Source organism: Mustelus asterias, chromosome 2 (genome assembly GCF_964213995.1).
Source record: "Mustelus asterias chromosome 2, sMusAst1.hap1.1, whole genome shotgun sequence".
Lineage (NCBI taxonomy): Eukaryota > Metazoa > Chordata > Chondrichthyes > Carcharhiniformes > Triakidae > Mustelus > Mustelus asterias.
The window spans coordinates 85,939,991-86,206,721 of NC_135802.1; the positions used below are offsets into that span (position 1 = coordinate 85,939,991).

A 266,731-nucleotide genomic window follows, 5' to 3' on the forward strand; every position below is an offset into this window, starting at 1 on the left:
ATAAGGGTTTAACAGTGCAACTATACAGGTCTACTCCTGATAACGCCCTGACTCCAACTGAAGCCTTCCAGCCCCAGGAATGCACGTGCTCATTCTTCATTTGGCCTGGCCTAGTCACATGGCCGACAAAAGATCGCCCATTACATGGCCACGCTACCACATGTACCAACAGTTTGTGCTGGGAGAAGACTCAAGGAAACTTGTCACCATTAATACATGATGTGGAGATGCCGGCGTTGAACTGGGGTAAGCACAGTAAGAAGTCTCACAACACCAGGTTAAAGTCCAACAGGTTTATTTGGCGGCACTAGCTTTCGGAGCCCCAAGCCCCTTCTTCAGGTGAGTGAGGACTCGTGAGAACACCATCTACCAGGTCCACGGTACATACTCTTGCAACTCAACCAACGTTGTCTACCTGATACGTTGCAGGAAAGGATGTCCCGAGGCATGGTACATTGTTGAGACCATGCAGACGCTACGACAACGAATGAATGAACACCGCTCGACAATCACCAGGCAGGCGTGTTCCCTCCCAATCGGGGAACACTTCAGCAGTCACGGGCATTTAGCCTCTGATCTTCGGGTAAGTGTTCTCCAAGGCGGCTTTCACAACACACGACAGCGCAGAATTGCTGAGCAGAGACTGATAGCCAAGTTCCACACACATGAAGACATAGAACATAGAACATAAAAAGCCACAGCACAAACAGGCCCTTCGGCCCACAAGTTGCGCCGATCACATCCCCACCTCTAGGCCTATCTATAGCCCTCAATCCCATTAAATCCCATGTACTCATCCAGAAGTCTCTTAAAAGACCCCAACGAGTTTGCCTCCACCACCACCGACGTCAGCCGATTCCACTCACCCACCACCCTCTGAGTGAAAAACTTACCCCTGACATCTCCTCTGTACCTACCCCCCAGCACCTTAAACCTGTGTCCTCTCGTAGCAACCATTTCAGCCCTTGGAAATAGCCTCTGAGAGTCTACCCTATCCAGACCTCTCAACATCCTGTAAACCTCTATCAGGTCACCTCTCATCCTTCGTCTCTCCAGGGAGAAGAGACCAAGCTCCCTCAACCTATCCTCATAAGGCATGCCCCCCAATCCAGGCAACATCCTTGTAAATCTCCTCTGCACCCTTTCAATGGCTTCAACATCTTTCCTGTAATGAGGTGACCAGAACTGCGCGCAGTACTCCAAGTGGGGTCTAACCAGGGTCCTATAAAGCTGCAGCATTATCTCCCGACTCCTAAACTCAATCCCTCGATTAATGAAGGCCAGTACGCCGTACGCCTTCTTGACCGCATCCTCCACCTGCGAGGCCGATTTAAGAGTCCTATGGACCCGGACCCCAAGGTCCTTCTGATCCTCTACACTGCTAAGAATGGTACCCTTCATATTATACTGCTGCTTCATCCCATTGGATCTGCCAAAATGGATCACTACACTCTTATCCGGGTTGAAGTCCATCTGCCACTTCTCCGCCCAGTCTTGCATTCTATCTATGTCTCGCTGCAACTTCTGACATCCCTCCAAACTATCCACAACACCACCTACCTTGGTGTCGTCAGCAAACTTACCAACCCATCCCTCCACTTCCTCATCCAGGTCATTTATGAAAATGACAAACAGCAAGGGTCCCAGAACAGATCCCTGGGGCACTCCACTGGTCACTGACCTCCATGCAGAGAAAGACCCCTCCACAGCCACTCTCTGCCTTCTGCAGGCAAGCCAGTTCTGGATCCACAAGGCAACAGCCCCTTGGATCCCATGCCCTCTCACTTTCTCAAGAAGTCTTGCATGGGGGACCTTATCGAACGCCTTGCTGAAGTCCATATAGACCACATCCACCGCTCTTCCTTCGTCAATGTGTTTGGTCACATTTTCAAAGAACTCAACCAGGCTCGTAAGGCACGACCTGCCCTTGACAAAGCCGTGCTGACTACTTTTGATCATACTAAACTTCTCTAGATGATCATAAATCCTGTCTCTCAGGATCCTCTCCATCAACTTACCAACCACTGAGGTTAGACTCACCGGTCGGTAATTTCCCGGGCTGTCCCTGTTCCCTTTCTTGAATATAGGGACCACATCTGCAATCCTCCAATCCTCCGGAACCTCTCCCGTCTCCATCGACGATGCAAAGATCATCGCCAAAGGCTCCGCAATCTCCTCCCTCGCCTCCCACAGTAACCTGGGGTACATCCCATCCGGTCCCGGCGACTTACCAACCTTGATGCCATTCAATAGTTCCAACACATCCTCTTTCTTTATGTCCACATGCTCGATCCTTTCTGTCCACCGCAAACCAGCAGTACAACCACCCAGATCCCTTTCCACCGTGAATACCGAGGTAAAGTATTCATTAAGCAGCTCCGCCATTTCTAACGGTTCCGCACAAACTTTTCTCCCTTCACCTTTTAAGGGTCCTATGCCTTCACATCTCATCCTTTTACTCTTGACATATTTGTAGAAAGCCTTGGGATTCTCCTTAATCTTACCCGCCAAGGCCTTCTCATGACCCCTTCTCGCTCTCCTAATTTCCTTCTTAAGCTCCTTCCTACATCCTGTATATTCCTCTAAATCCTTAACACCTCCTAGCTCTCTGAACTTTCTGTACGCCTCTCTTTTCTTATTCACCAGGTTCATCACAACCTTCGTGCACCACGGTTCCCGTACCCTACCAACACTTCCCTGTCTCATCGGAACGTTGTCATGCAGAGCTCCAGACAAACATTCCTTGAAAATCCTCCACTTTCCTTCGGTACTTTTCCCCAAGAATGCCTCCTTCCAATTTACCCGTCTAATTTCCTCCCTGATGACACTGTATTTCCCTTTACTCCAGAGAAACACTTTCCTAGCCTGCCTGATCCTATCTCTTTCCAATGCTATCGTGAAGGAGATAGAATTATGATCGCTATCCCCAAGATGCTCACCCACCGAGAGATCCTCCACCTGTCCAGGTTCATTAGCCAGCACCAGATCAAGTACAGCCTCTCCTCTAGTAGGCTTATCCACATACTGTGTCAGGAAACTCTCCTGGACACACCTAACAAACTCCTCTCCATCCAAACCCCTAGCCCTAGGGATATTCCAATCTATGTTTGGGAAATTAAAATCTCCCATCACGACAACTCTGTTATTCCTACATCTCTCCAGGATCTGTTTCCCCATCTGCTCCTCAACATCTCTGTTACTATTGGGCGGCCTATAGAAAACACCCAGCAACGTTACCGACCCCTTCCTGTTCCTAACCTCCACCCACAGAGACTCCGTAGTCCATCCCTCCACGGCGTCCACCTTCTCTACAGCCGTGACACTATCCCTGATCAACAGTGCCACTCCTCCCCCTCTCTTGCCTCCCTCCCTGTCCTTCCTGAAACATCTAAAACCCGGCACCTGAAGCACCCAGTCCTGTCCCTGAGACATCCAAGTCTCCGTAATGGCCACCACATCACAATTCGAAGCAGCAATCCACGCTCTAAGCTCATCCACTTTATTCACTACACTCCTGGCATTAAAATAGACACATCTCAGACCTTCAGCCTGAGCACTTCCCTTCTCCATCACTCGTCTAACCTCCCTCTTACCCTGTTTACATTCCTTATCTATTTGCGAGCTAACCTCCTCGCTCTCAGTCACCTCATTTCGATTCCCTCCCCCCAACCTTTCTAGTTTAAAGTCTCTCCAGTAGCCTTAGCCAACCTTCCCGCCAGGATATTGGTCCCCCTGGGATTCAAGTGCCACCCGTCTTTTTTAAACAGGTCACACCTGCCCCTAAAGAGGTCCCAATGATCCAAGTACCCAAATCCTTGTCCCTTGCTCCAGTCCCTCAGCCACGCATTCATTCTCCACCGATTCCTGTTCTCACTCTCCCGCGGCACAGGCAGCAATCCCGAGATTACTACCTTTGCATTCCTCTTTCTCAGCTGTCTACCTAACTCCCTATATTCTCTTTTCATGACCCCTTCCCTCTTCCTACCTATGTCAGCAGTACCTATATGCATCACGACCTTCGGCTCCTCTCCCTCCCCCTTCAGGATTTCTGGGACTCGACCAGAGACATCCCGGACCCCTGCACCAGGGAGGCAAACCACCATCCGAGAGTCCCGTCTGTGTCCGCAAAAACGCCTATCTGACCCCCTCACCGTAGAGTCCCCAATTAGCACTACCCTCCTTTCCTTACCCTTTTGCACTACTGGGCCAGGCTCAGCTCCAGAGACACTGCCACCGCTGCTTCCCCCAGGTGGGCTGTCCACCCCAGTAGTACTCAGACAGGAGTACTTATTATTAAGGGGCACATCCACCGGGGTGCTCACCATCAACCGAGCTTTCTCCTTCCTCACTGTTACCCAGTTACCCTCCTCCCGTGGTCCCGGTGTGACCACCTGCCGATAGCTCCTGTCAATGACCTCCTCACTATCCCTAACCCGGCGAAGGTCCTCGAGCTGCAATTCCAGTTCCCTAACATGGTCCCTTAGGAACCGCAGCTCAACACACCCAGCACAGATATGGTCGTCCGGGAGGCTAGGAGCCTCCAGGACCTCCCACATCCTACATTGGGAACAACATACTGGCCTCACACTCATAATTGCCCCTTTAAACACACAGGGAAAAAAAAAGTGAATGAAAATTTTAAACTTACCTTTCCTCCTCCTGTTTTCTCCAAAGCCCTGCTCTCACTGGGTCTTTTTTTTTAGGTTAGAGGAGGAGGGAGGGTGGGGTACTCTACAAGTGTAGAGTATTGGGATTCCTCTCTGTTCCAATTTATTGGGGGGAAAAAAAATCTCTCTCTCCCAGACCTCCCTGCGCGACCACTTCCGGGTTTAGATATTTTTAAAGAAAAAACCCGCGAAAAAGTAAGTTAAAAAATAACAGCGCTTACCCGCAGCACTCCTCTCGCGAATCTCTCCCTCTCTGCTGCACTTCCAAGACGGCCTCAACCGGGATCTTGGGCTCATGTCACACTATCTGTAACCCCCATGACTTGCCTGGGCTTGCAAAATCTCCCTAACTGTCCTGTCTGGAGACAATACACATCTCTTTAACCTGTGCTTAACCCTCTCTCCACTCACATTGTCTGTACCTTTAAGACTTGATTGCCTGTAAAGACTCGCATTCCACCCATTATCTTGTAAATTGAGTTTGTGTCGTTATACGCCCTGTTTGTGAACAGAATTCCCACTCACCTGAAGAAGGAGCTTAAGGCTCCGAAAGCTTGTGGCTTTTGCTACCAAACAAACCTGTTGGACTTTAACCTGGTGTTGTTAAACTTCTTACTGATGTCTTAATAACAGGGATGTCACCCGAAGAGCATAGGGCCAATTTGGAGGAAGTTCTCAAAGGATTCAAAGAAGCTGCTGTAAGCTTGAAAAGAGAACCCATCAAGCTGATGAGTTCATGTGTTTAGGATTGAGAGTCGATGCAAAAGGATTGCACCCACTAGAAGAAAAGGTAAAGGCAATAAGAGAGGTGCCTGTCCTGAAGAACTTAACAGAGTTGATATCCTTCTTAGGGACGGTCAACTAATATGGCTGTTTTTTTACCACCTTGTCTACCACTTTGGCACCCTTACACTGACTTCAGTGTAAACACATTGGTAAATCCTTCAAAAAATAATCTGCCAAATAAAAGCACTGAAAATAACAATGAGCTTGAATCTAAAAATCAACTAAACTTTCAAAAATTCTTCTTCAGAAATACTGAGTTTCCCAGCAAGTATTGATCTCCTGTCAGGCCAAAACATGGCTGCTCCAAGGTGACATTAAACTGGTAAATATAAATCGCAGCTTGAATCACAGGAAATGTCATACATCCTAACTTAGATGTTATTACAAAATATTATAATATTAAAATGTTTCTGCTAAGAGCTTCTATAGGCCCACTTTGTGGGCTGACTAAAAGTTCACGAGCAGCACAGAATTATTGGAGTCCCAATAAAGTGGATAGCTGCATGATATTTCATCACCAATGCCCCCCCCCCCTTCCATCTCCACCAGTAATGGTGACTAGTTTCCTAATACATGCAGAATAACTGCAACCAAAGTCATTGAAAAATGGCAATGGAGTCCACATGGTGGCACTTGTGAGCTATTTGCTAAATCTTAAATCCAATTGTGTGGAATGAATTTATTTGATGCAACAATTTAATTGCTAACTCATGGGGGCAATTTTCCGACCTCATCTCGTGTGGCATAGATTACGCTGATCCTGGAAAATAGTGTGCAGGCCTAAAAATCACTTCCGTGCCCTGCTCCGAACGGTTTGCAATCGTCCTCTCCCTTTCTACTGGCACAAACCAGATCTTGCCCAAAACGGGCATGAGGCCGATTAGCATGAGAGTGACTGGATTTCAATCTCATTAGTGACTCTGCCACACAATCATTCCCTCACAAAATGCTCCCACCTCTCTGGCAAAATGTCACATGGGTACAAATCAGTACTGGTCCCTTGAAGTGTGGTTGAGGTGCAGCAGTTGCGAGGGCGAGCGAGGAGGTGAGCGCCACTTAGCACCAACCTCCAGAATGCAAGAGGGCAGGCCAGCTGCTGCCATGGTGCGGGGTGGGGACTGTGGCCATGTGGGGGGCTCGGGCTTGGCTGGGAGTCGCTGATGGGTTGGGGCTCGTGTGGAGAGCATTCCCCCTGCTCCCTGAAAGACGTCCGAGAGATTTCATATAAGATCGAGATCAAATCCCCCTCATGTCACACTGGTTACTCTGCCATCTGTCTGCTGGAAAGGCTGTGTGAATTATTGCTGACAATCTATCGCAGTCTCCATTAACAGTTACAAACACCAGATCTGGTAGCTGTTGCCTCAATCAAGGGAGCTCTGCAAGTGTTAACACAGCTTTTCACACTGCATGGGCTCTGCAGTGCTGCCTTCAATGGACACTTATTGCTTGAAAGCCAGGAGGATGCTTTTCTACCATCTGTCTTGAACTGCACACTATTTCTGGTAGCGTGTTTGCACCATATGTCCAGGTGGGTGCACACAGGTTTATCCTGCAAGGGTTCCTCAATGAGGATCTTCTCACAGCCACCCTTATGCTCTACGTGAGTGCCAGAGCGCTGAGCCCAGTCTGCCTCATATTGCCGCCAATGTCCTATGGTATCGGGGTCCATATCAGTGCATGGCACTAGGGATGTTTAGGGTTGTCAGCTTCCAGGATCATGAGCACCTGGGGTACTGGGTTAGATTAAAGGGCCCGGGATGGATAACCTTACGGACTGTCCCTCCCTCCCTCCATTTCCCCCTCCCAGAAGAACCATGAACATTGGGATTGAGCCAGCAGAGCTGGCAGGAATCCTTATTGCTGCCGTGGTGGTTGACATTTTCCGCTGCCTGCGGCAAGGCCAGTCCAGGTTGGAGGCCGCACCAGAACAACAGGTGGCACTGGTCAGGGTCAGGACACAGCTGCCCATTGGAGGAGGGGTCCAGAAGGCGGCAGAGATGGAGACCCCAGCTGTAAAGGAATTAATGTCCTACAATGAGTTGCCGGACACCGTGTGCTGCCGGAGACTCTGCCTGAGAGTGGAGTCAGTGCGGCACCTGTGCCATGTCCTCGCAACCTGTGGGAGAGATGGATACCCACTCCCAGTGGCTGTGAAGGTCACAACAGCCCTGAATTTCTTTGCCACTGGATCATTCCAGGGCTCGAGCTGCGACCAGTGTGGCATCTCCCAGACATCAGACCACAAGTGCATCTGGGGGTCACGGATGCCCTGTATGCCTGAGAACCCCTTACATCCATTTTGACCTGGGTCAGGCCCAACAAGATGCCTAGGCTGCAGGCTCTGCTGCCATCACTGGTATGCGTCAGGTGCAGGGGGCTTTGGACAGCACGCATGTCGCTCTGCAAGCCCCGTGTAATCAAGGATTGCCCTTCATCAACCGCAAGGGATTCCACTTCCTGTATGTCCAAATTATGTGCGACTACCTGCTCAACATCGTGCACTTTTGTGTGCACTCTATCTGAGGTGTGTGCATGACAGCTCCATCCTTGGGCACGTGGAGATTCCCAAGCTGCCAAGATGGCTCATGGACGACAAGGGCTACCCGTTGAGGTCATGGCTGATGACACCAATGCGGAGGCCTGAGACCGAGGCGGAGACCCGCTACAATGAGGCCCACACTGCCACCTGCTCTGTCGACGAGCGGTACATTGGCCTGCTCAAGATGTGGTTTCGTTGCCTGGATCACTCCAGCAGTGCTCTCAGTATAGCCATCAGAGAGTCCCCCACGTTGTACTCTACTACCTGGCACAGCAGAGGAGGAGGAGGACCAAGCAGATTCCCCTTTGGAGAAGGTGGACCAGGAGGGTATGGACGATGGGGGACCAGTGGTGGCAAGAGTCTGAGGGTATGCCAAGAGAACCAGGAATGCCCCCATTGTTGTAAGACTCTCCAATTAGGAGCGGTGGTGTCTGGCAGCTCTAACTACCAACTCCCCCCCAACCTCTCAGAAAACCTTCAAATACCCTCCTCCCCCAGACCGCTGTCCACATTCCCCAACATAGCACCCCCGCCAGGGGTCTCATTGATGTCACACCAGCGTGATGAGCCTGGGTTGCTTGTGCCAGCGAGTGACTTGTCCAGGCAGGAGGGTGATGACAACACGCTGTGAGGCAGGCTGTGATGCTTCCTGGTGCTGCTGAAGTCTGACTCCTGTCAGTCTTCTGACTGCACACAAGAGCTCGGCCCATGTCTGCATGAGGGTCGGGGACACTATGGTTTGGCCCAATGCCAGGGCTTGGGGGAGGTGAGCAGGTGATCGGCCTCAGGTTAAGTGGGTGATGAGGCTGCCATTTTAGGCTGACAGTCCATGTGGGTCTTCATGGCTCTCACTGTTGGGGTTGCTCGGGGAGCTGGTAGGAGATGAACTCGGGAATTATAGACTGGTGAGTCTCACATCAGTGAATGGGAAATTATTCAAGATGATTCTGAAGGAGAGCATTAATCTCCGCTTAGAAAGACATGGATTGCTTAGGGATATTCAGCATAGCTTTGTCAGAGAAAGTCATGCCTAACAAATTCAATAGCATTTTTTGAAAAGTTGATCGAGTGTGTGGATAAGGGAAGTGAAATTTATGTAGTTCATCTGGATTTCAGCAAAGACTTTGAAAGGGTCCCACATGGGAGACCGTTTGAGAAAGTTGAAGTACATGGAATTCAGGGAAACTTGGTGAGATGAATCAGAAACTGGCTTAGTAATAGGATACAAAGAGTGGTGATAGAAGGCTGGTTGGATGACTGGAGGCCGGTGTCCAGTGGCACACCATAAGGTTCCCTTATTGTTTGTTGTATACGTACATGATATGGATGATAATGTGGGTGGAATGATAAGTAAGTTTGCAGGTGACACTACGATTGGTAGGGTGGTTAATAGTGAAAAAGAAGGTCGTAGATTACAGGAAGATATAGATAGTTTGGTCAGATGGGCAGATCAGTGGTAGATGGTATTTAACCCTGATAAGTGCAAGATGTTGTACTTTGGAGGAAGTAACAAGACAAGGGAATATTTAATGAATGGCAGGACACCAGGAAGCTCAGAGGAACAGATGCATCTTGGGGTACTTATTCACAGATCCATGAAGGTGGCAGAACAGGTGAATAGGGTAGTTATGAAGGCATATGGGACACTTGTTTTCATCAGTCGTGGCTTGGTGTATCAGAGCAAGGAGGTAATGTTGGAACTGTACAGAACGTTGGTTAGGCCACAGCTGAAATGTGCAGTTCTGGTGACCTCGCTATAGGAAAGATTTGAGAAACAAACTTGCCACTCAGCGGGTGGTGAGAATCTAGAATGCACTGCATGGGAAAGTAGTGGATGCCAGGAACCTTACAACCTTTAAAAAGTATTTGGATGAGCACTTGAAATACCATGACATTCAATGATATAGAACAGGTGCTGGAAAATGGGATTAGCACAACTTTATTGGTAGTTATTGTCGGTGCAAACTCATTGGGCCGAAGGGCCTCTTCTGCACCGTACGATGCTCTATGCCTCTATGGGTACAGTTGGGGTACGAAACTCCCTGTGGGAGACGAGTCAAGGATAGAGGCACTGTGGCTTTGAGGTGGAATATTCTTCAATCGTGATTATTTACAGTGCCAATTACTCTATCCTTAACTACAGTGTCTGACTTCACCTGTGCCCTCTTGGTGCCCTACAACTTCTTAATCTTCGGTGGCCTGGCGTTACGTCTAGGTGACCCCCCAAGATGCATATCAGAGGTGGAGACGGTCTGCTGTGTTCCTTGCCCAATGGGCTTTGAAACACTTGGCGGACATGCTCTGGAGGGCTGGGACCTGGAGGGCCCCATTCGACTGTCAGGTGTCACAGATGCAGCCGTGCCACTCTGTTCGACCTGCTGCCCATGAGATGTACCAATGTCAGGAAGGGGGAGAGGATTCAGAAGGGCTGGAGATTACTGGAATCTCCTGGGTGGGAGGCCCTTCCTCTGTGGCACATGTCGGCACCATGCCTCGCCAGGCAGGGTTTGTGACGAGGAGTGCCAGAGGGATTTGAGGAAGATGCTGGAGGGGATTGTGTGTTGGAAGGCCGCGGGGTGTCAAGAAGTAGATTGGTGTGGACATTCCAGGTGTGACAGACGTGACTGTTGCCAGATTCACTCTTGCAGCTTGAATGAGGTCAATCATTTTCATGCGGCATTGGACAGCAGTCCACAGTATCAGGCCGCTGGCACTGACTGTCACAACCTCTGCATCCCAGTCTGCATTCAGCTCCCTGCTCTTGGGTGTCTACCCTCCCGGGGGTACAGGAAGGCCCACCTCTCCTCCATGGTGTCCAGAAGTCATCCTAGATCTCCCTCCATGAAACGTGGAGCTGCTCTCTGCGCTGCCGTCCTCCTGGCTTGACTGGCTATAAGTACAGAGGGAGCATTTAAATGCACCTCTCCCTTGTTAACAGTGCACAGTTGTGAGCAAGCTCGGGCAAGTCACAGGCCTGAGGATTCCATACCGATGTGTTTCATGCAGGGTTTGTTCAGTGCACTAAGTGTGGGATGATTGCTGTTCGGATTGCACTGGACAGACCAGTGGGGATCACTCCAGTTTCCTCGTCGTTTTGACACTTTAGGTTTTATTTGGGAAGATTCTGCTGTAAGAGCATGAACCTGCCAGCACCTACATTGAGCTTGAGGACCAGCGAATGTTCAGCCTGAGATTTAGCAGGAACCCTTTAAAACATGGTGCCTTAATCATTGCATAAATTCAATAACTTCACCGGAATTAGTCAACTGATGATTGAAAGAATGAATGAGCAAACAAGTAAATCAGAGAGAATGCGTAACTGAGTGAATAAATGAACAAATGAGTGAGCAAGTAACTGAGTGAGTGCAAACATGTGAATGAGTGAGCGAATGAATGAGTGTGAATGAATGAACGATATATGAATACATGAATGCACAAACAAGTGAGCAAGTGAGTGAACGACCGAGTGAATGAATGAATGGATATGTGAAAAATATAACAGGGTTACACTGATGCCAGCCTTCGATTTAGGGAAGGCTTTAGGATGTCATCTTGCCTATACCTTCCATCCTATCCCTTCTTATAATTTTGATTTGATTTGATTTATTATTGTCACATGTATTAGTATACAGTGCAAAGTATTGTTTCTTGCCTCTATACAGACAAAGCATACCGTTCATAGAGAAGGAAAGGAGAGAGTGCAGAATGTAGTGTTATAGTTATAGCTAGGGCATAGAGAAAGATCAACTTTGCGTGAGGTAGGTCCATTCAAAAGTCTGATGGCAGCAGAGAAGAAGCTGTTCTTGAGTCGGTTGGTACTTGACCTCAGACTTTTGTATCTTTTTTCCGACAGAAGAAGGTAGAAGAGGGAATGTCCGGGGTTCATGGGGTCATTAATTATGCTGGCTGCTTTTCTGAGGCAGTGAGAAGTGTAGATAGAGCTGGTTTGTGTGATGGATTGGGCTATATTTATGACCTTTTGTAGTTTCTTGCAGTCTTCGTCAGAGCAGGAGCCATATCAAGCTGTGATACAACCAGAAAGAATGCTTTCTATGGTGCATCTGTAAAAGTTAGTGAGAGTCGCAGCTGACATGTCAAATTTCCTTAGTCTTCTGAGAAAGCAGAGGCATTGGTGGGCTTTCTTAACTATAGTGTCGGCATGGGGGGACCAGGACAAGTTGTTGGTGATCTGGACACCTGAAACTTTAAAGCTCTCGACCATTTCTACTTCTACATTTGTAATGTGAGTTCCTCATATTAAGCTACTGGCCTCAAATGTCTGTGTGTCTTCTTCCCTTCAGTTGCACACACTCTCACCAGAAAAGAAATGTTGAAATGGTCAAAGTTCCAAGAGCAAAAGTTCAATTATACTGAAGGGTCACTCTAAATCCCAACATGGGTGTGTAGAGGAGGAGGAATTACTCTAGCAGCCATTTTGTCATTCTTTTGTGAGATGTCAGTAACACAGCAGTTCACATTGCAAGCTGCATGCCATATGATCTTATAGACATGCATGGCAAGCAGTGGTGAGAATGTGGAACCCACTACCCAGGAACTAGTGGAGGCAAACAACAAAGACATATATAACGTGAATAAAAGGGCCTATCCTCACCTATTCTGCCTCATATTCTCCAGCCCCCTCTCCAACTATATAATCCATCACATTTCTACCCATCTTTAGCTCTGAAGAAGAGTCACAAGGACTCGATACGTTAACTCTGTTTCTCTCGCCACAGACCTGCTCAGTTTTTCCAGCATTTTTCTGCTTTTATATTTAAGGGGAAGCTAGATAAGCTATTATGAGGGAGAAAGGAATATGACAATATGTTGATAAGGTGAATAAAAGCAAGGTCGGAGAGGGCTAAGATAGAGAATAGACACCAGGATACATTGGATGGGCTGTATGCACTGTAAAATTTTATGTAATCTGATCTAATCGCAGAAATACAGGTTTGGCATGGTGCTTTGTGTGGGACTGCAAACGACATGCATCAGGTTGCATACACTTGTCATTTGTGTTGTCACGAAATGTGGATAATATTACTTCAACAGTTCTTCCACTTAATTCAGTAAACTTCCTTGTTTCTTCTGCATGGTTAGTTAACATTTACACTTGCTCCCAGCTCCAATAGGCCTGCTGCATTTATCTCGTGAGGGAATCATAACCTGGAGATATAACCAAAGCAATCCTTTTTTTACCTTTACTGTGCAAGCAAAATATCCTTCAGCTGCACCATTCCAGCAGTTAGCAGGATATTCCATTTTTTTTGCATGAACAAATATTTTCAGCGACACGGTGGAAACGTCACCTGAAGCTAATGTCCTCTAAGTGATTGGATTGGCATTCTAAATAGGTGCGATAGCATGGGAAATCCCAAATTCTATTGTAGGGACTCCCTAGAAATTCTATTGGATTGATCAGTACAGAATCGTTTAGAAAACGGTGTGCTCTTTACATTTCCCACCTTTGGAGCATAGATATCATAGAATCTTAGAATCCCTATAATGCAGAAGAGGCCATTCAGCCCCAGCTGGCCTGCACCGACTTTCTGACAGAGTATTTTAGCTAAGCTCTCTTCCCTTCCCTATCCCTGTAACACCACACCTTTCATGTGACCAATCCATCGACCCTAAGGGGCAATTTAGCATAGTCAATCTACCTAACCTGCCCATTTTTGGACTATGGGTGGAAACCAGAGCACCAGGAGGAAACCCACGCAGACATGGAGAGAACGTGCAAACTCCACACAGACAGTGACCCAAGGCCAGAATTGAACCCAGGTCCCTGGCGCAGTGAGACAGCAGTGCTAACCACTGTGCCAACATGCCTCCCACAGGCATTGTACTGAATCAACCAAATCGATCAACGCCCAACATTTTTTTCTATAGCACGCTTCACATGAAAAGAATGTCAGAGAGCACATTGCGAGGTAGGAGTTGGACATCAAGCCGATGAATATTCATAATTATAGCCAGATACATTAGAAATGAAGAGTGCTGATTGTTCTATTCTATGGTGTGTTTATAGAAGGCTTTATCTAAATTGCTTTGGATTCAAGCTTCACTAAAGGTTCTATCATAACCTGTACTCAAACCTGAAAACAAGATTCATTTTTATTTGCAGAGGATTACAGAACAATTGATGCGTAAAAGTGAAACCAGAGACTGACAGACAAATTTTATTTTGGTAACAAGTCAACATTGTCCCACATGGCAGGTTGGTTAAGAAGGTTAAGGCTCATGGGATACAAGGAGAAGTGGCTAGATGGGTGGAGAACTGGCTTGGCCATAGGAGACAGAGGGTAGTGGTCGAAGGGTCTTTTTCCGGCTGGAGGTCTGTGACCAGTGGTGTTCCGCAGGGCTCTGTACTGGGACCTCTGCTATTTGTGATATATATAAATGATTTGGAAGAAGGTGTAACTGGTGTAATCAGCAAGTTTGCGGATGACACGAAGATGGCTGGAATTGCGGATAGCGAAGAGCATTGTCGGGCAATACAGCAGGATATAGATAGGCTGGAAAATTGGGCGGAGAGGTGGCAGATGGAGTTTAATCCGGATAAATGCGAAGTGATGCATTTTGGAAGAAATAATGTAGGGAGGAGTTATACAATAAATGGCAGAGTCATCAGGAGTATAGAAACACAGAGGGACCTAGGTGTGCAAGTCCACAAATCCTTGAAGGTGGCAACACAGGTGGAGAAGGTGGTGAAGAAGGCATATGGTATGCTTGCCTTTATAGGACGGGGTATAGAGTATAAAAGCTGGAGTCTGATGATGCAGCTGTATAGAACGCTGGTTAGGCCACATTTGGAGTACTGCGTCCAGTTCTGGTCGCCGCACTACCAGAAGGACGTGGAGGCATTGGAGAGAGTGCAGAGAAGGTTTACCAGGATGTTGCCTGGTATGGAGGGTCTTAGCTATGAGGAGAGATTGGGTAGACTGGGGTTGTTCTCCTTGGAAAGACGGAGAATGAGGGGAGATCTAATAGAAGTATACAAGATTATGAAGGGTATAGATAGGGTGAACAGTGGGAAGCTTTTTCCCAGGTCGAAGGTGACGATCACGAGGGGTCACGGGCTCAAGCTGAGAGGGGCAAAGTATAACTCAGACATCAGAGGGACGTTTTTTTTACACAGAGGGTGGTGGGGGCCTGGAATGTGCTGCCAAGTAGGGTGGTGGAGGCAGGCACGCTGACATCGTTTAAGACTTACCTGGATAGTCACATGAGCAGCCTGGGAATGGAGGGATACAAACGATTGGTCTAGTTGGACCAAGGAGCGGCACAGGCTTGGAGGGCCGAAGGGCCTGTTTCCTGTGCTGTACTGTTCTTTGTTCTTTGTTCTTTATTAGGAGCTGGACTGTCCCTCATTTCAGCCAGCCTGTTAGATCAGGATCTGCCCCCAGTTCCATCTCCTTTGTTTCACATTGCTTGGTGCCCTTACTCACAAAAATCTATCTATCTGGGCCTTGTGGGGGAAATGGGTCAAAATTTTGTGCTATTCATTTTGTGAAAAAGTACATCCTGGTTGTGATCTTGGCTCTAATTTTAAGATTATATCATCTTGTGCATGATTCCAGCACAAGTGAACATTGCTTCTCTGTAACCATGCAGAAAAAAATAAGAGAGTTTACCGACACAAGATAAGGAACTGTCAACATAATATAATCCATGGGTGAAACCTTCCCCAGAAAGTTACAAAGGGTGTGTGATCTTACCACCCATTCAAGCCGCAGCAAGGTCGGAGAATTTGTCGGCCAGTTGAATCTCTGTGCACTGTGGCGGGATGGGAGAATCCCGCCAATGTGAACAGTGGTAAGATTCCGGCTAAAGTGTCATTTCCAGTGTGAAAATCGGTTTTAATCCCACCAGCCCCGGTGGTACAATCCTGATCACAACCATTAAGGGCATAATGAAATGAAAAACACCATGCTTGGGACTCAAAGTGCTTGATTTGCCCCCTGCCCACTCCTTCCCCCGCACCTTCGGGAGTCATCTGAGTACTTAAATCATTTAAATGACTCCACAGCACTTGATCTCATTCAAGCCAGCAGATGGCAGCCAAAAGACCAGCTCCCGGATTCTCGGAGGGGCTCTCACTCGATTGGTGGATGCAGTGGAGGAGAGACAGATTTCACCCGTGGGTTGGCAGGAGGCCTTCCAGCAGGGTTACCAATCCCACCTTGGTCGGTGCTGGCAGCCTGAGCAAGAGGGCAGGTCATCAATGTAGGAAGAAAATGAACTGCAGGTACCCCCATTTCTCCTTGGAACTCCAACCTTCCAATTCATCTGGAATGTCACCTTGAACCTACATGCTTCTACTTCAGAGGTTTCCAGCACCCAACCTCCTAACTTCAGCCTTCAGCCACCACCCCCTGCCCACTGGCAGTCCTCATCAGAACCCCTCCCTGCTTAATTGCAGTGCCCACACATGCCAGTTGCCCTCGCTCTCTGACCCACCAGGCATCCAAATCACACGATCCCCTTTTGTGTCCCTGCAGGAGGAGATTGCCCATAATCGTAGAGAAAGAGAGGAGATGGATGGTGGATTGCCCGAACTAAGGATCTTGCCTTTCAAAGAGAGGGCCATGGAGATCGCAGGGGAGGACAGGGATGGGCCTATACAGAGAGCCAGGTAGGCCTGCAATGGAAAAGTGTGGAGCCACTGCACCTTCATCCAGGTGTCCAGTCTCAAGTGAGTTATTTGTTGTCCAAACCCTTCACCAGGCCATGTATTAAAACCATGTCCCTTGCCTGGCAGGAACATCAACCAGTGAGCCTCGACTGTCAACCAGTAGCGTTCCCATCCCCTCACCCCACCCCCAGCTTTTGCCTCCCTTGACAGCACCTCAGAGGAGATGTCCAATGAGGACACAGATGACACGTTACAACTATCACCCGTACCATCCACCATTATAGAGACAAGGACCTCGGTGGGTGAACTTAGCAGACAGGCTTCTGGGTCACTACCTGGTGAGCAATGCACTACATCTGATGCACATCAGGTGGAGACAGGAATGTGGGCAATGGAAGTTCTGCTGGATCCCAGGACTCATCCTTGCTCAAGCCAGGTGCCATGGCTCTGGACATGTTTGTCCGCCAGCTTCTCGAGATGCAAAGGCTGAGTTGGGATGACCAGGAGGGGATGTCAGCGACAATCCTGCAACTGCAAGGCCAAATGAAGGAGTCTCAAAGCCTTCAGTCACAGGAAATGTTGTTGGCATTGCATGGCACCCTCACTAACACTGTAAGGTGGTGTCTTCAGTGGGAACCAAAAGAGAAAATGCTGGAAAATCTCAGCAGGTCTGGCAGCATCTGTAAGGAGAGAAAAGAGCTGACATTTTGTGTCCAGGCGACCCTTTGTCAAAGGACTCAGGTTTGTCCTTACATCCCCACCTCAATGAATTCTGGGCTCGACATGATGTTGAACTCTTCTTCCGACGCCTTTGTCTCCGTGCCCACTTCTTTGGGCAAGAGTCCTCCCCCTGTTCCACAGATCCTTTCACGTGCCTCCAACATTCTGCCTCCAATTGGACACACCCACTAGGACAATTGCCTGCCCTCGATCTTTTCATTGGGAACTGCCAACGGGACATTTGCCATCTCAATTTTTCTGCCCCCCTCACTGATGCACCATCAATCGAGCAAAGACTAGTTTGTTTGCAAGAACAAATAGGCTTTTATTAGCAAAAGACTTGGAGCACACCCATGCCGATGAACTGGTCCAGACTGAGGCAGGGGGGTGGGGAGCAGTCGCCTTTATACCTGGACCGGGGGGGGGAGGAGTCTCGGGTAGGGCTGGCAGGGATGTGTCCAGGCATGTCACATATACAGGTAATAAGCTAACAGTGGTTTACCACATTCACTCCCTGTTTAAAAAAGAGTCCGGCGGGGGTGAGGTGGGTGGAACGACATTTACAGAATTACAAATTTAGTCTCTCTGGGGGCTTGATCTGCCGCTGCGACCACTGTAGTGCCGGTTGTGGTGTCGGTTCAGGTGGCCGCGGTGTTGGTTCAGGCGCTAGGTCGTAGTCGCTCGAGTTGTCTGTCGTCCCTTCAGATTGTCGGGTGCGTGGTGATGGCTCCTGGGGCTCAGGCGTGCTGTATACGGGGGCTAGGGGAGCGTGCTGTGGCCCTGATGCTGTATGGACAACATTGGGGATGGGGGGGTGGGGTTGTGGGTCGTAGTGGTCCCTGGGGCACCTGCGGGTGCCAGGTCTCAAATAGAGACCGTGTCCTCCCGCCCGTCGGGATATGCCACATAGGCGTATTGGGGGTTGGCATGGAGGAGTTGGATCCTTTCGACCAGGGGGTCCAACTTATGGGTCCTCACGTGCTTCCGGAGCAGGACAGGGCCTGGGGACGTCAGCCACGATGGTAGTGAGGTCCCTGAGTTGGACTTTCTGGGGAAAACAAACATTCTTTCATGAGGGGTAGCATTGGTAGCTGTGCAAAGGAGTGATCTAATCGAGTGTAATGCATCAGGGAGGACCTCTTGCCAATGGGTGACTGGAAGACCTTTAGATCTCAGAGCTAGTAAAATAGCCTTCCAGACTGTCGTGTTCTCCCTCTCTACCTGTCCGTTCCCCCTGGGGTTGTAGCTGGTGGTCCTACTCGAGGCTATGCCTTTGGAGAGCAGGTACTGTCGCAGCTCATCACTCATAAAGGAGGATCCACGGTCGCTATGGATATAGCTAGGGAAATCGAACAGGGTGAAGAGGCTGTGCAGGGCCCTGACGACCGTGGCCGAGGTCATATCCGGGCAGGGAATAGCGAAGGGGAAACATGAATATTCGTCAATGACGTTGAGGAAATATATGTTGTGGTCAGAAGAGGGGAGGGGGCCTTTGGAGTCGACGCTTAGGCGTTCGAAAAGGCGGGTGGCTTTTATGAGGTGTGCTCTGTCTGGCCGATAGAAGCACGGCTTACACTCTGCGCAGACCTGGCAGTGTCTGGTTATAGACCTGACTTCCTCAATGGAGTAGGGCAGGTTACAGGCTTTAATGAAGTGAAAAAACCTGGTGACCCCCGGGTGGCAGAGGTCGTTGTGGAGAGTCTGCAATTGGTCTATTTGTGCGCTTGCACATATTCCCCGGGACAGGGCATCTGGGGGCTCATTGAGCTTCCCGGGCCGGTATAAGATGTCGTAATTGTAGGTGGAGAGCTCGATTCTCCACCTCAATATTTTTTCACTTTTGATCTTGCCCCGCCGCGTGTTATTAAACATGAATGCAACTGACCATTGGTCGGTGAGTAGGGTGAATCGTTTACCAGCTAAGTAGTGGTGCCAGTGCCGTACAGCTTCCACTATGGCTTGGGCCTCCTTTTCGACAGAGGAGTATCGAATTTCAGGGCCTTGGCGGGTTCGTGAGAAGAAGGCCATGGGTCTGCCCGCCTGGTTAAGGGTGGCGGCTACGGTGAAGTCAGACACATCGCTCTCCACCTGGAACGGGATGGATTTGTCTACAGCGTGCATCGTGGCCTTCGCGATGTCTGCTTTGATGCGGTCGAAGGCCAGGCGGGCCTCTGCCGTCAGGGGAAAAGAGGTGGATTTGATGAGCGGACGGGCTTTATCCGCATAATTGGGGACCCACTGGGCGTAATATGAGAAGACGCCCAGGCATCTCCTCAGTGCTTCGAGGCTGGTGGGGAGGGGGAGTTCCAGGAGGGGACGCATGCGGTCGGGATCGGGACCGATGACCCCATTTTCCACAACACAACCAAGGATGGCGAGGCAGTGTGTGCGGAATACGCATTTCTCCTTATTATAGGTCAGATTTATGAGTGTGGCGGTGTGGAGGAATTTGTGGAGGTTGGCGTCGTGGTCCTGCTGATCATGGCCGCAGATGGTGACATTATCCAGGTACGGGAAGGTGGCCCGCAGTCCGTTCTGGTCTACCATTCGGTCCATCTCACGCTGGAAAACTGAGACCCCATTGGTGACGCCAAAGGGGACCCTAAGGAAGTGATAGAGGTGGCCATCCGCCTCGAAGGCAGTATACTGGCGGTCCTCCGAGCAGATAGGGAGCTGGTGGTATGCAGATTTTAAGTTGATGTTGGAGAACACCCGATATTGCGCAATCTGATTAACCATGTCAGATATGCGGGGAAGGGGGTACGCGTCCAGCTGCGTGTAGCGGTTAATGGTCTGACTGTAGTCAATGACCATGCGATGTTTCTCCCCAGTTTTAACAAACTACTACTTGGGCTCTCCAGGGGCTGGTACTGGCCTCAATGATCCCCTCCCCTAGGAGCCATTGCACTTCGGACCTGATAAAAGCTCTGTCTCCAGCACTGTACCGTCTGCTCTTGGTGGTGATGGGCTTGCAATCGGGGGTGAGGTTTTCAAACAGTGAGGGAGGGGCGACTTTAAGGGTCGAGAGGCTGCGGGTGGTGCACGGTGGGCGATCTAAGAACTGGTGATTGCAAACAGAGAGCAGGGGAAAAGGCCCATTATACTCCATGGTGACATTCTTAAGGTGACTCAGGAAATCTAGCCCCAGGAGTACGGCAGTGCAGAGTTGCGGCAGCAGGAGGAGCCTGAAACTTTTGTACACTATGCCCCGTACAGTCAGGGTCGTCACGCAGTACACGTGCACATCCACCGAGTGGGACTTTGAAGCCATGGAGATCGTTTGCTTCACCGGCAGTACTGAAAGGGCGCAGCGACTCACTGTGTTAGGGTGAATGAAGCTCTCCGTACTCCCACAGTCAAACAAACAGTTTGTAATGCGACCGTTTACCTCGATGTCCATCATGGACCTGGCGAGTTGGTGAGGCCTGGATTGGTCCAGCGTAATCGAAGCCACCGTTGGATTTTGCGAGTAGTCGCACGCGGCTGACGGCATCCAGGATGGCGGCCCGCATGGCCCACACGCGGCTGATGGCGTCCAAGATGGCGGCCCGCATGGCCCACACGCAGCTGATGGCGTCCAAGATGGCGGCCTGCACAGCTCACACGCGGCTACCAGCGCCCAAGATGGCGGCCCCCGTGGGTCGCACGCGGCGCTACTGGGCTTGGAGGTCGATTTCGCTCTGCATACCTTCACGTAATGGCCCTTCTTTCCACACCCAGAGCAGATCGCATCCTTCGCCGGGCAGCATTGTTGGGAGTGCTTCCCCAGGCCGCAGAAGTAGCACTTCGGGCCTCCGGAGACTGCCGCAGCGGTCGGGTCATTGGTGGGACATGGCATGGCGTAGGCCTGCGGCCCTCCCGAGTACAGAGGTGGCGGCGGCCGCGGTGTCCACGATGCGCCCCCGTGGTTGGGGGTGTAGGCCTCGAGATTACAGAAGGCCACCTCTAACGGGTCGGCAAGCGCCACAGTCTTTTGTAGGTCCAGCCCACCCTGTTCCAGCAGTCGTTGTCGGATATAGTTTGACCTGATACCCGTGACATAGGCATCTCTGATTAAGTCCTCAGTGTTTTGGGCGGCTGTTAGGGAATGTGTGAGAATAGGGGCTGGATAGGAAGCAGAAAGCTGAAAGATCGGGAGGGTATATCTGACATCTCGAACACCAACAAAATGGTGGCGGTTTTGCAATTTGCCAGCAGCGGAAAAGATCTAAGGCAGTGTTGCCACTACAAGGCAATGAGTCAGTGGGAAGGTGATTAAGATGAATTTACATGGAACTGAATGTAATTACACAGAGTTTGGTTAATTTTAATGAATTTTAACGAACAACGCATCAGGATTTCAGGCCTTCAGATTCCTTATGGTTAAAGCTGGCAGCCACAAGGTGAGGCTTCAGTGCTGCCTCTGGAAGTCAGTCATTGTGAGTTTGTTTGTTGTCCTGAAGGGCTGTACAAATACTGAACCTTATCTTTTTTATGGAGGCATTGGGATGGATCTTGACGTTGTGCAGTCATGGAAATAAATTTTTGACTGCTGATTCACTCTGACCTGTTTTACCCGATAACATACAATCAGAATTTACCCCATTGACTTTTACGAAAACATTTTTGGCCAATCCTGTTTAGCTTAGAGATGGAGAAAATCTGGGATGCCTGCACACTATTTGTATCATGTCAACATCACTCTTAAGCGAAGCAACTGTGCCTTTTGGCATATTTAGCCATCACCTTGTGTATTTGTTGACAAACTGATGAAGGTTTCCTAAACATTTTGTGTCATGGAGGTTGATAAGCTGAAACTGACAGCTAACCAGTACTATGAACCAAACTATTGGATTGAAAAATAATTACTGATAAGGAAGGCCATTCAGCCCATTTTAATTTGTGCACCCAGTCAGAACCCCCATTGTAACAGTCCATTATTTCTGAAAAGATTCCAGAGCTTCTATTATCGTTATCTTTGTCTTAAAGATATTCCCGTGTTGATCACTCATCACGAACAAAACCCTCCTGATCAGGCCTAAGTTACGTTCTGTTCTTGTGACTTCTTGGCTGGAATCTTATCCCTGTTCCCACCGGTGGGATTTTCCCATCCCATCACAGTGAATGGAGATTTGGCTGGCCGCCAAATTCTCTGACCTCGACCTCACCGCAGCGGGAGTGTGGCGTGAAGATCGCGCTCCTAGTTCTAATTCAGTAATTTAATTTAAAGTAAAATTCCAGGTTAGCTTGATTTATTCTCTGAAATTGTAACTAAGATGTATATACCTGTAATTGAATCAACTCTCTAGTGTCTGCTGTCTTGGTTGAAAGCCCATCTCGCCTGTATATCCTTGCAACTCAGACCCCAGCACAGTACAAAGAACAAAGAAAATTACAGCAGAGGAACAGGCCCTTCGGCTCTCCAAACCTGTACCGACCATGCTGCCCGACTGAACTAAGACCCCCTACCTTCCAGGGACCATATCCCTCTATTCCCATCCTATTCATGTGTTTGTCAAGACGCCCCTTAAAAGTCATTATCGTATCTAGTCAAGCATCGTAGCTCTTCTCTGCTCAGTCTCCAGCACACAAGTGTCTTCCTTCTCTCTCGATAACCAGAACTAAAAGCAATATACAAGGAACAGTCTGATCTGGAGCTCGTGGGTGGGGAGTCACTTGCCCAGGCTTTCCTGATATCTGTTGATGGCAGGTGAGGTTTTTCATCACAAATGCATTTTCAGAAAATTTCAGGTTGGAAAACCTGACACAGAAAGAGCACCTTTCACTAGAAATAGTGTCTGGAATTCTTCGACTTCGCCCACGGCTGGAATTCTCCAGTCCCGTCGCAGTGAATGGAGATTTGGCTGAGTGCCAAATTCTCCATTCTCGCTGGCAGTGGTGTCGGGATGTACGACATCAGAGAATTCCAAACAATATCCTTAACGATGAGCATGAAATTCACACACATTGATCAGAAATAAGTTTCTTTTGATTTTAATGTTTATTCAAGCGCATTGCTAACTGATGGGAGATAAGATCATATCCTGTTGTGGAACACATAACAGGATCACAGACAATACTTACAACTAGATTTGCATAGAATTGAATGGAATTAGAAAAACCAGTTCTCAGCTTGGGACCGCAAAAGATATCAAAATACATCTGCCAAGAATTCCTCGGAGCTTCACCCATTCCACCACTGTTTACCGGAAATGTGCCGTAAAGCTGGTTTGCCCCCATTCAGTAAACACATAGCAGCAGAGTGGGAGCATAGGAAACAAATATTTCCCTGATTCCACTGTGGTGGAAAGCACATTAGTGTAGGTTTGTGCAGCATTATAATGCCAAGGCAAAGGCGTCCATTATCCTGTTTGAAGCAGCTGACGTGGGTTCCTCCAGGGTTTGCATGGCCATAGTCATGGCAAGCATGGACTCATTTTAATTGGAGTAGTCGATGCTTAGGCTGGCCACTCTATCATAGAATCATAGAATCCCTCCAGTGCAGAGGAGGCCATTTGGCCCATCGAGTCTGCAGCGACCACAATCCCACCCAGGCCCGATCCTTATAACCCCCAGTGAAAGGACACAATGGTTAGGGTTTTCCACCCTCACTCCCCCCACATCCTGTGGTGTGGTTCCCAGTGGTGGAGGCGGCTCGCCATTGACGCCAATGTCTATACCATTTTGCATGGCTCACCCGTCCTGCTGCCGGGGAATCTGCCATGGAGGGGTGGGGAGAATCGCCATCAACGAGACCAGAAGACCCTGCTGATGGGAAGGGCTGGGAAATCCTGCCCAATGTCACGATATCCAGCCACATCAACCCAGACAGGCTTGAGGCTTGAGGTGGTTTGCTCCATTCCCCTGACAATCAGGGTCAGTGTGCTTGGAAGCTCTGTCAGTGTCGCACATTGTTTTTTGCTGTCCAAAGATTGATCCATTCAGGACAGCCCCCACTCCCACGCCGCCCTCCCCCACCCCCTCACCTCCCTGAGGTACGGCATCTTTTTCAGCTGAATTGAGCTTGTAGGAGGTTGTGCCCTCCCTCACAGACTCTCCACTGCTTCCACCTCAAGCTTGTCGAGCTCACTTGTGAAGTTCTGAGTCACCAGGTAATAACCCAACTATCTGTTCCTGCGGTCCCGCCCAAGTGCAAGTATCTGAGCTTGTTCACAGTCTGCATGTGTCCTGCGATAGCGCACTCTCCGAAGGTATCAGGTCCTTTGAGCAGTCAACATTTGTGAGATCCAGCAGTTCCTGCTTCATACATGCAGGCCTTGTTGGTGATAAAATACCTGAACTGGAACTGCTAAAATAAGCACATTGCACCTTATCATTATGAAGATGATTATATTTCACTTGCTGTTGAGGTCAAGTCAGGCTATCTGAACATTGCAAAAAGAAAATACTGCAGTTGGATGAAATCTGACATAAAAAAGCAGAAATTGCTGGGACTACCCAACAGAACTGGCAACATCTGCGGAGAATGAATTAGACTAAACGAGCGGAATTTTCCTGTCCCCCCACCATGGAAATCGTAGCGTGTGGGACACGGACCATGCAAAGCGGCCAAAAAAACCTGCCCAACGTTTCAGATCTGTGGCCTTGTGGAACTGAAAAAAAATAGAAATGCAGCAGGTTTTGAGCAAATTAAAGGGGAGTGTGGATGAAGAATAAAATGAAAGATCTGCATTTGGTTGGATTGCAAAAGAGATTGAAATGACAAAAGGTTTCATGGTGCAGAGCCAAAGGGAGTAACAATAGGATAAGTAAAGAAAGAAAAGATGTGTCTGATGCGCGATTAAATCACTCGGGAGGCTGGATCGTACCTGGGAAATAAAGGCTTTTATTAGTAACAAGAATGGAGCATACTGCATAACAATACAATCCCAGACTAAAGGGTCACCCGGCAGTGCAGTGACCTTTATACTCCTACAGGTAGGCGGAGCCAACCGGAGTGTACCACAGAACAATATCAACAGGTAGAACACCCCAACCCTAACCCCAACAGTGACAACCATAACATATGTACAAGTACCCATAGTGCTAACCATCTATGGTTCAGTACCTGTAGTGGTAACCATCTATGATTCACCACAGTGTCTCAATGAGTTGTGAATGGTAGGATCCTGAGATAGCTGTGGTACAAAAGAAAGAACAGGAAATAAGAGCAAAACAAGAGAGATTAAAAATAACAACAAAGAAAAATAAAACAAAATGGAGACAGATGTTCTGAATTGGGGAGGAGTGGGAATCAGGATATTGAATTTGATGATCAGCCATGATTATAATGAATGGCGGAGCGGGTTGGAGGGGCCAAATGGCCCACTCCTGCTTCTAGTTTCTATGTTTCTATGAATTCAAATGGTTGGACTCAAGTGTTGAGCCCAGAATGCTATAAAATGCCCAGTCAAAAGGTAAAGTGCTGCTCCTCCATCTTACACTGAGCTTTATTAGAACACTGCAGCAGGTCCACAGACTAGGCCAGCATGGGAGGGAGATGGAGAATTAAAATCATAGGTGACTGGAAACTCAGGGTCATGCTTGCAAACTAATGTTCCACAAAGGGGTTACTCAGTCTGTGTTTTGCCTTCCCAGTGTAGGGTAGATCACATCATGATCAGTGAGTTGCTATACTAATTTGAAAAAAAGGTACAAGAAAATCTTTGTTTTACATGGAAGGCATTGAATGGTGAGAAGGATGAAGATAAAAAGAACAGGTGTTGCATCTTCTATACCAGCATGGATGGATGCCAAGGGAGAAGGGGGTTTGTTTGGGATGATTGAGAGCAGACTAGGTGGTGCAGAGACAAAGCTCCCTCCAGAATGCTGGGAAGGAAGGGCAGGAAGATTTTGTTTGGCGGTGGAATCGAACTCTGGCGATGGCACATGCCAATATGAATTCAAATTCCACCATGACAGCTGGAGGAATTTAAATTCAACTAAGTAGGTAAATTTGGTGGTGGGGGCAGTGGAGGAAGCTGGCCTCAGTAATTGTGATAATGATTGTCATAGAATTGTCATAAAACCCCATCTAGATTGTCATAAAACCCCATCTGGTTCACCAATATCCTTTAGGAAGGAAATCTCCTGTCGATCCTAATATGTAGCATATATTGCAGCATCAAATTTCATACAGGGGTATACATCTTTTCCCCATTTGCTCCAACTAAACTTTGGTTTAAGGACTCATTTTTTGGTGATCAGAATTTACTCGTGACTCCAGACCCACTGCAATGTGGTTGACTTATAACTGCCCTCTGAAATGTGGCCTAACAGTTCAAGAAGGCAGCTCATCACTGCCTTCTTAAGGACAATAAATGTTGAGCATGCAGGTGACACCCACATACCAGGAACGAATTATAAAAAAAGGTACATTCAGGGACAATGCCAGTAAAATCATCCAATCAATTTGTCCCTAATTTGCATCTCAAATTAAAATTCAGAACAAGTCTGTTTCTGTTCTCCCTCTTTCCACGGACCGTGATGTGATTATCTCTTCCTGTTTCATAAATGTAAGCTGATAGATAAGCTGTTGAGATCCACTTTCAGGTGTTCTATGTTTCTTCCCCTTGTTTCTTCCCCTTTGTAAAAGCCTTTTGAATTGAGAATGCTTCCAATTTAATTTTTTGGTGCAATTCCACAACTGGTTTGTGGTTTATATAAATGATCTGGAAGAAGGAGTAACTGGGGTGATCAGAAAGTTTGCGGACGACACAAAACTGGCAGGACTTGCAGATAGTGAGGAACATTGTCAGAGGCTACAGAAGGATATAGATAGGCTGGAAATTTGGGCAAAGAAATGGCAGATGGAGTTCAATCCTGATAAATGCGAAGTGATGCATTTTGGTGGGAATAATGTAGGGAGGAGCTACACGATAAATGGAAGAACCATAAAGGGTGTAGAGACGCAGAGGGACCTGGGTGTGCAAGTCCACAGATCTTTGAAGGTGACGTCACAGGTGGAGAAGGTGGTGAAGAAGGCATATGGCATGCTTGCCTTTATAGGACGGGGCATAGAGTATAAAAGATGGGGTCTGATGTTGCAGATGTATAGAACGTTGGTTCGGCCGCATTTGGAATACTGCGTCCAGTTCTGGTCGCCACACTACCAGAAGGACGTGGAGGCTTTGGAGAGAGTACAGAGGAGGTTTACCAGGATGTTGCCTGGTATGGAGGGGCTTAGTTATGAGGAGAGATTGGGGAAACTGGGGTTGTTCTCCTTGGAAAGACGGAGGATGAGGGGAGACTTAATAGAGGTGTATAAAATTATGAAAGGCATGGATAGGGTGAACGGTGGGAAGCTTTTCCCCGGGTCGGTGGTGACGTTCATGAGGGGTCATAGGTTCAAGGTGAAGGGGGGGAGGTTTAACACAGATATCAGAAGGACATATTTTACACAGAGGGTCATGGGGGCCTGGAATGTGTTGCCCGGCAAGGTGGTGGAGGCGGACACACTGGGAACGTTTAAGACTTATCTAGACAGCTATATGAACGGAGTGGGAATGGAAGGATACAAAAGAGTGGTCTAGTTTGGACCAGGGAGCGGCGCGGGCTAATTGTTCTTTGTTTCTCGTTTCAAGGCTTCATTCTATGATCATCTTGCTGGTGCCAGTACAGAGCGAGACTGCGGATAGTTGGGAACCTGTCTCGGGGGCAGGGAATTCAGATGGTGTTCGTAAAGCAGAAGTGGAAATGAATAGGGTTGGGAAGCATTTTCTGATCAGGGCCAGTGTGATCTCCTGGACTCGTTTCGATCGCCTCAGGGGGTCGGAGAGGAATTTCCCAGATTTTTTTTTCCTCATATTGGCCCTGGGGTTTTCACTCTGGGTTTTCGCCTCTCCCTGGAGATCACATGGTCTGGAATGGGGGGCTGGGGGTGAGTTAATAGGTTGTGATGTACAAAGCATCGTAGCTGTGAGGGACAGCTCGGTGGATAGGATATTAGGATGTAGATAGGCTGGAAAATTGGGCGGGGATCCTGGATTCAGGATTCAATCCTGGACCGGGGAGCGGCGCGGGCTTGGAGGGCCGAAGGGCCTGTTCCTGTGCTGTATTGTTCTTTGTTCTTTGGTACATTTTTTTCAAACAGGCATCTCTCACAAGCACGACATCCATTTAGTGCTTGTTTTCACCTTATAGTCAAAATTTAGGATTGCTTTTTGATGACTTATTTTTGTTATATTAAATGAATTTTATACAATGTGAAAGGCATCCAGAATCTCAGGATTGTTACAGCACAGAAAATGTGGTCATTTCACCTATCGGCCGCGATTCTCCCATCCGTGCCCGCCACTTTCCTGGCAGGTCCGGCCGGGAGACGCACGTCTGCAGCCTTGAACGGGGATTTGTGTGTGCGCCGGGAACACATGCGCATCTCCCGGAGCCGGCGAGCAGTCGCCGGCCAGACCACACTGGAAACCGGCGGGAAGGCAGGTAGGTAATTTAAATATTTACTTAATCTATTTTAAATATGTAGATTTGCTAATTATCAGGACCTTTCAGATCCCAATTGAATCTCCCATCCTGCTTGGGGTACTTCATTCCGGAGGAGTTCAGATTAGCACCCCACAATCGGGGAGCTACTGGGAGACCCTGCCAGAATGAAGGGGGGCAATCAGGGCCCCCCGGGAGTCGGGCGGTGGGGGGCTGGTGCCCCCTGGGCATGGGCACCCTGGTAGTGTCAGCTTGTGCCCCCTGGCACTGCCCAAGCGGCAAAGTGCCCATGCCCAGGGGGCACCTTGGCACTGCCCATCAGGCATCGGGCAGTGCCAAGGGGATGGGGCCTATTGTGGGCAGGGCCTAGGGGTGGTCAGTGGGGGTGGGGGTCCCACTGTCACTCTGCAGACAGGATCGGTCTGGGATGGAGGGAGGGCAGCGACTGGGGCGGTCTGAGGGGTGTGGTCTGCCGGGGGGGCTGCCTCTGGGGGGGTGGTCTGACCCCGGGGGGGGGGGGGGGGGGGGGGGGGGGGGGGGGTCAGCGGGAGGGGGGGTGGCAGGGGTCTGCCGGGGCGGGGGGATCACCACTGCTGTGGGGCAGGGGCCTGGGCATCGGGGTGTTCCGGGACGGGGTGCAGGGGAGGTTAGGGCTGGCCTGGGAATTGCTGTGGGGACCACGATCAGGCCGTGGGGGGGGGGGCTGGAGGGGCAGCACTGTGGGGGTCCCGGGCTGGCCAGCAAATGGGTATTTGACAGTTTGGGGCCACTGCGCATGCGCAGAGCTCCAGAACTATCAAACTGCGGCGCGAATAGGCCCTGCCCCATGGGTTTTTAATGAGATTCATGACTGGGACCTCTTCAGTGCACAGAGTGCGGAGATTCAGGTGAGGAGCTGACCTGTCAGAACTGTCACGATCTAGAAGAGTTTTGCCACCAATTCAGTACTTTTGGGAGAATTGCCCCCATCATGTCTGTGCAAGTTCTCCGAGTGAGACTTGTACCTCATGCCATTTTCCCATCTTCATCCTCTAACCTGTACATTCTTACTTCTCAGATAATCATCCAATTCCCTCTTGATTGCCTTGAATGATCCTGCCTCCACCACACTCTCAAAGAACAAAGAAGAAAGAAAATTACAGCACAGGAACAGGCCCTTCGGCCCTCCAAGCCTGCACCGACCATGCTGCCCGTCTTAACTAAAAACCCCTTACCCTTTTGGTATCCCTGTATTCCCATCCTATTCATGTATTTGTCAAGACGCCCCTTAAAAGTCGCGACCGTATCCGCTTCTAATACCTCCCCCGGCAGTGTGTTCTAGGCACCCACCACCCTCTGTGTAAAAGCTTGCCTCGTACATCTCCTTTAAACCTTGCCCCTCGCACTTTAAACCTGTGCCCCCTAGTAATTGATTCTTCCACCCTGGGAAAAAGCTTCTGACTATCCACTCTGTCCATGCCTCTCATAATCTTCTAGACTTCTATCAGGTCGCCCCTCAACCTCCGTCGTTCCAGTAACAATAAACCAAGTTTCTCCAACCTCTCCTCATAGCTAATGCCCTCCATACGAGGCAACATCCTGGTAAATCTTTTCTGTATCCTCTCCAAAGCCTCCACATCCTTCTGGTAGTCTGGTGACCAGAATTGAACACTATATTCCAAGTGTGGCCCAACTAAGGTTCTATAAAGCTGCAACATGACTTGCCAATTTTTAAACTCAATGCTCCGGCTGATGAAGGCAAGCATGTCGTATGCCTTCTTGACTACCTTCTCCACCTGCATTGCCACTTTCAGTGACCTGTGTACCTGTACACCCAGATCCCTTTGCCTATCACTATTTTTAAGGGTTCTGCCATTTACTGTATATTTCCTATCTGTATTAGACCTTCCAAAATGCATTACATCACATTTGTCCAGATTAAACTCCATCTGCCATCTCTCTCTGCCCAAGTCTCCAACTGATCTATATCTTGCTGTATCCTCTGATGGTCCTCGTTGCTATCCGCAAATCCACCAATCTTTGTGTCGTCCGCAAACTTGCTAATCAAACTAGTTACATTTTCCTTCAAATCATTTATATATATTACAAACAGCAAAGGTCCCAGCACTGATCCCTGAGGAACACCACTTGTCACAGCCCTCCATTCAGAAATGCACCCTTCCACTGCTACCCTCTGTCTTCTTTGACCGAGCCAGTTTTGTATCCACCTTGCCAGCTCACCTCTGATCCCATGCGCCTTCACCTTCTGCACCAGTCTGCCATGAGGGACCTTGTCAAAGGCTTTACTGAAGTCCATGTGAACAACATCCACTGCCCTATCCTCATCAATCATCTTCGTCACTTCCTCAAAGAACTCGATCAATTTAGTGAGAAACGACCTCCCCTTCACAAAACCATGTTGCCTCTCACTATTTACGTCCACTTACTTCCAAGTGGGAATAAATCCTGTCTCAAAGAATCCTCTCCAATAATTTCACTACCACTGATGTAAGGCTCACTGGCCTGTAATTACCTGGATTATTCTTGCTACCCTTCTTAAACAAAGGAACAACACTGGCTATTCTCCAATCCTCTGGCACCTCCCCTGTATGTTTGCAGTGTGATTGTGTCTTTATGTGCCCTGTTTGTGAACAGATCTCCCACTCACCTGACGAAGGAGCAGCGCTCCGAAAGCTAGTGGCGTTTGCGACCAAATAAACCTGTTGGACTTTAACCTGGTGTTGTGAGACTTCTTACTGTGTTGACCTCCCCTGTAGCCAGTGAGGATACAAAGATTTCTCTCAAGGCCCCAGCAATTTCCTCCTTTGCCTCTCTCAGTATTCTGGGGTATATCCCATCAGGCCCTGGGGACTTGTCTACCTTAATGTTTCTCAAGAACCCCAATACCTCCTCCTTTTTGATCTCAACATGACTCAAACTATCTACACACCCTTTCCCAGACTCATCATCCACCAAGTCCTTCTCTTTGGTGAATGCTGATGCAAAGTACTCATTTAATACCTCATCCATTTCCTCTGGCTCCACACATAGATTCCCTCCCTTGTCCTTGAGTGGGCCAACCCTCTCCCTGGCTACCCTCTTGCTCTTTATATATGTATAAAAAGCCTTGGGATTTTCCTTAATCCTGCTGGCCAATGATTTTTCGTGACCCCTTTAAGCCCTCCTTACTCCTTGCTTAAGTTTCTTTCTACTTTCCTTGTATTCTACACTTGCTTCATGTGTTCCCAGCCTCCTAGCTTTGACAAATGCTTCCTTTTCCTCTCTGACTAGGCTCACAATATCTCTCGTTATCCAAGGTTCCCAAAACTTGCCATACTTAACCTTCATCCTTCCAGGAATGTGCCGGTCCTGAATCCCTATCAACTTATACTTGAAAGTCTCCCAAATGCCAGATGTTGATTTGCCCTCAAACATCTACTCTAATCTACATTCTTCAGTTCCTGCCTAATATTGTTGTAATTAGCCTTGCCCTAATTCAGCACCTTAACTTGAGGACTACACTTATCGTTATCCATCAGTACCTGAAAGCTTACTGAATTGTGATCACTGTTCCCGAACTGCTCCCCTACTGAAACATCAACCACCTGGCTGGGTTCATTCCCCAATACCAGGTCCAGTATGGCCCCTTCCCTAGTTGGACTATCTACATACTGTTTCAAGAAGCCCTCCTGGATGCTCCTTACAAACTCTGCCCCATCCACACCCCTAGCATTAAGTGACTCCCAGTCAATATAGGGGAAGTTAAAATCTTCCACCACAACAACCCTGTTACTTTTACACCTTGCCAAAATCTGCCTACATATCTGTTCCTCTATCGCCTGCCCTAAAGTAAACCCCCGCCATTGTGACTACACCCTTCCTATTCCTGAGCTCTACACATATTGCCTCACTGTATGAGCCCTCTAAGGTGTCCTCCCGCAGTACAGCTGTGATATTCTCCTTAACCAGTAGTGCAACTCCCCCACCCATAGAACCATAGAACCATAGAAAATTACAGCTCAGAAACAGGCCTTTTGGCCCTTCTTGTCTGTGCCGAACCATTTTATGCCTAGTCCCACTGACCTGCACTTGGACCATATCCCTCCACACCCCTCTCATCCATGAACCCGTCCAAGTTTTTCTTAAATGTTAAAAGTATTTACCACTTTATCCGGCAGCTCATTCCACACTCCCACCACTCTCTGCGTGAAGAAGCCCCCCCTAATATTCCCTTTAAACTTTTCTCCTTTCACCCTTAACCCATGCCCTCTGGATTTTTTCTCCCCTAGCCTCAGCGGAAAAAGCCTGCTTGCATTCACTCTATCTATACCCATCAAAATCTTATACACCTCTATCAAATCTCCCATAGAACCCCTTTTACATCCCCCTCTATCCCACCTGAAACAACTGTATCCTGGAATGTTAAGCTGCCAATCCTATCCTTCCCTGAACCAAGTCTCTATAATAGCAACAACATCATAGTTCCTGGTACTAATCCAAGCTCTAAGCTCATCTGCCTTACCTGTTACACTTCTCACATTGAAACAAATGCTCTTCAGTCCACCAGAGCCTCTTTGATTAGCAACCTGATGCGCATCAATTGGACACGAGGCTCGAAGCTTCGGTAAAAGAAGGCTTTAATTAACTAACAATGGAACTATCAGAACTTTAACACACTATCCCAGACTGAAGGGGTCCCGTCCGAGCAGGGAGTCTTATACCTCTCCCAGGAGGCGGAGCCCGACTGGGATGTGCCACAACAGTAACAAACACAGGTGTATCAATCCCACCCTAACCCAACAGCAACATTAGTACAATCCCACAGTAACCTATATACATTCCTGTAGTGCTGGCCAGCCCTGGCTCAGTACTATCCAGTGGGAACCAACGATGGTTCACCACATTCACCCCTCCTTTGAGAACAAAGGCCGGCGGGGTACGCAAACAGACTAAAATGTCAGCAGATTATAAGTTCAGACGGTCTGGAGGACCGCACCGTCATTGTGACCTCCTCAATACCGGCGGTGACACCGGAGTAGGCACTTGCGGTGGCGTTCTCCCCAAAACGGCGTCCAGCTGTTCTCCCACGGACTCACAGGCCGGTTGACCCTGATGAGACGGTAGTGCAGGGGATCCTGACACATTCTGTGGTGGCGACCATCTTCGGGGCTCAGGCAAGCTGTGCATTGGGGTAAAACTGTTAAGCACTGGTCCCGATGCTGCCCGTGCTACGTCCGGGGGAGAAATAAGGGATAACGGATTCATCACTGGGGGTATGGGAGCGACAGGAGTTGCTACGTCCCCTGCGGGCGCCAGGTCTCGGATCGAGACTGTGTCCTCTCACCCGTCAGGATATGCCACATAGGCATACTGAGGGTTGGCGTGGAGGAGGTGGACCTGTTTGACCAAGGGGTCGGACTTGCGGGCCCTTACATGTTGTCGCAGGAGGACGGGTCCTGGGTACGTCAACCAGGCTGGTAAAGATATCCCCGAGGAAGACTTCCGAGGGAATGAGAACATCCTCTCGTGGGGAGTAGCATTGGTTGCCGTACACAGGAGGGAGCGAATAGAGTGAAGCGCATCAGGGAGGACCTCCTGCCAACGGGAGACTGGAAGACCTTTGGATTTCAACGCCAATAGGATAGCCTTCCAGACTGTAGCATTCTCTCGTTCCACCTGTCCATTACCCCTAGGGTTGTAACTCGTGGTCCTACTAGAGGCAATCCCGTATGAGAGCAGGAATTGCCTCAAGTCATTGCTCATGAACGACGAGCCCCTGTCGCTATGGATATAGCTGGGGTACCCGAACAGGGTAAAAAGATCACGGAATGCCTTGATCACCGTGGCAGCCGATGTGTCCGAGCAGGGGACAACAAACGGGAACCGGGAGTACTCGTCTATTGTGTTCAGAAAGTACACGTTCCAATCCGTTGAGGGAAGGGGGCCCTTAAATTCAACACTCAGCCTCTCGAAGGGGCGAGTGGCCTTGACCAAATGTGCCCGGTCAGGTCGGTAAAAGTGCGGTTTGCATTCCGCGCAAATCCGACAGCTCCTTGTCACCGACCTGACGTCCTCCACCGAGTAAGGCAGGTTGCGGGCTTTGACAAAGTGGTAGAGCCGAGTGACCCCAGGATGGCACAGGTCATTATGGAGGGCGTTCAAGCGATCCTCCTGAGTACTAGCGCATGTTCCGTGCGAGAGGGCATCCGAGGGCTCATTGAGCTTCCCTGGACGATACATGATATCGTAGTTATAGGTGGAGAGTTCAATTCTCCACCGCAAGATCTTGTCATTCTTGATCTTGCCCCTCTGCGAGTTGTTGAACACGAACGCCACGGACCGCTGGTCCGTGATCAGGGTGAACCGCTTTCCCGCCAGGTAATGGCGCCAATGTCTGACGGCCTCCACAATGGCCTGGGCCTCCTTTTCCACCGCTGAATGCCGAATTTCGGGGCCTTGGAGGGTGCGGGAAAAAAACGCGACGGGCCTGCCCGCCTGGTTAAGTGTGGCGGCCAGGGCGAAATCAGATGCATCGCTTTCCACCTGAAAAGGGATGGATTCGTCTACCGCGTGCATCGTGGCTTTCGCGATGTCGTGTTTCAATTCCTTGAAGGCCAATTGGGCCTCTGGCGTGAGTGGAAAAGTCGTGGACTTAATAAGCGGACGGGCTTTGTCCGCGTAGTTGGGGACCCACTGCGCATAATAGGAGAAGAAGCCTAGGCATCTTCTCAGTGCTTTTGCACTAGCGGGCAAGGGAAGTTCAGCAAGGGGGCGCATACGGTCTGGATCAGGGCCGATGACCCCGTTTTCCACCACGTATCCCAGGATGGCTAACCGGCGCGTACGGAATACACACTTCTCCCTGTTGTAGGTCAAATTCAGGCGAGATGCAGTGCATAAGAAGTTCTGGAGATTTCTGTCATGGTCCTGCTGATCATGGCCGCAGATGGTGACATTATCCAGGTACGGGAAGGTAGCCCGCAGCCTGTTCTGGTCCACCATTCAGTCCATAGCACGCTGGAAGACCGAGACCCCATTGGTGACACCAAATGGAACCCTAAGAAAATGATACAAACGACCATCCGCCTCAAAGGCCGTGTATTGTCGGTCCTCTGGGCGAATGGGGAGTTGGTGGTAGGCGGACTTGAGGTCTATGGTGGAGAACATCTGGTACTGCGCAATCTGATTGACCATATCAGATATGCACGGGAGAGGATACGCATCCAGCTGCGTATATCAGTTAATGGTCTGACTGTAATCAATGACCATCCGGGGTTTGTTCCCGCTCTTGACCACCACAACCTGTGCTCTCCACGGACTAACACTGGGCTGTATGATCCCTTCTTTGAGGAGTCGCTGAACCTCAGATCTGATGAAGATCCGATCCTCAGTGCTGTAACGCCTACTTTTAGTGGCGATGGGCTTGCAGCCTGGTACCAGATTCTGAAATAAAGAGGGTGTGGTGATCTTTAATGTAGAAAGATTGCAGGCGGGGCGCTTTGGGCATTTTGGAGACTGCAGCTGTTCTCCCACTGCCAGCGAAGGGAGTGGCCCACCGTACTGTAGGATCACGCTCTTCATGTGGACCATGAAGTTTAGTCCGAGGAGAATTGGTGCGCAAAGATACGGCAACACAAGGAGCCTGAAACGCTCGTAAATTGTGCCTTGTACTTTCAAGGTTACCACACAACGTCCTAGCACAGCGACAGACCGGGACCTTGATGCCATAGAGATTGTCTGTTTGGCAGGTTGAATCTGGAGTCCACACCTCTTCACAGTGTCAGAGTGGATAAAGCTCTCAGTGCTCCCGCTGTCAAACAGACAATAAAGCACATGATTGTTTGCCTGGATATCCATCATCGAACAATCAAGCCTGTGAGACTTAGCCTGGTCTAGGGTGATCGACGCCACCGTTGGTCCGTGAACGTCACTGCAGGCAGCTGAGGTCGACGCTGAGGACCCCTGCTGGTCGCTCGTGGTCATCGTCGACCAAAATGGCCACCCCCATGAATCGCACATGGGTGAGGGCGCCAAATTTAGCGACCCCTGGTGGTCATCCTCCTCCGACTCCGTCGACCGCAATGACGTCGTCCTGGACTCGCACGTGGACGAACCCCGCGAGGACTTCGACGACGATGGTGATGATCCCAGTTCTGAAGGGTCACAGGCCGCACTGCCGTTCCTGGGCTTCGATCTGCACACCTTCGCATAATGCCCCTTTTTACCACATGCGGTACAGATTACCGCTTTAGCGGGACACTTTTGTCGGGTATGTTTGGCTCCTCCGCAGAAATAGCACCACGGGCCGCATGGGGCTGCAGCCGTCGTCTGGCCCACATGGGAGCACGCCATAACACTGCACTTCAAGCCCGAGGGGCGAGGAGGGATTTGTGACTGCTCCTGCCACGTTGTCTCCACGTGGTCCTCCGGATACAGGACTAAGCTCTTCGAAGCCGACTCGAGCATTTCAGCTAATTCCATGGCCTGGGTAAGGTTGAGATTACCCTTTTCTAGCAGCTTGAGACAGATGTATGAAGACCCGACCCCGGCCACAAACGCATCTCGGGCGAGGTCGTACATGCTCTGCTCAGCCGACACAGCTTTGCAGTCACAGCCCCTGGCTAGCTGCAAGAGCTCATTGGCGTAGTCCTCCATGGTTTCGCCCGACTGCCGACGTCGTGTAGCGAGGAGGTAACGAGCGTGGATCTCATTAGGGGGTTTCGTATAGCGCTTCTTTAGAAGCTCGAGGGCCCTCGGGTAAGTGGTGGCCGCACGGATCGCGAGGTAGACAGTGTCGCTTACCCTCGCATGGAGGAGACCCGGAGTCTGTCATCATCTGTGGTGACCGCTGCGGAGGCTGCTAGGTAATCTTCAAAACACTTCAGCCAGTGGTCGAAGGTGTTAGAAGCGCCCACCGCACGTGGATCTAGCGTCAGACGTTCTGGCTTGAGGATTTGCTCCATACTCTCCTTTCTTTTTTTTTCTTCCGTCGAGAGTTTAATTTTAGTTAATAAAATTGATGCGCATCAATTGGACACGAGGCTCGAAGCTTCGGTAAAAGAAGGCTTTTATTAACTAACAATGGAACTATCAGAACTTTAACGCACTATCCCAGACTGAAGGGGTCCCGTCCGAGCAGGGAGTCTTATACCTCTCCCAGGAGGCGGAGCCCGACTGGGATGTGCCACAACAGTAACAAACACAGGTGTATCAATCCCACCCTAACCCAACAGCAACATTAGTACAATCCCACAGTAACCTGTATACATTCCTGTAGTGCTGGCCAGCCCTGGCTCAGTACTATCCAGTGGGAACCAACGATGGTTCACCACACAACCTCACCCTGCCTGCTCTTTCTCTGAGTCTTACTGGCCCTACTCTCTGGTTCCCCTTCAACTAATTCACCTTTGCTTTGGTTCCCACCCCCCTGTCAAACTAGTTGAAATCCTCCTGTGACACTAGCAAACCTCCTGGCCAGACTATTTATGCCCTTCCAATTTAGATGCAACCTGTCCTTCTTGTACAGGTCCCACCTGCCCCGGAAGAGACCCCAATGGTCCAGATATCTGAAACCCTCCCTCGTACACCAGCTGTTTAGCCACATGTTGAACTACACTATTTTCATATTCCTAGCCTCACTAGCACATGGCACAGGGAGTAATCCTGAGATTACAACCCTAGAGGTCCTGCTTTTTTAAGTTTCTACCTAACTCCCTAAACTGCTGCTGCTGCATCACTCTTCCTACCTATATCATTAGAACCAATATGTACTACGACCTCTGGCTGCTCACCCTCTCCCTTCAGAATGCTTTCTGCCCGTTCAGAGACATCCTGGACCCTGGCACCTGGGAGGCAACATACCATCCTGGAGTTTTTTCATGTCCACAGAAGCACCTATCTGCACCCCTAACTATAGAGTCCCCTATAACTATTGCTCTCAGGCAGTGCATTCCAATCTAAATCACTTGCTCATTGAAAAGGTTTATCCTGATGTCTCCATTGCTTCCTTTGCCGGTTACCTTAAACTTGTGCCCTTGGTTCTTGCTCTTTCCAACAGTGGGAACAGTTTTCCCATATCTACTCTGTTCAGACATCTCATGATTTTGAATACTTCTATAAAATCTCCTCTCAACCTTCTCTTCTCCACGGGAAACAGTCCCAACATCTCTAATCTATCCATATGACTAAAGTTCATTCAACCCCAGAACCATTTTCATTGTGACCAGACGGGCCACCTAAGATGGTGATTTACAAAAGCATGCTGGGATAATTGGCCAAGTACAGAAACCAACAGGCTGCAGCTTAAAGGAAGGAGATAAAACAGGCTGCAGCTCAGACAACTGAATACACAGGAAATAGGCCATCTCAAAGGCAATGGACACTCTCTGGTCAAACATACTTGTTTACCAGACTAAGGGGATCCTTAACCCCTTATATGGGAGGGAGGTAATGTGGTCTATGTGCCTCCAGCACCTGCAGGCATGACTGCTGGGTACATACCCAGAGATCGGTGTGGCAGTACCTGATTGCACTTTATCAATCAGGGTGATCAAGCTCTGATTGATTGATTGGCAATAACTGAAGAGGACATGAAACCAACAAGGTATGAAAGGTGCTACACAATAGACGAATCTCTCTCTCTCCCCAATTGACGAACCACAACAATGGTGACCATTACCAGCAGCGACCAGCATGAGGAGAGCCATCACACCAAAGAAGGAAGGAAGACCAGAGCCAGAGTATCAAGGACCAGACTACGCAGAGGACTATGGAGACCAACACGCGGATAAAGGCCAATATCTGTCTGGGTACTTGCCAGTCATGCAAAAGTTAAGTCAAGGTCTAGTCTTGGACTTGAGCTTTAGTATTCTGTAAGATAACTTAGTAATGATTGGGTGGGTGATTAATAATTGTGTGTGAATAAATATTATTGTACAAACAAGAATTCTACTCGCAATTCTTTGTCCATCGTATAAGGGTTAAAACAGACGTAAGGCAGGCACAACAAGAATCTTTTATGCATTCTCCCTAATGTCTTCCAATATAATCCCTTATATTTGAGTAGCTTTATTCTTGTTTGTTTCAGCATCAAGGTATGCGAGTTGCAACTTAACCTGAACAGAGATCCTGGATCCTCCTGGATGTCTAAGAGTTAATTTGAGAAAAGAGAGATGTTCCTTCAGTGAATATAAATAATCAAATGAATATAAGTGAAATGAAGATAGTGAACAAGGAAAAGATAGAAATGCAAATATACTGCAGGAATCAAACATGAATAGAAACATATTGAGTGATAAATTGATTTGTTAATCAGGAGCCAATATTTAAACCTTTAATTGTTTCTCTAATACATTTTCTCTGTATTCCCTCTCCATCATTCTTTCTCCATCACACACCTTCTCAAGGGCAACTGGGGATAGGCAATAAATGCTGGCCAGCCAGCGACGCCCACGTCTCACGAATGAAAGAAAGATGCCCTTGTGGTCCCCTTCGTTCCAAGGTGTGCCATACCCACTGTGGTGTTAGTGTCTGTGCTGATGCTAAATGCAGAGTAAGCATGCAATGCTGCGCCCTCTGAGGCTTCCTCTTCCTCCTCAGTGGTTAGTGTGAGATCCTCAGGGCTTGAGCAATCAATGGCGCACCAGTTCAGGAGACTAAAACAGAGAAAGTTAAGGCCATCTTTTACCTTTGAGACGAATGTGCAGAGACAAACTTTTACATTGGCATCACTGCAGACCTTGTGAGATGTTGCCCTTTGTTTGCATCGCACAACATCCAAAATGCAGTCATTCTTTCCTCCCTGGTGCATGAGAGCCTTCCAAATCACAATCCATCAATGCCTCATTTGTATCTGCAGACTAGACATCATGTACCCTCACCATCAGCTTCTTTCTCCCTCTGTCTGTAAAGCTTTCATACACATTTCACATTGTGGTGTCTGTATATTAGTTCATGTTCTTTTTCCCCATCACTGAACTATGATAGTGATTGTCTAGCTTACGGACCAAAGCTGTGGGAATGGAACAGTCGACAAGGCTAAGAACATGAGAGAAGATAGCATTTTTGAGATTTTGGAAAATTTTAATGATTTTCTTTGCTGGATTTGAGGACTGGGAGGTCCCAGCCATGCCCTTTCTGATGCCAAGAACATTGGTCAGTGTAGGTCAGATGTTTCATTGCAAACAAATCCCATGGAAATTGGTTCTTCATCTGGTCATCTTCTGTCATTTGTATAGACACTCTCAAAGGTCTAGGAATAATATGGAGATGCCGGTGTTGGACTGGGGTGGGCACAGTAAGAAGTCTTACAACACCAGGTTAAAGTCCAACAGGTTTATTTGGTATCACGAACTTTCGGAGCACTGCTCCTTCATCAGGTGAGTGGAGAGTTGGGTTCATTTTATATATTTGTATTTTAACTTGGTGTTGTGAAGGAAGTTGGCACTCACCAAGAAAAATAATCTAAAAGATCTTAAAGAAATCTAAAGTAAAGTGCAGAAAAGGCTTTAAATAGTGCAATATTTCAATGAAGGTGTTGACCCATTTATATTAATTGGCTCATCCAGCATTATTACCAGCAGGATTTCACCAGCCCCTTTGACAATTGTGCGAAATCGGGATTATTGGATCAACGACCTTGCCCTATCTTCCTTCCCATTACCTTCAGTGATATCCCTTCTCGCTGTCATCAAAAGTTAAAATTGCCCCCGAAATGCTTTGAGGTTTTAAAATAGAAAACACTTGAATATCTGAAAAGGAAATGTCGTTAATGTCTAAATGTGAGTCTACAATAGCAATCAGATTGAAGGTTTTGGTGACTTCTTGGGCTGAATAATATGGTTGAATGCCAATGGCGGATTCCGCACAGGCAGGTTACAGACCATCAACAAACCCACCGAGTGCTTGAGGTTGTGATGTCCGGTCTCTGAGGCTGCAAGCCCTGACCAGGAATAAGAGCTGAGATTTTCTGAATCAGCCTTGGCTGGACCGGAAGTCCATTAATTTTTGGTGGGACTGGTAGATCCTGGCAGTGGGTGGGGCTAAAAAATCCCAGCCAAGGTAACATTCAGCACTTTAAAGGGCCCGCTGGCACAGGAAAGTGTCAGGTGATCCATCAGATGGTCAGTCGAGTGCATCTACTATACATAGTGAAGATCTGTGCATTTTAAAGTCAGGCCAGATAAGTTAATTTAAACTTTAGCTACTTCCTGCCAACCATATCAATCTTCATAGGGTAGAGCAATTTTTAAAAATCAGCAAGTCTCCCACCTTTTGGTACTGTGGAGTTGTATATTTATTACATATTTGCTTGTAAGGGTACCTACACTATCAGAGTGAGAGGAAAGATGTTCTACAAGGGGCAAAGCCAGCCCCAGATTCAGTCATTGGTGTCCTTCTGCCTGCAGCATATGATCGATGTGACCAGCCCTTGTTGTGTTCTGGGAAAAGGAGGGCCAAGATTTCACCAAGACCCTTCGGTCGCAGTGGCCAGAGATGCGATAAAAACCTTAAGGCACGCCTTGTATCCCAGCCGTCCACCCAATCACAGCAGAGCCATCAGCAGGAGCATCACCCTGGGCCCTCAATTCATCATCATCCTCGTCCTCAGGCGATTGGTCCCCATCTAAATTCCTCCACTCAGTAATTTTTAAATTCGCCACTGCTCCATACTGTAGGTTCCTCTCCTGTTATAAAAAGTGAAATGATGGTATAATTGCAGCTTAAGTTGTGACAGGCCCCCATTGCATTTTCAGCCAAATTCCTTTGGGCAAAAACATTACATGGGTGGAAAATCAGGGATGGAAAGTTGCAAAGCTGAATAGCCACCTTTTGGCTGTGTAATCCTCCTTGCTTAATTGCTCTATATCTGCTCCACTTCTGTTTGTCTTATGCCAACCTTCTCATGAAAGAAGCTCTCTCTTCACACATCATTCGGCCTATATTCAAATTGGTTTCGAGTTATTTGTTTTATTTTTTCTGGCAATATCAGCTTCTGCTAGTTTTCTAAGTTGGCATGTGTGTCTCTAGGGACCTGATGGAATGAACTTCCTCTAAACATTCTCACTGAGAAAGCTGTTTATTGGTTAAAAAAAGAAGTGCTTTCTGACTGACAGACCTTCCTGAGTAATCAAAGTAAAGCAAAAATAAGACATTGAGTTCTACTGAGATCAGACAGATCCGAGGAGACAAAGGTCACCTTTCATATTCTATAACGAATTAAGATTGGTTGTTCCCTTAGGCCAGAGAAGTTGAACATCTCATAAGTCCAGGCAAAATACTGCGGATGCTGGAATTTGAAACATAAACAGAAAATGCTGAAAAATCTCAGCAGGTTTGGCAGCATCTGTGGAGAGAGAATAGAGCCAACAAGGGTCACCCAACTCAAATCGTTGGCTCTATTCTCTCTCCACAAATGCTGTCAGACCTGCTGAGATTTTGCAGCATTTTCTGTCTTTATCTCATAAATTCATACCGGCTACTGTAACATCAAGTTCCATTGCTTCATTCCTGATGTAGAGGGAAGCTAGGACATAAGCTTGGCTCCTGAATTCTCCATCTCTTACACCCCCTTCCACAAATAATAGCAGTAAAACATCTTCTAGAGTCATATCAGTGGAAACCAGGAGATTTAAACATATCTGAGACTGATAAGAATTATAATTGTGGCACAGTGGTAGTGGTTTATGTAAAGGGGATGCAATCAAATCTAATTTCTACCCCCATCCTTCCAGTTCCTGAATCCAAGTCATTTAAGTGTGGTACATAGTAAAGTAAAGTCTAAGGGAAAGACCATTTTGCATTTCTTCCTTGGTTCTAACCCTTCATTTTCTGTTCTTCAACCCTCTTTCAATCCATTCTGGCATCTGGCCCTTCCCTCCATGAACCGTGACATTTGTCGTATATGGCATGTTTTCAAGGGCATTTATTGCTTTCTGTCTACTCTATTTGTTACTTTTTTAAACAAATGCATTGGGTTGCATTTTGCTGTAAAAACCTCACCAACATATAGAACATAGAACATAGAAAGCCACAGCACAAACAGGCCCTTCGGCCCACAAGTTGCGCCGATCACATCCCCACCTCTAGGCCTATCTATAGCCCTCAATCCCATTAAATCCCATGTACTCATCCAGAAGTCTCTTAAAAGACCCCAACGAGTTTGCCTCCACCACCACCGACGTCAGCCGATTCCACTCACCCACCACCCTCTGAGTGAAAAACTTACCCCTGACAGCTCCTCTGTACCTACCCCCCAGCACCTTAAACCTGTGTCCTCTCGTAGCAACCATTTCAGCCCTTGGAAATAGCCTCTGAGAGTCTACCCTATCCAGACCTCTCAACATCTTGTAAACCTCTATCAGGTCACCTCTCATCCTTCGTCTCTCCAGGGATTGTGAGGCAAATCTGAAAGCAACTTCTGGCAATGGCACACATGCATTTATATGCAGAAATCCATAAGATGCTGTCGGGTATGTCCTGCTTCCTCGAGGGTTGCAGATCTTGAAGATAGGCTCAGCAGTATGATTGCAAAACTGTAAACCTGCTGTACTTATCCGCTAGTTCCACATGAAGATGGAAAAAATTGATAGGGAGTGAGTTTTTTACTGTGTAACTGATAATTGCTGTTGAAAAACCTCTGTGCTCTAAGATTTGGCACTGCAGTGTTGGTAGTTGAGTGTTACAGATGCATTTTAGTACCAAAATGCCACTGTAACACATCTGCTCACTTACAATGTAGCCCAGCCATCCTAGTGAGAGCAGAAGTATGGGCATTATTAGTGTGTGTGGGACATGCATGTAGAGCAGGCACACCATGGTGCCAGTTTCAATCTCACCCCTCTAGTCAACACCTCTCTTAAGTACTGTAGGGATTCTCTGATTCTAGTATGCACAGCTAAACAGGCATACAACAGCAATAAAGACTGCCCCCCACACCAACCCCCACCAGCACTAGTTAAAAGGATCTTCGACAACCTGCAGGTTAGCTGCTGTTTACTTTCTAATGGTTCTGTTTAGTTTGTAAAGATGTTTGTTGTTTTGAGGAGTTGCTTACAGCTGAAGAAGTCTGCAGGGACTGCATGTGGAGAAGGCATAATTGTGACTGTTAGGTCTCTGGACACACCACTTGCTCCCAGTCATGGGTGCTATAATCTTAGTCCCCCTTGGGATGCAACATGAGGCAAAGATGGTACAGAGGCAGAAAATAAGAAATGGGGGGAGGATGGGAGTGGGGAGGGGAGAAGTCTCAGCTCCAACTAGGTTCTCCAGAACCATTATTCTCAACATCACTTAAACTGAAGCAGCATGTTTGGCATCTGTGGTTAATGAAGGAGGTGGTCAGAGGCCCTGGAGCCACATGAAAACAAGAGAAACAGGAGGGGTAGGCTATTTGGCTCCTTGAGCCAGTTCCACCATTCGATAAGATCACGGCTGATCATATCGCTGCCTCAACTCCACTTTCTCACCTGTTCCCCCCATAACCTTTTAATTCCTTGTAGATCAAAACTGCCTCACTCATCCATGAATATATTCCCTGATATAAAAGCAAAACATTACAGATGCTGTAATCTTTATTCCCTGACTCAGCCTCCTTTCCTCTTTGAGATTGAGAAGTCAAAAAATTAATAACCCTCTGAGAGAAAAAATTCTTACACATCTCCGTCTTAAATGGGAAACCCCTTATTCTGAAATTATGCCTCCTTGTTCCCACATGAGGGGAAACATCCTACCAGCACTTACTCTGTCAAGCCTCTCAGAAGCTTACATGTTTCAATAAGATCACCTCTCATTCTTCTAAACTCCAATGAGTAAAGGCCCAATCTGCTCAACATTTCCTCATATTATAACTTCTTCATCATAAGAATTAAACCAATTGAATCTTCTCTGAATTTCCTCCAATGTGTGTGCCTCTTCATAAATAAGGAGATCAAACTCTACACGGTACACTAGGTGTGGTCACCAATGCCCTGTACAGCTTTGGCTAAACTGGCCTCCTTAAATATTCCATCCACCCTCCAAATTTCCTAATGACTTGCTGGACATGCATGCTAATGTTTTGTGGTTCATATACAAGGAAACCCAGGTTGCTGTGGCCCACAGCATTCCATCATCTCTCTCCATTTAAATAAAATTCTGCTTTTATGGTCTTCCCACCAAAGTGCACAACATCACATTTTCCCACATCTTCATCTGCCAATTTTTTTTGCCCTCTCATTTGACCTATCCATATACTTTGGCAGACTCTTTGGCAAGAATGTTATCACCGTTTACACCGGTGGGATTTTCCCATCCTGCTGCAGTGAACAAAGATTTGGCTGGGCGCCAAATTCTCCGACCTTGCTGCAGCAGGAGCATGGCATGAACAGCAGGTAAGTTTGTGCCCTTTGTGTCTCCCTCACAATTTCAAACCTATTTTTGTGCCATCAGTAATTTTTGCTACAATACAGTCTGTCCCTTCATTGATGTCATTAACATAGATCGTAACTAGTTGAGATGCCAATACTGATCCCTGTGGCACCCACTAGTTATGGTTTGTCAATCCAAAAGTGATCCATCTATCCAGACTCTGTTCCCTATTGGTTCACCAGTTCTCTATCCATGCTAACATATTGCTTCCAACACCATGAGATCTTGGCCCAAATATTTCAGCCTCCGATCGTTGGTGATGGGACATAGGTTGAAAGATGTGTGTCAAGACCCAGTGGAAGTCCTGATGCTAGTCATATGTGGGAATTGCCCAGGAAGTCTAAATTTCCAATGGGCTGATTCCCTGCTGTCGGGACCTCATGCAAATGTCTCCTGGAGTCTTGAGCCACAACACGGGACTTAACTGTATACTTACCCAGGAAATGTAAAACAGTTTAGTACCTTCTAACAGCTGTGAGACTCAACTGAGCATCACAACCGACCCCCCCAACAATCATCCTTCCACCACTACCTGATCACCACCGCCTGACTATCCCCTTGATCAGATCTACCTACACTCCCACCTAAGGGACTTGATAAGACTGAAGTTTGAGTACATATCATAAAGTTATTAATTCGAATACCCTCATTTGTAGAGAGAAGATTTTTGTGACTAGCTTGAAGACCAGTGACAACAAGGGATCTCTGTAACTTAATGAAGTCCCCAATCTAATGAGGCTGTAATCATGACCCTGGTTCCACTGATCTAACATAAAGACTGATTCCGCTAACAATAGAGAGGAATGTTGGAGCCTGTGGATCTTTCGTGGAAAGTTGCATATGACATTGGAAAAAAAATCAGCTAATTTGATGAAATCTGCAAAAGATTGATCTAAACATCAAATTGAAACATATCACAACACCAGGTTAAAGTCCAACTGGTTTATTTGGAATCATGAGCTTTCGGAGTACTGCTCCTTCATCAGGTGAGTGGAAAGTTGGGTTCACAAACACGGCATATATAGACAAAGACTCAATTGAACGATAATGGTTGAAATGCGAGCCTTTACAGGTAATCAAGCCTTTACAGGTGCAGGCAGTGCAAGTGGAGAAAGGGATAACCACAGGTTAAAGAGGTATGAGTTATCTCAAGCCAGGACAGTTAGTAGGATTTTGCAAGCCCAGGCCCTGCCCCATTAGGCCCTGACCCCATTAGACTCCACCCCCATTAGGCCACCACTTTGGCACTGCCCCCGAGGATGGCACATTGCTCCTTGGGCAGTGCCGGGGCCCAGGCTGGCACTGCCAAGGGGACAGTGCCCAGGGGCATCCCCTCAGTGCCCGAGTCTCTGAGGAGCCACAATGGCCCCATTCACACCAGCGGAGTCGGGCCGCCAGCTCCCTGCAAGTGGGGAGCTATAGCAACCACTATAGTGAACCACGCCTGGCAGGGCGGAGACTGAAATCTCCGGGCCCGCTACTGATATTTAAATAATATTAAAATTAGTATTTGCATGATTTATACAGCTCCGCACTGATTTTGGAGATTTGCGGAAGGCGTGGCACCCAGTGGGAAGCCCGTGAAATGGCCTCCGCTTGAATCTCCCAGTCCGCTGCACTACAAAAGCAGTGCAGCGGGATGGGAGTATCACCCCAACATCTTTTTTGAGAAGTAAGTGTTGAAGCTGCAGTGGAACTTGTAATGTTATGGTTCGTAGGAAGGCTAAAAACAAATGTTCTGTAAGTTGAGTTTGAGTGTAAGCACCATATTTACTAACAGTCCAGAGCATAGTAACTAAGAAACAAGCTGGAGATGGAAGTAATAAAGATGGAAGTAAAGGAACAAGTACCAACATTTTTTCATCATGCTAGAGCAAGTCCTATCATTGAGAGACTTTGGTGCTTTGATTTTTTTCATCGGAGTGTCTCCATTTCCTTTTGTTGTGGTGTGATGGCAGCCAGTTGCGTCGAATGTGTTTTCCTGTGAAACCAACCTCTGAGGCTTTGCAAAACCCTGCTCAGAGGGGGAACAGTTGGTGATGCAGTAGGTTGCTGCTCAAGCTACATTGTTTCCAATGTTGTCTTGCTGGTCTAGGAAAATAGTGTATGGCTGCATATTGCACTACTCCTCCATTCCTGTGTCTGCCAGGAGATCTTTTGAGGTTGTCCAAAGAGGTTGTTCGCTATCTTATTGATCAGTGAATATTTTCACAGCTCTTTCATTAATAACAGAATGTATTTGAATAAGCTTTTTCTCCCTGGGTCTCAAACCAGGTTTTTGCTCAAACTTTCTTTTCTGAACACACTTCCCTGCCAATGGTTGCCATGTTTGTTGATTGGTTGCATTTGTCGATTTATCTCTTTTATCCTCTGATCATTTTTATGAATTGCATCTGTTTTTTTCTTGTTTCAAATCTAAGGTCAAGAATCAGAAAACATAGAGACAATAAAAGAACCATGGCAAGTCGTGTAAGCATATCTACACTACACATCAAATAATATGATATACAATGGAACACTGTCCTTGATGCAGGTATGGGCACATTATTGAGTGATAGCTGCACCTCTGGAATGATGGCGGTTTACTTATTTCCACTGTATCTCAATAGTTTTGGTTTTCATGTTTCACCAGTTCTGCTGACTGTGGATAATATGGTGCACTGTGCTCCAGCCCAATCTTCCTTCATTCACAATACTCTTTGAAGATATTGGAAGATATTGGCGGCACAGTAGCAAAGTGGTTAGCACTGCTGCCTCACAGTTCCAAGGACCCAAGTTCGATTCCCTTCTTGGATGACTGTCTGTGTGGAGTCTGCACGTTCTCCCCATGTATCTGTGGGTTTCCTCCGGGTGCTCCGGTTTCCTCCCTCAGTCTAAAAGACATACGGGTTAGGTGCATTGGCCATGCTAAATTCTCCCTCAGTGTACCCGAACAGGCGTCAGAGTGTTGCGACTAGGAGATTTTCACAGTAACTTCATTGCAGTGTTAATATAAGCCTACTTGTAACATTAATAAATTTAAAAAAAACAAAGACTCAACCTTGATCAGATTGCAGGATCTTGGGTGCACCAACTACAGTAATAATTTCAGTAATAGCATCAACAAGTGCATTTTCTGAAATAGATTTTGTGGGGACCAGCCAGCAGGAGAGAGTGCAGCCATAAACACAAACAAGAACATATTTATATCCCAGTGATGGGGGATGTGGTCCAATGCATTGATTGAGTTGGCTTCACAGGAGCCAAAGGGATTAAGTGATGATTTGTTTATTAAATTGCATGGCTTATAATTCGCCATGTATGTTTTACAGGCTTTGAGCATGCTTGGCCACCAATATAAAGGAATTAATTTGCAGTATGTAATACAGGCATCAAAATGAACCTGACCTATTCCCTTGTGAGCTTCTTTTATAAGTTGTTCTCATTCATGACTTGGGCATATCTCTTGGCCAACTTAACCAGTATAATACTAGTAGAGGTCTCCGAGTAAAAGTACTTTGACGGATATCCTTTTGGGTTTTCTTTGTTGGATTTAATAGCTGAGTCAGTTCCTCAACCTAATTAGCTCCCTTTCTGCCCCAGTGCTGACACTAACAGTGACAAATTCCCAAGAAGGTGACATGCAGACCCCGTGTTCTGCTTGTCTCCAAGGTTATTTGCCCTTCGAGTGTACTGAACCAATGGTATGTATAAGTATATGAATTATCAACAATTATGCTTTTCTGTTTATAAGGAGAGAAATTTCTCCCATAGTGATTTGTGTTTTATGGGCTTATCCTTATGAGTTGTAAAGCCTGTCCTCCCAGAACACAAAGTCCTGGTTGAATCCCCGTTTACAATAGTTACTATCTGTATAGATTAACATGAGCTGAACAGTGTTTGCCTGTTCTGAAACATGCCGTAATGCTGTTGTTTCAGGACACTATGTGATCCACTGACTAATGGGTATGGATAATAATTCATCTGGGTAAAAAGAATAGAAGTCTCACAAGGTCCCTACACTATCGCCATCCCAGCTGAGGAGTGTTTGGATGTCCTGTTTTTTAGTTATCATCGATGACACATCACAGTAAATAACCTGATGATATTCTGTGAGTGGTCTCATTTGTTTAATTCCTTCCTCAGTATCATCATACTCTATAATACACAAGTGTTCTAAGTGCATGACCGAGGATAGAAATTTCAAACTGAGCATAGGATCACTCAGAAATGAAGTCCATTTATCGTATCAGATTTGGATATCTTTTTACTCATCAGAGGCCTTCCGCAAAACTGTCCGCAAGTCTGGTAATTTCAGTACAGATAGTAATGGAGTGTTTCCCTTGAAGGGGGTCACATTTTAATGAGGCACTGGATAATCATAGTCATCACTTTTTCTTTTTAATTGTACTATCCTTCAACACTGGAAAAAAAAGAATGGAACTGAACAGGAAATATGTGAGACAAAAAACTGCAACTAGGTTGATGTCAGGTGATGTCCAGACATGGGCATTAGGTGGAACCTGCAAGTCTCTTTGTTTCAGGTTGATGGCCCTCTGTACATGACAGAACAGTTGCTGCAATTTCAAGTAATTATCTGAAGAATTACAAATGGGCCTTTTGCTGTCCTATCCATTCTAGTATTGCAATGTGCTAAGAACTCGGCAAAATTCATCGTAAAAGACCCCGAACAAAGTTCAGGAGTCTTAAACTCACCTGTAGATTGTTATACTTGAGAGACGGGCAGTACAGTCTGCTGCTGAGCTCCAAAGCTTTATTTAAGATTAAATCAACACTAACCTCCATCTGAGGTCAGGACAACATACAAAGTTGAATTAGTTCTAGAAGGCATTCTGATTAGAACAAAGAACAATACAACACAGGAACAGGCCCTTCGGCCCTCCAAGCCCGCGCCGCTCCCTGGTCCAAACTAGACCATTCTTTTGTATCCCTCCATTCCCACTCCGTTCATGTGGCTATCTAGATAAGTCTTAAACGTTCCCAGTGTGTCCGCCTCCACCACCTTGCCCGGCAGCGTATTCCAGCCCCCCACCACCCTCTGTGTAAAATACGTCCTTCTAATATCGGTGTTAAACCTCCCCTCCCTCACCTTGAACCTATGACCCCTCGTGAACGTCACCACCGACCTAGGAAAAAGCTTCCCACCGTTCACTCCATCTATACCTTTCATAATTTTATACACCTCTATTAAGTCTCCCCTCATCCTCCGTTTTTCCAGTGAGAATAACCCCAGTTTACCCAATCTTTCCTCAAACTAAGCCCTTCCATACCAGGCAACATCCTGGTAAACCTCCTCTGCACTCTCTCTAAAGCCTCCACGTCCTTCCGGTAGTGTGGCGACCAGAACTGGACGCAGTATTCCAAATGCGGCCGAACCAACGTTCTATACAACTGCAACATCAGACCCCAACTTTTATACTCTATGCCCCATCCTATAAAGGCAAGCATGCCATATGCCTTATTCACTACCTTCTCCACCTGTGATGTCACCTTCAAGGATCTGTGGACTTGCACACCCAGGTCCCTCTGCGTATCTACACCCTTTATGGTTCTGCCATTTATCGTATAGTTCCCCCCTACGTTAATTCTACCAAAATGCATCACTTCGCATTTATCTGGATTGAACTCCATCTGCCATTTCTTTGCCCAAATTTCCAGCCTATCTATATCCTTCTGTAGCCTCTGACAATGTTCCTCACTATCTGCAAGTCCAGCCATTTTCGTGTCATCCGCAAACTTACTGATCACCCCAGTTACACCTTCTTCCAGATCATTTATATAAATCACAAACAGCAGAGGTCCCAATACAGAGCCCTGAGGAACACCACTAGTCACAGGCATCCAGCCGGAAAAAGACCCTTCCACTACCACCCTCTGTCTTCTGTAACCAAGCCAGTTCTCCACCCATCTAGCCATCTCCCCCTTTATCCCATGAGACGCAACCTTTTGCACCAACCTACCATGAGGGACTTAGTCAAACGCTTTACTAAAGTCCACATAGACGACATCCACGGCCCTTCCCTCGCCAACCATTCTAGTCACTTCTTCAAAAAACTCCACCAGGTTAGTGAGGCATGACCTCCCTCTCACAAAACCATGCTGACTATCGTTAATTTGTTTATTCCTTTCTAAATGCGCATACATCCTATCTCTAAGAATCCTCTCCAACAACTTCCCTACCACGGACGTCAAGCTCACCGGCCTATAATTTCCCGGGTTATCCTTCCTACCCTTCTTAAATAACGGGACCACATTAGCTATCCTCCAATCCTCTGGGACCTCACCTGTGTCCAGTGACGAGACAAAGATTTGCCTCAGAGGCCCAGCGATTTCATCTCTCGTCTCCCTGAGCAGCCTTGGATAGATTCCATCAGGCCCTGGGGATTTGTCAGTCTTTATATTCCCTAAAAAACCTAACACTTCCTCACTTGTAATGGAGATTTTCTCTAACGGGTCAACACTCCCCTCCAAGACACTCCCAGTCAACACATCCCTCTCCTTTGTGAATACCGATGCAAAGTATTCATTTAGGATCTCCCCTACTTCTTTGGGCTCTAAGCATAGTTCCCCACTTTTGTCCCTGAGAGGTCAGATTTTTTCCCTGTCAACTCTTTTGTTCCTAACGTATGAATAAAATGCCTTGGGATTCTCCTTAATCCTGTCTGCCAAGGACATTTCGTGACCCCCTTTTTGCCCTTCTAATTCCTCGTTTGAGTTCTTTCCTACTTTCTTTGTATTCCTCCAGAGCTCCCTCCGTTTTTAGCTGCCTGGACCTAACGTACGCCTCTCTTTTCTTTTTGATCAATCCCTCAATTTCCTTCGTTATCCACGGTTCTCGAATCCTACCCTTCCTATCCTTCTTTTTTACAGGCACATGCCTATCCTGCAGCCCTAACAACTGTTCCTTAAAAGACTCCCACACGCCAGATGTGGATTTACCCTCAAACAGCCTCTCCCAATCAACAGCTGCCAATTTCTGCCTAATCCCACTAGAGTTAGCCTTCCCCCAATCCAACACCTTACCCTTGGGACACCACTCATCCTTTTCCATCACTATCCTAAAGCTAACAAAATTGTGGTCACTATTTGCTCCATGTTCCCCTCCCGAAACTTTGAAGACCTGACCGGGCTCATTCCCCAGTACTAGGTCCAGTATAGCCCCCTCTCTAGTCGGGCTATCTACATATTGTTCCAAAGAACCTTCCTGTACGCATTTTACAAATTCCTCCCCATTCAGACTCCCTGCCCTACGCAATTTCCAGTCTGTACCAACAACCCTATTTTTCCTGCACCTATCCATTATCTCCTGACACATCCATTCTTCCACTTCCCTTGGGCTGTTGGGGGCCTGTAGTATACCCCCAACATAGTGACTGCGCCTTCCTGTTTCTGAGCTCCACCCACAGTGACTCGTTACACGACCCCTCTGAATTGTCCTCCCTCTGCACCGCTGTAATATGCTCTCTAACTAATACTGCTACTCCCCTACCTCTTTTGGCCCCTCCTCTGTCTCGCCTAAAACACTTCTACCCCAGAATATTCAGTTGCCAGTCCTGTCCCTCTTTCAACCAAGTCTCTGTCACTGCAACCACATCCAAATTCCTTGTAAGCATTAAGGCCCTAAGTTCGTCTGTCTTACCTGCTACGCTCCTTGCATTGAAGTAGATGCACTCCAGACCTCCAGGCCCAGTGAGGTCATCCTCCCCTAGAGTGCTCTTCTGCTTTGCCAGCCTTGTCCTGGCCCCAAGCTCGTCCCCAGCCTCTACACTTAGGACACCTTGTTCCTCTAAATCTCTCATAGGATCGAGAAGATCCAATTTCCCTTTGTGAGCTTGAATAAGACACTGTTTCTGGGCTTTTGCCAACCTACATCAAGAGAGTTGTGTTCTATATCTATCTTGGCACATTGATTTGGATTCTGCTGTAGATAAGGATAGTATTTATTAAGGAGCCGCTCTAGAAGCCCTTTATTTCCCTGCTCTAGGCATGTGCAATCAATATGCAGGTCATCTTGGTCCGTGGAGGCCTCCACAAGCCTGAATGAGATTTTAAGAAAATGCTTTCTATCAGTGTGTCCCATAAGAGAGAAAAGTGTTGAAATCCTCAGTTTCCAGTGGTGAAGTTCCTATCTTTATATTGTTTCCAATTTGAACAGATCAGCTTTTACAAATGTGGATGTTACCTCTTTGTGCTGGTTCATCCCCTTTTCATTATCCTCGTAAAGCTATATTAATCACTATTTACTTGCTGAAAATGATCTTATTATGAATTTGTGAGCTTTTACTTGGTCAAACATGTTTGTCATGTCTTACAGTAACATTTCCTGTAACTTTTGTTTCCTTATTTCTTAAAATTAGAATTAAAAGTTTTTAAACTTTACACAGAATGTTCAGCTCAGATCTTTTATTACAATAGATTCGTCAAGGCTACATCCCCACAGCATCTGTTCTTCTAAGGGTGATATATAATGTTCCATTTCTGTCAAAGTTGATCGATAAGGATCCACAAGACATTGGTGATACCGAGCACGAGTTTTTTAAGAATTCCTTTTTTAAACTTACAGCATCAATGATGCCAGGTTACAGACAAAACTGATATTGATGAATATAAATCCTCTATTAGACCATAAGACATAGGAGCAGAACTAGGCCACTCGGCCCATCGAGTCTGTTCCACCATTCAATCATGGCTGATATTTTTCTCATCCCCATTCTCCTGTCTTTTCCCATAACCCCTAATCCCCTTATTAATCAAGAACCTATCTCTGTCTTAAAGACACTCAATGACCTGACCTCCATAGTCTTCTGCTGCAAAGATTTCCACAGATTCACCACACTCTGGCTGAAGAAATTTCTCCTCATCTCTGTTTTAAAGGATCGTCCCTTTAGCCTGAGGTTGTGCCCTGTGGTTCTAGTTTTTCCTACTAGTGGGAACACCCGCTCCACGTCCACTCTATCCAGGCCTCGCAGTATCCTGTAAGTTTCAATAAGATCCCCTCTCATCCTTCTCAACTCCAACGAGTACAGACCCAGAGTCCTCAACTGTTCCTCATACAACAAGCTCTTCATTCCAGGGATCATTCTTGTGAACCTCCTCTGACCCCCCAAGGCCAGCACATCCTTCCTTAGATATGGGGCTCAAAACTGCTCACAATACTCCAAATGGGGTCTGACCAGAGCTTTATACAGCCTTGGAAGCACATCCCTGCTCTTGTATTCTAGCCCTCTTGACATGAATGCTAACATTGCATTTGCCTTCCTAACTGCCAACTGAGCCTGCACGTTAACCTTAAGAGAATCTTGAACAAGGACTCCCAAGTCCCTTTGTGTTTCTGATTTCCTAAGAATTTCCCCATTTAGAAAATAGTCTATGCCTCCATTCCTCCTTCCAAAGTGCATAACCTCACACTTTTCCACATTGTATTCCATCTGCCACTTCTTTGCCCATTCCCCTAACCTGTCCAAGTCATTCTGCAGCCCCGCTGCTTCCTCAATACTTCCTATCCTTCTACATATCTTTGTATCATCTGAAAACTTAGCAACAGTGCCTTCAGTTCCTTCTTCCAAATCGTTAATGTATATTGTGAAAAGTTGTGGTCTCAGCACCGACCCCTGAGGCACACCACTAGCCACCGACTGCCATCCTGAGAAAGACCCCTTTATCTCCACTCTCTGCTTTCTGCCAGTCAGCCAATCCTCTATCCATGCCATGATCTTACCCTTAACACCATGGCTCTTAACTTATTTAACAGCCTCCAATGCGACACCTTGTCAAAGGCCTTTTGGAAATCTAAATAAATCACATCTACTGGTTCAGCTTTATCTAACTTCCTTGTTACCTTCTCAAAACTCTAACAGATTTGTCAGACATGACTTCCCCATGACAAAGCCATGCTGACTCAGTCCTATTTTATCATGCACTTCCAAGTACTCTGCGATCTCATCTTTAATAATGGACTCTAAAATCTTGCCAATGACCGAAGTCAGGCTAACCGGCCTATAATTTCCCATCTGCTGCCTCCCTCCCTTCTTAAACAGCAGTGTTACATTAGCTACTTTCCAATCCTCTGGGACCCCCCTGCCTCCAATGATTCCTGAAAGATCACCACCAATGCCTCCACAATTTCCTCAGCTATCTCTTTTAGAACCCTTGGGTGTAGTCCAGTTGGTCCAGGTCATTTGTCCACCTTCAGACCTTTTAGTTTCCCCAGAACCTTCTCCTTAGGGATGGCCGCTACACTCACCTGTGCCCCCTGATTCTCCTGGAGCTCTGGCATCCCACTGGTGTCTTCCACCGTGAAGACTGATGCAAAGTAACATTCAGTTCCTCTGCCATTTCTTTGTTTCCTATTATTGCTTCTCCAGTCTCATTTTCCAGTGGTCCAATGTCTATTTTGCCTTCCTCTTACCTTTTATATATTGAAAAAATCTCTTCCTATCTTCTTTATATTACTAGCTAGCTCACACTCATATTTCATCTTCTCCCCCTTTTTGCTTTTTTAGTTGTCCTCTGCTCGCTTTTAAAGGCTTCCCAATCTTCTGGCTTCCCACTAAACTTCGCCACTTTGTATGCTTTTTCTTTTTCTTTTATGCTGTCCTTGACTTCCCTCATCAGCCATAGATGCCTCGTCCTCCCCTTAGTATGTTTCCCCCTCCTTGGGATGAATTTCTGTTGTATCTCCCGAATAACCCCAAAAACTCCTGCCATTGCTGATCCACTGTCTTCCCTGCTAGACTCTCTTTCCAATCAACTCTGGCCACTTCCTCCCTCATGTCTTTGTAGTTACTTTTATTTAATTGTAATACCATTACATCTGATTCCAGCTTCTCCCTCTCAGACTGCAGGATAAATTCTATCATATTGTGGTCACTGCTCCCTAAGAGTTCCTTCATCTTAAGTTCCCTGATCAAGTCTGCCTCATTACACATCACCAAATCCAGAATTGCCTGTTTCCTAGTAGGCTCTGTCACAAGCTGCTCCAAAAAACCATCTCTTAGACATTTCACAAATTCCTTTTCTTGGGATCCACTACCCACCTGATTTTCCCAGTCCACCTGCACATTGAAGTCCCCCATGATTATTGTAATATTGCCTTTTTTATATGCCTTTTCTATCCCCTCATTTATTTTCTGCCCCACATCCTGACTACTGCTAGGGGGCCTGTACATAACTCCCATTAGGGTCTTTTTACCTTTGCGATTCCTCAACTCTACCCACAAGGATTCTATGCCTTCTGATCCTATATCGCTTCTTGCTATCGATTTAAACTTCATTCCTTACTAACAATGCAACCCCGCCCCCTTTGCCCATCTGCCTGTCCTTTCGATAGGACACATATCCTTGGATATTTAGATTCCAGCCCTGATCCCCTTGCAGCCATGTCTCTGTGATGCCCACAACATCATACCGGCCAATTTCAATCTGTGCAACAAGCTTATTTACCTTGTTCCGTATACTGCGTGCATTCAGGTACAACACCCTCAGTCCTGCATTGACCACCTCCCTTCTCATACTTCTCATAACTGGAAACTTTATATACAGGATGGATAACTCAATTCCTGGTTTCTATTCCAGATGTCTACAAAGTCTATTAACATACAAATATATGAATTATGAGCAGGAGTAGGCCATTCAGCCCTTCGAGCCTGCTGCACTATTTAACAAGATCACGATTGATCTGATTCTAACCTGAACTCCACATTCCTGCCTACCCCAATAACCTTTCACCCTCTTGCTTATCAAGAATCTATTTAGCATGCCTTAAAAGTATTCAAATACCCTGCTTTTACAGCCGTTTGAGGAAATTAGTTCCAAAGTCTCATAACCCTCTGAGAGAAAACAAAAGCTCATATCTGCCTTAAAGGGGTGATATCTCTAAAGGCATTTTACTACAAAGGGAATTGTACATAGTCTAAAAAGGCAAACCTTTTCTCCTCTTTCACTTTCTCTTCCACTTAGTTTATATCAAGATACCAAGATTGAAATACCCCACGATTATGATGTCAGTATCTTTTAGGCATCTCATTGATTTGACCGCATTTTTTACCTTTTAGTTCCTTTTCACTACTCAGTAGTCTGTAGTATATCCCTTGTTGTGACTGATCCCTTTTTATCCCTGTGGTTTTATCCCTATTCCTTTTCTCTTTATTATGTCCTTTCTGTTTATTATCATTGTTATTTCATCATGTTAGCCCATCATTGCTTCCTCCTTTACCATCTGTCTAAATAATATCTAACTGTTAATCCCATTTTGTTTGCAGCTCTTATCCCCATTACATCCATTTTCCATCATTTAATTGTTGTCACCTGATCACTTATTCCATTGCTGATACTCTGTACAATTTAATATGCTCTTATTTTCTAAGTGTTCTACTTTATTATTCATGGTTATTATATTATTGCTTTTTATAATGCTTCTTGTAAATGACCATTAGGATTTAACTATGACTATTTAGTAATGCATTCTCTTTGATGCAATGGTGCATCATTTTGTTTATAAAATACATTATATCATGCTTTGACATCATGCCATAGTTGATTGAATGACATTAGTACATCATCACTGTGGTCATTAATGATGGTATTTTATCACTCTGAGCAATAATTTATCTTTGTAAACTAAAACACTTTGGTAACTGGAAACCTAATATACAGGATGGATAACTCCATTACTGGTTTCTGTGTGACAATCTAATCCAAATGTCTACAAAGGCTAGATGCGATCGTTGACTAATTGAAAATGCTTCTTTATGTTTAATTGTGAATCATTTCTGTTGCACAATGCAATAAATCTGTTGATAGCCATTACCTGCTGTGCATACATATAATTTGGAATTTTGTTTTATATTTATTCCTATTTTAGAAAAGTACCTTTGGTAGTGATAATCGCATAATGCTTAATCATGCAATATTACACCGTACCATTGAGTTATGTAAAATGGTTCTCTTTCCAAAATTTTCAAATATAGATTTAATCAGGTTGGTCATGACAGGACACGTACCCTGTCAGTATGAATAATTTAGCAGAGATTTCATGCATTTAAATTAAATTGGTTAACAACCATTTCAAAATGTGCTCCTAATGGATCTGCTCACCAACTGGGAAGGCAGCAAATCTAGTCAGATAGTGCAACTTAAAGGCAGCCTGCAAATACTTAAAGGCAAGATTTTTGTTTGGTAGTATGTAGTGGACTGTGGTATGGTACAGCAGTAGACAAGATGATTTTGACCAATTTCCCCAGACTCTGGGATGCAGCATTGAAGGTTCTGATATTATTGAATTACAGATTGACCAATGTTATAATATCCCTCACAATAACCTGAGGAAGTCAGAGAAGTTCAGGACTCCAGTGACCTTCGCTGTAACAGATAATGCTCTGTTAGCTGCAGCAGTTGGTTTCAGGGCTTGGTGCAGGAGTAGAAATGACTCTGTTATAAGCTCCCTGGAGATGCAAAGTCATCTTATGCATTATTCCTCAGAGAACTGCAGGTATGTTTTCCTGTGTGTATGAACTCTTTTGGGAAGGGAAGGTTTCCTGAGAATACATTTCCCCTTATTTGATGTCCCAGCATCTGCTGCTTGACTTGTTCCCTTATCATGCAGACAAGCAAAATGTCCTCAAAACTTCCTGGCATTTTATATGTGAGCATATAAGCGTTCCTTTAAGTGTGGGTGGAAATGACCCCCAATCGATTATTACCATGCACAAACAAAGCTGAATCCATTAAAGGGGTTTTGTGTATAAAAGCAGGTGCTGAGGTGTGTTGACTGGGAACTAGCAGTAGCAATGTTGCAAAAACAAAAATAGTGTTGGCAGTCATAATGAAATATATTAATGAGACTCCTACCTGCTTCTTGTAGGAGTTATGGCTGTCTTTGTCTAAGTCCACCTAAAATTCGGAGAAAGTGGCCAACAAACAGTAAGTTAGTCCTTCAACTCCACTCATAATTTGTATTTGCAAATGAACAGTAGGACTGCAAAGCACTCAATGGGTTCACAATCCTACCCAAGCAGTCAGATATGTTGCAAAGACAGGAATGCAGCTCTTCTCCATCGGAAGAGGATAGACTAAAATGTGGTTGACTGCCTGTCACAATCTAACATTTAGTTGTGAAGTGCTACATGCCAGATTTCTATTGATTCCACAGCAAGTGACCCAGTTCAAATCAAAACAAAAAATACAAATTGATGTATTTTTGGAACAGGAGTGTTTGGTTGTAACTCTTGATTTTAAAATTGTCATCTTGTTTCAAATCCCTTCATGACCTTGTTCTTCCCTAGTTCTAATCTACTTCAGCCCACGACCTGCCAAATATCGGCACTTCTCTAATTTGGCCTCTTAAGCAACTCCAAATTTAATTGCTCCATCGCATTCAGTCTTCTAAACCCTAAGCTCTAGAATTCCCTCCTGACAGATCTCGGATCTCGGCTCTCTACCTTGCTATCCTCCCTCAAGACAATCCTTAAAGCCTACCTCTTTGACCAAGCTTTCAGCCTTCAGACCTAATGGGTGGGATTTTCCAGCCGCAGACGCTCCAAGCCGCAGAAACTACCACCCAAGGTCAACAGACCTGTAAATGGTCTGCCAAATTTTCTGTCCTGCCTGCTACGATTCCCGCTGTGGGCGGGATGGGAAAATTCTGTCCAGTATCTCCTTATGTGGTTCTGTGTCATATTTTGTTTTGTAATACTCCTCTGAAATGCCTGGGGACATTTTATTATGTTAAAGGCACCACATAAATATAAGTTCTTGTTTTGATAATTGCTCACAGCTGATTGCTGAGAGCCAGAATGAAAAAGCATAGAAAATAGGCAGAATAAGAACAGAGGAAAGGTCAGCTGTTGTTGTTTGAAGACAGCTTGCATTCGCTGTATCTCCAAAATACAAGTTGGCAAGTAGATATAGTAGTTCTAGTCCTGGTCTTACTACTCATTTTGAGACATGGGATACACTCAGTTTTCTGTACATTGGCATATTTTGCATTGTTCATTTTATATCATTTTAAGATGTGCACCACTTTGTATGTATTTACATGCATGCACTTAAACATTTTCATCCCAAACCCTGCTTTCATACACACAAACCCCTTTAATATAGTTGGATTCAGCTTTGTTTATTTTGCAAAGGAACTATTATTAAGGCATAGATCCAAATGAGACTGCTGCCAAAGTGAAAATGAATCACAGATGTTGCTACTCTGACATTTGCTTGTGCTCTGGAAATAATTTATGGCGATTGTGTTAGTTTTATTTATTGATCAAATAGACCTTGCTTGTAGAGACTTAAATTAATTAAGACAAATGTTGCATGTGGGCTGTTTCTATCTACAGGTCTAAATTAATGCATTAAATGATTAAGGACAAATTCCATCCAATGATGGGATGTTTTCACCCTTTTCATCCTGAGCAGTAAATTGGTGGAATGGATTGTCTTGCTGAAATAGAAAATAGAAACTGCCCCCCAATGTTCATTTCCATAGAAGTGTGCTTGATTTTGTGTGGTTGCCATAAAAGGTGAGTGATCTGTTCCAAGAGTTCAGTGTCCAATATACTTGATAGGTGAGGGATAATTTTAACTTTCAATGCCAGACAGAAAACTGTGACATCAGATCGACCATAGCTTTTACACCTTTCCCAAATTTCCTTTCCATGCCAATCCACTTCCATCAGGTGGTATACATAAAATTTACCTCAGTGTAAAAGTTGAATCTATTTGCTTAAGGAACAAGAAAGCGATTGTTACTCTTTAATCCAGACTCCCTCCTAATATCTCCAATCTGTTTTCTCTTCACTATCTGGTCTTTTGTCACCAAATGAACACTACATTACCAGATCTATGTAATTGAGTTTTTCCTCTCTATACAATGCATATTTTGACAGCTGATCTGGACCTGAGCCCATCATTTCTATTTTAAATTTTCCTTTTTTTTAATCCTTTGTTTCTATTTCTTTAGATACTAATGTCCTTGAGGGAAGGAAATCTGCCATTTTCACCTGGTGTGGCCTACATGATGGGCAGCACGGTGGCACAGTGGTTAGCACTGCTGCCTCACAACGCCAGGGACCCGGGTTCAATTCCAGCCTCGGGTCACTGTCTGTGTGGAGTTTGCACTTTCTCCCCATGTCTGTGTGGGTTTCCTCCGGGTGCTCTAGTTTCCTCCCACAATCCAAAGATGTGTGAGTTAGGTTGATTGGCCATGCTAAATTGATCCTAGTGTCAGGGGGATTAGCAGGGTAAATATGTGAGGTTATGGGAATAGTGTCTGGATGGGATTGTGGTTGGTGCAGACTCGATGGGCCAAATGGCCTCCTTCTGCACTGTAGGGATTCTATGTGATGCCAGATCCTTAATTGTCCTCTGAAATGAACTATCAAACCATTCAATTCAAGGCAAACTATAGATGGGCAAAAAATGCTGGTCTATCAGGGATGCCCTCATGAAAGAATTTTCAAAAAATCCTTCACGTTTATTGATATGCCACCTCTAACTTTTTCTCACTCTGCTACTCTGTCCTCCCAATTCCCTATCCCAACTCTTCAGTAATTCTCAACTTTCCAGCTCTCTTGCCACCATCCTAGGCTTGACTTCTTAAATGAGAATACAATTTCTCTGTACCTCTCTTTGGCATCCTCCAAAGGATTCATTGGGGCCCTTGCCTTTGGCTCATTAAGATCAACAACCTCAATTGTCCCATCCTACTGGTTGCAGCGTTTCCTGCCCAGCACACCTGCTGAGTGCCAATTTTACCAATTCCCTCTCTGTCCAACTCACCATTCCCATTGCTGATCCTGTAATCTCTGCCTGTGGGTGGACTCTCACCATCCCTCTATGCTTTTTCATTTGGAAAGCCCAGTCATTTATGAACAAGGCCCTTGCCATCGATGAACTTATTGTGAATGATCACATCGACATCATGGCCTTGATAAAGTTAAAGTTCATTCATTAAATAGGCTTACATTCACACTGCAATGTAATTACCGTGAAAATTCCCTAATCGCCACACTCCGGCACCTGTTAGGGTACACTGAGGGAGAATTTACCATGGCCAATTTACCTAACCTGCGCATTTTTGGACTGTGGGAGGAAACCGGAGTACCCGGAGGAAACCCACGCAGACACGGGGAGAACGTGCAAACTTCACATCGACAGTGACCCAAGCTGGGAATCGAACCCGAGTCCCTGGTGCTGTGAGGCAGCAGTGCTAATCACTGTGTCACCGTGTCACCGATGGAAACCTGGCTGAAGAGTGATGATATTTTCCCTTAAATGAAGTCTCCCCATCAGGCTTTATCTTCCAACACTTGCCTTATCTAGACTTTTATGGTACCAGTTTGGCTCTTATTACCAAATCACCTGGCCTGTCCCCCACTCATCTAGTACATACTCCTCTGAGCATCTCACCTGCTTTATCCTTCATACGTCTCATTTAAAGCCTGTTCCCTATCACTCATCTAGGTTTGGTAAAACTTTTCTTATTGAGATATCGCCCCTGCTTTTCTCCCTCAATCTCTGTAGTAAGCAACTTCTATCCTTGTTGACGTGCAACCTCCATTCAACTCATCCTTACTCCTTTGAGCTTACTGTCTTCTTAGGCTCTCCTGACCTTTCCCTCCATGTAAATTCCCCATCTGTTGACTGTACCATCTGATGTGGCCTTGCTACTCCCATCATGTCAATCATAGATCAGCCCTGATCATTCCCTTATATCATATTCCCCCCCACCGCCTCTTCACCACCACATCCTTTACATTATACTGTGTCCATCCACCCCATTCAGGGTGTTGATTATTATGGATTGAGGATTAGTTAATTGAGGATAGGAAATAGAGAATAGGAATTAACAGGACATTTTCCAATTGAAGGTTGTCAGTTGTGGGGTATTGCAAGGATCAGGACTTGGGTTCAGATATTTAAAATTTATATCAATGACTTAGACAAGAGGGCTGAGTGTCATACATCCAAGTTTGCTGATGATACAAAATTAAATGGGAACGTAAGTGGTGAGGAGGATGCAAAGAGGCTGCAGAGGAATATAGAAAGGGAGCAAGTGGGAAAGAAAATGGCAGATGGAATATAATGTGGCAATGTGGAAGATATTCACTTTGGTAGGGAAAAATTCAGAATATTTTTAATGATGAAAGAATTAGAGACTACAAAACATTAAGACAGGTTAAAGAGATGTGTATTGTCTCCAGGCTGTCCTGTCTGGAGACAATACACATCTCTTAAACCTGTCTTAATGCTCTCGCCACTCACATTGTTTGTATCTTAAAGACTTGATTGGTTGTAAGTAATCGCATTCCAACCATTATTCTGTAAATTGAGTTTGTGTCTTTATATGCCCTGTTTGTGAACAGAATTCCCACTCACCTGAAGAAGGGGCTTAAGGCTCCGAAAGCTTGTGGTTTTTGCTACCAAATAAACCTGTTGGACTTTAACCTGGTGTTGTTAAACTTCTTACTGTACAATACTCCAACAGGGCATGCGAGTTTGAAGATTTATGAGTTGTGGGGTGTCACCTTTCTAGAGGAAAATAGAGAATTCTAATCTACACCATTTGATGGAAGAGATTATCTTGTGCAAAACAATAAAGAATAAGTAATCTGAACTGAGTACTGTCATGAGAATACTTTGTTTGGCTAGTAAAGGGTTTATGATTATGGAGTACAATAAGATGCATGTGTATTAATGTGTTGCTAAAGTATTAGGGCTACCTTTGAATTTAAATCTGCTTGTGTTGCAGTGCTTTCATCTATGCCTTGCTTTCAAGACACCCAAAGACATTGCTATTGGAAATAGAGGAAGGTAAATGTTTGATTCATTTGGATAAATATTTTCTATACAATATGCTAGTGACTGTAACACTACATTCTGCACTCTCTTGTTTCCTTCTCTATGAACGGTATGATTTGTTTGTATAGTGCGCAAGAAACAATACTTTTCACTGTATGTTAATACATGTGACAATAATGAATCAAATCAAATCAAATTTAACATGTTAGTTTGATTAAAATACTGCATAGAGAACTTTTATGAGTGCACTGAGAAGTCAATGGGTGATGTTATCAATAATGATTACTGACTTTTATATTGCAAAATAGAAGTCAACTGTGTGGAGTTTGCACTTTCGCCCCGTGTCTGCGTGGGTTTCCTCCGGGTGCTCCAGTTTCCAAAGATGTGCGGGTTAGGTTGATTGGTCATGTTAAATTGACCCTAATGTTAGGGAGATTAGCAGGGTAAATTATGGTTACGGGAATAGGGCCTGAGTGGGATTGTGGTTGGTACAGACTCGATGGGCCAAATGGCCTCGCTCTGTACTGTCAGGATTCTTTGATTTTAACTTCAGACATAAAAGTCCATATATGGATTATTACTTCTGTGGTAAAGAGATTTTTATAAATTTACTGACCAAACAAGAAAATTGGAAACGAGCTTGTTTCTCCCTTCTCCCAATTGTGAATACCACTATCACTGCATCGCCTCACTCTGATGATAATTAGTATAATTATTATAATGATAATTATTACCATTATGATAGTCACAATTAATGTATAGTGAGTTGTCTTTGAAGAAAGTAAGTCCTTCAAGAAATAGTGGTGTCTTCACTGCATAGTCATTAAATTAGAATCTGGATGGAATACAGACTGGAAGATGAGGTGAAGTGGATGGCAAGCCCTTTACAGAACTTGTCACATTTTTCTTCCATTAATTTTGATAGACCACAATCTAGTAGGCCTGTTATCTGAATGTAATCCTCTTTATAAGATTTCTTTCTATCTGTCCTCAACCCAGATGATTCCAGATTGAATCAGAGCAACCACTCTGAAGAAAACTTCTTCAGTAGCAGCTGATGAGCTTGGCTGTCATTCTTGTTGGATATTTTACCAACTGAAGAAGTGGAGGCCAGCCATGCAGTCAATGTTTGTCTTTATTGTGGAGACAACGGGCGGGATTTTACGACCTCGCTCATCCCAAAAATGTAAAATCCTGCCAGAGGTCAACGTACATTTCCATTGTCTGCCCCTCACCCGCTCTGATTCTGTGGTGGACGCGACGGTAAAATTCCAGCCAACACCTTGACATAATTTGTTCCAGTTACTGTGAGGACTCAAGTGCTGGTAAGCTTTACAGCACTAATATCCAGGATTATCCCTTATCCCTTGATATCACCAAATATTTGTAGAGTTGTATTGCACATTCCTACTACCTTCAGTAGTGATCCTTAAACTGTTGTATTATATCTCACAGAAGAATGCAAGGCTTAACAATGTCAATATAACAGAAATAGAGCTGTGATGAAAATAGTTGGCAAGATGTTAGCACATCAATAATTGATTAGATACTTTGTTTCATCTTGTAAAAAACAGTCATTGACACTAAACTCATAGGGCCTATAATTCCCCAGTGTCGCATTTGGGAGGGGGTACCTCAATAACAATGGGGAAATTTCTCTAGGAAGTTCCCATGTAAGGGTTTACCCAGCAACTTTGGAAAGAGGAATGGAGACATCGACTATTTTCTAAATGGGAAAATGCTTAGGAAATCAGAAACACAAAGGGACTTGGGAGTTATTGTTCAAGATTTTCTTCAGGTTAACGTGCAGGTTCAGTTGGCAGTTAGGAAGGCAAATGCAATGTTAGCATCCATGTCGAGAGGGCTAGAATACAACAGCAGCGATGTACTTCAGAGGCTGCATAAGGTTCTGGTCAGACACCGTTTGGAGTATTGTGAGCAGTTTTGGGCCCCATATCTAAGGATGTGCTGGCCTTAGAAAGGGTCCAGAGGAGGTTCACAAGAATGATCCCTGGAATGAAGAGCTTGTCGTGTGAGGAATGGTTGAGGACTCTGGGTCTATACTTGTTGGAGTTTAGAAGGATGAGGGGAGATCTTATTGAAGCTCACAGGATACTGCGAGACCTGGATAGAGTGGACGTGGAGAGGATGTTTCCACTAGTGGGAAAAGCTAGAACCAGAGGGCACAACCTCAGGCTAAAGGGACAATCCTTTAGAATAGAGATGAGGAGAAATTTCCTCAGCCAGAGAGTGGTAAATCTGTGGAACTCTTTGCCACAGAAAGCTGTGGACGCCAAGTCATTGAGTGTCTTTAAGACAGAGATAGATAGGTTCTTGATTAATAAGGGAATCAGGGGTTATGGGGAAAAGGCAGGAGAATGGGGATGAGAAAAATATCAGCCATGATTGAATGGCGGAGCAGACTCGATGGGCCGAGTGGCCTAATTCTACTCCTATGTCTTATGGTCTTATGGTCTAACTGCCCAGAAGTGCTAACTTCCCCTGGACAACTGTGCTGGGCTGGGAACCATCCGACAGAAGTTACTTAAATCGTTAACTTTGGATGGTTCTGCCAGTTTTCCTCTGATAGTTACTCTGAAAGAGTTAGATAGAAAAAATAACTTCTAACTCCAAAGTAGCTGTCCAAACACTCAGACTCAGCCTTGCACGGGACACCCCACACACACAGAACCTCCTAGGGCACCCACCACAACACCACCAGTGCCCAGATTCACAGATTTTTGAAGATGGCAGGGAAAGTTAATTCATGTTTAAGAAAATGTGTGGGTGATGCATTTTGGAAGGTCTAATGCAGGAGAGAAGTATACAGTAAATGGCAAAACCCTTACAAGCATTAATATACAGAGGGATCTAGGCATACAAGTCCACAGTTCCCTGAAAGTGGCAACACAAGTGGATAAGGTGGTCAAGAAGGCATATGACATGCTCGCCTCCATCAGTTGGGGCATAGAGTATAAAAACTGGCAGTCATATTGCAGCTGTATAGAACTTTAGTTCGGCTACATTTGGAATACTGTATACAGTTCCGGTTGCCACACTACCCGATGGATGCAGAGACTTTGGAGAGAGTATAGAAAATGTTTCCCAGCATAAAGTAAAGTTAAATTTTATTTATTAGTCACAAGTAAGGCTTACATTTAACACTGCAATGAAGTTACTATGAAATTCCCCGAGTCGCCATACTCCAGCACCTGTTCAGGTCAATGCACCTAACCAGCATGTCTTTCAGGCTGTGGGAGGAAATCCGCGCAGACACGAGGAGAACATGCAGACTCCACACAGACAATGACCCAAGCCGGGAATCGAACCCAGGTCCCTGGCGCTGTGAGGCAGCGGTGCTAACTACTGTACAACCGTGCCATCCCCGTTGCCTGGTTTGGAGGATATTAGCTATGAGAAGAGATTGGACAAACTTGGTTTGCTTTCATTTGAACGTTGGAGGCTGAGGGATGCCCTGAAAGAAGTTTACAAAATTATGAGAGGCATGGATAGAATGGATAGTCAGTCTTTTTCCCAGGGTAGAAATGTCAATTACTAGGGGCCATAGGTTTAAGGTAAAAGGAGGAAGGTTTAAAGGAGATGTGAGAAGCAATTTTTTTAAATAGAGGGTGGTAAGAGCATGGAATGTGCTGCCAGAGGAGGTGGTAGAAGCAGATGAAGTAGCAATGATAAGAGCCATCTTGACAGATACATGAATAGGCAGGGAATAGAGGGATACGGACAGTGAAGAGACAACAGGTCTTTAATTTAGAAAGGTGCCATGTGTTGATGTAGGCTTGGAGGGCCGAATGGCCTGTTCCTGTGCTGTACTTTTCTTTATTCTTTGTTTGTAGGTTTGTAAATAAAAGCAACAAATACACAATAGCTTTAAAAATCATTGTTAGGCACAGAAACATAGGCCGCGATCCTCCCATTGCGACCCGCAACTTTTCTGTCGGGTTGCAATGGGAGACGCGTGTCTGTGGCCTTGAACAGGGATTTGCGCATGCGCCGGGAATGCATGTGCATCTCCCAGAGCCAGCGAACAGTCGCCAGTCAGACCACGCTGGAAACCGGTGGGAAGGCAGGTAAGTCATGTAAATCTGTTTTTAATCTGTTATAAATATGCATATTAGGTAATTATTGGGACCTTTCAGGTCCCAATCAAATCTCCCACTCAGCCAGGAGTACTTCATTCCGGCGGGGCTTAAAATAGCTCCCTACATTCGGGGAACTAGCAGGAGACCCTGCCAGGATGAAGGGGGGACAATCGGGGCCCCCCAGGGGGTCGGGTGGTGGGGGGTGGTGTCCCCTGAGCATGGACACCCTGGCAGTGCCAGCCTGTGCCCCCTGGCACTGCCCAAGGGGCAAAGTGCCCATGCCTGGGGGCACTTTGGCACTGCCCACTGGGCATCGGGCAGTGCCAAGGGAGGGGAGCCTATTGTGGGCAGGGCCTAGGGGCAATTGGTGGGGGTGGGGGGTCCCGCTGCCACTCTGCAGACAGGATCAGTCTGGGATGGAGGGAGGCAGCGATTGGGGCGGGCTGGAGGGGGGAGTGGTCTGCTGGGGGTGGGGGGGGGCCTGCCTCCCGGTGGGGGAATGACCCTGGGGGTTCAGCGGGGAGGGGGCCTGCCGGGGTGAGGGGGGGCGGTGAGGGGATCACCACTGCTGGGGGGTGAGGTCTGGACATCGGGGCGCTCCAGGACAAGGTGGGGGGGTCAGGGCTGGCCCGGAAATTGCTGTTGGGAGCCACAATCGGGCCGCGGAGGGTGCTGGAGAGGCAGCACTGCGGTGGTCCCAGGCTGGCCTGGCCAGCAAACGGGAGTTGACAGTCTGGGTCACTGCGCCTGTGCAGAGCTCCAGAACTGACAAAAAACTCCAGTGCAAATAGGCCCCGCCCCCCTGGGTTTTTAATGATATTCACGACTGGGACCTCTTTAGTGCACAGAGTGCGGAGATTCAGGTGAGTAGCTGAACTGACAGAACAGTTTTCCCATCAATTCAGCACTTTTGGGAGAATCGCCCCCATAGAAACTGGAAGCAGGAGTCGGGCATTCGGCCCTTTGAACCTGCTCCACCATTCATTTTGATCATGGCTGATCATTAAATTCAATATCCTGATTCCTCCTTTTCCCCATATCCCTTGATCCAAGTGCTATATCTTGAAATCAGACTACGTTTTGGCCTCAACCAGGTTCTGTGGTAGTGAATTCCACAGATTCACAACCCTCTGGGTGAAGAAATTTCTCTTCACCTCAGTTCTAAAAGGTTTACCCCTTATCCTCAACTCTGACCCCTCGTTCTGGACTCCCACAACATTGGGAACATTCTTTCTGAATCTACCCTGTCTCACCCTGTTAGATTTTTTAAAGTTTCTATGAGATTCCCTCTCACTCTTCTGAACTCCAGTGAAAATAATCCTGACTGACTTAGTCTCTCCTTATATGACAGACCGACCATCCCAGGAATCAGCCTGATAAACCTTCGCTGTACTCCCTCTATAGCAAGGACATCCTTTGTCAGATAAGGACACCAAAACTGCACACAATGCTCCAGGTGTAGTCTCACCAATGCCCTATACAATTGCAGCGAAACATCCCTATCCCTATACTCAAATCCTCTTGCTATGAAGGCCAACATACCATTTGCCTTCTTTACTGCCTGCTGTACCTGTGTGCTTACTATCAGCAACTGATACACAAGGACTCCAATATATCATTGAGTATCCACCTCTCTCAATTTACACCCATTCAGGTAATAATGTCTTCCTATTATTGTTACCAAATTGGATAACCTCACATTTATCCACATTATATTTCATCCACCATGCATAATCCTACACACTCAGCCTGTCCAAATCACGCCAAAGCATCTCTGCATCCTCCTCACAGCTCACCCTCCCACCAAACTTCATATTATCTGCAAATTTGGAGATAATACATTCAGTCGCACCAGTTCACCAGATTCTCTATCTCATTCCTGTACTCTGTCTCATCAATTTTTGAGATCCGACCCACTACGGTGGTATTGTCAGCAAACTTGAAAATCGAATTGGAGGTGAATTTGGCCATACAGTCATAGGTGTATAGTAGAAGACTGAGAACACAGCCTTGTGGGGCACCGGTGTTGAGGATGATCGTGGAGAAGGTGCTATTGCCTATCCTTACTGATCGTGGTCTGTGGGTTAGGAAGTTCACGATCCAGTCACAGAGGGAGGAGCCGAGCCCCAGGCCACGGAGTTTGGAGATGAGTTTCGTAGGAATAATGGTGTTGAAGGCTGAGCTGTAGTCAATAAATAGGAGTCTGACATAGGCGTCTTTGTTATCTAGATGTTCCAGGTTTCCTTGCCAATTTATATGCTTCTTTCTTGAATCTGATATTATCCCTAATTTCCCTTGTAAGCCATGGTTTGTCTCGCATTCCCTTACCACTCCTGCGCCAAACAAGAATAAACAACTTCTGGAATTCACCTATTCATTCTTTAAATGCCTGCCCTTGCCTGTCCATTGCCTTTCCTTTCAGTAATGTTCCCCAGTCCATCATGGCCAATTCATGCCTCATACCGTCATAGTTACCTTGATTGAGATTTAGGACCCTGGTCTCAGAATCAACTACATTACTATCCACCTTGACAAAGAATTCTACCATATTATGGTCACTCGTCCTCAAGGGATCTCTCACAACTAGATTGCCAACTAATCCTTTCTCATTGCACAACACCCAGTCCAAGATGGCCTGTTCCCTTGTTGGTCTCTCAACATACTTCTGCAGAAAACCATCCCGTATGCACTCTGGAAATTCCTCCTCTATTGTACTGTGATTTATTTGACTCTCCCAATCTATATGCAGATTAAAGTCGCCCATAATCACAGATGTTCCTTTAACATATGCATCTCTGAGTCCCTGTCTAATGCTTTTCCCAACATTACCACTACTTTCCTTATTCTCTTTACTGTCTTTTCCTCTTGTTCTTAATTTCCCCTGCTCTGAATCCTTGCAAAGGTTCCCATCCCCCTGCCTTATTAGTTTAAACCCTCCCCAACCAGAGGGTTTAAACTAATCAGTCTGAGCCCTGTATGCAATTATGGCACAACACTTGAGGAAGGATGTTGTTACAATCGGTGCCCAGGTGAAGTTCCCCAAATTTGTTAACCCTGGCGAGATCCCTCAATCTGTTATCGTTTGACCAGGTTACCCCAAATTGTTAAACCCTGTGTGAGGAGGGATGGTTTGGGTCCCTTCCTTTATTGAACGCTGCCCCCTCCCCTCTGCTGGTCTTGACATGATTAATCTAAAAAAAGGATTTCTCCCTTTGCAGACACCTTTTACCAATCCCAATATTTATATTGTAAAATATACAATTTAGCCAGGCCTCCCTGAGTTAAAGAGGGAGTGAATTTATTAACTACTGAAGGCAAAAAATGATAAAACACTTGTATATACATTCATATCAATTAGAAATGAGAATTGAGTCCAAAGTAAGCAAGTAAGACAAAGTATGTGAAACAGTCCTTGACTCGTGAAGAGTAGATGATTGAGCATTGCAGCTGTTGTGATTTGAGATTCCAGTAGCTCTGACTTTTGCAGGCGAATCGTTAGTTTGGAGATTCCAGTGTCCCAGTTTGGTGGAGAGGCTTCTCTGTTTCCATTTCAGCTGTGGTCTTTGCTGATTTGGCTTATTTCAACAATCCAACAGAGAGATATACTGGCGCATGCGCGCACACACACACACAGTTTTATCTCAGTCTTTGTATATTCCTGGCAGGCAAATCCGTTCAGATATTACACACAAGATATTTCTTGATGAGATGATACTCACCTCCCACTGTATCTCATTGTCTCCACTGGAGATGGTAATTAGTTTCTGTATGCTTTAGAAGTAACTTCGTCTGGAAATAGAGTGGGGTTCCATTGTCTCTCTTGAGTATCACCTCCAACAATTCAGCCAGTGAATGTCTTTAATATTCAGTCACCCTTGCATGTCCATTTTAAAGAACTCGCAGGTCTTATTTAGAACATAGAACATTACAGCGCAGTACAGGCCCTTCGGCCCTCGATGTTGCGCCGACCAGTGGAACCAATCTAAAGCCCCTCTAATCAACACAATTCCAATATCATCCATATGTTTATCCAATAACCATTTGAATGCTCTTAATGTTGATAAGTCCACTACTGCTGCAGGCAGGGCATTCCACGCCCTTACTACTCTCTGAGTAAAGAACCTACCTCTAACATCTGTCCTATATCTCTCACCCCTCAATTTAAAGCTATGTCCCCTCGTGCTAGCCATCACCATCACCATCCATCATTTAAGGTCACCCTATTCACCATTTTAAACATCCACTCCCTCCACCACCAACACACAGTAGCACCAGTGTGTGCCCTCTACAAGATGTACTGCAGCACCATCCAAATCCCCAACTTCGACAACCCAGAAGGACAAGCAGATACAGCAGGTGCATGGGAATACCACCACCTGCAATTTTCCCTCCATGTCACACAACGACCTGACCTGGAACTATATCATCATTCCTTCACTGTCGCTGGATCAAAATCCCGAAACCCCCTTTGTAACAGCACTGTGGATGTATCTATACCACATAGATACCACTGCAGCAGTTCAAGAAGGCAGCTAACCACCACCTTCTCAAGAACAATTAGAGATGGGCAACAAACACTGGCTTTGGCAGTGAGACCCAAATCCCGTGAAAGATTAATAAAAATGCTCCTGGGAAGTGCCCTGGAACATATTATTACATTAAAGGCATTAAATAAATACAGGTTGTTTTTATTGTTATTTTTATTCTATGACTTGATGTTTTGCACAGAAGGATGTGGAACATTATCTGAAAGGGTGGTAGCTTTAGATACCTTTCGAACTTTCAATAAACAGTTAGACATTAACTTAAAGACAACTAATTTTCAAAATTATGGAGGAATGTGATGTGGGATTAAATTAGACAGCTCTTCGCAAGATTCAGCACAAGCACAACAAACTGTGCTGGAAGATTCAATGAATCTGTGATTAATGAATTTTATTCCTCAGTTCAAAAGGCTCCAAATTCACATTGTCTAATAATTCATTATTCATTTCTTAGCATTAAAATACCACTTTTCTAAGTTATTTGCTTTGCTTAATTCAGATGATTGGATTACTTAAAGCTTAATTCTGAGTCATCAGTTGAGTTTATGCATCTGCCTACTGCTTCATTATTGCCTTATTCTGCATGGAACAGGGTTCAAATTTCACTGATACACTCATTCAGAGTTTTCTTCAAAGTTTGAAAACATATTTACTCATTTTTATGACTTGATGACTCCATGACTCATGTTAAAGAGCTTTCAGATGGAAATTACACACAGATAGAACTAATGGTACTTGCATACTTTCTTGGGAGGCAAAACCTGTTATGTTGCAGTTTTGTGCCATCAACAGTCCAAATCACATCACTAAAATCATTTTGCTAATTAGAGACCAGAATTTTCATTTACTGCCTTGCTCATTGTATTCCACATAATGCATCCTTAATTTCTTTTTTAAAATGTGATTATGACTCTGGTCCTGTCTCCTGTAGTTTCACAGTCTTGCTGCATGAAAATAAAGCAGTTGGCAAACACATTCTATGACAGTAGCTGAGATTTATATCAGTACCATATAAATAATGAATCACCCCAAGACACTAAAGGAGGTGTGGCCAAACGGGCCATCTAAAATGGCGATTTGCAAAGCACTCTGGGACAATTGGGGAAGAACTAAAACGACAGGCTGCAGCCTAAAAGACAGAGATAAACAGGCTGCAATCCAGACGAGTGAATACACAGGATATGGGTCATCTCCAGGATGAAAGAGACTTTATGGTCACACTGGGTTGTTTCATCTCCAGGATGAAAGAGACCTTCTGGTCACACTGGGTTGTTCACCAGACATAAGGGCCCCGTGACCCCTTATTTAGGAGGGAGGTATGTGACCTATGTGCCTCCAGCACCTACAGACATGGCCGTTGGGTACACACCCAGAGATTGGTGTGGCAGCACTTGATTAGAATCTTATCGATCAGGGTGATCAAGTCCTGATCGATTGATTGGCAATGGCCAAAAGGGGCGTGAAACCCAACGGGTTATAAAGGGTGCTGCGCAACCAGGAATCTCTCTCTCTTTCTTTCGCTCTCTCTCTCTCGCTCTCTCTCTCTCTCTCTCTGACCCCACGAACGAGCTACAACAACGGTGACCATTGCCAGCGACGACCAGCACGAGGAGAGCCACCACACCCGAGAAGGAAGGAAGGAAGGCCAGAGCCAGAGTGCCAGACCAGACCAAAGGATCAGACTACGCAGAGGACTACCGAGACCAGCGCACAGATAAAGGCCAATATCTGCTTGGGTACTTGCCAGTCACGCAAAGTTAAGTCAAGCTCTTGTATTGGACTTGAATTCTAGTATTTTCCTGTAAGATAACTTATCGTTGGTTGGGTGGGTGATTATTGATTGTGTGGGTTTAAATAAATATTGGTTGTCTATTGTCTATTCGTAGTTATTTGTTCACCGTATTAGGGTTAAAACAGACTGCGCGGCAGATAAGAGGCAACAGAGGGAACCCTGGACATTCAGCAGGAAATTTAAAAAGATGACCGTAAAATGATCAAAAGAACAATGCTGCAGTTTTCATAGAATCTTAGATCACTCCAGTGCAAAAGGAGGCCATTCAGCCTAGCGAGCCTGTACCAACAACAATCCCACCCAGGCCCTATCCCCGTAACCCCATGTATTTACTCTTTAGTCCCCCTGACACTTGGCATGGCCAATCAACCTAACCTGCACATCTTTGGACTTTGGGAGGAAACCAAAGCACCCGGAGGAACTCACGCAGACCAGGGAAAAACATGCAAACTCCACACCCAAGGCCGGAATCGAACTCTGGGTCCCTGGAGTCTGAGGTAGCAGTGCTAACTACTGTGCCACCCTGCCACCCTAGTTTTCAGGAGGCTTTGACAGAATATAACAAAACATGGGCTACCTTCAAAGATGGTTTGGGTACAGTCGAGCTATATTCCCATAAAGGGGAAAGGTAAGACAAATTCAATGATCCCTGGATAAAAAGACACAGAGTAAGATGAAGCAGAAATAGGATATATGGCTGATAACACAAGTGAGAACTAGGCTGAATATAGAAAGTTCAGAGGAGTGGTGAGGAAAGAAATAAGAGAATCGTGAAGGATTTGGACAGACAAACTGCTTCCACTCCCAGAATGATTGAAAAGCAGAGGACACTGATTTAAGGTGAATGACAAAACAAACAAATGGAACAGGAGAAAAAATGTGTTTAGACAGCAAGTGGTTAGCATCTGGAGTGCATGCCCTGAAAATGGGCTGCGGTAGATTCACTCAACAAGGTATTGGATAGTTATCTGAAGAGAAAAGATTTTCAGGAATATCAAAAAAATGAGTTTTAAATATACTGGCTGGAAACTCCGATTGATTTTTTAAACAAAAGACCAAAGCCGTATCTCAGTTAACCTGGATCAGAGTCAAAGATAGCTGCACATTTGCACAATTTCTACATTCCAAGATCATTGCAATGAAATTTGACATTGATAGGATGGAGAGCTGGGCCGAAAAATGGCAGATGGAGTTTAACCCTGATAAGTGCGAGGTGATTCATTTTGGTAGGACAAATTTGAATGCAGATTACAGGGTCAACGGCAGGGTTCTGGGGAATGTAGAGGAACAGAGAGATTTTGGGGTTCATATCCACAGATCTCTGAAGGTTGCCACTCAAGTGGATAGAGTCGTGAAGAAGGCCTATAGTGTGTTAGCATCTATTAGCAGGGGGTTTGAGTTTAAGAGCCATGGGGTTATGCTGCAACTGTACAGGACCTTGGTGAGACCACATTTGGAATATTGTGTGCAGTTCTGGTCACCTCACTATAAGAAGGATGTGGAAGCATTGGAGAGAGTGTAGAGGAGATTTACCAGGATGCTACCTGGTTTGGAGGGTAGGTCTTATGAGGAAAGGTTGAGGGAGCTAGGGCTTTTCTTTTTAGAGCGGAGGAGGATGAGAGGCGACTTAATAGAGGTTTATAAGATGATGAGGGGGATAGATAGAATGGACGTTCAAAGACTATTTCCTCGGGTGGATGTAGCTGTTACTAGGGGGCATAACTATAAGGTTCATGGTGGGAGATATAGGAGGGATGTCCGAGGTAGGTTCTTTACTCAGAGAGTGGTTGGGGTGTGGAATGGACTGCCTGCTGTGATAGTGGAGTTGGACACTTTAGGAACTTTCAAGCGGTTATTGGATAGGCACATGGAGCACACCAGGATGATAGGGAGTGGGATAGCTTGATCTTGGTTTCGGACAAAGCTCGGCACAACATCGAGGGCCGAAGGGCCTGTACTGTGCTGTACTGTTCTATGTTCTATGAAGCCAACATCTGCAAAGCCACATCAGGAACAATGGCCTGGAAAGAGATGAATGAATGCCAACTTCTAATCCATTACCAAGTGTCCAGACAATTTCTTAGGTACTCAAGTGGATGGAGACAAAAATTAGACATGATTGCTGAGATAGTGGGACTCTGACTGAGAGAGGAATTCATGATGTGGAGATGCCGGCGTTGGACTGGGGTAAGCACAGTAAGAAGTCTCACAACACCAGGTTAAAGTCCAACAGGTTTATTTGGTAGCAAATACCATAAGCTTTCGGAGCACAGTTCCTTCATCAGATGGAGTGGAAATGTGCTCTCAAACAGTGCACAGAGACACAACATCAAGTTGCAGAATACTGATTAGAATGCAAATCTCTACAGCCAGCCAGGTCTTAAATGTACAGACAATGTGGGTGGAGGGAGCATTCAACACAGGTTAAAGAGATGTGTATTGTCTCCAGACAGAACAGCTAGTGAAATTCTGCAAGTCCAGGAGGCAAGCTGTGGGGGTTACTGATAACGTGACATAAATCCAACATCCCGGTTTAGGCCGTCCTCATGTGTGCGGAACTTGGCTATCAGTTTCTGCTCAGCGACTCTGCGTTGTTGTGTGTCGTGAAGACCGCCTTGGAGAACGCTTACCTGAAGATCCAAGGCTGAATGCCCGTGACTGCTGAAGTGCTCCCCCACAGGAAGAGAACAGTCTTGCCTGGTGATTGTCGAGCGGTGTTCATTCATCCGTTGTCGTAGCGTCTGCATGGTTTCCCCAATGTACCATGCCTCGGGACATCCTTTCTTGCAGCATATCAGGTAGACAACGTTGGCCGAGTTGCAAGAGTAGGTACCGTGTACCTGGTAGATGGTGTTCTCACGTGAGATGATGGCATCTGTGTCGATGATCCGGCACGTCTTGCAGAGGTTGCTGTGGCAGGGTTTTGTGGTGTCGTGGTCACTGTTCTCCTGAAGGCTGGGTAGTTTGCTGCGGACAATGGTCTGTTTGAGGTTGCGTGGTTGTTTGAAGGCAAGAAGTGGGGGTGTGGGGATGGCCTTGGCGAGATGTTTGTCTTCATCAATGACATGTTGAAGGCTCCGGAGGAGATGCCGTAGCTTCTCCGCTCCGGGGAAGTACTGGACGACGAAGGGTACTCTGTCCACCGTGTCCCGTGTTTGTCTTCTGAGGAGGTCGGTGCGGTTTTTCGCTGTGGTGCGCCGGAACGGAGAGAGGAATTCCCAGCCATGATATAATCTAGGTAAGTGGAATACACGAGCCATGACCATTTTTGTCACTGATCAGTTGGAGAGAGCAGGTCATGTAACAAGGCAACTCTTTGTTTGCATTCCCTTTAGAATTGGACAAGCAAACAAGAGGCTGAAAGAACAGGCTCTGAGTGGGTTCCTTCACCCAGTCCACCTTTCCCTCTCTCTTTCTCCATCCAACTAACAAGTTTGAACGATTCTGCTGATTTTAACTATCCAAGAGTGGTGCAGATAGAGATATTAAAAATAACTCAACCCATCGCTGCTGTCTCCAGAAGAACTCTTTGACATTGAAAGTAGCAAGACCACTGAGTGACAGCAGCAAGACCGTAACCTCAGCCTGAAATCAGCCAAATCAGCCACCATCATAAGCATACAAACCGTTAATTTTACCGTGCTCCAAATTATTTAATCTGTCCTCTTCAATCTATAATTGATTTGGTCGTGTCTGAACTTAAAGTGCATATGAATGATAGTTGGAACATTTTTATTATTTTTCTTACACCAGGTTGGTCCAATATAAACTATTCTCTTTTCTATTTAAAAAACTCAAGTAAAATCTATCTGATCGTGCCACTTGTGGTCATGGCATGTAAACAGTCACAGAATTGGCAAATATATATACTTTAAAAATAACCATGCTGCAGTCAAACAAGGAGTGGGAAAATAAGAGAACCATTCTACCCCACCTCAGCTGGTCAGAATGGAAATTTGGGGCTGTGTCCGTGATCAACATTCAAACAGGAAATTGGAAGCAGCAAACCAAACTGATCTCTCGAAACTTTATGTAAAAATTTCCAGAAATGTTTTGCGATTTGCAGTGCTAGAGTACTCAAGGTCAGTACCTTGGGACAGTTTTAAAGTCCAACTGAATAGTTATGTAGTGTGGCTAGGCAGTTAGAGATAAATATCTATCCCAAAGCTAGGAAACCTAAAATCCTGAACATGTGGCCAACTGTTATGCAATTGAAATTGATGGACAGAAGACAGGCATAGAATCTGAAATGGACAGGCTTGAACTAGCAGTGATACAGTTGGAACAGCTAAGGTCACTGTAAAGCCTGTTGCGGTCAAACAGGGAGAGAGAAATGAGGGAAGATACTCGACTCTTCCTCACCTCATCATAGCATAGGGTAATGGGGAAAAGACACTAGGGTGCCATTTTCCGGCCTGTCCACCTCCGGGATCATCTGGTTCCACTGATTGTCATTAGACCTTTAGCTGGGCTGCCACCACAGCAGATCCCACCATGGTGGGTCTGGAAAACCCCAGCTAAGAGGAGTGCAACTAGCTGAGCTGCTCTTGCAAAGAGCTATCAAGGTTATCACGAGCCAAAGGGCCTCCTTCAGTGCTGTAACCATTCTGTGGCTCTATGATTCTACATTCAAGAAGACAGTTCTGTTTGGCCAAAATGACATTAAACTCTGGTGTCAATGGTTCTGTGGAGGGACAGGATGGTGCACTGTACAGCAGAATTGGCAGAGCGAAGTGCATGAAGAGAAATTTTCTGACTTTAGGTTCACACCAAAAGAGTATTTTTGTAGTTCTGATGCACAGTTTTACTGGGACATTAAGAGCAGGTTTGGCAGTGGGAGGGACCATCAAATGTGGTCGAGAAGCATTTGGCCTGAAGTTCAATGTTATGACGTTGCTTCCGAATTTTAGGTGTGGCAGGAACCAGGGAGGGCAGACTTTCCACTGCAATGCGGTGGGGCATCAATTACGCTCATTAACATGGCAATTAACCCAAATTTTATCTTTCCAGCAAAGGTGCAATTGCTATTTGCCAGCCACAATAATGTCCCACTGCAGCTGTTCTTACTCCCTTTAAAAAATGCTTGTATTGAAAAGGAGGCAGAAGAAAAACATTTTCACTTGTGCCATTCCAACTTCATGGATGAACTCTAAGCCTGTATGCAAAGTTTTAATAACTTTGCAAATACAAGAAAATGTCATCCTTGTTTCATCTCTCTGCCACCTCCCCATATACAGCTTGCACAAAATGTACACAGGCAGCAGCCACTGTACTGTGTATACATCCTGCAATACAGACTCCCAAGGTAGACAGGGCAGTTTACTCGTTGGAACCATGTACACACCATTAAGAAGCGAACATCTTCCCCTCGTTCAGGCCCAACAGCTGCCTTTTAAGAGCTGCTGATCATCTGGATTTTGTGACTGCTGTCCAACTGCATCTTCAGCCTAATTCTCTGCTTATTTTGTTGCAACTGCAAGGGGCTTATTCTAAGAAAGGAGGGCCTTCAAAATTTTGGCATAATGAATCATTCTAGTTGCCAGTGCAGATACATCCGCATGGGAAGTGGGCCTTGATTTTATCCATCTCAGAAACCTGAGACGTAGATATTGGAATGCAAACATGCCTGACCTCTGAAAAAGGGTTCAGCAGTGAAATATTTTATAAAATGCCTTTGCTGACCTCTTTAAAAATGACAAGTTGGCAGAGAAACTCTGTTGTATTTTGGAAAGTTCCTGCACAGTGCAGCAGACATATTTTAGATGTTACTCACACCACTTATTTTCAGCCGTCCCTGAAGCTATCAACTGAATATTTATGAGAGGAAATGAATCCTGCGGAAAGAATAAAGTTGTATTGATTGGGCTTTAAGTTAGGGAGAACAGAAATGGCAGCATTATAAAGAACCAATGCAGCAAGTGTACAAAAAACAAAAATACTATCAAATACAATGATGACCCTTCCATGTTTTTGTCTTGGATGCTAACAAAAGCAAACATGTGACTGTCCTTGACAAGCACTTTTTCCAGCCCTGGTTTGTTTGCTGTAGATAGCATCAATTTAATATGGAGAATCAGATGTTGTGGGTTTAGCATATAGGTCTGATGGACAACAGTATAGAATTATTGCAATATCCGTGTAGAGGCTTCATAAAACATCCAACCAATACTCATTGTTCTATTACTGCAAGACTTCTTTCTACTCATAATTAATAAATAATATCCTTTATGATTATCTTCCAGTAAAGTCAATTTGCTATCTGATGTTAAGTACATAAGTGGACGGCATGATGGCACAGTGGTTAGCACTGCTGCCTCACAGCACCAGGGACCTGGGTTCGATTCCCGGCTTGGGTTACTGTGTGGAGTTTGCACATTCTCCCCATGTCTGTGTGGGTTTCCTCCCACAGTCCAAAGATGTGTGGGTTAGGTGCATTGGCCATGCTAAAATTGCCCCTTAGTGTCAGGAGGACGAGCTAGACTAAATGCATGGGGTTATGGGGATAGGGCCTGAATGGGATTGTGGTCAATGCAGGCTCGATGGGCCGAATGACCTCCTTCTGCACTTTATGATTCTATGATTCTATGAAGCGATTAATATCTATATCAATGTCAGCAATTTGCATTTCTGTACACCCTTGAAGTAGCAAAATGTATCAAGGCATTATGTAGAGGCCTCATTTTAAACGATGGCTGCCAATCCATTTTGGGATATAGCACATATCGACACAGACTCACCTGAGGAAGGAGCAGCACTCCGAAAGTTCATGATTCCAAATAAACCTGTTGGACTTTCCATGGTGTTGTGAGACTTCTTACTATGCTACACAGAAGCAGAGCATTTTTTACTTCACATCAGCTAATGTACAATCTGTAATTGACTGGTGATGTCATTTGCATCAAATTTTGGCAGATGTTATGAACTCAATATCACAGAAATTTGTCTGCCCTTTCCACTGAGAACCATGAAATTGAGCTGGCTGCAAAAACTAAATTAATTTGACAAATTAATCAAAATACAAACTTCTTGTCATTATCACAGAAAGGCTCCCTTGTAGGTTTCTAGGAGTTAATAAGGATGTGAGGTAATTGTGCATGTAGCTGACACACTCAACCTTCTCTGTACAACACAAAATCCACTTTATGTAAATATGGTCAGGCTTCTGAAATGGACATCCGAACAAATATTTATCGAGGAAACCAATGGTTGACCTTCAGCTTAAATTTTGACTAAGATTTATCACTCAGTTTGTCTAGGTGTAAAAAATGCCCAAATTTGTCTCATGAAAATGTTTTACATCAACCAGTTGAGATTATATTGACGTTTACTTTAATCTCAAATTAAGATGCAAATCCAACTGCTGAATGGAAGAACTGATCTTTCTTGACAAGTCATCAAAGAAATCTGATAACAAGTCATGCACTGACAATTGTTTGTTGATTTAAGAATTAGGATTAGCACCAACAAAATTTTAAATTTTAAATTTAATTTTTTAGTAAGTTCATAGAGTTAGAAAGTTACAAACAGCGTTACAAAATAATTTGAATACTGATGACTAAAAAAGCAGTTTGGTGATTCAGTAATTCAGCAATAATTGGGTCGATGATTATCAATATCTAATCAAGTCTGTGGAGGTCCTGTGGCACAGTGGTATTGTCCCTTTCTCAGGGCCAGAAGCTCCAGTTCTGAGTCCCACTCCAGGACTTGATGGCCACGCAAGGTGTTGTGGTAAACCACTGTTATCTGTTATCTGTGGTGGTTAACCACTGTTAGTTAGTATTTGTTATTACCTGTGCTACCTGGATATGTGTCACATCCCTGTCGGTTCCGCCCAAGACTCCTCCCCCTGGTCCGGGTATAAAGGCGGTGGCTCCTCCCCCTAGCCTTCAGTACCGACCAGATCTCCGACAGGGATGGCTCCAAGTTCTTGCTAATAAAAGCCTATTTGTCTTGCTCACAACTAGTCTTGACTCGATTGATAGTGCATCAATTTTATTCGCAAGTTTTTAAAAAATGGAGCAGTTACGAAAACCCGACTGGCTGAATCTGGACCCGCAAGCTGCTGGAGCGTCAAACACGTTTGATCACTGGCTGAAATGCTTCGAAGATTACATTGAAGCCTCCACTGCCGTCCGTACAGATGCTGACAAACTACGGGTGCTCCACGGCCGGGTAAGCGACGTACTATACGCTACGATCCGAGACGCAGAAAATTACACGGCCGCTATCGAACTTTTAAAGGGCCAGTATAATAAACAGCCGAATGAAGTCTATGCGAGACACCTCCTCGCTACGCGCAGACGGCAGCCAGGTGAATCAGTTGACCAGTTCCTGCATGTGTTGCGTCTGCTTGCCCGGAACTGCAACTGTAAGTCGGTGACTGCCACCCGATATACTGACGACTTAATCAGGGATGCCTTTGTCACGGGCATCGGAACTACTTATATCCGGCAACGGCTGCTGGAACAGGGTGCGCCGGACTTAAAGAAAACGGTGGAACTGGCTGAATCCTTAGAGGTGACCTCACAATACCTCGAAGCCTACTCACCTGACCACGTGGGCGCATCGTGGGCACCGCAGCCGTCGCTACCGGGAGGAGAACAGACCTACGCTGCCCCACGCCTCACCGGTGACCTGACCACTGCAGCAACCTCTGGAGGCCCGAAATGCTACTTTTGCGGCCTGGGTAAGCAAACCCAACAACGCTGCCCGGCGAGGGAGTCGTTCTACTCCGCGTGTGGGAAGAAGGGGCACTACGCCAAAGTCTGCCGTAAATCTACCTCCAAATCCACTTGCGCCGCGTGTGACCCGCGGGGGCCACCATCTTGGACGACTCTGGCCGCGTGCGACCCGTGAGGGCCACCATCTTGGATGACGTCATCGGCCGCCGGCGACCTGTGGGGGCCGCCATCTTGGATGACAACGGCTGCGAGTGACCAGCAGGGGCCGCCATCTCCTACCTCATCAGCCCCCTACGGCTATCTGCAGGATTCAACGGTGGCGTCGGTTACCCTAGACCAGACCAAGCCTCATCGTCTTGCCAAGTCCATGATGGACATTGAGGTAAACGGGCACAGGGAGCATTGTTTGTTTGACAGCGGGAGTACGGAGAGCTTCATTCACCCTGATACGGTGCGCCGATATGTCCTCTCCGTGCGGCCCGTCAAGCAAACGATCTCCATGGCATCGCAATCCCGCTCTGTAAATGTCCTCAGCTGCTGCGTGGTGACCCTGACGGTGCGGGGCACAGTATACGATAACTTCAGGCTCCTCATGCTGCCACACCTCTGCGCTTCTGTACTCCTGGGGCTAGATTTCATGACCCATCTGAAGAGTGTCACTATACAGTATAATGGGCCTTTTCCCCCGCTCTCCGTCTGCAATCAGCAGCACCTACATTGCCCACCGCGCACCACCTGCAGTCTCTCGACCCTTGAGATCGCCCCTCCCTCCTTGTTTGCGAATCTCATTCCAGACTGCAAGCCCATCGCCACCAAGAGCAGGCGGTATAGTGCTGGAGACAGGGCCTTTATCAGATCCGAAGTCCAGCGGCTCCTCAGGGAAGGGATCATCGAAGCTCGTACCAGCCCCTGGCGAGCACAAGTGGTAGTTGTTAAGTCTGGGGAGAAGCACAGAATGGTCATTGACTACAGTCAGACCATTAATCGATATACGCAGCTGGATGCGTACCCCCTTCCCCGCATATCTGACATGGTCAATCAGATTGCACAATATCGGGTGTTCTCCACCATTGACTTGAAGTCGGCATAACACCAGCTCCCTATCCGCCCGGAGGACCGCCAATATACGGCGTTCGAGGTGGATGGTCGCTTTTACCACTTCCTTAGGGTCCCTTTTGGCATCACCAACGGGGTCTCGGTCTTCCAGCGCGAAATGGACCGAATGGTAGACCAGAACGGGCTGCGGGCCACCTTCCCATAACTGGATAACGTCACTATCTGCGGCCATGACCAGCAGGACCACAATGCCAACCTCCACAGATTCCTGCACACGGCTAGTCTCCTTAACCTGACTTACAATAAGGAGAAGTGTGTATTCAGTACACACCGCCTCGCCATCCTCAGGTACGTAGTGGAGAATGGGGTCATCGGCCCCGATCCCAACCGTATGCGTCCCCTCCTGGAACTTCCCCTCCCCACTAGCCTCAAAGCACTGAGAAGATGCCTGGGTTTCTTCTCGTACTATGCACAGTGGGTCCCCAACTATGCGGATAAAGCCCGTCCACTGATAAAATCTAACCTTTTTCCTTGACGGTGGGGGCCCGTCTGGCCTTCGACTGCATCAAAGCTGACATCGCGAAGGCCATGATGCACGTTATAGACGAATCCATCCCGTTCCAGGTGGAGAGCGATGCGTCTGACTTCGTCCTAACCGCCACCCTTAACCAGGTGGGCAGACCCGTGGCCTTCTTTTCACGAACCCTCCAAGGCCCCGAAACTCGACACTCCTCTGTCGAAAACGAAGCCCAAGCCATAGTGGAAGCTGTACGGCACTGGCGCCACTATTTAGCTGGTAAACGGTTCACCCTACTCACGGACCAACAATCCGTTGCCTTCATGTTCAACAATACGCAGTGGGGCAAGATCAAGAACGACAAGATATTACGGTGGAGGATCGAATTCTCCACCTACAATTACGATATCTTGTATCGGCCCGGGAAGCTCAATGAGCCACATGACGCCCTGTCCCGTGGAACATGCGCCAGTGCGCAGGTGGACCGGTTACAGGCTCTCCACAACGACCTCTGCCACCTGGGGGTCACCAGGTTTTTTCACTTCATTAGAGCCCGAAACCTGCCCTACTCAGTTGAGGATGTCAGGTCTATAACTCAGAATTGCCAGGTCTGCGCGGAATGCAAGCCGCACTTCTACCGACCAGACAGGGCACACCTCATAAAAGCCACCCGCCCCTTTGAACGCCTAAGCATCGACTTCAAAGGCCCCCTCCCCTCATGTGATCACAACATATACTTCCTCAATGTCATTGACGGGTACTCACGTTTCCCCTTTGCGATTCCCTGCCCAGATATGACCTCGGCCACGGTCATTAGGGCCCTGCGCAGCCTCTTCACTCGGTTTGGTTTCCCCAGCTATATTCATAGTGACCGGGGATCCTCCTTCATGGGTGATGAACTGCGACGGTACCTGCTCTCCAAAGGCATAGCCTCAAGTAGGACTACTAGCTACAACCCCCGGGGTAACGGGCAGGTGGAGAGAGAGAACGCCACTGTCTGGAAGACCGTTTTACTAGCACTACAGTCTAAAGGCCTTCCAGTCACCCGCTGGCAAGAGGTCCTACCGGAGGCACTACACTCCATTAGGTCCCTCCTGTGCACGGCAACCAATTCCTCCCCCCATGAACGGATGTTCGTGTTCCCCAGGAAGTCTTCCTCAGGGACTTCACTACCGTCGTGGCTGGCATACCCGGGCCCTGTCCTGCTTCGGAAGCATGCCAGGACCCGTAAGTCTGACCCCCTGGTCGAAAGGGTACAACTCCTCCACGCCAACCCCCAGTACGCCTATGTGCTATACTCCGGCGGGCGGGAGGACACGGTATCTATCCGTGACCTAGCACCCACAGGTGACTCAGGGACCTCTATAGCCCCCAACCCCTCACCCCCAACCCCCGACTTTGTCCCTACCACATCAGAACCACTATTCACTCCTCTCGCCCCCGTATACAGCTCGCCTGAGCCCCAGGAGTCGTCACCACGCACCCGACGGGCGGACGAGACTATGGATGACAGCAACGTTCCAGCACTTGAAACGACACGGCGACCTGAAACTACATCGGAACCGGCACCACGGCGATCGCAGCGGCACAGCAAGCCCCCGGATAGACTAAATCTGTAAATATTGTAAATATTGTTCACTCTGCCTCACCCCCGACGGATTCTTTTTTTAAACAGGGGGTGAATGTGGTAAACCAATGTTATCTGTTATCTGTGGTGGTTAACCACTGTTAGTTAGTATTTATTATTACCTGTACTACCTGTATATGTGTCACATCCCTGTCGGTTCCGCCCAAGACTCCTCCCCCTGGTCCGGGTATAAAGGCGGTGGCTCCTCCCCCTAGCCTTCAGTACCGACCAGATCTCCGACAGGGATGGCTCCAAGTTCTTGCTAATAAAAGCCTATTTGTCTTGCTCACAACTAGTCTTGACTCGATTGATAGTGCATCAAGTGTATTCATAATAGGTTGATTATCAGCCTGCAAATCCTTCCAAGAAGCTTATTGCAGGTGAAATGAGCAAGAGACTCTCCTGGTCAGCCAGAGCTTTCAGAAGGCAACGGCAAACCACAGCAGTGTCTTGCCAGCCATAACCATGGACCAACACATGAAAGTTCATAGTTGCCAATATCCTGTTAGGATATAGTACCTTGTGAGATAGAGAGAGAGAGAGAGTTAAGTTTAATGTCTGAGACTGATATTAATTAGCGAGATTAATTTAGAATAAAACTCCTTCAATAGCTGACATGTTAACAGCAATCAATAAGTAGGTTACCCTAGAATGAGGATGTAGACTAGTGGCTGTTGTTAAGATTCCAGATCCGAAACCCCAAGGTATATTATGAAGTTAGGCTAGACTCCAACAATTTGCTATTCTGGCATTAATGTAAGGATATGATGTTTCACTCCAGGCGCACTGGGAAGCTATGATCAAAAAAAAACATTTAACAACAGTTTAACTATAGCAAATGAACTAGCTTAACATTTAACAATTGAACAATACAATTCTTAACTGCTAACTTCTCACTATGAGTTCCAGTTCAAGCAATATTCCTCTTATAGACTTAAACCCCTTCTTTAGAATTAGAAAGCAAAACACAGGTTTACTTGCTTGTCTCAGGTGAACAGTCCCAGAACTCTCAGAGAGGCCTTTTCAGAGAAAGAATCACTGTTTCCATCTGGCAATCCAGGCAGCAAACTGTTTAGAATCATAGAATCCTACAGTGCAGCAGGAGGCCATTCAGCCTATCGAGTCTGCACTGACCACAATCCCACCCAGGCCCTATCCCCATAACACATGTATTTACCCTAACTAATCCCCCTGCCACTAAGTGACAATTTAGCATTGCCAATCCACCTAACACACACATCTTTGGACTGTGGGAGGAAACCGGAGCACCTGGAGGAAACCCACACAGACACAGGAAGAACGTACAGACTCCGCACAGACAGTGACCCAAGCCGGGAATCGAACCTGGGTCCCTGGTGCTGTGAGGCAGCAGTGTTAGCCACTGTGCCACTTGTATTTTAAAACTGAAACTGAAACAGTATTTCGACCATGCAAGCTTAGTTCCTCCCATTGAGCATGTGATTCTTTCCCTATCAATCAACCGAATGATAACTTTATTCTAAAACTCCAGGGGAAACCTAAGTAAACACAAATGCACTAGCTCAGTTTAAAACAAACAACCCAGGTGCTTATCCTGTTCTCCCAAATACCAATTTAAATGATTTCTTAGACAAATTGGCACCTTGCAAACTAGATCTGAATTCTAAACATAGCCTTGGCAAGAAACATGATATACATAAATTTCTTAAAGGCACAGTATCATCACATTGTCAAGAGAATGAGCATCATTCTATAGACCATTTATACCTAGTTAAATCCACTTTACACTCTGTAGAGTTACATTCAAACCAGCTGACTACACCCCATTTCCTACTTTGCTGTCTGTTTTGGCTCTATTCAGCCTCCTGAGATTTTTAAGTTAAATTATAGTTCAGATGCCAATAACCTTATCTGCTCATAACTTTTTCATTGAAAGTTAGTTCCTATCTCGCTGGGGTGGATGGACTCCCACGACTTGTCAGATTAGTTAAGATCTTCTGTTGAGAGCGGCATTAATGTTTAAGTATTGTTCAATTGCTAAAAGTTAAGCTAATTCATTTGTTATAGTAATAATTAGTTTCTCCCATTCAGCACATGAATCTGTCCCTGTCTATCAACCTAATCAAAACTCTACCCTGAAAGCACAGGGGAAACCTAAGGAAATACAAATACATTAGCTCAGCTTAATGAGCTGCCCCCTGCCCCCTTTAAACCATCCATCTGTACCGTTCCAACAAAGCAACAAAATTGACCCTTAAATGTGTGTGCGCGTGAGACAGAAAGATAAAAGGAGATGAAGGATTTATCTTAGCAAATTTTCCATTCAGCAGCATAATTCCTACGAGAGCAATTCAGGGAGTTGGGAAATAGACTAAAAAGTATGGCCTCCAGGGTGGCCATCTCTGGGCTGCTCCCAATGCCTCGTGCCAGTGAGGCTAAGAATAGGGAGTTAGTACAATTGAATGCTTGGCTTAAGGACTGGTCCAGGAGGGAGGGCTTCATTTTCCTCGATCAATGGGAAGTTTTTAGGAGAGGATGGCACCTGTACAAGAAGGACGGGTCACAACTAAGTTGGATGGGCACGAATATCCTGGCTGGGAGTTTTGCTAGTGCATTTCGGGGGGGTTTAAACTAGTATGGCAGGGGGGTGGGGATCAAAATATTAGGTCTACAAGTGTAGAGGCTGGGGACGAGCTTGGGGCTGGGACAAGGCTGGCAAAGAAGAAGAGCACTCTGGGGGAGGATGACCTCACTGGGCCTGGAGGTCTGGAGTGCTTATACTTCAATGCAAGGAGTGTAGCAGGTAAGACAGATGAACTTAGGGCCTTAATGCTCACGAGGAATTTGGATGTGGTTGCGGTGACAGAGACTTGGTTGAAAGAGGGACAGGACTGGCAGCTGAATATTCCGGGGTACAAGTGTTTTAGGCGAGACAGAGGAGGGGCCAAAAGAGGTGGGGGAGTAGCAGTATTAGTTGGAGAGCATATTACAGCGGTGCAGAGGGAGGACAATTCAGAGGGGTCATGTAACGAGTCATTCTGGGTGGAGCTTAGAAACAGGAAGGGCGCCGTCACTATGTTGGGGGTATACTACAGGCCCCCCAACAGCCCAAAGGAAGTGGAAGAACGGATATGTCAGGAGATACTGGATAGGTGCAGGAAAAATAGGGTTGTTGTAGTGGGAGACTTCAATTTCCCTGGTATAGACTGGAAATCGCTGAGAGCTGGGACTCTGAATGGGGAGGAATTTGTAAAATGCATATAGGAGGGTTCTTTGGAACAATGTGTAGATAGCCCGACTAGAGAGGGGGCTATACTGGACCTAGTACTGGGGAATGAGCCCGGTCAGGTCTTCAAAGTTTCGGTAGCGGAACGTGGCAAATAGTGACCACAATTCTGTTAGCTTTAGGATAGTGATGGAAAAGGATGAGTGGTGTCCCAAGGGTAAGGTGTTGGATTGAGGGAAGGCTAACTTTAGTGGGATTAGGCAGAAATTGGCAGCTCTTGATTGGGAGAGGCTGTTTGAGGGTAAATCCACATCTGGCATGTGGGAGTCTTTTAAGGAACAGTTGTTAGGGCTACAGGACAGGCATGTGCCTGTAAAAAAGGATAGGAAGGGTAGGATTCGAGAACCATGGATAACCAGGGAAATTGAGGGACTGGTCAAAAAGAAAAGAGAGGCGTATGTTAGGTCCAGGCAGCTAAAAACGGAGGGAGCTCTGACGGAGTACAAAGAAAGTAGGAAATAACTCAAACGGGGAATTAGAAGGGCAAAAAGTGGTCACGAAATGTCCTTGGCAGACAGGATTAAGGAGAATCCCAAGGCATTTTATTCATACGTTAGGAACAAAAGGGTTGTCAGGGAAAAAATCAGACCTCTCAGGGACAAAAGTGGGGAATTATGCTTGGAGCCCAAAGAAGTAGGGGAGATCCTAAATGAATACTTTGCGTCAGTATTCACAAAGGAGGGATGTGTTGACTGGGAGTGTCTCGGAGGGGAGTGTTGAACCGTTGGAGAAAATCTCCATTACAAGGGAGGAAGTGTTAGGTTTGTTAGAGAATATAAAGACTGACAAATCCCCAGGGCCTGATGGAATCTATCCAAGGCTGCTCAGGGAGACGAGAGATGAAATCGCTGGGCCCCTGAGGCAAATCTTTGTCTCGTCACTGGACACAGGTGAGGTCCCAGAGGATTGGAGGATAGCTAATGTGGTCCCGTTATTTAAGAAGGGTAGGAAGGATAACCCAGGTAATTATAGGCCGGTGAGCTTGATGTCCGTGGTGGGGAAGTTGTTGGAGAGGATTCTTAGAGATAGGATGTATGCGCATTTAGAAAGGAATAAACAAATTAACGATAGTCAGCATGGTTTTGTGAGAGGGAGGTCATGCCTCACTAACCTGGTGGAGTTTTTTGAAGAAGTGACCAGAATGGTTGACGAGGGAAGGGCCGTGGATGTCGTCTATATGGACTTTAGTAAAGCGTTTGACAAAGTCCCTCATGGTAGGCTGGTGAAAAAGATTGGATCTCATGGGATAAAGGGGGAGGTGGCTAGATGGGTGGAGAACTGGCTTGGTTACAGAATGATGTGGAGATGCCGGCGTTGGATTGGGGTAAGCACAGTAAGAAGTCTCACAACACCAGGTTAAAGTCCAACAGGTTTATTTGGTAGCAAATACCATAAGCTTTCGGAGCAATGGAAGGAGCATTGCTCCGAAAGCTTATGGTATTTGCTACCAAATAAACCTGTTGGACTTTAACCTGGTGTTGTGAGACTTCTTACATTGGTTACAGAAGACAGAGGGTGGTAGTGGAAGGGTCTTTTTCCGGCTGGATGCCTGTGACTAGTGGTGTTCCGCAGGGCCCTGTATTGGGACCTCTGCTGTTTGTGATTTATATAAACGATCTGGAAGAAGGTGTAACTGGGGTGATCAGTAAGTTTGCGGATGACACATAACTGGCAGGAATTGCAGATAGTGAGGAGCATTGTCAGAGGCTACAGAAGGGTATAGATAGGCTGGGAATTCGGGCAAAGAAATGGCAGATGGAGATCAATCCTGATCAATGCGAAGTGATGCATTTTGGTAGAAATAATGTAGGGAGGAGCTATACGATAAATGGCAGAACCATAAAGGGTGTAGATACGCAGAGGGACCTGGGTGTGCAAGTCCACAGATCCTTGAAGGTGAGGTCACAGGTGGAGAAGGTGGTGAAGAAGGCATATGGCATGCTTGCCTTTATAGGATGGGGAATAGAGTATAAAAGTTGGGGTCTGATGTTGCAGATGTATAGAACGTTGGTTCGGCCACATTTGGAATACTGCGTCCAGTTCTGGTCGCCACACTACCAGAAGAACATGGAGGCTTTGGAGAGAGTACAGAGGAGGTTTACCAGGATGTTGCCTGGTATGGAGGGGCTTAGTTATGAGGAGAGATTGGGTAAACTGGGGTTGTTCTCCCTGGAATGACGGAGGATTGAGGGGTGATTTAATAGAGGTGTATAAAATTATGAAAGGCATAGATAGGGTGAACGGTGGGAAGCTTTTCCCCAGGTCGGTGGTGACGTTCACGAGGGGTCATAGGTTCAAGGTGAAGGGGGGGAGGTTTAACACAGATATCAGAAGGACGTATTTTACACAGAGGGTGGTGGGGGCCTGGAATGCGCTGCCAGGCAAGGTGGTGGAGGCGGACACACTGGGAACGTTTAAGACTTATCTAGAGAGCCATATGAACGGAGTGGGAATGGAGGGATACAAAAGAATGGTCTAGTTTGGACCAGGGAATGGCACGGGCCTGGAGGGCCGAAGGGCCTGTTCCTGTGCTGTATTGTTCTTTGTTCTTTGTTCTATAATTGAATCAATGGAGACATCCTAGCTGAAGGCTATAAGAATGAATCATGTACTGGCAGGGCCTACTGCCTGAGAATTTTTCTTGTCAATAGTCTTCTCCAAGGGTGTGGTTAAATGCTGTTCAGGCCTGAAACTGGTAGTTGGAGAGTGCAAAACTAGGGTTGCCAAATAGGGTTAGAATGCTGGAGAATCTCAGCAGGTCTGACAGCATCTGTGGAGAGAGAATAGAGCTGACGTTTCGAGTCAGGATGACCCTTCATCCTAGATCTGACAAAACATTAGCTCTATTCTCTCTCCACAGATGCTGTCAGACCTGCTGAGATTCTCCAGCATTTTCTGTTTTTGTTTCAGATTCCAGCATCTGCAGTATTTTATTTTTATCTGCGGTTAGAAATATCTCCAGAGAGTTAATTGCATGATCTCCTGCCTCCAAACACTCTGCTTGGTCAGACTGACCTTTCTCCATGTGTGATATTTTTCGAACTAGCATACAAAAGTGGTCAATGAAAATGACAAAAAGAACATGATTTTTTCATGACTCTATAGTTTCTCATACCATTGAGAGTCACATTAAATAAGCTGCAAAACAGATGAGGGCTATCGGGAGGTCAAAGTGATGAGCATCCTTCGATAGATCCTCCAAATCTAGTTAAACCCATCATATACTTGGCAGTATCTGAACCAGCACTCTCTTGTATCCCACCAGAGGCTGCTATCTGCCCTGGCCTGAAGCAGGTCTCCTGAGATTAAGCATCAACTCCTGGGAGACGACAGGGCAATCTTGGAGGCTCAGCAACCCTAGGCAAGGCACAGTGGGCAGAATCCCTGTTTGACAACCTTTCACATCCATGGCAGAGCTCTGTGCTCCTGCCTGATGGTAAGTGTTTAGTGTTCTGAAAATGCAAGTGGGATTGTCTGTTTTCTCAAAACATTACAAAGGTACGAAGCATCAAGGACAGGCAACATTTTAAACCTGGCTTAACGTTGCCCTGGAGTTGTACTCCATAGGGGGGGAACAACCCCAGAGACTGAGTTGGAGCCTCAGTGGGGACCTGTTACACCCACCAGCCTGATCATGGCATCTGACTCCAGAGTTATGCAGCTCTTTTCATCTCAATCCCCAGGGGGAGAATACAAATGCAAGTGTCCTAAGATTGAGTTTATAAAGAGCACAAAGCACAGAATCACCCTATCCATTCTCATTCCTTCCCATTCATTTATGTCTGCGTTTATTTTCCATATGGGCCTCCTTCCATTTATTTCATCTCCCCCTGTCCGCACACTGGGGGATTTTCACAGTAACTTCATTGCAGTGTTAAGGTGTAAGCCTACTTGTGACAGCAATAAATAAACTTAAACTTTAAAAACTTCAACTTAAAACATCAGGCTCTGAAGAAACCGGCACAATCCGGGGGAAAAGTTGTTCGAGAGGAAGTTTGTCAAAGTTGACTTCAGATTCTGGGCTCTTAACTCGCAGAGACTCATTGCGAACCAGCCAGGGGCCCCGAGGGCAATGCTTTCCCAATCGGAATCCAGTTCTCATTAACTCGTCCGCAGCTTTTTTTTTAAAGCACGTTGCTCAGTTCCGTAACTGGGAATCTGACGTCTGCTCGCACACGCCCCCCTTATTTCCTTTAAAGCTGTAAGTGTGCAGAGTTACTGAGCGCTGTAGCAAAGTTTGGAGGGAGAGTTCTGGGCTTAGTTCAGATCTGGGGACGGGGAAGGATGGTTCTGTACCACAAGGAGTTCGAAAACGCCGGCAAAAAGGAAGGTATCCAGGTCTGGAGAGTGGAGCATTTAGAACTGGTGCCGGTCCCGCAGAGTTTCCATGGCAGTTTCTATGTGGGAGACGCTTACCTGGTGATGCAAACCATAGTGAGGAGGAACAACTTCTCTTACAATCTGCATTTCTGGTTAGGTGAGGCCGAATTAAACTTGTCTGGGGCATTTTCTAGTTTTTTTTTGTAATAAGACGGTGATCATTTCAAACTGTTTCATTTCCCTCTAGGCAAAGAGTGCTCCCAGGATGAGAGTAGCGCCGCAGCGATTTTCACCGTGCAGATGGATGACTACCTGGGGGGCAAACCGGTCCAATATCGGGAGCTGCAGGATTACGAATCCAACACTTTCGTTGGCTATTTCAAAGGAGGACTGAAGTACAAGGTAGATAGATACCTCGGTGTTTCCAGATTCTATAACGGGCTGTTTCCTCCTCTTCCCATCATCAGTTCTTTCATTTGTTTTGTCTAGTTTGTTGTTGTTCTTCTCTGGTGCCAATACTCCATAGAGTGAGTTTAATTATTGAAAGCTATAAAATCACTTGTTCAAAACATACAAATGGACGGGAAATAAGGTAAGGGTCTACAGTGTTACATTAACACTCAATTATGTCACTTAAACCATAAAGTTGGCACAACTGTATCAAATGCTAATTTCCAATTCCCCCATTGCACTTTTTTTCTTTCCAATGTGTTACATAACATTTTCCATGTGTGAGTCAGGACAGTTAGTTGAAAATATATTTGTAGGGTCATCGAATGCAACCCAGTTCCTGTTGTCATCATACATGCACATCGACTATATGTGCGGTGGATTTTTATTTTAACTTTTCTCATGCTTTAAGGTAATGACCAGGAAGAACAACCAGGATGACAAACTTTCTCATCAATTGGTTTTATGAATAATAAAATGCAATAGGTTTTACAGACAGAGATTTATATAACCCTAATAGGAAGTAAACCTCAACTTGGCCAATTCTTCTAGTTTGGGAGACCGAGAAGGTGGAAACCCATTGACACCCTGGGTGGAAGTTTCCCATCCTGCCCACCATGGGAATCAGAGCGGGCAGGGGCAGACCATGCAAAGGTCCATTGACTGCGAGCGGGAAATTCTGGCCTTGTGTGGCGTTCACATAGACTGACACCAGTCAGTGTCCTGTTTAGGTTTGTGGACTGCAACTGGTCAGTCTCACGGACTGTCTTTGCTCAGTCTCCTTGGCAATCTCCAGTCACTGTACTGGACTGTCCCCAGTCGGTCTCGTGGACTGTCTCTGCTCGGAACACATAAACATACAAATTATGAGCAGGAACTGGCCATCTGGCCCTTCCTGCTCGCTCTACTATTTAATATGATCATGGCTATTCAGATTGTGGCCTTTACTTTTTTGTCTTATCTTCTATATCCTTTGACTGCCTTGTTAATTAAGAATCTATTTGACTTAATCTTAAAAATGTTAAATGACCCAGCCTCCCATGCTCTCTGGGAAAGAGAATTTCATAGACCCATGACCTTCTGAGAGAAAACATTTCTCTTCATCTCTATCTTAAATAAGAAACCACTTATTTTTAAACTGTGTCCCCTAGTTCTAGTCTCTTTCATAAGCGGAAATATCCTCTCAGCATCCACCCTGTCACACGTCCTCATGATCTTCTATGTTTCAATAAAGTCGGCTCTCATTCTTCTAGACTCTGATGGATGTTGGCCCAGTCTGTCCAACCTTTGTTTCTAACACATTCCTATCATTTCTTAAATAAGGAGAACAAAACTGTACAAGGCTGGGATCTCACCAATATCTTGTACAACAGTAGCAAAACATCCCCAAAGACTTTTTATATTTCATTTCCCTCACAATAAATGACAACAGTTAATTTGCTCTACGTGCATACTTTTTTTTTGCAATTCATGTACCAGGACATACAAATCCCTCTGTGTCACAGAATTTTGTAATCTTTCCCCATTTATGTGATTTACTGCTTTCCTATTCTTCCTGCCAAAGTGAACAAGTTCATATTTTCCCACATGACATTCCATCTGTCAAATTTTACCACTCAACCTATCTTTATCGCCTTGCAGACTTGTATCTTCCTCACAAATTATTTTCCCACTTATTTTTTATCATCAGCAAATTTAGCAATCATACATTTCATCCCTTCTTCTAAGACATTTGCATAGATTGTAAATAGTTGAGGCCCCAGCACTGATCCTTGTGACACTCGACTAGTTATAGATTAGTCACCCAAAAATAACCAATATATCCCTAGTCTTTGCTTCTTGTTAGCTAACCAATCCTTCAACCATGCTAATATGTAATTGCCCCATGAGCTCATATTGTGTAGTAACCTTTGATAGAACCATAGAATCCCTATAGTGCAGAAGGAGGCCATTTGGTCCATCAAGTTCTCACCGACTCTCTGACAGAACATCATATCACTCCCCCTGCACCCCCTGCATCCCACCCTGCCCTATCCCCATTACCCCACGCATTTACCATGGCTAATAAAGTTTATTTATTTATTAGTCACAAGTAGGCTTAAATTAACACTGCAATGAAGTTATTGGGAAAATCTGCTAGTTGCCACACTCCGACGCCTGTTCGGGTACACTGAGGGAGAATTTAGCATGGCCAATGCATATAACCAGCACGTCTTTTGGACTGTGGGAGGAAACCGGAGCACTCGGAGGAAACCCACGCAGATATGCAGAGAATGTGCAGACTCCACACAGACAATGGCCCAAGCCGGGAATCAAACCCAGGTCCCTGATGCTGTGAGGCAGCAGTGCTAACCACTGTGCCACTGTGCCGCCCCTAATCCACCTAACCTACACATCTTTGGACACTAAGGGGCAATTTAGCATGGCCAATCCACCTAACTTGCATATCTTTGGTCCGTGGGAGGAAATCAGAGCACATCGAGAATGTGCAAACTCCACCCACGGCCAGAATCGAACCTGGGTCCCTGGTGCTGTGAGGCAGCAGTGTTAACCATTGTGCAACCGAACCACTATGTTGCACCTTATCAAATAACTTTTGGAAATCCAAGTACACACATTGTTACTTCCTCAAATAACTCTAATAAGTTGGTCAAACATAATTTCCCTTTCACAAAACTGACACCTTGCAGGAAACTGACTCGACTCGAGACTAACCAGAGATGGTCCTGGACACTGTCTTGAGACTGTCCAGGGGACTGACCAGAGAAAACCCTTTTAGAGTCTTTTAAATTGTAAGCTTAACAGTTTATTTAACCAAACTCAGCTCCTTTAGATAATAATTCATCCAGGGTTCTAGTCAATCATTCAGTTTCCTTAAAGCTGGTATGGAAAAGTAGAAAATTCTTTCTGTACCTCCGAACAAGACTGGCTGGATAATGAATGATAAGAAGCTGGATGTCCACCTAATTATTTCCCCTCCCCATTCCAGGGACACCATGACCAAGTGTAGAGCTCCCACTGCGGTCCTGATTGTTGATGAAATAACTCAGCACAGGGCAGAGTATGAGACTGTCCTAATTATTCCTAATCATCCTTGTATAACAAATTAACATTTCTTTTAGTTTCTTTCCGATAAGTGAAACAGTTTATTATTAGGCGCACTGTCTACATTAAAAAGTATTTGGCAAACCTAACCCAAGGGTGAATAGAAGTTATGTTGAAATGTAATTGCATCAATGTCACTGCATTGTCAACATGGAATTGTGTCACGGAAATTTGCTGCTCTTCCTCCATTCATAACCATTGAGTCACAATGGTGTGTGTTATTACTTATGAAAACACTAAGCTACGCCTTGACATTTCTCAGAATGCTGTTTAACCCAATTTAACACTTGTGTTAAAATAGAGAACCAAATGTGTTTGTTATTAATTTGGTGCCAGCCTCTTGACTCATTTTTTAAGACAGTACTTTATTACCTTACACATCTGGCCGTGAAGTTCTTTGGGATTTGCTTTCAAAGAGACAGATGGAGGAGTTTGTGTTTCCTAAATGTTCAGCAGTGGGTAACTGCAGAATGTCTTTTAAACCTTTTTCTCCATGTTTCCTGCCCAGCAACCAGCCTGGCTACCAGCCAGGCAGAAAAGCCTACAGGAAAAGAAAAGGAGAGATTGCTGGCAGGGGTTCTAGTTGGGGTTAGAGGGGGAGAAATCGTGGAAGAATTGCTGATTGAGGGGAGAGAGGCTGCTACTGGGGAGAGTGAAGATGCTGGTGAGGAAGAGGGTGGGACAACTGTTGGGCTTGAAGATGGTTGGTGGGGAGGGGGTGAAGAGAGAGAGAGATCACCGAAGCTGGTGTTCTGATTACGAGGGAAACAGGAACCAGGCTGATCAGGTGGGTGGATAGAGGATTGGAGATCATGGACATGCGGAGTTGGACAATTATATGGGGCAGTTCCAAAGTAGCATCCCTTTCCTCTTAACCCACAAGCAATGCTGTATAAATGCAATGACATTATGCATCCGGCTGGTCTTGCCTTTTTACCTGGCAGTGTCATTATGACCTGGAAAATTGGGTCAAAGTAGGTGCAGGATAAAGAACTAGAAGTTTGTTAAAATGGAGGCATGCATCCTCCTTGGAGAGAACTGGTCACCCTGACTCACCTCAGTTACAACTGGGGCTGGGTGGGTTTATGGCAGTTTGGAATTATCAAAATTTTAACTTCTTACCTGCCCCAAACTCTCAAACCTTCCCATTTTTGGAGGTTAAACTATTCCCCCCCGCCAACCAAATTCCCCACACCATAAGGGTTTAAATAATTTAGATACATAATATTCAGTTGATATTAGATATTAATTCTTTCAGACTTTCTGACACCAAGTATAAAGCAGAATCATTGCCTTATAAGTTTTATTATTGTGTTATTTAACGGTACAACACAAGCAAAGATCTGACTTACAATGAGGAAACATGATTTGGCAACATTGAACTTGCAGGCTATCGTGTTAAAATTATTGGCAGAGCATAAGCTGCCCTTTATAGGTTTTTCTATCAGCCTGAGAGCAGACATTCATCCTATTGCCAATCTGAAATCTCACAGACCTGTAATGTTAGCTTTGGAAGATCAGATGTGAAAATGTACATAACACTCGTTACAAACAGGAGGGGGGTTAATTTAAACAGAACTAATTTTTCCTGTCACCACCCTGTCCATAAATAGAAAGGTGTTTCCCTCTTTAAGCGGTGGAATACTTATCAACCCCTTGGTTTTAGTGCAATCCAGTTTTTTATCAACAATTCCCCAGCAAACTGGAGATAGGATGATATTTGTAAGCACTCAAAATGCAAAAAAGGTCCACAACATCCTCCTCCAGTAATAAAAAGAGTTGAGAAAAACAAATTACAGTCAGAGATCACAGAGGAAAAAAAATTTGTTTCTTTCTAGAGATCCGAATCAAAATCCAAAGGCATATCCCTTCAGTTGGGTGCAAACCTGTGATGAATAATTCACTTTTTGGTGGTGTTGACTTCACACAATGAGATAGACACACAGAGATGGATCAGTCTTGTAGGCAAAGATACAGAATTTCTAGCAGAAGTCGTGTAGTCGAGGGCCAGGTGTCCTACCTGGGCAGTGCTCTTTGTCTGTGAGGCTGCTAGTTAGATGGTAAACAGCAAATTGGGTTGTGCTGGCAAGTCAATATTGCTTGTTTCACAAGCCAGAGATCCATGTTATATGACTCCCACCTCTCCGCCAGGTCTTTGACCGAGGATGTGTATCCACTGTCTGGATTATAAAGACTGTTAAGTGTGACAACCATTAGGATTGAAAGAATAATTGCAGGGTGCTTGGTTTAGCAGATGATTCATCTCCTGTTGACCAGCCTGGGTTATTAAATGCAGATGGCCTTTGTATAGCTCTTTGAATTTGGGCTGTACAGTACACAGGTAGTCATTAGTGGATCCTCTGAGATAACGAGGTGCGAGTTTTCTCGAAACTGCCAGGTAGCTTCTTCTCGGGGGTCACAGACAAACATAAATACAGCCTTTAAAAGATCTTTGTTCAATTTTAGAAATGACAATGAGCTTATGGATAGATATTTTATAAAATATAGTGTGAGACCTTCGTTTCTCATGTTTAATACCAGCGTGATAAGGTTATATAGAGGTTAAATAGGTGCTGCAGAAATGTTTTCACATTCAGCTGATGGGATCACCACTCAATGAGAAATGATGTATATCTACGCTGTGGTCAGGAGGGTAGTGCCATTTTAGTATATACTTTATAATGAGTGGTTCTGCTGAGCAAGTGATTTGTGAAGAGCTCCTGTAACAGGAGCTTCTGCTGTCTCCATGATGTGGGCATAGATCTTGGGAGGGAAGTAAGTGAGGGTTCTTTGGGGTCGAGGTGTATCTAATAACAACAACATATCGACAAGTTTAACATAACAAAACCTCCCAAGGCATTTAATAGGTACATTATAAGAAAGTACGACTTCTGCCACTGCTATTGCTAACTTCTAGAACCACCAGGAGATCCTGATAGTCCCTGGAAGCCTCTTTTGAAAGGCAAGGAATGAGTAATGAATACTGCTCCATCTCATTATACACCAAGGAGGTACCTTGTTAAAGTCTTGGCTCCATTCTTTCTCACATCTTCAGGGTGCATTTGTCCTATCAAATTCATTATGCCCCCTTCTGGTGCATTTTCTGTCCCTGAGAGCACTGAGGTCATTATTGTTGGTAGGAATAAACAATTCTGATCCAGGAACAGAGATTTGAGTCACTGTGTACCTGGATGACAGACAAAGGCTGGAATCTTGCCATCGTTCACGCCATGGAATTTTCCCATCCCGCTGCAGTGCACGGAGATTTGGCTGGGTGTCAAATTCTCCAAACTTGCTGCAGCAGGAGCGTGGCGTGTATGGGTGGTAAGATCACCCAAAGTCAATTCCCTGAAGCTTGGCTGGTGGACACATCCAGTGGAATGACCAGGCCCAGAAATCCTAAACATGACGGTGCTGGGTTTCTGTGTAAGTTGGAAACTCGGCCGACCAAACAAAAAGCTATCATAGTCTGTAACTTGTAGCAAGCTTCAATCATTTTGTAATGAATAGAAGGCATACCAACAATACTGCCATTATCAGCGATGATCTGTGATTCCTCCAAGAGGGATGGTTTTCCAAACTACAATGGTTGCACTGAAGTTATGAGCACTCCAAGGCACACTCTATCCAATGATAGAGATTGAAAAATAGGCCCCAGCAATGCATTAGTTAAATATTGCTCAGCTGTGCACATCAACATTTTTGATTCCAAGTTGCTTTGCACACAATTGAAGGCTACACAAAGGGCAAGACCTTCAAGAAGATGTTGCACAACCTGACTAATTGGTTGATTAATCATTGCCAACTCCTCCAGTGTGAACAACTTATGTGCCATCCCAATGCTGCCCTTCTCAGAATATTCATCACCAAACCATCAACAAGGTGGACGAGGACATGAGACAGGTCTGGAACAAAATGCAACACAACACAAAAAAGCACTTTAACAGCATTGGCCTGACTGCTGATGTGGCTCATGTCTGAGCACTCAACAGTAACCTTTGGAAGAGGCTGGTAGCAGCTTTGTCCTGTTATGGATAAGCCCCCGATCTTGATGAAAGGCATAATAATCGTGCAGTTTTGCACATGCTGATGTCATTGCCTTGTCAGTTTTACCTGAAGTCTAAATTTGTCATTTTAGTCAGAATGAAGGCCGAAACACACAAACCTCAATGTGGAGGTTTATGCTGAAGTTGAGACAGCGCCTTCCTAGAATGTGAATCGACTTTCATGACAAATGTACTAATGTGGTAACAGAGCATTCAAGTGAGCTTGTCTGTGTGGTCACAGGAAATTAGCCTATGAAATTCTTAACTGGATTAGTATGATAGCTTACAACTAACTTATTTGTAAAGTAATTGTGTGACCAGGGAATGTAAATCAATATGCAAAAGAATATAATCTGTTTTATTAAATTGGTGTGGAGATGCCGGCGTTGGACTGGGGTGAACACAGTAAGAAGTCTCACAACACCAGGTTAAAGTCCAACAGGTTTATTTGGTAGCAAATACCATAAGCTTTCGGAGCGCTGCTCCTTCGTCAGATGGAGTGGAAATGTGCTCTCAAACAGTGCACAGAGACACAACATCAAGTTGCAGAATACTGATTAGAATGCGAATCCCTAAAGCCAGCCAGGTCTTAAAGGTACAGACAATGTGGATGGAGGGAGCATTAAACACAGGTTAAAGAGATGTGTATTGTCTCCAGACAGGACAGCCTGCAAGTCCAGGAGGCAAGCTGTGGGGGTTACTGATAATGTGACATTAATCCAACATCTCGGTTTAGGCCGTCCTCATGTGTGCGGAACTTGGCTATCAGTTTCTGCTCAGCGACTCTGCGCTGTCGTGTGTCGTGAAGGCCGCCTTGGAGAACGCTTACCTGAAGATCCAAGGCTGAATGCCCGTGACTGCTGAAGTGCTCCCCCACAGGAAGAGAACAGTCTTGCCTGGTGATTGTCGAGCGGTGTTCATTCATCCGTTGTCGTAGCGTCTGCATGGTTTCCCCAATGTACCATGCCTCGGGACATCCTTTCCTGCAGCGTATCAGGTAGACAACGTTGGCTGAGTTGCAAGAGTAGGTACCATGTACCTGGTGGATGGTGTTCTCACGTGAGATGATGGCATCCGTGTCGATGATCCGGCACGTCTTGCAGAGGTTGCTGTGGCAGGGTTGTGTGGTGTCGTGGTCACTGTTCTCCTGAAGGCTGGGTAGTTTGCTGCGGACAGTGGTCTGTTTGAGGTTGCTTGAAGGCAAGAAGTGGGGGTGTGGGGATGGCCTTGGCGAGATGTTCGTCTTCATCAATGACATGTTGAAGGCTCCGGAGGAGATGCCGTAGCTTCTCCGCTCCGGGGAAGTACTGGACGACGAAGGGTACTCTGTCCACCATGTCCCGTGTTTGTCTTCTGAGGAGGTCGGTGCGGTTTTTCGCTGTGGCACGTCGGAACTGTTGATCGATGAGTCGAGCGCCATATCCTGTTCTTATGAGGGCATCTTTCAGTGTCTGGAGGTGTCTGTTGCGATCCTCCTCATCGGAGCAGATCCTGTGTATTCAGAGGGCTTGTCCATAGGGGATGGCTTCTTTAACGTGTTTAGGGTGGAAGCTGGAGAAGTGGAGCATCGTGGGGTGCTGAGGTGACCGTCCTTAATGGAGATGCGTGTGTCCAAGAATGCAACCGATTCTGGAGAGTAGTCCATGGTGAGTCTGATGGTGGGATGGAACTTGTTGATGTCATCATATAGTTGTTTCAGTGATTGCTCACCATGAGTCCAAAGGAAGAAAATATCATCGATGTATCTAGTGTATAGCATCGGTTGAAGGTCCTGTGCGGTGAAGAAGTCGTGTTCGAACCTGTGCATGAAGATGTTGGCATATTGAGGTGCGAATTTGGTCCCCATGGCTGTTCCGTGTGTCTGGATGAAGAACTGGTTGTTGAAGGTGAAGACATTGTGGTCCAGGATGAAGCGGATGAGTTGTAAAATTGCATCTGGAAACTGGCAGTTGACGGCATTGAGTACTGAGGCCGTTGCAGCAATGCCATCGTCGTGGGGGATGTTGGTGTAGAGTGCCGAGACATCCATTGTGACGAGGAGTGCTCCTGGTTCAACTGCTCCATGTGTGCTGAGTTTCTGTAGGAAGTCCGTAGTGTCGCGACAAAAGCTGGGGGTTCTTTGTACAATGGGTTTCAAGATGCCCTCGACATAGCCGGAGAGGTTCTCGCACAGGGTTCCATTGCCTGAAACGATGGGACGGCCGGGTGCGTTTGTCTTGTGTATCTTTGGGAGGCAGTAATATTAAATTGGACCATTGTTGCATGCTTATTTTACCATTAGTCAGCACTTAAAGAACATGTCCAATTATTTTTAAGTATGATGAGGGTTTCTACCTCTGCCCCCCCTTCCAGATAGTGAGTTCATGATCTCCACCACCCTCTGGATAAAAAGAACCGGTTGATGTGGTGTTTTTAGATTTCCAGAAGGTGTTCGATAAGGTGGCTCACAAAAGGTTGCTGCAGAAGACTAGGGTACACGGAGTTGGGGATAAAGTGTTAGCGTGGATTGAGGATTGGCTATCTAACAGGAAGCAGAGAGTTGGAATAAATGGGTGCTTTTCTGGTTGGCAGTTGGTAACTAGTGGCGTGCCGCAGGGATCGGTGCTGGGGCCTCAACTGTTTACCATATACATAGACGATCTGGAGGAGGGGACAGAGTGTAGGGTAACAAAGTTTGCGGATGATACAAAGATGAGTGGGAAAGCGAATTGCGTGGAGGATGCGGAAAGTCTGCAGAGAGATTTGGATAGACTAAGTGAGTGGGCGATGATCTGGCAGATGGCGTATAACGTTGACAAGTGTGAGGTTATCCACTTTGGAAGGAATAATAGCAAAATGGACTATTATTTAAACGGTGAAAAATTACAACATGCTATGTGCAGAGGGACCTGGAGGTCCTTGTGCATGAATCACAAAAACACAATTTGCAGGTGCGGCAGGTAATCAAGAAAGCAAATGGAATGTTGGCCTTTATCGCGAGAGGGATGGAGTATAAAAGCAGGGAGGTCATGCTGTAACTGTACAGAGTACTGGTGAGGTCACACCTAGAGTACTGTGTACAATTTTGGTCCCCTTATCTAAGAAAGGATATATTAGCTTTGGAGGGGGTACAGAGAAGGTTCACCAGGTTGATTCCGGAGATGTGGGGGTTAGCTTATGAGGAGAGATTGAGTAGACTGGGCCTGTATTCATTGGAGTTTAGAAGGTTGAGGGGAGATCTTATAGAGACATATAAGATAATGAAGGGGCTAGACAGGGTAGAAGCAGCGAGGTTATTTCCACTTACAATGGAAACAAGAACTAGGGGGCATAGCCTCAAAATATGGGGGAGTCAATTTAGAACAGAGTTGAGGAGGAACTTCTTCTCCCAGAGGGTAGTGAATCTTTGGAATTCTCTGCCCAATGAAGCAGAAGAGGCTACCTCGTTAAATGTGTTTAAGTCACAGATAGATAGATTTTTAACCATTAAGGGAATTAAGGGTTATGGGGAGCGGGCGGGTAAGTGGAACTGAACCCACTATCAGATCAGCCATGATCTTATTGAATGGCGGAGCAGGCTCGAGGGGGTAGATGGCCGACTCCTGCTCCTATTTCTTATGTTCTTATGAATGGCGCTGGGTGAATTGCTCATTCGGAGAACTGGTGCAGACATGATGGGCCTAATGGCTTCCTGCTACACTGTAACAGGTCTATGAATCTGTGCAATTCCTATCAAGCTACTCAGACATAAACTTCCCGTACAAATCCATGCTGACTGTCCTTGATTGATCTATGCCTTAATAAATGATGATTCAGAATTTATCTTAATAGTTTGCCTCTATAATTGAGGTTAGGCAGACCAGCCTATAATTACTTAATCTTGCCCTTTCTCCCTTTTTAAATAACAATATCTCAGCAGTATTCCAATATCATGCTTGTAGTTGGAGAGGATTGGAAAATAATAGTCAGACCCTCTTGCTTTTGCTCCCTTGCTTTCACTTCACACACTGGAGTTCATTTCACCCAGGCTTGGTGATTTATCTACTTTCAACAATGCTAAACCCATAATATTTCCCATCTTACAACAGTTTATCCCATCATAGAATTCACATTCCTCTTCAATGGTTGCAGTGTGTACATCGTTCCTCGGGTGCAATGATTTGAATTTTCCCAGCCCTGTGGAAATGGAGCTGAAGGCATTGGGGCTGGGAAAATAGTGGGGAACCATTCCTTCCTCCAGGGAAACCTTCCCAGGAGTAAACAGTGAAGAAAGTCAGCAGCACACTCCAACCAGACAGGCAGCTAATTACCCCACTCGAGCCTAATTGGAGGCCATTTTCTGAGGAAACAGGGAACTTTCTGCTGTGTACAAAACCGGCCAGCTCTCTAGAAGCACCCACCAGTGGCAGGACAGGGGGCCATTGGTGCCCCAATGAAGGAGCTGAAGCGTGGAGGGTGCCACAGCCAGAACCAATTCTTTGGAGACATTTGCCCACCACATTGATGACTGTGGGCCTCTTTAGTCCAACATTTGTAGAATATATCAAAGTGCATCCCATATTGCTGTGTTCTTGCAATTTCCCACCAGGCTTGGGAATTCCTGTCTCTGCTGGGGAAACTGGTGTTTGTGCAGAGCTCCAGGCTCTCCTATTGGGTCTCAAACACAAGAAAGCGGCCAATGATCCTTAGTTGGATGCTTTCCGGGAGATTCCACCTGTTGGCTCGCCTTTGATGTTTGTGGGGTCAGGACCCAGAAGTAGTTCCGACCTCAGGGCCTGCCCCCAAGGTTGGAAAAATGCAGCCCCAACTATTAATCAAGAACCATGCCCATGACATTTGCTTCCACGGACAGGTTACTTTTATATTATTCTTTCGCAGGCTAGACCAGTGTTTGGTACCTTTCACTCTTTGCTCTTGAGAAGGTGGTGGCGAGCCACCTTCTTGAACCGCTGCAATCCAAGTGGTACAGGTACACCTACAATGCAGTGAGAGAGGGAATTTGAGGATTTTGACCTCGCGACATTGAAGGAATGTCGATACAGTAAGGATCATGGGTGGCTTGGAGGGGAACTTGCAGATGGTGGTGTTCCCCATGAATATACTGTCCTTGGCCCTCTAACTGGTAAAAGGTATTGGTTAAAAGGTGCTCTTGAAGGAGCCTTGTTTTGCTGCAGTGTAAATGATACACAATAGTACATGGTTCCCATCTGGCCCTATTCTTGCTCCTTATTTATTTATGAACATCTTTGAGTGTTTGGCTTTTTCTTCTTTCTAACTATATTTTTCCATGTCCTCTCTTTGCTTTCCGAATTTCATTTTTAATTTCACCCCAGCACTTTTTCAATCCACTAGGTTTTCTGCAGTTTTGAGTTCTTGGTATCTGAAATAAGTGTCCTTTTTTGACTTATCCTATCCTGTATGCTCTTTGACAACCAGAGGTCCAGATTTAGGAGCTCCATTCTTTTTTGTGGGAATGTATTTGTTCTGAGCCCTCTTTATCTCTTCCATAAATGCTTCTCACTGTTCTGACACTGATTTTCCAGTCTATTTTTGCTAAATCACATATCCGCTTAGTAAAATTGGACCTTTTCCCAAATGAGAACTTTTTTGACTGATCTTTCTTTGTCCTTTTCCATAACTACACTAAATCTAACTCACTTATAACCACCAAAATGCTCTGCCTGCCAGATTCTGCCAGATACATTCCTTCAAAGTTTTTAGGATTACCTCTACTTTTGTGCTTTCAATGTATTGGCTACAAAAGTGCTCCTGAATGTACTTCAAGAATTCTGTCCCCTCTATACCTTTTGCATTTATTCTATCCAAGTTTATAGTAGTTGAAATTCTCAACTATTAATGTCCTATTGTTTTGCACTTTTTAGAATTAGCCTGCTATGTGCTATTCTATCGCCCTGTGATGGTTTGGAGCTCGACAGGATCTTTTGTTCAACTCAAATGGCTTTACTTAGCTGGTTCCAGATAATATCCCTCCTCACAACCATGATTGTTTCTCTAATCAATAATGTGACCACCTTTGTTATTAGCCCGCTTTCTGTCTCTCTTTGTATCCTTCTATATTTATACTGGTAGATCCCAATGTTATGATTTCAGAGCTTGTTACACAGAGACCAATAAATGAGAAGATACCTTATAAAATTTAACGGAGGGGTTCTCACTTCAATTTACCTGGATCCTTCAAGCTTTCCAAACTGAAGTGTGAGGGATCTTTCCTTTCAGCCCTGTTCATTCTTTTCTTCTGTTTCTAGAATCCTTTTCCAGCTTTTATTCTGGCTATTTTTTGATCTCATGAAAGTATTTTGTACCTGCATCCAGATTACTCATGGAGGTTGTGTTTGACATCAACCTTCATGTATGTAACTGTTGTCGCTGTCCAATGATGGATATGTGAAGATACTACTGTTGACAATTTAAGACTTAGTCAAGCAGAAAATTGTGAAACGCCTTGGCAAATTATGTGTCAACATTGCATAACAGCCTAAAGTGCCATCACGATCAGTAACAATTACGTAATTGGAGGACCTGGAGCAGCAATGTAGAAGAGACAGGTGAGATGGAAGGCCAAGATGGTGGTGGACCTAATGCGAGTTGCTGCTGGCTCTGAGAAGAGAATATCACGTTCCTCCACAACAAATCTCTGATCATATGTGGACAATAGATCTCCTCCAAACTTCTTTTATTCAGCTTGAATCTGGATTGTATTATGAACATAAAAAGACAGAAGATTGAATTAATCATCAGGATCCCAAAGCTTCCATTTGTTCATTGATAATGCGGGTCAGAGAAGATCAAGAAGCATTTTCTTATTTGTTCAAGATGAAAAATGTGTGGAATTTTAATAAAGATTTATTGAAACATTGTTAAAAAAACAATGAAATGCTGCTCCATTGTATCTTAATGCAATGCAAACTTCCACCAGGAGCAAACATGCTGGTATAGTAGAGCTGCTTGATCCTCACTGTTCAGTGAGCTGAGATTATTTGATGCCTAACCAGGCAAAAGTATGTTGACCTTTACAGTTAAACATGAAAAAAGAACTTACTAATGCCTGTATTTTTGGTAAATTAGATTCCTAAATAAGCTTGCTCTTAATATCTTATTAGCATGACAAATTGCACATAGAAAAATCCATTTACATTTGTTTGTTTCTCTTGTTATCTTAGGCTGGTGGTGTGGCTTCAGGGTTTACACATGTCATCACAAATGACCTCTCCGCACAGAGATTGCTACATATTAAAGGCAGAAGGACTGTCAGAGCAACAGAAGTTCCTCTTAACTGGGCCAGCTTTAATAAAGGAGATTGCTTCATCATAGATCTGGGAGCGGTAAGTTGAGAGAAAATCTTCTTTCTTAACTAGTTCAAGAATACATAGTTGATATCTTTCATTTTAGACATATTGCTGCTAAGTGTAAGATCAAACATACAACAGAGTTCGGAGATTGATTATTTACAATCCCTGAAGACTGGCTCCTGGGTATAATTCTTTGGCACAACTGAATACCATTTCATTCTTTGACTTGGGATGAACAAATTAAACAACTTTCGGGATGAAGCAGAGGCCAGGATTTTCCACTTCCGTTTTTATCAGATAGGTTCTGCGGCAGAAGCAGAAGATCTTGCAAGAACTCCCAAATCATGTTTCACATCAGTATAAATGCGTGACATGATTATCTCCACCATCCTGCCCCCTCCCCCATCAGTGACAGGGCACGTATCTCGAAGTTCAGGAACATAATTTGAATGTATTAGCATTTAATAATCAGGCCCGCATCATTCCTCCCATCAGAAAATCCATCCAGGTTGTCTTGGGTAGAATGGCATAAATCACGACTGGTCTCTCAAGGCACGCACCTGGTGAGTAGACCTCCTTGAGAGGTCAAGGGGGAGAGGGTCATGTCCAGGCATCACTTCCTGACCTTGGCACTGCCTGGGCAGTTGCTGGGTGGTTTGGGCCGGGGGGGAGGGGGGGTGGAGTCGAGGTCAAATTCTTAGCATGGGGCGGGCTTTAAAAATGGTGCCCCGATCTTTGTGGGCAGGTGAATCAAAGGCTACTCATCAGTGTTACGTCTTGAGACCTGCCCCTTGCTGGATTTTCCTCTAAATTCATCACTGTAGGGTGGAGAAATCTGCCATTGCTGTAGGTGGCCTCAATCTCACTTTTGCCACTTGCTACTGGCTTTTGCCATTAGAGCATTCATTTACAATGTAGTGACATTGGATTGTACACTATTACTACAAATGTAAATTTGCAAAAAATAATAATCCGAAAATCATATCGAGGAAACTTAAGTTAACATGTTAAATTCCATATATAATCTATTCTAATGTGGTCTTGTAATTCTTAATTTTGCGAAGAGGCTTCTGTTTTAAATGTAATCTCATCATCTTTCTAATATTATTTTTGATTTTAAAATGATTGGAAAGCTAGGAAAGAGTGTTCGGATATAATGAACACAGCAGCAGGATATGCCAAGGAATACATTGCCCATGATTCATCTTGCTTTGAGCTTTAGGCAAAGGCCACTCTGATGTATAAAGGTCGGTTGCAATCCTGGTCTACTCCTTTTTGTTCTTTGACGCAAGTGTCTGCAGTGAATAGGAAGGCAATCTATTGTTGGTCGTAGTATCTTAGATATCTTGTTATAATTGCAAATTATACTATATTTACAATCCTAATAATTGACTGCTTGAGATTTCATGCTTTGCTAAAGCCTAAGACTCAAAAATAAAACAAATGAAGAAACAATTTACCATTCAAAGGGATTTACCATCTGCTTGGTGTTGACATCGGAAGATCACAATGGTCACCATCATGGGCAGAGTCAGCTTAGCAGATAATGTACTCTCCTGGTTGCAAAAGGAAACACAAGCTGTGTCTGCTAGATTTAGCTTCAGAACAAATGGCAGTACATCAGGGAGCAGCTGTATTGGGAAAAAACATTCTCTTAAGGGTGTAGTGCACTTGAGGCATTCAAATTATGTCTTGTGTCATAAGGGTGAATCTCTTAAGACTTTGGAGCAGAGTCTAAATGCTGAGACTATTAACCATCTTAAATATTCTGTCAGTTTTATTTTCAGCGAAAGATTTTATAAATAATAGGTGGCATTCTCCCCAAAAAAACTAAGTGTTCGCGTAAAATTGGAAGTAAACCCCACTATTTTTTTCAGCGGAACTTTCAAAATGGATCTCCCACACTCTGAAGCACAGAGTGCCTGAGCATGAATCACTGGGTGGGGGGTCCTTTCCCACTGGAGAGGCCGGCAGCATAGCGCCGGCCTCTCGGTGGTCCCGACCTCCCTGGCCCCCCAAGCAGGCCAGCGCTGATCAATCCTTCGATCCCTCTGCTTGTGATCCCAACTGCAGAGTGACAGCAGGACCCCCCCCACCCCCATCGATCTCACCCCGTCCCCCAGAGGCCCTGCTCCCCCAATAGGCCTTGGTCCCACCCCCTTGCCACTGCCCGATGCCCGTGCGGTGGGGATGGGGGAGAGGGGCTAGTGGGCCCGAAGACCTCATTTTCTGTTTTATTTTAGATTTCCAGTATCCTGAGTTGACTGATGTGAACTCAAACTAGATGGTGACTGATGTGAGAGCACTATCCCAATGCCATCCACTCAAACTGAATAATGGATACTTGAAAGCGAATATTGATACAAATAATTCTGGTAATTTCACCAGTCATAAGAACAAAACCTGGTAGTTTTTGACTTTCATCTCAATCTCAAACTGAAATTACACACTTGAATTTATTCTCACATATCCATGTTTGTGGCAGACATTCTTGTGTGTGCTGTGTGTGATGATCCAATATTGGTGATTTTCTGCTGTGTCTAACCACAGTGTAAAATTCCTCTGGTAAAATTATTGTGTTAGGTTACCATGCTGCTCCAGAGACCATAACATGAAGATGTGAACACTGAAAAAATTGTAACCATGACATAATCGCAGTGTATTTACTTGATTAGTTGATAACATCATTACCTCTGAGTCAGAAAATTGCTCCATAATTTAAGCAGATAAACCAGACTGACATTTTAATGCTGAGAGCAGCATTTACATCAGTCCTATATTTTAGATGAGATGTTGAATTGAGGTCTTGTCTACCTGCTCAGGTAGACATAACAGATTCTGTGACATGTTTCAAGGGAACAGAGACTGTTATCTTGCTAACTATGCCATCCCAAATCAATACCACCAAAAACAAGCTCGTTGGTCATTTGCCCTATTTACTAAAAAGTAGCTGCTATATTTTCCGAAATAACAGGAATTTCAACTTCAGAATCAGTGAGGTAGTTTGGAATATTTTGTGGGTATGACAAGAAACCATAGAGGACTATCAACTTTAGTTCCATTGAAAATGCAAATTAGGTTAGGTGGGAAACACCCTTTAATGTCGATCTTCCATTCCTGTTTTGGTTATAAGTTCTGCCCTTTATATAAATATGATTCTTTTTTTAGTTTGTCAACTGGGAATGCTTTGATTAGCAGAACGTATTGAATACACAAGTTTATGAAGTTGCACTCCCAGCACAGAGCTTTGCCTGCCAAGACTCCACATGGAGAATTTGGAGGTCAGGATGCCCAACTGGATTTTCTCCGAATAGAAATTTCTCCTATATTTTATAGAACAGTAAATCTGCCTCCAGTTCAGCGCCATTTATTCTGCATTGAGATTAACAAGCTATTTGACATACGCTGAAATGAAAATATGAGGTGAAAAGTTTCGCTAAATTAGTTAATTAATAAATGTCTTTCAAATGAAAGTGGAAATCTCAATTAAAAAAGAGGGGTCGATTATTTAAAATTTACCATGGGTCTGAGGTCTGTTGACATCCTTTAATATGTCAAGGTTTTAGAGGGATGAAATAAGACAATTATTTTGGTCATGACTAGGTCATTCATTACTGAAGTAATTAATCAAGCATTCAAACACACTGCACTGTTCATAAACTAACACCATCTATAATACAGCATTTGGTTAAATGTGCATTCAATATCTAACATTTCTATTTTTTCTAAATAATTTTCTCAGTTCAGAGTTATCAGTTGTAACATCCAAAATCTATTTTTAAGTATTAGCGCTTATCACAATGGTGAATCAGTCTTCTGCCGTGTGGCTGAATGACTGTAGCACATAAGCAAACCACAGCCTTTTAAAGTGTAAGCTGCACTTTGAACTATGCAACAAAAATGAAGACTGAAGCTTCGATTTTAATTGTGTGGGGGTTGTTTGAATTGGAACAGAGGCAAATAGCAAACTCTTTAGACCTCAGAAACATGAGGCTTGAAATATTTTAATGCCCAAGCCTTATCCACATAAACCCCTTCAAGCCCCTGTTTGCACACAGTTGGAAGTGGCAGCAATAGGTGGATGCAAGCAGAATGTTGGTTAGCAGGAGGCTGCTGCTGAGGACCGGTAGGAATGGCTCCCGGCTCTCAGTGGCTGAGCATTGGTACAATGGGAGGGATGTTTGGGACAGTCTCACAGTCAGAGGAGTGGGGAAGAAGCAAGCCAGCGGACAAAGGGCTAAGCTCTCTTGCAGGCCTCGGAGGAATGCTCTTTCTTGAGGAAAATTCAGATTGTGGAGGAAGGGGATGTTGTCCCCAACTCGTTGATTTTTTTCCCCCTCGTTGTCTGTTACTATCTTCACCATTATAGATCAGATAGCAGAGGAAACTCAAGCCCCTATTTTGCCTTACAATCACACTCTGTGCATTGTGTTATATAAATGGCAAAAATCCAATTTCTTGTGATGCTTATTATAGTCCTGATGCACAAAGCAGCCATAATCCCTTTAGTTGTAATGTACCATTAGGCTAAAATGGCTCAATACATGCCAGCAGCCTAAAAAGAGGGTTGTAATCTTGATTTTAAAAAAATATAAATTTCTAATTATTTTTTAACTAAAACCCCCCAAAGTCTAACCATTACAATTTTTTTTTTTGCTTGATGTTCCATTTGACATTAAATACTTAAATTTAAGTATTTCTAAAGTCAGCTATGGTTTTCATAGCAACAAATTTTGTGCCATCAAGGGACCTGGGAACAAGGAACTAGCCTCCATATCAGCTTTTGTTATCGAAAAAAGAGAACAAAACTAATTGAAGAACATGTTCTACATTTCCTGGCTGAATAGGCTGTCACACATTTCAGTAGAGTTTGACTTGGTGCAATAGTTTAATATAGGTAATAGTGTGTGAGCAGCCAATTTTACATCTGTTTCAATTTTTATATTCATTGAAATCAATGGCGGTAAAGAGAAATGTTAAACAGGCTGTTCACTCATTATCACTTGCCTACATTGCTGGACAAAATTGAGACATACCTCATTGGCTGATTTTTGGTATTGGATGTTCCCCCTCCACTTGGGAATCTGTCCCTTTTACTTTGTCCCTATGTTAATTTGAGTTAGTTTGTTTGCTTGGTATTCAAAAGAGATACCTCATTGGCTGAGAAAAATAAGAGGTCCTTTGTTCAACTGCTGGTAAGCCTTTTTTTTTAAGGCTAATTCTTTGATCCATGACATTCTCTCTAGTTACTCCAGTCTTGAAGTTGTGTAAATTGTTTTGGTATAAGCAAATATATTTGTTGTTAGGTTTACTGGTGATATTGTTGAGCATAAACATTCCAACTGTCAGAAAATAAGAGAGTGCCATTCATTATCCTTAAGGTTAACATGTCCAATTGTGTAGAATGGTTTTGCCTTGGAAAGTAAAAAAAAATGTTTTTACTTCTCTGAAAACAGGAGCGTTCTGCCTCGGATATTGAAAATCCTAAGTTTGCACTGTAGTAGAGGGAACATTTTCAAATTGTGCCTACTGTCTGGTTTGGTAATGTGCCTCAGAATTGAATGATCATGCCTCTTGGCAGGCAGTCGATTCCTTGCAGGCATGGATCATAAATTTACTTTACAGCCTGCAATAATACGTGACCATTGAGCTGATCTCTCTTGCCCTGCAGGTATTGCAACTTCTGGCAATTTTGGCAGATCAACTATGAATTACTTCTAATGCAGAAAGTGAAAATAATTAAAGGCACAGAGCTTTAAACAAAATGTTAATCATTATCACATGCAAAGCTAGGCTTTCTCGGTGATGCATTGAGTTATGATAGGCACACGATGTGACCTTTGAGACTCCAATACAATTTTTGGCTTTATATATACTGTCTTAGTTACCAAGCTCACTTTCATATCTTGCAATTGTTTTCTATTGCATTTGATCGATATACAACAAGGCTAATCATCTGCCCGTAATATTCTCAGATCAAGTAAAACCACATCATTATCCAGCTTTGACCTGTCCACAAGAAACTGCTAGAGTGTTCCAAATGAACTCTGAAAAAAGCATTAAAATGACACAGACTCTAAAAGGCCAATGTTCCCTCTCTTTGGAAGTGTTACCCTGTATTTATTGCCATATTTGGCACAGCATCTAACACTAAGCTTGGAAGAATGAGTGATGCAATAATGGGCGAAACTCGATTGATTTCAGGCTAGCTAGAGTTGGGCCCACTGCCCCTGGAAACAGTGCACAAGCAGCCACAGGGGTTTCTAGGTGCTGGCCCAAGCAATTTGAAAGGCCCACCTTAAGAACATACATAAGAACATAAGAAATAGGAGCAGGAGTAGGCCATCTAGCCCCTCGAGCCTGCCCCGCCATTCAATAAGATCATGGCTGATCTGACGTGGATCAGTACCACTTACCCGCCTGATCCCCATAACCCTTAATTCCCTTACCGATCAGGAATCCATCCATCCGCGCTTTAAACATATTCAGCGAGGTAGCCTCCACCACCTCAGTGGGCAGAGAATTCCAGAGATTCACCACCCTCTGGGAGAAGAAGTTCCTCCTCAACTCTGTCTTAAACCGACCCCCCTTTATTTTGAGGCTGTGTCCTCTAGTTTTAACTTCCTTACTAAGTGGAAAGAATCTCTCCGCCTCCACCCTATCCAGCCCCCGCATTATCTTATAAGTCTCCATAAGATCCCCCCTCATCCTTCTAAACTCCAACGAGTACAAACCCAATCTCCTCAGCCTCTCCTCATAATCCAAACCCCTCATCTCCGGTATCAACCTGGTGAACCTTCTCTGCACTCCCTCCAATGCCAATATATCCTTCCTCATATAAGGGGACCAATACTGCACACAGTATTCCAGCTGCGGCCTCACCAATGCCCTGTACAGGTGCATCAAGACATCCCTGCTTTTATATTCTATCCCCCTCGCAATATAGGCCAACATCCCATTTGCCTTCTTGATCACCTGTTGTACCTGCAGACTGGGCTTTTGCGTCTCATGCACAAGGACCCCCAGGTCCCTTTGCACGGTAGCATGTTTTAATTTGTTTCCATTGAGATAGTAATCCCATTTGTTATTATTTCCTCCAAAGTGTATAACCTCGCATTTATCAACGTTATACTCCATTTGCCATATCCTCGCCCACTCACTCAGCCTGTCCAAATCTCTCTGCAGATCTTCTCCGTCCTCCACACGATTCACTTTTCCACTTATCTTTGTGTCGTCTGCAAACTTCGTTACCCTACACTCCGTCCCCTCCTCCAGATCATCTATATAAATGGTAAATAGTTGCGGCCCGAGTACTGATCCCTGCGGCACGCCACTAATTACCTTCCTCCAACCGGAAAAACACCCATTTATTCCAACTCTTTGCTTCCTGTCGGATAGCCAGTCCCCAATCCACTTTAACACACTACCCCCAACTCCGTGTGCCCTAATCTTCTTCAGCAGCCTTTTATGGGGCACCTTATCAAACGCCTTTTGGAAATCCAAAAACACCGCATCCACCGGTTCTCCTCCATCAACCGCCCTAGTCACATCTTCATAAAAATCCAACATGTTCGTCAAGCACGACTTTCCCCTCATGAATCCATGCTGCGTCTGATTGATCGAACCATTTCTATCCAGATGCCCTGCTATCTCCTCTTTAATAATGGATTCCAGCATTTTCCCTACTACAGACGTTAAGCTGACCGGCCTATAGTTACCCGCCTTTTGTCTCCTTCCTTTTTTAAACAGTGGCGTAACATTAGCACCTTGCCATAGCTTCAAGCATTCACCCATCACACTCCCTAACTCCCTCACACATTTCATGCCAGATCCATGCCATCTCATTCCCTCTACTCATCCCCATTGCCCCTTATACTCCTATATGAACCTCTGTCCCTCTAGCCACACCTTCATGTCCCCTCATAGCCTCATGCCAACCTATCATCCCCCATTCATCCTCAAACCCCTTTATAGCCTCATGCCAACTTACTACAGATTCAAGTCAACTCCTGATCCCCGCCTACCACCCTTTACCTTTATATCCTCCATCCCAACTCAATCAGTATTCACCATAGGCAGACCTCAGCACTCATGCCGAGATGAAATAAAATGAAGTTTTAAATATCCATTACAGGTTTCATTATATTTAAAAATAACACTCTCATTGGTAAAATCCCATTCAATACATTTAAATCCCTTCAGTACTTAATCCCTTACAACGACAAAAATTTGTATTCATCGCCCCAAATCAAAGACAGTCCTTTGTAACTACTAACTACTTCATAACTACTAATTGTGAACTTACAAACACTCCCATTGTGATAATGGCAGTCAAGCAATACTAAGCCTACAATGATAACCGTCAAAGTTATGTCAAAAAATATCTATACAAGTTGTAAGTACTGACTGTTTTTTCAACTGTGTGCTGTTTCTTTCAAAATGTAAAGAGCAGTGGATTTAAATGATTCACAGCTTGACAGTTCCACAGACCATATTCACATTTTATACATGTTCATGTGTACTCTTAACAATTCCAACCTAACCTCTGCAAAACTCTCCAGTAGGTTTAGACCTTTTCCTCAAATTCAGCCTGCATGTTCAGCCATGTCCCACAGAATGGCAAGGGCAACACTGGACCCTATCATGAACATTCAATGAAGAGTGAACATTAAAACACAACATTGGGTGGGATTTTCTGGTTGTTACTGCTGGCAAGATCATCCAGTCCTGCTGAAGGTGACCTGCCTGTGGTGGTTTCTCTGGTGGCAGGGCAGGTGAGCGAAATAAAATACCACAGACTTTGGCAGGACCAGAAGATCCCACTGGCAGTCAGGGGAGAGCTACCTCTGCTCCCGGAAAACAAGCCGTGGGGAGGGGGGTAGGTGTTGAAAAACCCCAGCCATTGTTTCTTCTACATGAAAGTAATGTCCCTAACTCCCTTATAACCAATGGTGCGTGCCAACAATGAGACACCGTTACATTTATCCCTGACTGAACAATGATGATGCACATGAATAAAGTGAAATCAATGTAATGTGAAATATGTACAGGTGAATTTAAATTTGGCAACAGCCGTGCCATGGTGGCACAGTGGTTAGCACTGCTGGCTCACAGCGCCAGCCATACAGCTTCGATTCCCAGCTTGGATCACTGTCTCTGCGGAGTCTGCATGTTCTCCCCGTATCTGCGTGGGTTTCCTCCCACAGTCTGAAAGATGTGCTGGTTAGATGCATTGGCCATGCTAAAATTCTCCCCCAGTGTACTCGAACAGGTGCCAGAATGTGGCGACCAGGAGATTTTCACAGTAACTTCATTGCAGTGTTAATGTAAGCCCATTTGTGACACTAATAAATAAACTTTAAACTTCTATGTCTTATGGTGTTGAACAGGAAAGTTGTGGCTCTGATGAAGAGCCCCCCTGTTTGTTCAGAAAGTTCTTTTATAGCCTGCATGTATCAGCTGCACTGTCAGCTGATGGCAAGTTTCACAGCTGAAAATCGTCCTCTGCCAGGTCTTCGCACGTATCTTCCATGCTCACCACACAACATTTTAACTTTTAATTGGAATTATGTGGAAATCGGCAAAACACAAGTGAACAGGAGTGCTTCCCACTTCCTCTTTCACTGTGAGCATGGTGCACTGTGGTTAAAACTCAGTGCTCAGCGCCAACAACTGCCAGTTTCCAGATGCAATTTTACATCTCATCCGCTTCATCCTGGACCACAATATCTTCACCTTCAACAACCAGTTCTTCATCCAGACACACGGAACAGCCATGGGGACCAAATTTGCACCTCAATATGCCAACATCTCTATGCACAGGTTCGTACAAGACTTCTTCACCGCACGGGACCTTCAACCGATGCTATACACTAGATACATCGATGACATTTTCTTCCTTTGGACTCATGGTGAACAATCACTGAAACAACTCTATGATGACATCAACAAGTTCCATCCCACCATCAGGCTCACCATAGACTACTCTCCGGAATCGGTTGCATTCTTGGACACGCGCATCTCCATTAAGGACGGTCACCTCAGCACCTCACTGTGCCGCAAGCCCACGGATAACCTCACGATGCTCCACTTCTCCAGCTTCCACCCTAAACACGTTAAAGAAGCCATCCCCTACGGACAAGCCCTCCGTATACACAGGATCTGCTCGGATGAGGAGGATCGCAACAGACACCTCCAGACGCTGAAAGATGCCCTCATAAGAACAGGATATGGCGCTAGACTCATTGATCAACAGTTCCAACGCGCCACAGCGAAAAACCGCACCGACCTCCTCAGAAGACAAACACGGGACACAGTGGACAGAGTACCCTTCGTTGTCCAGTACTTCCCCGGAGCGGAGAAGCTACGGCATCTCCTCCGGAGCCTTCAACATGTCATTGATGAAGACGAACATCTCGCCAAGGCCATCCCCACACCCCCACTTCTTGCCTTCAAACAACCGCACAACCTCAAACAGACCATTGTCCGCAGCAAACTACCCAGCCTTCAGGAGAACAGTGACCAAGACACCACACAACCCTGCCACAGCAACCTCTGCAAGACGTGCCGGATCATCGACACAGATGCCATCATCTCACGTGAGAACACCATCCACCAGGTACACGGTACATACTCTTGCAACTCGGCCAACGTTGTCTACCTGATACGCTGCAAGAAAGGATGTCCCGAGGCATGGTACATTGGGGAAACTATGCAGACGCTGCGACAACGGATGAATGAACACCGCTCGACAATCACCAGGCAAGACTGTTCTCTTCCTGTTGGGGAGCACTTCAGCGGTCACGGGCATTCGGCCTCTGATATTTGGGTAAGCGTTCTCCAAGGCGGCCTTCGCGACACACGACAGCGCAGAGTCGCTGAGCAGAAACTGATAGCCAAGTTCCGCACACATGAGGACGGCCTCAACCAGGATATTGGGTTTATGTCACACTATTTGTAACTCCCACAGTTGCGTGGACCTGCAGAGTTTCACTGGCTGTCTTGTCTGGAGACAATACACATCTTTTTAGCCTGTCTTGATGCTCTCTCCACTCCCATTGTTTTGTTTCTTAAAGACTGGATTAGTTGTAAGTATTCGCATTCCAACCATTATTCATGTAAATTGAGTCTGTGTCTTTATAAGTTCTGTTTGTGAACAGAATTCCCACTCACCTGAAGAAGAGGCTTAGAGCCTCTCAAGCTTGTGTGGCTTTTGCTACCAAATAAACCTGTTGGACTTTAACCTGGTGTTGTTAAACTTCTTACTGTGTTAAAACTCTGCCCAGTGCATCTGATTGTGCAATACTACAAACTGATGTGCTAACCTAGATTTTATGCTTGAAACTGGGATCCATAACCTTCTGACTCAGAAGTGAAACTGTCACCAACCCAGCTACAACTTACATCCATTTTAGAGTCAGCAAGGCAGATGATCAGGGTATTCCATTTGTGGGGCACAATTTTGGCATACATGGCCCTGTGTATTTTTGGAGGCGATAATATTGTTACTACATCGACTTCACATACAACTAAATAAGATTGACTTCCCTAAGCATGCCTTTCAATCAATGGTGTGTTGAATGATGAAATTCAAATTGATACTTGTGCAAGAATCATACAATCATAAAATCTTTACAGTGCTGGAGAGCCCATTCGGCCCATTGAGTCCACACCAACTCTTTGACAGAGTAGATTACCCACACCCTCTCTCCTGCCCTATTCCTGTAACCTCACAGATTTACCATGGCTAATCCATCTAACCTACACATCTTTGGACACTAAGGGGCAATTTAACATGGCCAATCCACCTAACCCGTACATCATTAAGTCATAGAAACATAGAATCCCTATAGTGCAGAAAGAGGCCATTTGGCCCATCAAGGCTGCAATGACACCAATCCCACCCAGGCCCTATCCCCGTAACCCTACATGTTTATCCTGCTAACCTCCCTGACATTTAAGGGGCAATTTAGCATGGCCAATTAACCTAACCCGCACATCTTTGGACTGTGATGGAAACCAGAGCACCTGGAGGAAACCCACGCAGACAGTGGGAGAATGTGCAAAACTCCACACATTCACCCAAAGCCGGAATTGAACCCTGGTCCCTGGAGCTATGAAACAGCAGTGCGAACCACTATGCCACCATGTGGCTTTCTTTACCAATTAAATGCCAGATAACTTTGCTGGCTTTGAAGTCTTGTGCAGCCATGTTACATTTCTCACCGATGTTCATTAGAAAACATTGAGCAATACAGCAGTCTCTCTGAGGTTAAACTGTCAGGCTGATTGTAACTTAAGTCGCTGGCAGCAGATTTACGAAGTTATTCACCCCACCTGAGTAACAAGGAAAGGGTTTGGAGCTGAGTATTTAATGGGTGACTGACCTGGAGGGCCCAGTTTACTGCCTGATGGTGAAAGTTAAAATTAGCCCTTGATATTTTGTTGAAAAGCACATACCTTTATTTTTTTAAAGCAGGAACAAATTTAGCACATTGACAACAGAGTAGTTTATACAGGGAACATGTGAATAAAAGCAGCTTTCATAGTGTCCTCATTGGCCGTGGGGTTGTGGTTTAGACAGATGTAAGAGACATTTTGTGCATGTTTTCATTACTGTGCTGCATGGAAATAAAGGGCAGCTGCCTATGAAAAGCACTATTTGTGATAAATAACCACACCTTTGGGGAAAAGTTGTCATATACGGCATTTAAGAAGCCAAGATCTACTTTTTGATATAATCTATGTTTCATATAGCAACTATTTTCCCCAACTGTATGTGAAATGCATACATTCTCGGATCATTTGCCAAATGGTTATACAATTCCAACAATAGAAATTATTGAGAGGCTAAGGCCTGCAGCCCCATCTCGTTTCAATTTGCATCTGGAATGCAAAGTAAGCTGACAGACTTTGTTATTTTGCTAACTTGGCAAGTTTATTTATTTACTTTATTTACTTTATTTATTTTCTGGTATTAGACCCGTATAATCTTGGGAGTCACAGTGTTATTCAGTAAATGTCCTCTTATTTGTTTTCAGATATAGGTGCCATTGGCAATATTGACACTTATTGTTGTCCTGAGCTCCCCTTGAGTAAGTGGCAGTGAGACATCTTCTTGAACCATTGCTGTCTATAGAATGAAAGTACTACGACAGTGCTGTTGGGTAGAGCATTCAAAAATTGTATCCAATGACGATGAAAACATGGTAATATGTGTCCAGGTTGGGATGGTGTGTGACTTGGAGGGAAAGTTGCAGTTGGTGATGATCCCATGTGCCTGCTGCCCTTGTCCATCTAGATGGTAGAAATCACGGGCTTGGAAGGTACTGTCAAAGAACCCTTGGTGAGTTGCTGCAGTCTATCCTGTAATTTGTACATATTGCAACTGTGGTGCACTGGAGTGGAAGGAGTGAATATTTAAAGAAGGTGGATTAGCTACTAGTCAAATGGCTTACTCTGTCCTGGATGATGTTAAGCTTGTTAACCATTATATACATGCGTCCACCCAGGCAAGTGGAGAGACAGTATTTTGTTAAACTCCTGATTTGTGCCTTGTAGGCCATGGAACATTCACAGTAGGAGTCTGTTCCTGATCTGCTGTTGTCATTATGAAAGTAATGGTCAGTTTTGATACTGATAGAGGAAAGGGAGCAAAATCAAGGTTGGAGTAGGGTGGCTGCAGTAGACTTCTCTGCCTCATTGGAGGAAAATTAAGTCCTATGTGTCTTTATTCTTTCAAAATCCACTGGAAAATGTCATAATTTTTGAATCCCAGTGTTGGTTATAGTTTGCTCAAATTTCATTTTTGAAGTTTAGAATGTTATCCTAATTGCTTGATTAAATTACTCCTTTACCATTTTCCAAGCTGTCCATTCTATTTGTTTTTATTTTTTGTCTATCAGTTTTATACAGGAATAAAGATCAACCATTAAGATATATCCCTAGATTAAAGCAGCAGTCGGGCAATAAACTGAATGTAATGAAAGTTAATTTGAAAGGTGTGGTTGATTCTTCAGAAGTTCCAGATTCCTGTGTTGATGATAATAGTTGGAATCGTTAACCCCTTCTCACCTTTTTTACAAAATTCCAACAATCACCTTTGAAACTTTTTCAAAGCATTTGCTTTATTCTCACTCTGACTTTTGATTTGGAATCATCTCCTGCTTCTAATCCTAATTATTTAAATTAAAATTATTCCTGGATTTAAACATCTGAAAAAACCTTGTTTTCAGCTGGAGTGATAAATGTATAATCTGATAATTTTTTTCACACTAAATAGTTGTGATGCCTTAACTTGCCTTTTACATTTGGAATGGAATTGTGTTTTTTGGAACTCCCTGACACCTGTGAAAACCCATTTTGTATTGATAGCACTTATAATAATATGTATTAGTTTTCCTTGATATCACTGCCAACATTGCGTAAGGAACAAACACAGATTAAAGAATATTCATTCATTAGCTGATGTACAATGTAGGAACAGAAACCATTTGAATTGATGAAAGATCATTTTAGTTCACTGAACATGTTTCATAGAATCCTATAGTGCAGAAGGAGGCCATTTGGTCCATCGAGTCTGCACTGACCACAATCCCGCCCAGGCCCTACCCCGATAACCTGATGCATTTACCCTAGCTAGTCCCCCTGACACTAAGGGGCAATTTAGCATGTCAATCCACCGAAACTGCACATCTTTGGACTGTGGGAGGGAACCGGAGCACCTGGAGGAAACCCATCAGACATGGGGAGAATGTGCAAACTCCACACAGACAGTCACCCAAGCCGGGAATCGAACTCGGGTCCCTGGCGCTGTGCGGCAGCAATGCTAACCACTGTGCCACCGTGCCGTCCCCATCTCATGCAGAAATGCTGTAGACACTGCACACTACTGTTATCCTCAAATTCCTAACAATAACATTTTCATTTCTATCTTCTTCCTCTAGATTTAACATCCATTCAGCAACTTGAACTCATTCTATCCTAGAATGTCCAAATCCGATATTCATTACACTAGCAACTAGCTTAAAAATTCTTACAGAAGAGTTTCTTTCTAAATCGACATTTCAGCAATTACTTCTTAGTTTTTGAAAACATGCACTTTCATCTTGCATACCTGATTAGTATCAACAAAATTGCGTTTTTGGATTTATATTGAAGTACTCCTTTGTAGGAGTGAGTTTGTAACTTTGATCTCCCTGAGGTATGCATTACATTAATAAACCAAGTTAACTACTGAGACTAAAGGCTAACAAGTCCACTGGGCATGAGGGGTCTGAGGATCCAAAACAGAAGTGACTGCAAAGATAAAGTAAAGTTTATTTATTAGTCACAAGTAGGCTTACATTAACACTGCAATGAAGTTACTGTCAAAATTCCCTAGAGATGCAGGAAACTATAGGCCAATTAACCTAACATCTATCATCAGGAAAATGCTTGAATCCATTATTAGAAAGTAATAGCAGGACCTTTAGAAAACCATAATATCATTAAGCAAAGTCAACATGGTTTTGTGAAAGAGAAATCATGTTTGACTCATTTACTAGTATTCTTCGAGGAAATAACAAACAGGTGGAATATGGAAGATCAGTAGATATGATGTATTCCAAATAACATTCATTAAGGTGCCACATAAAAGGTTATGATGCATGGTGTTGGGGCTAGTATTTTAGCATAAATAGAAGATTGGTTAGTTAACAGGAAGCAGAAAGTTGAGATAAGTGGTTCATTTTTGGGTTGGCAAGCTGTAACTAGTGTAATGACACTGGAATCAGGGTTGGGGCCTCAACAATTTACAATCTACGTCAAAAATATGGATGAACAGACTGAGTGTATTGCAACTAAATTTGCTGTTGACACAAAGATAGGTGTCAAAGCAAGTTAGAAAGAGGATATTAAGCTTCAGCCAAGGGACAAAGATAGTTTAAGTGAGTGGGCAAAAAAATTGGTGGATGGTGTAAAATTTGACAAGAAGAATAGAAAAGCAGACTATTACTTCAATGGAGAGAGACTGCAGAAATCTATGGTAGAGGGATCAAAGTGCCCTTGAGCATGAATCACCAAAGGTTAGCATGCAGCTACAACAAATAATTCTGAAGGCAAATGGAATATTGGCTTTTATTACAGGGGAATGGTGTATAAAAGTGATGAAGTGTTGCTACAGTTGTATAATGCCTTAGTAAGACTGCATCTTACACAGATGTGTATAGTATTGGCCTCTTCACTTTTGGGATAGCATTAAAATCAGTTCCGTGAAGGCTCACCTGGCCAATCCCTGTGAAGAAGTGTTGTCTTATGAGGAAAGATTGAGCAAATTAGGTCTCTATTCATTGGTGTTTAGAATGAGAGGTGATCTTATTAGAACATATAAAATTCTGAGGTACATTGACAGGGTGGATGCGGGGAGGATGTGTCCCCTTAAGGGAAAGTCTAGAACTAGGGGACATGGCTTAAAATAAGAGTTTTCCCATTCAAGATGGAAATGAGGATTTTTTTTTCTCTTAAAGGGTTGTAACACTTTGGAATTCTCTTCCCTAGAGAGCAGTGGTGGCTGGATCATTGAATATATTCAAAGCTGTGTTAGACCATTTTTTTATTAACATGTGGGGGATTGAACCTGTCCCAGTCCATTAGCCAGGTCCTCAGAGCTAGAGTTCTGGCATTGACCTCCATATTTATATTTTCCTAATGCCTTTACGTGAATGCCCGGAAAGCCTCCTGGCTCTCCTTGGAAGATGAGCTCTCTCCTGCATTAAGGCCTGTAGTGTGGCAGCAGTGAATCTAAGAGCCCTCCCTCTGGTCTGCTGCTCCATTTCTCCAGTTTCTTCTCGCTCAGATTCTTCACCAGCCACTTACAGCACCAGCTGCTGCCAGAGTTCACCTCCCCTTGGAGAGGTATAGACTGCTTCGATCGGTGCTAGCATGGTACCAAACTAGGTCCCCTGCAGTATGTAGCTAGTCAGGAATGCAGTTAGTGCTGTGCTGTGTGGTGAACCATTGTTGGTTACCACCAGGAGTGCTGAGCCATGAGTCTGTAGGTATGTTACTGTTGGGGTTAGGGTTGGGCTGTTCTACCTGTTAATATAGTCCTATGGTACACCCCAGTTGGCTCCGCCTCCTGGGAGAGGTATAAAGGTCACTGCTCTGCCTGGTGACCCTTTAGTCTGGGATTGTATATTGTATATAGTAGCTCCGTTATTGTTGGCAATAAAAGCCTTTATTTCCCGGGTACATCCTGCCTCCCGTGTGATTTATCGCGCATCATGCTGCACACCACAGTTCTGGGGATGAGCAGGCTAACATGAAGTGCCATATCATCAAATGCGGGATAATCACGCATCCCTATCCCTGCCCCCACAAATGTTTATCCAATTTTTAACCCAGCATCTCCTACAGTGTAGGCTCTGAATTGGGACTTAAATGCACAACTCCTGGCGTAAGCAGTGCAACAACAGAGCATGACTAAGTAACCTCCCAGGAAGATTATACACTTGGAGATCTTAAAACTCTTTATACTGGCATTTTATTTACGGTTTAAATACACTGCAGGTTCCCACCAGACATTTGTAATAGCATGTTGTACACCTTATACTTCACAACTCAGTCATTTTTGAGAGGAAGAATCAGGGGCTATTATCTGGAGTCTATTTGGAGTAAATGTTTACTTTTTACAGCAAATTCACCAAAAGGTATAATTAGTGAAGAGGCATTGGAGGGTAAGTTTGATAACAACCAAAAACAGGTAGAGGAATCGCTATCCTTGATTAGCTTATGCCCATTGATTATAATGCAGGCAGAACACCAAATTTGTGCTGTCTGCTTATTTTGATGAGTTCAGCAGGAGGTCTTGTGACACAGTGGTAGCATCTCTACCTCTGGACCAGAAGCTTCAGATTCAAGTCCAACACCAGGACTTGTTGGCCACAAGAGGAATTCGCAACATGGTTCAATGGGCTGTTAATCAGCTTGGGAATCCTCCCCCTCACTCTTCCAGAAAGGGAAAAAAAAGTGTGTGTAAAGATACACTAAAAACAAGATTCCTGCCAAGAGCTAGCACTAACTGCTGGATTCGTCAGCAGGAGGCAAATATTGTGAACTTAAAGCCAGCCTGAACTGCTTCAATAAAATCTGCAGATTTTTTGATGGGAGGGGACATTGTGGTTGGAGCAGATGTTAGCAGAAAGGGAATATATTCTGGGAATCACAGAATTCACAGCATGGGAGGGAGTGGGCTCAAGGTTTCCAAACACTTGCATGCGAAGCCTCGATGGAGTTCAGCGACAGAAAATCCATTGAACTTGGCTATTGATGTTTTATTTAGTTGGTTCCCTTGTGTTGGATAAATATATCTAAGAGTTTCCACAACATGTTATCTATTTATGCTGCAGGTATAGACAAAGGTAAAAATGAGGAAATCTTAGAACTAAGAGTAGCTCAGTAAATAGTGATGAGTGACATTGGCTCACTGTATCTTAAGGTAATATGACATGCAGTAGCAACCAGGGTCAGAGTTAATGGGCTGATTTTCCTCTTTTTCTATGCTTTAGATGCTATGTAGGCACATTGCTCCTGTCAAGATCTTCGAACATCAGATTATGCATGAGCCAGCAGCTTAGCCCATTTGTAAGCATGGCACAGGCCTTCCTTTTGCCCACTCCTGGCAGCGCTGCTGGGACATGAGAGATGCTGGCTATTTGATTGCACAGCCACCCTTGGAGGCAGAACGTCCCTTTGATCAGGGTGGAAGCCCTGCCTCATTAAATGACTGCAGGGCGACTCGACTCAAACACAGGCAGGCTTATCCCCAACGTTTATATGCTTGCCCTCCTCCTGCCGCACCCCTGCAGAAAATTCACCCACTGTTTCCTCTATGACCATTCTGTAAGCACCACAGAGATAAAAGTAACCCTTGTTTATTTTGCCAAACAATATCAGTGATTAATTACTAAATTAGTTTGGGTGTATTCTTCAACATTTTCAGATTATTGCGTTGTTTAGTTGAGGATATTTTATTACGTACATCAACTGAAGTCTGGTGAGATAATGTAATAGCACAAATGAAAGATAAATGCGTGCTAAGTTTTAAGTATTCAGGGTTTTTTGCTTTGCTCATGTCAGGATGTAAACTAATTATAAAAAAACCTTTTTTAACCATATTATCTCATGCAGTATACATCATTGTATATCAGTGGAAGCTCTATTATAAACACAACTTTATAAAATTTCCCTTTGTTATTTCTATGTTTTTTCATGCATATCACAAAATCTGCCTTAACAATGGCATTTCATTTGCAAATAAGCAAATTAAATTCTACTCTGCAGTTTCAGTGATTGTCAAATAAAAATATATATATTTTAGATTTCCAACTTATTCTCTGTCCCCTCTCTTTTGCGCTCATCAGTCATGTGTGATCAGCTGGACCAGAAGCAGACGTGATACATGCTTCTGAATGCGATCGGACTATGACCGCGATTTCATGCTGACTGGCAATTGGCAGCCAGTGTGAAACACATGTTGAGAAAGGCTCAGCGCTGTCAGGGTGCAGCGTACAAAGTGAGGGTGTTGGTGGGTGGTTCCAGTGAGGTTCCTGACAGCTGCTGTGGAGCCGCCTCAGGGAGCTGCAGTACTGAATAAATGAAATGGACTCAAAGAAATGCTGCAAATTCAAGCACCTGACAGCAGGCCTCATAGGAGCTCAGCCCTCAAATGTCTTATTTATTTTATATCACCACGGATATTTTAAACCCCCCATGGAACGTGTTTGTTGCAAAATCGTGACGGCCGCCTGGCCAACTGGTCCGTACAGCAATCATAAAGGTGATGGGTCACATAAAATTGCTACCAATTGCCTCCTTAATGGACTTAATTGTTTGCGGGCACGTTTTAGACTCCGCTGAATGTAATGTTGCGTGTGAGCACAATAACGTCAGGACACACGCCCCACGTCCTCTCACCCGATTTTGCATGCTTACAGGTTAGATGCCGCCTCCTCGATCAACGTGAGATTCTGGCCATAGATTTGTATGGTGGTACATAACACTGAAGTGGATTATAATTCTATTCCTTTTTGGGACTATTCTGGATGAGGTGCACTCCTTCGATGATCACTCTCTCTTGACGTTGTGAAAGACCGGTCTCGCAGACACTTAAATGGATCTGAAATTTATTTTAAAAACGAACATGCATCACTTTTGATAGTAATCGCCACACTGATAGTTCGAAGGAAAATAAGTATAATCTTGTTTTTAATGGAGGATCCAAGTTTTATTAATGTTACAGAAAGATATTTAAGATATCCATCAATATTTGAAGGAGAATTTACCTTAAAGCCCTGAGTAGAAAACTACTGAGTCTAGCAAGATATCTGTACCCTAATTCAGACGACAGTTATGGGTGGCATGGTTGCACAGTGGTTAGCACTGATGCCAGGGATCTGGATCGATTCCCGGCTTGGGTCACTGTCTGTATGGAATTTGCACATTCTCCCTGTGTCTGCGTGGGTTCCCTGCGGGTGCTCCAGTTTTCTACTAGTCTGAAAGACGTGCTGGTTAGGTGCATTGACCCGAACAGGCGCCGGAGTGTGGTGACTCGGGGAATTTCACAGTAACTTCATTGCAGTGTTAATGTAAGCCTTACTTGTGACTAATAAATAAATTTTTACTTTATTTAATTATCGTCATTATACTACACAGCTATGCCGTTACCTCGAGTGACATTGGAGTGAATGCAATAAATCTAAAAATCCTACTATCTGGTTCAATATTTATATCATAAAAGAACTGAACCAGAATGAAGTATTTTAAGCACCTGTTCTGGACAGTGACCTTTGTTTTCATCAACATCCTTCATTTTAGTCAAAATCTTTCAAGCAATCAGGATATTGAGAGGAATAGATAGTGACCACTACACTCAGTTTCCAAGATTCAGTTCACAAATTATTTAGCGTCATCCTTAAGATTATCCATAGATTGTACTACCTTACAATTTATCAATACCTTGCTGAGATGATGTACAGACAAGATCCGGTTCTTTTTTTGAAACTGCCACATGTTAGAGGATATCCCTTATTCTGTGCTACAAGAGCCACAATTATGCCCAAGTTCATAGTTCACAGTATTAAATAGCAATATGCCTTGTTAATTAAAAACATGCAGAAATATATTCACTACACCAAAAATTGACAAGGTTTCTCAAGTTAAAGTACTTCATCACAAAGTCCAAGATAAACAAAGTGAAGGAAACAAAGTTAATTTGTAATTTATAAAATTCTTGAACCTTTGTCCAGCGGTGAACTCTGCTTTTGATTTTAATCTTTACTTCATAGGAGAATCACTATTTTAATCTTATGTCTCCCTATTTATATTTGGATTCTCTTATTACTCCCTATTAACAGCTCATTCTTTCTCAACATTACATTACTGCACAACACTTATTCTCGAAATAATCAATCTTTGTAAATGTTAGGTGATCACTGCTTGAGAGCTGAAAGAAATTGGGACAATTTGAATTTAGTGCAGCATCTATTGAAGTAACTGAGAGAACAGCTATGGAAAACCTTAACGTAATCTTTTTACAATATGCTCAACAGGTCATTTATCAGTGGTGTGGCTCAAAGTGCAATAGGTATGAACGTCTGAAGGCTGCCCAGGTCGCTGCAGGCATCCGAGACAATGAACGAAATGGAAGAGCACAACTTATTGTTGCTGATGAAGGTCAGGAGCCAAAAGCTATCATTCAGGTAAGAGCTTTGTTAAGAGTGAGAATACAAACTCTCTTAGTCAAATGAGATCATAGAATCATAGAAACCCTACAGTGCAGAAGGAGGCCATTCGGCCCATCGAGTCTGCACCGACCACAATCCCACCCAGGCCCTACCCCCATATCCCTACATATTTACCCGCTAATCCCTCTAACCTATGCATCTCAGGACTCTAAGGGGCAATTTTTAGCATGGCCAATCAACCTAACCCGCACATCTTTGGACTGTTATAGAATATTAATATAACTGTCGCAGCATCAAGACCACAAACTTCTTATAATGAACCCAATAGTCGGTATCCAAATTTCTAACCCACTCCCCACCACCGCCTGGGGCAACGTTAACAATAGCATCATACTATGAACACCTGCTGTTAGATGCCAAATGGATTGGAACCTGAACACGAGAGAACAGATAATCCATAAAGAGGAAACAAAATGCAGAAGTAGAATCTTCTCAATAAAGAATGCTTTCTGTTGGAACCTGTGTTAGCGTGACTTAGTAGCTAAAATGTAGACAGACCATGGTGAACCCTGCCCTTAGGAGGCAAGCAATCTGCAAATTTGTGTGAAAGCAGCAAAAATATTTTTTTAAAAACCACAGTGTGCTAGTGGTGAACGTTTGATGTATATAAAAAGACACTTTGAGCAGGAAATAAGCTGAAATTCTTTGTTAAACAAAGGTTGGTAGGATCATTCAAAGTGTATACAATATTATCACTTTATGATTAGAAAAGCAAACAAAACATTGGCTAAAACTAGTAAATGGTGAGCGGCAGTGATGTGTTGAAGCAATGTCGATTCAACATGGAAAAGTAGGAATGGCAATACATTTTCTTTGAATAGGAACATGTTGTACTGCTTCAATAGCAAAACTATAATTGTTGAAGATATAACTATGCATTTCTGTTGATACCATGGTGTTCAACAGGATGAAATTGCCATGTCACACACTGAAGTCAATGCAAAAGAGAATTGAGCAGAATGTATAACATAAAGGCCATTCACAACACTCTGCTTTGTGCTACTGTCCAAATCTATTTAATCACCAATGAGTGTTGAATTCCATGAAACTGGCACCGCAACGGAGAATAGATTTTTAAAAAACTGTCCACACTGATGTTACTAGAAACAACCACAATATAGATTAAATTGAATTGGATAGCTGCACGTCATAAAATACCATAAGATACAAATTCAGAATACTTAACGTAAGCGTTGAATTTCTGTACCTTGTGGATCCACCTGTCAGGCCACACCTGAGAAACATCCCTGGTCACGGGAGTGAGTGCACAGGGAGTTGTCCTGTTACAGCTCCCCAATATTGTCCTGGCTGCTGCAGCTTCTAGCCCGCCATGCAGGGCATGGAAAATCCTGACCGCTGATTTTGTTTGGGGGTTTCAATAAGCACTGAATGCTTTAGATGTTGAAGGTTAATTCGTGAAAGGGACAGGAGGGTGGGCGGAGGGAGGGCAATGACACCTAAGGTACTTTGTTCACCCCTTCACAGTCATCACCTCCCCCTCCTCCCACCAGTCAATGCTATTTTTTTGGATGCGACCATGAGAATCTGAACACTTATTAGAGGCATGTTTTCACTGCCTCTGCTTCAAAGAAAGGTTTTCGAGAGCTATGTCTCCTGCTGCACACTGACCGGGAAATTACCAGAGATCTTATTGATTCTGTGGACGTGTGCTATGCTTTTGTGCCACTAAATCTTCCCAAACTATCATGGGTGGGCATATGGCACTTTACACAGTTAGTAATCTAGAAGTGCACCAACATTTTCAAGAAACAATTGTGATCATTGTGTTCCTTGGACCCACAGAAAAGTCACGACACAGAAAGAGACCATTTAACCCATTGTGTCTATTTTATAAAATCCCTGCAGTACAGAAGGAGGCCATTCGGCCCATCAAGTCTGCACCGACAACAATCCCACCCAGGCCCTATCCCCGAAACCCCACTTATTTACCGTTTAATCCCCCTGACACTAAGGGGCAATTTAGAATGGCTAATCAACTGCATCGCATCTTTGGACTGTGGGAGGAAACTGGAACACCTGGAGAAAACCCACACAGACACAGGGAGAATGTGCAAACTCCACACAGACAGTGACCCAAGGCAGGAATCGAATCCAGGTCCTTGGGACTGTGAGGCAGCAGTGCTAACCACTGTGCCACCGTGTCATCCACAAAAGAGGAAAAACAAGATGCTAGCCATTCATTTTAATCCCACTTTCCAGCTCCGGGTCCATAGGCTTGCAGGTTACAGAACTTCAGGTGCAGATCCTTTTTAAAAGTGTTGAACATTTCAACCTCGACCACCAATTCAGGCAGTGAATACCAGGCACCCACCACCCTCTAGTTGGAGAGGTTTTTCCTTACATTCCTTATTATTCATCTACTAATCACCTGAAATCAATGACTTCTGGTAATCGACCTCAGCCTTGGAGAATAGGTCTTTCCTGTCTACTCTATATAGGCTCATCCTAATTTTGTACACCTCAATTAGGTTGCAAAGCTAGGCCCCTCATCTGAAGATAATTTGCATTGCCGTATTCTGGAGAAGATGTGGTGAAGCAGCGTACAGGTTCCCACCTCATGCAGTTATACCTTCACTTTGCCAGGCATCAAACAAATGTGACTGGCTGGTGTATCACAATATAATTTTGCCAAATATACAATTCTTCCTCATTGTTTGACCTTTCCTGACCCCACCAGCATTAACTCAGGCTTGATTAATATTTAAAATTGAGTTTAGGAGTTTTATAAGTGCTGATGAAATATTTGACCCCATAATCAGTCTCTTAGCTGTACGTGCACATATCCCTTTAAATCGGAGCTGCTGGTCAGAGTTTGTATTATCCCTATTAGCTTTCTTGCCAGAACAAGACAACTTGTTGGGAATTAATTTAAATTATTCAAGTGGGGTGCCCTTGTACAAATTATGTGTACTGTGCTCAGTGTGCTATGGACCAGCATGGTAACCACTCTTCCACAAGTCTTGACACCATTACAAAATTGTACCTACTTAAGAAATTAATGAAAATTCATACTGTTCCCTCAACTGTGCAAAAGAACAATACAGCACAGAAACAAGCCCTTCAGCCCACCAAGCCTGCACCGATATGCGGCTTCTATCCCTCTATTCACCTCTTGTTCATGTACCTTGCAACTTATTTTTTATATTCAAAAAGTTAAATAAAGCGCCTAAAAGATCAATGTGTTGTTGCAAACATTGTCCAGGAATTTTCTCACAGCTGATCCTGCACCTTCACCAGAAGTGCGGTGATAACCTCACTTACACGGGTAGATTGTTCTGTCAGCAATGTTATAGTGGAAGAACAGGCATAATATCCAGGGAATTTGTTGATAGGGATTATTTTCTAACATGGCCCGAGTGACAAAGAGACTTGTTCATCAGAAATATTTGAAATTAGGCACTGCCTGGGTAACCTTACCCTGTTAATTTGTAACTTCAAGAAATGTCTTCCTCATTTGTGCCGTCAGCCCATGGAGACAGGCAAGTCTATTGATTTAAATAGCCACCAGGTGTTTCAATTTACACAACAATAGGATTGCCTCAAAACAGATTGGCGCTATCTGTGGAGAGAATAAACAAACCACCTTTCTATTTGTCATCAGAACTACACCCAGAAATAACTATTCATCTATAAGTTTAATCTACTCTCACAAAATGTACCAAGATCTTCATCTTAATTGACATTAGAATTAATTACCCTTAGCATATGCTCTCCTCAAGCTATTTGGTGTGGCGGAAAAGGTTTGCTTGTCACACAAAGGAGCTATTAAAGGGCCTGGTTTTATTAGTTTTCATTTACAACTGTTTTGATAAGGAAATGGGGGAGATGTTTCTGTGGAAAGAAAATCAAGCAAACATGAACATCAAAGTCATGAGAAAACCAACTATAGTTGAAGCATCCCGGGGGGTTCACCAGAATAGGAAGACTGTTAAAGATAAGCGGTGATGGAAGAACTCTTATGTGCAAACTTGCATTCCATCTCACGTAATGAAGCTTCTACCTGCTATTGCTTTGCTCCTACTCTGACACGACTGTGTGTTTTTCCTCACCTACCTGCTCTGACTCACCAGACACTATCTCCTGAAGCACTATTCTCAGGGATGTACAGCTGGTGAATGCAAACATTAAGAACAGTGTTTGTGATGCTCTTTGTTCGAGGCAACAAGCTTGCACACAAATGGACAGGCTAAGGCCTGTTCAGGCAGGTGAAATGGATGACTACCAATTGTCCTATCCAATTTGTCATGTGATGCACTTCCAGCACCTATCCTTTTTCCTCATGTCACATCTGTTTTCTCTCTGCAAAATAGGCAGTGAATAGTTAAATGTCTAGGGCTTTAGCTCCATTTGTGATCGCAGGAACATGGGAACAGAAGGAGGCTGTTCAGCCTTGGTTATGTTTCGCAATGAGCCAGTGCCTCAGGTTCCGAGCTGATTTTCAATGGGAAGTATCTAGCTCGGGTCTTTCTAATGTGGACAGCTGGCTACTTCCAAATGGCTGTTTGACAATTCACCACAGTTCTATTTAGAACAGTACATGTCACTCTCAGCAACACAGGTTTATTAAAAGCACGCTGAACGAGTTGTCTGTTTACACATAATCATTCTTCAAGTCAACAAAATAGATATTACCCTCAAGCAGTTCCTTTAAAGGATGGAGAATAAATGAGAGAAAGAGAGCCAGACATTTAACCTAATGATTTCCATGGGAGAGTCTGTGACTCGGTCTTTGAAAATGACAACTTTGTTGTAAATCAACACTCAGTTTTGGGAAATATAGGCCGCGATTCTCCCAAAAGTGCTGAATTGGCAGGAAAACTGTTCTAAATCCCGACTGTTTTGTCGGTTCAGCTTCTCACCTGAATCTCCCGCACTCTGTGCAGAGGACCCAGTCGTGAATATCATTAAAAACCCAGGGGGCGGGGCCTATTCTGGCCAGAGTCTGACAGCTCTGGAACTCTGTGCACGTGCAGTGGCTCCGATCTGTCAGCCTCCACGTTTGCTGGCCAGCTCGATTGCTGGCCAGCCCAGGACCTCCTCCATGGCCCATTTGTGGCCCAAACAACAATTCCCGGGCCAGCCCTGACCCCACCCCCGTCCCGGAGCGCCCCAATGCACAGCCCACCTCCCCAGCAGTGGCGATCCCCCCATCCGCCTCACCCAGGCAGACCCCCCTCCCCCCAGCTGACTCCCCTCCCCGGGGTCAGACCCCCCTCGAGAGGCAGACACCCCCCCAGCAGACCACCCTCTCTCAGCCTGCCCCAATCGCTGCCCTTCCTCCATCCCAGACCGATCCCCATGCAGAGCGGCAGCGGGGCCCCCACCCCCACCGATTGCCCTTACACCCCGCCTACAATAGACCCTGCCCTTTGGCACTTCCCGATGCCTGGTGGGCAGTGCCCAGGGGGCACCACCCCTCCATCGCCCGACTCCTGGGTTGCTCCGATTGCTCCCCCTTCATTCCGGCGGGGTCTCCTGCTGGTTCCCTGAATGTGGGGAGCTAGTCTGAACCGCACCGGAATGAAGTACTCCTGGCGGGGTAGGAGTTTCGATCGGGACCTGAAAGTTCCCGATAATGACCTGATAAACATATTTCAAATACATTTTTAAAAGATTTAAATTACTTACCTGCCTTCCCGCCGGTTTCCAGCGTGGTCTGACTGGCGACTGTTCTCCGGCTCTGGGAGATGTGCATGCATTCCCGGCACATGCGCAAATCCCGGTACAAGGCCGGCGACTTGCATCTCCCACCTTGATCCACTAGAAAAGTTGCAGGTCGCAATGGGAGAATCACGGCCATAATTGCCTAATTTTCAATTTCTTAGCTAAAACATTCACAACTTAATGCTTAACCAGGTACATTAAAATAGTACCATTATACAGAGTGCTTTATGGAGGGAAGAGGAAGAAACAGAACAAAAGTTGAGAAGGATTAAAAGAGAGATGGAACAAAAGCACAGACTATGATTTCAAAGTTCAGAACAGACTGTGGAGTCGGGGAACTTCCTCGTCAAAATGATTCAGTTTCACACTGGCTTTTGTGTTTAGCAGCTAATGCATCAGAATAGCAAGTTTTCCCAGATAGGTTTAATTCAGAGGGAAATAGAGTCATAGAGTCATAGAGGTTTACAGCATGGAAACAGGCCCTTCGGCCCAATTTGTCCATGCCACCCTTTTTTTTTAAACCCCTAAGCTAATCCCAATTGCCCACATTTGGCCCATATCCCTCTATTCCCATCGTACCTATGTAACTACCTAAATGCTTTTTAAAAGATAAAATTGTACCCGCCTCTACCACTACCTCTGGCAGCTTGTTCCAGACACTCACCCCCTCTGTGTGAAAAAATTGCCCCTCTGGACACTTTTGTATCTCTTCCCTCTCACCTTAAACCTATGCCCTCTAGTTTTAGACCCCCCTACCTTTGGGAAAAGATATTGACTATCTACCTTGTCTATGCCCCTCATTATTTTATAGACCTCTATAAGGTCACCCCTCAGCCTCTTACGCTCCAGAGAAAAAAGTCCCAGTCTATTCAGCCTCTCCTTATAACTCGATCCATCAAGTCCCGGTAGCATCCTAGTAAATCTTTTCTGCCCTCTTTCTAGTTTAATAATATCCTTTCTATAATAGAGTGACCAGAATTGCACACAGTATTCCAAGTGTGGCCTTACCAATGTCTTATACAACTTTAACAAGATGTCCCAACTCCTATATTCAATGTTCTGACCGATGAAACCAAGCTTGCCGAATGCCTTCTTCACCACTCTGTGCACGTGTGACTCCACTTTCAAGGAGCTATGAACATGTACCCCTAGATCTCTTTGTTCTGTAACTCTCCCCAACGCCCTACCATTAACTGAGTAAGTCCTGCCCTGGTTCAATCTACCAAAATGCATCACTTCACATTTGCCTAAGTTAAACTCCATCTGCCATTCGTCAGCCCACTGGCCCAATTGATCAAGATCCCATTGCAATTGGAGATAACTTTCTTCACTGTCCACTATGCCACCAATCTTGGTGTCATCTGCAAGCTTACTAACCATGCTTCCTATATTCTCATCCAAATCATTAATATAAATGACAAATAACAGTGGGCCCAGCACTGATCCTTGAGGCACACCGCTGGTCACAGGCCTCCAGTTTGAAAAACAACTCTACAACCACCCTCTGGCATCTGTCAAGAAGCCAATTTTGTATCCATTTAGATACCTCACCCTGGATCCCGTGAGATTTTACTTTATGCAACAACCTACCATGCGGTATCTTGTCAAAGGCCTTGCTAAAGTCCATGTAGACAACATCAACTGCACTGCCCTCAGCTACCTTTTTGGTTACCCCTTCAAAAAACTCTATTAAATTTGTGAGACATGATTTTCCACTCACAAAGCCATGCTGACTGTCCCTAATCAGTCCTTGCATCTCTAAATGCCTGTAGATCCTGTCTCTCAAAATACCTTCCAACAATTTACCCACCACAGATGTGAGGCTCACTGGCCTGTAATTCCCAGGCTTTTCCCTGCAGCCCTTCTTGAACAAAGGCACAACATTTGCCACTCTCCAATCTTCAGGCACCTCACCTGTGACTATCGATGTTTCAAATATCTCGGCTAATGGACCCACAATTTCCTCCCTAGCCTCCCACAACGTCCTGGGATATACCTCATCAGGTCCCGCAGATTTATCTACCTTGATGCGCTTCAAGACTTCCAGCACCACCTCCTCTGTAATATGTATACTCCTCAAGACATCACTATTTATTTCCCCAAGTTCCCTAGCATCCATGCTTTTCTCAACAGTAAATACTGATGAGAAATATTCATTTAGGATCTCACCCATCTCTTGTGGATCCGCACATAGATTACCTTGTTGACCCTTAAGAGGCCCTACTTTCTCCCTTGTTACTCTTTTGCCCTTTATGTATTTGTAGAAGCTCTTTGGATTCTCCTTTGCCTTATCTGCCAAAACAATCTTGTGTCCCCTTTTTGCCCTCCTGATTTCTCTCTTAACTCTACTCCTACACCCCCTATACTCTTCAAGGGATTCACTTGATCCCAGCTGCCTATGCGCATCATGTGCCTCTTCTTCTTGACCAGGGCCTCAATATCCCGAGTCATCCAGGGTTCCCGACTTCTCCAGGGTTCCCGACTTCTGCCAGCCTTGTCCTTCACTCAAGAGGAATATGTTTACCCTGAACCCTGGTTAACACACTTTTGAAAGCATGCCACTTACCAGACGTCCCTTTGCCTTCCCACAGACTCCCCCAATTAACTTTTGAAAGTTCCTGCCTGATACCATCAAAATTGACCTTGCCCCAATGTAGAATTTTAACTTTTGGGACAGACGTATAATTCTCCATAGCTATCTTAAAACTAATAGAATTATCGTCACTGGTCCCAAAGTGATCCCTCACTAACACTTCTGTCACCTGCCCTTCCTTATTTCCCAAGATTAGGTCAAGTTTTGCCCCCTCTCTAGCCGGACCATCCACATACTGAATGAGAAATTCCTAGAAATGTATAACATCAAAGGACTAAAGAGACCAATTATATGGGTATGGATCCAAACATCTTCAGTTATTCTATGTATTTTCCAATATTATTAAACCTTTACACTAATTATGCTATAATCATTGAATTAGACTTTAATATCACACAGATGACCTGCGTCAAAACATGTTTATCATGTCTTTTCCCTCAAAATGCTAACAACCTGGAAATAATAATATGACTAAACTACAGAATATGCGATTGTGATAATTAGTTTTGAAATGTCTTAAGGCAAAACATGGATAAAGGCCAAACAGTCTTTCATTTCATTGTGTTAATTACCCATTGCAAAAAATCCCAAAGTTGTCTGATGATTCATCTTAAATTCATACTTAATTATCTAGTGACTTTCAGAACAAGACTTGGGAACAGACATTCCCACATTTATTTGTATAGTCCAAAAGGGGCGCAAGAGTAGTGGTGGCTGTAGCATCTCTACAGAGCAGAAAGAGGCCATTTGGCCCATCGGTCTGCGCTGAGCCTCCGAAAGAGCATCCCACCCAGGCTCTTCCCAGCTGCCCTGTCTCCATAACCCCAGTAAGAAGTCTCACAACACCAGGTTAAAGTCCAACAGGTTTATTTGGTAGCAAATACCATAAGCTTTTGGAGCGCTGCTCCTTCGTCAGATGGAGTGGAAATGTGCTCTCATAAACAGTGCACAGACACAGAAATCAAGTTACAGAATACTAATTAGAATGCGAATCCCTACAGCCAGCCAGGTCTTAAAGGTACAGACAATGTGGGTGGAGGGAGCATTTTAAACACAGGTTAAAGAGATGTATATTGTCTCCAGACAGAACAGCTAGTGAGATTCTGCAAGTCCAGGAGGCAATCTGTGGGGGTTACTGATAATGTGACATAAATCCAACATCCCGGTTTAGGCCGTCCTCATGTGTGCGGAACTTCACTATCAGTTTCTGCTCAGCGACTCTGCGCTGTCGTGTGTCGTGAAGACCGCCTTGGAGAACGCTTACCTGAAGATCCAAGGCTGAATGCCCGTGACTGCTGAAGTGCTCCCTCCCGAGGATGTCCCGAGGCATGGTACATTGGGGAAACCATGCAGACACTACGACAACGGATGAATGAACACCGCTCGACAATCACCAGGCAAGACTGTTCTCTTCCTGTGGGGAGCACTTCAGCAGTCACGGGCATTCAGCCTTGGATCTTCAGGTAAGCGTTCTCCAAGGCGGCTTTCACGACACATGACAGCGCAGAGTCGTGAGCAGAAACTGATAGCCAAGTTCTGCACACATGAGGATGGCCTAAACCGGGATGTTGGATTTATGTCACATTATCAGTAACCCCCACAGCTTGCCCCCTGGACTTGCAGAATCTCACTAGCTGTTCTGTCTGGAGACAATACACATCTCTTTAACCTGTGTTTCAAATGCTCCCTCCACCCACATTGTCTGTACCTTTAAGACCTGGCTGGCTGTAGGTATCGCATTCTAATTAGTATTCTGTAACTTGATTTCTGTGTCTGTGCACTGTTTGAGAGCACATTTCCACTCCATCTGACGAAGAAAGCTTATGGTATTTGCTACCAAATAAACCTGTTGGACTTTAACCTGGTGTTGTGAGACTTCTTACTGTGTTCACCCCAGTCCAACGCCGGCATCTCCACTCCATAACCCCACACATGTATCCTGCTGATTCCCCCTAACCTGCACATCTTTGGACACTAAGGGTCAATTTAGCATGGCCAATCCACCTAACCTGCACGTCTTTGGACTGTGGGAGGAACCCGGAGCACCCAGAGGAAACCCACGCAGACACGGGGAGAATGCGCAAACTCCACACACAGTCATCAAAGGCCGGAATTGAACCCGGGTCCCTGGCACTGAGAGAGGCAGCAGTGCTAACCACTGTGTCACTCCCCATGTCAGGAAAATTGATGAATCATCCATGTTTGCTCCTGCCTTGAGTACTCCCGCTCCTCTAAAAGAGTCAGTACAAATAGAGAAAAGAGCTGTTTAAATTGTTAAAAGCCACTAACAATCAACTCTTGTAGCATTTAATAGCTACAGAATCATATTGTAATTTTTTTTCAGTCCAGGTCAGGTCAAGCGTTACTGAGTCTGTTAGTCAGCCTTATGTTCAGAAGCAGGTATGGCTGAAGTGCAATAGACAGTGAAATTCAATGAAGATAATTTGGAGCATCATTAAACTTTTTGAACTGCATTGGCGTATGTCTCCTCTTCAAATAAAAAATAAAGTTTTTTCAATGAAATACAGAAATAAAGACTGAGAAAATTTCCAATAACAAACCACATCTGATAACCAGGTTCACTGGGGACTGAGAGGTCAGGCAGCTGTTTATTTGATAACCACAGTAATGCCAAGATAGGTGCTTTTGGAACATTTCTAAATTTGTTTTAGATCAGTTTGAAATTGTCATTGTTGCAAAAACCAGTTCTGTTCATTAATGCCATCTTTACTTGGTTTGGCCTACATCTGACCTTCCCTATATGAAATACCCTCAGAAATGGCCTAGCAAGCCTCTCAGATGGATCAAATCGCTGAAATGGAACCGGATGGACCACTTGGTATTGACCTTCGCACCGGCAATGATGAGAGCAAACTCAGCCCTGTCGACCCTACAAAGTTGTCCCTACCAACATCTGGGGGCTCGTGCCAACATTATCTCTCGGACTAGTCAAGAAACAGCCTGACATACTTAGTGAATTATATCTTAAAGGCAACATCCCAAACATCACCATCCCTGAGTACGTTCTGTCCCACCGGCAGGACAGACCCAATGGTGCCCTGAGCCTCGAGTTAATAAGTTATTGGCAGGGCTGGCAAATCAGAGGCCACTTCGCCAGCATTACATCATGAGAGGTGCCCCTTGATGTGTGTTGGACTATATGGTGGAGAAAGCCACCATTGCTGTTGGCACCTTCAACGTCACTTTACCCGCCCACTACCAGTCACTGCTGATTTCCAGGAAAATCTTTCCCAGTGTCTTTCAATATTTGAATCTGCTTTTTTTTAAAAATAGTTCCACAGGTGAGATCAGCAGATCAAATTGAAATTTAATATTTTTCATTTCCTTAACACCATGTACATGTTGTTCTGTTCCTGAGGTTAATGCCAGTCTGGGATCGTATTGCGAATTTGGGTTTTCTATTGCCATTCAGATATTTGCACCAAAAATGGTGCACCCTATAGCTGGATAAGATTTTCAACATTAATCGTGCTTATGTATTTCTCTTGCTGTTTGAGAAACATAAAGATAATTATTGGAATTATTTCACGATTAGCTACTAGATTTTCATTGACATTAATGAAACTATCTAATTACAAAACTGATGGTTGAAAGGTTCATGTTGGCATTCTTGTTTGGAAGAAAATAATATTTTTCTTTGTATTGGCAAGAGAACTGTTTGATCTTCGGTATTTGCCTTGTGTTAATTATACAAAAAGAATCAAATATACAAGTTGCTATGGTAGAAGCATTAAACAGGAAAGACCAGAAATGCACAGCAGATCAGTCAACATTTGTGGATTAAAGTTTCAGGTGTCACTTATCACCAGGATACAACAGTAAAAGATGAGAAAGGTTTTGAAAGTATATGAGAAATTTTGAGGATCAAATTTTATGCGTTTACTCGAAAAAAAAACAACCAGTACAAAGTTTTCCCCTCCCCATAAGTCTTTAATATCAAATATGGCACTAACAGATCAATTAATAGTAATGAGGACTCACTCTTGTCAGCTTTCAAAGGGCTGTTTTGGCTCAGGCCAATCTGAATGCTTGTTCAGACACAAAGCCATAATCTTCAGGCACCTTTGATAAAAAACAAACTTTTTATCTAAAGCACCGGATATGATTTAAAAATGTTTTAAATTTTTTTCATGGGATGTGGGCACCGCTGGCTAGGCCAGCATTTATTGCCCATCCCTAATTCGCCTCAGAAAGTTGATGGTGAGCCACCTTCTTGAACCACTACAACCCGTGTGGTGTAGGAACACCCACAGTGCTGTTCCGAAGAGAAATAATTTATTTTCCGACAGAACAATTCTTTGAGGTGCCCAGGTGAATGTTGTACATTAGCCTTGAAAAGATACCTGGAATCTTTAATTAAATTACAGTCAAAGGGGAGAATAATCACCCTATTATTTCCCCATCTCATTCAAAATGATGAGAGCAGATGTGTGTACATGAAAGTATTAACACCTGAGGCAATATACTTTTTTTTTGATTGTGTTCCCATTGCTAAAGGACGGTATGATAACAGCAGTTTTAGCACTTAAGAAGAAACTCAGTAGCAAGCAGCCTTTGATGCATTTTTGTGTGTGTGGTCTTTTTAAATCACTGGGCCAATAATGTAAAACAGATAATTTTTTTTACAGAACCAATCTTGTGTTCCAATTGTATTTAATTTTCCCAAGAAATGTTGTTTCCCCTATACCTTTTATTCCACTTTATGATATATTACTGAACAGCTTACATTGAAACAGGCTGATATGCAGCATGTTAATATGCTGTCATACCCTTTTAACAGTATAGCAGGACATGGGCTCCTGTCTATATTCTCACAATAGTGAAACACCAACATAAGCCATGCCCTTGGGGGGGAGATAGTGATAGAGGTTTCGATCCATTTTAACTGAAGAAACAAGTTGAGGTGGGTCCAGAAAGGGGGTTGTTGTGATGGCCATGAAGGACACAGATCACCATCAATAAATCTTCACATGGGCTTCATGGAGTACGAGTTTCCCTATTGAGTGAGTGGAAGCTCGCCCAATGAGAGATGAGCAGTGGGAGCTTTAAACCCACACTCTCAACCTGTATTGTCTGTCCAGAGCTTAGGACTTGTGTAGCTGTAAACCGCGAACAATTCACAATCTTCTTAATGTGAAAATTCATCCTTCTCTCAGTCATAAATGATCAACACTTAATCCGAGCCAAATTTTCAGTCTGATGTGCAGAGCAACTCCCCAAGCCGAAATTGGGAGAAACTTCCCTGAAAGGCTGGATTTTCACACTGGGGGTGGAGGTGCAAGTGCTACCTCGGAGTCCAGCTGCTGCCGCTGGAAACAGCCACAGGGGCTGCTGAGTGCCAGAGTGAGATGTTTATAAAGGCCTGCCTCAGTGATGTGAAACTTCATCCCAGTTATAATATAAACAAAATGCCCACACCTTCCCCAGGCCTCATCCATACCAACTCATGCCTTCTCCTGACCCCATCCACTCCCCCTTCCCCTATTGGCCCTTCATGTCCTCCATGTGCTGCCAGCTGAGCCATGGATTGCTCTGATTGTACTAACTCAGCCAAACCACCACAATCTCAGAAAATGCTGTCAATTGAGTTTATGTCACAGACGGCACATAAAAGGATGACATAGCAAATGGGTAATTGAGTAGATTTAAAAAGGAAATCTGTCACCGTTCAAGATGTGAAATCTCAGGGTGCTGAACCAACGCAGCATGGGATCAATTATAACTCTAGAAGCTAATGTTGACAAGATGGTAAGTGACTCAAAATGTGGTCCATCAACTTACCTGCCCCATTATCACTGACGGTTCAGCGGTGTCACCTTGATAGAGGCCTAACCCTGACCTGTTGCATTGCCGCTGAAGCAAGGAGATGGATCCTCAACCTGTGCAAGCCACAGTCTTAATTATGTTATTAGAACACTGATTGTGATTTGAAGGGCACATTGGTGAAGTAAGTGTTACACAAGCACTGTGATGTGTACTAAGCAGCGATCCCTTTTTGAAGCAGTCATCCTCAAATGAACCACTCCTGAATGCTTCAGTAAAGGCCACAAATATTTTTGTAATTTGTCCAGAGCCTAAGGAGCTAAAGTGATTCTCTTGTCTTCACAAAACTCCACTCCCAGCGTACATCCCCAACCCTCCAATCTTGTCTTCCTCCTATTCCAGGATTCCCCTTGTCCCAGCTGGATAACATTCCTATGGCCCAACAATCAAACCATCGTCCCAAGGCAGCTCACCAGTCAGACACAAATGAGGCTTGGATATCATATGGCAATTGCTTGTTCTCTGTTCCAAAATAGATACTTGGCTGGTACATTCTGTTAGTCTGTCCTCACCATTAAATCTATCCACACATCTGTCACTTAATGCTTTAAGTAGAAATGAATTTTATAAAATTATAACTTCATAATTTAATAGAAGTGCATAGGAAAATCAGCTTTGACTTTGTATTGGCTCAATACAATTTATATACAATTTATACAATTATATACATAGAACATAGAACATAGAACAGTACAGCACAGAACAGGCCCTTCAGCCCACGATGTTGTGCCGAGCTTTATCTGAAACCAAGATCAAGCTATCCCACTCCCTATCATCCTGGTGTGCTCCATGTGCCTATCCAATAACCGCTTAAATGTTTCTAAAGTGTCTGACTCCACTATCACTGCAGGCAGTCCATTCCACACCCCACCCACTCTCTGAGTAAAGAACCTACCTTGGACATCCTTCCTATATCTCCCACCATGAACCCTATGGTTATGCCCCCTTGTAATAGCTCCATCCACCCGAGGAAATAGTCTTTGAACGTTCACTCTATCTATCCCCTTCATCATTTTATAAACCTCTATTAAGTCTCCCCTCAACCTCCTCCACTCCAGAGAGAACAGCCCGAGCTCCCTCAACCTTTCCTCATAAGACCTACCCTCCAAACCAGGCAGCATCCTGGTAAATCTCCTTTGCACCCTTCTCAGCGCTTCCACATCCTTCTTATAGTGAGGTGACCAGAACGGCACACAATATTCCAAATGTGGTCTCACCAAGGTCCTGTACAGTTGCAGCATAACCCCACGGCTCTTAAACTCCAACCCCCTGTTAATAAAAGCTAACACACTATAGGCCTTCTTCACAGATCTATCCACTTGAGTGGCAACCTTCAGAGATCTGTGGATATGGACCCCAAGATCTCTCTGTTCCTCCACAGTCTTCAGAACCCTACCTTTGACCCTGTAATCCACATTTAAATTAGTCCGACCAAAATGAATCACCTCACATTTATCAGGGTTAAACTCCATCTGCCATTTTTCAGCCCAGCTTTGCATCCTATCTATGTCTCTTTGCAGTCTACAACAGCCCTCCACCTCATCTACTACTCCACCAATCTTGGTGTCATCAGCAAATTTACTGATCCACCCTTCAGCCCCCTCCTCTAAGTCATTAATAAAAATCACAAATGGCAGAGGACTAAGCACTGATCCCTGTGGCACTCCGCTAGCAACCTGCCTCCAGTCCGAAAATTTTCCATCCACCACCACCCTCTGTCTTCGATCAGATAGCCAGTTACCTATCCAATCGGCCAACTTTCCCTCTATCCCACACCTCCTTACTTTAATCATAAGCCGACCATGGGGGACCTTATCAAACGCCTTACTAAAATCCATGTATATGACATCAACTGCCCTACCTTCATCAACACACTTAGTTACCTCCTCAAAAAATTCTATCAAATTTGTGAGGCACGACTTGCCCTTCACGAATCCGTGCTGACTATCCCGGATTAATCCGCATCTTTCTAAATGGTCGTAAATCCCATCCCTAAGGACCTTTTCCATCAACTTACCAACCACCGAAGTAAGACTAACCGGCCTATAATTACCAGGGTCATTTCTATTCCCTTTCTTAAACAGAGGAACAACATTCGGCATTCTCCAGTCCTCTGGCACCATCCCCGTGGATAGTGAGGACCCAAAGATCAAAGCCAAAGGCTCTGCAATCTCATCCCTTGCCTCCCAAAGAATCCTAGGATATATTTCATCAGGCCCAGGGGACTTATCGACCTTCAGTTTATTCAAAACTGCCAGGACATCCTCCCTCTGAACATCTACTTCCTCCAGCCTATTAGCCTGTAACACCTTCTCTTCCTCAAAAACATGGCTCCTCTCCTTGGTGAACACTGAAGAAAAGTATTCATTCATCACCTCTCCTATCTCTACTGACTCCATACACAAGTTCCCACTACTGTCCTTGACTGGCCCTAACCTCACCCTGGTCATTCTTTTATTCTTCACATAAGAGTAAAAAGCCTTGGGGTTTTCCTTGATCCGACTCGCCAAGGACTTCTCATGCCCCCTCATAGCTCTCCTAAGCCCCTTTTTCAGCTCATTCCTTGCTAACTTGTAACCCTCAATCGAGCCATCTGAACCTTGTTTCCTCATCCCTACATAAGCTTCCCTCTTCCTTTTTACAAGACATTCCACCTCTTTTGTGAACCATGGTTCCCTCACTCAGCCATTTCCTCCCTACCTGACAGGGACATACCTATCAAGGACACACAGTATTTGTTCCTTGAAAAAGTTCCACTTTTCATTAGTGCCTTTCCCTGACAGTTTCTGTTCCCATCTTATGCCCCCTAATTCTTGCCTAATCGCATCATAATTACCTCTCCCCCAATTATAAACCTTGCCCTGCCGTACGGCCCTATCCCTCTCCATTGCAATAACAAAAGACACCAGATTGTGGTCACTATCTCCAAAGTGCTCTCCCACAACCAAATCTAACACTTGGCCCAGTTCATTTCCCAGTACCAAATCCAATGTGGCCCCACCTCTTGTCGGCCTATCCACATATTGTGTCGGGAAACCCTCCTGCACACACTGCACAAAAACTGCCCCATCCGAACTATTCGACCTACAAAGGTTCCAATCAATATTTGGAAAGTTAAAGTCCCCCATGCCAACTACCCTGTGACCCCCACACATATCCATAATCTGCTTAGCAATTTCTTCCTCCACATCTCTATTACTATTTGGGGGCCTATAGTAAAATCCTAACAACGTGACCGCTGCTTTCCTATTTCTAATTTCAGCCCATATTACCTCAGTGTGCAGATCCCTCTCGAAGTGCCTTTCCGCAGCCGTTAAACTATCCTTGATTAACAATGCTACTCCTCCACCTCTTTTACCAGCTTCCCTACATTTACTGAAACATCTATACCCTGGAACGTCCAACAACCATTCCTGTCCTTGTTCTACCCATGTCTCCGTAATGGCCACAACATCGTAGTCCCAAGTACCAATCCACGCCCCAAGTTCATCTACCTTGTTCCGGATGCTCCTTGCATTGAAATAGACACACTTCAACCCACCTTCCTGTCGACTGGTACCCACCCTTGACCTTGATACCTTCCACAATACCTCACTACCCTCAACACTGACTTCTGGACTACAACTCCTTTTCCCACCCCCCTGACAAATTAGTTTAAACCCCCCTGAAGAGCCATAGCAAATTTCCCTCCCAGGATATTGGTGCCCCTCTGGTTCAGGTGCACCCCATCCTGTTTGTACAGGTCCCACCTTCCCCAGAATGTGTTCCAATTATCCACGTAGCTGAAACCCTCCCTCCTACACCATTCCTGCAACCACATGTTTAACTGCACTCTCTCCCTGTTCCTCAAATCGCTATCACGTGGCACCGACAACGTACCAGAGATGACCACATGTTTTGTCTTGGCTCTCAGCTCCCAGCCCAGCTCCCTAAATTCCTGTTTTAAATCCCCATCCCTTCTCTTACCTATGTCGTTGGTGGGCAATGTGTACCACGACTTGTGACTGTTCCCCCTCCCCCTTAAGAATCCGGAAAACACGGTCCGAGACGTTGTATATAAATATACAATTTATATTCTCAATATCCCAAACTGGCTGAATGTGTACTGTTCCCAGCCAGATGTTGATTTATTTTTAACCAATATTCTACTTTCTTGTTTCTAAGTAATAGTTAAGACAGGAACCACATCCTAAGGTTAGCTATCCTGGAATAAGTATTCTGCATGTAGTCTACACTGAGTTATAATTTTAGAAACATCTTGCTAAAAATATTTTCTTTCTCTCTCATAGGTTCTTGGTCAGAAACCAGAACTGAGTAAAGGAGACGATGATGAAGATGTTGTTGCAGATATATCGAATAGGAAGATGGCAAAGCTCTATATGGTATTCTTCATTTTATGTGCCTGTTCTTACTTTTACGCTCATTTCACCAACGTGTACTGTGTAGGGTTGATGACATTTTTAGTTAATAGCAGTTTTCCAAAGTCATACTTCAAATGTCTACAAGTAGCGGCATAGATTAAGTGACGATAATAATCAACACATTTATGTCAGGACTTCCTTGCATGTGGTTTGAGAAACAGTTATGCAAACAACTTTGAAAGAAATGTCAATGCTGTTACCAATCATGATGATTGGGCGGGGCGGCATGGTGGCACAGTGGTTAGCACTGCTGTCTCACAGTGCCAGGGACCTATGTTCAATTCCGGCCTCGGGTGACTGTCTGTGTGGAGCTTGCATGTTCTCCCCATGTCTGCGTGGGTTTCCTCCGGGTGTTCCAGTTTCCTCCCACAGTCCAAAAGATGTGCAGATTAGGTTGATTGACCATGTTAAATTGTCCCTTAGTTTCAGGGGGATTAGCAGGGTAAATATCAGGGGTTACAAGGATAGGGCCTGAGTGGGATTGTTGTTGGTGTAGGCTTGATGGGTCGAATGGCCTTTTTCTGCACTGTAGGGATTCTGTAATTCTATGATTGAAAGTAGATTGGCAGACAACAAGACCGACAGCAGTACAGAAATATAGGAGGTGAAATTGCTCTTCTGCTCTCATGCACAGCCAATGATAGTGAAATGGTAGCCAATTTTCCTTTGCACTGAGATCAGGATATGAAACAGACTGTCAGTTCAGTTCATCATTATCTGTTTGCATTACAACCCAAAAACCAGTTTCACCCCCAGACTGCAATGATACTACAGGAATAGACCTAGATCTTAGTGATGACGGCACATTTATGGACTAAACCTTCAACAAATGAGCTGCACATCCACCTACATATCAGTATATTAATTAGAGATGTTAAGAACCCCACTGATGTTAAATGTGAGGATATCCCAAAACCTTGAAGAGTTACTTGGAACACCGTTTCTTAATGGTATATATTTTCAATTTGGTATAATGTGAGAAAAGATATTCAAACCAGGAAGAAATAGTCCAGTCATTCTGTGGTCAGTTAATAAAGAAGATTAACTGAAAAGAAAACATATAACATGAAAGACTATAACACAATACAATAGTACACTTAACTACATTGATTGTTATACACACACAGTATCTCATGAAGTTACCCCTTGTTCCCAACTACCTACGTTTACTGAACTCTGGGGAATGCCCTCTTTTCCCAAACAACATCCAAAATTATATAACTCTATGAGCTTCTGTCCTGTATCATGGGCCAGAATTTTATGCTCCCCAGGTGGGTTCTGAGGCTGAGGGGCAGTGTAAATTTGTATGGGAAGGATCCTGCCCACCTTGCCCCTGTTGCGATTTCAAATTAGGCTGGACAGAGATTTGGACAGGTAGCCCATATATGCCCCTATTAAGGACCATAAGTGAGCACTTAAAGCCTTTTGCCGCCCAACCTCAATTTTTAGGCTGGTGAGTTCTGGTTGGATCTGGGTGCCAAATAGAAAGTGATAACAATCTGGAAGGGGGTTGGTAGGGGGTGGGGGTCTCAATTTGAAGGCCCCTTCAGATATGGAACACTCTCTTCTCAGGAACCTGAATTATAGGGCTATTGAATTATATCCATATAGTATACTGAGATGTTAGCATTTATTCAGTGATGAGAGTTGTATTTTTATTAAATCTTCTTCCTTCAGGTCTCAGACGCAAGTGGGTCTATGCAAGTGTCACTAGTGTCTGCGGAAAACCCATTTTCATGCGACTTGCTGTTGACTGATGAGTGCTTTATACTGGACAATGGAGCAGACAGAAAGATATTTGTTTGGAAGGGTAAGAATATTATTGAAGAAGAATTTGCCTGCCTATTTGTCTTTACAAGACTTACTGTGTATTTCCAGTTATTATTTTAGAATCTATGTTACGTAAGGTAATATGTGTTGATGTGAAACACAAGAGTTTTCTCCAGCAGACATTTTCATAACTATATCAATTAATATTTTGCATAAAACACGGCACGGTAGCGCAGTGGTTAGCACTGCTGCTTCACAGCTCCAGGGTCCTGGGTTCGATTCCCGGCTCGGGTCACTGTCTGTGTGGAGTTTGCACATTCTTCTCGTGTCTGCGTGGGTTTCCTCCGGGTGCTCCGGTTTCCTCCCACAGTCCAAAGATGTGCGGGTTAGGTTGATTGGCCAGGTTAAAAATTGCCCCTTAGAATCCTAAAATGTGTAGGTTAGAGGCATTAGTGGGTAAATATGTGGGGGTAGGGCCTGGGTGGGATTGTGGTCGGTGCAGACTCGATGGGCCGAATGGCCTCCTTCTGCACTGTAGGGTTTCTATGGTTTCTATGAAAGCCTACTTCAAGCCTCAAACTGTTGCATGGTGGCACAGTGGTTAGCACTGCTGTCTCACAGCGCCAGGGATCCAGGTTCAGTTCCAACCTTGGGTGATTGTCTGTGTGGAGTCTGCACGTTCTCCCCAGGTCTGCGTGGGTTTCCTCCGGGTGCTCTGGTTTCCTCCCACAGTCCGAAGACATGCAGGTTAGGTGGATTGGCCATGCTAAATTGTCCCTTAGTATCCCAAGATGTGTAGGTAAAATGGATTCGCCATGGTAAATGTGTGGGATTACAGGGGTAAAGTGGGGGAGAGGACCTGGGTAAGTTATTTTGTCAGAGGGTCGGTGTAGACTCAATGAGCCAAAAAGCCTCTTTCTGTACTAGGGATTCTGTGATTCAATGAAGATAAGTAAAAGTGTGAAGGTGCTGCTCAACCTGTGTGCTGTTTCAGTGACTCTGTGACACAGGGTTGAGACCTGTTTTGCATATGTACAATTGGATTATTTTTCATAGGTGTTCAGTCTGGTTTTAGCTCACTGGAAAAGCAGTCACTGGCATGAACCACTTTACACATTATAAACTTCCGCATTATCACTAGCTTTCAGCTGGTGGTTCCAATGAGCCACGAAAAGCCTTCTTTGTCAACAGCACCACCAGCAGGATATTAGTGCTGGTACCGTCACTACAGTTAATGCTTGGTGAAATGTTTCTACCTTTCAGTCATTTTGTCTTTTGTTTTAATGTGCATAATACTCATCGTCAAAAAATAAAATTAACAAATTGTGATCCACTGTTATCACAAGTTGAGGAAAGGATACCAATACAGTTCAAAAAAATAAAATTAACGTGGCTTGAGTTGACAATCAAGAAAGAAAAATCTTCCAGATGTATACAGCTTTACGATATATCCTCAGAATGACTCAAATCCCTCACATACAATGGACTTTTTAATGTGTATTTACTTCAGTTGTGTAGAAAAATAATGACCAATTTGTAGCAAGTACACAAGATCAATCGCACAAACATCAAAAAAGTTACTTTTTTTGGTGGTGTTGGTGTGGAAGCTTCTTTCTTTGAACCTTCATTGATCCTTTGGACTCTTTAGCTAATCCTTTCATGCATAACAGCTCTTCGATCACGCTCCCTTCATCTTCAAACACTCCATGCAAAAGATCGCTTTTGTAATCAATGCAACTTCATTGCAAGTGCAGTAGAACGGTCAAGCTAACTGTGATGCTAAAAACACTTGTGCTGGTTTAAGACAGCAAGAGCAACAGGAACAATTTTATTCATCCTTGAGATGAGATCTGGGTACGGTTGGTATCTGGTGGCCATCCTTAATTGCCCTGAAGTGCTGGTGGACCATCACTTTGAGGTGCTACAAATAGACATTAAGCTGACTATTTAGCTGTTTGAAATGCTGCAGGATCTACTCTCCCAGGTTTACTTTAGAAAGTAAAGTTTATTTATTTGTCACAAGTAGGCTTACATTCACACTGCAATGAAGGTACTGTAAAAATCCCCTAGTCGCCACACTCTGACGCCTGCTTGGGTACAGTAAGGGGCAGATTAGCATGGCCAATTCACCTAACCTGCACATCTTTGGACTGTGGGAGGAAACCCACACAGACACAGGGAGAATGTGCAAACTCCACACAGACAGTGACCCAAGCCGGGAATTGAACCCGGGTCCCCGACACTGTGGGGCAGCAGTGCTGACCACTGTGCCACCAAGGTCCGATTGTGGAAGAGTGAGGACCATAAACCAATTTTTATATGAACGCAGTGCAAACATGAGCTGCTGGTGTGTAGATATTGTTCTCCCACCCCCTGAAATAATATATGTATTTCAGAAAACCGAAGCTTGGGATGACAACTGCTGAAAGACATTTTTTCTGGAATCTGGAATGTCTGAGAATGTGCTCCTGCAACCAGAGTTTGGTTCTTAATTTGTGAGAATTTTAAGGGAGAAGCTGTTGTTACCGAAGTGTTGAACCTCCAGCAGGTGGAGCCAGTGTTCAATGGATATGGTGTGCATTTACATACCATTAAGGAGAATGCTGGCTATGCACTCACATGTTTTATGAGGAGCTGTGCTGATTACCATGAAATCTCAGAGGGGTTGTGAGGATCTGCTGTCTGTTCAAAAAAGGGGAAAATCACACTTGTCGGTTCTTTAATAACCAACTTCTGACTGTCCTATAGAAGGAGAAGAGGGAGAATTAACATAGGCATTGAGGTTGAATTAATAACAAAATAACAGGCTTGTTTATGAGAGATTAGTTGATCCTTTGTGGGGAACTCGACTAACTGCTACCCCAATCATGCAAATCTGCAGTAAGTCAGGGCGATGTTAATTCTTGATTATCTCCCCTGACTCAAGGATAAGAGCTGGAGGATTGAATTTTTCATTTGGTGTTTAAGTTTAAAGTTTACTGTGAAAATCCCCTGGTCGCACACTCCGGCGCCTGTTTGGGTACATTGAGGAAGAATTTTAAGCATGGCCAATGCACCTAACCAGCACATCTTTCGGACTGTGGGAGGAAACCAGAGCACCCAGAAGAAACCCACGCAGACACGGGGAGAACGTGCAGACTCCGCACAGACAGTGACCTAAGCCAGGAATTGAACCCAGGCCCCTGGTATTGTGAGGCAGTAGTGCTAACCATTGTGCCACCGTGTCGCATGTGGGGGGGTTTGGGTGGAGATCAGGGTGGATGTGGGTGCAGGAGTGTTGAGATTCTTTCTAATATCACAACAGTCTTTCGGAAATTTATCAGTGCTCTGCTGGTGAGCTGTGCAATTTTAGTGAGTTAAACTGTCGCAGTAACCTAAAGCACAGCTGAGAATCCACCAAGCCAGGCTTTTGCCAAATCAGTACCTAAATTCTCTGTGTCACGGACAGTGGGGCTGAATTTAAATTGCCCTGATTTCTCCACTCTCTACCCATCCATAACAAAAAGGTGTTTTTTTAATATTTTAATTTCCTCCTTTTAAAATGGTCGTGTATTTTCCCCAACCCTCAAATTTGGAAATGTTCCAATTCTCTGTTAATAACTTGCAAAGCAAACACGAGGTAAAATGAAAATAAAGGGTTGGGTTTTTTTTCACAGTATGAAGTCTCACAACATCAGGTTAAAGTCCAACAGGTTTATTTGGTAGCACAAGCCACTAGCTTTCGGAGCGCTGCCCCTTCATCAGGTTTTTTTTCACACATGCGTGAGGGCTTCCCCTTTACACTTACACAATAAATAGGGGATAAGGAAAAAGGGAGGGGATTCAGGGCATGACCACAGTAAAATACAAGTAGGGTTTTACATGTGTTCAAAGTCTAGAATCATGAGTCAACTGGAAAGTTCTTTCTTCGGGGAGATTGGTTGATTGTAGAATGCCCTCATCTTTCCAGAGTGAGGCTTGCATGACAAGAGAGGGCATGTGGGATGAATCAGTCGGGAAGCGTGAGTTTCAATGTTCCAGTAGTTGGCAGGTTTGATGAGGGTCCGAGTTTGTTCTGTTGCCACCATCCCAGCACAGGCTGTTGTCTGGAATTCTGTTCACATTGGGTGTGAGAGAGCAACCACTGGAATTCAAATCCAACAGATGAATCATCACAATGCAGCTTGGGGGAGGTCACGTGACATAATTCCTAAATGTTGGACACAGGATCACTGGAATCTTGAGATTTATCTGGAGTCAGGATTTCTTTTGTTTTTGGAGACACTTGTGTTGGGTTGACGAACTGTCCCCTCTTTGTCAAAACTGTTATGTTAGGACTGCAAATGCTTCGGCCATTAGCACCATTATGGGAGACTAAAACCTGCAAAGATTTTCCTTTGTTCTGAGTTAGCTGAACTAGACTCTCCAACCCCATGATTGTTATTACCTTGAAACTGCTGCAGGGCATCAGGTAACTGGCTGAGCCATTTGTTAGCTCATGAATTTTCCATTTTGAACAGCACAGAAAAAAATGACTTTATGAAGTAGCTCAGCTGATGAATACATATATTTATATATTTTTAACTGTCACTTCTCAACTGTGACACCTGGATTGAATGAATGGCCGTTGCCCCTCTTCAAAGTATTTTGGATAAATAGAAAACATTTGGTTTCACAATCAAGCATGTTGAGGGTTTACTGCATTTTAAGTTGTTCTCTTCAAAATTCAATTGAGAGAAATTAGAATTATTTCAGTCCTTAGCCTAATGAATGGGATTAACTTTGTTTCAAAGGTCTGGCCCAGGTCCGATTGGCCGAATGGCCTCTGCAGTGTAAGATTGCACAATTTTAGCTTTGTTTATTGTTCACTCGGCAGTTGCAACTTGAAGCAAATGGAGGTAAGAAACACCTGAATAAAGGAAAGGATGCAACATTGCACTGAGTAAGACAAGTCGAAAAAGTATTGAAATAATAAATTTGAGTTAACTTTTTATCATGCAAATGAAAACAGGTACAAATTTACGCGAGCCTTGTTAATCCTAACTTTTCACTGATTTTTAATAAGAAAATATTTTGATGTTTAGGTAAAAATGCAAACCCAAGCGAGAGAAAGGCAGCTATGAAGACTGCTGAGGGATTCATAAAACAAATGAACTACCCATCCAATAGCCAGGTAGGATATTTTCAAATGAGATTAAGATGTTTCAATATATATAAGGGACAGAATATGCTACAAGAAGTGCTTGGGATATGTTTATTGTTTGGTTGAAAGCAATCAATGATGTTATTCAAATCGAGTTGAACCTCATCATTGCCTTGTCAAGGAATCCTTCCATTGCTTACCTTGTACTGAAAAAGACAGACAACTGCCCCATAGCTAAACAGTCTACTTGCCAGGATGACTTTGCCTGATTAATACAGTTTCAGCTAAAATTAAGCAGAAGTTATAAATTACCCAGCACAGAAAAAAAACAGATCGCCTTCAGTCAAATCACCTGGTCAAGTTGACAAGCTGGTGCATATTTTTTTCTGGGGCGCACAATTAATCACTGTCAGTTCAAACTTTGGAAGAAATTTAAACAATTGCTTCTGCCTTCTCCTTGTCCTCATCTCATGTAAAGGAAATAAGTCCAATGACCAAAATAATCCTTGCATTTGTACAAATGTATAATAGTGTGTCATAGCATTCAGACTAATATTTTATAAATTCAATTTATGCTTTTAACCTCAAATATAGAATTTGTACATTTAATTAGATTTGTTAGGTTTAATTTGTTACAGAATTTTGGTTTGGTGGTGATTTGCTATTCCATTTTGGTTGTAGTATGCTTGTTTAGTAAGTAACAAATCATACATTCTGGTGCAGAAAAATCTATGATTTTCCATTTATTTTAAGAATGATAAGATGGCTGGGTGGTATGATGGGTCAACTGTCAGTGGGATAAATTGACAGCAACCTCTGCACAGAGCCGAGCTGGATAGGAACATAAGTCAGAGAAACCCAATTTGTGGAACTCCCATTTTCTGGGTCATAAAATCAGGAGTTTGAGCATTGCAGATTAGGTGTGGTGGTATTTAAGTCCGATTCTTTGACCTGCTCTCTTGCTGATCAAGATCTGGGAGGGATTCTCCCAAAAAAATTCTAAGTGCCAAATTCACGTAGAAACTGGAGTAAATCCCGCTGTTTTTTTAAGCGGGATTTTCAGAATGGATCTCCCACACTCTGTGCACCGCAAAGTGCCTCAAAGAGATTCACACTGAATTCGGTGGGAAACCTAACTATTCTCGCTGAAGAGGACGGCAGCATAGCACTGAGCGGGCCACTGCGCATGTGCCGGTCTGTTATAGCGGAGATCGGTGCATGTGCAGTAGCCCCGCACTACCGTCCTCCCAATAGCCGGCCAGCCCTGAGAACCTGCAACGCTGCCCTCCGGCCTCCCCACACCTCGATCGCTGGCCTCCCGGAGGTCTTCGGGCCATCCGTGAACCCCCCCCCCCCAACCAGCCCGCCTCGATTTTCTCCCTCCCCCCAGCAGTCTCGATCTCCCGATCCCTGCCTCCTGCACCAGGGCAGCCCCAACCCCCACCCCCCTTGCAGTCCCGACCCCCTCCCACAGGAAGACAACGCTAGAAATCAAATGGCTGGAGATGTGGGGAGGCCGTGGCGCTCAGTGGGGAGCCCGCTAAATGACCTCCACCTATGCTAGAGCAGCACAGCAGGCTGAGAGATTCACCCCTGGTTTTGATTGCAAGTCGAAACTTTAAAATGTCCATATTGAAGTTGCTATTAAATTAGGATACACTCAGAAAGGTCACGATTCCATTTGCATTGTAAAAATAATGAATAATACTGCCACAGTGGCACAGTAGGTAGTAAATATCTACAGCTGAGGTTAATACTGTAATACTGGAGCAGATGACAGGACGCTACATCTGTGTTTATCCATACTGTATACCTGACGTGGAATTCTTTATAATTACACTGGGTGGCAACAGTGAACAAAATGTTCTATTTGCTGTCAACATAAAATTATCCATAACGTGTTATTACTTTTAAAAAAGAATTACCACTCAATGTTTAGCCAATAGTTTTCGATGATAGGAAATATAATGGAATCCCTCCCAAAGAAGAGAAGAAGAACATGTAGAAACCAATGAATAGTCAGCACGGACTTCAAAAGGCAAACTCTTGTTTGACCAATGTTATTGAATTATTTGAAAAGGTAACAGAGTTTGCAATGGTAATGTGCACTGGATGTAATTTATCTCGACTTTCAAAAGGCCTTTAATAATGTGACCCATAACATAAGACCAAAGAAAGGCCAAGATCTTCCCCTGCCCCACCCTCTCCTCCACTGACAGCATATTTTGCAGTGGCCCGCCATTGGCCAGATCTTCCTCCTTTTCTCATTGTTCACACCCTTTGCCACCAGGGAATCCATTGTGGGGGGTCACCATCGGTGGGACCAGAAGATCCTTCCCTTCTCCCTCCCCCGCAAGAATGGCCAGTGTCAGCATATTCTCCCCCTTATGTATTGAGTGCTGAGACAATCTGGTTAAAGGCCTGCCTCTATGCTCTGAGTTCATTCTAGTTGTATGGTTGAATATTAACCCTCGGGCTGTCTCCAATTACTGCATCTCAACTCCCCACAGAACTTTCTATGCCCCTTCCATATTGGCTCAGGCCAACCTATGCCACTGTACCCACCTGCCAATGACCCATCATACCCTCCATGTCCATAAATGCCTTTCTACCCACTCCCCATGCCTGTCTGTACCCCCCATACATCTCTATGGCCCCTTAAAGTCCCTTTGCCAACTTAGTGCCAACTTATACGAACACATGCCTCTAAGCACCATTTCTCTTGCACCCTACTTGCTAACTCATTCACCATGGGCAGCCCTTAGCCATGCTAAGATGAAATAAAATAAAGTTCTAAGTATCCATTACAGACTTCACTATAAAACCACGCCAATTCATGAATGTCAATCCAATTCATTTAAATCCTCTTGAATGCTTAATATCTTGTACAAAATAAACATTTATATTCATAGTTCTACAACAAAAACAGCTAAACCCTTAATAAGCTCTTGGAAGTATCAATCAAACTGAATTTGCAGTCTCCCATTGTGATGACGATAGGTTGTCAAGAAGTAATAATATTATAACGAAACCCCTTACCGTTATGACTATAAACACCTATTAAAACTGAAAGCATCAATTAAAATATAAAGGGCAGAGGATTTAAATAACTCAGGAGCTTGAACAGTTCCTTTTCCATCTTTTATAATCATTGACATCTATTCTTAAAAATCATAATCAAAATCACTGTGGCAATCAGACCCTGCTCCAGTGAAAATAGGGTACATTTGAACTCAGCATTGCATTCAAATGCCTTGCTAGGTTTGGGTTTCTCCCATACATGAATTATGTCCTGGCCCCTTTCTCCTACTGGAAAAATTAGAATCTGGTGGAAATGGGAACAACATTTCTGAATCTTAGCCTGCTCATTATTTTGGACAAGGTATGGAGTCTCCATAAGTCTGCAAAATTCCAGGCCTGGGTTTTACATCTAGATGGTTGAGAATTAAAAAGTAGGCAAGTTATGTTATTTTTATGCTCAGTAATGAACCTTGATTAAACCACACTTGGTGTGCTGTGCGCAGTTCTGGCTCCCATATTATAAAAATGATATTGAGACATCGGATGTGATGCAGAGAAAACTTAACAAAGATGATACCAGGAATGCGCAGAAAAGGATTGACACACTGGGTTTCTTTTCTCTTGGAGGAAGATGGGAGGGTTGGCCTAATAGAGGTTTTTAAAACTATGAAAGGTTTTGATAAAAGTGGATTCAGAGAGAACATTTCCATTTATGGGGAGGAGCATAACTAAAGGCCGTCAATATAAGATAGTCACCAAAAAATCCAGTTGGAAATTTGGAAGAAAGTTCTTTACCCATAGAGTATTGACGGTACAGAACTCGGTACCACTGGGAGTGACTGAAGCAGATAGTATACGGCACAGTGGATAGCACTGTTGCCTCACAGTGCCGGGGACCCAGGTTCGATTCCCGGCATGGACCACTGTCTGTGTGGAGTTTGCACGTTCTCCCCATGTCAGCGTGGGCTTCCTCTGGATTCTCTAGTTCCCTCCCACAGTCCAAACATATGTGGGTTAGGTGGTTTGGCCATGCTAAATTGCCCCTTGGTGTCAGGGGGACTAGCTCGGGGTTATGGGGATAGGCCTGGGTGGGATTGTGGTTGGTGCAGACTTGGTGGGCTGAATGGCCTCCTTCTGCACTGTAGAATTCTAAGTGTATGTTTCTAAATATATGTGCATTTAGAGGGAAGCTAGACAAGCATATGAGGGTTAAGGAAAGAGAGGATTATTTAATAGATTTAGACGAGGAAAAATGGGAGTACACCTGAGTGGATCATAAACACTAAAATGTCTGGTTAGGCTGTGGCATTGTTTCTGTGCTATGTAATCCTATGTGTACCTAGCAGGCTCCTTAATACCTGTAAGTTATTCATATCGATATTGTTTATGCAGTACTGATGTAAATCCAGTGGTTATTCCCTTTGAAGAAATTATGTTTGGCAGGTAATGAAGTAACGGTTATGTCGTACATTCTGTCTAGCCCAGAAAACCTGTAGAATGGTGTTAGTTCACAAAGACCCTTGAGTAAGATTGGGTCTTGGAGCCCGGAGTGTGAGAGTTCAGATGGAGAGTAAATTTGAATTGGATCAAAGATACCTGGAAAACTTTAGTTGCACACAAAATACCAAGAACATTAATGTATGTTAATTTTTCTGTACAAACTCTTCCTAGTGTCTAAACAAACCTATGATCCTTATATACATGTTAGTGCATTTGGTTTGCTCAGACACCATTACTGGTTTATTAGCATTTGATGTTTAGTTTATCGGGTTAATTATCCCCACAATAAGTGGGGTACACCACCTGCCTACATTTCAGTGCCTGTGTAGTTGACATTCTTTCAGCTGCTACAATCGAAAAGGCTAACACCAAAATAGGTGATGAGGTTGTTAAATTTTCTTCTACCATTGTTTCTTAATTTGCTGCAGCATCAACATAAAGCTTTGTTTTCCACTGTAGATTCAAGTACTTCCTGAAGGAGGCGAAACTCCAACCTTCAAACAGTTCTTTAAAAATTGGAAAGACAAAGGTCAAAGCGAAGGATTTGGAAAAGTTTACGTCACTGAGACAATTGCAAAAATCAAGCAGGTTAAATTTGATGCTTCAAAGCTGCACACCTGTCCTCAGATGGCTGCAAATCATAACATGGTGGATGACGGTTCTGGAAAGACAGAGGTAACTCACAGTCCTCACATGAAACAGAGAGAGTGAAAATGTGTTTGAAGACATGTATGTATGTGTGCTGACATAAAATGACTGTGTCATGAGGAAATTGGATAATAATGGTCTGAGGAGCTAAATTTTAACAATACCAATTAATTTCAGAGACTCTGCTTTAGTGCAGTTCTAAGATTAAATTTCTCCACCAGCTTGTCCTTGCTTTCCTGAAAGTGGTGGCTTCCACAGAAACACTGCAGAATCTCATTCAATTGGCTATTCTTCATAACCAGCCGTGTGTGTCTCTTAAGAGGCTCTTTGATCTTGTGGCCATTACATGCAACCCTGATCTTCTGTTTAGTTAGAGTCCATATAAATGTACAGAATCATAGAATCCTGTGGTGCAGAAGGAGACCTTTCAGCTTATCAAGCTTGCACCATCAACAATCCTACCAGGACCTTTCCCTGTAACCCCACATGTTTACCCTGCTAATCTCCTGATACCATGTGGAATTTAGCATGGCCAATGAACATTTTCCACACATCTTTGGACCATGGGAGGCAACCAGAGCACCCGGAGGGAAACCACGCAGACACGGGGAGAACGTGCAAACTCCACACAGACAGTCACCCAAGGTCAGAATTGAACCCAGGTCCCTAGCGCTGTGAGGCAGTAATGCTAACCGCTGTGCCACCATGCTGCCCATATTTCAAACAGAATTTCTGGATTGTGATCAAAAGTGGAAGCCCTGGGTGGGTGATTTGTCCTTCTCTTATCTGGTTATAATGAGGTCATCTGCAGCTACATCTGTACCAGCCATCAGCAATGATCATTGAGTCAAATCCATCATTTCATGGGCTATACACTTTCTTGGATGGCAGATAGTGGAGGCTGTCAGTAAATGTTGTTTCATTGTGACATGGTCCTCACTGATTCTGCTGACCCAGTACAGCACTGGATCAATCCATACTGCAGGTTACCTTCAGATTGAACTGCTGGTGACTGCTTTGATAAATTAGTTTGAAGTGTGGATATAAAAGCAGAGATCAGTTAGATACCTCTCCTCTCCCACCAACCCATAATTAATGACCCTACGCACCCCAGACATTCTCTATTCCACCTTCTTCCATTGGGAAAAAGATACAAAAGTCTGAGGACATCTACCTACAGACTCAAGAACAGCTTCTTTCTTGCTGCCAGATTTTTGAATGGACCTACCTTGCATTAAGTTGATTTTTCTCTACACTCTAGCTATGACTGTAACACTACATTCTGCACACTCTCCTTTCCTTCTCTATGAACAGTATGCTTTGCCTGTATAGCGCGCAAGAAACAATACTTTTCACTAATACATGTGACAATAATAAATCAAATCAACCCCTCTCTCTTTCCTCTAACTTAAACCCTGTTTTAACACAAGTTTGCTGTTATCGAGAAGCAGAGTTCCATCATGCAGAAAGGTTTTTTTCCCTTGTTTTCCATTTTAAACCATATGGAAATAGACAAATTGGCACAATGTTAATGGCAAGCCTTGCATGTTGTGGGTGCATTATCATGATCCCAGTCTTGCTTTTATGCACTTGTGTACTTTTTAGATTATTGAACCTTTCACATGAGAAGAGTGTAATCTGTAGCATTGGAAGTGACTCGATGTTACACTAGTTCCAGTAGTGCTGAATATATGTGACTCAACAGAACTAGAATGTATGAAAGAAGAACAGAAGATGCTGGAAAACCTCAGCAGGTCTCAGCATTTATCAGGAGAGAAACAGAGTTGATAGGCAGGATTTTACAGCCAAGTTCGCCACAAAACCAGAAAATCCCACCCGAGGTCAGCTGACTTTTCCATGGTCCACCCCTCGCCTGCTACGATTCCCGTGGTGGGACAGGAAAATTTGCCCCAAAGTATCGGTCCTAGACTCTTCGTCAGAACTGAAAAGGAGGGAGAATGTAAAAACTGCAACAGGAAGTAGCAACTTTAAGAGCAAACAATAGATGGCTTGGTGTCAGAGAGGAAGAGAGGTGTTTTGCATTGAGGCATCACATGTATGGAATATTTTTTTTTAAGTTTAAAATGGAGGAAAATAGTCAAAATCTAAAATTGCTGAACTCACCATTGAGTCCTGAGTCATCTTCCGTTGGTCACATTGCAGCCTATGGATCTTTAGGCAGATAATCCTCTATGTTTGGAGAGGGTCCTCCCAGCCTAGCATTGCTAAAACTGCATCACTGACTTTTATGTCTGAGCTGAGTGGTCAGCCTGCAAAATGATGATCCAGTGCTAAATCCCACCAGCCCGGGCTGTTCTATTTGCACCCTCGCCATTCTAAGTTAGAGGAATCCTCTTTTCTGAGAGAAGTATTTGCTAATTAAACTAAGGGCATTGAGGTCAATTTTGACTTTCTGGGCAAACTATTTTGGAAGGATATTAGCCGGCCATGGGTTGTGGCAACAACTTCACTTAAATAGACTGTACAGTGCCAAATATGTTGCATTATTGGATTGAGACCCCACAGAGCAGGCCAGGGTGGTCCCTGGTGAGGTAGGTTCTGGGGAAGGGGATTGCTATTGCAGAGAGTAGAGTTCCAAGGTGGAACGCCATGGTCTTCCTGTGATCCACAAAATAATTCAAAACTTAACTTGATTGTGCCGCGCCTCTTTGGAGCTGCAAGCAGTTTGCACAGTGCAGACACAGTTCAGGTATGGCAATTAGGGTCCTGTTTATGTCATAGAACCTAACTTCCATATTAAAAGAGACCATCACCTCAAATGGGGAACCACTGAGGACATCCAGTGAAAGGCCCTTTTGAAATGGAGCTGGATTCATCGTAGGTTTTAATGAAACAATATTTTGAGCCTGTTACTGCCCCATTAACACCAGGGGAAGCTTAGCTATCATCAGAAACAACTCTATGATATCACAGGGCACAAACAGAATAGTATAAAATCAGTTACACAATCAAAACTGTTTTTTTTAAATACTTTTTCAATTCAATCAAATCAAGTCCAATTCAGAGTCTCAACAAGTTGAGACATTTCCGATCCAGGCTGGCAAGACAGGGCAAGCGACCATTTACCCTGTCATGGGCCTGATCTACATGAGCCAAGCTGATTGGAGGAGGGGAAGCAATTCCTCCTCCAAGACTTGAGCTCATTTGCATCTTAGCCAAAAGGCCGAGATACCGCTTTTAAAAATTGCTTCATATGAAACATATGAAGCGTCAATGTAACCTAATGACCTCAACCAAGTGCAGCATCCGCATAACTACACTTGATCTTAGCCAAAAGGCCGAGAAGCGAATCAAAACTGTTACTACACTATCAGTCAATAATGACTGATGATCATTTGTTTCTGTGGTGGTTAGGTGATTTATGTTTTTCACAATTAGTAGGCAATTAGCTATAATTAAGTTATAGTTAGGGCTGTTAATGATTTTGGCTGATTTCTTTGGGTTGATGACTTTATGATGGTAATGAACCTCAGTGACAAAGAAAAGTTATCAGAATTTAAATTCTTAAAATCTGCCTCACCCTTTTGTAGTTTTCTCCATGCCAGTTTGAGAGGGAGTTTGAACTTGAGAGGACTTTGTCAGTGTCACTTTGTCATTTGTTGCTGAAGAGTGCATGGAGTTGCCTCTTACTGTGATTCTCCCTTCTGCTGTATGGGAACTGTTTATTTTGGGTTTGGCAAGAATAGGATTATACAGCAGCAGAGGAGACTATTGTAACCGAGGTAAACAGATAACAAAAAAAAAGTTTCCCAAAAATAGTCTTTTATGACCCCAGAGTTGCAGGTAATAAAATATATTTTGATATGGTAACTTTTTGCAACATAGATAAACATGGCTGCCAAATTTGATGTATCGAGATCCCATGAATAATATGATCTAAATGAACAGATTATCTGTTTTACTGATACTGATTGAGGGATAAACCTTTGTCAGGACACCAGGAAAATTCCTGCTATTCAAAATTGCCTTAAAATCTTCCACATGAATCATAGAAACCCTACAGTGCAGAAGGAGGCCATTCAGCCCATCGAGTCTGCATCGACCACAATCCCACCCAGGCCCTACCCCCACATATTTACCCGCTAATCCCTCTAACCTACGCATCTCAGGACTCTAAGGGGCAATTTTTAACCTGGCTAATCAACCTAACCTGCACATCTTTGGACTGTGGGAGGAAACCGGAGCACCCGGAGGAAACCCACGCAGACACGAGGAGAATGTGCAAACTCCAAGCCAGGAATTGAACCCAGATCCCTGGAGCTGTGAAGCAGCAGTGCTAACCACTGTGCTACTGTGCCGCCCAGGGTAGAGGGTAGACAGGATTTTAGTTTAATGCCTCAACACTGTAGTGAAGGAAAATTGAACAGGCATAAGATGGCTAACTCATTACTGACCTTGCCTAGCAGTAAACATAGAAACATAAAAACCAGAAGCAGGAGCAGGATATTAGGCCCTTCAAGCCTGCTCCACCATTCATTATGATCATGGCTGATCATCAAATTCAATATCCTGCTCCCGCTTTCATATGCTTTGATCCCTTTAGCCCAAGAGCTATATCTAATTTCTTCTTGAAATCAGACAACGCTTTGGCCTCAACTACATTCGGTGGTAGTGAATTCCACACATTCACAACTCTCTGGGTGAAGAAATTTCTCCTCACCTCAATTCTAAAAGGTTTACCTCTTATCCTCAAAAATGACCCCAAGTTCTGGACTCCCCCACCATTCGGAATATTCTTTCTGAGTCTATCCTGTCTAACCCTGTTAGAATTTTATAAGTTTAATTGAGATCCCTTTTCACTCTTCTAAATTCCTATGAATACAATCCTAACCGACTTAGTCTCCCCTCATATGACAGACCTGTCATCCCAGGAATCAGCCTGGTAAAACTTCGCTGCACTCCCTCATAGCAAGGACATCCTTCCTCAGATAAGGACACCAAAACTGCACACAATACTCTTGGTGTTGCCTCACCAGTGCCCTATAAAAATCATCCCCTGTGCCTTTTTCTTAATTCTTTGCTGTGATGTTAGTGTCAATAGCAAGATCAGCATCTGTTGCCTGTCCCTAATTGCCTCTGAGAGCAATAAAGAATCAAACACGTTGCTGTAGGTCTACAGTCATATGTAGGCCAGACCAAGCAATGATAGATTTCCTTCACTGAAGGACATTAGTGAACCGGGTCGGTTTTTATAACAATTAATGATTGTTTCATGATCATCATTATTGTGACTAGCCTTTCAGTTTCATATTTTTTTAAATTCCGTGCATTTATTGATTCATTGAATTTAAATTCCAGCAGCTAATTAGGATGGGATTTGAACCGATATCCACAAAGCATTATCTTTAGTCTCCAGATTGCTAGTTTAATGCCATTATCACCACACTCTGCAGGTAATTATTTTTCTTGATACATGGTAGTGATTATAGCTCAAAAGTAATTCATTACATATGAAGCACTTTGGAACATGTGTCAGTGCAGGCTTTCATTTTTATTTTGATTCCATGGCCGGATGTTTACTGTCCCACTCGCCACGGGAATCGGGAGTGGGTGAGGGGCAGACCATGGAAAGGTTCGTTGATCTCGGATGGGATTTGGTGGTTTCGGGACGAGTGAGGCTGTAAAATCCCGCCTATTGTGTCAAAATCAAAACTTATTCACATAGCGCAGCTCCTTCACTGACATTCTTCACCAGCTGTGTGATAAACTGAGACAATTTAAAGTTGCATAGTGCTTTTTATTGAGATGTGTATTTGAATGGATATATTTTCAAATTTCTCTCTTCTAGATTTGGCGAGTTGAGAGCAATGGTCGGATTCCTGTTGACCCTAGTACCTATGGACAATTCTTTGGTGGAGACTGTTACATCATTCTTTACACATACAGATTGGGGCAAATCATTTATACCTGGTGGGTATATCAATTCTTATTTCTCTCTTACCCTCTAATTTAGTAAGCTTGATTTAATAATAAGATACAAAAACCAGTTTCGTAGCTTAGAGAAGAGGTTAGTCCAGTCAGCAAGAAAGGTGAAAAAACCCCTTCATGTGTTTACAGCTGCCAAGACCCTATATTCTGGATTACTCTCTCTAAAACTCTGTCTTCCTGCCTCTCTCTCTCTCTCTTGCTCCCTCTCTCCTTTATATGCTTCTCAAAAATCTACATTATCAGCCATGCTTTGGTCTCATCTCTCCTAATAGCTCATTACATGGTGTGATGTCAAATCTTATTCTATTTTATAACACTCCTGACGCGCATTGGGCACCAAGTGGGTGCCAGCTGCAGCTCATTAGTTACCGACCAGGTATTATCAGGCAGTCCACCCTAGCCAATATCAATGTAAGTCAGGATGTGGAGGAAGGGACATTCCTGAATGGGGGAAGTTCCCGTTATTTAGATGAACCACAGAGGAGCACTCCTGTTTCTCCCAGCTCCAAAACAAAATGGACATTTTGCTCCTTTTCAATTCATTTGCAAGCTCCATCCACCTGTGTTCCAAAATAGCATGCAGGTCCTGTGTACATCATAGGACCCCAATGTGCATCTTAAAGGGACTACCTGATGAATCTGGAAGCCACGTCAGGCACCGGTTGCAGATCCTTCCCAAGTAGTGTGCCAAGGCTCCTTCGACAGTACCTTCCATACCTGCAACTTCTACGACCTAGCAGGGTAAGGGCAACAGATGTATGGGAATACCAACATCTGCAAGTTCCCCTCCAAGTCACACACTATCCTGAGTAGGTACTATATCACAGTGCCTTTAATGAAGCAGGTCAGAATTCTGGAACCTTGCTTCCTAAAGGCATTGTGGATGTACTTACACCACAGTGGTTCAAAAAGGTAGCTCAACACTACCTTCTCAGTGGTAATTAGGAATGGTAAATAAATGTTGACCTTACTAGTGATGCTCTTATCCCATGAATTTTTTTTTTTAAAGTGGTGCAGGGAAAATTGAGAGCAGGTACTAAACGGGAGGCTTTCCCCACCATTTTACTTCCACTACTGTCATGTCTTCATCCAGTAAAAACCTTCTGCTCAATGTTCAGCTGTATATCAAGAGGAGAAGAGATATTCTTTGCTTATTAGAATGGCCTGATTAAGAGAAGATGGTTTGAATTATGGCACTGAATGATGTTACATTTATTACTGCAAATGAGACAATCTGAAAACCATATTTCTGGAAAATAAAATTATTACAAGTCATATCACATCAGCATCGGTAAAGTAAATCTGCCAATAAGCTGTCATACTGAAAGGCATGAAAGCATTTGGCTGTCAGAGCCTGGTGTTATACAACAGTGCTTTGATGTTTAATTTAAGTAGAACTGCAGCAGTTTTTTCCTTGTGAGCAGAGCACCGTTACTGACTGGAGGCTCTCTCCCCTGGGAATGCTGTGAAGTTCTCACAGCAAAATACAGATTATAGTCACAGGACTAGCAAAGGCAGAAAGTAGTTCAATACAGAACATGGCACAAGAATAACAAGTACAAACCTAAAGGAGTGTCGGAATGCAACGGCTCCAAATGAAAGCTAAATTAACTAACAGCTAAAATATTCTGTAGCATAATAGTATCATAATTTAAGGGTGGGGGAGGGCACAACTATTAGAAAGTTGAAATTTGACAAGAAAGAAGATGCTAGAAAAGATGACCAGGTTAGTTGGCACTTGAAGTGAAAATGTAGATTAATGACATTGCTCATATAGTTCAGTGAAATTCAGAAAAGAGAAGTTTGAGCAAATGTTTTAATTGATTTATGGGGAATGATTTGTAAATAATCATGTAATCTATTTAAATTATTTTACATTTCCTGTTGGTGCTAACAGAGTGGTAAAAGTATTTGGCTCAGCAGATGGTTCAATTTGAAAATACATTATCAGTGCCGAGCTGTGCTGGATAGGCTCATAGGCACTTGATTTCTGGGCTCTGCTGGATAAGCAGAGTTAAGTCAGGCTAAGGGTGAAGGTGATATTTGACTTCATTTTCCTTGACTAGGTAGGGGAAATTCAATAGGACTTCCACTCTGGAAAACATGTGTGTCAAGTAAAGCCATGATCAGACTCAGATTTGACAGCTGCCTCGTACTCCCAGTAGAAGTGAAGTATGAGCGGACAGTCAATGCCCATTGTATTGTATACTAAAAATTAGCCAGTGCCATCAGAAATGGAGAGAAAATTGGAGGAAACTGAAAAAAAGGTAGAGAGGAATTTTAAGTCCTTGATGGGATTTTAACAGCCAGACCTCATTTCCAAATACAGGCCTGCTGTCCACTCATAGAATCATAGAATCCCTGCAGTACAGAAGGAGGCCATTTGGTCCATCGAGTCTGCACTGACCACAATCCCACCCAGGCCCTATTCCCGCATCCCCACACATTTATCCTGCTAATCCCCCAACACTAAGGGGCAATTTAGCATGACCAATCAACCTTTGGACTGTAGGAGGAAACCAGAGCACCGGAGGAAACCCACGCAGACACAGGGAGAATGTGCAGACTCCACACAGACAATGATCCAAGGCCGGAATTGAACCTGGGTCCCTGGCGCTGTGAGGCAGCAGGGCTAACCACTGTGCCATCATGCTGCCCAATGGGCAAACAAATTGCTGGCAGTTGTTGTGACTTGAAGAACATCCAGCTGATGTCTGCCCATGGGGAGTCGGCTAAGTTGTAGAGTGTAGTTGGAGGGGGGGGGGAGGGGGGATGGCAGGGTGAGTTGGCAAACATCATGGTAGGAAGCACGGGACAATGGAGGCCCAAACTTACATTGTAAAATCATGAGGAACAATTCTGTCCTTGCATAGGAGTGTTTACCAGTGGTCCAACAGGACTTCTGCTTCCTACCAACCAGGTTTCATTAACCACCCTATTAGCAGTTGCAATGCCAACTCTTCACATCATAGGATCCTGATTTGCATAAATGTAGGACCAGGTGGGTACCCACAGGCACCTGATTAAACCACAGCTTAAAATTGCTACAGATTGGAAATTAAGCATGGAGATTTAAAATTTCCCTTAAAGTGGCAACTCTGTGGACTGTGCTAAGTAGTATGTAAATGTAGGATATTGAATTTTGATGTGATAGAATATGCCATTTATACTAGCAAATGAAAGCACAATGGATGATTCATTCAAATTTGAATCTCTCTATTTTACGCAGTTAGAGAAAGGTTAACTAAACTAAACCAGCCATTTTGTAGGTTTTCAAAAGTAAGTGGCAGAAGGTTGAAGCTTCCATTTCTGGCACTGTAAAGTGCAACAGCCTGATTATAATGGGTTCTGTCAGTTCAAAGTGAGGCGACCAGATGGAATGCTTCTTCCTTGGGGCAAGAAGACTCTGACATTGTCTGTCATGCCCAATACAAGTGATCTTGTGACAGAGAGTGAAGAAATGAGCAGTGTGCACCATTTTGACATTGACCTCCACCATACCCTACAGCGCTTAACTGAAGAAAGCAGCTTGAAGTAAAATCACTCGCTGGACAAAAATAATAGAAACAACATTCAGCATAGGATTTCTTTTCTTCTTTCGCAGCATGCGATCATCACTGGCTGGGCCAGAATTTGTTGCCCTTGAGACGGGGGTGGTGCACCACCTTCTGGAACCCACAGCACTTATAGGAAGCTCCTGGGTTTTGACCCAGTGGCAGTGAAGGAATGATGATATAGTTCCAAGTCAGGACGGTTTGTGGCTTGGGGAAACTTTCAGGTGATGGTGTTCCCATGGCTTTTTCCATCTAGGTCATAGGTGTTGTGGGTTTGAAAAGTGCTGTCAAATGAATCTTGGTGGTTAGCTGTGGTGCATCTTGGAGATGATAGACAATTCTGCCACTTATGTGTCAATGTGTCAATGAATATTAAAGATAGTGAATGAGGTGCAAACAAGCAGGCTGCTTTATCCTGGATGCTGTCTCACTTCTCCAGTGTTGTTGGAGCTACACTCACCCAGGTAAGTGGACAATATTCCATCACACTCCTGACTTGTGTCTTGTAGATGGTGGACAGAATTTGGGGAATCAGGAGGTGAGTTACCCAAAGCAAAATTCCTAGCCTCTAACCTGCTCCTGTAGCCACAGTATGTTTATGGCTAGTCCAGTTTAGTTTCAAGTCAATGGTAATCCTCAGGATGTTGATGGATGCAGATTCAGTGATGGTGGTGTCATTGAATGTCAAGGGGAGATGGTTAGATTCTCTCTTGTTGGAGATGGACATTACCTGGCAGTATCTGAGGAGGCGCAAATGGTGCTGGACATTGCCCAATCATCAGCGAGCATCCCCACTTTGAGAACTTCCAGCAGTGATGCCCTCGGACTGAGACGATTGATCTCCAATGACCACAATCATCTTCCTTTGAGCTTTTTAATACAAATGATGGAGAGTTTTCCCCCAATTCGCATCGACTTCAGTTTAACTGGGATTCCTTGATGCCACACGTGGTCAAACACTGTCGTGATGTCAAAAGCAGTCATTCTCACTTCACCTCTGGAGCTCAGCTCTTCGGGGCAATGATTGGCTGGGTTGGAATTGTCCTGCCTTTTGTGGACAGGACACACCTGAGCAATGTTTCTAGATTGCGGGGCATGGAAAGTTCTGGGGCACAAGTCTTCAGCATTATTGCTGGAATATTGTCAGGGCCCATTGCCTTTAGCAGTGTCCAGTGCCTTCAGCATGGAGTGAATTGAGTTGGCTGGAGACTGGCTTCCATGATGCTGGGGATCTCAGGATAAAGCTGAGTTGGATCATCCATTCACCACTTCTGGCTGAAGACTGTTGAAAATGCTTCAGCTTGTCTTCTGCACTGATGTGCTGGGCACCGGCTCATTGAGGATGGGGATATTTATGGAGCCTCCTCCTCCACTGAGTTGTTTATCATTCCACCATCACTTACGACTGGATGTGGTAAGACAGAAGAGCTTTGTTTTCATCTGTTCATTGTGGGCTTGCTTAGCTCTGTCTATAAATTGCTGCTTATGCTGTTTAGCATGCAAAGAGTCTTGTGTTGTAGCTTCACCAGGCAGACACCTCATTTTTAGGAATGAGGAATGCCCTCCTGTACACTTCATTGAACCAGGGTTGATCCCACAGCTTGATGGTAATGGTAGAATGGGGGATGTGCTTGGCCATGAGGTTAAGTTTAAATTTGAAAACAATTCTGTTGCTACTGATGGTCCACAGTGCCTCATGGATGCCCAGTTTAGAGCTTCTAGCTCTGTTCTAAACCTACCCTGTTTAGCATGATAGTGCTATGCAACACGATGGAGGGTATCCTCAACGTGAAGATTGGACTTTGTCTCCACAAGGAGTGAGCGGTGATCACTCCTATTAATACTGTCATGGACAGATGCATCTGTGACAGGTAGATTGATGAGAACAAGACCAAGTAAGCTTTTCCCTCTTGTTGCTTCCCTCACCACCTGCTACGGGCCCAGTCTAGCAGCTATATCGTTCAGGACTTGGCCAGCTCAGTCAGTAGTGGCAGTATCATGCCATTATTAGTGATGGACTTTCAAGTCCCCCACATTCTGCACCCCTGCCACCCTCAGTGCCTCTTCCTATTGGATTTGCTGCTTTTCATGAAACATTGTAAAGGTTCTAAAAATACAAAAAAAGGAAACAAATAATAATGAATTCATACAAAAGAAGGTTTTAAATGTTAAGAGTGTTGTTAGATTTTGTACTTTTCTTTCAGCCTCCTTATACAAAATAAAAAATAACATCAGTAGGCATCTTGAAACCTTTGAGCTTTCCTTATTAACTTGAAAGCCATGTATTGTACTATATATTAGGTAACTTACCTCAATCATGTGCCATTTTGCTTTATAAAAATTGTATTTTGAATACATTAATATTAAAATTGGAGATGCCTTTAAGCACCTGTATTAACATTTAAAAAATATATTTGCCTCTATTGAGATTACTCACACTCTGATCTGAGGATTCTTATTCTTCATAACAGCTCCATTTACAGCACTTTGCAAATTTAATTAAATGTTGTGTGTGTGTGTATGTGTGGTGTGTGTGTGTTTTGGGGGGCTGGGGAATGTGCCGCGTACTGAGCCTCCAAAGGCACCTTCCCAAGTGTTGCTTCTCACCACTCCCATCCCACCCTATCCAATGTGCCCCTCCCCCTCTCCTCATGGGCTCGTCAGCCTGGCCCTAGCGAGATCTTCAATGTACCTGAATGTCTTGAGTCCATTGCTGATGGCTGCCTCCCTGCTGCACCAGCAGAGCCTGTGCTCCTGCTGGCACTGACAATGTGCAGAGCTGCTGACCTTCGAGTGACTGGCAGCTCTAAAGGACTTCCTCTTGGAGTTGGAGGGAAGTTCCATCTCAAACACAATAAGGTTGGTTACCTGAAATATGAAAGCTGGGTGAGCCAGGTAATTGGAGGCTTATCACGTCAGACATTTAACTGAGGTTCGGGGAAACCACCCTCACTGTATAACCAGGTCCCAATTACAGAGTTCATCATGTGCCCTTTGATATGGACAAGCTCCATATTAGGAACAGAACTTATACTTAATAAGATAAAGATTATCTTAATTTTTATCTTAATTGTTATGTTCATTTCTGTTTGGACATGCTGAGCATATGCATATTAATTCAGTGATGGATTGTTTGGACACAGTGTAAACTGACAAAATCTGTTTTGTGAATTCCTGTAAGGTTTATTTTCTTTCAACTGCTGAAGAAAGACTGATATAATGCTTTCAATGACCTCAGGGCACCTCAAAACACTTGCCAATGAACAAAATGTTTTTAAAATGCATTCACTGTTGTATTGTAGGAAGCACAGCATATCGTAAAAGATGATTATAATACTGAGCAGATAATCTGTTTTTAGTGATTGCGATTGAGGGATAAGTATAGACCAGGACTCCGAGGATAATTCCTCTGCTTTTCTCCACAATAGTGCCATTGCATCTTTTACAAAGAGAGCAGACAAGCAGAGGAGGGGGCAAGCAAGGATGCAGGTGCACAGTGAAAATTAAATTATTTTAGGGTGTCACTGGATCCCAATGCCAAATGGGAGGTGGGGAGCTGGGACCACGCTTCCAATTAAACTCCTTGAGGAGCTGATTAACGGGCCAGGAGGGCCAGTAGGTGATATTCACATGGGAAATTGCCAACCCAGAACCTGTGCACGTTATGGCACAGCTGTTGGTTCGATGCAGGGAGCTGCAAGATTTTCTTTTGAACTGGAAACATTTTTGCCACCAAGGTTTTTCCTGCAAGATCTGGCACAGTGTTGGCCAATTCCCTGAGCATTGAGGTTCTGGCCCTCTGAATTATTGCCACCTTCTCTTATTCAAGGCAGAGGCAGATCCTTTCCCAGCTGCTGTCTGCCTTTGATGTTCCTGTTCCAGCAGACATCTCCCCCTTCCTCGCAGAGATCAGCGCTATGAATTGAGAATCAAGCTCAGCATTTCTGATAGCACAGCACTCTCTTGGCACTGCACTGGAGTGTCAATGAGATTTTTGTGCTCAGGTTTCTTAGCATAGAACTTAAATACACAACCTTCTGGTTCAGTAGGTGTGAGTGCCACCAAACTGAGCCACAACTGACACTGTTGCAGTGTCATTATACTCTTTGACCTTTTACAATGGTGCCAATATCCTCTTTTGTGTGTATTCTCAAATGAGGATCAGAAAATCTGAAACAATCATCAAGATGTTCTAAACAGTGGTTTTCTTTTGTATATTCCTCTGGTGAGAATCTATCCCATAAATAACTCAGAAGAGGTTCATAAATAACTGAGAAAAACATTTTACCAAGCACTTTTCCATATAATCAGTGTCCCCGTAATCAAGAACTACTTTTAAAGGGCCACTCTTACTTTGGAATGTTTAAAGCAATGCTACTCAAAGTGAGCTGAGTTACAGGCGCTGAACTTATTCTCATTTTGCTGAAGAGACCAGCTTCCACCAAGAAAATTGTAAATGCATTGCAAATTTCCAAGCTTATCTGCTGCTATTTGCATTTGTCACAGCAGCCATCAAAGTGAAATACTTCTTCATTATCCAAACACTGAATGTGGAATTTCTAAACATGTTGGGAACACAGTATGAATTCAACATTTTATATTAGTTTGATTGTTCCATCCTAATTAGTGCAGCTATCTGTTCTTTTCAGTACATTTCCATTAATTCTGTATTAGATGATATGCATTTTTTGCCTTTTTTTATATGTCTTTACATTCCATTGTTGTGTACAAATGTGCTCTTTATTACTATGTGCTTCTGCTATTATTTGGGTAGCAATGCTCAGAGCTTTCTTTGCAAGACCAGTGAAATCCAAATTACTCAAATAAAAATCCATAAATTAGTGAGATATTTCATCAGGGAAATTTTGATTCCACAATGATTCATCTTTCATGAGAAAGATGACATTATACTGAACCGAGATCCATAATTGTCACTTTGATATATTTAACATCTTTTTAACTGACAAGCTGAAAATGATAATAAGAGTGCACAGTTATTAACTCAATTTGTCAAACCTTTCAAGCACAGTAACAGTGTTATTGTACTTTATCAAATTAATTTTTAAGTTACAAGGCAAAATTCTATCTTATTTGTAAAGCAGTTGTTACAAGCACAAAGACAACTGGGAAGGGATTTAAAAGGACATTGTTGTCATCGCAAATTGATGGCAAATCATTATGTTCTTTACTAAACAGAAATGCATCAAGGCGTCGCTGAATGCAATAATCTATGAAGCAGATGTATCACTTTTCCAGCTTTGCTCTTTCTGGTTGTTTTTCCTTCTGAAACAAGGAAAAGGTTCAACGGATACTTTTGCCGGAATTTTACCACCTTGCCCGCCTGAGGCTCGTAAGATCCTGCTCGAGGCCAACGGAGAATACCGTTCTGCGAGAATCAGAGCGGGCGTGCTGGTAAAATTCCGGCCTGTGTTTTGTGACTGGGATGAAGCATGTTTCAGGCATTGGAGTCCCATACTATCAGCAGTGGAGGTCTGTGAGGTGCAGCTGTCACTTTGCGCCCTATCCTCGAGGGTGCACCACAGAGAAACATTCACATTTTCTCCTGGGTCTTTTTTTTTCCTGGGTCTTCCTGTGTTATCCAGCTGACCTGCAGCTGGACTGTCAAATTTTAAAATACCAATTTTGTTCAGTGCTCCTTCTCCTCTCCATGAACTAAATTCCTTGGGTTGTGTAGTTACCAGTCACCGTTTATGCACTGTCAGTACATGGCACCCTGCTCTGTTGGGTTAATTCATTCATGCATAGTGTACTTCCAACTTTGACTGATTGTATAAAATGGTCATATCGATTCAGACACCGATTACACATCATTCCCAATTCTATTGTCTTGAATAGAAGTTAAAATTGAGATTTGTACAGCTGACTCAATCAATACCACTATCACCCAAAAGTCAAAATGACCGCCACGGTATCGAAGCAGCAGCATGCCAGCAATTTGCGTGCGTCCCACAATATTGACCCCACCGGCACGGCAAGTGTTGTGTCATGTTCCTCTTCAATTTAAAAAAAAAAATTCTATTCAGCACTCTGATTTATATTTAAAAAGGAAGATAATTAATTCGATCAGCTTGATTTATTTCAGGCAAGGAGCCCATGCAACTAAAGATGAACTCACCATGTCAGCATTCCTCACAGTCAATCTTGATCAGTCACTTGGCGGACGAGCTGTTCAAGTAAGTTTTTTCTGTTTTCAAGCAAATGTCAGAATTGTGTCACTGAATACTCCTGTCAACACGATGAACAGCAGATACAAAGAAAATGGGCTGTTTCCTGTGCTTGTAAAAATATTAGACTGAATTTCAAAAATGAATTAAGTCAAATCTTTAATGGGACTATGAAATTCTAAACAGCAGAGTTGATAGTTATATTTTTCAAAACAGCCACCGTAAAACTTCGCTGCAAACTATTTGTCGTATCCTAAACATCAAATAAAATTCAACAATTACCACAGAAATAAACCTTGATTCTCTGATACTGAGATTAATTTATTACTTTAGTGGCAGGCATTTTGACATTAATTCCAGGTTATAATTGAGTATTCTTTTTCAGAGGAAGTTATATAAGTATTGATGCTACTTATCAAATGATAGAAGAAATGTTATGAAATTTTCCAATTTACACTCATCTGTGTTGTCTTTAAATGAATGTTAAATCCAACAAAAACAGAAAATGCTGGAAAATCTCAACAGGTCTGACGGCATCTGTGGAGAGAGAATAGAGCCAACGTTTTGAGTCTGGATGACCCTTCACCAGGGGCAATGGGCAGAATCTTGTGCTGCCCCTGGGAGTGGGGAGCAAGGTGGGCGGGCCAACATAATTGACTCCACAGCGGGATGGAACTAATCTCTTAAATTCAGGGAAGCCTGAAGGCCAGTCAAGCTTCCCTGACGCCGAGCTTCGGGAAGCACTTTTGCATACACCTGCATGCTCATTAAAAGGCCATCTCACCAGAATGAAGTTCCCCTTTCCAATTAAGTTATCCACAAATGAGCAGTAAGTGCCTTCAGATTTATGACTGCAGAGAAGTGGCGTGCAGCAAGCTAGGTAGTCAACTTGCTGGAGTTGGAGTGAGTAGCCTTGGGGAGCGTTGCTTTGTCCAACAGGTTGATGGTCAAGTGGTGCCAGTCTAAGGGGCATTAGACAGGGACACTGGGTGAGAGAAGGAGGGAGCGAGTCCAGGGCAAGGATGGATTCAGGGAGGGAGTCAGGATGTCTGTGGTAGGGAGGGATCAAGGGAGAGAAGTCGAAGGTGCAGAGATGTGAGAGGGAGTGAAGTGCCTTGCACATTGGGTGTGGAGTTCTGTGAATTGGTGGGTCACGGAAACAGACAAAACAGATGACTTGGATAACAGGAGGGATCAGGGTCAGCACGGGAATAGGGATGGTAACAGATGTGGGCTCGGGGGGGAAGGAAGGTTTGTGGAGAGTGATGGTTATAAGTTCAAGGGTAACAGGGGGACATTCAAGGGTATCAGAGGGGCAAGGAATATTGTGTGGGGTAAGGGTGCCAAGAGGAGTGGAGAAGGCAGCAGAGCAGGTTTGAATATTGACATGCACCAATTTTTAAAATCTCAACTGGAGAACGCAGTCAGCCAATAAGTGAAGTCCTTTGAAGTGGGAGAAAGATCTTTTCGGTTCAAGTGAGCATAATTGGCCAACGAAAGGGACACCCTAAAATCATGAGTCAACTGGATGAGAACCATGCTGAGGTGTGTTCTCTCTGTGAAGCCCACAATGGCAGCATTTGCTTCCTGGCTCATCAATCTCATAACATCAAGATCTCAGCAAGATCGGGAGCTGCAGTAAAGTCTGCGCAAAAGGGCAACTCAAGTTGACCACAGAAGTGGGGTGGGACAGAGAGAGGATGGAAGGACGGAGGCATGAGTTAGCTCCCCAGGTCCTGTGGGTAGTGGGGCTGGTCAACAATTTACAGGTTTAGAATTAGATAGTCCCAGTTTAATAGTCATGGCTGATAAGGGGGTGTGTGGTATGTCTATGAAGGCAAGGCAGGGATAAATTGCATCTGAATTGAGGGTTATGGAGGGAAGCACAATAGTTTAAGAGGAAGGGTGCATAGATGGACATATGGTTGATTCTTAAATGCCCTCTGAAATGGCCTAGCAAACCACTCAGTTGTATCCAACCCGCTGCAAAGAAAACAAAAGGGAATGAAACCGGATGGACCACCTGGCATCGACCGAGGCACCGAAAACAACAATGGTCTATGTGTTCCAGTCGTCAACAGCCCTAAGAAGACGCAACGGAACTTCTAGAAAGCCAACTGGACAAAATACAGTGAGAACTAGGAAGGCAGCATGTCAACAATCCCACTGCAAGACATCATTGTTAACAAAGCATACAACCATCTCTGCGGTGCCATCTACAAAGCAGCCTGCACGGCAATTCCCGAGGCTGCCAGCCCATCTACATCCCTGCTAAGATGATGAAGAGAGTGCTCCCCTCCTAAAGGCATACAAAGCTTCAGGGGATCCAGAGGTAGGAGATCATCTGATCGAGTGCCTCAATGCTGTGAGCTGCACCAAGTGGGAGGAATCCATAGCAGAGCTAAACTTCACACACTCCATCAGGAAGTGCTGGAGCCTAACCCATTGGCTTGCAACAGCCCAAAAACCACTCGCTCAAAACAGCTCCTCAGTTATTCCCAACCATTTCACCAGCCACCTGCTTGCCATAGCCAAAAACACAAAAAAAAAACATCTGGGATGAAGTAAGACAACATCATCAGCAACACAGAGATGACACTAGCTCCATGCCCTTGAGGTTGCAGAGATTGCAGAACTAAAGAAGGTCCTACAGGGCTTCAAGTGTGGCAAGGCAGCAGGATATGATAATATCATGCCAGAATTTATGAATGGGCCCTGAGCTCCTACCTGGCTAACCCAGTTTTACACAATGGTCATAAATTCCAGCAGCATTCCAAAGAAATGGCGGACAGCAAAATTCATCACCATACTAAAACCTGGAAAAGACCCCATACTTGCAGCTACTACTGTCCAATCTCTCTCCTGTCAGGCCCATACAAAATTCTTGAATGCCTCATCCCTCGGCGCATCTCCTGAATCATAGAAGGAGTCCTTAGCATTCACCAAGATGGTTTCCTCATGGATCACAGCACTTCAGGAACAGATACTAGCACTAACATTGAAAGCAGCTTTCAGAAATACTTGAAGACAGATGAGATGTTCCTCGGCCTCACAGGCACCTACGACACTGTTTGACACACTTATCTCCTCCTGAAGCTGTCGCAGGCCCTCCCACCCCGGGTGACTAAAGTTTCGGAACACAGTTGAACAATCAACAGTTCAGAGTTCATATTGGATGGCAAAAAGTACATGGAAAAGATAAACCAATGAACTCCTGCAAGGCTCAGTACTGACACCAACCCTGTTCAATGTGTACACAAATGATCTTCCAAAAACTACCTAGTGGCGGAGTTGCGGATAGTGATGAAGATTGTCAGAGAATACAACAGGATATAGATAGACTGGAAAATGGGGCGGTGAAATGGCAGATGGAATTTAATCCGGACAAATGCGAGGTGATGCATTTTGGTAGATCCAATTCAGGTGGGAACTATAAAATAAATGGCAGAACAATCCGGAGCATAGACACACAGAGAGATCTGGAAGTACAGGTCCACAGATCCTTAAAAGTGGCAGCACAGGTGGAAAAGGTGGTGAAGAAAGCATATGGCATGCTTGCTTTCATCGGACGGGGCATCGAGTATGAAAGTTGGCAAATTATGTTACAGTTGTATAAAACGTTGGTTCGGCCACATTTGGAATATTGTGTCCAATTCTGGTCACCACACTACCAGAAGGATGTGGAGGCTTTGGAGAGAGTGCAGAGAAGGTTTACCAGGATGTTGCCTGGTAAGGAGGGTATTAGCTATGAGGAGAGATTGAATAAACTGGGATTGTTCTCCCTGGAAAGACGGAGGCTGAGGGGCAACCTGATAGAAGTTTATAAAATTATGAGAGGTATAGATAGGGTGAACGGTTGGAAGCTTTTTTCCCAGGGCAGAAATGACAATTACAAGGGGGCACAAGTTCAAGATAAGGGGGGAAAGGTTCTGTGGAGATGTGCGGGGAAGGTTTTTTTACCCAGAGGATGGTGAGAGCCTGGAATGCACTGCCAAGTGAGGTGGTTGAGGCAGTTACGTTGGACACATTTAAGACTTATCTTGATGGGCATATAAACAAATGGGGAAAAGAGGGATAAAAGCAGTTAGTTTAGATAGGTAAACATGATCGGCGCAGGCTTGGAGGGCTGAAGGGCCTGTTCCTGTGCTGTACTGTTCTTTGTTCCTTGAAGCTCCAACGCATGGTGAGTCAAACAGCATAAGCAGCAAGTAATAGACAGAGTTAAGCAATTCCACAAACAACAGATCTGCAGTCCTGCCACATCAGATGTGAATGATGGTGCACAATTAAACAACTCACTGGAGAAGGAGGCTTTACAAATTTCCCCATCTTCAATGATGGAGGAGCCCAGCACATAAGTGCAAAAGATAAGGCTTAAGCATTAACAGCAATCTTCAGCCAGAAGTGCCGAGTGGATGATTCATCTCGACCTCCTCTGGAGATTCCCAACGTCACTGAGGTCAGTCTTCAGCCAATTTGATTCACTCCATGTGATATCAGGAAACAGCTGAAGGCACTGGATACTGAAAATGCTATGGGCACTTACAATATTCCGGCTGAAGTACTGAAGACTTGTGTTCCAAAATGTTCTGCGCCCCTAGCCAAGCTATTCCAGTCCAGCTACAACACTGGCATCTACCCAGCAATGTGGAAAATTGCCCAAGTATGTCCTTTACACAAGAAACAGGACAAATCCAACCCAGCCAACGTCCACCCCATCAGTCTACTCTCAACTATCAATAAAATGATGGAAAAGATCATCAGCAGCGCTTACAAGCAGCATTTACTCAGCAATAACCTGTTGTTCTCCTGGAAGCTCAGTTTTGGTTTCGCCAGGGTCACTCAGCTCCTGATCTCAATACAGCCTTGTTTCAAACATGGGCAAAAGAGTTGAATGCCAGAGGTGAGGTGAGAGTGGCTGCCCTTGACATCAAGACAGCATTTGACTGAGTGTGATATCAAGGAGTCCTAGCAAAACTGGAGTCAATCGGAATTAGGGGGAAACTCTCCGCTATTTGCAGTCATACCTGGCACAATGAAATATGATTATTGTGTTTGGAGATCAATCATCTCAGCTCCAGGGCATCGCTACAGGAGTTCCTCAGGGTAATGTCCTAGACCCAAACACCTTGAGCTGCTTCATCAATGACCTTCCTTCTATCATAAGATCAGAAGTGGGGATGTTCACTAATGACTGCACAATGTTCAGTACCATTCGCAACTCCTTACATAATGAAGCAGTCCATGTCTAAATGCAGCAAGACCTGGACAATATCCAGGGTTGGGCTGACAAGTGGCAATTAACATTCATGCCTCACAAGTGCCAGGCAATGATCATCTCCAAGAAAGAAGGATATAACCATCATTCTTTGACATTCAATGGCTGAACCCCCACTATTCATATCCTGGGAGTTACCATTGACCAGAAATTGAAGTAGACTGGCCATTTAAATACAATGCCTACCAGTACAGGTCAAAGGCTAGGAATCTTGTAGTGAGTAACTCATCTCCTGATTCCCCAAGCCTGTCTACAATCAACAAGGTGCAAGTCAGGAGTGTGATGGAATAATCTCGACTTGCCTGAATGCAGCTCCAACAACAATCAAGCTTGACACCATCCCTTCCACAATCATTCAATCCCTCCACCACCGACAAACAGTGGCAGCTGTGTGTACCATCTACAAGGTGCACTGCAAGAACTCACCAAGACAGCACCTTCCAAACCCGCAACCTCTACCATTTAGGAGGACAAGGTCAGCAGATACCTGGGAACACCACCACCTGGAGGTTCTTCTCCAAGCCACTCACCATCCTGATTTGAAAATATATCACCATTCCTTCATTGCCGTTGGGTCCAAATCCTAGAACTCCCTCCTTAACAGCACTGTGGTATGCCTACACCACAGGAACTGCAGTAGTTCAAGAGGACAGCTCACCACCACCTTCTGAAGGGCAACTCGAGATGGGCAATAAATGCTGGCCCAGCCAGCAATGCCTACATCCCATAAATGAATAAAAAATAACACATACCAGCTGCTGCATGAAGACTGGGAGGCAATCCAATGCTGGTAGAGTTAAAAGTGGCAGCAGCATTAAGCTTCTTTGCCAGTGGCTCTTTCCAGGGATCCATTGGGGACAAGTTCAGAATATCCCAGGCTGCCACACTCAAATGTATCTGGGAGGTAACAGATGCCCTCTTCAGAAATGCATATAATTTGTTTAATATAGTACAGTGCCAGGCAACCAGAGCACTGGGATTTTCCGCAATCACAGGATTCCCACAAGTGCAAGGGGCCAATTGACTGCACACATGTGGCACTGAGAGCTCCCTGGGATTGGCCTGCTGCATTCATCAACAGAAAGAGGTTGCTCACTATGAAGGTGCAGCTGATATGCCTGATTGCCATCGAAACCCATTGGGGCTCCCTGAAACGGCTGAGGCAAAGTTGCCACCCCAACTTTCCAGTCTGACATCAGGGTCAGCTCTGCCTTGAGAAAACTCAACTCTTCATGTCGGAGCCAGACTGTTTTCCATCCAGCTAGAACCAGTGAGCTGTAGTGGCGTGCCCTTGTGGTGCACACAATTCACCAAGAGAATGGCGTTCTAATGGCTGAAACCTCCCACCAGCAAAAACAGGTTTGTGTGCCTGCCACCCAACCATTCTTTGCTGATGTGTAAAATCAGCCAAGTAATCTAATACTTTTCAATAAGGCTATTGTGTTTAAACACATGACATGTTGGTACATATTATTTTCCTGTTATATACCTCTCATGGTTTGCAAACTGCATGAAATAACTATCCTTGTCAGTTGGTGACAATAATAGCAAATGTAATAGTAATAGGAAAAAGAGAATTTGAAATCTCAACATTAGATTTAAAAAATGAAGACTACAATTATTAAAGAAAACAAAAATTGGGAACATATTATAGACTGAATAGCCCCTGCCACAGCTTCCTTGATGGGTCATCTCTGAGGATGTTTCTGTTAGTGACCTGTTCAAGACAAGTCCTCCATTCATTACTTTCCATTACAAGGCTGCTGGTTTTTTGTTGAATATATCTCACCCATCCCCCCACATCCTTCCTTTCCTCTTAAGAATAGATGACCTCTCATTTCTCTCCGTTCCTCCTCCTGCGTATTATTTTGAGTGTATGAGTGTTGCAGCAGGCCCCTGTCCTTTCTGCAATCTAACAAAGTGTAAAAATGCTATAATTGCAAGAAGTGGACACCACTGAGCTTCTGGGACAATGCAAACCCTTCTTTCTGATTCAGATTAAACTGACACTGTTTGATTTGGCATGGCTCGGCTTATTATGGATCCTTTATTCGTTTTTCCTAATACTGATCCAGTTCACTCTTCCATTTTAATTATGCCAGTTGCATTTTCTGCCAGTGATTCCAGTGTATATTTCTCTAATTTTAACATTTTTTTCTACTGTAGTGCCAGAAGCTACATTTATCTTTACGTGCAGTAACAATTTATATTTATATAAAATAATTCCAAAAATGTACTTAAAATTAGTCTCGATCTCTTGCGATGTTGTTTCTTTGATAGTTCTGAACTTTTCATCCAGTTATATCCAAATCCATGGGGCTTGGTTAGCTCAGTTGACTAGATGGCTTATTAAGTGTGATGCAGTGAGTTCCATCCCTGTACTGGCTGTGGTTGCTCGTGGAGGCCTGCCTCCTCACTTTTCCTCATGCTTGCCAAATTACGCAACTCAAATTATACGTTGTCTCTGATTGTCTCCCTAATGGAGAGTCGTCCTCTGTGGACTATTTACAAAATTATTCTTCAATGGGATGTGGGCATCACTGGCAATGTCAGCATTTGTTGCCCATCCCTAATTGCCCTTGAACTGAGTGGCTTACTGGACCATTTCAGAGGGCAATTAGGAGTCAACAACACAATGCTGTGGGTCCAGAGTCACAAATAGACCAGACCAGTTAAGGACGGCAGATTTCCTTCCCTAAAGGACATTAGTGAGCCTGATGGGTTTTTATGACAATCGATGACCATTTCATGATCACCGTCACTGGGACCAGCTTTATATTCTAGATTTATTTTAAAAATTGAGTTTAAATTCCACCAGCTGCCATTTGAACCCATGTCCCTGGAACATTAGATAAAAGCAAATTGTCATCTAGACTCGCAACGTCAGCTCTTTTCTCTCCTTACAGATGCTGCCAGACCTGCTGAGATTTTCCAGCATTTTCTCTTTTGGTCCCTAGAACATTAGTTTGGAACTCAGGATTACTAGTCCAATAACATTACCAATAGTCCACCATCATTGTGGCTGACTGGGTTTGGAATGAAATAAGACAATGTGATTTTTGTTAACTAAAGTAAAATTTATATTTGTGTAAATTAATTACTTTGGAGTTATGTCACAAAGTCACTTCTATCTAAAGCAGTTATACCACTGCCTTGCCACTGGGTGCTGTGAAAATTTCTAATTTACATTATAGGAGACTCGTTTTAACAGCAGAAACAACAGCAAGTGAGTTATTTTAAAGTCACAACTTCTGTTTCTAGTCACAGGTCCTGTATTGCTGTAGCCTCCAGAGAACTCTTGAGGTAGATTCAGATTCCTCTGGAGGTATTAAATTCCTTGTCTCCCCTACATTATCGTGCCACAGTCAAAGCTGTTTAAATGCAAGAGTTATCGTCATGCAAAGGTATCAGATGTAGCAACATTTAAATAATGCTAATGTATCTTTTGAAAATGCCTTCACTCAAAGGAAGCTGTTAGCTGCTAAAGTATAATTCAAATAAAGTAACTTATTTATCAACACATAAAATCTCATTCAAATTGCCTTGTTTTGTGAATAAGTTTTGACCAATGCCAACATCCTTCGGTTACATAAAGAGATTACATCTACCTACATTGAAATGATGAGTAATTTTGTCCATAAAACCAAATGTAAGTATAGTGAAGAGAATTGGGTCACAGGTTACGGCTGTGTAATAACTTAATCACAGTGATTAGAAAGACAGTGATTGTAATTCAGCAGAAACTAATATTAATGTGACAGCTGCATTTTAGAACGTGGCATTTATCACTATTGTTCTTTCTTCTAAAGGTTCGGGTGATCTCATCTCAAGGATGAATAAAATTGGGCCCTTCAAGCCTGCTCCACCATTCATTATGATCATGGCTGATCATCAAATTCAATATCCTGCTCCCGCTTTCATATGCTTTGATCCCTTTAGCCCAAGAGCTATATCTAATTTCTTCTTGAAATCAGACAACGCTTTGGCCTCAACTACATTCGGTGGTAGTGAATTCCACACATTCACAACTCTCTGGGTGAAGAAATTTCTCCTCACCTCAATTCTAAAAGGTTTACCTCTTATCCTCAAAAATGACCCCAAGTTCTGGACTCCCCCACCATTCGGAATATTCTTTCTGAGTCTATCCTGTCTAACCCTGTTAGAATTTTATAAGTTTAATTGAGATCCCTTTTCACTCTTCTAAATTCCTATGAATACAATCCTAACCGACTTAGTCTCCCCTCATATGACAGACCTGTCATCCCAGGAATCAGCCTGGTAAAACTTCGCTGCACTCCCTCATAGCAAGGACATCCTTCCTCAGATAAGGACACCAAAACTGCACACAATACTCTTGGTGTTGCCTCACCAGTGCCCTATAAAAATCATCCCCTGTGCCTTTTTCTTAATTCTTTGCTGTGATGTTAGTGTCAATAGCAAGATCAGCATCTGTTGCCTGTCCCTAATTGCCTCTGAGAGCAATAAAGAATCAAACACGTTGCTGTAGGTCTACAGTCATATGTAGGCCAGACCAAGCAATGATAGATTTCCTTCACTGAAGGACATTAGTGAACCGGGTCGGTTTTTATAACAATTAATGATTGTTTCATGATCATCATTATTGTGACTAGCCTTTCAGTTTCATATTTTTTTAAATTCCGTGCATTTATTGATTCATTGAATTTAAATTCCAGCAGCTAATTAGGATGGGATTTGAACCGATATCCACAAAGCATTATCTTTAGTCTCCAGATTGCTAGTTTAATGCCATTATCACCACACTCTGCAGGTAATTATTTTTCTTGATACATGGTAGTGATTATAGCTCAAAAGTAATTCATTACATATGAAGCACTTTGGAACATGTGTCAGTGCAGGCTTTCATTTTTATTTTGATTCCATGGCCGGATGTTTACTGTCCCACTCGCCACGGGAATCGGGAGTGGGTGAGGGGCAGACCATGGAAAGGTTCGTTGATCTCGGATGGGATTTGGTGGTTTCGGGACGAGTGAGGCTGTAAAATCCCGCCTATTGTGTCAAAATCAAAACTTATTCACATAGCGCAGCTCCTTCACTGACATTCTTCACCAGCTGTGTGATAAACTGAGACAATTTAAAGTTGCATAGTGCTTTTTATTGAGATGTGTATTTGAATGGATATATTTTCAAATTTCTCTCTTCTAGATTTGGCGAGTTGAGAGCAATGGTCGGATTCCTGTTGACCCTAGTACCTATGGACAATTCTTTGGTGGAGACTGTTACATCATTCTTTACACATACAGATTGGGGCAAATCATTTATACCTGGTGGGTATATCAATTCTTATTTCTCTCTTACCCTCTAATTTAGTAAGCTTGATTTAATAATAAGATACAAAAACCAGTTTCGTAGCTTAGAGAAGAGGTTAGTCCAGTCAGCAAGAAAGGTGAAAAAACCCCTTCATGTGTTTACAGCTGCCAAGACCCTATATTCTGGATTACTCTCTCTAAAACTCTGTCTTCCTGCCTCTCTCTCTCTCTCTTGCTCCCTCTCTCCTTTATATGCTTCTCAAAAATCTACATTATCAGCCATGCTTTGGTCTCATCTCTCCTAATAGCTCATTACATGGTGTGATGTCAAATCTTATTCTATTTTATAACACTCCTGACGCGCATTGGGCACCAAGTGGGTGCCAGCTGCAGCTCATTAGTTACCGACCAGGTATTATCAGGCAGTCCACCCTAGCCAATATCAATGTAAGTCAGGATGTGGAGGAAGGGACATTCCTGAATGGGGGAAGTTCCCGTTATTTAGATGAACCACAGAGGAGCACTCCTGTTTCTCCCAGCTCCAAAACAAAATGGACATTTTGCTCCTTTTCAATTCATTTGCAAGCTCCATCCACCTGTGTTCCAAAATAGCATGCAGGTCCTGTGTACATCATAGGACCCCAATGTGCATCTTAAAGGGACTACCTGATGAATCTGGAAGCCACGTCAGGCACCGGTTGCAGATCCTTCCCAAGTAGTGTGCCAAGGCTCCTTCGACAGTACCTTCCATACCTGCAACTTCTACGACCTAGCAGGGTAAGGGCAACAGATGTATGGGAATACCAACATCTGCAAGTTCCCCTCCAAGTCACACACTATCCTGAGTAGGTACTATATCACAGTGCCTTTAATGAAGCAGGTCAGAATTCTGGAACCTTGCTTCCTAAAGGCATTGTGGATGTACTTACACCACAGTGGTTCAAAAAGGTAGCTCAACACTACCTTCTCAGTGGTAATTAGGAATGGTAAATAAATGTTGACCTTACTAGTGATGCTCTTATCCCATGAATTTTTTTTTTTAAAGTGGTGCAGGGAAAATTGAGAGCAGGTACTAAACGGGAGGCTTTCCCCACCATTTTACTTCCACTACTGTCATGTCTTCATCCAGTAAAAACCTTCTGCTCAATGTTCAGCTGTATATCAAGAGGAGAAGAGATATTCTTTGCTTATTAGAATGGCCTGATTAAGAGAAGATGGTTTGAATTATGGCACTGAATGATGTTACATTTATTACTGCAAATGAGACAATCTGAAAACCATATTTCTGGAAAATAAAATTATTACAAGTCATATCACATCAGCATCGGTAAAGTAAATCTGCCAATAAGCTGTCATACTGAAAGGCATGAAAGCATTTGGCTGTCAGAGCCTGGTGTTATACAACAGTGCTTTGATGTTTAATTTAAGTAGAACTGCAGCAGTTTTTTCCTTGTGAGCAGAGCACCGTTACTGACTGGAGGCTCTCTCCCCTGGGAATGCTGTGAAGTTCTCACAGCAAAATACAGATTATAGTCACAGGACTAGCAAAGGCAGAAAGTAGTTCAATACAGAACATGGCACAAGAATAACAAGTACAAACCTAAAGGAGTGTCGGAATGCAACGGCTCCAAATGAAAGCTAAATTAACTAACAGCTAAAATATTCTGTAGCATAATAGTATCATAATTTAAGGGTGGGGGAGGGCACAACTATTAGAAAGTTGAAATTTGACAAGAAAGAAGATGCTAGAAAAGATGACCAGGTTAGTTGGCACTTGAAGTGAAAATGTAGATTAATGACATTGCTCATATAGTTCAGTGAAATTCAGAAAAGAGAAGTTTGAGCAAATGTTTTAATTGATTTATGGGGAATGATTTGTAAATAATCATGTAATCTATTTAAATTATTTTACATTTCCTGTTGGTGCTAACAGAGTGGTAAAAGTATTTGGCTCAGCAGATGGTTCAATTTGAAAATACATTATCAGTGCCGAGCTGTGCTGGATAGGCTCATAGGCACTTGATTTCTGGGCTCTGCTGGATAAGCAGAGTTAAGTCAGGCTAAGGGTGAAGGTGATATTTGACTTCATTTTCCTTGACTAGGTAGGGGAAATTCAATAGGACTTCCACTCTGGAAAACATGTGTGTCAAGTAAAGCCATGATCAGACTCAGATTTGACAGCTGCCTCGTACTCCCAGTAGAAGTGAAGTATGAGCGGACAGTCAATGCCCATTGTATTGTATACTAAAAATTAGCCAGTGCCATCAGAAATGGAGAGAAAATTGGAGGAAACTGAAAAAAAGGTAGAGAGGAATTTTAAGTCCTTGATGGGATTTTAACAGCCAGACCTCATTTCCAAATACAGGCCTGCTGTCCACTCATAGAATCATAGAATCCCTGCAGTACAGAAGGAGGCCATTTGGTCCATCGAGTCTGCACTGACCACAATCCCACCCAGGCCCTATTCCCGCATCCCCACACATTTATCCTGCTAATCCCCCAACACTAAGGGGCAATTTAGCATGACCAATCAACCTTTGGACTGTAGGAGGAAACCAGAGCACCGGAGGAAACCCACGCAGACACAGGGAGAATGTGCAGACTCCACACAGACAATGATCCAAGGCCGGAATTGAACCTGGGTCCCTGGCGCTGTGAGGCAGCAGGGCTAACCACTGTGCCATCATGCTGCCCAATGGGCAAACAAATTGCTGGCAGTTGTTGTGACTTGAAGAACATCCAGCTGATGTCTGCCCATGGGGAGTCGGCTAAGTTGTAGAGTGTAGTTGGAGGGGGGGGGGAGGGGGGATGGCAGGGTGAGTTGGCAAACATCATGGTAGGAAGCACGGGACAATGGAGGCCCAAACTTACATTGTAAAATCATGAGGAACAATTCTGTCCTTGCATAGGAGTGTTTACCAGTGGTCCAACAGGACTTCTGCTTCCTACCAACCAGGTTTCATTAACCACCCTATTAGCAGTTGCAATGCCAACTCTTCACATCATAGGATCCTGATTTGCATAAATGTAGGACCAGGTGGGTACCCACAGGCACCTGATTAAACCACAGCTTAAAATTGCTACAGATTGGAAATTAAGCATGGAGATTTAAAATTTCCCTTGAGATGAGATCTGGGTACGGTTGGTATCTGGTGGCCATCCTTAATTGCCCTGAAGTGCTGGTGGACCATCACTTTGAGGTGCTACAAATAGACATTAAGCTGACTATTTAGCTGTTTGAAATGCTGCAGGATCTACTCTCCCAGGTTTACTTTAGAAAGTAAAGTTTATTTATTTGTCACAAGTAGGCTTACATTCACACTGCAATGAAGGTACTGTAAAAATCCCCTAGTCGCCACACTCTGACGCCTGCTTGGGTACAGTAAGGGGCAGATTAGCATGGCCAATTCACCTAACCTGCACATCTTTGGACTGTGGGAGGAAACCCACACAGACACAGGGAGAATGTGCAAACTCCACACAGACAGTGACCCAAGCCGGGAATTGAACCCGGGTCCCCGACACTGTGGGGCAGCAGTGCTGACCACTGTGCCACCAAGGTCCGATTGTGGAAGAGTGAGGACCATAAACCAATTTTTATATGAACGCAGTGCAAACATGAGCTGCTGGTGTGTAGATATTGTTCTCCCACCCCCTGAAATAATATATGTATTTCAGAAAACCGAAGCTTGGGATGACAACTGCTGAAAGACATTTTTTCTGGAATCTGGAATGTCTGAGAATGTGCTCCTGCAACCAGAGTTTGGTTCTTAATTTGTGAGAATTTTAAGGGAGAAGCTGTTGTTACCGAAGTGTTGAACCTCCAGCAGGTGGAGCCAGTGTTCAATGGATATGGTGTGCATTTACATACCATTAAGGAGAATGCTGGCTATGCACTCACATGTTTTATGAGGAGCTGTGCTGATTACCATGAAATCTCAGAGGGGTTGTGAGGATCTGCTGTCTGTTCAAAAAAGGGGAAAATCACACTTGTCGGTTCTTTAATAACCAACTTCTGACTGTCCTATAGAAGGAGAAGAGGGAGAATTAACATAGGCATTGAGGTTGAATTAATAACAAAATAACAGGCTTGTTTATGAGAGATTAGTTGATCCTTTGTGGGGAACTCGACTAACTGCTACCCCAATCATGCAAATCTGCAGTAAGTCAGGGCGATGTTAATTCTTGATTATCTCCCCTGACTCAAGGATAAGAGCTGGAGGATTGAATTTTTCATTTGGTGTTTAAGTTTAAAGTTTACTGTGAAAATCCCCTGGTCGCACACTCCGGCGCCTGTTTGGGTACATTGAGGAAGAATTTTAAGCATGGCCAATGCACCTAACCAGCACATCTTTCGGACTGTGGGAGGAAACCAGAGCACCCAGAAGAAACCCACGCAGACACGGGGAGAACGTGCAGACTCCGCACAGACAGTGACCTAAGCCAGGAATTGAACCCAGGCCCCTGGTATTGTGAGGCAGTAGTGCTAACCATTGTGCCACCGTGTCGCATGTGGGGGGGTTTGGGTGGAGATCAGGGTGGATGTGGGTGCAGGAGTGTTGAGATTCTTTCTAATATCACAACAGTCTTTCGGAAATTTATCAGTGCTCTGCTGGTGAGCTGTGCAATTTTAGTGAGTTAAACTGTCGCAGTAACCTAAAGCACAGCTGAGAATCCACCAAGCCAGGCTTTTGCCAAATCAGTACCTAAATTCTCTGTGTCACGGACAGTGGGGCTGAATTTAAATTGCCCTGATTTCTCCACTCTCTACCCATCCATAACAAAAAGGTGTTTTTTTAATATTTTAATTTCCTCCTTTTAAAATGGTCGTGTATTTTCCCCAACCCTCAAATTTGGAAATGTTCCAATTCTCTGTTAATAACTTGCAAAGCAAACACGAGGTAAAATGAAAATAAAGGGTTGGGTTTTTTTTCACAGTATGAAGTCTCACAACATCAGGTTAAAGTCCAACAGGTTTATTTGGTAGCACAAGCCACTAGCTTTCGGAGCGCTGCCCCTTCATCAGGTTTTTTTTCACACATGCGTGAGGGCTTCCCCTTTACACTTACACAATAAATAGGGGATAAGGAAAAAGGGAGGGGATTCAGGGCATGACCACAGTAAAATACAAGTAGGGTTTTACATGTGTTCAAAGTCTAGAATCATGAGTCAACTGGAAAGTTCTTTCTTCGGGGAGATTGGTTGATTGTAGAATGCCCTCATCTTTCCAGAGTGAGGCTTGCATGACAAGAGAGGGCATGTGGGATGAATCAGTCGGGAAGCGTGAGTTTCAATGTTCCAGTAGTTGGCAGGTTTGATGAGGGTCCGAGTTTGTTCTGTTGCCACCATCCCAGCACAGGCTGTTGTCTGGAATTCTGTTCACATTGGGTGTGAGAGAGCAACCACTGGAATTCAAATCCAACAGATGAATCATCACAATGCAGCTTGGGGGAGGTCACGTGACATAATTCCTAAATGTTGGACACAGGATCACTGGAATCTTGAGATTTATCTGGAGTCAGGATTTCTTTTGTTTTTGGAGACACTTGTGTTGGGTTGACGAACTGTCCCCTCTTTGTCAAAACTGTTATGTTAGGACTGCAAATGCTTCGGCCATTAGCACCATTATGGGAGACTAAAACCTGCAAAGATTTTCCTTTGTTCTGAGTTAGCTGAACTAGACTCTCCAACCCCATGATTGTTATTACCTTGAAACTGCTGCAGGGCATCAGGTAACTGGCTGAGCCATTTGTTAGCTCATGAATTTTCCATTTTGAACAGCACAGAAAAAAATGACTTTATGAAGTAGCTCAGCTGATGAATACATATATTTATATATTTTTAACTGTCACTTCTCAACTGTGACACCTGGATTGAATGAATGGCCGTTGCCCCTCTTCAAAGTATTTTGGATAAATAGAAAACATTTGGTTTCACAATCAAGCATGTTGAGGGTTTACTGCATTTTAAGTTGTTCTCTTCAAAATTCAATTGAGAGAAATTAGAATTATTTCAGTCCTTAGCCTAATGAATGGGATTAACTTTGTTTCAAAGGTCTGGCCCAGGTCCGATTGGCCGAATGGCCTCTGCAGTGTAAGATTGCACAATTTTAGCTTTGTTTATTGTTCACTCGGCAGTTGCAACTTGAAGCAAATGGAGGTAAGAAACACCTGAATAAAGGAAAGGATGCAACATTGCACTGAGTAAGACAAGTCGAAAAAGTATTGAAATAATAAATTTGAGTTAACTTTTTATCATGCAAATGAAAACAGGTACAAATTTACGCGAGCCTTGTTAATCCTAACTTTTCACTGATTTTTAATAAGAAAATATTTTGATGTTTAGGTAAAAATGCAAACCCAAGCGAGAGAAAGGCAGCTATGAAGACTGCTGAGGGATTCATAAAACAAATGAACTACCCATCCAATAGCCAGGTAGGATATTTTCAAATGAGATTAAGATGTTTCAATATATATAAGGGACAGAATATGCTACAAGAAGTGCTTGGGATATGTTTATTGTTTGGTTGAAAGCAATCAATGATGTTATTCAAATCGAGTTGAACCTCATCATTGCCTTGTCAAGGAATCCTTCCATTGCTTACCTTGTACTGAAAAAGACAGACAACTGCCCCATAGCTAAACAGTCTACTTGCCAGGATGACTTTGCCTGATTAATACAGTTTCAGCTAAAATTAAGCAGAAGTTATAAATTACCCAGCACAGAAAAAAAACAGATCGCCTTCAGTCAAATCACCTGGTCAAGTTGACAAGCTGGTGCATATTTTTTTCTGGGGCGCACAATTAATCACTGTCAGTTCAAACTTTGGAAGAAATTTAAACAATTGCTTCTGCCTTCTCCTTGTCCTCATCTCATGTAAAGGAAATAAGTCCAATGACCAAAATAATCCTTGCATTTGTACAAATGTATAATAGTGTGTCATAGCATTCAGACTAATATTTTATAAATTCAATTTATGCTTTTAACCTCAAATATAGAATTTGTACATTTAATTAGATTTGTTAGGTTTAATTTGTTACAGAATTTTGGTTTGGTGGTGATTTGCTATTCCATTTTGGTTGTAGTATGCTTGTTTAGTAAGTAACAAATCATACATTCTGGTGCAGAAAAATCTATGATTTTCCATTTATTTTAAGAATGATAAGATGGCTGGGTGGTATGATGGGTCAACTGTCAGTGGGATAAATTGACAGCAACCTCTGCACAGAGCCGAGCTGGATAGGAACATAAGTCAGAGAAACCCAATTTGTGGAACTCCCATTTTCTGGGTCATAAAATCAGGAGTTTGAGCATTGCAGATTAGGTGTGGTGGTATTTAAGTCCGATTCTTTGACCTGCTCTCTTGCTGATCAAGATCTGGGAGGGATTCTCCCAAAAAAATTCTAAGTGCCAAATTCACGTAGAAACTGGAGTAAATCCCGCTGTTTTTTTAAGCGGGATTTTCAGAATGGATCTCCCACACTCTGTGCACCGCAAAGTGCCTCAAAGAGATTCACACTGAATTCGGTGGGAAACCTAACTATTCTCGCTGAAGAGGACGGCAGCATAGCACTGAGCGGGCCACTGCGCATGTGCCGGTCTGTTATAGCGGAGATCGGTGCATGTGCAGTAGCCCCGCACTACCGTCCTCCCAATAGCCGGCCAGCCCTGAGAACCTGCAACGCTGCCCTCCGGCCTCCCCACACCTCGATCGCTGGCCTCCCGGAGGTCTTCGGGCCATCCGTGAACCCCCCCCCCCCAACCAGCCCGCCTCGATTTTCTCCCTCCCCCCAGCAGTCTCGATCTCCCGATCCCTGCCTCCTGCACCAGGGCAGCCCCAACCCCCACCCCCCTTGCAGTCCCGACCCCCTCCCACAGGAAGACAACGCTAGAAATCAAATGGCTGGAGATGTGGGGAGGCCGTGGCGCTCAGTGGGGAGCCCGCTAAATGACCTCCACCTATGCTAGAGCAGCACAGCAGGCTGAGAGATTCACCCCTGGTTTTGATTGCAAGTCGAAACTTTAAAATGTCCATATTGAAGTTGCTATTAAATTAGGATACACTCAGAAAGGTCACGATTCCATTTGCATTGTAAAAATAATGAATAATACTGCCACAGTGGCACAGTAGGTAGTAAATATCTACAGCTGAGGTTAATACTGTAATACTGGAGCAGATGACAGGACGCTACATCTGTGTTTATCCATACTGTATACCTGACGTGGAATTCTTTATAATTACACTGGGTGGCAACAGTGAACAAAATGTTCTATTTGCTGTCAACATAAAATTATCCATAACGTGTTATTACTTTTAAAAAAGAATTACCACTCAATGTTTAGCCAATAGTTTTCGATGATAGGAAATATAATGGAATCCCTCCCAAAGAAGAGAAGAAGAACATGTAGAAACCAATGAATAGTCAGCACGGACTTCAAAAGGCAAACTCTTGTTTGACCAATGTTATTGAATTATTTGAAAAGGTAACAGAGTTTGCAATGGTAATGTGCACTGGATGTAATTTATCTCGACTTTCAAAAGGCCTTTAATAATGTGACCCATAACATAAGACCAAAGAAAGGCCAAGATCTTCCCCTGCCCCACCCTCTCCTCCACTGACAGCATATTTTGCAGTGGCCCGCCATTGGCCAGATCTTCCTCCTTTTCTCATTGTTCACACCCTTTGCCACCAGGGAATCCATTGTGGGGGGTCACCATCGGTGGGACCAGAAGATCCTTCCCTTCTCCCTCCCCCGCAAGAATGGCCAGTGTCAGCATATTCTCCCCCTTATGTATTGAGTGCTGAGACAATCTGGTTAAAGGCCTGCCTCTATGCTCTGAGTTCATTCTAGTTGTATGGTTGAATATTAACCCTCGGGCTGTCTCCAATTACTGCATCTCAACTCCCCACAGAACTTTCTATGCCCCTTCCATATTGGCTCAGGCCAACCTATGCCACTGTACCCACCTGCCAATGACCCATCATACCCTCCATGTCCATAAATGCCTTTCTACCCACTCCCCATGCCTGTCTGTACCCCCCATACATCTCTATGGCCCCTTAAAGTCCCTTTGCCAACTTAGTGCCAACTTATACGAACACATGCCTCTAAGCACCATTTCTCTTGCACCCTACTTGCTAACTCATTCACCATGGGCAGCCCTTAGCCATGCTAAGATGAAATAAAATAAAGTTCTAAGTATCCATTACAGACTTCACTATAAAACCACGCCAATTCATGAATGTCAATCCAATTCATTTAAATCCTCTTGAATGCTTAATATCTTGTACAAAATAAACATTTATATTCATAGTTCTACAACAAAAACAGCTAAACCCTTAATAAGCTCTTGGAAGTATCAATCAAACTGAATTTGCAGTCTCCCATTGTGATGACGATAGGTTGTCAAGAAGTAATAATATTATAACGAAACCCCTTACCGTTATGACTATAAACACCTATTAAAACTGAAAGCATCAATTAAAATATAAAGGGCAGAGGATTTAAATAACTCAGGAGCTTGAACAGTTCCTTTTCCATCTTTTATAATCATTGACATCTATTCTTAAAAATCATAATCAAAATCACTGTGGCAATCAGACCCTGCTCCAGTGAAAATAGGGTACATTTGAACTCAGCATTGCATTCAAATGCCTTGCTAGGTTTGGGTTTCTCCCATACATGAATTATGTCCTGGCCCCTTTCTCCTACTGGAAAAATTAGAATCTGGTGGAAATGGGAACAACATTTCTGAATCTTAGCCTGCTCATTATTTTGGACAAGGTATGGAGTCTCCATAAGTCTGCAAAATTCCAGGCCTGGGTTTTACATCTAGATGGTTGAGAATTAAAAAGTAGGCAAGTTATGTTATTTTTATGCTCAGTAATGAACCTTGATTAAACCACACTTGGTGTGCTGTGCGCAGTTCTGGCTCCCATATTATAAAAATGATATTGAGACATCGGATGTGATGCAGAGAAAACTTAACAAAGATGATACCAGGAATGCGCAGAAAAGGATTGACACACTGGGTTTCTTTTCTCTTGGAGGAAGATGGGAGGGTTGGCCTAATAGAGGTTTTTAAAACTATGAAAGGTTTTGATAAAAGTGGATTCAGAGAGAACATTTCCATTTATGGGGAGGAGCATAACTAAAGGCCGTCAATATAAGATAGTCACCAAAAAATCCAGTTGGAAATTTGGAAGAAAGTTCTTTACCCATAGAGTATTGACGGTACAGAACTCGGTACCACTGGGAGTGACTGAAGCAGATAGTATACGGCACAGTGGATAGCACTGTTGCCTCACAGTGCCGGGGACCCAGGTTCGATTCCCGGCATGGACCACTGTCTGTGTGGAGTTTGCACGTTCTCCCCATGTCAGCGTGGGCTTCCTCTGGATTCTCTAGTTCCCTCCCACAGTCCAAACATATGTGGGTTAGGTGGTTTGGCCATGCTAAATTGCCCCTTGGTGTCAGGGGGACTAGCTCGGGGTTATGGGGATAGGCCTGGGTGGGATTGTGGTTGGTGCAGACTTGGTGGGCTGAATGGCCTCCTTCTGCACTGTAGAATTCTAAGTGTATGTTTCTAAATATATGTGCATTTAGAGGGAAGCTAGACAAGCATATGAGGGTTAAGGAAAGAGAGGATTATTTAATAGATTTAGACGAGGAAAAATGGGAGTACACCTGAGTGGATCATAAACACTAAAATGTCTGGTTAGGCTGTGGCATTGTTTCTGTGCTATGTAATCCTATGTGTACCTAGCAGGCTCCTTAATACCTGTAAGTTATTCATATCGATATTGTTTATGCAGTACTGATGTAAATCCAGTGGTTATTCCCTTTGAAGAAATTATGTTTGGCAGGTAATGAAGTAACGGTTATGTCGTACATTCTGTCTAGCCCAGAAAACCTGTAGAATGGTGTTAGTTCACAAAGACCCTTGAGTAAGATTGGGTCTTGGAGCCCGGAGTGTGAGAGTTCAGATGGAGAGTAAATTTGAATTGGATCAAAGATACCTGGAAAACTTTAGTTGCACACAAAATACCAAGAACATTAATGTATGTTAATTTTTCTGTACAAACTCTTCCTAGTGTCTAAACAAACCTATGATCCTTATATACATGTTAGTGCATTTGGTTTGCTCAGACACCATTACTGGTTTATTAGCATTTGATGTTTAGTTTATCGGGTTAATTATCCCCACAATAAGTGGGGTACACCACCTGCCTACATTTCAGTGCCTGTGTAGTTGACATTCTTTCAGCTGCTACAATCGAAAAGGCTAACACCAAAATAGGTGATGAGGTTGTTAAATTTTCTTCTACCATTGTTTCTTAATTTGCTGCAGCATCAACATAAAGCTTTGTTTTCCACTGTAGATTCAAGTACTTCCTGAAGGAGGCGAAACTCCAACCTTCAAACAGTTCTTTAAAAATTGGAAAGACAAAGGTCAAAGCGAAGGATTTGGAAAAGTTTACGTCACTGAGACAATTGCAAAAATCAAGCAGGTTAAATTTGATGCTTCAAAGCTGCACACCTGTCCTCAGATGGCTGCAAATCATAACATGGTGGATGACGGTTCTGGAAAGACAGAGGTAACTCACAGTCCTCACATGAAACAGAGAGAGTGAAAATGTGTTTGAAGACATGTATGTATGTGTGCTGACATAAAATGACTGTGTCATGAGGAAATTGGATAATAATGGTCTGAGGAGCTAAATTTTAACAATACCAATTAATTTCAGAGACTCTGCTTTAGTGCAGTTCTAAGATTAAATTTCTCCACCAGCTTGTCCTTGCTTTCCTGAAAGTGGTGGCTTCCACAGAAACACTGCAGAATCTCATTCAATTGGCTATTCTTCATAACCAGCCGTGTGTGTCTCTTAAGAGGCTCTTTGATCTTGTGGCCATTACATGCAACCCTGATCTTCTGTTTAGTTAGAGTCCATATAAATGTACAGAATCATAGAATCCTGTGGTGCAGAAGGAGACCTTTCAGCTTATCAAGCTTGCACCATCAACAATCCTACCAGGACCTTTCCCTGTAACCCCACATGTTTACCCTGCTAATCTCCTGATACCATGTGGAATTTAGCATGGCCAATGAACATTTTCCACACATCTTTGGACCATGGGAGGCAACCAGAGCACCCGGAGGGAAACCACGCAGACACGGGGAGAACGTGCAAACTCCACACAGACAGTCACCCAAGGTCAGAATTGAACCCAGGTCCCTAGCGCTGTGAGGCAGTAATGCTAACCGCTGTGCCACCATGCTGCCCATATTTCAAACAGAATTTCTGGATTGTGATCAAAAGTGGAAGCCCTGGGTGGGTGATTTGTCCTTCTCTTATCTGGTTATAATGAGGTCATCTGCAGCTACATCTGTACCAGCCATCAGCAATGATCATTGAGTCAAATCCATCATTTCATGGGCTATACACTTTCTTGGATGGCAGATAGTGGAGGCTGTCAGTAAATGTTGTTTCATTGTGACATGGTCCTCACTGATTCTGCTGACCCAGTACAGCACTGGATCAATCCATACTGCAGGTTACCTTCAGATTGAACTGCTGGTGACTGCTTTGATAAATTAGTTTGAAGTGTGGATATAAAAGCAGAGATCAGTTAGATACCTCTCCTCTCCCACCAACCCATAATTAATGACCCTACGCACCCCAGACATTCTCTATTCCACCTTCTTCCATTGGGAAAAAGATACAAAAGTCTGAGGACATCTACCTACAGACTCAAGAACAGCTTCTTTCTTGCTGCCAGATTTTTGAATGGACCTACCTTGCATTAAGTTGATTTTTCTCTACACTCTAGCTATGACTGTAACACTACATTCTGCACACTCTCCTTTCCTTCTCTATGAACAGTATGCTTTGCCTGTATAGCGCGCAAGAAACAATACTTTTCACTAATACATGTGACAATAATAAATCAAATCAACCCCTCTCTCTTTCCTCTAACTTAAACCCTGTTTTAACACAAGTTTGCTGTTATCGAGAAGCAGAGTTCCATCATGCAGAAAGGTTTTTTTCCCTTGTTTTCCATTTTAAACCATATGGAAATAGACAAATTGGCACAATGTTAATGGCAAGCCTTGCATGTTGTGGGTGCATTATCATGATCCCAGTCTTGCTTTTATGCACTTGTGTACTTTTTAGATTATTGAACCTTTCACATGAGAAGAGTGTAATCTGTAGCATTGGAAGTGACTCGATGTTACACTAGTTCCAGTAGTGCTGAATATATGTGACTCAACAGAACTAGAATGTATGAAAGAAGAACAGAAGATGCTGGAAAACCTCAGCAGGTCTCAGCATTTATCAGGAGAGAAACAGAGTTGATAGGCAGGATTTTACAGCCAAGTTCGCCACAAAACCAGAAAATCCCACCCGAGGTCAGCTGACTTTTCCATGGTCCACCCCTCGCCTGCTACGATTCCCGTGGTGGGACAGGAAAATTTGCCCCAAAGTATCGGTCCTAGACTCTTCGTCAGAACTGAAAAGGAGGGAGAATGTAAAAACTGCAACAGGAAGTAGCAACTTTAAGAGCAAACAATAGATGGCTTGGTGTCAGAGAGGAAGAGAGGTGTTTTGCATTGAGGCATCACATGTATGGAATATTTTTTTTTAAGTTTAAAATGGAGGAAAATAGTCAAAATCTAAAATTGCTGAACTCACCATTGAGTCCTGAGTCATCTTCCGTTGGTCACATTGCAGCCTATGGATCTTTAGGCAGATAATCCTCTATGTTTGGAGAGGGTCCTCCCAGCCTAGCATTGCTAAAACTGCATCACTGACTTTTATGTCTGAGCTGAGTGGTCAGCCTGCAAAATGATGATCCAGTGCTAAATCCCACCAGCCCGGGCTGTTCTATTTGCACCCTCGCCATTCTAAGTTAGAGGAATCCTCTTTTCTGAGAGAAGTATTTGCTAATTAAACTAAGGGCATTGAGGTCAATTTTGACTTTCTGGGCAAACTATTTTGGAAGGATATTAGCCGGCCATGGGTTGTGGCAACAACTTCACTTAAATAGACTGTACAGTGCCAAATATGTTGCATTATTGGATTGAGACCCCACAGAGCAGGCCAGGGTGGTCCCTGGTGAGGTAGGTTCTGGGGAAGGGGATTGCTATTGCAGAGAGTAGAGTTCCAAGGTGGAACGCCATGGTCTTCCTGTGATCCACAAAATAATTCAAAACTTAACTTGATTGTGCCGCGCCTCTTTGGAGCTGCAAGCAGTTTGCACAGTGCAGACACAGTTCAGGTATGGCAATTAGGGTCCTGTTTATGTCATAGAACCTAACTTCCATATTAAAAGAGACCATCACCTCAAATGGGGAACCACTGAGGACATCCAGTGAAAGGCCCTTTTGAAATGGAGCTGGATTCATCGTAGGTTTTAATGAAACAATATTTTGAGCCTGTTACTGCCCCATTAACACCAGGGGAAGCTTAGCTATCATCAGAAACAACTCTATGATATCACAGGGCACAAACAGAATAGTATAAAATCAGTTACACAATCAAAACTGTTTTTTTTAAATACTTTTTCAATTCAATCAAATCAAGTCCAATTCAGAGTCTCAACAAGTTGAGACATTTCCGATCCAGGCTGGCAAGACAGGGCAAGCGACCATTTACCCTGTCATGGGCCTGATCTACATGAGCCAAGCTGATTGGAGGAGGGGAAGCAATTCCTCCTCCAAGACTTGAGCTCATTTGCATCTTAGCCAAAAGGCCGAGATACCGCTTTTAAAAATTGCTTCATATGAAACATATGAAGCGTCAATGTAACCTAATGACCTCAACCAAGTGCAGCATCCGCATAACTACACTTGATCTTAGCCAAAAGGCCGAGAAGCGAATCAAAACTGTTACTACACTATCAGTCAATAATGACTGATGATCATTTGTTTCTGTGGTGGTTAGGTGATTTATGTTTTTCACAATTAGTAGGCAATTAGCTATAATTAAGTTATAGTTAGGGCTGTTAATGATTTTGGCTGATTTCTTTGGGTTGATGACTTTATGATGGTAATGAACCTCAGTGACAAAGAAAAGTTATCAGAATTTAAATTCTTAAAATCTGCCTCACCCTTTTGTAGTTTTCTCCATGCCAGTTTGAGAGGGAGTTTGAACTTGAGAGGACTTTGTCAGTGTCACTTTGTCATTTGTTGCTGAAGAGTGCATGGAGTTGCCTCTTACTGTGATTCTCCCTTCTGCTGTATGGGAACTGTTTATTTTGGGTTTGGCAAGAATAGGATTATACAGCAGCAGAGGAGACTATTGTAACCGAGGTAAACAGATAACAAAAAAAAAGTTTCCCAAAAATAGTCTTTTATGACCCCAGAGTTGCAGGTAATAAAATATATTTTGATATGGTAACTTTTTGCAACATAGATAAACATGGCTGCCAAATTTGATGTATCGAGATCCCATGAATAATATGATCTAAATGAACAGATTATCTGTTTTACTGATACTGATTGAGGGATAAACCTTTGTCAGGACACCAGGAAAATTCCTGCTATTCAAAATTGCCTTAAAATCTTCCACATGAATCATAGAAACCCTACAGTGCAGAAGGAGGCCATTCAGCCCATCGAGTCTGCATCGACCACAATCCCACCCAGGCCCTACCCCCACATATTTACCCGCTAATCCCTCTAACCTACGCATCTCAGGACTCTAAGGGGCAATTTTTAACCTGGCTAATCAACCTAACCTGCACATCTTTGGACTGTGGGAGGAAACCGGAGCACCCGGAGGAAACCCACGCAGACACGAGGAGAATGTGCAAACTCCAAGCCAGGAATTGAACCCAGATCCCTGGAGCTGTGAAGCAGCAGTGCTAACCACTGTGCTACTGTGCCGCCCAGGGTAGAGGGTAGACAGGATTTTAGTTTAATGCCTCAACACTGTAGTGAAGGAAAATTGAACAGGCATAAGATGGCTAACTCATTACTGACCTTGCCTAGCAGTAAACATAGAAACATAAAAACCAGAAGCAGGAGCAGGATATTAGGCCCTTCAAGCCTGCTCCACCATTCATTATGATCATGGCTGATCATCAAATTCAATATCCTGCTCCCGCTTTCATATGCTTTGATCCCTTTAGCCCAAGAGCTATATCTAATTTCTTCTTGAAATCAGACAACGCTTTGGCCTCAACTACATTCGGTGGTAGTGAATTCCACACATTCACAACTCTCTGGGTGAAGAAATTTCTCCTCACCTCAATTCTAAAAGGTTTACCTCTTATCCTCAAAAATGACCCCAAGTTCTGGACTCCCCCACCATTCGGAATATTCTTTCTGAGTCTATCCTGTCTAACCCTGTTAGAATTTTATAAGTTTAATTGAGATCCCTTTTCACTCTTCTAAATTCCTATGAATACAATCCTAACCGACTTAGTCTCCCCTCATATGACAGACCTGTCATCCCAGGAATCAGCCTGGTAAAACTTCGCTGCACTCCCTCATAGCAAGGACATCCTTCCTCAGATAAGGACACCAAAACTGCACACAATACTCTTGGTGTTGCCTCACCAGTGCCCTATAAAAATCATCCCCTGTGCCTTTTTCTTAATTCTTTGCTGTGATGTTAGTGTCAATAGCAAGATCAGCATCTGTTGCCTGTCCCTAATTGCCTCTGAGAGCAATAAAGAATCAAACACGTTGCTGTAGGTCTACAGTCATATGTAGGCCAGACCAAGCAATGATAGATTTCCTTCACTGAAGGACATTAGTGAACCGGGTCGGTTTTTATAACAATTAATGATTGTTTCATGATCATCATTATTGTGACTAGCCTTTCAGTTTCATATTTTTTTAAATTCCGTGCATTTATTGATTCATTGAATTTAAATTCCAGCAGCTAATTAGGATGGGATTTGAACCGATATCCACAAAGCATTATCTTTAGTCTCCAGATTGCTAGTTTAATGCCATTATCACCACACTCTGCAGGTAATTATTTTTCTTGATACATGGTAGTGATTATAGCTCAAAAGTAATTCATTACATATGAAGCACTTTGGAACATGTGTCAGTGCAGGCTTTCATTTTTATTTTGATTCCATGGCCGGATGTTTACTGTCCCACTCGCCACGGGAATCGGGAGTGGGTGAGGGGCAGACCATGGAAAGGTTCGTTGATCTCGGATGGGATTTGGTGGTTTCGGGACGAGTGAGGCTGTAAAATCCCGCCTATTGTGTCAAAATCAAAACTTATTCACATAGCGCAGCTCCTTCACTGACATTCTTCACCAGCTGTGTGATAAACTGAGACAATTTAAAGTTGCATAGTGCTTTTTATTGAGATGTGTATTTGAATGGATATATTTTCAAATTTCTCTCTTCTAGATTTGGCGAGTTGAGAGCAATGGTCGGATTCCTGTTGACCCTAGTACCTATGGACAATTCTTTGGTGGAGACTGTTACATCATTCTTTACACATACAGATTGGGGCAAATCATTTATACCTGGTGGGTATATCAATTCTTATTTCTCTCTTACCCTCTAATTTAGTAAGCTTGATTTAATAATAAGATACAAAAACCAGTTTCGTAGCTTAGAGAAGAGGTTAGTCCAGTCAGCAAGAAAGGTGAAAAAACCCCTTCATGTGTTTACAGCTGCCAAGACCCTATATTCTGGATTACTCTCTCTAAAACTCTGTCTTCCTGCCTCTCTCTCTCTCTCTTGCTCCCTCTCTCCTTTATATGCTTCTCAAAAATCTACATTATCAGCCATGCTTTGGTCTCATCTCTCCTAATAGCTCATTACATGGTGTGATGTCAAATCTTATTCTATTTTATAACACTCCTGACGCGCATTGGGCACCAAGTGGGTGCCAGCTGCAGCTCATTAGTTACCGACCAGGTATTATCAGGCAGTCCACCCTAGCCAATATCAATGTAAGTCAGGATGTGGAGGAAGGGACATTCCTGAATGGGGGAAGTTCCCGTTATTTAGATGAACCACAGAGGAGCACTCCTGTTTCTCCCAGCTCCAAAACAAAATGGACATTTTGCTCCTTTTCAATTCATTTGCAAGCTCCATCCACCTGTGTTCCAAAATAGCATGCAGGTCCTGTGTACATCATAGGACCCCAATGTGCATCTTAAAGGGACTACCTGATGAATCTGGAAGCCACGTCAGGCACCGGTTGCAGATCCTTCCCAAGTAGTGTGCCAAGGCTCCTTCGACAGTACCTTCCATACCTGCAACTTCTACGACCTAGCAGGGTAAGGGCAACAGATGTATGGGAATACCAACATCTGCAAGTTCCCCTCCAAGTCACACACTATCCTGAGTAGGTACTATATCACAGTGCCTTTAATGAAGCAGGTCAGAATTCTGGAACCTTGCTTCCTAAAGGCATTGTGGATGTACTTACACCACAGTGGTTCAAAAAGGTAGCTCAACACTACCTTCTCAGTGGTAATTAGGAATGGTAAATAAATGTTGACCTTACTAGTGATGCTCTTATCCCATGAATTTTTTTTTTTAAAGTGGTGCAGGGAAAATTGAGAGCAGGTACTAAACGGGAGGCTTTCCCCACCATTTTACTTCCACTACTGTCATGTCTTCATCCAGTAAAAACCTTCTGCTCAATGTTCAGCTGTATATCAAGAGGAGAAGAGATATTCTTTGCTTATTAGAATGGCCTGATTAAGAGAAGATGGTTTGAATTATGGCACTGAATGATGTTACATTTATTACTGCAAATGAGACAATCTGAAAACCATATTTCTGGAAAATAAAATTATTACAAGTCATATCACATCAGCATCGGTAAAGTAAATCTGCCAATAAGCTGTCATACTGAAAGGCATGAAAGCATTTGGCTGTCAGAGCCTGGTGTTATACAACAGTGCTTTGATGTTTAATTTAAGTAGAACTGCAGCAGTTTTTTCCTTGTGAGCAGAGCACCGTTACTGACTGGAGGCTCTCTCCCCTGGGAATGCTGTGAAGTTCTCACAGCAAAATACAGATTATAGTCACAGGACTAGCAAAGGCAGAAAGTAGTTCAATACAGAACATGGCACAAGAATAACAAGTACAAACCTAAAGGAGTGTCGGAATGCAACGGCTCCAAATGAAAGCTAAATTAACTAACAGCTAAAATATTCTGTAGCATAATAGTATCATAATTTAAGGGTGGGGGAGGGCACAACTATTAGAAAGTTGAAATTTGACAAGAAAGAAGATGCTAGAAAAGATGACCAGGTTAGTTGGCACTTGAAGTGAAAATGTAGATTAATGACATTGCTCATATAGTTCAGTGAAATTCAGAAAAGAGAAGTTTGAGCAAATGTTTTAATTGATTTATGGGGAATGATTTGTAAATAATCATGTAATCTATTTAAATTATTTTACATTTCCTGTTGGTGCTAACAGAGTGGTAAAAGTATTTGGCTCAGCAGATGGTTCAATTTGAAAATACATTATCAGTGCCGAGCTGTGCTGGATAGGCTCATAGGCACTTGATTTCTGGGCTCTGCTGGATAAGCAGAGTTAAGTCAGGCTAAGGGTGAAGGTGATATTTGACTTCATTTTCCTTGACTAGGTAGGGGAAATTCAATAGGACTTCCACTCTGGAAAACATGTGTGTCAAGTAAAGCCATGATCAGACTCAGATTTGACAGCTGCCTCGTACTCCCAGTAGAAGTGAAGTATGAGCGGACAGTCAATGCCCATTGTATTGTATACTAAAAATTAGCCAGTGCCATCAGAAATGGAGAGAAAATTGGAGGAAACTGAAAAAAAGGTAGAGAGGAATTTTAAGTCCTTGATGGGATTTTAACAGCCAGACCTCATTTCCAAATACAGGCCTGCTGTCCACTCATAGAATCATAGAATCCCTGCAGTACAGAAGGAGGCCATTTGGTCCATCGAGTCTGCACTGACCACAATCCCACCCAGGCCCTATTCCCGCATCCCCACACATTTATCCTGCTAATCCCCCAACACTAAGGGGCAATTTAGCATGACCAATCAACCTTTGGACTGTAGGAGGAAACCAGAGCACCGGAGGAAACCCACGCAGACACAGGGAGAATGTGCAGACTCCACACAGACAATGATCCAAGGCCGGAATTGAACCTGGGTCCCTGGCGCTGTGAGGCAGCAGGGCTAACCACTGTGCCATCATGCTGCCCAATGGGCAAACAAATTGCTGGCAGTTGTTGTGACTTGAAGAACATCCAGCTGATGTCTGCCCATGGGGAGTCGGCTAAGTTGTAGAGTGTAGTTGGAGGGGGGGGGGAGGGGGGATGGCAGGGTGAGTTGGCAAACATCATGGTAGGAAGCACGGGACAATGGAGGCCCAAACTTACATTGTAAAATCATGAGGAACAATTCTGTCCTTGCATAGGAGTGTTTACCAGTGGTCCAACAGGACTTCTGCTTCCTACCAACCAGGTTTCATTAACCACCCTATTAGCAGTTGCAATGCCAACTCTTCACATCATAGGATCCTGATTTGCATAAATGTAGGACCAGGTGGGTACCCACAGGCACCTGATTAAACCACAGCTTAAAATTGCTACAGATTGGAAATTAAGCATGGAGATTTAAAATTTCCCTTAAAGTGGCAACTCTGTGGACTGTGCTAAGTAGTATGTAAATGTAGGATATTGAATTTTGATGTGATAGAATATGCCATTTATACTAGCAAATGAAAGCACAATGGATGATTCATTCAAATTTGAATCTCTCTATTTTACGCAGTTAGAGAAAGGTTAACTAAACTAAACCAGCCATTTTGTAGGTTTTCAAAAGTAAGTGGCAGAAGGTTGAAGCTTCCATTTCTGGCACTGTAAAGTGCAACAGCCTGATTATAATGGGTTCTGTCAGTTCAAAGTGAGGCGACCAGATGGAATGCTTCTTCCTTGGGGCAAGAAGACTCTGACATTGTCTGTCATGCCCAATACAAGTGATCTTGTGACAGAGAGTGAAGAAATGAGCAGTGTGCACCATTTTGACATTGACCTCCACCATACCCTACAGCGCTTAACTGAAGAAAGCAGCTTGAAGTAAAATCACTCGCTGGACAAAAATAATAGAAACAACATTCAGCATAGGATTTCTTTTCTTCTTTCGCAGCATGCGATCATCACTGGCTGGGCCAGAATTTGTTGCCCTTGAGACGGGGGTGGTGCACCACCTTCTGGAACCCACAGCACTTATAGGAAGCTCCTGGGTTTTGACCCAGTGGCAGTGAAGGAATGATGATATAGTTCCAAGTCAGGACGGTTTGTGGCTTGGGGAAACTTTCAGGTGATGGTGTTCCCATGGCTTTTTCCATCTAGGTCATAGGTGTTGTGGGTTTGAAAAGTGCTGTCAAATGAATCTTGGTGGTTAGCTGTGGTGCATCTTGGAGATGATAGACAATTCTGCCACTTATGTGTCAATGTGTCAATGAATATTAAAGATAGTGAATGAGGTGCAAACAAGCAGGCTGCTTTATCCTGGATGCTGTCTCACTTCTCCAGTGTTGTTGGAGCTACACTCACCCAGGTAAGTGGACAATATTCCATCACACTCCTGACTTGTGTCTTGTAGATGGTGGACAGAATTTGGGGAATCAGGAGGTGAGTTACCCAAAGCAAAATTCCTAGCCTCTAACCTGCTCCTGTAGCCACAGTATGTTTATGGCTAGTCCAGTTTAGTTTCAAGTCAATGGTAATCCTCAGGATGTTGATGGATGCAGATTCAGTGATGGTGGTGTCATTGAATGTCAAGGGGAGATGGTTAGATTCTCTCTTGTTGGAGATGGACATTACCTGGCAGTATCTGAGGAGGCGCAAATGGTGCTGGACATTGCCCAATCATCAGCGAGCATCCCCACTTTGAGAACTTCCAGCAGTGATGCCCTCGGACTGAGACGATTGATCTCCAATGACCACAATCATCTTCCTTTGAGCTTTTTAATACAAATGATGGAGAGTTTTCCCCCAATTCGCATCGACTTCAGTTTAACTGGGATTCCTTGATGCCACACGTGGTCAAACACTGTCGTGATGTCAAAAGCAGTCATTCTCACTTCACCTCTGGAGCTCAGCTCTTCGGGGCAATGATTGGCTGGGTTGGAATTGTCCTGCCTTTTGTGGACAGGACACACCTGAGCAATGTTTCTAGATTGCGGGGCATGGAAAGTTCTGGGGCACAAGTCTTCAGCATTATTGCTGGAATATTGTCAGGGCCCATTGCCTTTAGCAGTGTCCAGTGCCTTCAGCATGGAGTGAATTGAGTTGGCTGGAGACTGGCTTCCATGATGCTGGGGATCTCAGGATAAAGCTGAGTTGGATCATCCATTCACCACTTCTGGCTGAAGACTGTTGAAAATGCTTCAGCTTGTCTTCTGCACTGATGTGCTGGGCACCGGCTCATTGAGGATGGGGATATTTATGGAGCCTCCTCCTCCACTGAGTTGTTTATCATTCCACCATCACTTACGACTGGATGTGGTAAGACAGAAGAGCTTTGTTTTCATCTGTTCATTGTGGGCTTGCTTAGCTCTGTCTATAAATTGCTGCTTATGCTGTTTAGCATGCAAAGAGTCTTGTGTTGTAGCTTCACCAGGCAGACACCTCATTTTTAGGAATGAGGAATGCCCTCCTGTACACTTCATTGAACCAGGGTTGATCCCACAGCTTGATGGTAATGGTAGAATGGGGGATGTGCTTGGCCATGAGGTTAAGTTTAAATTTGAAAACAATTCTGTTGCTACTGATGGTCCACAGTGCCTCATGGATGCCCAGTTTAGAGCTTCTAGCTCTGTTCTAAACCTACCCTGTTTAGCATGATAGTGCTATGCAACACGATGGAGGGTATCCTCAACGTGAAGATTGGACTTTGTCTCCACAAGGAGTGAGCGGTGATCACTCCTATTAATACTGTCATGGACAGATGCATCTGTGACAGGTAGATTGATGAGAACAAGACCAAGTAAGCTTTTCCCTCTTGTTGCTTCCCTCACCACCTGCTACGGGCCCAGTCTAGCAGCTATATCGTTCAGGACTTGGCCAGCTCAGTCAGTAGTGGCAGTATCATGCCATTATTAGTGATGGACTTTCAAGTCCCCCACATTCTGCACCCCTGCCACCCTCAGTGCCTCTTCCTATTGGATTTGCTGCTTTTCATGAAACATTGTAAAGGTTCTAAAAATACAAAAAAAGGAAACAAATAATAATGAATTCATACAAAAGAAGGTTTTAAATGTTAAGAGTGTTGTTAGATTTTGTACTTTTCTTTCAGCCTCCTTATACAAAATAAAAAATAACATCAGTAGGCATCTTGAAACCTTTGAGCTTTCCTTATTAACTTGAAAGCCATGTATTGTACTATATATTAGGTAACTTACCTCAATCATGTGCCATTTTGCTTTATAAAAATTGTATTTTGAATACATTAATATTAAAATTGGAGATGCCTTTAAGCACCTGTATTAACATTTAAAAAATATATTTGCCTCTATTGAGATTACTCACACTCTGATCTGAGGATTCTTATTCTTCATAACAGCTCCATTTACAGCACTTTGCAAATTTAATTAAATGTTGTGTGTGTGTGTATGTGTGGTGTGTGTGTGTTTTGGGGGGCTGGGGAATGTGCCGCGTACTGAGCCTCCAAAGGCACCTTCCCAAGTGTTGCTTCTCACCACTCCCATCCCACCCTATCCAATGTGCCCCTCCCCCTCTCCTCATGGGCTCGTCAGCCTGGCCCTAGCGAGATCTTCAATGTACCTGAATGTCTTGAGTCCATTGCTGATGGCTGCCTCCCTGCTGCACCAGCAGAGCCTGTGCTCCTGCTGGCACTGACAATGTGCAGAGCTGCTGACCTTCGAGTGACTGGCAGCTCTAAAGGACTTCCTCTTGGAGTTGGAGGGAAGTTCCATCTCAAACACAATAAGGTTGGTTACCTGAAATATGAAAGCTGGGTGAGCCAGGTAATTGGAGGCTTATCACGTCAGACATTTAACTGAGGTTCGGGGAAACCACCCTCACTGTATAACCAGGTCCCAATTACAGAGTTCATCATGTGCCCTTTGATATGGACAAGCTCCATATTAGGAACAGAACTTATACTTAATAAGATAAAGATTATCTTAATTTTTATCTTAATTGTTATGTTCATTTCTGTTTGGACATGCTGAGCATATGCATATTAATTCAGTGATGGATTGTTTGGACACAGTGTAAACTGACAAAATCTGTTTTGTGAATTCCTGTAAGGTTTATTTTCTTTCAACTGCTGAAGAAAGACTGATATAATGCTTTCAATGACCTCAGGGCACCTCAAAACACTTGCCAATGAACAAAATGTTTTTAAAATGCATTCACTGTTGTATTGTAGGAAGCACAGCATATCGTAAAAGATGATTATAATACTGAGCAGATAATCTGTTTTTAGTGATTGCGATTGAGGGATAAGTATAGACCAGGACTCCGAGGATAATTCCTCTGCTTTTCTCCACAATAGTGCCATTGCATCTTTTACAAAGAGAGCAGACAAGCAGAGGAGGGGGCAAGCAAGGATGCAGGTGCACAGTGAAAATTAAATTATTTTAGGGTGTCACTGGATCCCAATGCCAAATGGGAGGTGGGGAGCTGGGACCACGCTTCCAATTAAACTCCTTGAGGAGCTGATTAACGGGCCAGGAGGGCCAGTAGGTGATATTCACATGGGAAATTGCCAACCCAGAACCTGTGCACGTTATGGCACAGCTGTTGGTTCGATGCAGGGAGCTGCAAGATTTTCTTTTGAACTGGAAACATTTTTGCCACCAAGGTTTTTCCTGCAAGATCTGGCACAGTGTTGGCCAATTCCCTGAGCATTGAGGTTCTGGCCCTCTGAATTATTGCCACCTTCTCTTATTCAAGGCAGAGGCAGATCCTTTCCCAGCTGCTGTCTGCCTTTGATGTTCCTGTTCCAGCAGACATCTCCCCCTTCCTCGCAGAGATCAGCGCTATGAATTGAGAATCAAGCTCAGCATTTCTGATAGCACAGCACTCTCTTGGCACTGCACTGGAGTGTCAATGAGATTTTTGTGCTCAGGTTTCTTAGCATAGAACTTAAATACACAACCTTCTGGTTCAGTAGGTGTGAGTGCCACCAAACTGAGCCACAACTGACACTGTTGCAGTGTCATTATACTCTTTGACCTTTTACAATGGTGCCAATATCCTCTTTTGTGTGTATTCTCAAATGAGGATCAGAAAATCTGAAACAATCATCAAGATGTTCTAAACAGTGGTTTTCTTTTGTATATTCCTCTGGTGAGAATCTATCCCATAAATAACTCAGAAGAGGTTCATAAATAACTGAGAAAAACATTTTACCAAGCACTTTTCCATATAATCAGTGTCCCCGTAATCAAGAACTACTTTTAAAGGGCCACTCTTACTTTGGAATGTTTAAAGCAATGCTACTCAAAGTGAGCTGAGTTACAGGCGCTGAACTTATTCTCATTTTGCTGAAGAGACCAGCTTCCACCAAGAAAATTGTAAATGCATTGCAAATTTCCAAGCTTATCTGCTGCTATTTGCATTTGTCACAGCAGCCATCAAAGTGAAATACTTCTTCATTATCCAAACACTGAATGTGGAATTTCTAAACATGTTGGGAACACAGTATGAATTCAACATTTTATATTAGTTTGATTGTTCCATCCTAATTAGTGCAGCTATCTGTTCTTTTCAGTACATTTCCATTAATTCTGTATTAGATGATATGCATTTTTTGCCTTTTTTTATATGTCTTTACATTCCATTGTTGTGTACAAATGTGCTCTTTATTACTATGTGCTTCTGCTATTATTTGGGTAGCAATGCTCAGAGCTTTCTTTGCAAGACCAGTGAAATCCAAATTACTCAAATAAAAATCCATAAATTAGTGAGATATTTCATCAGGGAAATTTTGATTCCACAATGATTCATCTTTCATGAGAAAGATGACATTATACTGAACCGAGATCCATAATTGTCACTTTGATATATTTAACATCTTTTTAACTGACAAGCTGAAAATGATAATAAGAGTGCACAGTTATTAACTCAATTTGTCAAACCTTTCAAGCACAGTAACAGTGTTATTGTACTTTATCAAATTAATTTTTAAGTTACAAGGCAAAATTCTATCTTATTTGTAAAGCAGTTGTTACAAGCACAAAGACAACTGGGAAGGGATTTAAAAGGACATTGTTGTCATCGCAAATTGATGGCAAATCATTATGTTCTTTACTAAACAGAAATGCATCAAGGCGTCGCTGAATGCAATAATCTATGAAGCAGATGTATCACTTTTCCAGCTTTGCTCTTTCTGGTTGTTTTTCCTTCTGAAACAAGGAAAAGGTTCAACGGATACTTTTGCCGGAATTTTACCACCTTGCCCGCCTGAGGCTCGTAAGATCCTGCTCGAGGCCAACGGAGAATACCGTTCTGCGAGAATCAGAGCGGGCGTGCTGGTAAAATTCCGGCCTGTGTTTTGTGACTGGGATGAAGCATGTTTCAGGCATTGGAGTCCCATACTATCAGCAGTGGAGGTCTGTGAGGTGCAGCTGTCACTTTGCGCCCTATCCTCGAGGGTGCACCACAGAGAAACATTCACATTTTCTCCTGGGTCTTTTTTTTTCCTGGGTCTTCCTGTGTTATCCAGCTGACCTGCAGCTGGACTGTCAAATTTTAAAATACCAATTTTGTTCAGTGCTCCTTCTCCTCTCCATGAACTAAATTCCTTGGGTTGTGTAGTTACCAGTCACCGTTTATGCACTGTCAGTACATGGCACCCTGCTCTGTTGGGTTAATTCATTCATGCATAGTGTACTTCCAACTTTGACTGATTGTATAAAATGGTCATATCGATTCAGACACCGATTACACATCATTCCCAATTCTATTGTCTTGAATAGAAGTTAAAATTGAGATTTGTACAGCTGACTCAATCAATACCACTATCACCCAAAAGTCAAAATGACCGCCACGGTATCGAAGCAGCAGCATGCCAGCAATTTGCGTGCGTCCCACAATATTGACCCCACCGGCACGGCAAGTGTTGTGTCATGTTCCTCTTCAATTTAAAAAAAAAAATTCTATTCAGCACTCTGATTTATATTTAAAAAGGAAGATAATTAATTCGATCAGCTTGATTTATTTCAGGCAAGGAGCCCATGCAACTAAAGATGAACTCACCATGTCAGCATTCCTCACAGTCAATCTTGATCAGTCACTTGGCGGACGAGCTGTTCAAGTAAGTTTTTTCTGTTTTCAAGCAAATGTCAGAATTGTGTCACTGAATACTCCTGTCAACACGATGAACAGCAGATACAAAGAAAATGGGCTGTTTCCTGTGCTTGTAAAAATATTAGACTGAATTTCAAAAATGAATTAAGTCAAATCTTTAATGGGACTATGAAATTCTAAACAGCAGAGTTGATAGTTATATTTTTCAAAACAGCCACCGTAAAACTTCGCTGCAAACTATTTGTCGTATCCTAAACATCAAATAAAATTCAACAATTACCACAGAAATAAACCTTGATTCTCTGATACTGAGATTAATTTATTACTTTAGTGGCAGGCATTTTGACATTAATTCCAGGTTATAATTGAGTATTCTTTTTCAGAGGAAGTTATATAAGTATTGATGCTACTTATCAAATGATAGAAGAAATGTTATGAAATTTTCCAATTTACACTCATCTGTGTTGTCTTTAAATGAATGTTAAATCCAACAAAAACAGAAAATGCTGGAAAATCTCAACAGGTCTGACGGCATCTGTGGAGAGAGAATAGAGCCAACGTTTTGAGTCTGGATGACCCTTCACCAGGGGCAATGGGCAGAATCTTGTGCTGCCCCTGGGAGTGGGGAGCAAGGTGGGCGGGCCAACATAATTGACTCCACAGCGGGATGGAACTAATCTCTTAAATTCAGGGAAGCCTGAAGGCCAGTCAAGCTTCCCTGACGCCGAGCTTCGGGAAGCACTTTTGCATACACCTGCATGCTCATTAAAAGGCCATCTCACCAGAATGAAGTTCCCCTTTCCAATTAAGTTATCCACAAATGAGCAGTAAGTGCCTTCAGATTTATGACTGCAGAGAAGTGGCGTGCAGCAAGCTAGGTAGTCAACTTGCTGGAGTTGGAGTGAGTAGCCTTGGGGAGCGTTGCTTTGTCCAACAGGTTGATGGTCAAGTGGTGCCAGTCTAAGGGGCATTAGACAGGGACACTGGGTGAGAGAAGGAGGGAGCGAGTCCAGGGCAAGGATGGATTCAGGGAGGGAGTCAGGATGTCTGTGGTAGGGAGGGATCAAGGGAGAGAAGTCGAAGGTGCAGAGATGTGAGAGGGAGTGAAGTGCCTTGCACATTGGGTGTGGAGTTCTGTGAATTGGTGGGTCACGGAAACAGACAAAACAGATGACTTGGATAACAGGAGGGATCAGGGTCAGCACGGGAATAGGGATGGTAACAGATGTGGGCTCGGGGGGGAAGGAAGGTTTGTGGAGAGTGATGGTTATAAGTTCAAGGGTAACAGGGGGACATTCAAGGGTATCAGAGGGGCAAGGAATATTGTGTGGGGTAAGGGTGCCAAGAGGAGTGGAGAAGGCAGCAGAGCAGGTTTGAATATTGACATGCACCAATTTTTAAAATCTCAACTGGAGAACGCAGTCAGCCAATAAGTGAAGTCCTTTGAAGTGGGAGAAAGATCTTTTCGGTTCAAGTGAGCATAATTGGCCAACGAAAGGGACACCCTAAAATCATGAGTCAACTGGATGAGAACCATGCTGAGGTGTGTTCTCTCTGTGAAGCCCACAATGGCAGCATTTGCTTCCTGGCTCATCAATCTCATAACATCAAGATCTCAGCAAGATCGGGAGCTGCAGTAAAGTCTGCGCAAAAGGGCAACTCAAGTTGACCACAGAAGTGGGGTGGGACAGAGAGAGGATGGAAGGACGGAGGCATGAGTTAGCTCCCCAGGTCCTGTGGGTAGTGGGGCTGGTCAACAATTTACAGGTTTAGAATTAGATAGTCCCAGTTTAATAGTCATGGCTGATAAGGGGGTGTGTGGTATGTCTATGAAGGCAAGGCAGGGATAAATTGCATCTGAATTGAGGGTTATGGAGGGAAGCACAATAGTTTAAGAGGAAGGGTGCATAGATGGACATATGGTTGATTCTTAAATGCCCTCTGAAATGGCCTAGCAAACCACTCAGTTGTATCCAACCCGCTGCAAAGAAAACAAAAGGGAATGAAACCGGATGGACCACCTGGCATCGACCGAGGCACCGAAAACAACAATGGTCTATGTGTTCCAGTCGTCAACAGCCCTAAGAAGACGCAACGGAACTTCTAGAAAGCCAACTGGACAAAATACAGTGAGAACTAGGAAGGCAGCATGTCAACAATCCCACTGCAAGACATCATTGTTAACAAAGCATACAACCATCTCTGCGGTGCCATCTACAAAGCAGCCTGCACGGCAATTCCCGAGGCTGCCAGCCCATCTACATCCCTGCTAAGATGATGAAGAGAGTGCTCCCCTCCTAAAGGCATACAAAGCTTCAGGGGATCCAGAGGTAGGAGATCATCTGATCGAGTGCCTCAATGCTGTGAGCTGCACCAAGTGGGAGGAATCCATAGCAGAGCTAAACTTCACACACTCCATCAGGAAGTGCTGGAGCCTAACCCATTGGCTTGCAACAGCCCAAAAACCACTCGCTCAAAACAGCTCCTCAGTTATTCCCAACCATTTCACCAGCCACCTGCTTGCCATAGCCAAAAACACAAAAAAAAAACATCTGGGATGAAGTAAGACAACATCATCAGCAACACAGAGATGACACTAGCTCCATGCCCTTGAGGTTGCAGAGATTGCAGAACTAAAGAAGGTCCTACAGGGCTTCAAGTGTGGCAAGGCAGCAGGATATGATAATATCATGCCAGAATTTATGAATGGGCCCTGAGCTCCTACCTGGCTAACCCAGTTTTACACAATGGTCATAAATTCCAGCAGCATTCCAAAGAAATGGCGGACAGCAAAATTCATCACCATACTAAAACCTGGAAAAGACCCCATACTTGCAGCTACTACTGTCCAATCTCTCTCCTGTCAGGCCCATACAAAATTCTTGAATGCCTCATCCCTCGGCGCATCTCCTGAATCATAGAAGGAGTCCTTAGCATTCACCAAGATGGTTTCCTCATGGATCACAGCACTTCAGGAACAGATACTAGCACTAACATTGAAAGCAGCTTTCAGAAATACTTGAAGACAGATGAGATGTTCCTCGGCCTCACAGGCACCTACGACACTGTTTGACACACTTATCTCCTCCTGAAGCTGTCGCAGGCCCTCCCACCCCGGGTGACTAAAGTTTCGGAACACAGTTGAACAATCAACAGTTCAGAGTTCATATTGGATGGCAAAAAGTACATGGAAAAGATAAACCAATGAACTCCTGCAAGGCTCAGTACTGACACCAACCCTGTTCAATGTGTACACAAATGATCTTCCAAAAACTACCTAGTGGCGGAGTTGCGGATAGTGATGAAGATTGTCAGAGAATACAACAGGATATAGATAGACTGGAAAATGGGGCGGTGAAATGGCAGATGGAATTTAATCCGGACAAATGCGAGGTGATGCATTTTGGTAGATCCAATTCAGGTGGGAACTATAAAATAAATGGCAGAACAATCCGGAGCATAGACACACAGAGAGATCTGGAAGTACAGGTCCACAGATCCTTAAAAGTGGCAGCACAGGTGGAAAAGGTGGTGAAGAAAGCATATGGCATGCTTGCTTTCATCGGACGGGGCATCGAGTATGAAAGTTGGCAAATTATGTTACAGTTGTATAAAACGTTGGTTCGGCCACATTTGGAATATTGTGTCCAATTCTGGTCACCACACTACCAGAAGGATGTGGAGGCTTTGGAGAGAGTGCAGAGAAGGTTTACCAGGATGTTGCCTGGTAAGGAGGGTATTAGCTATGAGGAGAGATTGAATAAACTGGGATTGTTCTCCCTGGAAAGACGGAGGCTGAGGGGCAACCTGATAGAAGTTTATAAAATTATGAGAGGTATAGATAGGGTGAACGGTTGGAAGCTTTTTTCCCAGGGCAGAAATGACAATTACAAGGGGGCACAAGTTCAAGATAAGGGGGGAAAGGTTCTGTGGAGATGTGCGGGGAAGGTTTTTTTACCCAGAGGATGGTGAGAGCCTGGAATGCACTGCCAAGTGAGGTGGTTGAGGCAGTTACGTTGGACACATTTAAGACTTATCTTGATGGGCATATAAACAAATGGGGAAAAGAGGGATAAAAGCAGTTAGTTTAGATAGGTAAACATGATCGGCGCAGGCTTGGAGGGCTGAAGGGCCTGTTCCTGTGCTGTACTGTTCTTTGTTCCTTGAAGCTCCAACGCATGGTGAGTCAAACAGCATAAGCAGCAAGTAATAGACAGAGTTAAGCAATTCCACAAACAACAGATCTGCAGTCCTGCCACATCAGATGTGAATGATGGTGCACAATTAAACAACTCACTGGAGAAGGAGGCTTTACAAATTTCCCCATCTTCAATGATGGAGGAGCCCAGCACATAAGTGCAAAAGATAAGGCTTAAGCATTAACAGCAATCTTCAGCCAGAAGTGCCGAGTGGATGATTCATCTCGACCTCCTCTGGAGATTCCCAACGTCACTGAGGTCAGTCTTCAGCCAATTTGATTCACTCCATGTGATATCAGGAAACAGCTGAAGGCACTGGATACTGAAAATGCTATGGGCACTTACAATATTCCGGCTGAAGTACTGAAGACTTGTGTTCCAAAATGTTCTGCGCCCCTAGCCAAGCTATTCCAGTCCAGCTACAACACTGGCATCTACCCAGCAATGTGGAAAATTGCCCAAGTATGTCCTTTACACAAGAAACAGGACAAATCCAACCCAGCCAACGTCCACCCCATCAGTCTACTCTCAACTATCAATAAAATGATGGAAAAGATCATCAGCAGCGCTTACAAGCAGCATTTACTCAGCAATAACCTGTTGTTCTCCTGGAAGCTCAGTTTTGGTTTCGCCAGGGTCACTCAGCTCCTGATCTCAATACAGCCTTGTTTCAAACATGGGCAAAAGAGTTGAATGCCAGAGGTGAGGTGAGAGTGGCTGCCCTTGACATCAAGACAGCATTTGACTGAGTGTGATATCAAGGAGTCCTAGCAAAACTGGAGTCAATCGGAATTAGGGGGAAACTCTCCGCTATTTGCAGTCATACCTGGCACAATGAAATATGATTATTGTGTTTGGAGATCAATCATCTCAGCTCCAGGGCATCGCTACAGGAGTTCCTCAGGGTAATGTCCTAGACCCAAACACCTTGAGCTGCTTCATCAATGACCTTCCTTCTATCATAAGATCAGAAGTGGGGATGTTCACTAATGACTGCACAATGTTCAGTACCATTCGCAACTCCTTACATAATGAAGCAGTCCATGTCTAAATGCAGCAAGACCTGGACAATATCCAGGGTTGGGCTGACAAGTGGCAATTAACATTCATGCCTCACAAGTGCCAGGCAATGATCATCTCCAAGAAAGAAGGATATAACCATCATTCTTTGACATTCAATGGCTGAACCCCCACTATTCATATCCTGGGAGTTACCATTGACCAGAAATTGAAGTAGACTGGCCATTTAAATACAATGCCTACCAGTACAGGTCAAAGGCTAGGAATCTTGTAGTGAGTAACTCATCTCCTGATTCCCCAAGCCTGTCTACAATCAACAAGGTGCAAGTCAGGAGTGTGATGGAATAATCTCGACTTGCCTGAATGCAGCTCCAACAACAATCAAGCTTGACACCATCCCTTCCACAATCATTCAATCCCTCCACCACCGACAAACAGTGGCAGCTGTGTGTACCATCTACAAGGTGCACTGCAAGAACTCACCAAGACAGCACCTTCCAAACCCGCAACCTCTACCATTTAGGAGGACAAGGTCAGCAGATACCTGGGAACACCACCACCTGGAGGTTCTTCTCCAAGCCACTCACCATCCTGATTTGAAAATATATCACCATTCCTTCATTGCCGTTGGGTCCAAATCCTAGAACTCCCTCCTTAACAGCACTGTGGTATGCCTACACCACAGGAACTGCAGTAGTTCAAGAGGACAGCTCACCACCACCTTCTGAAGGGCAACTCGAGATGGGCAATAAATGCTGGCCCAGCCAGCAATGCCTACATCCCATAAATGAATAAAAAATAACACATACCAGCTGCTGCATGAAGACTGGGAGGCAATCCAATGCTGGTAGAGTTAAAAGTGGCAGCAGCATTAAGCTTCTTTGCCAGTGGCTCTTTCCAGGGATCCATTGGGGACAAGTTCAGAATATCCCAGGCTGCCACACTCAAATGTATCTGGGAGGTAACAGATGCCCTCTTCAGAAATGCATATAATTTGTTTAATATAGTACAGTGCCAGGCAACCAGAGCACTGGGATTTTCCGCAATCACAGGATTCCCACAAGTGCAAGGGGCCAATTGACTGCACACATGTGGCACTGAGAGCTCCCTGGGATTGGCCTGCTGCATTCATCAACAGAAAGAGGTTGCTCACTATGAAGGTGCAGCTGATATGCCTGATTGCCATCGAAACCCATTGGGGCTCCCTGAAACGGCTGAGGCAAAGTTGCCACCCCAACTTTCCAGTCTGACATCAGGGTCAGCTCTGCCTTGAGAAAACTCAACTCTTCATGTCGGAGCCAGACTGTTTTCCATCCAGCTAGAACCAGTGAGCTGTAGTGGCGTGCCCTTGTGGTGCACACAATTCACCAAGAGAATGGCGTTCTAATGGCTGAAACCTCCCACCAGCAAAAACAGGTTTGTGTGCCTGCCACCCAACCATTCTTTGCTGATGTGTAAAATCAGCCAAGTAATCTAATACTTTTCAATAAGGCTATTGTGTTTAAACACATGACATGTTGGTACATATTATTTTCCTGTTATATACCTCTCATGGTTTGCAAACTGCATGAAATAACTATCCTTGTCAGTTGGTGACAATAATAGCAAATGTAATAGTAATAGGAAAAAGAGAATTTGAAATCTCAACATTAGATTTAAAAAATGAAGACTACAATTATTAAAGAAAACAAAAATTGGGAACATATTATAGACTGAATAGCCCCTGCCACAGCTTCCTTGATGGGTCATCTCTGAGGATGTTTCTGTTAGTGACCTGTTCAAGACAAGTCCTCCATTCATTACTTTCCATTACAAGGCTGCTGGTTTTTTGTTGAATATATCTCACCCATCCCCCCACATCCTTCCTTTCCTCTTAAGAATAGATGACCTCTCATTTCTCTCCGTTCCTCCTCCTGCGTATTATTTTGAGTGTATGAGTGTTGCAGCAGGCCCCTGTCCTTTCTGCAATCTAACAAAGTGTAAAAATGCTATAATTGCAAGAAGTGGACACCACTGAGCTTCTGGGACAATGCAAACCCTTCTTTCTGATTCAGATTAAACTGACACTGTTTGATTTGGCATGGCTCGGCTTATTATGGATCCTTTATTCGTTTTTCCTAATACTGATCCAGTTCACTCTTCCATTTTAATTATGCCAGTTGCATTTTCTGCCAGTGATTCCAGTGTATATTTCTCTAATTTTAACATTTTTTTCTACTGTAGTGCCAGAAGCTACATTTATCTTTACGTGCAGTAACAATTTATATTTATATAAAATAATTCCAAAAATGTACTTAAAATTAGTCTCGATCTCTTGCGATGTTGTTTCTTTGATAGTTCTGAACTTTTCATCCAGTTATATCCAAATCCATGGGGCTTGGTTAGCTCAGTTGACTAGATGGCTTATTAAGTGTGATGCAGTGAGTTCCATCCCTGTACTGGCTGTGGTTGCTCGTGGAGGCCTGCCTCCTCACTTTTCCTCATGCTTGCCAAATTACGCAACTCAAATTATACGTTGTCTCTGATTGTCTCCCTAATGGAGAGTCGTCCTCTGTGGACTATTTACAAAATTATTCTTCAATGGGATGTGGGCATCACTGGCAATGTCAGCATTTGTTGCCCATCCCTAATTGCCCTTGAACTGAGTGGCTTACTGGACCATTTCAGAGGGCAATTAGGAGTCAACAACACAATGCTGTGGGTCCAGAGTCACAAATAGACCAGACCAGTTAAGGACGGCAGATTTCCTTCCCTAAAGGACATTAGTGAGCCTGATGGGTTTTTATGACAATCGATGACCATTTCATGATCACCGTCACTGGGACCAGCTTTATATTCTAGATTTATTTTAAAAATTGAGTTTAAATTCCACCAGCTGCCATTTGAACCCATGTCCCTGGAACATTAGATAAAAGCAAATTGTCATCTAGACTCGCAACGTCAGCTCTTTTCTCTCCTTACAGATGCTGCCAGACCTGCTGAGATTTTCCAGCATTTTCTCTTTTGGTCCCTAGAACATTAGTTTGGAACTCAGGATTACTAGTCCAATAACATTACCAATAGTCCACCATCATTGTGGCTGACTGGGTTTGGAATGAAATAAGACAATGTGATTTTTGTTAACTAAAGTAAAATTTATATTTGTGTAAATTAATTACTTTGGAGTTATGTCACAAAGTCACTTCTATCTAAAGCAGTTATACCACTGCCTTGCCACTGGGTGCTGTGAAAATTTCTAATTTACATTATAGGAGACTCGTTTTAACAGCAGAAACAACAGCAAGTGAGTTATTTTAAAGTCACAACTTCTGTTTCTAGTCACAGGTCCTGTATTGCTGTAGCCTCCAGAGAACTCTTGAGGTAGATTCAGATTCCTCTGGAGGTATTAAATTCCTTGTCTCCCCTACATTATCGTGCCACAGTCAAAGCTGTTTAAATGCAAGAGTTATCGTCATGCAAAGGTATCAGATGTAGCAACATTTAAATAATGCTAATGTATCTTTTGAAAATGCCTTCACTCAAAGGAAGCTGTTAGCTGCTAAAGTATAATTCAAATAAAGTAACTTATTTATCAACACATAAAATCTCATTCAAATTGCCTTGTTTTGTGAATAAGTTTTGACCAATGCCAACATCCTTCGGTTACATAAAGAGATTACATCTACCTACATTGAAATGATGAGTAATTTTGTCCATAAAACCAAATGTAAGTATAGTGAAGAGAATTGGGTCACAGGTTACGGCTGTGTAATAACTTAATCACAGTGATTAGAAAGACAGTGATTGTAATTCAGCAGAAACTAATATTAATGTGACAGCTGCATTTTAGAACGTGGCATTTATCACTATTGTTCTTTCTTCTAAAGGTTCGGGTGACCCAAGAGAAGGAGCCTTCTCATCTGCTCAGTTTGTTCAAAGACAAGCCACTTATTATTTATAAGAATGGAACTTCACGGAAAGAAGGACAGGCTCCTGTCTCTCCAAAACGTCTTTTTCAAGTCAGAAGGAATCTGGCTACGATTACAAGGATTGTGGAGGTAGGCAGCATCAGAAATTAATACAGATGTACAGAAATTAATGGAGAGCCACAATTTTAATGACTCAATTATCAACGTGATCTTAATTTTAGAAGTTTGAAAAATGTAGCGAACTTGTTTGAAAAAATAACTGATTGGATAAATAAAGAGAATGCAATATTGGTAGTCTATATGGATTTTCACACAGCATTCAATATTATAACTAGGGGCAAGAGCAAGTAACTAATTTTTCACATGTGCTGAATATTCTTTAGGCCACAATTAGTGCATAATGTGCAGTTTTGAGTGTCCCGTTATTAAAAGGATGTTAAACCATGGGGAGTACACTATATAGATTCATCAGGATGATGCCATGGATGAGAAATTATTGTTACAGGGGAGAATTGAGAGAATTTTTATACTGCAACAAAGATAACAAAAATGAGATTTAAGAGGGGATTTTATTGTCAAAATGAGTTTTGATAGAATGTATAAAGAAAGACAATTTTGTCTGTTTGGAGACCAATTATCACTAAGGGTGGGGAGCTTAATGGTTGAGGAAGAAACCTTTGCACTTTGATTTGGTTCAATGCCTGAAGCAGAGAAATATATACGGCTATGAGAGGTAATGGGGCAGTGGGATTAGTTTAGGGTTGCAACTGCAAAGATCCTGCACAGATGCACTGGAGTGACAGGTCTAATCCTATGCTGTAACATCCTATTGCTCCCCCACAAAATTTAAGTCTGTGTCATAGGTTAGAAAGTAATTCACCAACCTCTACAAGGTTCAGTTGATAAATGTATTAAATGATGTGATACTCAGCTGCACAGATTATTAATTTCTCGATTAGCATCTAGCCTGTGCTACCAGTTAACCTCTTTCATGGTGACAATATTGGTATTAGTAATTATCTCCCTGATGTTGGTCTGAGGAGGCAGGTTTCTTGCTGCTAATGAATACTCAGTGATCTCGTATACACAAATCAACATCAGCTAATGGGAGGACCAGGCTAATCGTTGTGGTCTTTCTGCTGTAAAATGTTGCAATATGCATTGCTCAGGTTCACCACTTGGTTAAGTTATCAGCCTCCCAGTGATTCGTGAAACTGTATCAGGACCAGTGCGGATTACTGTCTTCAGGAAAAGAAGAGTGTAATGACAGGAAAAGTGTAGTGACAAAACCATCACAGGCAAACATTTCAAATGTGGTTGTCTTATTTTAGTTTACTCTTGTTCAGAAGCTGAGTGAGGGCCAGAACCCCATGTTGCAGAATACAGAGAAGGCAAGGTATATCAAGCAATATTGGTTGGTGGTGCCAAGCTCACTATGTTATGATTTACTAACTTTGCTGCAAAGCAATGCCCTCATTTTAAAGAACTAACTATTTTCCTGGAATGAAAAACATCCTTCTGTTTCTCTGGATAAACAATTTCATTTTTCCTTCGGCACATTCCCTTCATTTTGGGAAATGGTCTTCAAATTATGGCTTTCTCAGCAAAAGCACCTATCTTTCCCAGAGCTAATGTCAAGGTATAAGAGAAGAGTCTAGATAGTTGCACATATCATACCGTCTACGCAAATAGTTAGAATGTCTCATTAAACTATTACTTGATGGTTAAAAACCTCTTTGAAGCAGATCCCTTGAATATCTTTAAGGCAGTGGTAGATAGATTCTCAATAAGCAAGGGGGTGAAACATTATCGGGGTAGGCAGGAATGTGGAGTTGAGGGTAAAATCAGATCAACCATTATCTTATTGAATGGCTCAAAGGGCTGATTGGCTTACTTCTGCTACTAATTCATATGTGTGCAAGTTGAATGTCGATAAAAGCTGACATTGATATTTTAAATGGTTGTGATTAATTTACAGCTTTATGAAAAGGTAAGAGGACCAGTATAAGTCAAAGGGAATGTTGAATGGTTGTTGTTTTGTTTTGGTTCTCCATTCAAGGGCAGGGTTCCTTTGTAGTTTGGGACTCCTCCAGGAAGCTGTCAACCGTGTCCACTAATGAACTGGCCCTACTCCATTAAAATTGCAGGGAGTTTGAAATGCCCACCTCCTCAATGGAGCCAGCAAGGGTGGAGTGCTGCATTTGAGTTCACTACCCCTATTCTCAACCTGCACGAGCCAAAATAGCTGGAAATGGGAATGAGGCTGGAATCCAGGATTGGGTCCTGCCCACCATTTTTAAAGGGCTCCCTTGTGGTGAACCACTGTAACTACATGTATGTGCCTGGACACATCCATGCTGCACCTGGCCCGAGACTCCTCCCTTTCCACCCAGAGTGGGGTATAAAGGTGATGGTTCCTCCTCCTCGCCTCAGTCTAGACCAGGTCAGCTACAAGGGTGTGCTCCTGTTCTTTGTGAATAAAAGCCTGTTAATTTCACTCACTCACCGGAGTTTTCGTATCGTAATTGATAGTGCATCATCCCTATTCAGCGAAAATCTAGCCCTACATTTCCAAGTTTCATGTCATCTGCAAACTTTTAAATGATGCCCTATATACCCAAGGCTAGGCCTTTACTACATATCAAAAAGAATAATGGTAATCAACCCCTGGGTGATACAACTGCACACTCCTCTGTCTGAAAAACAACTATTTACCACTATTGTTTTTGTCCTATTTCTCAGGCCGTTTTGCCACCCTGTCAATGTAATCCAATGTGCTTAATTTTGCGAACAAATTTATTGTCTACTACTTTATCAAATGCTTCTTGAAAGTTCTTAACAACAACATTATCCACCTCAACTCTTTTCATTACTTCATCAAAGAATCTAATCAAGTTAATCAGGCAATAAGGAAAGGTCATTGACTTGAAATATTGGGTGGAATTTTACCGGCATGTCCGCCCGAGGTTCATACGATCCCACCCAAGGCCAACAGAGAATACCGTTCTCCGAGCTGAGCCTGCCCGGAACCTGGGCGGGCGTGCCGGTAAAATTCTGGCCATTAACTCACTCTCCACAGTTGCTGGCGAACCTGTTGAGATTTTCAGCATTTTCTGTTTTTATTTTAGCTTTCAATAAATCTGTGCTGAGTTTCACTGATTAGCAAATAGTTTTCCCAAGTGCCAATTAATGTTGTCTGTGTTACTATCTCTCTAAGGGTGGAAATTTACCATCCTGCCTGCCACAGGCATCATAGAGGGCAGGACACGGACCATGCAAAAGTCCGTTGACCTCGGGTGGGATTTTTCCGGTCTTGGGGCGACGCTACCGGAAAATGACGCCCTAAGTTTCCCCATTGATATTATGCTGACTGAGCAGTAGTTGCTGTGTTTATGCTTCTCAATGTTTTGAGGAGGAGTGTAACACTGGCAATGCTCTACTGCTCCAAAGTCAATTCCCACATTTGAGAAGGATTGGAAAATTGCTATTAACTCTATTCAGCATTTTGAAATATTCTTCCAGACTGCTCCACAGTAAATAAAAAAATTGGCACGGTTTATTCTGGTGAGTCAGGGCAGCTGTGATGGTTTTGCTAAGTCAGTGGATAAAAGTGTGCATTTTGCCTTGTAGCCACTTGTTAGAGGAAAGTTTGTGCTTAATAAATGGCAAATTTCTCCACTTCAGCTTATCACAAGTGCTGACCTGTAACATTTCTCCAATATGCAAGCTTGTGAGAGATGATGCGTGGATTCCAATGATTTATTTTTGTTCTATTGGCAGGTTGATGTGGATGCTCAGTCTCTGAATTCCAATGATGCTTTTGTACTCAAATTACCAAATACCGCATATCTTTGGATTGGAAAAGGAGCCAGTGGTGAGGAAGAAAATGGAGCGAAATACCTTACATCTGTCCTACGATGCGCAGCAACCAGGATTAAAGAAGGGGAAGAACCTGGTGAGATTTTCATCGGAAAACAGCTATTTTTTAAAAGTCAAAGAATTTGAAGATGTTTTAAAGCTGATTAATTTGTACTTTTGTACATAGATTATTTGCTTATGATTTTTTAAACGGTTTCTTCATCAGATGCATTTTGGAATGATCTTGGCGGCAAGAAAAAATATCAAACTTCAACGATGTTACAAAGCGAAGCAGACGACTATCAGCCTCGCTTATTTGCTTGTTCAAATAAGACTGGATGCTTCATTGTAAGTTTTTTATTCAGATAAATTGTATATAGCTCCTGTATCTAATTAATCATAATAACATTATTTTTCCCTTTTTTTACAAAATCTGGCAAATCTGTCCTCGTGAAATTATAGATTGCTGGTTTATTTCGCAACATCCACAACAGTGCGATAAAAACAGAATAGGCTGAAAATACTCAGCATGTCAGGCAGCACCAGTGGAGAGAGAAACAGAGTGAATGGGTGAAATGTAATGACGACAAGGGTCACACTCACCGGATGGAGAATCGGTGGGAGCCCTGATATCTTTACATGGGAGGCCTGATACAAGGGCGCGGTAAACAGGCACTTAGCTGCAGGGCATCCACCTCCCACTGAATTAAAGTCACAGTGGGGTAGAAATCCTGCATTACACCCCACCCCCAAACAACTATATATATTCTTCATGCATTAGTTCTAAGCACAATAGCATCACAGTTGGAACCTAATTAACCCTCACATATACAAACACCTTTGCCCAGCATGAATCTAACTACAGGTCCCTTCCAGGCACAGAAACATTGAATTAAACCCACCTAAAACTATATCTTATTTCAAATGTTTACCCATACAAATATAAATCTCTTACAACTACCTTTGGTTTCCGAACACTGGTCATTCAATACCTCACTCATCTTGGCCATTCTTCATATGTGAGTCTCTGATTGGGGGTACATACAGTTGTCCCAGGATTTCACTTCTATAAAGTTCAAGAATGACCAGCTGGATAACAATCAATCGTGACAAGTTTTCACTTTGTCTTTCTGCCTTGCTCAAGGACAATACACAACATTTGATCAAAAAGGTTGGATTGCTGACAGAGGCTGACAATGCGTTTCAATGACACACAGGACTGGCCAAGGAGGATCTTTCCTCCTTGATATTATGGGCAGCAGTTTATGAATAAGCTGCTGCTTGTGTTGGCATGCTGTGCAGAATGGCTGCCCTCCCCTAGAGCTGCTAGTCCAATCAGAGGGCTGGCAGCCTCGGCACAGTCAACAAGAATGGTGACTACTGCTAAGGAAGGCAGGGGGCCTGCAGCTTAAACCAGGTGGGCCACAGAGATGTTTTTACAACTTTAGAATTATATTGAAGGAAGAAAAACCACCCTGAGGTAATTGCTGGGACCATAATGGCTACCTTCAATGCCCCTCGAGCTGCTATTGGGAAGTCTTGGAATTTGGTTGGTGACATCCCAACCAGCAAGGGGTCGATTAGCTATTAATGAGCCATTTGCAAATTTAATTAAGTCTGTCAGAAGTCAGTGCCACTCTCGGTAAAATTCATTGTAAGAAGTCTCACAACACCAGGTTAAAGTCCAACAGGTTTATTTGGTAGCACAAGCCACAAGCTTTCGGAGCGCTGCCTCTTCCCCTGACTGGGAGTTCTGTTCACAAACTCAATTTGCAAAATAATGGTTGGAATGTGAGTCTTTACAGGTAATCAAGTCTTAAAGGTACAGACAATGTGAGTGGAGAGAGCGTTAAGCACAGGTTAAAGAGATGTGTATTGTCTCCAGCCAGGACAGTTAGTGAGATTTTGCAAGCCCAGGCAAGTCGTGGGGGTTACAGATAGTGTGACATGAACCCAAGATCCGGTTGAGGCCGTCCTCGTGTGCGGAACTTGGCTATCAGTCTCTGCTCAGTGACTCTGCGTTGTCGTGTGTCATGAAGGCCGCCTTGGAGAACGCTTACCCGAAGATCAGAGGCCGAATGCCCGTGACCACTGAAGTGTTCCCCAACAGGAAGAGAACACTCTTGCCTGGTGATTGTCGAGCGGAGTTCATTCATCCGTTGTCATAGCGTCTGCATGGTCTCCCCAATGTACCATGCCGAGGGACATCCTTTCCTGCAGCGTATCAGGTAGACAACGTTGGCCAAGTTGGAAGTGTATGTACCATGTACCTGGTGGATGGTGTTCTCACGTGAGATGATGGCATCCGTGTCGATGATCCGGCATGTCTTGCAGAGGTTGCTGTGGCAGGGTAGTGTGGTGTCGTGGTCACTGTTCTCCTGAAGGCTGGGTAGTTTGCTGTGGACAATGGTCTGTTTGAGGTTGTTTGGAGGCAAGAAGTGGGGGTGTGAGGATGGCCTTGGCGAGATGTTCGTCTTCATCAATGACATGTTGAAGGCTCCGGAGAAGATGTCGTAGCTTCTCCGCTCAATGAAAAATTCATTGACGGCAGGTCATGGTTCCTCAATTCCCACCTCGTGCAGGTTAGTGAAATCATACACATTTACCACAAGCTTAGACTGGTTACTTTGTTACAGATCAAAATTGTCTAACCTGTATGCTCTATCTTGTGCCATATAGTAAATTTACCCATTGAATTATCAAAGAAACTGTAGTTATTTCTGTCACTTGGCATGCATGTCCTGATCAGTGAATAATGAACAAAGAAAAATGATTCAAAGTTCACTTGACATAGTCTTTACATGCTGAACAAGTGTAATATTTTGTTTCAATATTTTACATTTTTTTTGTGTCAGTCACATTTAACAGTATCGATGCAGGACCTTACCACCATCTCAGATACAAAACTGCAAACCAAATGCACTACTTAGTTTCTAGAAACTAAGAAACATCTTTAAAGATTCTATCACACAGCTTTGTGCCTGTGGCATTTCCTCATTTTGTAGTTTCCTTCTGTAATGTTACTGGGAAAGCTAGGTATATCCTGAGGCCAGTTCTCAATGACTGGAATAAATATACCGGGATTGGTATTGGATTCCAGTTTAGTCCCTGCTGAGTTAACTTATTCAGTTAGAGTGCTGCAATTGACTTTGGCATCCTCAGGCTAGAGAAGCAGCAAAATAGATCAGCCAACTGGCAGAAAATACATTTAGATGAGGGCAGGACTCCCCACTCACTGCTCACAGCTCCTACTTGATGAATGACCAATTGAACAAGGTACAGAAAGGCTTGTGGTGCCTTTGGAATTGTACTGCAATAAAAATTCATAAACTTCAGAAAGAAGAAAAAAAGTAAAATTTCAGAGGCTAGATTTTCAAGGAGAAGGAGGGGAGCTCAAGTTGAGACATTGATTATAGGGCTGAGGCCTTCCAGAGTAAATTCTCAGTTACATTGGCCACCATTGTGTAAGTCTGACATACATTACAGTACTTTTCATAATGGAGAAAGTGATGTGCATTCAAACCAATTATCTTTGAACAAAATGATCCTGGTGTTGATACAGGTAGGCCATTTAGGACTGATGAGAAATTTCTTTACTCAGAGGGTGGTGAACCTGTAGAATTCTCCAGCACAAAAGGTTGTGGAGGTCAAATCAGTGAATATATTTAACAAAGAAATAGGAGGCAGACCCACTTCATGGAACCATTGAAAATAGGAACAGGAGTAGGTGATTCATCCCTTCAAACAATTCAACATGATCATGGCTAATCCTCTATCTCAACACCATACTCCAGCACTCTCCCCTACCTTTTGACACCTTTAGAATCATAGAATCTCTACAGTGCCGAAGGAGGCCATTCGGCCCATCGAGTCTGCACTGACCACAATCCCACCCAGGCCCTATTCCCATAACCCCACATATTTACCCTGCTAATCCCCTGACACTAGGATCAATTTAGCATGGCCAATCAAGCTACCCTGCACATCTTTGGACTGTGGGAGGAAACCGGAGCACCCAGAGGAAACCCATGCAGACATGGGGAGAATGTGCAAACTCCACACAGACAGTGACCTGAAGCCAGAATTGAACCTGGGTCCCCGGTGCTGTGAGGCAGCAGTGCTAATCACTATGCCACCATGCCGTCCCTATTTTAGAATCTAGAAATCAATCTATTTCTTTGTTAAATATATTCACTGATTTAATCTCCACAACCTTTTGTGCTGGAGAATTCTACAGGTTCACCACCCTCTGAATAAGGAAATTTCTCATCACCCCAGTCAAAGAACAAAGAACAAAGAAAATTATAGCACAAGAAGAGACCCTTCGGCCCTCCACGCCTGCACCGACCATGCTGCCCGACTTAACTAAAACCCCCTACGCTTCTGGGGACCATATCCCTCTATTCCCATCCTATTCATGTACTTGTCAAGACGCCCTCCTGTCCACATTGTTTACCTGATACGCTGCAGGAAAGGATGTCCCGAGGCATGGTACATTGGGGAAACGATGCAGACGCTATGACAACGGATGAATGAACACCGCTCGACAATCACCAGGCAAGACTGTTCTCTTCCTGTGGGGGAGCACTTCAGCAGTCACGGGTATTCAGCCTTGGATCTTCAGGTAAGCGTTCTCCAAGGCGGCCTTCACGACACACGACAGTGCAGAGTCGCTGAGCAGAAACTAATAGCCAAGTTCCGCACACATGAGGACGGCCTAAGCCAGGATGTTGGATTTATGTCACATTATCAGTAACCCCCACAGCTTGCCTCCTGGGCTTGCAGAATCTCACTAGCTGTTCTGTCTGGAGACAATACACATCTCTTTAACCTGTGTTTAATGTTCCCTCCACCCACATTGTCTGTACCTTTAAGACCTGGCTGGCTGTAGGATTCGCATTCTAATCAGTATTCTGCAACTTGATTTTGTCTGCACTGTTTGAGAGCACATTTCCACTCCATCTGACGAAGGAGCAATGCTCCGAAAGCTTATGGTATTTGCTACCAAATAAACCTGTTGGACTTTAACCTGGTGTTGGGAGACTTCTTTCTTTGACCAAGCCAGTTTGTATCCACCTTGCTAGCTCACCTCTGATCCCATGCAACTTCACCTTCTGCACCAGTCTGCCATGAGGGACCTTGTTAAAGGCCTTACTGAAGTCCATGTAGACAACATCCACTGCCCTACCCTCATCAATCATCTTCGTCACCTACTCGAAAAACTCGATCAAAAAGTCCTAAAAAGCTTGCCCTGTATCAACGCCAGGACCATTTTGTTCAAAGATAATTGGTTTGAATGCGTATCACTTTCCCCATTAGAAAAAGTACCGTAATGTATGTCAGCACTTACACTATGGTGGCCAATGTAACTGAGAATTTACTTTTGCAGGACTCAGCCCTATAATCAATGACTGCAATAAAAATACATCTAACTTATGTTATAACATCTAACTATTGAAATAGAAAGAACAGGCTTTTTCCTGTTTCAAAACCTGTCAATTAAAGAATTATAGGAGTAGGGGACAGCTTTTTTTTTGTTGGTTCCCCACTTGGGACTAGGGTTATGATTCCTCTAAGGTGCCTTGAACCCACACCTCTTACCAGAATGGGTCCAACTCCCTGAAAACAGCTGAGTGTCTGAAATGGCCACCCCCACCCCAGGCAAGGGCAAGATTGCTGGTAAGTGCTGAGTGAGTGCTGGTTCACTTCCCACATCCTTATCCCAGAGCCATGAAAATACCAGACAATGAGAAAGGGAGCAGGGATTAAGTTCTGACTGCCATTTTTAAATCCCCCTACCTCCATCTGATACTGATGGAGATGTGAAAATTTGGGCCCAGGTACTTGTGTCTTTTTACTCTAACTTAAATTGGAATAATTCCACATTCCACATTCATATTCCACATGAATGTTTATGTATCTTCTTAGCTGCACTGAATATAATATAGCTGTGATTCTCTGAAAGTGTATGTTCTGTTTCTGTTTGATATCTTCTGGGAGTCATCTGTTTATCACACATGCACAAATATCGATCGCATCCTCCTCAGATGTTGGAACTATAAACATCAACTTGACTATTATCTGTAAAATGACTCAAATTGATTTAGCTCCTGTTACAAGTTCACACAAATAGCTTTCCAAATCAGCATAGTTCTTAGTACAGAATAAATCCAGTTTATTGTACAACTGTTCTGCCTTATAATGCTAGAATCATTAGGTTTTTTGTTCAAAATATATTCACCAATAATTTTAACTAAAGTTAGTTTATGTGATGTACGATTATGCAATGTGATAATGATCTTCTTTGTTTTAGATTGAGGAGGTTCCCGGGGAATATACGCAAGATGATTTGGCTGAAGATGATGTCATGCTTTTGGATGTTTGGGATCAGGTTTGTCAAGAAAATCTGTAAAACTCATACATTTAGGCTGGAATTCTCCAGCTGTTCACAATGGTCGGGATTCTCTGGTGCCGCCGGCAACACACCCCCACCTGCGGATTTCCCGCTGGCGTGGGGTGATGTCAGTAGGAATTCCCATTGACCGTGGCGGGAAGAGAGAATCCCACTGCTAGTAAACAATGCGCCACCTCCCCGCCAATTGGAAACATGCGGCTGGGAGGTCAGCGAATCTCACCCATAATTGTTGTTATATTAGGTGTTTTTTTACATATAACTGCAAGCATACAGGGCAACTATTTAAATTGTTTTGAAAGTATAAAATATTTGTATTGTGATCTGAGATCTTTAAAGCAATTGTCCATTAATACTTAGGTCTTTGTCTGGATTGGAAATGATGCCAACGAAGTGGAGAAAACGGAGTCAGTAAAATCAGGTAAGTGCGAATTATCTTCCTGTGTCGTGCAGTGGGAAGATTTTCTCAGTGTAAAAAGATTAAAGAAGAATAAATGTCTCAAATTTGCAACAGACTGATAAATGGAAAAGGGTTAATTTGATTCCCAGAACATTGGCATTGTCATTCTCCCAATTTCCTTTCTCTTTCCCTCCACCAGCCTTTCGACTTTCTGTCCTTCCTCCTCTTGACTTGTGCTTGGATACAGTTTCACAAGAATTAGGCATTATCCTGAGGTCCATTGGAGTGACATTACTGCTCTCCCAGCTGAGCTCAGCCAATTCAGCACAAACTAAAGATTGAACTGGGATTATTCCCTTCCATGTTGGTTTACTAGTGAAGCCATGGGAAGCTCACAAGTATCTATATTGCAAATGTTCCTATCGAGCCTTTTCATAAGTCTAAACTGGTAGAAATCCACGTGCCTGAAATCTTGGCATTGTCTATGAATATCAATTTAATGAACATATCCAACAATGCCGTGTTATGCCGCTGTATGCAATAGTAATGAGCAATTTCCCTAATGAAAAATGCCTGTTCCAATCAATTCCAATAGAGATGCAAGCATTCCCTCCCAATGGAATAGCAATGTTTGCTGTTGCTATTTCTCCCACTGTAACATCTACCGACTCTGTTTTAAGCTACCTTTAATTAACAATTATAATTACATCTGGTCCTGTGACATATTAACAATTAAAACTTAAAAGATAAAAGTAATTGGTTTCCCTTCAATTGTAGTTGTTGTGATACATTGTGTAAGCATAGATCTGAAAAGTATGATTACATCCTTTCAGTGTTATTTCCTGTGTGTCATCTATTATTGTTTTATCAGAATAACACTGGGATATGAGAAGGTGCATTGTTCACAGCTGTATGTTATCTCTCACTGTAGGGGGCAGAGGGAGGTGGTCCTTAGCTCTTTAACTATTTGGAACAATTAGAACATCTTCCGAAACCAATCAAAATAACAGCAGAAACTTCACAGGTTTATTCTCTGAGACCCACTTTTGAACCTTTAATCAGGGCCTGTAAACATGTAATTATAAAAAATCATGGGAGGCACTTTAACATGGGTGAAAGTGTGGGTTTGGGTTCAGTGGGGCGGTTAAGTTCTAGAAAAATGCAAGCTCTGACCTGCCAACTTCCGCATTTACCTTCAGCATATTAAGCAGTATGTGCACAAAACTCTCAGGAGAGGTCGGTTTTCAATTTCAGTGTGTTAAGAGCTAAATTACAGTGATATTAACATGCTGTTTGCAATTTAATGCAGTGTATGCGTGGCCTGACTTTCCTTAAACTTGCCAGTAAAAGGGAGGCATTGGTGAAAAACGAAGAACAAAGGGGCTGAATCAGCATCGAAATCAAAAGTGAAATTCCATTCAGGGTTAAGCTCAATACACAAAAGCTGTGCTTCAAGTAAATTTCAAGTGATATCTCCAAGCACCTCCTGAGAATAATATTACTTTAATAATAGTTAATTATAAGGATCAGGTTACTTCTACAAGAGTCTTTTTTTTACTTTCTTGGGTGATTGTCCACAGCAGGGGTTCTTACGTTTTTTTGCTCCTAAGACTCTCTTCCCATGTCCAAACAAAATGCAGACCCATGCAACACAACACAATTAACTTTTCTGTATAAATTAGTTTTAGAATTAAACATATATATCTCTTATTATTTTTGTTTTACTTACTTAAATTTGTAAAAACAAATCTGGTCAGATATGGAGGTATTGTCCACACAGACATCCCATGATCATCGTTCACCCTGGCTCTGTTCTCTATATTCATTGATGTTGTTGCTGAAAATCCAGCTTTGCAGAAGTAGGTTTTTCTAAATAGGATTTGCACCGTCGTTGCAGCAGAAATAGCAATACTGTATTCAGATATACCATTGTCAACATGATCCTGCTTCATGTGATGTCTGCACACATGCACTTTTAACAAGAGTCACACTGGCACTCAGGAGTGGGAATTCTTGATTACTACTTTACCCTTCCAACAACAAATGTTGGAGGCACTCTGATTACCATTTGACTCAGATCATAGCCCAGGGATCTAACCAGGACATCCCTTTGCTAGTCACACATTGGGTTAGTGCAGCTACCCAATGATTCTCCAGTGAAGCCAATATATTTGCTATATATCAACATGCATTACACATCACACGTTGCCAAAGTGGGCATCCCATGTAACAGTGTTATCCTATGGGTAAGGTGCTGAATTGGGGGAAGGCTAACTACAGCCGGATTAGGCAGGATTTGGTGGCTGTTGATTGGGAGAGGCTGTTCGAGGGTAAATCCACATCTGGCATGTGGGAGTCTTTTAAGGAGCAGTTGATAGGACTGCAGGACAGGCATGTGCCTGTAAAGAGGAAGGATAGGAAAGGTAGGATTCGAGAGCCGTGGATAACCAGTGAAATTGTGGGTCTAATCAAAAAGAAAAAAGAGGCATACATGAGGTCCAGGCAGCTAAAAACAGATGGAGCACTGGAGGAATGCAGAGAAAGTAGAAAAGAACTCAAACAGGGACTTAGAAGGGCAAAAAGGGGTCACGAAATGTCCTTGGCAGACAGGATTAAGGAGAATCCTAAGGCATTTTATCCATACGTTAGGAACAAGAGGGTTGTTAGGGAAAGAATCGGACCTCTCAGGGACAAAGGAGGGGAATTATGCTTAGAACCAAAGGAAGTAGGTGAGATCCTAAATGAATACTTTGCATCAGGAGGACATGTTGACTGGTCGTGGCTTAGAGAGATGTGTTGACCCGTTAGAAAAAATCTCAATTACAAGGGAGGAAGTGTTAGGTTTTTTAGGAAACATTAAGACAGACAAATCCCCAGGGCCGGATGGCATCTATCCTAGACTCCTCAGGGAGGCGAGAGATGCAATTGCTGGGCCTCTAACAGAAATCTTTGTCTCTTCAGTAGACACAGGTGAGGTCCCAGAGGATTGGAGGATAGCAAATGTGGTCCCATTATTTAAGAAGGGTAGCAAGGATAACCCAGGTAATTATAGGCCGGTGAGCTTGACGTCCGTGGTAGGGAAGTTGTTGGAGAAGATTCTTAGAGATAGGATATATGCGCATTTAGAACTGAATAATCTCATTCGCAATAGACAGCATGGTTTTGTACGAGGGAGGTCATGCCTCACAAATTTGGTTGAGTTTTTTGAGGAGGTGACACAAACGATTGACGAGGGAAGGGCCATGGATGTCGTCTATATGGATTTTAGTAAAGCGTTTGACAAGGTCCCTCATGGCAGGCTGGTGCAAAAGGTTAAATCTCACGGGATTAAAGGTGAGCTAGCGAGATGGGTGGAGAACTGGCTTAGCCATAGAACACAGTAAGAAGTCTCACAACACCAGGTTAAAGTCCAACAGGTTTATTTGGCAGCAAATACCATAAGCTTTTGGAGCACTGCTCCTTCGTCAGATGGAGTGGAAATGTGCTCTCAAACAGTGCAAACAGACAAAATCAAGTTGCAGAATACTGATTAGAATGCGAATCCTACAACCAGCCAGGTCTTAAAGGTACAGACAATGTGGGTGGAGGGAACATTAAACACAGGTTAAAGAGATGTGTATTGTCTCCAGACAGAACAGCTAGTGAGATTCTGCAAGCCCAGGAGGCAAGCTGTGGGGGTTACTGATAATGTGACATAAATCCAACATCCCGGTATAGGCCGTCCTCATGTGTGCGGAACATGGCTATCAGTTTCTGCTCAGCGACTCTGCGCTGTCGTGTGTCGTGAAGGCCGCCTTGGAGAAGGCCGCCTTGGCATCTCCACATCATGATTAGCCATAGAAGACAGAGGGTAGCAGTGGAGGGGTCTTTTTCCAGTTGGAGGTCTGTGACTAGTGGTGTTCCGCAGGGCTCTGTCCTGGGACCTCTGCTGTTTGTGATATATATAAATGATTTGGAGGAAGATGTAACTGGTGTGATCAGTAAGTTTGCGGACGACATGAAGATTGCTGGAGTTGCAGATAGTGATGAACATTGTCAGAGAATACAGCAGGATATAGATAGGCTGGAACATTGGGCGGAGAAATGGCAGATGGAATTTAATCCAGATAAATGCAAAGTGATGCATTTCGGTACATCTAATGTAAGGGGGAGCTATACAGTAAATGGCAGAACCATCAGGAGTATAGACACACACAGGGACCTGGGTGTACAAGTCCACAGATCCTTAAAGGTGGCAGCACCGGTGGAGAGGGTGGTGAAGAAGGCATATGGCATGCTTGCCTTTATTGGATGGGGCATAGAATATAAAAGTTGGCATATGATGTTGCAGCTGTATACAACGATGGTTAGCCCACATTTGGAATACTGCGTCCAGTTCTGGTCGCCACACTACCAGCGGGAAGGCCAGAAAATCTCACCCTCTGTCTAACCTACACACCTGTACACAACCATCTATCAGAGCAAACTAACTCAAAACCATTTCATTAGATTCCTGGAGGCTTTGGAGAGAGTACAGAGAAGGTTTACCAGGATGTTGCCTGGTATGAAGGGTCTTAACTATGAGGAGAGATTGGGTAAACTGGAGTTGTTCTCCCTGGAAAGACGGAGGATGAGGGGCGACCTAATAGAGGTGTATAAAATTATGAAGGGCATAGATAGGGTGAACAGTGGGAAGCTTTTACCCAGGTCGGAGGTGACGAACACAAGGGGTCACGGGTTCAAGGTGAGGGGGGCAAGGTTCAGCACAGATGTCAGGGGGACGTATTTTACACAGAGGGTGGTGGGGGCCTGGAATGCACTGCCAAGCAAGGTGATTGAGGCGGACACGCTGGGATCGTTTAAGACTTATCTAGATAACCACATGAACAGACTGGGAATAGAGGGATACAAAACAATGGTCTAGTGGGCACATGAGCGGCGCAGGCTTGGAGGGCCGAAGGGCCTGTTCCTGTGCTGTATTGTTCTATTGTTCTTTGTATGTTATAATAAGCATGAATTCACAATTCATTGTCATAATACATCAGCTTTTGCTTTTTATGTCAAGATTTTGGCCCGCCGACGATACACCCGTGGGTTTCCCGATGACATGGGGTGGATTCAATGGGAAATCCTATTGACAGCAGTGGGACAAGTGGATCCCATTACCGGCGAATAATGCACGACCTCCCGCCATGAAAAACACACAGCGGGAAGGCCAGAAAATCTCACCCTCTGTCTAACCTACACACCTGTACACAGCCATCTATCAGAGCAAACTAACTCAAAACCATTTCATTAGATTCCTCATCAAACCAGAAGTTCCTATACGACATCTGGCATTGTTTGTATGAATAGTTATGCCCTGTTTTTATCCCCCTGCATTTTCATATGTAGTCAACTGTTTATTGGACACACCTCAACACAAATACAAAGTCAGTGAAACCTACACGTGTTAATTACTTCGGCAGTTGTGAAAGATAAACCCGATGAGAGAAAGAAAATAAAAAGAGTGATTGTTTCACCCAGGAAAAGCATGTAACAGGATCCAGACTTTGGGGCAGCAAGAACTAAAACTGATTGACAGATAAAAGACGGTCATTAGTAGAGTTTAATCATGTGTCGAATGTGCAGGTAAATTCTGAGATAACGTTCAGGTTCTTAAAACTACGCAAGTCAGAAACGATGAAACTTGTGATCAAAGGTCACTAAATATGTGGATGAAAATTATGGAAATCATCAGCAGCAAGCTGAATGAATAAATTAATTTTAAAAATTGATAAAAATAAGCACATGTTCGAAACAAGTTTTAGAGAGGAAACGTCCACCGGAATTGAACTGCCCTGCCCGCCATGGGAATTGGAGCGGGCAAGGGCCGGACAATGGGAAGGTCCGTTGACCTTGGGTGGGATTTTCCAGTCTTGAGTCAAATGAGGCTGTAAAATCCCGTCCATCCTGTCCAAGTGTATCTGTTTCTAAAAGTAGAGATTGACTTTGGGCAGACTTCCCCATGGAGAATCCTTGATCTACAGGAACTGAATGCTGTGAAATAAAACTGCAAATAAAATGTTTTTGCTCTCACGTGATGAATCTCAATATGCTATCACTTCAATTAGGATATTGCAAGAGCCCAATTTTATTTCCCTTCCCCATGTCACTCATTTTGAATGTTGTTGGCAATATCCCCTAACATTGTTTAGGCATAATATTTTAAAATTGTAAATATAATTCCTAAAATTGTAAATATAGTTTGACAACACCCAAAACAAGTTCTTCTTGAGTCTGATGAGGATAAAAATAATTCAAAAGTAGGAATCTATGCATGAACTTCATTGAGTTCCTCATAAAGTACCTCAATCTCCATAGGTGAGAACAACAAATTAAATGAGACACCATTAAGTAGCATCAGATTTTAATTTTCACTGTCCATAGCAAAACCAAAGCAAAGCACCTGCATCTCAATAATTAAGAGGTATTAAAGCTGTATTGACCATGAAATGTTTTGCTGCAGCTGCCAGTGTTACATATTCCAAGATTCCATTATTCTTTTTTTCAAATTCTAAAGAGACCTATTAAATTAAACAGAAGCAGTTTCAGGAAGAAGGAAAAGAAAACAATTACAAACGAGCCTGTCTGCCCAATAGATAAATTACATTTATCAATCAGAACCCATGGATTTAAAAGTTAGAAATGTCTTTTTCATGCACCTGCATTTTCTCATGAGTCAGATAATGTAACTTAAAACCAGAATATGTTAGACTCTTCATTCCATACATTTGAATACCAGCTTCCTGAAATCCCCAGCCACATCTCTGGTATATGCATCCCATTTAGAATGTATTATTTTTTGGAATAAATTAGGTCAGAGCTGGAGAAATTAGCTGCCACCAGACGGAGCTCTCCCTTTATCCACCATTCATAAAGTAAAGGGGTTGAACTACCACTCACCAATATGGATATTGCTCAGCAATTAGGGAAGTTCTGACATAATAAACAAACATGTTCTGACAAAGAGGATCTTTTCTTTTTGTCCCTTAGATCTCCTTCTACCAGAATGCCAACCCAATCGCTTTTTTATTACAGCATATGTCTTTAGTGGGTCCAGTAACTATTGCTATCCACCTTGCTATCCCAGTGACTTGTGTGGATTTTTATACTTTGTCCCATAGAATATCCTTTAAAGCCTTTCCAGCTTCTCCCCTCTCCTCCCCCGAGGTATCTTTTTTTGAAGATTGGAGAACCCTTGCATTATTTTTATGCCTTCATGTTGCTGTGCCCGGATCTGTGCCCAGTACTCCAAGGATAACTTTGGGTCAAGACACTCTGTAGCTTACGTCTAGGGATTTGCACTTATTTACAGTTTTCCTGGGGTTTTTGCAGCTCTTTCACTGAAGTTATGCTGGATGAGGAAGAGAACCCCTGCAAAAATTCACCCTGGTGATAGAAATGGACAAACTCTTCCACTCTCAAACATTAATATGCATCACTTTTATTTGACGGAGAAATGTACATTCGGTGAAGCATTTACACAGTTTTCCATACAATCTGTAACATTCATCTGCTTTCTCCCCATATCAGCAAAACAGTACATCAATTCAGATCCATCTGGAAGGGACAAAAGGACTCCAATCATCATTATGAAGCAGGGATTTGAGCCCCCAACGTTCACAGGTTGGTTCCTTGCCTGGGACCCAAACAAATGGACAGGAGACAATATGAAGAAAGCCATGGCTTCACTCAAAGTGACATGAAATATAATCAGCTGGTTGTTTATAACTTTTCAAAAAAATCAACTGCAAACCTACTTAAAAAGTATGTAGCTCATAAAAATGCCTGCTTAATTCCAAGTTTGAATGTGTTGCTGCCATATTTCCAATGCTTTTGGTGTACTACAGTGAATTTGTAATCTTTAAATTTTTGTAATATTTGCATTCTGTGATTGCATTAAAATAATAAAGCAGCTGATGAGAAACAATTATATAATATGTAAAATTATAAAAAGTTTGTAATCCATATGCAAGTAGTTAAATGCCAGCACTACCTATCAATTAATAGAGTTGATCAAAATTATGCCAAATAATTTTCATTTTAAATGTCACATATACTTTAATAGATACACCATTTAAAAAAATAAAGCAATTAAAATTTGAAATAGTATCTGTGATGTTTGGGCAGTTTGCTGCATATATATTTATCACACAGCAATGCAGAAATGACACTGGTTCTAAATCTATAACAGGTTTATTTACAGTACTTTAAAATATCTCAGCACTTACAGAATTTTTGCATATTTGCTCTCAGCCAAATTCTGGAAATATCTTTCTGGTGTCAATTTCTTAAGCTCTCCAGCTCCATCCATAGGCTCCGAATTAAGCACAGTGAATATGCTAACATAATCAAAGACAAATCATTAAACTATTGAACTCCGCAATACCATTTAATACTAAATCTGAGCACTGGGAGGTGAATTTCCATGGGAGTATGCGTATTTTGTGTTGGGCTTCACGGTGGAAGACACAAATAGCATGCCAAAAATTGATGACAGGAAGGCTATGGCAGGTGAGAACCTACAAACTATCATTATCACGAAAGAGGTAGTGTTGGGCAAGTTAATGGGGCTAAAGGTAGACAAGTCTCCTGGTCTTGATGGAATGCATCCCAGGGTACTAAAAGAGATGGCAGGAGAAATAGCAAATGCACTAGTGGTAATTTACCAAAATTTGTTGGACTCTGGGGTGGTTCCTGCAGATTGGAAAACAGCGAATGTGACGCCACTGTTTAAAAAAGATTGACAAAAAGCAGGTAACTATAGGCCAGTTAGCTTAACTTCTGTAGTAGGGAAAATGCTTGAACCTATCATCAAGGAAGAAATAGCGAGACATCTGGATATAAATAGTCCTATTGGTAAGATGCAGCATGGGTTCATGAAGGGAAGATCCTGTTTGACTAATTTGGTGGAATTCTTTGAGAACACTACATGTGCAGTGGACAATGGGGAACCTGTGGATGTGGTGTATCTGGATTTCCAGAAGGCATTTGACAAGGTGCCGCACCAAAGACTGTTACATAAGATAAAGGTGCACAGTGTTACGGGTAATGTGCTAGCATGGATAGGGGATTGGTTAACTAACAGAAAGCAAAGAGTGGGGGTAAATGGGTGTTTTTCTGATTGGCGATCAGTGACCAGTGGTGTGCCTCAGGGATCAGTGTTGGGACCGCAATTGTTTACGATTTACATAGATGATTTGGAATTGGGGACCAAGTGTAGTGTGTCAAAATTCACAGATGACACTAAGTTGGGTGGAAGAGCAAAGTGTGCAGAGGATGCTGAAAGTCTGCAAAGGGATATAGATAATCTAAGTGAGTGGGCGAGGGTCTGGCAGATGGAGTACAATGTTGGTAAATGTGAGATCATCCATTTTGATCGGAATAACAGCAAAATGGACTATTAGTTAAATGTTTAAAAATTGCAGCATGCTGCTGTGCAGAGGGACCTGGGTGTCCTTGTGCAGGAATCTCAAGGAGTTGGTTTGCAGATGCAGCAGGTAATTAAGAAGGCAAATGGAATTTTGTCCCTCATTGAGAGAGGGATGGAGTTTAAAAACAGCGAGGTTATGTTGCAGCTGTATAAGGTGCTGGTGAGGCCACACCTGGAGTACTGTGTACAGTTTTGGTCTCCTTACTTGAGAAAGGATATACTGGCACTGGAAGGGGTGCAGAGGAGATTCACTAGGTTGATTCCGGAGTTGAGAGGGTTGGTTTATGAGGAGAGACTGAGTAGACTGGGGCTATACTGATTGGAATTCAGAAGAATGAGGGGAGATCTTTTAGAAACATCTAAGATTATGAAGGGAATAGATAAGATAGAAACAGGGAAGTTGTTTCCACTGGCTGGTGAAACTAGAACTAGGGGGCATAGCCTCAAAATAAGGGGAAGCAGATTTAGGACTGAGTTGAGGAGGAACTTCTTCATACAAAGGGTTGTGAATCTGTGGAATTCCCTGCCCAGTGAAGCAGTTGAGGCTACCTCATTGAATGTTTTTAAGGCAAGGATAGATAAATTTTTGAACAGTAAAGGAATTAAGGATTATGGTGAGCGGACGGGTAAGTGGAGCTGAGTCCACAAAAAGATCAGCCATGATCTTATTGAATGGCAGAGCAGGCTCGAGTGACCAGATGGCTTACTCCTGCTCCTAGTTCTTATGTTCTCATGTTCTTATCATTGCTCCAGAGTCTCTGCGGCTCACCCAATGAAATTACAGTGGATGATTAGGAGAACCATCATATAATTCACCCACTTGATTCCTCATGATCAAATGCTTATGTTAATGAATGATTCTAAATTGATCTGCTCTGAGTAAATCTTGAGTAACTGATGTTAATCAACCAGTTTTAAAGTTGGGGCCTATCCAAACTGGCTTGAAAACTTCACAGTGTTCCTGATCTCCTGCCAAATTCTAGCTGCAAATTATTTAAGATGTAACTTGTTGGATAATATCACGAACACAAAGGTCAAAAGCATAAAACATATTCAATTATTGCTGTTAAATTTCATTGTTGCTATTAGTGTTGCTGCTTTTTTTGCATTTTTCCATTACCTTTGTTTAATTTACTTAGTAGTTACCATTAACATCTTTTATTAATATGGAGAATAATGAAATATAAATCAGATTGGGCACCTCTCAATATTACACAATGAACTGTCAATCCAGTGTCATCTATTTTATGCTGTTGCATGATTTCTGGTGGATTTTCCTGCTGTCTGGCTATGATTCACCTGAACTGTTAAGATAATCCTGTCAGAGTGCTTCTTGGCCATATTGAGTGTGTTCTTTATTAGAGTCATAGAGGTTTACAGCATGGAAACAGGCCCTTCGGCCCAACTTATCCATGCCGCCCTTTTTTAAAAAACCCCTAAACTAATCCCAATTGCCCGCATTTGGCCCATATCCCTCTATACCCATCGTACCCATGTAACTATCTAAATGCTTTTTAAAAGATAAAATTGTACCCGCCTCTACTACTACCTCTGGCAGCTTGTTCCAGACACTCACCACCCTCTGTGTGAAAAAATTGCCCCTCTGGACACTTTTGTATCTCCCCTCTCACCATAAACCTATGCCCTCTAGTTTTGGAGTCCCCTACCTTTGGGAAAAGATATTGACTATCTACCTTGTCTATGCCCCTCATTATTTTATAGACCTCTATAAGGTCACCCCTCAGCCTCCTACGCTGCCGAGAAAAAAGTCCCAGTCTATTCAGCCTCTCTTTATAACTCAATCCATCAAGTCCCGGTAGCATCCTAGTAAATCTGTTCTGCACTCTTTCTAGTTTAATAATATCCTTTCTATAATACGGTGACCAGAATCGCACACAGTATTCCAAGTGTGGCCTTACCAATGTCTTGTACAACTTCAACAAGACATTCCAACTCCTGTACTCAATGTTCTGACCGATGAAACCAAGCATGCCGAATGCCTTCTTCACCACTCTGTCCACCTGTGACTCCACTTTCAAGGAGCTATGAACATGTACCCCTAGATCTCTTTGTTCTATAACTCTCCCCAACGCCCTACCATTAACTGAGTTATTCCTGCCCTGGTTCAATCTACCAAAATGCATTACCTCGCATTTGTCTAAATTAAACTCCATCTGCCATTCGTCAGCCCACTGGCCCAATTGATCAAGATCCCGCTGCAATTGGAGATAATCTTCCTCACTGTCCACTATGCCACCAATCTTGGTGTCATCTGCAAACTTACTAACCATGCCCCCTATATTCTCATCCAAATCATTAATATAAATGACAAATAACAGTGGGCCCAGCACTGATCCCTGAGGCACACCGCTGGTCACAGACCTCCAGTTTGAAAAACAACTCTCTACAACCACCCTCTGGCATTCTGTCAAGAAGCCAATTTTGTATCCATTTAGATACCTCACCCTGGATCCCATGAGATTTAACTTTATGCAACAACCTACCATGCGGTATCTTGTCAAAGGCCTTGCTAAAGTCCATGTAGACAACATCAACTGCACTGCCCTCATCTACCTTCTTGGTTACCCCTTCAAAATACTCAATCAAATTTGTGAGACATGATTTTCCACTCACAAAACCATTAACATTGTGTGCCACATATTGTGTAACCTATGAAGAGGGGTGCAGTAACTGGCCCCTTTAAAGGAAAGCCATCAGATGTGTCATGTGACCCAATTGGCCAAGCACTAGAATCTTGATACAGAGCACAGGCCTTTGCAGCCAGAATTGATCTTTGAGCTGGAAGTGTTAACACCATGAAAGTACTCTGTATATAGTTATCTACCTGTAAATAAACTATTATAGTTTGTTATATCAACTATTGGTCACCAATCCTTGCAAAAACTACATTGGCAATGAGGTAAATCGGAGGGATTCCATTTGCAGCGAGGAATTTATAGAGAACATTGTTGCAAAACTGAAGAGTGCATCGGATCCACCCAAGCCTGCAAAAAAAGGAATACAGAGAGATCAGGAATGCCTCTCTTTGGCATGCTAAAAATCTTTGATGCAACCACTGAGAACTGGATACAGTATGTGGAACAGTTGGAGTATTTTGTCTGGGCTAATGGAATAGAAGGGGAGGATAAGAAGAAGGTAATTTTACTTACCACCTGTGAGACCAAAACATATAACTTGATCTGAAGTTTACCATCCCCAGATGTCCCCAACACATAGACTTTTGCAGAGCTCCTTTAGCTAGCAAAGGAGAATTATCCCTAAAAACTTTGTATCACTGCACAGGTATAAGTTAAACTTGACAGATTGAGCTCCAGGGGAGACCATTGCAGCCTTCATAGTGAAACTGAAGCAGGTTGCAGAGCATTGCCAATCAGGCCTGCTTTAAAAGACATGTTGAGAGATTGTTTGGTATGTAGTGTCAATAATGCAACTATACTAAGGAAACTGTTGGCTGAGTCTGTTAGGATACCGGATCAGAAACCCCAAGGTATATTATGAAGTCAGCCCAGAGCCCAACAATTTGCTATTTTGGCATTAATGTGAGGATATGATCTTTCATTCCAGGCACAATTCTTGCTTGAGGAATTGCATATTGCCAATCCGGTGTGTCAAAGATGAAAATGTCACTGAAAAACTATATCGGGTGGCCTCGTATTGATGCTGAGATAGAAAGGGTTGTCAAATAGTGTAACTTGTGCCAGTTCCAGCAAATGCTACCAGATATCGCCCCTTGTATCTGTGGGAATGGCCAGGTTGGCCATGGGTAACAGTTCTTGTGCATTACCTTGGTCCATTCTTGGGGACGATGTTACTTTTGTTAGTGGACACCCATTCAAAATGGATGGAGGTATTTGAAGCGAGGTCCACAACTTCACATGCTATAATTGAGAAGTTATGTCAATGTTTTGCCACCCATGGTGTACCAGAGTTATTTGTCTCAGACAATGGCACAGCGTTCACAAGTGCCATGTTCCAGAAGTTCATGGCCTTCAATGGAATAAAACACATCCTTATGGAACCTTATCACCCTTTGACAAATGAGCTCACTAAAAGCACAGTGCAAGTATTCAAGTCTGGTATAAAGAAGCATATATTTGCTTCATTACAAACTAAATGGCATGTTTTCTGCTAGTTTATAGAACCACCCCATTATTACTGGAATAGCTCCAGCCAAGCTACTGATGGGTCGATATTTAAGGACCAGATAGAGCCTGGTAGTTTGGAATTTGGTGGAGAGGGCTCGAGTCATCAAAAGAGAAAGAGCATTTGAGAAAGATGATCCAATCTTTGTGAAGAATTGTGGAAGTGGATCAAATTGGATCTCAGGAGTCATGGTGGCCTGGATAGAGCCAATGTCTTATGAAATGTAGGCACAGGACAAGTTGATGAAGAAACACGTAGATCATTTGAGGAAGCAGGAGCCATCACAAGAGCCAGGGCTACTACCTGATCCAATCATGCCAACAAGTGGTGATGTTGTTTGTCCAAGGGATGAAGTGGCTGATCAGCCAGGGGCAGACCAAAGTCCTGCTCCCAGTGAAACTGAGGAAGATGAGACACGGATTCCAGAACAGAGTCATACAGACTGAGTCTTTGACAGGCTGTATTGAAATGTTCATTTTTGCTACTGTTTTGGAAATTGTAGAAGTTATTTATGCATATTCTGTACACCCTATCTGTAACTGCAACACTGTGGGCAGGATTTTACGGTCTCACTTGTCCCAAAACCATAAAATCCCGCCTGAGGTCACAGACCTTCCCATTGTCTGCCCCGATTCCCATGGTGGACGAGGTGGTAACAGTCCAGCCAAATTCTGCACCCTCCCCCTCTCCTCTTCGTACTTTATGAACTGTATGTTTTGTCTATATAGCACACAAGAAGCAATACTTTTCACTGTATCCCAATACATGTGACAATAATAAATCAAATCAAATAATAAGGGACTTAAAGGGACGTAATAGTTGGCCCCTTTAAGAGGCGGACATCGGGAGGGTCATGTTACCCAATCGGCTAATGGGAAACAAGCGCAGGGATCTTGGTGCAGAGCACAGGCTGTTGCAGCCAGAACTGATCCTGTAGCGCAAAGTGTTAACATTGTGCAAGTACTCTGTATATAGTTATCTGCTTGTAAATAAACCATTATATTTGTTATACTAAATGGTGGTCATCAATCCTTGCAACTACTACAAGGGGAATCCACCTTCCCACTAGCATAACATGGATCTCTGTCCTTACAGGAGAAACTCTAGGTGGGAAAGCCCTCAGCATTTGCTCTCACGCCACCATTTTAACTTCATCAGAAGTGCAACAGAAGCTCCCTTTATGGACATGAACAGGACATTCAGGGATCTTTCAATGTTAATATGACAGTAGATGGTGAGCAGTTCTGAGTAAATTCCCAACCAACAACTGCCTGCAAGAAAAGATCTGCAATATATTGTAGTTAACGAGAGAGAGCAATAACAATTGCATTGGAGTCTACTTCAGCTAAAGAAATCTCTCTTGCCAATATGACATGCTGTATACTACATAAACATATTGGGGCATATGCTGGAGTGGTGCAGAAACAACTTGTAGAAAGGAAATTCAAGGTTAAATGCTGCTTTTGTGCCTTTAAAACTTCTCCTTCCAATTAATCATCATTGCCCTTCCTGAAATCTGCCCACTGGACTTATTTGTATTTGTGCATCTGTGGTGCTATAGATCTAGATTACTTGGAAATACTTACTGAACATACTATTAAAGCAGTACTTCTTTGGTGGCACAGTGGTTAGCACTGCTGCCTCACAGTGCCTGGGACCTTGGTTCGATTCCCGACCTGGGTCACTGTCTGTGTGGAGTTTGCATGTTCTTCCTTTGTCTGTGTGGGTTTCCTCCGGGTGCTCCAGTTTCCTCCCACAGCCCAAAAGATGTGTTGATTAGGTGCGTTGGCCATGCTAAATTCTCCTTTAGTGTACCTGAACAGGTGCCGGAGTGTGGCGACTGGGGGATTTTCACAACTTCATTGCAGTGTTAATGTAAGTCTACTTGTAACTAATAAATAAACTTGAAATAAACTTTATCACCCACTGTACTCTACACCGGAGAGACCAAATGCAGACTGGCAATTCCTCTGTGGAATAGTTCTGTTCTGTCTATAAATATTACACTGAGCTTCCTGTTGCTTGTCATTTCAATTCTGAACCTTGCTCCCCCCCTGACTTTACTGTCCTTGGCCATATATTGCCATTTAGGATGAACCATTTGCTCTGTTTCTCTCCACAGTTGCTGCCTGACCAGCTGAGTACTTCCAACATTTTCTGTTTCTTGTGATATATATATATATATTAATGATTTGCACTTACAACAATATTGTATGGTGCAACCCTTTTTATACTGAAGAACTGCAAAACCAGTCCCCACATGTATGTAGACACATGTATGTACACGTAAATAGATATGTGTAGAAAAAGACATGGAGCTTACTGTATTGTCTAAATGTTTCAATGTAGGTATCAAGGAACAGAATCATCCAAAAAGAAACAGGTTTTTTCAGGAGATTACTTGTCCTTGAGACAAATTTTACTGATTACATTATACAGTCGAAAATGACTAATCAAACCTTTCATTCAAATGCCAAGACAGAGTTAGGGAAAAAGCAAACATCACAGTTAATGTGAAACTTGTGCTATGCATTTATCAAACAAAACATAAGTCATTTTTGAAAAGGAGTAAAAATTGCACAAAAATTTGGAATGTCTCATATTTCTCATGGGATAATTTCATCTGGAATAATTCAAAACAACAAAGCTTTTTTTAAAAAACTAAAATCCAAAACTGTGTTAAATTTATGTCTGCGAAAATCTCATAATAATTCATGTTGATCTTAGACAATTCAATTTCTTTCATTCTAACAAATTAGAGCTTGTTCTTTTTTCCAAAAGTGCATGCATAAAACTTTTTATTTCCGATTTGCAGTACATGTCCACAAATCCCTGAATGTGTCAAGACGTATAGGGTATTTAAGAAAGCATATAGGATAGCTTCCTTTATTGGCTCAGGCCTAGAATATAAGGGAGTTGGTGCAAGAACTCCGTAAAACACAAGTTAAGCTTTCTAGATTGCTGCATACAGTTCTGGTCACCAAATTGCTGGAGGGTGTAATCGCATTAACCAGGGTGCAGAAAAGATTTATGAGATGTTTCCAGGAATAGAGAATTTTGTGTATGAGGCAGCTAAGTGGATATTTAATTTAGATAAATAAAATTGCGTGTGTAGGAATTCGTAGATTCAAAGCTTGTATTTTTTTGAGACGGAATCTAATTGAAAGGGAAAACTGAAAAGGGGGAACAAAAAGGGAAACTGAGAAAGGAAAATTACTCTCTCAGTTTCTAAGAAAGCTAGGCTAGGAAACCAGAGCTTCTGGGAGACTGAACCTGGTTGGAATCTCTTATGAGGGCACAACAAGTCCTCAGATCTCAGTAGTAGTTGGTGAGTCCAGTTGTGTAGTACAGGCAGACTGAAGAAGACAGGGGCTAGAGCCAGAAGCTGAAAATAAACAAATACACAATTGCTGCAGCTGTTTCTGTTACTTGAAGATCGGATTGGTGGATCTGTGCCATGCAGACTGAGTTGAGGAAGTTCTCCAGACATGTGCTATTTTTTGGTGAAAGCCATGGCCATGGAATTCGAATTTCTCACACACTGCTCTCAGCTGGGGATCGGCCAAGAAAGAGAGAAGGTGAAATTACTTGTATAAAAAACAGAGGACAGAAGAGTGAACACACAGCCGTTTAACATTGCAAGGGCTTTAATTGACTGAGGGCATGATTTCCACCCCCGTCTGGGGAGGAAGTTATGTCTGAGAGATTGACCGTTTGCTCTGCAGTTCCTTACAGGGCTATGTTCAACTACAGACAGCCCCCAAGCAAGAGGAGCTAATGGAGGCCAGACCTCAGCTAAATTTGAGGTATTGGCAGAACATGGCTGGCAGGCTTAGTGAAGAGGAAAGGGGCTGGAGTTGGGATGCTGATGGGAGGGCGAAAGGAGGACGCTAAGGGCAGATTGGAGGATAGCTGCATGTACTGGAGGGATTGGTTAAAGGGCAGTCATCTGAACTGTGCAATCCCAAAAGAGGAGAGAGGCACAGCTGAGACATTTTAGGAACCTTTCAATTACAGTGCAGGGAATCAGGAAAGTGAAGCAATAATGCCCATTCATACAACCCTAATCCTGCAGATTAGCATTAATCAATCTCCTTGTTTTAACCATTGTTTACAGCCTGGACTTTCCCTAGAGTGACACCAAACTCCAGAACATTTGGGTGAATGGTCAAACTCCCAGAAGTCTATTAGAAAATTGGCTCTGTATGGTTAACTGAAGAGAAGCCTCAGGCCCCCCTCAAATAATCTAATTTCCTGAATAAACATTTACCCTCATGTTTATTCCCAGGTATGTAATATTAGAGTTCAGTGAATGAGGCTCCCAGTGGCTGGGCTGAAAGCAGCACATTCAATCATTTTGCCAAAGAAATGTCATCATAGTTGTGTTGGCGGAGGAGGGGGCACCTTGAAATTCACAGTGCAGTGGCCATCACATTAGGGGTAAGTGCTCTCCGACATCAGAACAAAGCCCTTGAATCTACGTTCATTGATGAGTCATTGAAAGAAAGAAGACCTTTGGCAACGAGGGCTGATACTTGTTTGTTTCTCCTTGATACTGCAGTGAGGAGACATCAGTCTGTCTTTGGGCTCCACTCCAGATTTTTGTCAACATTTACTCCCATAGCCTTTAACTGTCCCAAAGTATAAACAAGGCCATTTGAATTATTCACTCCTTGATGAGAGTTTGGTTCACAAGGGCAAAGGTGTTTCCATATGCCAGTAGGCCTGAACCCTGCATGTCTGGAAGCCAAACCTCCTCCAAGTTGTAGTGAAGCTTTAGCTTGTGTCAGTGAGGGACGGAGTTTCCATGTGTCACCACAAGGAGGCACAGCTGAGGACTTGCAGATGCACTGACAAGGAGAGACTTAGTTGACATATTTGGCTCTCTTTTTCACATTGCTACTGGCCAGTTATGTAGATTGAAAATGAAAAGCAGACTAGCACACAAAAGCAGAAAGCATTCTAATGCTCTTCACACACACACCCACATGCTATCAAGCTGTTGGGCACACCAACAATTCAATAGCTGTGCTGCATTACGTATGAGGAATCTGGGCATGAATTATTTACATCAATTTTTAGCATGCAATTGGGCCAGCTCATGCACAAAGAACTGCCTCCAAATTTTAATAAATTCCCCTCAGAAATTGGGAAGCATAATAAGGTTTACCATTCCAATTCCACGTGCTCTACTGAAAAAAGATTGCTCCTAAAGACCACCATCATGAAAATCACTCAATACATCCTTTGTGAGAAGAGAAACAGAACAGAAAGGCAAGGCGATGTCAAGTTTCTTTACTTAGGGGGAATTGTTATAATTTACCCTGACAAGGCCCTTAAAGTTCAATAGGAATGATTCTGTGATCCCACAATTTCAGGCATTATATGCCAGAGATAGACTACAGAGGGGCAGCATGGTGGCACAGTGGGGCGGCACAGTGGTTAGCACTGCTGCCTCACATCGCCAGGGACCCAGGTTCAATTCCAGCCTCAGGGGAATGTCTGTCTGGAGTTTGCACGTTCTCCCCGTGTCTGCATGGGTTTTCTCTAGATGCTCCTGTTTCCTCCCACACTCCAAAGATATGCGGGTTAGGTGGATTGGCCATGCTAAATTATCCCTTAGTGTCCCAGGATGTGTAGGATAGAGGGATTAGTGGGGTAAATGTGTGGAGTTGTGGGAATAGGGCCTGGGATGGGGTTGTTGTTGGTGCAGACTTGATGGGCTGAATGGCCTCCTTCTGCACTATAGGGATTCTATGACAATGATCAGGTCCGAAATCTCCAACTCACAATGATGTATGACCGTGAGCGTGCATCCCTATCGGAACATGGAATTATAGTCACCTATTAGTTTCTGAAATTATTACATTTGTAATGACCTTCCCTCTGCAACACCCTCTTATATCACTCACGTTTTGTCACCTCCCTCCTTATTTTCAAAATTCTTAAATAGCCTTCATTTCTGTTTTTACCTTTGACCAATCTTTCTTTCTTTATCTGTATCTTTGTCCAATATTTTTGTCTGTTCTGTAAAATGCGCAGTCGTTGACCTATATTTATCCAAGACTGTATAAAATATGAGTTGCTATAAATTGCAGTTATTTGATAAAAAGCAAACTATAATTGATCTACTGGTGGGTGACATTCATCCGATTAAAGAGGAGTTGCTAAGCTGTTTCAGGTTTTCGTGATTGTACACACGTTTGACAGATAGAAAGTTGCACAAAAGTGAATTGGCTTCATTCAGTCAACTTGACCATCTAGAAATTGCTTTAATTTCTGTTGTAATCATAAGGCACTCATGTAACATGGTTGTGCTTAACTCACAATGGAAATGATTGTGGCTCTTAGCCCAAAACAAGGGTAATCTCCAAAGAGTCATTCCACAGTGAATGACAAATGGACAGAAATTTAAGTTCATGAGGAATGTTTCCATTCTATAACTTTAATTCTGGGGTTCTTCTTCCTTTATGGTGAGTTATCACTGTTTTATTTCAATGTGTAAAATAAACAAGGCAGCTAATTGAAAAAAGGGAGGAATTTTAAACACAAGAAATGTATTGAATTTATAACAATATACAGAGTTTATACTTGATATTGGTCAATGGCTTATTCTTACATAGTGCTGGACTCTGTTAAAATAGCATCTGCATTCTGAGAAAAACATCAAAATATTTAAAAACAAATTTGCCACAAATGCTTTGGAAAATATATATTTTATTAATTACCTTTGCTACTTAAGATGGGTGGAGGTAATATTTTCACCCCTGCTGGTCTGTTTGCTTGTGAGCAATGCATCTCAAAAACTAATGGGTGGATTTCAGCAAAACATGATCATAAGGCAGTCATGTAACATGGAGAGGGTATGGCTCACAAAAGAATTGATTCATTTTTGGTGAAGATACAGATCTAGTTTCTCGAATTTTTAAAATGACTCATTAACATTAGGAGATAGGGAAAATTGACATTTGTTTGGAACATTGTGGATCGATTTATTTAGAATGCAGTTGATTGTTTTAGAATGTTGTAGATTGTTTCCGCAGCTGTGGTGGAATTTGTCACAGCTGGTAAAATGTGAGCAGAACTTTCGCTTGTTGAATATGGAGGGCCGGTGAGATGGAAGTTTTTAATGAAAAGATTTATTTTTCAACTTTGTAGTTACAGAGCATAACAAGGCATAGGAAATGCTCAAGGCAGAGCTCCATAATTGTAATAATGTTGATGATGCGCGATTAATTCACTTGGGAGGCTGGATCGTACCCGGGAAATAAAGGTTTTTATTAGTAACAAGAATGGAGCATGCTGCTTAACAATACAATCCCAGACTAAAGGGTCACTAGGCAGTGCAGTGACCTTTATACTCCTATAGGTAGGCGGAGCCAACCGGAGTGTACCACAGAACAATGCCAACAGGTGGAACACCCCAACCCTAACCCCAACAGTAACAAGAGTAACATATGTACAAGTACCCATGGTGGTAACCATCTATGGTTCACCACAGTTGAATTATCACAAGCCCTACTGAGTGCCCTTTTCATCCTGTTGAACATGTATTTGACAGTATTCACAGAATCACAAAATATTTACAGTGCAGAAGGGGGCCATTTGGCCCATCAGGTTTGCACTGGCTCTCTGAAAGACCATTCTACTTAATCCCGCTCTCCTACCTTATCCCCATAACCTTGTACATTCTTTCTCTTCAGATAGTAATCCAATTCCCTTTTGCATACTTTGATCGAATTTGCTTCAATTACCTCTCAGAAAGTTTGCTCCAGACTCCAACCATCCTCTGGATGAAAAATATTTTCTTCACATCACTTCTACTCCTTCTATTATTTTGACTCTGTGGTCTCCAGTTCTTTATATACCTTTGAGAGGGACCAGTTTCTCACTCTTTACCCTGTCCATGCTCCTCAGGATCTTGAATACATCCATCAAGTATTAAGTATGGAGACACAGATTACAGCCAGTTGGAGAGCTAGCAAGATCTTGTAATGCTTCCATTGGCAGTTGGTGGCAATGGACCTGCCAGAGGCCCAGGATCAATGGGGGACACATCCCACAGATAAGTGAGGATATAATGGGGTTCGCAGGGTTAGGTGGTGGTGGGGGTGTAGAGGGTTCGGAAGAAAGTATCAGCAGTTGGCTCTCAGTGAACTATCCCCTTCCCAATACAGGGTCCCTCAATCAGGCACTGAATGCCTGACAATGAGGGATTGCTTTCTAGGCTCCCCACATGGAGACTGCCCCACTTGCCGCTGATTGAATATCCCCAAACTCACTTCGAGGAAGGACATGACATCCTGCCCATAGTCTGTTATACAGAACAAATCAACAGTGACTTCTAAAATATATATTTTAAAACTTTAAATATTCATCCTATCTAAGTACTTAAAATTGTATTTAAGGTCAAGACATTGTGATCAAAGGTTTTAGCAGCCAGGGATGTAAGGTTAAGTTGTCGTGGCTGAATACTCATTAGAAAGTAGTCAAACTTAGTACTTATGACCTGAATGGTACTGCAATCTGATGCATATTGCCTGAGTTTTGTGTGTAAGTATATAGAATAAAATAATGTAAATACTTCCCCATTTTCGTCAGGTTGCTTGCTTCCTCTAGCACTCATATCATTTCTAGCACAGCAGCCTTAATAGAAGGATATCCACCTATTTATCCCATTTGCACAGCTGGTCTGGATTCAATTTCTATCTCACTACTGTTATTGAACTCTTCTGTTCAGAATTACAGGTGCACATAATTGCAACAACCTAGTAAATGTGATGTACAGCAAAGAATATGACCTCTTTTGCCTGCTAGAAATGTGGTCCAAATTAAGCAGAAATTTGCAAAATAGAAAACAATAAAATGGGCTGGCTTTTCTTGCATGCTTGTCCTCAGTGAATTATTTCCTAAACTATGGGCAGAATTTAACAGTCCCGACTGGCAAGTTTGCAGAAGTGGGGGAGGGGTTCATAAAATTCTTCAAGAGTCCTTCCTACCCGCCCGCCCCAATCTGACAATAATTTTATGGGGAGCAGGTGAGGCTTAGAACAGCCATCTTGCCCTTACTCTAACTGAGGCCCTTAAGTGGAGAGATGATATCAGGAATGGGGGTCCGATGGCTTAGCCTTCCCGGGCCTCAGGCAGGGAGGGGAGAGCACTTCCCTCAGCAGGGCCCCATTCCTAACTGGGCTGCCTCTCCCTCCCCCCATGGTTTCCCCTCCCTCCTGGTGCCTACAACTTGGCATCAACTAATTTGCCACCACCATCCACCTCCCATAAGCCTTCCCTCCTGGCCTTGCCCAGAGATACCCAGACTTGTCTCCATCCTAGTCTTGAGGCACTTTGTCCTGTTGGACTGCATGCAGACCCAGCAGTGGCCACTGCTCCAGGTGGCACTGCTGGGATTGGAGAATTGTTGGCCAATCAGATGGCCAGCAGCTCTCTGAAGCTGAACTTCCGCCCCAGATGGGGACGGAAGGCCTGGTTCCAGTTAATTAACATTCCTTGGAATATTAAACAATTGTGGGGTAGCTGTCAGGAGCATCAACTTTTTTGTTTTATTTAATCACTGAAAACATCTCTTAAGAACCTGTCTGGTGAAAAATAGCTGTTAACAGTAAAGGTTATGGAATAAAAATTCTATCCAACAGCCTTCATTTTTATTTGGTCTTTTAGTTAGAACAAGTCAACTTATGGTATATTTGATGTATTTAATTTGCGCACTGAGAGGATTTTTGTGATGGATACAAAGCTCTACTTTTCCCCAAACTATAAAAATCCCTATTACGTACTTTTCATATGAAACTTTGGACACAACAAAGTATTATGAATTTAGGAGAGGAGTCTAATTATCTGCATTCTTCAGAGTTCCTTTGTCTATGTGCTTTGTAAGGCAAAACATCCATCTATTTCCAAATGCCTGTTCATTATAAGAGTGGCGGCCAGCCTTTGGTGCTACCACTGTTTATAATAGAAACATAGAAACTAGAAGCAGGAGTAAGCCTTTCGGCCCTTCGAGCCTGCTTCGCCATTCATTAAGATCATGGCTGATCATCAAATTCAATATCCTCTTTCCCCCATATCCCTTGTTCCCTTTAGCCCCAAGAGCTATATCTAATTTCTTCTTGAAATCAGACAATGTTCTGGCCTCAACTACTTTCTATGATAGTGAATTCCATACATTCACCACTTTCTGGGTGAAGAAATCTCTCCTCACCTCAGTCCTAAAAGGTACTCCCTCTATAGCAAGGACATCTTTGCTTAATAAGTTGGCAAAAGTGTTTTGAATTATGGGAGGTGATGGAACTCATTATTAGTAATTGGTGTTACCACTGTCGAAGTATCACACCAAGTTAAGTTCCAATAAGCTTTGGACTTGAATTTCTGTGGTAATTCTCCTAATCATTCACTGTAACTTTGAAGATGATCCAAGGATTCCCAATAAAAGAGTGAAACCAGCATTTAAATTGATTGCCAGTGTTTGCAGTTCTTTTTCCAAAGCTATGGTAAGCAATTTAAAAGGACTTTATTTCAGGCCTTGGTTACGTATTGACTCACTCACATTATATTTAACTGGTAGATGAAATGCAGTAATAACAGGATCATATTTCAAATGATAAAGGACTGGTATAAATTAAATGTTTTCCAGAGAAGCTTGCTTTTAAAGAAATGAAGAATATATTTGAACATGTCTTATCGTGTCAGGAGGAGAGGTAATGTGGAAAAAGTTCCAGATCATGTTCAGCATAAATTCAGTAAAATTATTTTAAAAAGGACACCAATATTTTAGATTATTGTGTCAAGTATTTGCATCTCAAACACCAACAAAAACTTGCATATGTATATATATATTATACACACAATCAGATGATGCAGAGCTAAATATCACTACTAATAAAAGGAATGCCGCAAATGTTTCATGATATAATTTAATGCCAAATAATGTAGAATATAGTAAAATAAATATCAGAATGTCATCACATTCAGTTCCCATATACCCTGAATATGGGTCACAGAACTAGCATACAATTTAAAAGGCTTCAAGAGAATTGCTTGGTGTCTTAAGGGACAATACTGCCTTCAGGGCATCTCCTTCACCTTCCTTGTCCAAAAGAAAATACAGCTTATTCAAACTCAACCCAGCAGTGTGTAACATTTTAATTGTGAACTAAGTTTCAAACCTCACATCTGACACATCACTAAGACGGCTGGCTTCTATACATTTGTCATGATGTGGGCCTTCACGACACACGACAGCGCAGAGTCGCTGAGCAGAAACTGATAGCCAAGTTCCGCACACATGAGGACGGCCTAAACCGGGATGTTGGACTTATGTCACATTATCAGTAACCCCCACAGCTTGCCCCTGGTTTTGCATAATCTCACCAGCTGTTCTGTCTGGAGACAATACACATCTCTTTAACCTGTGTTTAATGTTCCCTCCAACCACATTATCTGTATCTTTTAAGACCTGGCTGGCTGTAGAGATTTGCATTCTAATTAGTATTCTGTAACTTGATTTCTGTGTCTGTGCACTGTTGGAGAACAGAGACCACTCCATCTGATGAAGGAGCAGCAAGCTCCGAAAGCTTATGGTATTTGCTACCAAATAAACCTGTTGGACTTTAACCTGGTGTTGTAAGACTTCTTACTGTTCTATACATTTAACATTGTTCACTTTTGCTTCTACTTCATGCTCACTGCTGTTGAAACACTTACCATATTTCCAGAACCCACAGACTTGACCCTTCCAATTCTCCTCATCAGCCTCCTGAACAGCATAAACTCCAACTATTCCAAAGCTCTATTCCTGGTAAATAATTCAATTCTCATAACACCATTACATATGCTTGCCAATCTCCAATGATCCCACATTCCCGTATACATTAAATTCCAAATTTTTCATAGTCTCAACCCTTCCCACCTCTGGAGCCTCCTATAGTCCCAAATCCCGAATACTGACCTCCTCTGCATCACCTCTCCTCCCCATTGTTCATGGCTCTACTAAAGTTTAATTATTAGTGTCACAAGTAGGCTTATATTAACACTGCAATGAAGTTACTGTGAAAATCCCCTAGTCATCACACTCGGGTGCCCGTTCGGGTACACAGAGGGAGAATTTAGTATGACCAATGCACCTAACCAGCACATCTTTTGGACTGTGGGAGGAAACCAGAACACCTGGAGGAAACCCACGCAGACACAGGGAGGACATGCAGACTCCACACAGATAGTGACCCATGCTGGGAATTGAGCCCGAGACCCTGGCGCTATGGGGCAGCAATGCTAACCACTGTGCCACCGTGCTGCCCTGCCAGAGACAGGACTTTGAATCAGGACTATCAGAGTCAGGACTTAAAATAATTTTGATGCTACTCTCTGAAATGTTCTCCCCCAGCAGCCCCTTTATCTGGTCCCCTCTGATTACATTTCCAGAAGTATTTTCAAAACACATCACTGTCACCAAGTATCAGTTACCTTCACAAATGCCCCTTTCCTTTTCTGCTTCTTTGTAAAACACTCTGAGGTATTCACAATGTTAAAGTCACTGTATAAATGCAAGTTGTTGTTGAACATAATCAAATCTATTAGTAGCAATTGTCATTCAGCAGACCAGCTACTTTCATTTGTAAAAGGATCTTTTATTTCCGAAACGTTAGCTCTGCTCCTCTTCACAGATCCTGCCAGACCTGTTGAGTTTATCTAGCATTTTCTGTTTTAATTTACACTACTTTCTTTGTATTGGCTTATTGAATTCTGTATTCACCTGTATTTTTAGATTAAATCCCCTCTTTGTACACATTGTGAAAGTGAATGTTCATTCATATTTTATGAATAAGCCTGGCTACATATATATTTTATGAAAGCATTGCTTATGGAAGGAGTATACTGATATATCCAACAACTGAATGTAAAAGATATTTTTGCTGACAGTTAATTTCTCTGTGTTTATAAATGTAAGAACATTAGAAAATTTATATAAAACTCTTCTGTCTACTATTTTAATGCCAGTGTTAATTTGTATAAAATAAGCACCTTAACCCTCAAAAAAATATTGGATAGTCATATTATTAAAATGTGTTGAGGGTTCACACACAAATATTGCAAGCAGCAGTTTCTAGGCCATAGCATTGTGTCATTAAATGTATTTATTTATGTATTGTGTGGCGACAATGAGAGGGAACATTTTAATTACATAAGTCCTTTACACCTCCTGAGCCATGACAGTACTTTTAGAATCATAAAATCATCACAGTGCAGAAGGAGGCCATTCAGCCCATTGAGTCTTCACCGACAGACAATCCCACCTATCCCCTTAACCGCATGTATTTACCCTGCTAGTCCTTCTGACACTAAGGGACAATTTAGCATGGCCATTCCACCTAACCTGCACATGAGATCCTAAATGAATATTTCTCATCAGTATTTACTGTTGAGAAAAGCATGGATGTTAGGGAACTTGGGGAAATAAATAGTGATGTCTTGAGGAGTGTACATATTACAGAGAAGGAGGTGCTGGAACTCTTAAAGTGCATCAAGGTAGATAAATCCCCGGGACCTGATCAAGTGTATCCCAGGACATTGTGGGAGGCTAGGGAGGAAATTGTGGCTCCCTCTAGCAGGGATATTTGAATCATCGATAGTCACAGCTGAGGTGCTTGAAGATTGGAGGGTGGCAAATGTTGTGCCTTTGTTTCAAAAGGGCTGCAGGGAAAAGCCTGGGAACTACTGGTCAGTGAGTCTCACATCTGTGGGTGGATAAGTTATTGGAAGGTATTTTGAGAGACAGGATCTAGAGGCATTTAGAGACGCAAGAGCTGATTAGGGACAGTCAGCATGGCTTTGTGAGTGGAAAATCATGTCTCACAAATTTGATTGAGTTTTTTGAAGAGGTAACCAAAAAGGTAAATGAGGGCAGTGCAGTTGATGTTGTCTACATGGACTTTAGCAAGGCCTTTGACAAGCATGGTAGGTTGTTGAATAAGGTTAAATCTCACGAGATCCAGGGTGAGATAGCTAAATGGATACAAAATTGGCTTGATGAAGAAGCCAGAGGGTGGTTGTAGAGGGTTGATTTTCGAACTGGAGGCCTGTGACCAGCGGTGTGCCTCAGGGATCGGTGCTGGGTCCACTGTTATTTGTCATTTATATTAATGATTTGGATGAGAACATAGGAGGCATTGTTAGTAAGTTTGCAGATGACACCAAGATTGGTGGCATAGTGGACTGTGAAGAAGGTTATCTTGGATTGCAACAGAATCTTGATCAATTGGGAAAGTGGACTGACAAATGGAGTTTAATTTAGATAAATGCGAGGTGATGCATTTTGGCAGGACTTACTCAGTTAATGGTAGGGCGTTGGGGAGAGTTACAGAACAAAGATCTAGGGGTACAGGTTCATAACTCCTTGAAAGTGGAGTCACAGGTGGACAAAGTGGTGAAAAAGGCATTCAGCATGCTTGATTTCATCGGTCAGAACATTGAATACAGGAGTTGGGACGTCTTGTTGAAGTTGTACAAGACATTGGTAAGGCCACACTTGGAAAACTGTGTACAGTTCTGGTCACCCTATTATAGAAAATATATTATTAAACAAGAAAGAGTGCAGAAAGCATTTACTGGGATGCTACCGGAACTTGATGGTTTGAGTTATAAGGAGAGGCTGAGTAGACTGGGACTTTTTTCTCTGGAATGTAGGAGGCTGAGGGGCGATCTTCTAGAGGTCTATAAAATAATGAGGGGCATAGATCAGCTAGATAGTCAATACCTTTTCCCAAAGGTAGTGGAGTCTAAAACTAGAGGGCATAGGTTTAAGGTGAGAGGGGAGAGATACAGATGGGTTCAGAGGGGCAATTTTTTCACACAGAGAGTGGTGAGTGTCTGGAACAAGCTGCAAAGCAGTAGTACAGGCGGGTACAATTTTGTCTTTTACAAATCATTTAGACAGTTACATGGGTAAGGTGAGAATAGAGGAGTATGGGCCAAATGCGGGCAATTGGGACTAGCTTAGGGGTTTAAAAAAAAAGGGTGAAATGGACAAGTTGGGCCGAAGGGCCAGTTTCCATGCTGTAAACCTCTATGACTCTATCTTTGTACTGCGGGAGGAAACCAGAGCACCCAAAGGAAACCCACACAGGCATGGGGAGGTCATGCAAACTCCACACAGATAGTCCCCTGAGGCTGGAATTGAACCCGGGTCCCTAGCGCTGTGAGGCAGCAGTGCTAACCACTGTGCCACCATGTCGACCCAATTTAATCAATTAAATTTCAATGGGGTATGTTCATAAGATAAAACAGTTGAAATCCAAAAACAAGGATTAATATTGGCACAATTACTTTTGGACAACGGAAAATAAAGTAATATCACAAGTTTAACAAATAAATTCATATGAATGAAACTGACACAGTTGCCAGGAGATCTGTGATATTTGGTGCATATCATAATTTTTGACTGAAACAAATAAAAATTATGAACAAGGCCATGGGGTGACCTCAAGAACTGACTCAATGACAGCTGGGTCATGGCAAATGGAATTGCTAGTTTATAGTACCAAAATGAAAACAATTCCTTCAAAATAACTTCCCTGATTTTTTCCGTAATCCTATTGAGTATGCAAATAAAGATATTTGGAATTAATAGACTATAGGCCATTATCTAGAGGACTTTGACTTCTAGCACTTTGTGCACAGTGAAATACAAATGCATATTACTGAATGAGTGTTCGACAACTTAAAACAAACATTGATCCAGGTCATTTTAAGAAATGGTTCCGCTGCTGAATTTCATAACCAATTGCAATTTTATAGTTGACATCAGGAAACAGTAGGGAGACTCAAAACAACCTGACATGTTTTGTTTTACCCAGATGGTGGATAATAAAAATTAATCCCGTAAAATAACATGTTGAGTGAAAATGAAGCCAAAAAAAGGAAGAGCCCATTATCAAGCAGTTTTGCAAAAAACTCCCCAGATATTTCCAGATGAGATCATCTTTTTCCCGAATCGGAGAAATGCTTCAGTTGAAATGATTGTCAGAATCTAGAAATACTACATTTTGTGATAGTTGTAAGTTTAATTGCAGGACAAAAATGGGTGCTAGCCTATTTTCCACCTCACCTGGCTTTGTTTTTTTATTTTTGTGCCTCTTACACCCACAGCAGTGCTGGGTTGTTGCCAGCCTGCACTCACCACACTCCTGATCATTGCTGACACCTCCCTCCCAACCAGCAGGACTTAATTGAGTGCTGCTACTGACATTACAGTGGTCTAAAATTGTGCTCCATTTCACTGGCAAGGTGCCTGGGGATATGCCTTGGAGGAGGTCCCAAGGATAAGGGAAAGCTGTTCACAGCTAGTAAAAATCTTGGAAAATAATTCCATTTTCATTCAGCTGAGAGCTTGCCTTTTCTACTTGGCAAAATTCCATTGGGAAACACATAAACTGAGTTACCTGCTTGAGCGCGTCTGTGACATCTTAATATAATACTACAGAGACAATGAACTAGTGTCACTGGCATTACTCATACTCATCCTAAAGGCTCATGAGTAGACCTGACTTCTTATCATACTACCTGCGTGGGAACTCCTCGTATAGCCTCCTTACTTTCCATAACATGGAATAGGGGTGTCAATGATGAAGGTTTCTGACATCATCTGTGATAACCCACTGTCTTTGTTTCAATCATCACCTCCTTAATACTCTTCCCATCATTTTCCTTAAAATATAGAAAAGAAAGTTCCTGCAGAAGAATTCATCACTTCCTGGATTTTTAAAAAATTTCCCATTATTTGATTGGCTATGATTTCAGTAGAACACCTTCAGTTTGTGCCAGCATTACTTCAAGGAAAGGGAAAACTGGCTAGATGCTGTTAGGAAATCAAATCCTGAAGCTCTGGCTATTATTATTCACAAAAGAAACCCAAACAGAGATCAGAAGGAAATACGAATCTCATACCCTCATCTGAATTCTTGTGGAACATGTAATTGTTCTTTTGAATCAGACATTTCACTGCCTGCATAGACTGATGTCCTTCGGGGGAGGGGGGAATGCTCGAAGCATTCTAAATAAAATGAATGAATTAGTTGCGCAGATAGATGTAAAGGGGTATGATATAATGGGGATTATGGCTTCATGGCTTCAAGGTGATCAAGGATGGGAAATGACATTGAGGGTTATTCAGTGTTTAGGAAGGAAGGACAGACAGAACGGAAAAGCTGATGGAATTGCATTGTTGATTAAAGAAGATATTGATACAATATTGAGGAAAAATATTAGCACAATGTTGAATCTATATGGGTCAAGTTAAGAAACACCAAGGGGCAAAAAACATTTGTGGGGATGTATACAGACCACCAAACTGTAGTGGTAATTTTGGGAATAGCATTAGACAGGAAATCATAGTTGCATGTGATAAAGGAACATCTGTAATTATGGGTATCTTTAATCTACATATAGATTGGGTGAGTCAAATCAGTCACAGTACAATAGAGGAAGAATTTCTGGTGTATACGGAATGGTTTTCTGGACCAATACATTGAGAAACCAACAAGGGAGCAGGCCATCTTGGACTGGGTATTGTGCAATGGGAAAGGATCTGTTGGCAATCTTGTTCTGAGAGATCCCTTGGGGAGCAGTCACCTTTATACCTGGACCAGGGGGGGAGGAGTCTCG

General features: G+C 43.6%; 1 protein-coding gene and 2 pseudogenes across 1 annotated transcript; 1 reads left to right on the forward strand and 2 right to left on the reverse strand.

Moving 5' to 3' along the window:
• Nucleotides 1-94,717: 94,717 nt before the first annotated feature.
• On the forward strand, nucleotides 94,718-243,569 carry scin (scinderin). The gene is made up of 16 exons (XM_078238349.1): nucleotides 94,718-95,004; nucleotides 95,095-95,249; nucleotides 109,609-109,770; nucleotides 131,325-131,474; nucleotides 149,931-150,023; nucleotides 151,740-151,872; nucleotides 156,896-156,984; nucleotides 161,935-162,150; nucleotides 167,933-168,054; nucleotides 177,730-177,820; nucleotides 224,726-224,896; nucleotides 228,548-228,722; nucleotides 228,852-228,973; nucleotides 234,939-235,016; nucleotides 235,398-235,458; nucleotides 242,992-243,569. The coding sequence occupies exons 1-16, from the start codon at nucleotides 94,812-94,814 to the stop codon at nucleotides 243,162-243,164; spliced, it is 2,184 nt and encodes a 727-aa protein (XP_078094475.1). The 5' UTR covers nucleotides 94,718-94,811; the 3' UTR covers nucleotides 243,165-243,569.
• On the reverse strand, nucleotides 165,233-165,434 carry LOC144481633 (U2 spliceosomal RNA; annotated as a pseudogene).
• LOC144481641 (U2 spliceosomal RNA) lies at nucleotides 203,060-203,261 on the reverse strand (annotated as a pseudogene).
• Nucleotides 243,570-266,731: the final 23,162 nt, after the last annotated feature.

Coding starts and splice junctions, on each gene's coding strand:
- scin (XM_078238349.1), top strand. CDS start 94,812: ATGGTTCTGTACCACAAGGAGTTCGAAAACGCCGGCAAAAAGGAAGGT. Junction 109,771..131,324: donor TCATCATAGATCTGGGAGCG/GTAAGTTGAGAG, acceptor TATGCTCAACAG/GTCATTTATCAGTGGTGTGG. Junction 228,974..234,938: donor ATAAGACTGGATGCTTCATT/GTAAGTTTTTTA, acceptor TCTTTGTTTTAG/ATTGAGGAGGTTCCCGGGGA.